General features: G+C 47.9%; 82 protein-coding genes across 82 annotated transcripts in view; 46 read left to right on the top strand and 36 right to left on the bottom strand.

Moving 5' to 3' along the window:
- HD556DRAFT_295800 (uncharacterized protein) overlaps positions 1–650 on the top strand; it is a 1191-nt gene extending 541 nt beyond the window's left edge. The window contains exon 1 of the mRNA XM_041310168.1: positions 1–650. This exon is cut by the window's left edge and continues 541 nt beyond it. Coding sequence (XP_041161876.1) covers positions 1–564 — 564 coding nt within the window. The 3' untranslated portion in view covers positions 565–650.
- Positions 651–1875: 1225 nt separating this feature from the next.
- Positions 1876–2837, top strand: HD556DRAFT_1360819 (uncharacterized protein). The gene is made up of 6 exons (XM_041302626.1): positions 1876–1965; positions 2031–2096; positions 2143–2226; positions 2280–2384; positions 2437–2646; positions 2726–2837. The coding sequence occupies exons 1-6, from the start codon at positions 1897–1899 to the stop codon at positions 2813–2815; spliced, it is 624 nt and encodes a 207-aa protein (XP_041161875.1). The 5' UTR covers positions 1876–1896; the 3' UTR covers positions 2816–2837.
- A 2883-nt stretch (positions 2838–5720) lies between these two features.
- HD556DRAFT_1307091 (uncharacterized protein) lies at positions 5721–6393 on the bottom strand (the record flags this gene model as incomplete). The annotated part of the gene is made up of 2 exons (XM_041299999.1): positions 5721–5729; positions 5800–6393. 2 exons carry the CDS (start codon positions 6391–6393, stop codon positions 5721–5723), a joined length of 603 nt encoding a protein of 200 aa, XP_041161874.1.
- A 2660-nt stretch (positions 6394–9053) lies between these two features.
- On the bottom strand, positions 9054–11665 carry HD556DRAFT_1360770 (Alpha/Beta hydrolase protein). The gene is made up of 6 exons (XM_041302625.1): positions 11363–11665; positions 11035–11302; positions 9916–10981; positions 9821–9868; positions 9401–9764; positions 9054–9344 (listed from the first exon to the last, which is right to left on the bottom strand). Exons 1-6 carry the CDS (start codon positions 11429–11431, stop codon positions 9135–9137), a joined length of 2025 nt encoding a protein of 674 aa, XP_041161873.1. The 5' UTR covers positions 11432–11665; the 3' UTR covers positions 9054–9134.
- Positions 11666–12945, top strand: HD556DRAFT_1268461 (ribosomal RNA methyltransferase FtsJ domain-containing protein). The gene is made up of 2 exons (XM_041299145.1): positions 11666–12404; positions 12461–12945. The coding sequence occupies exons 1-2, from the start codon at positions 11740–11742 to the stop codon at positions 12612–12614; spliced, it is 819 nt and encodes a 272-aa protein (XP_041161872.1). The 5' UTR covers positions 11666–11739; the 3' UTR covers positions 12615–12945.
- Positions 12946–13787, bottom strand: HD556DRAFT_1360767 (histone-fold-containing protein). The gene is made up of 5 exons (XM_041302624.1): positions 13665–13787; positions 13552–13612; positions 13407–13502; positions 13316–13356; positions 12946–13254 (listed from the first exon to the last, which is right to left on the bottom strand). The coding sequence occupies exons 1-5, from the start codon at positions 13700–13702 to the stop codon at positions 13179–13181; spliced, it is 312 nt and encodes a 103-aa protein (XP_041161871.1). The 5' UTR covers positions 13703–13787; the 3' UTR covers positions 12946–13178.
- A 103-nt stretch (positions 13788–13890) lies between these two features.
- Positions 13891–15105, bottom strand: HD556DRAFT_1360765 (uncharacterized protein). The gene is made up of 3 exons (XM_041302623.1): positions 14669–15105; positions 14598–14615; positions 13891–14546 (listed from the first exon to the last, which is right to left on the bottom strand). Exons 1-3 carry the CDS (start codon positions 15011–15013, stop codon positions 14049–14051), a joined length of 861 nt encoding a protein of 286 aa, XP_041161870.1. The 5' UTR covers positions 15014–15105; the 3' UTR covers positions 13891–14048.
- Positions 15106–16077: 972 nt separating this feature from the next.
- Positions 16078–17771, top strand: HD556DRAFT_1360762 (tyrosine tRNA ligase). Its single transcript, XM_041302622.1, has 6 exons — positions 16078–16252; positions 16309–16329; positions 16386–16466; positions 16523–16863; positions 16920–17531; positions 17580–17771. Exons 1-6 carry the CDS (start codon positions 16129–16131, stop codon positions 17709–17711), a joined length of 1311 nt encoding a protein of 436 aa, XP_041161869.1. The 5' UTR covers positions 16078–16128; the 3' UTR covers positions 17712–17771.
- Positions 17772–19773, bottom strand: HD556DRAFT_1360758 (DnaJ-domain-containing protein). Its single transcript, XM_041302621.1, has 7 exons — positions 19230–19773; positions 18787–19175; positions 18701–18735; positions 18546–18653; positions 18336–18494; positions 18144–18288; positions 17772–18093 (listed from the first exon to the last, which is right to left on the bottom strand). The coding sequence occupies exons 1-7, from the start codon at positions 19606–19608 to the stop codon at positions 17869–17871; spliced, it is 1440 nt and encodes a 479-aa protein (XP_041161868.1). The 5' UTR covers positions 19609–19773; the 3' UTR covers positions 17772–17868.
- A 257-nt stretch (positions 19774–20030) lies between these two features.
- On the bottom strand, positions 20031–22459 carry HD556DRAFT_1467874 (major facilitator superfamily domain-containing protein; the record flags this gene model as incomplete). Its single annotated transcript, XM_041308395.1, has 9 exons — positions 21812–22459; positions 21724–21754; positions 21567–21674; positions 21401–21514; positions 21142–21345; positions 20941–21091; positions 20735–20884; positions 20458–20676; positions 20031–20403 (listed from the first exon to the last, which is right to left on the bottom strand). The coding sequence occupies exons 1-9, from the start codon at positions 22055–22057 to the stop codon at positions 20031–20033; spliced, it is 1596 nt and encodes a 531-aa protein (XP_041161867.1). The 5' UTR covers positions 22058–22459.
- Positions 22460–25008: 2549 nt separating this feature from the next.
- HD556DRAFT_1268447 (major facilitator superfamily domain-containing protein) lies at positions 25009–27538 on the bottom strand. The gene is made up of 10 exons (XM_041299144.1): positions 27349–27538; positions 26994–27294; positions 26906–26936; positions 26749–26856; positions 26583–26696; positions 26323–26526; positions 26122–26272; positions 25916–26065; positions 25639–25857; positions 25009–25584 (listed from the first exon to the last, which is right to left on the bottom strand). The coding sequence occupies exons 2-10, from the start codon at positions 27237–27239 to the stop codon at positions 25212–25214; spliced, it is 1596 nt and encodes a 531-aa protein (XP_041161866.1). The 5' UTR covers positions 27240–27294; positions 27349–27538; the 3' UTR covers positions 25009–25211.
- A 1923-nt stretch (positions 27539–29461) lies between these two features.
- HD556DRAFT_1360721 (cytochrome b5-like heme/steroid binding domain-containing protein) lies at positions 29462–30455 on the top strand. The gene is made up of 5 exons (XM_041302620.1): positions 29462–29804; positions 29860–29928; positions 29982–30042; positions 30099–30112; positions 30166–30455. Exons 1-5 carry the CDS (start codon positions 29513–29515, stop codon positions 30231–30233), a joined length of 504 nt encoding a protein of 167 aa, XP_041161865.1. The 5' UTR covers positions 29462–29512; the 3' UTR covers positions 30234–30455.
- On the top strand, positions 30047–31539 carry HD556DRAFT_1467870 (Sld5-domain-containing protein; the record flags this gene model as incomplete). The annotated part of the gene is made up of 6 exons (XM_041308394.1): positions 30047–30784; positions 30844–30978; positions 31031–31113; positions 31165–31268; positions 31321–31393; positions 31443–31539. The coding sequence occupies exons 1-6, from the start codon at positions 30515–30517 to the stop codon at positions 31537–31539; spliced, it is 762 nt and encodes a 253-aa protein (XP_041161864.1). The 5' UTR covers positions 30047–30514.
- Positions 31540–31653: 114 nt separating this feature from the next.
- HD556DRAFT_1234533 (histone-fold-containing protein) lies at positions 31654–32411 on the bottom strand (the record flags this gene model as incomplete). The annotated part of the gene is made up of 4 exons (XM_041297669.1): positions 31654–32017; positions 32071–32164; positions 32244–32316; positions 32376–32411. The coding sequence occupies 4 exons, from the start codon at positions 32409–32411 to the stop codon at positions 31654–31656; spliced, it is 567 nt and encodes a 188-aa protein (XP_041161863.1).
- A 442-nt stretch (positions 32412–32853) lies between these two features.
- On the bottom strand, positions 32854–34658 carry HD556DRAFT_1360702 (uncharacterized protein). Its single transcript, XM_041302619.1, has 7 exons — positions 34387–34658; positions 33813–34338; positions 33683–33758; positions 33495–33592; positions 33407–33431; positions 33139–33355; positions 32854–33084 (listed from the first exon to the last, which is right to left on the bottom strand). The coding sequence occupies exons 2-7, from the start codon at positions 34260–34262 to the stop codon at positions 33057–33059; spliced, it is 894 nt and encodes a 297-aa protein (XP_041161862.1). The 5' UTR covers positions 34263–34338; positions 34387–34658; the 3' UTR covers positions 32854–33056.
- Positions 34659–36183: 1525 nt separating this feature from the next.
- On the top strand, positions 36184–37534 carry HD556DRAFT_1431402 (DNA-directed RNA polymerase; the record flags this gene model as incomplete). Its single annotated transcript, XM_041305014.1, has 6 exons — positions 36184–36318; positions 36379–36486; positions 36541–36670; positions 36724–37029; positions 37087–37329; positions 37380–37534. The coding sequence occupies 6 exons, from the start codon at positions 36184–36186 to the stop codon at positions 37532–37534; spliced, it is 1077 nt and encodes a 358-aa protein (XP_041161861.1).
- A 3928-nt stretch (positions 37535–41462) lies between these two features.
- Positions 41463–48968, bottom strand: HD556DRAFT_1290036 (uncharacterized protein). The gene is made up of 10 exons (XM_041299377.1): positions 48645–48968; positions 46739–48591; positions 46495–46683; positions 46109–46441; positions 45874–46052; positions 44292–45822; positions 42336–44237; positions 41887–42289; positions 41760–41830; positions 41463–41713 (listed from the first exon to the last, which is right to left on the bottom strand). Exons 1-10 carry the CDS (start codon positions 48856–48858, stop codon positions 41678–41680), a joined length of 6711 nt encoding a protein of 2236 aa, XP_041161860.1. The 5' UTR covers positions 48859–48968; the 3' UTR covers positions 41463–41677.
- Positions 48969–50173: 1205 nt separating this feature from the next.
- On the bottom strand, positions 50174–51843 carry HD556DRAFT_1431400 (uncharacterized protein; the record flags this gene model as incomplete). The annotated part of the gene is made up of 9 exons (XM_041305013.1): positions 50174–50291; positions 50348–50493; positions 50545–50673; positions 50726–50858; positions 50912–51105; positions 51152–51260; positions 51311–51454; positions 51512–51626; positions 51684–51843. 9 exons carry the CDS (start codon positions 51841–51843, stop codon positions 50174–50176), a joined length of 1248 nt encoding a protein of 415 aa, XP_041161859.1.
- A 12-nt stretch (positions 51844–51855) lies between these two features.
- On the top strand, positions 51856–52492 carry HD556DRAFT_1307078 (uncharacterized protein; the record flags this gene model as incomplete). The annotated part of the gene is made up of 4 exons (XM_041299998.1): positions 51856–51941; positions 51992–52060; positions 52109–52395; positions 52440–52492. The coding sequence occupies 4 exons, from the start codon at positions 51856–51858 to the stop codon at positions 52490–52492; spliced, it is 495 nt and encodes a 164-aa protein (XP_041161858.1).
- Positions 52493–52826: 334 nt separating this feature from the next.
- HD556DRAFT_1307077 (uncharacterized protein) lies at positions 52827–56597 on the bottom strand (the record flags this gene model as incomplete). The annotated part of the gene is made up of 21 exons (XM_041299997.1): positions 52827–52862; positions 52885–53007; positions 53036–53109; positions 53225–53333; positions 53393–53640; positions 53885–54001; positions 54027–54115; positions 54179–54203; positions 54252–54504; positions 54552–54729; positions 54781–54875; positions 54937–54945; positions 55241–55267; positions 55336–55371; positions 55460–55660; positions 55695–55714; positions 55857–55865; positions 55898–56094; positions 56146–56300; positions 56356–56541; positions 56595–56597. The coding sequence occupies 21 exons, from the start codon at positions 56595–56597 to the stop codon at positions 52827–52829; spliced, it is 2190 nt and encodes a 729-aa protein (XP_041161857.1).
- A 12536-nt stretch (positions 56598–69133) lies between these two features.
- Positions 69134–69758, top strand: HD556DRAFT_1307076 (uncharacterized protein; the record flags this gene model as incomplete). Its single annotated transcript, XM_041299996.1, has 4 exons — positions 69134–69208; positions 69288–69475; positions 69608–69643; positions 69695–69758. The coding sequence occupies 4 exons, from the start codon at positions 69134–69136 to the stop codon at positions 69756–69758; spliced, it is 363 nt and encodes a 120-aa protein (XP_041161856.1).
- An 859-nt stretch (positions 69759–70617) lies between these two features.
- Positions 70618–72169, bottom strand: HD556DRAFT_1307075 (uncharacterized protein; the record flags this gene model as incomplete). Its single annotated transcript, XM_041299995.1, has 7 exons — positions 70618–70741; positions 70949–71063; positions 71117–71229; positions 71338–71381; positions 71429–71688; positions 71739–71988; positions 72041–72169. 7 exons carry the CDS (start codon positions 72167–72169, stop codon positions 70618–70620), a joined length of 1035 nt encoding a protein of 344 aa, XP_041161855.1.
- Positions 72170–73213: 1044 nt separating this feature from the next.
- HD556DRAFT_1441640 (uncharacterized protein) lies at positions 73214–76536 on the top strand (the record flags this gene model as incomplete). The annotated part of the gene is made up of 8 exons (XM_041306335.1): positions 73214–73277; positions 73333–73670; positions 73722–74004; positions 74051–74925; positions 74978–75433; positions 75481–75686; positions 75735–76054; positions 76103–76536. The coding sequence occupies 8 exons, from the start codon at positions 73214–73216 to the stop codon at positions 76534–76536; spliced, it is 2976 nt and encodes a 991-aa protein (XP_041161854.1).
- Positions 76537–77494: 958 nt separating this feature from the next.
- On the bottom strand, positions 77495–77787 carry HD556DRAFT_1360671 (uncharacterized protein). The gene has a single exon (XM_041302618.1). The coding sequence runs from the start codon at positions 77748–77750 to the stop codon at positions 77541–77543; it is 210 nt and encodes a 69-aa protein (XP_041161853.1). The 5' UTR covers positions 77751–77787; the 3' UTR covers positions 77495–77540.
- On the bottom strand, positions 77788–79198 carry HD556DRAFT_1360667 (DUF1183-domain-containing protein). The gene is made up of 5 exons (XM_041302617.1): positions 79179–79198; positions 78779–79129; positions 78585–78678; positions 78431–78535; positions 77788–78376 (listed from the first exon to the last, which is right to left on the bottom strand). Exons 2-5 carry the CDS (start codon positions 78959–78961, stop codon positions 77907–77909), a joined length of 852 nt encoding a protein of 283 aa, XP_041161852.1. The 5' UTR covers positions 78962–79129; positions 79179–79198; the 3' UTR covers positions 77788–77906.
- A 156-nt stretch (positions 79199–79354) lies between these two features.
- HD556DRAFT_1441638 (Alpha/Beta hydrolase protein) lies at positions 79355–80636 on the bottom strand (the record flags this gene model as incomplete). The annotated part of the gene is made up of 11 exons (XM_041306334.1): positions 79355–79498; positions 79554–79595; positions 79639–79692; positions 79746–79785; positions 79835–79903; positions 79964–80129; positions 80172–80197; positions 80256–80279; positions 80341–80375; positions 80435–80464; positions 80517–80636. The coding sequence occupies 11 exons, from the start codon at positions 80634–80636 to the stop codon at positions 79355–79357; spliced, it is 750 nt and encodes a 249-aa protein (XP_041161851.1).
- An 824-nt stretch (positions 80637–81460) lies between these two features.
- HD556DRAFT_1234542 (uncharacterized protein) lies at positions 81461–82733 on the top strand (the record flags this gene model as incomplete). Its single annotated transcript, XM_041297670.1, has 7 exons — positions 81461–81496; positions 81550–81681; positions 81731–81964; positions 82033–82156; positions 82213–82398; positions 82456–82580; positions 82635–82733. The coding sequence occupies 7 exons, from the start codon at positions 81461–81463 to the stop codon at positions 82731–82733; spliced, it is 936 nt and encodes a 311-aa protein (XP_041161850.1).
- A 128-nt stretch (positions 82734–82861) lies between these two features.
- On the top strand, positions 82862–84071 carry HD556DRAFT_1360631 (uncharacterized protein). The gene is made up of 5 exons (XM_041302616.1): positions 82862–82894; positions 82951–83242; positions 83313–83435; positions 83505–83770; positions 83819–84071. Exons 1-4 carry the CDS (start codon positions 82881–82883, stop codon positions 83718–83720), a joined length of 645 nt encoding a protein of 214 aa, XP_041161849.1. The 5' UTR covers positions 82862–82880; the 3' UTR covers positions 83721–83770; positions 83819–84071.
- A 154-nt stretch (positions 84072–84225) lies between these two features.
- On the top strand, positions 84226–84705 carry HD556DRAFT_1360624 (uncharacterized protein; the record flags this gene model as incomplete). The annotated part of the gene is made up of 3 exons (XM_041302615.1): positions 84226–84298; positions 84325–84331; positions 84365–84705. Coding segments are annotated over 3 exons (270 nt in total), but the record flags the coding sequence as incomplete, so codon positions are not given.
- Positions 84706–86636: 1931 nt separating this feature from the next.
- HD556DRAFT_294159 (cytochrome P450) lies at positions 86637–89450 on the top strand. Its single transcript, XM_041310167.1, has 12 exons — positions 86637–87302; positions 87363–87406; positions 87464–87545; positions 87594–87667; positions 87718–87732; positions 87788–88086; positions 88138–88196; positions 88254–88293; positions 88353–88363; positions 88412–88588; positions 88639–88935; positions 89002–89450. Exons 1-12 carry the CDS (start codon positions 86895–86897, stop codon positions 89161–89163), a joined length of 1668 nt encoding a protein of 555 aa, XP_041161847.1. The 5' UTR covers positions 86637–86894; the 3' UTR covers positions 89164–89450.
- On the bottom strand, positions 89281–92288 carry HD556DRAFT_1360606 (OPT oligopeptide transporter protein-domain-containing protein). The gene is made up of 12 exons (XM_041302614.1): positions 92187–92288; positions 92062–92125; positions 91917–92005; positions 91750–91861; positions 91531–91698; positions 91209–91481; positions 91050–91158; positions 90962–91002; positions 90503–90912; positions 90315–90455; positions 90057–90265; positions 89281–90001 (listed from the first exon to the last, which is right to left on the bottom strand). The coding sequence occupies exons 1-12, from the start codon at positions 92210–92212 to the stop codon at positions 89610–89612; spliced, it is 2034 nt and encodes a 677-aa protein (XP_041161846.1). The 5' UTR covers positions 92213–92288; the 3' UTR covers positions 89281–89609.
- Positions 92254–93027, top strand: HD556DRAFT_1535461 (uncharacterized protein; the record flags this gene model as incomplete). The annotated part of the gene is made up of 5 exons (XM_041309601.1): positions 92254–92283; positions 92381–92433; positions 92486–92513; positions 92555–92843; positions 92864–93027. 5 exons carry the CDS (start codon positions 92254–92256, stop codon positions 93025–93027), a joined length of 564 nt encoding a protein of 187 aa, XP_041161845.1.
- Positions 93028–93803: 776 nt separating this feature from the next.
- On the top strand, positions 93804–95129 carry HD556DRAFT_1431394 (uncharacterized protein; the record flags this gene model as incomplete). The annotated part of the gene is made up of 5 exons (XM_041305012.1): positions 93804–93897; positions 93978–94333; positions 94386–94445; positions 94511–94960; positions 95070–95129. The coding sequence occupies 5 exons, from the start codon at positions 93804–93806 to the stop codon at positions 95127–95129; spliced, it is 1020 nt and encodes a 339-aa protein (XP_041161844.1).
- Positions 95130–95715: 586 nt separating this feature from the next.
- On the top strand, positions 95716–98255 carry HD556DRAFT_294078 (uncharacterized protein). Its single transcript, XM_041310166.1, has 5 exons — positions 95716–95882; positions 95942–97234; positions 97295–97439; positions 97491–97892; positions 97950–98255. The coding sequence occupies exons 1-4, from the start codon at positions 95835–95837 to the stop codon at positions 97886–97888; spliced, it is 1884 nt and encodes a 627-aa protein (XP_041161843.1). The 5' UTR covers positions 95716–95834; the 3' UTR covers positions 97889–97892; positions 97950–98255.
- Positions 98256–100643, top strand: HD556DRAFT_1360590 (uncharacterized protein). The gene is made up of 4 exons (XM_041302613.1): positions 98256–98395; positions 98447–99764; positions 99822–99966; positions 100018–100643. The coding sequence occupies exons 1-4, from the start codon at positions 98388–98390 to the stop codon at positions 100431–100433; spliced, it is 1887 nt and encodes a 628-aa protein (XP_041161842.1). The 5' UTR covers positions 98256–98387; the 3' UTR covers positions 100434–100643.
- A 2552-nt stretch (positions 100644–103195) lies between these two features.
- Positions 103196–104251, top strand: HD556DRAFT_1535458 (uncharacterized protein; the record flags this gene model as incomplete). Its single annotated transcript, XM_041309600.1, has 8 exons — positions 103196–103235; positions 103302–103334; positions 103385–103404; positions 103457–103471; positions 103705–103718; positions 103774–103805; positions 103979–104038; positions 104097–104251. 8 exons carry the CDS (start codon positions 103196–103198, stop codon positions 104249–104251), a joined length of 369 nt encoding a protein of 122 aa, XP_041161841.1.
- Positions 104252–104399: 148 nt separating this feature from the next.
- Positions 104400–104982, top strand: HD556DRAFT_1360558 (uncharacterized protein; the record flags this gene model as incomplete). Its single annotated transcript, XM_041302612.1, has 3 exons — positions 104400–104517; positions 104576–104633; positions 104689–104982. Coding segments are annotated over exons 1-3 (265 nt in total), but the record flags the coding sequence as incomplete, so codon positions are not given.
- A 1517-nt stretch (positions 104983–106499) lies between these two features.
- HD556DRAFT_1441630 (uncharacterized protein) lies at positions 106500–110560 on the top strand (the record flags this gene model as incomplete). The annotated part of the gene is made up of 5 exons (XM_041306333.1): positions 106500–107690; positions 107748–107892; positions 107944–108231; positions 110225–110434; positions 110487–110560. 5 exons carry the CDS (start codon positions 106500–106502, stop codon positions 110558–110560), a joined length of 1908 nt encoding a protein of 635 aa, XP_041161839.1.
- A 606-nt stretch (positions 110561–111166) lies between these two features.
- HD556DRAFT_1234671 (uncharacterized protein) lies at positions 111167–111499 on the top strand (the record flags this gene model as incomplete). The annotated part of the gene is made up of 1 exon (XM_041297680.1): positions 111167–111499. A coding segment is annotated over one exon (333 nt), but the record flags the coding sequence as incomplete, so codon positions are not given.
- Positions 111500–112063: 564 nt separating this feature from the next.
- Positions 112064–112668, bottom strand: HD556DRAFT_1441629 (uncharacterized protein; the record flags this gene model as incomplete). Its single annotated transcript, XM_041306332.1, has 3 exons — positions 112064–112099; positions 112171–112413; positions 112471–112668. 3 exons carry the CDS (start codon positions 112666–112668, stop codon positions 112064–112066), a joined length of 477 nt encoding a protein of 158 aa, XP_041161837.1.
- Positions 112669–112811: 143 nt separating this feature from the next.
- HD556DRAFT_1431393 (uncharacterized protein) lies at positions 112812–116243 on the top strand (the record flags this gene model as incomplete). Its single annotated transcript, XM_041305011.1, has 11 exons — positions 112812–112896; positions 113170–113333; positions 113385–113691; positions 113746–113760; positions 114002–114072; positions 114130–114305; positions 114459–114558; positions 114670–114858; positions 114895–115493; positions 115596–115843; positions 115897–116243. The coding sequence occupies 11 exons, from the start codon at positions 112812–112814 to the stop codon at positions 116241–116243; spliced, it is 2301 nt and encodes a 766-aa protein (XP_041161836.1).
- A 194-nt stretch (positions 116244–116437) lies between these two features.
- On the top strand, positions 116438–119901 carry HD556DRAFT_1441626 (uncharacterized protein; the record flags this gene model as incomplete). Its single annotated transcript, XM_041306331.1, has 6 exons — positions 116438–116998; positions 117026–117778; positions 117826–118174; positions 118229–118385; positions 118434–119060; positions 119637–119901. The coding sequence occupies 6 exons, from the start codon at positions 116438–116440 to the stop codon at positions 119899–119901; spliced, it is 2712 nt and encodes a 903-aa protein (XP_041161835.1).
- A 653-nt stretch (positions 119902–120554) lies between these two features.
- HD556DRAFT_1307060 (uncharacterized protein) lies at positions 120555–123088 on the top strand (the record flags this gene model as incomplete). Its single annotated transcript, XM_041299994.1, has 11 exons — positions 120555–120809; positions 120966–121093; positions 121163–121371; positions 121530–121699; positions 121776–121796; positions 121848–122034; positions 122161–122202; positions 122252–122289; positions 122346–122531; positions 122785–122966; positions 123019–123088. The coding sequence occupies 11 exons, from the start codon at positions 120555–120557 to the stop codon at positions 123086–123088; spliced, it is 1488 nt and encodes a 495-aa protein (XP_041161834.1).
- An 8162-nt stretch (positions 123089–131250) lies between these two features.
- Positions 131251–131887, bottom strand: HD556DRAFT_1234513 (uncharacterized protein; the record flags this gene model as incomplete). Its single annotated transcript, XM_041297666.1, has 5 exons — positions 131251–131361; positions 131418–131513; positions 131541–131606; positions 131654–131792; positions 131844–131887. Coding segments are annotated over 5 exons (456 nt in total), but the record flags the coding sequence as incomplete, so codon positions are not given.
- A 9869-nt stretch (positions 131888–141756) lies between these two features.
- On the bottom strand, positions 141757–142729 carry HD556DRAFT_1441620 (uncharacterized protein; the record flags this gene model as incomplete). The annotated part of the gene is made up of 3 exons (XM_041306330.1): positions 141757–142226; positions 142290–142479; positions 142538–142729. The coding sequence occupies 3 exons, from the start codon at positions 142727–142729 to the stop codon at positions 141757–141759; spliced, it is 852 nt and encodes a 283-aa protein (XP_041161832.1).
- Positions 142730–145533: 2804 nt separating this feature from the next.
- Positions 145534–146919, top strand: HD556DRAFT_1307057 (uncharacterized protein; the record flags this gene model as incomplete). The annotated part of the gene is made up of 4 exons (XM_041299993.1): positions 145534–145777; positions 145837–146213; positions 146274–146446; positions 146499–146919. 4 exons carry the CDS (start codon positions 145534–145536, stop codon positions 146917–146919), a joined length of 1215 nt encoding a protein of 404 aa, XP_041161831.1.
- A 2043-nt stretch (positions 146920–148962) lies between these two features.
- On the top strand, positions 148963–149935 carry HD556DRAFT_1441618 (uncharacterized protein; the record flags this gene model as incomplete). Its single annotated transcript, XM_041306329.1, has 7 exons — positions 148963–148974; positions 149039–149220; positions 149267–149335; positions 149399–149421; positions 149477–149555; positions 149614–149630; positions 149718–149935. The coding sequence occupies 7 exons, from the start codon at positions 148963–148965 to the stop codon at positions 149933–149935; spliced, it is 600 nt and encodes a 199-aa protein (XP_041161830.1).
- A 9481-nt stretch (positions 149936–159416) lies between these two features.
- On the top strand, positions 159417–160676 carry HD556DRAFT_1467807 (OPT oligopeptide transporter protein-domain-containing protein; the record flags this gene model as incomplete). Its single annotated transcript, XM_041308393.1, has 6 exons — positions 159417–159617; positions 159677–160045; positions 160098–160193; positions 160252–160320; positions 160383–160488; positions 160546–160676. Coding segments are annotated over 6 exons (972 nt in total), but the record flags the coding sequence as incomplete, so codon positions are not given.
- A 2030-nt stretch (positions 160677–162706) lies between these two features.
- On the bottom strand, positions 162707–165445 carry HD556DRAFT_1441612 (uncharacterized protein; the record flags this gene model as incomplete). Its single annotated transcript, XM_041306328.1, has 7 exons — positions 162707–162895; positions 162948–163277; positions 163330–163644; positions 163717–164067; positions 164118–164489; positions 164546–164883; positions 164941–165445. 7 exons carry the CDS (start codon positions 165443–165445, stop codon positions 162707–162709), a joined length of 2400 nt encoding a protein of 799 aa, XP_041161828.1.
- A 626-nt stretch (positions 165446–166071) lies between these two features.
- HD556DRAFT_1467804 (uncharacterized protein) lies at positions 166072–169217 on the top strand (the record flags this gene model as incomplete). The annotated part of the gene is made up of 9 exons (XM_041308392.1): positions 166072–166560; positions 166608–166809; positions 166996–167224; positions 167276–167405; positions 167456–167635; positions 167745–167780; positions 167832–168314; positions 168344–168494; positions 168556–169217. 9 exons carry the CDS (start codon positions 166072–166074, stop codon positions 169215–169217), a joined length of 2562 nt encoding a protein of 853 aa, XP_041161827.1.
- A 674-nt stretch (positions 169218–169891) lies between these two features.
- On the top strand, positions 169892–172337 carry HD556DRAFT_1526335 (uncharacterized protein). The gene is made up of 4 exons (XM_041309305.1): positions 169892–169983; positions 170042–171337; positions 171395–171539; positions 171591–172337. Exons 1-4 carry the CDS (start codon positions 169939–169941, stop codon positions 172004–172006), a joined length of 1902 nt encoding a protein of 633 aa, XP_041161826.1. The 5' UTR covers positions 169892–169938; the 3' UTR covers positions 172007–172337.
- A 1-nt stretch (position 172338) lies between these two features.
- Positions 172339–172953, top strand: HD556DRAFT_1200755 (uncharacterized protein; the record flags this gene model as incomplete). The annotated part of the gene is made up of 1 exon (XM_041296382.1): positions 172339–172953. A coding segment is annotated over one exon (615 nt), but the record flags the coding sequence as incomplete, so codon positions are not given.
- A 3992-nt stretch (positions 172954–176945) lies between these two features.
- HD556DRAFT_1441606 (uncharacterized protein) lies at positions 176946–177495 on the top strand (the record flags this gene model as incomplete). Its single annotated transcript, XM_041306327.1, has 5 exons — positions 176946–177119; positions 177186–177257; positions 177310–177326; positions 177379–177395; positions 177461–177495. 5 exons carry the CDS (start codon positions 176946–176948, stop codon positions 177493–177495), a joined length of 315 nt encoding a protein of 104 aa, XP_041161824.1.
- Positions 177496–184688: 7193 nt separating this feature from the next.
- Positions 184689–185826, bottom strand: HD556DRAFT_293844 (uncharacterized protein). Its single transcript, XM_041310165.1, has 3 exons — positions 185015–185826; positions 184815–184964; positions 184689–184763 (listed from the first exon to the last, which is right to left on the bottom strand). Exons 1-2 carry the CDS (start codon positions 185513–185515, stop codon positions 184827–184829), a joined length of 639 nt encoding a protein of 212 aa, XP_041161823.1. The 5' UTR covers positions 185516–185826; the 3' UTR covers positions 184689–184763; positions 184815–184826.
- Positions 185827–186589: 763 nt separating this feature from the next.
- On the bottom strand, positions 186590–188919 carry HD556DRAFT_1360530 (uncharacterized protein; the record flags this gene model as incomplete). The annotated part of the gene is made up of 4 exons (XM_041302611.1): positions 186590–187290; positions 187346–187499; positions 187554–188844; positions 188912–188919. The coding sequence occupies 4 exons, from the start codon at positions 188917–188919 to the stop codon at positions 186878–186880; spliced, it is 1866 nt and encodes a 621-aa protein (XP_041161822.1). The 3' UTR covers positions 186590–186877.
- Positions 188920–190754: 1835 nt separating this feature from the next.
- Positions 190755–191563, top strand: HD556DRAFT_1535455 (uncharacterized protein). The gene has a single exon (XM_041309599.1). The coding sequence runs from the start codon at positions 191132–191134 to the stop codon at positions 191390–191392; it is 261 nt and encodes an 86-aa protein (XP_041161821.1). The 5' UTR covers positions 190755–191131; the 3' UTR covers positions 191393–191563.
- On the top strand, positions 191454–193660 carry HD556DRAFT_1360519 (uncharacterized protein). Its single transcript, XM_041302610.1, has 3 exons — positions 191454–191800; positions 191851–191902; positions 191952–193660. Exons 1-3 carry the CDS (start codon positions 191655–191657, stop codon positions 193356–193358), a joined length of 1605 nt encoding a protein of 534 aa, XP_041161820.1. The 5' UTR covers positions 191454–191654; the 3' UTR covers positions 193359–193660.
- A 111-nt stretch (positions 193661–193771) lies between these two features.
- HD556DRAFT_1360515 (CRAL TRIO domain-containing protein) lies at positions 193772–195384 on the bottom strand. The gene is made up of 5 exons (XM_041302609.1): positions 195209–195384; positions 194921–195139; positions 194703–194843; positions 194491–194651; positions 193772–194434 (listed from the first exon to the last, which is right to left on the bottom strand). Exons 2-5 carry the CDS (start codon positions 195104–195106, stop codon positions 193894–193896), a joined length of 1029 nt encoding a protein of 342 aa, XP_041161819.1. The 5' UTR covers positions 195107–195139; positions 195209–195384; the 3' UTR covers positions 193772–193893.
- A 1123-nt stretch (positions 195385–196507) lies between these two features.
- HD556DRAFT_1307049 (CRAL TRIO domain-containing protein) lies at positions 196508–197692 on the bottom strand (the record flags this gene model as incomplete). The annotated part of the gene is made up of 4 exons (XM_041299992.1): positions 196508–197018; positions 197080–197240; positions 197293–197433; positions 197501–197692. 4 exons carry the CDS (start codon positions 197690–197692, stop codon positions 196508–196510), a joined length of 1005 nt encoding a protein of 334 aa, XP_041161818.1.
- Positions 197693–197942: 250 nt separating this feature from the next.
- HD556DRAFT_293578 (CRAL-TRIO domain-containing protein) lies at positions 197943–199384 on the bottom strand. The gene is made up of 4 exons (XM_041310164.1): positions 199101–199384; positions 198889–199029; positions 198676–198836; positions 197943–198621 (listed from the first exon to the last, which is right to left on the bottom strand). The coding sequence occupies exons 1-4, from the start codon at positions 199284–199286 to the stop codon at positions 198081–198083; spliced, it is 1029 nt and encodes a 342-aa protein (XP_041161817.1). The 5' UTR covers positions 199287–199384; the 3' UTR covers positions 197943–198080.
- A 269-nt stretch (positions 199385–199653) lies between these two features.
- On the top strand, positions 199654–201377 carry HD556DRAFT_1234608 (proline iminopeptidase; the record flags this gene model as incomplete). The annotated part of the gene is made up of 15 exons (XM_041297675.1): positions 199654–199724; positions 199774–199808; positions 199867–199943; positions 200012–200052; positions 200101–200206; positions 200259–200288; positions 200348–200382; positions 200443–200466; positions 200525–200578; positions 200633–200758; positions 200819–200887; positions 200937–200976; positions 201030–201079; positions 201127–201178; positions 201234–201377. The coding sequence occupies 15 exons, from the start codon at positions 199654–199656 to the stop codon at positions 201375–201377; spliced, it is 954 nt and encodes a 317-aa protein (XP_041161816.1).
- Positions 201378–202842: 1465 nt separating this feature from the next.
- HD556DRAFT_1467788 (histidine phosphatase superfamily) lies at positions 202843–204711 on the top strand (the record flags this gene model as incomplete). The annotated part of the gene is made up of 7 exons (XM_041308391.1): positions 202843–202956; positions 203015–203335; positions 203391–203519; positions 203629–203776; positions 203832–203996; positions 204050–204219; positions 204273–204711. 7 exons carry the CDS (start codon positions 202843–202845, stop codon positions 204570–204572), a joined length of 1347 nt encoding a protein of 448 aa, XP_041161815.1. The 3' UTR covers positions 204573–204711.
- A 502-nt stretch (positions 204712–205213) lies between these two features.
- On the bottom strand, positions 205214–206350 carry HD556DRAFT_1234598 (chaperonin 10-like protein; the record flags this gene model as incomplete). The annotated part of the gene is made up of 3 exons (XM_041297673.1): positions 205214–205520; positions 205577–206071; positions 206121–206350. The coding sequence occupies 3 exons, from the start codon at positions 206348–206350 to the stop codon at positions 205214–205216; spliced, it is 1032 nt and encodes a 343-aa protein (XP_041161814.1).
- A 269-nt stretch (positions 206351–206619) lies between these two features.
- On the bottom strand, positions 206620–210118 carry HD556DRAFT_1290010 (uncharacterized protein). The gene is made up of 3 exons (XM_041299376.1): positions 209732–210118; positions 208702–209671; positions 206620–208650 (listed from the first exon to the last, which is right to left on the bottom strand). The coding sequence occupies exons 1-3, from the start codon at positions 209893–209895 to the stop codon at positions 206842–206844; spliced, it is 2943 nt and encodes a 980-aa protein (XP_041161813.1). The 5' UTR covers positions 209896–210118; the 3' UTR covers positions 206620–206841.
- A 653-nt stretch (positions 210119–210771) lies between these two features.
- On the top strand, positions 210772–210954 carry HD556DRAFT_1234619 (uncharacterized protein; the record flags this gene model as incomplete). The annotated part of the gene is made up of 1 exon (XM_041297677.1): positions 210772–210954. A coding segment is annotated over one exon (183 nt), but the record flags the coding sequence as incomplete, so codon positions are not given.
- A 698-nt stretch (positions 210955–211652) lies between these two features.
- HD556DRAFT_1360468 (uncharacterized protein) lies at positions 211653–212551 on the bottom strand (the record flags this gene model as incomplete). Its single annotated transcript, XM_041302608.1, has 4 exons — positions 211653–211964; positions 212019–212073; positions 212130–212361; positions 212417–212551. Coding segments are annotated over 4 exons (623 nt in total), but the record flags the coding sequence as incomplete, so codon positions are not given.
- Positions 212552–214018: 1467 nt separating this feature from the next.
- HD556DRAFT_1290007 (uncharacterized protein) lies at positions 214019–217108 on the bottom strand. Its single transcript, XM_041299375.1, has 6 exons — positions 216778–217108; positions 216505–216729; positions 215862–216445; positions 215578–215811; positions 214892–215524; positions 214019–214842 (listed from the first exon to the last, which is right to left on the bottom strand). Exons 1-6 carry the CDS (start codon positions 216912–216914, stop codon positions 214214–214216), a joined length of 2442 nt encoding a protein of 813 aa, XP_041161810.1. The 5' UTR covers positions 216915–217108; the 3' UTR covers positions 214019–214213.
- Positions 217109–217199: 91 nt separating this feature from the next.
- HD556DRAFT_1360446 (uncharacterized protein) lies at positions 217200–218234 on the bottom strand. The gene is made up of 3 exons (XM_041302607.1): positions 217640–218234; positions 217479–217588; positions 217200–217432 (listed from the first exon to the last, which is right to left on the bottom strand). The coding sequence occupies exons 1-2, from the start codon at positions 218064–218066 to the stop codon at positions 217581–217583; spliced, it is 435 nt and encodes a 144-aa protein (XP_041161809.1). The 5' UTR covers positions 218067–218234; the 3' UTR covers positions 217200–217432; positions 217479–217580.
- On the bottom strand, positions 218120–218818 carry HD556DRAFT_1234593 (uncharacterized protein; the record flags this gene model as incomplete). The annotated part of the gene is made up of 2 exons (XM_041297672.1): positions 218120–218488; positions 218603–218818. Coding segments are annotated over 2 exons (585 nt in total), but the record flags the coding sequence as incomplete, so codon positions are not given.
- A 1422-nt stretch (positions 218819–220240) lies between these two features.
- Positions 220241–220564, top strand: HD556DRAFT_1199460 (uncharacterized protein; the record flags this gene model as incomplete). The annotated part of the gene is made up of 2 exons (XM_041296351.1): positions 220241–220435; positions 220484–220564. Coding segments are annotated over 2 exons (276 nt in total), but the record flags the coding sequence as incomplete, so codon positions are not given.
- Positions 220565–228312: 7748 nt separating this feature from the next.
- HD556DRAFT_1441587 (uncharacterized protein) lies at positions 228313–228675 on the top strand (the record flags this gene model as incomplete). Its single annotated transcript, XM_041306326.1, has 1 exon — positions 228313–228675. One exon carries the CDS (start codon positions 228313–228315, stop codon positions 228673–228675), a length of 363 nt encoding a protein of 120 aa, XP_041161806.1.
- Positions 228676–230459: 1784 nt separating this feature from the next.
- On the bottom strand, positions 230460–230910 carry HD556DRAFT_1307039 (uncharacterized protein; the record flags this gene model as incomplete). The annotated part of the gene is made up of 2 exons (XM_041299991.1): positions 230460–230658; positions 230717–230910. 2 exons carry the CDS (start codon positions 230908–230910, stop codon positions 230460–230462), a joined length of 393 nt encoding a protein of 130 aa, XP_041161805.1.
- Positions 230911–232264: 1354 nt separating this feature from the next.
- On the bottom strand, positions 232265–233977 carry HD556DRAFT_1290000 (Metallo-dependent phosphatase-like protein). The gene is made up of 7 exons (XM_041299374.1): positions 233753–233977; positions 233612–233695; positions 233222–233521; positions 232889–233141; positions 232714–232831; positions 232589–232658; positions 232265–232532 (listed from the first exon to the last, which is right to left on the bottom strand). Exons 1-7 carry the CDS (start codon positions 233837–233839, stop codon positions 232530–232532), a joined length of 915 nt encoding a protein of 304 aa, XP_041161804.1. The 5' UTR covers positions 233840–233977; the 3' UTR covers positions 232265–232529.
- A 36-nt stretch (positions 233978–234013) lies between these two features.
- On the top strand, positions 234014–236170 carry HD556DRAFT_1431383 (chaperonin Cpn60/TCP-1 family; the record flags this gene model as incomplete). Its single annotated transcript, XM_041305010.1, has 11 exons — positions 234014–234049; positions 234100–234171; positions 234225–234285; positions 234339–234503; positions 234554–234752; positions 234803–235265; positions 235321–235506; positions 235561–235879; positions 235935–236002; positions 236063–236087; positions 236136–236170. The coding sequence occupies 11 exons, from the start codon at positions 234014–234016 to the stop codon at positions 236168–236170; spliced, it is 1629 nt and encodes a 542-aa protein (XP_041161803.1).
- Positions 236171–236384: 214 nt separating this feature from the next.
- On the top strand, positions 236385–238555 carry HD556DRAFT_292374 (Oxidoreductase, molybdopterin-binding domain-containing protein). Its single transcript, XM_041310163.1, has 6 exons — positions 236385–236561; positions 236625–236781; positions 236975–237117; positions 237169–237450; positions 237500–237664; positions 237720–238555. Exons 2-6 carry the CDS (start codon positions 236661–236663, stop codon positions 238176–238178), a joined length of 1170 nt encoding a protein of 389 aa, XP_041161802.1. The 5' UTR covers positions 236385–236561; positions 236625–236660; the 3' UTR covers positions 238179–238555.
- Positions 238556–238595: 40 nt separating this feature from the next.
- On the top strand, positions 238596–240173 carry HD556DRAFT_1360416 (chaperonin 10-like protein). Its single transcript, XM_041302606.1, has 3 exons — positions 238596–239142; positions 239199–239690; positions 239743–240173. The coding sequence occupies exons 1-3, from the start codon at positions 238919–238921 to the stop codon at positions 240026–240028; spliced, it is 1002 nt and encodes a 333-aa protein (XP_041161801.1). The 5' UTR covers positions 238596–238918; the 3' UTR covers positions 240029–240173.
- A 464-nt stretch (positions 240174–240637) lies between these two features.
- On the top strand, positions 240638–241648 carry HD556DRAFT_292300 (uncharacterized protein). The gene is made up of 5 exons (XM_041310162.1): positions 240638–240843; positions 240904–240928; positions 240984–241100; positions 241152–241457; positions 241509–241648. Exons 1-5 carry the CDS (start codon positions 240707–240709, stop codon positions 241536–241538), a joined length of 615 nt encoding a protein of 204 aa, XP_041161800.1. The 5' UTR covers positions 240638–240706; the 3' UTR covers positions 241539–241648.
- Positions 241558–242850, bottom strand: HD556DRAFT_292251 (uncharacterized protein). Its single transcript, XM_041310161.1, has 5 exons — positions 242832–242850; positions 242332–242769; positions 242177–242277; positions 241756–242119; positions 241558–241695 (listed from the first exon to the last, which is right to left on the bottom strand). Exons 2-4 carry the CDS (start codon positions 242593–242595, stop codon positions 241780–241782), a joined length of 705 nt encoding a protein of 234 aa, XP_041161799.1. The 5' UTR covers positions 242596–242769; positions 242832–242850; the 3' UTR covers positions 241558–241695; positions 241756–241779.
- A 2853-nt stretch (positions 242851–245703) lies between these two features.
- Positions 245704–248716, top strand: HD556DRAFT_292111 (uncharacterized protein). The gene is made up of 6 exons (XM_041310159.1): positions 245704–246032; positions 246081–246305; positions 246357–246943; positions 246997–247203; positions 247256–247888; positions 247939–248716. The coding sequence occupies exons 1-6, from the start codon at positions 245890–245892 to the stop codon at positions 248565–248567; spliced, it is 2424 nt and encodes an 807-aa protein (XP_041161798.1). The 5' UTR covers positions 245704–245889; the 3' UTR covers positions 248568–248716.
- Positions 248717–250415: 1699 nt separating this feature from the next.
- Positions 250416–251466, top strand: HD556DRAFT_292130 (uncharacterized protein). Its single transcript, XM_041310160.1, has 2 exons — positions 250416–250676; positions 250727–251466. The coding sequence occupies exons 1-2, from the start codon at positions 250559–250561 to the stop codon at positions 251386–251388; spliced, it is 780 nt and encodes a 259-aa protein (XP_041161797.1). The 5' UTR covers positions 250416–250558; the 3' UTR covers positions 251389–251466.
- A 347-nt stretch (positions 251467–251813) lies between these two features.
- HD556DRAFT_1467672 (glucose 1-dehydrogenase B) lies at positions 251814–252228 on the top strand (the record flags this gene model as incomplete). Its single annotated transcript, XM_041308390.1, has 1 exon — positions 251814–252228. Exon 1 carries the CDS (start codon positions 251923–251925, stop codon positions 252226–252228), a length of 306 nt encoding a protein of 101 aa, XP_041161796.1. The 5' UTR covers positions 251814–251922.
- Positions 252229–252335: 107 nt separating this feature from the next.
- On the bottom strand, positions 252336–253289 carry HD556DRAFT_1234744 (uncharacterized protein; the record flags this gene model as incomplete). Its single annotated transcript, XM_041297683.1, is given in 4 exon segments — positions 252336–252519; positions 252586–252624; positions 252676–252934; positions 252953–253289. Coding segments are annotated over 4 exon segments (819 nt in total), but the record flags the coding sequence as incomplete, so codon positions are not given.
- Positions 253290–259622: the final 6333 nt, after the last annotated feature.

The raw sequence follows: 259622 nt of genomic DNA, 5'->3' as shown, positions 1-259622 counted from the left end.
ACATTAAAATGTTTTCTACGAGAGTTCAGGAGATTTAACGCACCAAATCTCCATTGCCTACACATCTTCAATCGAAGTGATTTTCCTGCCAAACCTGCTCCTATCTGTAAAGATATACGTCATCTCCGCCTTCAACACACTTCCGTCAACGCTATACGCTTCACTTCGGTGATTTTCCCTCATCTAGAGACCATGATAGTGGACGATTATTCCCTAGGTTCTGGTGATAGAATTGACACAGTTGCACAACCTCGCCTCAAATCAATGACTCTTCCCCTCACATCGGATCGACAGGAATTCATCGACATACTTGATGGGTTTCATCTCCCAATGTTACAAAAATTGACTGTGGTGGTGGAAGAACTGAGACCACTAGAAATTGAATGCATTATGGCGGCTCTGGCGGTGGCAACTTGCCGTGAGCCGACAGTAGACTTGAAGATGGCCACACCGCCAAGCGAAGTTGATATAGATATCGTTGAACCGTTGCTCTTGGTCGCGAAGGAAGTTACTGTCTGCGGAAAAGTACTTGAAGATCCTGTTAGAGGGGCATCTGTGTTGTAGTAGCTTCCCCATACGAGTATAGATTAGCGATGCAAGTATAAAACGAGGGTGCTTGAATTCAACCGAAGGCCACCATCACATGCGTGACGAAGGTGTGTAGATGGGACTGTCTAATTTCGTGCAGTTGGTGATTGCACAACATACTAATCGCCAACTTGGGGTGGCCAGTGCTAGAAACTAGATGAGACATCTCTGTGACACCACGTTATGCGCAAGCATTTGTTTTGACTGCAAACGCCTGCAATTGCAATTAGAGAAGTTGCTATAGTCGCTCCGCCGGCAAGACAATACGATAAAATGGGTACACGCCTCGACAGAAATATCAACCACTATCCATACTATTATCTTTATCCTCTTCCTGGGCGAATATATCCTTCAATACTTCCCACTGTCACGTCGTTTCTTGTGTTTTATAGTCTGGAGCTCAGTGATACTGCCAATCGCCGTCATCTTGCACCGGCGGGTCAGCATGTGTGAAAGATCGCATGATTCTTCCGAAATCACCTTCGATGGAGAGACATGTGTCAGTCGACCTTTAAGAAGTAGCGAATACTTACTTACTTTTCGTTTCCGTGAACAAAAGCTCCGAGCCAGGGAGCGTATCATGCCGGCCCCTGAAAAAAGAGCCAGAAAGCTACAGGAATGTTGTAGCCGTATCTAAGCCCTTTGTTTGCCTTGTAGCGGTACCATGACACATCGGCGACCCGATAGGGTCCTGTACTTAAGGCTACAAGCCTGAAGTTCGAACTACTAGGAAACAGGGTTGGTTCAACGGCACCAAGGTCGACCGTGACATGACTCGGAAAAACGTCTTCTGATAGATACCTCGTCCGCGTCAACCCCAAGAACAGTGTGCCATTACCTGGACCAGTGACTGTGGACAAATTCTTGGGATCAGCTTGCTACAAACAAATTTGGATTACATCTATGGCAAATGGAGCAAACTATCAAATGATAATATTGTCTCATCCCATGCGCCGGTATCGTCGTGTGCAAGTCAAACAGCTGGAAATTAACTACTAAATGCAGGCTCCAACTTGAACTTTAACAACACCAGACCTAACTTGAAGAGACCGCTGTATAATTCGATTTTGGAGTAGGTCGAGCGCAGTGCGCGGACAATAACCTGCCGCTATGAACCGATGGGCATCAGTGTACTTGTGTGGCTGAATGGTTGGCGCTTGAAGTCAACGTGCTGGCTATTATTTTATGCTTCGGAGTTCTGGCATGATGCATCTGTCCAAGGATGAGACGCCCATTTCCTTCTCACGCTCAGTGTACCTAACCGTTTCTCTCACACCGATCCAAGGGCCAAAACTACAGTCACTCTCGATGAGTGAAGACCATAGACCAGATATCGATCCTCCTCCAGGAACCTCCAGATCTAGCCAGGCAAATGTTGTTGAAAGCTAGGTACGTGCTGGTCTCTCGAAATCCATAGCTGCCCTTATGCGCCATTTGTCCAGGACCAATCTCGTGGGGGATTGTGTCAGTCCCTGCGGAAATTGAAGAATGGGTTAAAATTCCTGTGCGTGGACGTCAATACTGTTTGTCCTAGATATGGCTGAGACTGTATAGAAACGCTCTAAGCGAACACGCAACCGCACCACTGCGGTCCAGAACGTCGAAACTGAACGGGCTTCATCTAATCAGAAAGTTGAGGTAAGTGCTCAAACTTGCTATCCTAGTCCTCCGGTGTTCTTAGAGCCCCCCAGGACACGCTGCATCTTCATCCTTCCAACGACAACAAGCATCCCACCACATCTGAGATTCTCAGTGACTCCGTGAACCAAGGGTTGTCTGGTGAACCTGCTTCACAGGTGTGTTCGTCAAATATGTTGATTCTCTTCTCTAATTTTTGCGGACCCACAGGTTCAGGCCGCTCCTTCTGACAGGGACAAAGGACCTGATCCCCAATTAGTTGACGCTGAACTTCAGGGTGCATATGATGGTACACAAAACATGAAATTACTCGGAAAACATGCGACTTCTATGGCATCCGCTGCCGACAATGCCCCAGCGGGTCTTGCTGCTGTGGATGATTTTGAGACGACGTATCTATTCCGCGAAAGATTATCGACGGTGTCCTTGAGAAGATTGCGGATGTATGGGCCATTATTGTTGATTGGAAGCGAACTAATCAAAACATCCGTATGCAAAGATGGCGCTGGGTGTGCTGTCCGCTGCATCTAAAGTATGTTTGGTTTCTCCCAGAGTCCAGTCTCCTGCTAGAAGTCATAATGTCTTATAAATTATAGTCGCTCAAGCAGAGCGCGACAAATCGATGTATAGTCTTCTCAAGAAACTGGCTGAAATTTACCGCTTCATGACTCAAGATCACAGTCTTAGTAAAATTGAATCGATGCGCGGTATCGTTGGAAAGATCGTTCAGCAGACTCTTGAGTGCGCGCGTTTCATCAGGGACTACTCGGAGACAAAGAACTTTTGTGAGTCACCAAGCTATCGCACTTTGCACACGAATCTTATACTATTGTCATAGGGAAGAGACTCGGGAAAAACGTTCTTTCGGAAACTGATGACGTCGTCAAACGGTACTGCGACACGCTGGTCGAGTTGCCGAGATGCGTGAGTTCTTAGTCTATATCATTCGTCCTCGTAGTTGCTAGCATCAATCCTGCTACTAGCTCCACGTAATGATGACTTTATTGCTGCAATATCGAGTATAGTACCATTTTCCTTTAATTCCTTATCAATTTCATACCTAGCACCGAGCCTGAATTTACGATTGTCTGACTGAACGATACGCTGAAAAGCAGACTGGGTGAAAGTCAAATGTTGTCGCTCGTAAGAGTATGTACCGCAAACTAATTTCATCAGAGCCGTGTTTGCACCCTTGACATTCATGCAGATGTTTGAGTAGATCATAGGCGCTTCGGTGTTCCTTGTTTCACCGTCAGCGCCGAGAAAACTCAAAGTTCTCATGGCAGTCGCAGTCTTTCGATTGAAGTGTATGTGACAAAGTGGCTACAACCTCGCACATACATTGGTACAAGGACATACCGATCGACTCATTCTCACGTCTGAAATCTGATGAGGAACTTCATGGTACCACGACAGACAGAAGATGCCTCTTCCATGGCTCTTCACATATTCTGCCAGGCTGACACGACGATTCACCGTAGTGGGTTGCCATTTGCTTGAAGTTCTGGTTGTTCCTGCAGGGCATCGTTCACAGGCGAGTCTGTAAAGAGGTTGGGAACAAAATCAACTCCCTGCCAGTGGAACGTGTCACAGTTTCCATCGTTTACGCTGGTATCTGTTAAGAGTCGTCTGCGTCCTTGATAAAATCGAGGCCGCACGGTCCATGTCAGTGAGGTCAGAGCTAGTAAGATTTGTATTCATTTATGTATGTCTCTGGTGCACAGATGTGCCAATCAGCGGATTGAGTAGAGCCTCTAGCAGGCAAACGCCGAAATTCACCATTATAACCTTCTGGGTACGAGAAGGCAGCGGGTATTTCTCATTCGTCAGTGTTACTTGCTACTGATTAGTCGGAATTCGATGTCGCCTTCCCGGGTTATTCAAGGACGCAGGATGAATTGTACAAGTACCAGAAACAGGTGTGGGGTATACGGTGGTAGGAATCCCTGCCACCATACCTTACACCAGCTTCTGGTACTACTTAGGATCGTGAACGACGTGTCGAGTCATCGTTTTATCTAGACATCAGATCTTCAGAGAAAAGTCGATGAATGTTCGCGAAATATACGGAAAGGGAGAAGAGGATCAGAAGTGGGAGCACACAAGAAGGCTGAACAGTCATTACGTTTGATAAAGCTCCTCGTACCACAATTATTGGACGATGCACGATTTTAGGCCACAGCGAAGGGTATTGAGATGAAGGTAGGCGTCGATAACGTTTATCGTGGTTTTTTTCGAGCAAGTACAGTGGATAGCACCAGCGGTGCGCGTCGTACGTACTAGGTCTAGTGTGAGTGATTCAGTTGGTCGGAGACATAGGAGATGATTTCAAGATATAAGCGCACGATCGAGAATGACAGTGAAATTCAAAAACTAACCACAAAGTTCCAACACATGTACAGACGCAATGATTGGACAGAAGACAGTGACTCGTTCTGTTCAAGAAACCTTGATCGCTTGCGAAATTGTGCTACCCGCCTCCGCTGGTGGGGGTGAAAGTGAAATGTGCAACAAAGAAAGACTGGGAAATGAAACGAAGGAGAGAGTAATGGACGAGATTATATTGACCGCAAGTGTAGAAAGTACTGGACTCTGGAGCTCGAGGAGAACATGGGAATTCAGTAGTAAGTGGTCAAACGAAGCGCCGCCCGGTGCCGCGCCGATGGTGCCGATGATGAACGGTACGCTGTGCAAACAATAAAACTTAAGTCAGTGGCAGGAGTGAAAATTGGTCACATTTATGATTTCGATGACTACGAAATGTAACTAAATTTCACTCCTGTCATCCTCTTCTTGTAGGAATCACGTCTCGTATACCAACATTAATGATGAGATGAGTCAATCATAAGAGTTGGGATATGTACGACTTGGAACAAACAGAGTTCTCTTTGTTCCAAATCGTGCGTATCTGAAGTCTGAAGAGACGAGGAAGCAGAGCCCATTGAGAGCTCAGGCCCGTGATGCTATTGAGGATTCCTTGGTGCGGGATGGGTGGAGCATATGCGCAGTGAGGGTTCGCACCTCGCGGAATAGATGGGAAGGGTTGATGATAGAGGCCGTGCGCAGATGGGTCTTGCGGGGGATCAGCAGCATTTAAGTAGTGGTGAACATGAGTGGCGTGGAGAAATCGCCCAATAACCATTTTGTCCCACATGGCACGCAACTCCATAATCAACAAATCATCAGATAACCATGACAATAACAATACAATACAATAGCGATAATAGCGATCATAATAGCGTGTGCTATGCCATAGAGAATAGAAAGAATATCTGTACTTGGTGATATGACAGCAAACAATAAAACAATAAAAATAGTCAGTAGCAGAAGTGGCGACATGCCTCTTGTAGGAAGCGCCTCTCATATACCTAATCACCACAACATTAATGATGAGATGCATCAATCATATGAGTTGGGATACGCACGATTTGGAACAAAGAGAACGTTTAAATCTCTTTAGTTCGGGGCCTAGGTGTTTGGCGGATATCGTGTGCTTACGATAGCTGTTAGGTCCAATTTTCTTCCCATCAAGGTTTGAGAGTGCGACCACATTGAGATGAAAAAAAAACTCACAAACAACGGGTCGTTGTATATCTTGCCAGAGCTTGTTTTAATTTTCTTGACCTTGCGGCGTTGGCGGACTTGCTTTTGACAGCTTGGTGCTTGAGGCAGAGACGAGGAAGCAGAGCCCATTGAGAGCCCAGGCCCGTGATGCTGGTTGAAAATTCCTTGGTCCGGGATGGGTGGAGCGTACGCGTGAGGGCCCGCACCTCCCGGAATAGATGGGAAGGGTTGATGATATAGGGTGCGCGCCGGTGGGGGAGCAGCAGCATCTGGCGGTGGGTGTTGAACAACCTGAGTGGCGCGCGAGACATCACCCACTGCAGGGGGGTAATAACTATTTTGTCCCGCTTGGAACGCGTGGCGCGCAACTCCAGCACCCGCATCAGGCGAAGGTACGACGGGCGTGTATGGGGGCGCGGGACCACGCGTCCAATGAGGCGGCACACCGTACGGATGGTAGGTGGCGTAGCCTGGATAGGGAATGCATGCGGGCTCGGGCCCGGGTAATTGACCCATATGCATGCCAGTGTTTGGCATGTGATGTGTTGCATCGGAAGAATCTGAACCGTGCGGTGAGGAGGCATGGGGGGTGGATTGGGTCATCTGGAGGTGAAAAGTAGATATAGTTAGAAAGCACAGGTGTTGAAGCTGGAGAGAACCGTACCTGGGCTACCATATAGTGATTTGAAATATTAAGGTTGTTTGTACGCGTTCGCAGTGATAGTAAGTTCAGTAGATGAGGGACAGAGGATGAAGGCCACCGTTTTAGATGCTCGTCCGGCGCTGGTATTTCGAATGTTTGTTTCCACTGCTGGGACCTTCCTTTCGGGGAAGATCGTCTTTGGAGCGCCATTATTTACTAAATGGACGGTGGTCGTTTTGTTCGATGCGTCAGTTTTGCTTCTACACTCAGCCTTGTTTCAAGTGCGCGATGATAAGAAAAGAAGTGGGCTGTGGATGAACCGTGGAATCTTTGTATCCCCCTGAGGTCAACAATCTGATTGGGGCATCACAACTTATGTTTCTGGCTCCGCGAATAGTTGAATGATCGCAAGTCCGTGGCCGATTCGCATGAGTGACAAGACTCATCAGGTCTCCCTCTGACCAAGCTAGAGAACGACCAAAATTTTATTTTCCTATCTTCAAATCTACACAGTCGAGTTGAAGGAAATCGCCGCCTTGCAATAGTAGTCGATTGAGGTAAAGGTGTGTCTTTGCCACCCAACTGAGAGCCTACAACCGATCGCTTTTTAGTGTTTGTACGAAGAGCAAGACAACATAATTTGCAAGGAATAACCTCCTGGCCCCGAACGACGGGTGATATGGATGCCGTGAACGGTAAAGGAGTAAAATTCACTTACCCATGACATCGACTCAAGGGAGCACCAAAAAACGCCTTCACCGTTGAACAGTCGTCCCTGACATTGCTTTGAACCGCTACAGCTCGTGAACACAGCACAGAAGCGACATCCGCATGTCCTGGTGCGCAGAAGTCTGGATCGGATGGAGCGACAGCATGTGCATGAAATAACTGGTTATAAAGATGAAATGGCGTTATTGCTGGGCAGAAAGTCATACCTGAGGATACAGGGGGTATCTTTGACAACTGCAATGTGCGACCATCGCATTGGTATAGACTTTCTCGAAGTGCGACCAAACGTCGACCAGGTGATATTTCCGGTCACGATCATTCATGGTTCAGAGGCTTTCAATACTGATGTTTCGACCACGGGTGAAGATCGGTTGTCATTTGGTTGTCATATGACCTTCCTATTCTCCTCCTGCCAGTGCGCCTTACAGCTTGCGGTGCGTGTCAAAGATCCTCTGCGTCATTTTTGATGGGCCTACTCTCTGAGGCCGCGCTCGCATCAACTTTGCAATGGTTTCGGATATAACGCCAGAGGTGCATACACGCATTTGAAGGAATTTTAGATGGTCGTCAACTTGGTGCAACAAAATTTGCTGTGCGTGCATGAAGAGAAGGAATACTGTTGGTTGACCTCTGAGTCGGTCCTCGGATTCTAAGCGTCACATCCGAATCCCGATAGCTAGCGGTTGTACTGTTGTTTAATTGTTGACTCTCACGTTTGCATACTACAGGGCCACAGGCTACAGCACACTACTTGGCCTACGAGAACGCGACTCAACGCGAAGCTGGCTGAATCTAGCGAGCTCGAAAATGAGGTCAAACGTGAGCCCTACGCACACCGTAGATGCGTCCAAATACCAATATCGTCGTTGTCTCACTCATTTCTTCTTTCGAAGGAAAATCGAGTCTTACCATCGCACGCTCAGTGACTTGGCGGAACAACTGGCCATTCTGGTTTGCTGTCTTTGTTCGGACGCATGACGCTTGTGGATTTGGCAACATCAAAAACTTCTTTGGACGGGTGCACCATCACAGCATTTGTAGAACAATCACTTTGTATCATGATCGGACCCATCTTCCAACAGTCAGCCGACAGCTCATTTTTGTTGCTGAAATTGTCCACGAAAAAAACTCGCCCTGGAAATCGGAGAGCGGTTGGAGAGATGATATTGCGAGGCCATAATTTGTAAAATGCTGGTAAATGCTCTGGCGATGTATTCCAGTTGCACGAAAGACACGACACCAACGACATTATTTGATAGCCCAGAGGCAGATCAGGCATAGCTGCTCCTCCTCACCATTACTCTTTCACCAGGCCAGAGTCGACCCGTGCTACCCGAATCTCGGACATGTGCAGCGATCTGCAGCAAGGTAATATTTGTGTTGAGAATGTGACACGAATTTACAGGTATGCTCGTAATACTAGAGGAAATATCGATCAGACAAGTCGCGGCAAATCGAATCGTAACAGGCTATCGTCCACCGGGCCCGTCTATCGGCAGCGCTTCAAGTAGCTTAAACTATCCAATCGTCTTATATTGGAGACGAGGAGCTGAAACTCGGGTAACTCTTGTCGTGGAGGTAAAGCGGTACAAACACGTTATCCTATATTCTTATTCGACACAATTGCCCTCGTTGACTTTTCTAGTACCCAAAGTTGACGCCTAGAACATCCCCACTGCGACATACTTCCCTTAGTTGTCGTTCTGAATTATAGTAGTAGCCCAAAAGCTTTGTTTGTTTGGATCCAATGGTTTTGCCAAACAAACGCCTTGAATTACTGCACTAGGCGCGGAATTACAATCTTCTTCAAGATCAAAACTACATCTTCACAATGCCCGTCATACAGTACCAGTACTACTAGTAATTAGTGAGCCCCGTTGAAAATAACATGTATCGCGCACAAATCTGTTTCATTCCCTTCGTTCGTATTCATACATCCGAGTCGTCATAACACGGTGCTGCTATTTCATTCTTACTTACTAACAGAGGCCCTCACCATGCTCTTCTCGTACCATTCCCTCTCAAACTCAATCGCCTTCTTGATCGTCTCCGAGGTGCGCCACCCATGCTGCTCACCATCGAAGAAGTGCGCCTCAACATGCCCCTTGTTTTTAATGACCCCATCAATTATAGTCCACGATTGTGCGGGTGGAACAACTTCATCATCATTGCCTTGAAGGACCTGTCGGAAACATGATCTACCCATCAGAACGCACTTTCATCAGCATAAAAACTTACGAGTAACGGTGTCTCAATTCTCGCGGAAAAATACACTGGACTACGGTCATGATAGACATGTGGTATCTCTTCCTTCGTACCACCGAGAAGCTTTGTCATGTACATAAGTTCGAACTTGTGTGTATCGTCTGCAAGTAGCTCCAGGTTTGAGATCCCGAAGTTGCTCGTGGCACTCGCGAAAAACTTGGTTTTACTTGCTACAGAGGAGGCGAGGGAAATGGAGGCAAGGACAGTATATCCACCTGAGCTCCCGCCACGGATCGCAGTGCGCTTGGTGTCGATGAGGGAACGGAGTTCGGGCGATTGGACTGCTTCGATGCAGTCGCTTACGTCGGTGATACCCCAGTTCCCTTTAAGGCGCTCCCTAGTCACATCGTCAGTGCTGCTCCATGTAAAAGATGACGACAAACATTTACATACACATATGTTCGTCCGTAGCACGAAGAACCACTGTAGTTTATATCCAACCTGCAATTGATGAGCATGATGATCCTCCAGAGTGCGCCGAAACCTACCAAGCATATCCTCTGCTTGTGAAATACTGCTTCAACCAGTTCAAATTCTGGGGTTCTAATCCTGTGGGTCCGCCGTGTACGCCAAGCACACAGGGAGGCTTTTCGTTTGGAATGCTTGAACCCGCATATGCCGGGTTGTTTGGAGCATAATACACGGCATACACAATATTGTCACCCGCCAGTTTAAGTTCAAGAGGGATTGGAAGCGAAATGATACCCTCAGGGAACGGTGCAGCGGACGTCGATGCGGTAGATCCGAGTACCTGAAAATCGGGTATGAATGATGGTCCGATAAGAGTACAGAGCATGGCTGCCCCAGGGGCGTTGCTTCGCAATCCCGTGAAGACAAAAGTATAGTCCGACACGCGCTGGACATGTTCGACAACTACAAAGTCGAAAGATTCGTCTTTAATCTCCGTGTAGGACCCTGTGGTGATATCAACAACATAGAGGACGCTTCGGCCACCTCGCCATGCAACACAAATGGCTTTTGTGCCACTATCGTCCAGGAACGCGAATGGGTAATTCCCGAGCGTCCAAGGTGGCATGCAGAAGTCTTGCTGCACAACAGACGAGAGGACCGGTTTTGTGCACGCCTGAGTGCACTCCCACAGGTTTGCGAACCTGTTTCCCTCCTCGCCTTCGTCAGATGTGAAGAGAAGCTTGTCGTTGGAAGCCCACAAGGGGTAACACGCGCTGATTGTACTAGCGCTACCAGCTACCAATTTCGTGTTGCTTAGGCTAAGTGTATGGGTATTGGGGTTGTAGTGGACGTCAGCCACGTAGAGCTGACCTCCCTCCCAAGGCATATCTGGGTGCTCCCAGAATTGCCATGCGAGCCTATCGCCAGAGGGGGAGAAGGTCGGCGCTGCATAAAATTCTCTTTGTGCATTCTCAGTGCAAACCAAGGACGTGACAGTCGTAGCTGCGGAGTCGATAACGCAAAGAGAGTTGCGCACAGTTTGCGGTGTGTCGTGGGTATGGTCTTCTAAGATTGCGACTAGTAGGTCAGTGTGGACTGGGTGTACAGAGAAATCTGCGTAGCGATAGATCTTCTTCGGATCCTCTGTGCACGAAACGTTAGTAAGGCGTTGTAGTCCGGGATATTAACATAGGCACCTGGTGTGATTGGTTGAATCTTCCCATCTTTCGCGGCATAGACAAGGAAGTCCGCAAAATTTGAAGAGTAGACAGTTCCGTTATAAGCAATCGCAGCAGCTCCACCATACTCGTGAACGCGCGTGCGTGCATTGAAGTCCTTGGCGAAGACTTCATTTTGAGTCTGGTTGCTTAGAAGCACGTATCGACCACCTTCTGATGCACGCTGTTCAATGTAGTAGATGTCTTTCGTGACTGGGTCTACAAATATGTCGCTCATAGAGACGCTCTACGGTGCAGATCAGTTTCAGATACTACCAAGCGATCTGAAACGATTTGTGAAACATACATCCTCAGCGATAGCATCAGCTGTGATGGGGGACTCCCAAAGGCCGTATGGAGCATATTCTGGAGACATCGCAGTAATTGTTGAGAGTTAGTAGACTGGACACAGGTTGTGTGGGAGGAAGAAAGATGGAATCCACGGTACTTGTTACATCAATTGATGACTAGGCACAACATTGATGTACATGCACTTTGCAGTATTTGAAAATCAGAAGAATCATCGCCAGACTTCCGGCCACTTTGAAAAGTACGCAGAAGTACATTTTGTGCCAGGGTTCAACGTTCAAGCCGTGATGTTTGGTTCTAAGGGTTTTGACAAACAACCACTTCTCGATCGTCTACAAACGGATTCTTTGCGGATTTTTCATTTTTGGATTTCTGATGTCGTTCCGCCCGACGCTTCCTTTGCGCAAGAAGTCGAGCACAGCATGGCTAGCACGACAATCCCGTGACCCTTTTGTCAAAGCGCGCCTCTCCTCACCATCATCCTATCGTTCACGCGCTGCCTACAAGCTCATCGAGCTTAATAACAAGTGGGGGTGCTTCCTCTCACGTCATAGCCCGCGCAGTGTCGTGGACCTTGGTGCAGCTCCAGGCGGCTGGAGCCAGGTTGTCGCGGAAAACTTTGGGTGGACCCTTGAAGCGGTAGACAATGCGGAAGACTTTGGGTTACGCGAAGAAACGAAGGTGCAGAAACGCGGTTCTTGGAGCACCGAACCTATGAACAAGACTACCAGGCGAGGAAAAATTGTTGCACTAGATCTGCTACCGATTATGCCAATACCAGGCGTGCAGACGCTGCAGATGGACTTTCTAGCTCCGGGTTCGGCGCGTATCGTACGTGATGCGCTGAAAAGTCCACGAAATCCTGAGGGTACAGCGGATATCGTGTTGAGTGACATGGCTGCGAATTTTTCGGGAAGTAAAATTCGAGACTCACAAATGAGTTTGGATATCTGTCATGCGGTCTTCGATTTTGCAAAAGGTGCATTGACTGTTAGGACAGTAGATGAACGAGGGAAGGCGTCCTGCGGCGGGATACTGTTGTATGTCCTTCATTGTCCGGAAGACGAGTCGCTCGTATCTGACATATTTATTCTAGGTTGAAGCATTTTGCTCATCCATTACTACAAGAGTTCAGAAAGGAACATCTAGAACCTAACTTCCACCTCGTACATTATATCAAACCGGAGTCAAGCCGGGCTGACTCTGCAGAAGGTTACTGGCTGTGTCGCGGTTGGCTGGGTAGGACTTAATCGGTATCCTTGGGCAGGCAAACCCGCTTTCGACTAACATTATTACGCTCTATCGGTCCTTTATCACAAGTCAGGTACATGGGCACGTATTTGTATAACAAGCAGACTGTACAAGCACCGCAACTCTGTTCAGCCTATGGGGCCGAATATCTAACATCAACATCTCTTGCAAATCTGACTCGATTCACTACTTCCAAACTCCTTTACTTCTTGTTTACTCCCACACAAAGTCCCTTGTGTTCCCATCGCAAGACAAGCTCCATAATCGAACTGACACTTTTACTAACCCACATCTAAACTCATAAACTATGCAGGCGACTCGCAGTCAATAGTACACTCCACCAGTTAGTTTGCATACTTCTGGTCACTGTCAAATACATGGCATGAGTGCTTCTGTGACAAGAATAGTGTACATCATATTGTAGACCTAGTGAGTAACATTGAACTGCAGTAACATATCACGCAAATCCTACACCAGAAACGAGCGCTATCGTTGATCACCACCAGCTGGTAACTCCCGCTCAACAAATCGAAACTGCACAAGTAAGAATAAATATAAAAGGCTTATGCCCCAAAGCCATAGAGCGTGCGACCGGAGCGCTTAAGAGCATACACAACGTCAAGCGCCGTCACGGTTTTCCTGACAAATAGCCAACCGTCAGCGTGAGAACCAACACTGGCCACAGCAGTTAGATCCTTACCTTTTGGCGTGCTCAGTGTATGTAACCGAGTCACGAATAACCTACAAGGGGTCAGCTGACGGCTCCGCAATCAGTAGTCGGGGTGACTCACGTTCTCAAGGAAGATCTTCAAAACACCACGAGTCTCTTCATAGATGAGGCCCGAGATACGCTTCACACCTCCACGGCGGGCAAGACGACGAATAGCCTGCGGAATATCAGACACGTGCTGGCTGTGCATCAGAGAAAGGACATACGGGCTTGGTAATACCCTGAATGTTGTCACGCAAAATCTTGCGGTGACGCTTGGCACCGCCCCTACACAAGCTCAGTTAGATATCACTCACTAAGAAATATCGTTGATACCTACTTTCCGAGACCCTTTCCACCTTTGCCGCGTCCAGACATTATAGTTTATGGTATGTGTGTGTGGTGTGTTAGATGAATAGAAGATGATCGCACTTGGTGGTGGTAGTGGTAAGAGGGTGAATAACGCGACTTCTTTGTTGATTGGCGTGTTTATATGTAGGTACAGGTCACGTGACCTCATCATGCTGCACTGTCTTTATACTACTAGTTCTCTTGAGCCTGTGGCCTAAGCACGGACCACCTTGAAAAGCCGAAGTGCACGCCCCTACAATGTCCGGTGCTCATTAGGCCCGACCACGGACCATTTTGAGCACAAAGACTCGAAGTGATGGATTCAAACGAAGCCTCTACGATAATTACAGAGAGATCTCAATGACTTGACTGCCTAGGCTTTTATACGCAATCCCCGCGTCTGCCATGGCCACTTCCTTTCATTCGAGTTGGGCACCTTGCTGATTGGATATGGTGGATACGTGAATGTGACTACATCACTGATAGGTCGTTCGACAGACTCAGGGGTGTAACAGGCCACCGCGACAGTCGCAGTATTTTTCGGAAGACGTAGTGGGGTGCAGAAAACCGAAGACACAGCATGTGTCACCTGCCGAACCAGCGGCTGGTCTGAAACCCGTAGGATCCGTCTCCGGCTTGAGTCTTGAACCAGAGCTTCTTCTTCCTGTGTTTCACTTATACGATACTCCGAGTCGATTTTTCGGATCTTCTTGTCGTGAAAGTGGACTGGCTCATCGCTGGCGGTGTACAGCTTGATGTGGGACACGAATCGACGGATATGACGCGTGCGAGTGCTTGTCGCGGAATCGAGGTGCACGTTTGAGTCTTCACGAGTCAGAGGGGCTATACATGACGCCAATGATACAGCAGACTACGTCTTATCAGATGATTAAATCGCCCGAGGTATGGAGAAACATATTACCAGTTGCAACTCCAGGGACTGACGTATGCTGTCAGATCTGAGGGCCCAGAAGAACAGGATATGGTGCTTACTGAGGAGATGTTCCGACAAGTTCCATCACCGAGAAGATTTTCTCTGTTTCCTTCGTTGATTGATATATCGGCCTCCAACCTCTCCGAGTCAGTCTGAGTATGTAAGCTCCTGTTTGTACTCTTCATTTGACAATTGTGTCTCTTGAAGTACCTGTACGCGTTGAGGGCGAGCTGGATAAAGACGATCACAATGAATAGCGTTGCATTCAGAGGCGTTTTGAAAACGGCGAGCGAGCCTTTGAACCAGCGCCACACGAAGCGCTCAAAGGATGTTGAGAGGGTGACCGTGTGCACAAAGAGGCGTCCCGCACGTTTGGGTTGAGATGCAGAAATGACTGTAAGCATAATGCTGAATTGTGAAAGATTATTTTGTACCAATATATGTTGGTAGGATGTATAGCGGGCAATCCTACCGGGGAGTAGGAGAAAGGTCGAAGTTAAGCGTGAGTTAATTTGCGACTTGAACGCGCCATGATCACGTGCCCGTTAACTTTGGTCCCGAATTCGCGAGCTTCAAGTCATTTACTATCAGCCTTCATCATGATTTACCATGATCTGCCAAAAAAAATGCGACGATCTTCTATGTTCTCGATTTATCTATACTATCAATTCAAAATATAGATTTTGAAGTGACTGAGGCTTAGTATGCGTCGCACCTTCACTTCCGAGTCAAGCCCCCAACTCACTCAGAGTCTCAGACGCAAGCGCACCCAAGACGTTTCTACGGACGCGCCGTTGATACCAAGTGTGCAAAAACTACACATTCATATGGCAGCCCATCCAACGGCGGGCTGAGCGCATGATCTCAAACAGCCCTCAATTGCAGAGCCTCGCACTATTGCTTCAATTTCTCTAGGTGGGATCGGGTTCACTTCCTGCATCATGATGTAATTCTGACTTGGACTGCGTCATAGAAAGTTGAACGTTCAGAACGTTCAGTCCTCGTCTATGCGTGATACTAAAACTTGAACGCCAGATTGACGGGCTTTGCGGTCGTGTGCACTATGTAGACTCGGAACAGTCTGATTCATAATTTTATCATCTGCGCTCCAAGCTAAGCAACAACATCAATGAAAATTTAAATATAATATTGTATGAGTGAGGCGTTAACATTTCAACCATTGGGTCTTTCACCTTTCTCTCCACCGCGTTAACCCTCATAACCGCTACGTGCGTTGTTGATAAGTGGCACCTGGATCTGTATATGTAGAAGAGACGCATATTTCCCCGTTTAAACAGACATATTCAAATAAGGTTTGAAATCCGACAATCATAGTTTTTGCTATTTTTCTATGCGTGAATGGGGATCACAAGCAGTGCTAGTACTAGTGTTGTTATCGCAGGGATTGAATATTGAATCGCTGCCACATTAGGCAAAAGCGGCAGTGACTTACAAGTTGTGAGTCATATATTGACTCACATTCACTTGAACTAACACTCAAACCCTCGACATCACAGACATGGCGTCGACGTTGGATGTAGAGGCAAAGTATGACTTGATCACGCGGAGGGTGCAAGAGGTTCTGGGCGGTGATTTGATCAAGGCTATTCTCGCAGAAGGTAGACTGCCAAAGGCTTACTGGGGTACGCCCGCTCAGTTCTGATCGAATATTCAAACTGATCCTCCATGCGTTGACTAGGTACCGCACCGACTGGACGGCGTACGTATAATCTTCTTGCCAGGCCAAATCAAGCCGATAACTAAGATGCCCTTTAGCACACATCGGTTACTTCGTCCCATTAACCAAAATCGCTGATTTCTTGAGAGCTGGTGTGGAGGTCAAGATCTTACTTGCTGGTACGTCAAACAACACCCCTTTATGCGAGAAATGGTTACTGAATAAGATTCAACAGATGTACACGCTTTCCTTGACAACCTAAAGGCTCCCTTAGAACTTGTCGCACATCGGACAAAATACTACGAATTTATCCTTCGCACCGTCTTCACCTCATTAGGGATACCCACATCAAAATTAATATTTGTTCAAGGCTCAGATTACCAGCTTACTCGCGAGTACAACCTCGATAACTACAGATTGTGCGCAACCGTGACAGAGCATGATGCGAAGAAGGCTGGGGCCGAGGTTGTAAAACAAGTCGAGAGTCCACTTATCAGTGGTTTGCTTTACCCTGGTTTGCAGGCTCTTGATGAGCAGTACCTCGGCGTTGACTTCCAGTTCGGTGGGATTGATCAGGTGTGTACATCTGCGAATCAGATAATGGACTACCGATTGACATCTCCTGGCTGCAGCGTAAAATCTTCACATTCGCAGAACTCTACCTTCCTCGATTAGGCTATGCCAAACGTGCTCACCTCATGAACTCCATGGTTCCAGGTCTCATGGGGGGTAAGATGTCATCTTCGGATCCAGATTCGAAGATAGACTTCCTTGACCCTCCCGAAGCTGTCAAGCGCAAAATCAAGAAAGCTTTCTGCGAGGAAGGAAATATCACAGAGAATGGACTTCTCGCGTTCATTAAAGCTGTTCTCATACCGATAAGTCAGCTTCGCATCGAGCGTCGGAAGGGAGAGACAGGCGTGGACAGTGAAGAAGGCCAGGGTGCCATTGGTGACCAAAATCCATTTGTAGACGATGATGCACCGGAGGGGACGGTGTTTACCATCAGACGAGAGGGCAAATTCGGTGGTCCTCCAAGTCATTACAAGGATTATCAGGAGCTGGAGGATGATTTTTCAGCGAAAAAGGTTCACCCTGGTGATCTCAAGACAGCTGTAAACAAGGCTATTGATAGCTTGTTGGCGCCGATTCGGAAGGCTTTTGCTGAGTCTCCAGAGTGGCAACAAATAGAGAAATTGGCGTACCCAGATCCAAATGCGAAAACGGAACCCAAGAAGAAAAAGGTTGGTCGTCTCTCTCGATTCAATACCCATACTGAGCGTTTATGCTAGGAAAAGGTGTACCATCCGCCTCCGCCAGGGAAAGGCAAGAATGCCCAGGTGACCAAAACCCCTGCCGAATCTAGTGAACCGCCGCCACCTATCAGCGAAGATACTCAACCGGGCGCTGCTGGCGAGCTCTAGGATAATTTTAATTAGCCATGAGTATGAGAAGTACGACACAAGGAATGTATGATTGACATGGATATGCAAGAAGTGAGGATAGTGATTAGGTGAGTGGGAGTAAGTTATGAGTAAGATGCATTGTTTGGTATAGCGAAACGAACGCAGAGAGAGCGAATCAAGAACGTTGGCGGTCTTTTTCTCGACTGCTCTTTGTGTCTATCCTCACGTATTCACTCTCATCTGGATGTCCATCCACGTCCTTTCTCGTAGCCATGTATGCTTCTCCAAGAATCTGCATCGCAACAGCTCGCATCTGGGCTTTAGAGCGGGATATTGTCAGGTCCTCGAGCACGCGATCACAAGTTTCGCGCAATACAGACTCGATTTCAAGTTTCGTGCCCTAACAGTGTCATCAAACGTGTCAATGGGTTCGAATAAAAAATGAAGAACCTTGAAAAGGGCCTGAATGCCTTTCTCAGCAGCCTGCTCTTCCAGTTTCTTCTTCTCCTCCGGAGTAAGGTTTCCAGCTTTTTCCGCTGCTGCGATTTGATCAAAGACGCTTTTCAACTCGATTGCCGATCGCAGTGTTGACACACTACCTAATGTCAATCTCAGAAAGCGTTAACAGTTCTCGGTACTTACGTTTCGCTGAATACGTGGTATTTCCCTTGGACATTGTGGAACCAACCACCGACACCCAAAAAAGTCTGATTCGTAGCAAGATAATGCTTTGCTTTTGAGACATACACAAAGCCTATGGCCTGCAAAAGCTCGACACCATAAGACTCCTTCTTTAGATCCCTGGAAAGATAATTTCAGCGAGTGCAACGTGTATGCGCATGATATACGCACTCCGCTTCAAGCTGGCAGATAGTGCGCCAGCTATTTGTAACATCAGGGTCATATGGACTCGTTGCGGACTCGGTAAATATGCTTAGTTTCCGCCCGAGGTTCTCCACGCTGCAAAAGCCGTTAATGTCACAGAGTCGCAGATTATGAAATCTTACAGTTTCTGGACTCGTTCTGCACGAGCTGCTGCTTTCTAAGAACACTGTTGTGAGATTTTTGTGAAACGGAAAAAGAAATGGAGTACCTCTGCCGCCAATTTCTTCTCTTTCTCCTCCTTTCGAGCCTTCTCTTCTTCACTCAGGATCTCCTTACCCTTTGCATCACGTTTCACATCCTTATTGTCTTCGTCCTCGTTTTCTTCCACCTCTTGTAGGGCAGCTTTCATGTCCTTTGCAAGACTGATCTGGCCAATTATTGGCGCAAACCTCTCTCCACCGAACATCGCTCCAAAGATTTCCTCCGGGTCGACGAAGCCTCCTTCTGGCTGACTCTCCTTGGGACCGAACTCGTTATATTTCTTGCGGAGCTCTGAGTCAGATAGTGTCTGATACGCAATGGCAATCTCCTTGAATCTTTCCTCTGCGTGCGGGTCATCGCGATTCTTGTCAGGATGATGCTTTATTGCAAGTCGTCCTTGATAAACAGGTAAGTGAGAAGTCTATCATCATCAATCGAGGTATGCCGTACGGTATGATTTCTTGATATCATCTGTGCTTGCATCTATTGGAACACCTAAAAGGTCATAGTACCCTGTTTCCAAAGGTTTCTCCTGCGTGCCGATCTTACGACCTTTCTTGACATTTGAAGGTGGAGTACTTCCAGAACCCATCGGATTGTGTGGAGACGTTGAGCTCGACATAGTGGAGTAACCAGGTGGTAGTTGCGTAAGATAGAACGCATGTGTATAGGTTGATTGGCACTTGAAGCAACGGACGCGCAACAATGTACCTTGTGCCGGAGTAGGAGACGGCACTGGAAACTCAACCTGAACGTTACAGTGCTCGCACTGAGAGCGTATGTGGGGGGTATACTGTCGGGACGACTGGATTGGATATGCAGAACTCATTGTCGTCGTTCAGAGACTGGCGCAAGGGTCGAAGGGAGCTGCGTCTCAGGCTGGCTGAAAGTAGTAACCAAGTACCAGCCCTGAAAGGAAATTCAAGTTATACTAGTCACCCATTTTCATCCAAACAGCATCCAACCCGGTCAAACCAAGTTCGGCGTCAAATCCTATCTGTGATCTGATCAGTACATCAATTGTATGTCTCTCACACATGTGCAACACAGTCTACTGATATACCTATGGCCAGATGGGTAGCGGGTCTAACAAAACAATACAGCATGAAGTCTACCCTACCTCTAATAATGAAATAAAAAACACATCTACCCTGTAGGTCATCACAGTGTGGTCGTTAACGGGATAATAATAAAAAAGACATGTGTCATCAACGGAAATGGTCGTCTAAAGGAACAGTCATCAAAAAGAACTTACACCGGCAGATTCGCTAGGTTAGCTTTTTCGATCATGGTCACGTTCGTATCGTTAAGCTTTTCGTCAGAGTCCGTGCTCCGTCGAGCAGGATTTCCGGGGTCGCCGTGGTCTGGTTGGGGTGTGTGGTCCGTGCTGCGGTCATAGAATATTGATACTGAAATGAACTGAATAGAGACAACTGTCAAGAGGAACCAAAATACTGCGGCTCGTCCTTTATACTCATGTGAGCCCCCATGGGTGGCCTCCACGGATGTCTCTATTGAGCTCACACCAGCGAGACCAATTGCTGATCCAAATTGAAGACCGCCGTTAAAGATGGCACCAACTGTGCCTGCCATGGACGAAGGTGCGGCTTGAAATATAGCAATGCTGTAATTACAGTGATTGGAACGTGTTAATGAAACCACTACAATTTGGACTTACTTTGTGTGCGTATACGTCAGCATGACCCCTGCGCTCCCTAGAGAAAAAGCTGGGAATACGTATGGCCAATAGTCCTCAGGTTTTCCCCCGCCAAGCGCCAGCAATACGGTCGCAACCATGCAACAAGACAGGCCTGTCAGAATAATCCATTTCGGACTGATGATCCGAGAGAGCGATCCGGTGAAACTCATAACGAAGGCTGCGACGCCGATCGGGAGCCTGGTAAGTAAAAACAGTCTGAGTGACGGGAAACATAGAGTGACAGTCGAGACCTTACATGTGTACAGCCGATGATATTGCCGACCACTCATATACGTTTTGCCACAGGGTGCTAAAAATCATAAGCACTGCGAACCACCAAAGAAGTGGCAAGAGCGCAACGGCAAAAAGAATCGAGAAATTGTTGTAAAACCATGTCCGAGGTGGTCTGGCACAAGATCAGCCAATGATCGGTGGTAGGTGCAAGCATCCCTGATGACATACATTGCAGCTTTGTCCACATGTATGCGTGTTTCCCAATAGAAAAATGTGATCACCATCAAGATTGATATGATCAACGGGACAAGCACTTCTGCAGATGCCCAGCCATCAGTGGAGCCGGATGTCACAGCGAAGATGAACAGAATTAGAGCAACTAACAGAGCTCGTGAGAGATGCGAAGTGGAGCATGCTGAAAATTCATACCAGTTAGGATGGTCACGCCGAGTAAGTCAAGGCTCTTCCATTTCGCTGCTCCAGGCTCAAGATTGTTTTTGGTGTTTGAAATCTCTGGAGGTATGATGAAGACACACGCCAGAGCCGCTGGCACAGCCACGATGGCTATAAACCAGAACGCCCAATGGTAAGATGTCCATTGCACCAACATTGCACCAATTATGAGACCGAGGACTGTGGAGGAAACCATGAAGCTAGTCATGGACAATCAGCTAGGCGAAATTCTCACCGTTCGCGACGCCGCCGCAGCCTCCAAATATCCCTATTGCGCGAGCTTGTTCAAGCGGTTCTGGAAACACGTTGACCAGGAGCGTTAACGCAGAGGGGATTGTCATCGAACAAGCTGAGAAGTGATCTTCGTCAGCCAAAACCGTCAGACCAGCGGGAATGTTTACCTATTCCAGTCAACGCTCTGAGAACGATGAGCGGAATGGTATCATGGACAAATCCAGCGCACAACGAGATGACACCAAGACCGGATACCCCCCCAACGAACGCAATTTCTGCGAGCTCATTAATGTCGCTATCTGACAGGTACGGCATAATACTAACTTGGGTTATATACGTCGCTAATGCGGCCACTCTAAACAATGCGTTCAAGTTGAAGTGCAAGGTCGAAATCAATAGGATGAGCACGCACGATGAGCAGGAAAGATGCAAAGGTCAACTGGAATGCACTCATGATCCAAGTGGATTGACTTTCAGTCATACCCATGGATACCTCGAGTACAGGGACTGCGGAGAAGAGAGCCGAGTTACTGAAGCCATCTAAGAATTGGGCGAGACAGAACATAAACAGTAAAGTTAATTTGCGAGTAAAGGAAAGTTTTTTAGGTTCATGATGAGCTGGCGCTTCAACAGAGGAGAGAGGCGTGAGTGGCAGCATCTAAACAAGATACTGCAGTTTGTCAGTTCAGGAGCGACCTGCTGATGAAGGAGAGGTTGGGAAACCTTCTCTCAAAATGGATGAATGGCTTCATATTATAAGAGGTATCTCCATGGCCAACGTTTAGACACACTGTGACGCATCTCAACACCAGCGAAGATCTCGATTATGCGCTCTACTAATGTGAGCACATGAATTCATGTGTAGTGTGAGCTTACTATGTAAACTATTTTTTGGAGAGATTGGACCTTTGTGTATTGCCAAGGGAAGTCGGACATACGACTCGCATCGTGCTTGACTTACCGTGGGTCTCCCGGAAATCCTCGCACCATCACGGGAAATCTGCATACCCGACTATCATAATGTAGCTTGTGATGATTATGTTCAGCTACACAAACAGGACTCAAGCACAGATTTATTGCATTGATTAGTGTAGGTTACTGTGTCTTTAGTAGTATGAGCCATACTATTCAAGCTTTTGTTCCGAGCTAGTCGCACTCTCAACGTCAGCACGAGTACTTTGCCTCAGCAGAATAAATTCAGCCCCAGGATTGTGATGCTCAGATTCTTGGTATTTCGTATGTACAACACAACTTTGCGTTCCAAACCGCACGGCTAGCCTTAGGGTGGAGGGAAAATCACTCAGCCTTTAGGGGTGGGTTTGGAAGAGGGTGGCACGAGTCTTACCCGAACTTACATTATAAAGAAGTTAAATCCCTGAAGGTCCAGACCAATTGGACGTGGACTCTCAGTTCCGTTGGGAATGAAGAGACAGGAATCTCAGTGGCTGTCAGTAGTGCTGGGCGTTGCAGGCAATTGTGCGCCACTTCTTGACAAAATTCTCAAAGCACTGCAAGGTGACACAAGTTATATAATTGTAAACACCATTAGAAGACTCATCAGCGCGTCCACATACCACTGTGTAAGGTGTGATCATGACGTTATCGTCAACAGGCCGCAGCTCTCGGTGGAAAGCCTCGCTCCAAATCATAATCTTAACCCTCCAACGCTTCATTTCCGTTAACCGCATTCCGCTAGGTCAGGGACTTGTAAGTCAGGAGACAGTCAGGGGCCCATCAGAGGTGTCAGAGGTCCTGTTAGGTCCTACTAGCAGCTATGGCGCGTGTCACAGGCTTCGTATGTTGTTCGACGGTCGTGCACCAACTTTCATGGCGTCTTGCCCACGTTCTAGTAGTGCAGATGCTGCGTCGACCTCATCAAGTGATATAGATTCAGGACCTGCAAGATCATCGTCAACATTCTGAGTCTGAGGTGCACAAAACTCGCTTGTAGATCGGCGACATCCGAGTCAATGCTTCCTTGAAGTTGTGTCTTACAATTGCGAATGTAGTTTAGGAATTGACCTGGGTGCAAAAACATCTGGATTCTGGACCTAGCGTTTACAGATTTGTTGTTGGCCTTCCGAATCTTGTCACAGGTCATGGACATTTAATGTTTTGAGCAGAAACCAGCCATTTACTAGCCAACCGGTTTGGCAGAACCCTGCCGCAGATTAATGTCAAACCACCGTGACAGGGATCACGGCGAAAGATTCAAACTTCCAATAATCTTCGTCACCTTCAAGTTATGGCCATCCATAGTAGCATGAGTCGATGTGACTTGGAGCAACTCACCTCCTTATCTGTAGAGTAGAAATAATTTTACTATGAATAGACAAACATTTACGATTGCACAAATGCCTGCCGCTGCGGCACTCGCCGGACACCACTCGAACCTGCGTGACAATACTGTCACGTGTGACAACGCGCGTTTTCCATCTTGACTTGTTCCTAGTAAGTACTAACTAACGATGCTTTTATTTTTGTTTAGCCGGGAATGCTGCAGCCATGAGGACGGTCTTCTCGGGGCCCAAGGCGTTTTGAAGTATATACTATTGACATACACGATCTAGTACCATATCGGTGAGGGAACCCGGCCGCCGCCACGAGTTTACGAAGTTGGAGAACTCCTAGTCATAACGTATTCACAACTCCTCGTCACTGGTGCAACTGCCACCGCCACCGACCACGGTCCGACTTTCAAAATTGATTGGCCTCATGCACAACGAACCTGTCGACATATTGCGTGAGTGTTTTAGATCCAAATGTCATACTCCGGTGCAAACGCCTTGTACTGACCGTGTCAACAGCTCGTACCCTATCCGGACGATCGAAATTTGTTCTGCAGGATTTCTATTCTGGATTACCTCCTTTTCGTGCATCACTACAACAGAAATTGTTGCTGCGAGTCCGAGTCGGCCGCCACATAGTTTGACAATATGATCTCAGGTCATATCATCCAACGACTACCTTGTTCACGCCGGCTTTTTTTGATTATTTACAAGAAACTGTGAATGCATCAGCAAGAGCGAGGGGAGTACAATTGCACCGATGACGCATCACTAGAGCGTTACAGTTGCACTGTTTAACGCGTCAATATGACATGAACCTGTGATTGTCTTTTGGTGCACTTAGAAAGCCTGAGAAGAGTCAGCACGCACCCCTCTCTTCGTTTGCCGATGCACCCCTCGTGCTCGCTAATAGCATCAGCCCCTCCAGGTTAATGTACTGTGATGCATGATGCATCTCACCCGCCCTTGCTTTCTCGCGCCTACCTAATTGTTGTTCAAACGATGCAACAAACTCAAGCGGCACATTCTGATACCAACTCTCGTTACATATGTATTGGATGTGCATCTACCAATATTATAACAAAGGTTCATGTATCCAAGTGCATGTCTTGCTGAGCGACGAGTAAGTGGTGGTCAAACGTGTCCACCAGTGCCAGGGAGCTGGTCTTGAAGGACTCGGCAAGTGTTCGACGTAAGAAGCTTAACGTACTAAGCTTAACGTACTATTTGTCCCTCGCCGTTGTCCGCTCCATCCATGTCCTGCAATGCGTTTTTCAGGCCCCGCTCGTCCCAGCGCTGGGAAATGGGGATTGGAATGGGCCGGACTGCAAGAGCATCCATTGATATTCCCATGGCCAGATGGGTAGCGGGTACATTAAAAAAATACAGTATGAAGTCTATCCTACCCCCAATAATGAAATTAAAAACACATCTACTGCACATAGTAACGAACAAGAAAGTAGTAAAAATAAATACATCATCAATGGAGGTGGTTATCTAAAGGAACAGTCATCAAGAAAGAACCTACACCGGCTGATACGCTAGCTCAGCTGGTTCGATTATGGTCATATTCGCATCGCTAAACTTTTCCTCAGAGCCCGTGCACTGTCGAGCAGGATTTCCGGGGTCGCCGTGGTCTGGTTGGGGTGCGTGGTCCGCACTCCGGTCATAGAATATCAACAGTGAAATGAATTGGATAGAGACAATCGTAAAGAGGAACCAAAATGTTGCGGCTCGTCCTTGATACTCATGTGAGCCTCCATGGATGGCCTCCACGGATGTCTCTATTGAGCTCACACCAGCGAGACCAATTGCTGATCCGAATTCCAGAGCACCGTTAAAGATGGCACCAACTGTGCCTGTCATGGACGAAGGTGCGGCTTGAAAAATGGCAATACTGTAATTACAGCAATCAAAACGTGTTCATAAAACCACGATAATTTGAACTTACTTTGTGTGCGAAAATATCAGCATGATCCCTGCGCTCCCTAGAGAAAAAGCTGGGAATACGTATGGCCAATAGTCCTCAGGTTTTCCCCCGCCAAGCGCCAGCAATACGGTCGCGACCATGCAAAAAGACATGCCTGTCAGAATAATCCATTTCGGACTGATGATCCGAGAGAGCGATCCGGTGAAACTCGCAAGGAAGGCTGCGATGCCGATCGGGAGCCTGGTAAGTTGAAACAGTCTTAATGACGGGAAACATAGAGTGACAGTGAAGACCTTACATGTGTATAGCCGATGATATTGGCGACCACTCAAATACGTTTTGCCACAGGGTCATAAAGACCATGAACACTGTGCTCCACCAAAGGAATGGCAAGAGCGAGACGGCAAAAAGAATCGAGAAATTGGGGTAAAACCATGTCCGGGGTGGTCTGGTACAAGATCAGTCAATGATCGGTGGTAGGTGTAAGCATCCCTGATAGCATACATTGCAGCTGTGTCCACAGGTATACGTGTTTCCAAATAGAAAAACCCGATCACCATCATGATTGATATGATCAACGGGACAAGCACTTCTGCAGATGCCCAACCATCAGTGGAACCGGATGTCACAGCAAAAATGAACAGAATTAGGGCAACTAACAGAGCTCGTGAGAGATGCGAAGTGGAGCATGCTGAAAATTCATACCAGTTAGGATGGTCACGCCAAGTAAGTCAAGACTTTTCCATTTCGCTGCTCCGGGCTCAAGATTGTCTTTGGTGTTTGACATTTCTGGCGGTACGATGAAAGTACACGCCAGAGCCCCTGGCACAGCCACGATGGCTATAAACCAGAACACCCAATGGTAAGATGTCCATTGGACAAACATTGCACCAATCATGAGGCCGAGGGCTATGGAACGGAACCATGGAGTTAGTCGTGGATAATCAGGTAGGGGAAATTCTCACAGTTAGCGATGCAGCCGCAGCCTCCAAATAACCCTATTGCGCGAGCTTGTTCAAGCGGCTCGGGAAATACTTTGACCAGGAGTGCCAGGGCAGAGGGAATTGTCATCGAAGAAGCTGAGAAGCGATCTTTGTCAGCCAAAGCCATCAGACCGGCGGAAATGTTTACCTATTCCAGTCAACGCTCTGAGAACGATGATCGTAATAGTATCATTAACAAATCCAGCGCACAGTGAGATGACGCCAAGACCAAATACACCCCCAACGAACGCAATTTCTGTGAGCCCGTCAATGTCACCATTTGAAAAGTACAGCATGGTACTAACTTGGGTTGTACACGTCGCTAATGCGGCCGCTCTAAGCAATACGTTCAAGTTGAAGTGTAAAATTAGAATCAATGGGATGGACACGTACAATAAGCAGAAAAGATGCAAAGGTCAACTGGTATGCACTCAGGGTCCAGGTGTATTGACTTTCAGTCATACCCATGGATGCCTCGAGTGCCGGGATTGCGGAGAGGAAAGCTGAGTTATTGACGGTATCTAAGAATTGAGCAAGACAGAACATAAACAGTAAACTTAGTCTGCGCGTAGCAGAAAGTTTTTTGGGTTCATGATGAACTGGCGTTTCCGCCGTGGGGAGAGGCTGGAGTGGCGGCATTGCGCCTGAAAATTACAAACAAGATACTACGGTTTGTCAGTTCAGGAGCGACCGGCTGATGAAAGGGAGGTTGGAAACCCTCTTTGTCAAAATGGATGGATGGCCTCACATTATAAAAGGCATCTCCATGCACATGACCAACGCGAGTCAGACGCATCACACGTCTCAACACCAGCGAAGATCTCGATTATGTGCAGAGCTTTTAGATGGGTCATCACTGTCGCATTCCTCCGAGGGTTTGTGAAAGCATCATGGTTCCTTGAAGTAAGATTCGACCCATTGAACTTGTTGAGATCTTTCACTGTGGACCTGGTTATCCGTACCCCCGTTCCACGCTTCCCGCATAACGACAAAAGGAAATGTATCACGCGCGAGGAATGATAAGGAAGGAAGGCGGTTGCATTGTGCGACATACGAGAGGTTACGATCTGATCTAGACTCCGAACAGATGGTTGGGCCAGCCAGTGTGCTCAATAGCCGTGTCAACACGGCGCGGATCTGTCGAAGCATGATATTCCGGGTAGGTCCAATCTCTTCTGATGAAAACGACCATCTACGACCACTTACTCTATGATATCGGTGGGAGCATATGCAATGAATCTGATTAGCCTAGTAGTAAATGCGAGAATGATATGTAGTGCTGAGAAGACAGAATTGCCACTTCCGTTATCCCCTGTAGTTTGGTATTCTACCGGACACATCTGCCGGGCAGAACCGGTTTGGCAGAACCCTGGTAAAATATTAATGGCGCAACAGTTTGTCCTCGGACCGTGACAAGTGTGTCAGAATAACTGATAGACTCAGAAGATGAATATAAGGACCTGCAGAGATGCCAAGGAAAGCAATGTGGTGTGCTGTGTACTACCAACGCAGGCGCAGTGCACATACTCACAGCGCCCTTGCGCGATGGCGGATCTAAATTAAACAATCTTAGCAATCTTGAAGTTATGTACCCGCGGACCAGCTCGGGCCCAGACTTGTTTACCTCGTTGCCTGCATGGTTTCGGAAGACGTATAACGTGCGCTCCAAGAGTCCGGTTCTTGTGCACGACTACGGATACACTTTCTTTAGAGAGCATCCGAAGGTGTACAGTCCACCCTGACCGGCAACGTGTCGGTATTCGAGCAAACAAGTAGACTGGAAGGAAGACATTCCATGCATTAGAGGAGTCGATCGCGCCGAGTTCTAAACTCAAGGATTCCTTCGAAGCGCAGGATAGGTAAACAAGTAACAATTCATAGTGTGACGAGCCTCAAAGTTGTCTAGTTAGTCTCTTTTCTTTTCTTTGCAAGTCCTCGGTTGTTCATACCTACTTGATGCTCGTGTTCACTCACTGGAGCTGCGCAATTCCGCCCATCCTACAATTCCATAGAACTACGTGACCGCACGATCTATCGTGTGCTTGTCCCGGCGGGTAGACAGCTGCGAACATGAGTTTCCTCAATCCGCGACTGTATCTCGAAGCTAAGACCAATATTCGTGCAGTGTGCTGCTGAAATAAGTGAGGATATGGTTCAAAAATTAGTGCGGAAACCGTTCCATTCGGGATACTATAACCGAAGAAAATGACGAAAACGATGAGAGCGGCTGTTGTCTTTAGAAGTTGAGAAGCACGACGGACAACGAAGTGTTGTATTGGGACTTCAGACCAACGGAGACTTTGGGAGATACGACCATAACGCACCAGGACATGTCCATCATAGAATGGTGCCTCAGAGGGCAACAAGGAAGAGACCATCTTATACGCTAGTATCAGTTTAACAAAACTTGCAATTTTATGTTCGATACCTGAAACTGCAAGAACACGAAGCTCAAGCTTCCCCTAGCTCACAGCTCGCTGGTCTAGATCTAGAAAGCCCATAAGAGATCACGGGAAGGATGACAACAGAAAGGGGTGGGTGACAAGGACGATCATAGCGAGAGGAGAACAGTTGGCTGTTGATGTCTTTGCTGTCTGGGTGATTATAGGCGCTAGTGTCTGAGGCTCCTGCACATCCGCGTCCATTATGTAGCCATAAGGACGGCCTTCTTGGGACCCAAGCATAAAAAAAGTATATATAGTATTGGTCTGGTATGCTGAACTGGAATGGGAACTTTGCGGCCGCATGTGGCCATGAATTTACGAGGCCAGGGAGGCCAGAGAGGCCACGTCACTGTGCCTGTACTACGTAGTGACTTCAAGCACCGAGCGGGTTCGTCCGCAAGCCGCCGCTGCATTATGTAAGTTATTGCATTAAACCACCACCGACGTCGGCGTAACTGTGACATCGCTATGGCGTACACTCTTGACTTCAGTACCCCCGTCAATTCAGCTCTGCTCATTTACATTCTCTACTCCGTGCAGAAGATCGTTTTCCCTTCCACATCCACACCTAAAACAATCCCAAGCGAATTCAAGCATGGTTACTCATGGATGCCCAAGGAACACCCTCCCACTGTGTTGTTCAAGACATATACCCCGAAGACACTGGAACCATTCAACGGCAAGAACGGAGGTAGAATTTTACTCGCCATCAACGGTATCGTGTTCGACGTAACAGCGGGGAGGAACTTTTATGGGCCAGGTACATCTGCTTGCCTCGTCAATTCATTAAATCAGGACTGAGGCACACTGTATAGATGGCATGTATGGTAATTTTGCAGGTCGTGACGCATCTCGTGGCATGGCCAAGCAGTCCTTCGATTTGGGTGGGTGAACTATTGGACACTCCTTACACGACACCTAATTTATATGCCGTCAGATATGCTAACGGCGATTGACCAACCTCTTGACAGGCTCCAGGATCTCCGACCAGACGAAATGTAAGGGCTTATTTTCTTCCATCTTTGCATTGCTTATAGCATTACCGATTACTTAGCGAGAACATGAAAGGTGAGGTTGAATTAGTTGCTTAAATAGCGACAATCACTCATAGCGAGGCACAGGATGGATTGACCACTTCTCAAATAAATACATCGTTTGCGGAAAGCTTGTTGAGAATGACGCTGCGTGATTGAATTCTGCATCATGTCGCGGGCATCTCTCGCGTTGAATCCGTTTAAAGTGGATCATGTACTTGCAGCGTCGACGAGTCTATGCCATTTCCTGCTTTCGTATTGTTCATATCTATGTACTATAGTGTCGAGGTTGTTTATGTTACATTGTTACACATGTATGGATTTGATAACGACATTAATACCGAAACGCGATCGGGTGATGACTGCGTTAACGCCGTTTATTGATCGCGAACGACGCACAACTCTTGCAGAACCAAGATCCCATAACACCTGACTCATGGACGTCGACGATGATGACTTTTTCACGAACCTCGACCGACCAGGCCGTGCTGCTAACAATAATACCTTTCAGGAGCGACTTCGTCGAGCCTCACGAGATGACGACGGTGCAGAAATACCAGATGCACCTCCCTTCATGTTCGAGGAAGAGGAAGAAACGCCACTACAGCAACTCATAAGACATTGGATGAACGAGCGGCACTCGCCTGATATTCTCCCAAATGAAGGAGAGTTATTGGCAGGACTGCTTGACCACATCAGGAGTCAGGTTGGTGAGCCATGTCGTGACCTTGGAATGACCAGCAGACAAATCTGACTCTGATGCAGTCTGAGACCGTACAGCTCCTTCGCACAGACCCCTCATCCTCTGAGGAAGAGCACTTTCGCATCGTGCTCGTTCAGACGGAGGTAGAGCGAGTCAAATTCATAGTGAGGTCATACCTCCGTACCCGTCTATTCAAGGTCATTTCCTCCTTTCCACTCCCTTTTTAAGATACTACATCATGTATTACAGATCGAGAAGTTTGCTCGGTATATCATGACCAACCCTCAAGTCCAGCAGCAACTCTCAGAAAGTGAAGTCGAGCACGCGCGTCGGTATGTTGTGGCCCTCTTATGAAGTAGCATGGTGGTTGACCATGTCCCCAGGTTTGCCCGTTTGACTGATCAACATTTCTACCATTCGGTTCTGCAGAGTTTGCCAGAGACCCAGCAGACCCTTGATGATCAACCTCCTTTTGTACCTTCTATGGGTATGGAAGTCGACGTTTCACCGAGAAGAGTGGTACTCACAATCGCATCTAGTTACTGAACCAGATAAGGGTCGTGCAGTCTTTGTACTTGCTCGACAAGACTGTCCACCAGTGCGACTGCCAGAGTAGGTTGCTGAATATTGACCGATGTCGATTTCTCTAATCAGACTACAGTGGGACCGCATTAGATATGCGGAAAGGACATATATCTTTGACCCCGTATTCGGTGGTGGAGCAATTGGTTGCTCGAGGGGAGGCAGAACTTGTGTAGTCCTAGATTATGCTGTACAGTACAACTGGTCAGATATGATGGACGAAGGGATATGGGATATGATGAGAATGATAAATATCACAAAGCTGTTACAGCGCACACCGAACACCTTTGTCACCGCGGTACGTATGGCATGTCATCCTCGCCATCATCACTCCGTCGGTGCCGGGGACGAGACGATGACTCTTCACGTGCATCATCATCGTCTTCCATTCGAGGATCTCCTTCCTCAGATTTGACTTCTCCCATCGTCTCTTCTGGCACACCCTCCATGTCAACATCCTCTTTCTTTTTCCGCCGCCTCTTTGGGCCATCCCCAGATGCCACCCCGTTTTTCTTCGCTTTGCTCCTCTTTCGCTTCGCGTTTTCTGCCGCCTCAGCTTGTAGGTCGATGGTACCGCCCGCCGAAGGGTCAGGTACAGATTCAACTATTTCCTTTAAGAAATCCAACATCTCTGTTGTTTCGATCGCATGCTTTCTGTGTATATGTATTCACGACCAACATCGCGGTCAAGGTAGCAATAAACGCACAAGTGATAAGCTTCAACCTTCTTTGCCCCCCGTTCAACCGTGACTTTAGCCGCCTCCTCCACAATCATAGCCAGGAACAATTCCAATGCTTTCGCTATCGGGCGTCAAACATTGATATCAGAAGCAAAGACACGTTCATGAGATAAGGGATAAATCGGTGTACGAAGACATACAAATGACCACTGGCGTAGCTTGCGCAACCTTCCCGACTTCCTCATCTTTCTGCATAATCTTCTTGATTCGTGCCTGTCCTCGAACATATGAGTTACGACTCGGTAATTAAGCGCTTGGTCGCAGAAACTCACAACGGGGAACTTTGTCTGTTTGTTCTTGGTCTTCATCTTGGATCTATGCTCATTGTTCGCCGCACCCCCAACTCTAACTTATGACCAAAAGAGAATCACGTGCGCATAGGGCAGTATCACGTGTGCTCAACGCGCCACGATGTCACAATCAATGATGTAGACTTGGTGAACTTGTCCGTCTATCGACGGCTTGCCGGCCGACCAGTCTAACCTGAATATGATGTTGGGTGATGGAAATCAAAGCTGTCATATGCTCCGGTAAGCACAGCACACACACACTAGTACCTACTTCCATTGTTCACATGGTAGGATCAGATAAAAATAAGGCATCACTCTCCACATGTTAAGTAGACAATGACTCGTGTATCAATTAGGAAAAGTGGTTGCTGCTTTAACGCCGCTTGTGGTCCCTCGCTCCTTCGAGAAAACCAAATATTGTTTGCATCACAAAGGCAGTGGTCTAGCATCTTATCCGAACTTTTGAGAAATCGTATACCAGAACAATTGGTGTATTATCGAACAAGTGGTAACTTACAATCATATCGTATCTGGAAGAACATAGTATGTATCATGAGAGAACCGCTAAAGTGAAGTGACAATCACTCGGAGATTGGTATTGGACAAAATGAATGGTGGGGGACCTCGTAGAATGTGTGTAATAGGAACCTAGAACAATTGTATTCACACTGGCGGGGAAAGTTTTCGCTGCCTAGAGCGGATCGTCAGCCATAGCCGGAGTAACGCAAACACAACATGACCCTACCCATCACCATTTCCAAGAAGTTCTTCAAACCTTTTTCTAAGTTGGTCTAACTGAGCATCCAGCTCAGGTGTCCCATACTCGTGCCCCTTGTCCATATCAAAAGCTGAACAGTCTCTCAAGAAATGATCCAGGTCCTTAACACGAGTTATGGATAGTTCTGGTTCATTTGATCCCCGTGTACGAGCGAGATAGGAAGCGACCATTGTAGTCATGCCGCCTGAAGTGGTATTAATTTTCAGGATCTGATTTGGAAGACCGTAATACACACCAAGAATAGATATGCCAATCGAAGTCTAGTAGTTCAATGACCTCAGGGTCAGTTTGGCATAAACGCTGATGGAGTTCTTTGAACTTACCTGTCTACCCGTTAAAGATGCCGAAATACCGGTAGTGAGTGCCCCAAGGGCTACTTGCAACCCTATCGCAATGTTCAATGCAAGGCCTGTAACTCGTGCTTCATAGAAGGGAATATTGTCAGAAAACAAGGAGACATCCAAGCCAGAATACCGAACTGAAAAGGTGTTATTTAACTTTTTCGACTAACCTTTTGCGGCGTATCGCTCCCTCTCAATCTTCGCATTAGCAATGGTTGGGGCGAGCCGAAATCCGATCGTGTGCCGCTGTGAGGTCATGATCAGGATTAATGGCGGTACAAAAATGCTAGCAACACAAACATGAGGTTTATCTTCAATTTCGGGCACTATCCAGCCTATGCCTGATCCATTGGGACGAACATGGCCCGTAGCTGAGCGACGCGACGGTCCACGCTTGATGTGTCCGTCCCTCAGGCCATTTCTTGCAACCGGAGGAGGTTGAGAAATGTCAAATTCTGGATATCGACCATAAGCTGGTATCCGTCCTGGTGATTGTCCCTCTGAACTGCCAATGAGGGGCTTGTCAGACGCCACAAAATCCTGACTCTGCGGACGATCTCCCTCTGACTCCGAACTACCAAGGGGGCGCTTCTCAGTGGCCGTCAATTGACTGTGCGGACTAACTGCTCTGTCTACACGTTCGGGTTCCACAGACGGTGAGGGCTTTTGGACTTCGGGTTGAGAAGGGCGTGCCTGGGACTGGGAGGACTGTCCAGTAGGGATGGGAGGGAAGTCATGATCCGGATCCATGGTGCTTCCACGACGCAGATGTCAGGAGGTCGGGTGACCTCGTCCAAAGCCTGCTCATCAGACTCCAGTTGGAAAGCTTTATACCGAGAATTAAGTAAAGTTGAACCGAGAACCCACGCCTCACCCTTGCAGTTACCAAAACCATCGTCCGTTCGAAAAGTCTTTAATTCCGCGTATTGTTGTAATGACTGTTCGGTACGGCCGCTATCGTGTCTATTGAAACAAGGCACGTCGGTAGTACGGTGCAGTCCGGCTAATATCGTTGCCAGGGATCAAATTCAGAGATCTTGAAGTGCCACAGCTTGAACTTGAAGGCGCCAGATAATGTTTGAGTTATACTTAGCGATTCACCCCCATCAATGGCAAGGGGTACTATTATGTAATGGCTCCGATTGTAAAGCTTCTGGTCATATCCTAGTGACTTAGTACGATGGCTATGAAACGTCATTGGAAAGTACTGTGGCGCCTCGGAAGTATCTGTCTGTTATCGATCCATCACATTATCATGCCTGACCCTGCTCCACTCAGTCCACTGATTCGTAATCGGCAAAAGACCTCAAACTCAAACTTTAAAGGCAGGCGCTGAACAACCAATATTAGTTGTAGTCTTAAAAAGCATCATCAGCCGTCTTGCCGGCACATCTTTATAGCCTTGTCGATCCATATGTACCACAAACTCAATGTGAGCAGCCGAATACAGTTTCCACGGCTAGGCTACTAATGGACGGTGCCGGTGAACATGTGACATGGCCTCCTATCACGCCACGAGGGTCTATGCGCTGACTGCTGACACTGACTTTGTCTTTGAATTTGATGGGTCGCATGGTGTGTTAGTTGCTCAGTCTGTCGAAATTCTGGTAGGTTAATACAACGTACGATGTACCTCAGCTGTTCGTTGAAATCTGAACATTCCGCTGGAACTACCTGATTGACGAACCTTAATTCTTTCCAGCTTTGAACTCTCGTAACGCATCCGCCATTTGACGCTATTAGGCGCTCCCGGGATGACATTCTACTTTGGTCTGTTATTTCCGGGCACTGGAGAACACCCGGACACAGGAGTGCTTTACGCCCACCAGTCGGGCTAGACTCAAGAAACTAAGTTTTCTACGCATAAGGCTGCCAGTGTGGCCCTTCACCAAATATCACTGGCAGCTGATGCGGCGGCCCAACTCAGATCCGCGAGTACATGTGACTGTCCTCGCTAGAAGACGAGCCTTTCGCTCCGATACCGTGGCGCGACCGTGACTCCGGTATGTACCCAGGTTGCTCCGATCATGGCAGCGGCATCCTGAGCCTCATATTAAAAAGCTCACTATCACGGTGGTCTTCCGAGTCGGAACTTGACTTTGTCTCCCTTATTTGATTCTCCCGTCGTAATGGCTCCTGATCGTTTGGCAACAGCGCAGCCTAAATATTGCAGATCAAATTTTCTGCGCATGCAGAGGGCACTAGCAGGCTCACATCGACTTACAGAGTCATGTCGGAAGGCAGGTATAAAGCCCAAAACCTCCGCTAGAAGGTTTCGAAAATCCACGCGATGGCAGAAATCATTAAGAAAACTCGAATCATGCATGTACGTTGAAGAGAACCTGGTTGCGGGTGAGCTTTTTGTTTGATAATAAAAGGGCTCTAGTGCACAGAATCGAGGAACCCAGGCCATACTGTCCAAATTCGTGCATGATATAACTAGCATTGTAGTACCATAGCCATGCACCGTTGCGAGCCCTTAGTTATATCACAGATAAAACATGGATGTTTGGCGATATCACTCGGTACCGCCGCGAAAATTACCGAATTTAGTATACCTCTAGGGCGTGGGAGATTCCCACAGAAGGGGGAGGGGTCTGTGAGGGGTCTTGTTAAACGCTGCTCATGTACATTTTTTCCCGAGCGGGTACCTCTTGCTTCTACTAAAAGCATGCCAGTAACCACATATGACCCCAGAAAACACGTTGGGGTTCATGCAGAACGTGTTTCCCATGTTTCCAGCACTAACTTTCCTGGACACTACCCAAATGAGGACCACTCATGGGACCTCGAGAGATTCAGGAAGGTGCGTCTCGGCCCTAAAGCTCGATCTGTATTCGATTGATCCATGGTCATGCAAGGATAGGGACTAACCGTCAAAATAGAAAGATTATCGAACCGCACCATTGAATTTGACCTTGTAGGCGTGGATGCATCCATCGCAAATGCTTTCAGGAGAATACTGATCGCCGAGGCAAGTCTGAATTAGTTTTTCAGTCGCGGCGTGATCATGTCTGACATACTCTAGGTTCCGACGATCTGTGTCGAAAGAGTTTACGTTTGGGATAACACGTCGGTTGTGGTCGATGAAGTGCTTGCGCAGCGGATAGGCCTCGTACCTCTGAACATCGATCCGGCTCTCATGGATATGAAACAAAGCTAGTTTTAAAAATTTCCATGGATGTTTCTTTCATGCTAACGCCTTTGACAGGTGCAAATGATCAGGCTACTGACCGCAATACACTCGTGTTTCGATTACAAGTTGCCTGCGAGCGTCGGAAGAACGCGCCAAAAGATACCACAGACCAAAGCAAGCTGTATATCAACCATGAAGTCCTGTCCTCACATTTGAAATGGATTCCACAAGGAGAGCAAGAGATCGTTATGGCAGACAATCCCCCCGCACCTACGAATTTAAACATCGTGTTGACGAAACTACGACCTGGGCAAGAAATTGACATGGAGCTACATGCTGTCAAGGGAGTAGGGAAAGATCACGCAAAATTCTGTCCAGTTGGTGAGTTGCCACTTTGAAGCAACAGCAGCAGCCGCATGTCTAACCTCCAAGTAATAGCGACGGCGTCATATCGTCTACTACCATTGGTGATTTTGAACCCAGAAAAGCCTGTACCTCCAGAGCTTGTAGAAAAATTTCAAAAATGCTTCTCGTCGGGTGTCATTCGAATAGATCCTCGAACGAAAGCTGTCAGCGTGGACAGTAAGAAAACACGAAACGAGACGATGAGCCGAGAAGTATACAGACATCCAGAGTTTGAAGGATGCGTTCAACTTGCTCGAGTTCGAGATCATTTCTTATGTATGTGTCCTCTCCTTGTCACACGCGTTTCGACTGATATCCCTGCATAGTTAACATAGAGTCTGAAGGATTTTATCCTCCACAACGTCTACTCCCAGAAGCAATTGCTGTCATGCGAGCCAAGATTGCTACTATCAAGCGTGCTACGGAGACGCTACTAAATAATGGTGATGGCCTAGGTGACGTTGAGATGGCAGGTGCTTAGCTACGTATAGCAGCGCTGGGAAGCGCCAGTCCTCGACTTCGACTTCGGAGTTCCAGAAATGATGATGGATTGGTAGCAAAAATCTATCGATATACAACAAACAATTGAGTATACGTATGTACATCACACACTTCGCAAATCAAATGCAGCACTACAAATTTCACAACAGTATTCGAGTCAGGCTAATCATCATCAGCTTCCAGCTCCATGTCGAAGATGTCATGGCTCTCCGTCGACATCCTCGAGCTCTTAGCAGGTGACTGACCTCCGAGCTTCTCAGTGGCCTTCATTTCGCCTTTTGGATCATGCAGAGCTTTCTGCGTGTAGGCTGCACATAGCAGCAACTGCATACGCTGCAAGATAAGTTGATACATGCGGGACCCATTAGCGTCGCGACTATCGGACAGTACATCTTTCGGTGGCCTGCTGGTAACAGCTGTCAGAGAAAGCTGGAGGAAACAGAAAATATGCAGTTTTAAGATGACTTCAACACCACCATCTTGCAATTTCGTCCTGTACTCGCCCACATCGAGAAGGACGCCATGCTCATTGCGAACGTATGGAGAGTCATGCATGATGCATGAGGCAGCAGTTGGGAGGGGAGAGCCTTGTTGAGCAGCCTCTCGATAATTTTTGAAACGTTTGAATACGCTAGTGCACACATGCAGCAGACTCAAAATGTGCCTGAGTGAAAGTCAAAGGGTACCACATTAGGTATCAATTGAAATTCCAATTGTCTACAGTGTATGTCACTCAAAAGCGGCAACTACCGACATCAAAACTTGTAATTCTATCTACACCCTCGGAAATACCTCTTTCGTCTTGAAAACCTTACAAATGGGCTATGTTAGAGTAGTATAGTAAATCTATCAGAATACTTTTTCAAAAAACTTAAGTTTCAAATTTTTCGCTAGCCAAAAGTGAATTTCGAGCGGAGAGTGTCGGAGTTTCCTATTTGGGTATGCGGCATCTGACGGCTGACTCCGCGATTACTCGACGAGAACACCCAAGTTCATCATCAATGTAGGACCGCACCGACGATGTGATTTGTATTTCTTCACGGCAAATTCAGCTTGACGTGCATTAAGACCTTTCCTTGGATATTGTGAGAAGGAACCATGAAGCTGGTTGAGTTACACACCTGTAAGCATCCATATATCTCCAAGATTTTCGATAAAAGGCACGTATTGTCTTGATCGGGCATGCATCAAGAAGCTCTGGTACAATGCGCTTCGCGGTGAGGAATGTTCCATCAGCCGCACTGCGGAAACCTGCGAGAATTTGGTCACATCACAATGAGTCAGCGCTGACAATGTGGCCACACACGAGTTTTTACCCATCCCCAGTACATTTCAATGGGATTCAGCTCGCAGTGAAACTTTGGAAGAAACCAACATTTGTGTCCTGCTGCTTCGATGATGAGCTGTATGTATGGTTTTTCGGCTTTGAAATCTTGCTGATTTGCGAGCATTTTCCGCATGCAACAGTTGACACCCAGAGATTCGCGCACTATGTGCGCATGCAACTCGTCAGGCTCGTCTCCACCCTGCGCTGCTGCCAGTGCCTCACGACGAAGTGTTTCCTGTGCTTCTCGTGACAATTTGCATGTCTGACACTCTCCAACAGCTTTCCCTTTGTTTGCTGCTTTCAGGACTGAAATTAGTCCGCGCTCCTCAAGTACACGCTGCATTCCCTTCGGCTGTCCACGAAATTCGTAATCCGGGTGATCGCGAGGGAGCTCGCATGGAAAATTCATTTTTTGGAGCTTTCCACGAAGTTCTGGATGTGGATTGTCCATCGGAATGTAAGTGTCGTGTATGGTCCTCTGTTTGCCGCCTGGCTTGACATTCATTTCCTTTGCATTCAGTGCGTCCTTTGCGAATGCTCCATGCGCGGATGATTGATCGAAAATGAACTCGGCGACTGCGTTCGGATAGATTCGCTCGAAAATCAAGATCGTATTTTGTATCTTGATGTATACTAAGTATATTCTCAAATTTTGTCCAGGATAATTCACGACGCACTTGTTTCATCAGATTCTCATTTGTCCAGAACCCATCGTGATTTTTTCCAGGGTAAATAATCTCGCGAGAATCTGTGCAACTCAGCTGTTGACCATCAGGCAGTGTGGCGTTTTGATGCAGCTGTTCCTCAGATAGTGTCAGTCTTCCTGTCTGCTCGACAATAAAATCGGAGACATGGATTGCACGCCCTTGGCCCTTCTTTCGAAGTGGCATCTTCCCCTTGGTAACATATACCCGTCGCCGAAGTTCGTTAGCACGGAAAATTGACTCGTCGTGCATAACAGGTACATGTAGTTTCTCTCCAGGCCCGAGAGTTGGTTCCACTGGTTCAAGGTCCTCATCCCGGTAGGTACGACGAAACCTTTGCTCATATCAGTGAAGATGCTGATATTTGAATAACAGGCTTTATACCTTTCATTCGCAGCAAACTGTTCTAAAAATTGTTTTCGGTAAGCAACAACATCCTCACGCTCATGACCGTCAACGTAGACACCCTTCTTGACCTCTTTCAGCTCATATCCGAGTTTTGCGAGCCAACGTCGTGCTGAACCCTCAGATATCTGTTGACCATTGAGGTTGAGACCAAGTGATGGGATTATCACCGTGTTTACTTGTTTCATTAAGAGCAGTGGTGTTATCTATAGTCCATATCAGAAAAACTAACCATTGACAGTATCCATTAAATGGTTGACTCACCTCACCATCAGAAAGGACAGTCAAGTAGCGACGCACAGCTTGTGTGATGCGCTCATTATTGAGCAGTGATGGGTGTCCGTGGTGCTTGCCAGCACTCACTGGAGGTAGTGTATGAAAACGAGCAACATATTTGTACAGTGTGCGTATCTTTCGTGCCATGTATGGACCCTTGCCAATGGAGACTGCAACAGCACGACTCGCTTTCATCATGGGTGCTTTAATGCGTGGATTCCGTTTATATTTGTCCCACAACTCGATGAACTGTTTGAGAGTATGCAGATGCACTGATGAGGTGAATGATTTAAATTTCTTCGCTTCGATGATCAGTTTCTTGACAGTATCGATAACAGGAGTTGGCTCTGTGAAGTCATGATTGTCGTCGTCGTCTGCTGTCATGTCCAAGAAAGGATGCGCAGCTTCTTGTTGAATTTCGAAGGTAGGAACCTTGTCGATAGACTCGGAGGTGATGTCGATGTCCGATGTACTGGTTGGTGATGGTTCGGAGGGTGATCCGGACTCATTTTGAGGGTCGTTTGCAGTATCTCTTACTGGAGGCTTCGGGGCCCAGAAAGAGGTGATTGTCGTATTGTTTTTTGCACCCTCTCTCATTTTTCTCTTTCGAAGATAGGTAGATGTTCGTGCTGTGCCACTGTATGTTGGCATAGAGCGTTTGGGCAGTTTCACTAGCTTCGTGTCCCCTGAAAAAACATCCTGATCAAAGTTTCAATGTATGTCAGTGCACTGATTGATATTACTCACTGAACTCATAATGTCTGCCCAGAATTTCTGAGCAGATACTGCTGCCCTCCGTGCACACCCCTCTGCATAATCCACTGTCTCTTCAGCCTCGAACTCAGTCAGTGTCTCAAGTAAGTCATCTCTACTCTTCTGCTTCTCTCCCGTGGCATGGACCACAATCTCCATAGCTGCTTCATCATCTGACTCGCTCTCGTTATCTGATGCCTCTCCTATATTGCCGTCTATGAGACTGAATGACAATGCTCCATTAAAGTTGGACTCGGAGTCGGCTTCACTTTCGGCATCTGAGACAGGCACATAGTCTGGGTTCAGAAAGACTTCCAAAACATCTTCTATCAGCCCATTGTCAAAGCACCTCGATGACGAAGTATACTGCTGCTTCGCTTGCTTCTGTCTTTTGGTAGGGGGAGGCATTTGACAGCAAAAGTGAACAATTACGTAATCAGGTGAAATTTCGGAAATTTAGATTTACGCTCCTTTTGTCCAGGTTTCCTATCAAAATTTGAATCTAAGTACATATGGATCAAAATTGTGGCCTGGGGAGAGTTGCCGTCCCTTGGTGACATACACTGTACGACAAGTTGCCCAGCTACATGTGGATAGCAATACATGGGTTATCCCGAGAATTCATCCTTAATCGCAGATTGTGGATTATACAACATTTTCAGCCCATCACACTAGCAAGAAGAGCCATCCGAACCTAAAGCGATGTCAGAACGAGCGTGTCAAAGGGAAAGATGACTGACGAAAAGCCCGTAACGCATTTGACGGAAGTAAGCGGCGCGTCGGAAGTCGAAATCGACTTCAGGATCGATTTCTATGGACGTAGATGATGCTTAGCTCGAGGATTACGAAAAACACCGAGGATCTCACCATTTACTCTAGGCAACGGGTGCATTACAATCATGTCTTCTTTGGCCCGAGAAAGAAGGGCGTGATCAATCCGATAAGAGTCTTTGACCGCTTGCCACTCCGATTCACTCTTGAACCTCTCTCGTTGCACTCTGGTCACGTAGAGAACGTCTGTATCAGGTAAGACCTCCTCGAGCGATTCCAGTTGCTGTAAAAATATACCCGCCTTCCGCGCAGTAGCGACCACCTTTGCGGGCATCGCAAGCGATGGAGGCGCGACGAAGTTCAGACGGACTGAGTAGTGGCAGAGTAGAGTGACCAGGCTATGAACCGTGCGCCCATTCTTGAGATCTCCTATGATGGTGATTGTTTTGCCATTGACAGTCCCCAGCTCGGATCGAATGGTATAGATATCGAGAAGAGCCTATGATGCGTTAGAAATCGGACTGCTCCAAACTTTGAGTCCTTACCTGACTAGGATGCTCTCCTATGCCATCGCCAGCATTCAAAACAGGCACAGGGGAATATTTAGCGGCGAGCTGGGCACTGCCGACATCGGGGTGCCGAATCACAATAGCATCGGCATAAGACCCTACTGTGCGAACGGTATCCGCCAGCGTCTCTCCTTTCTTCACTGATGAAGTGTCTACGTTGACTTGAATCACTTCGCCTCCACAGCGTTTCATGGCCGCATCGAAAGAAGTACTTGTACGGGTGGACGGTTCGTAGAAAAGGGTACAGAGAACTTTGCCCTTCAAGATGTCTAGTGTCCCATTGCGCTCGACCTGAAGTTGCATTTCATGAGCCAAGGAGAAGAGGTCATACATGTCGCGTTGGGTGAATTGCTTCACAGAAAGTATATGACGACGATGGAATGCCGGATGACGACCGTGAGCAATAACCGGCGGTATATTGATGCTTGAACCGGCAGGACCGCTGGCAGACGGTGCCAAAGCCGTCTGTTGGGGAAGGACAGAGCCATCAGGCGCCCTAGCAGCGGAGGGCCCAGAAACAAGCTGTGGTTTCGCTGGAGGCACGCCTGCGTGTCGTTCTCCAGCGGCGTGCACAATCGTCGCACTGGACACATCTTTCCCTAGAGGTAAAACAGAAAGTTCACCATCAAGGAATAAGGTTTTGCCATGCACGACTACTCTATGCAGTGACCCTGTGACGGAACTCTTGTGCAAAGGAGACCAACACGTGCTGTGGTTCTGATGCTGAGCCCGCCGTCCTAGGACAACTTCCACATGAGTTGTCGTTTGTTCAGGAAGACCGAAGATACGAATCGGATTATCGTGCAGGCGCACACGAATATCCTCAAGAGTGAGTCGACCACTAGTGACAGCGGTAAGCAACAAGGGCAGCGTTTCCTCCGCTCCGGACCACGCAGAAGCCGACTCTTGAAGTTCTGTCGCAAGCTGATGAGGAAGCATTCCAACTGAGAATGCATCGATAACACCAAGGTTCTTCCACAGTGCCTCTTGATCCTGGCCTGATGGTAACGAGGTGGGTTGGGAATATTGTTCCCGTGCGAAGAACAAGGCGAAGACTGACACATCACAAGTAACCTTGAGATGTTTTTCCTTGCTGAGCGAGATGAGAAGCAAATCATCTTTGTTCCTGACGTCGGTGATATGAACGCTGCGGTTATGAAGAGACGCCAGTAGGAGCACTGATGCAAGGTTCGAGCCACGGGCATCAGTCACGATTGTCTTGTTTTGGGGCCACGAAGCGAAGTAGGCAGCGACAGTGGAAATTTGAGGAGAGGCGAAGTTCCCGTGGAATGAGATATACAACGACTTCACGTCCGCTCTGACTTCCTCGCCAAGAGCCTGGACATTACTATCTTTCCCAGCAATGCTGAGGGCGTAGTTACAGCGTGCGCTCCCTGCAGCTGTGGCATGAACCTGCTCAAGTAAAGAGACATCGGTGATGGCGCTGTCAAGACCGACTGGTAGAACGAGTGAAGTAGTGAAGCCTGAACTGATAGAAGCTCGAGTGGCTTGCTCGAATTCATCGGCTCCCGCCGAAGTGAGGCGGGGTAGAAACGCGGAAATGTTAACAAGCCCGGGGAACGCATGCGTTAGATACGAGGATTTGGAATCGATACTTGATACATCCAATGGAAGCTTGCGAACAAGTGCCTCTGCAAGCAATTTCGCATTTTTGACGTTCGTTATGAGCGGAATTGCAAAATCAACTGCCATGCGACGCGTGCGGTATCCTTTACTAGCGTAGCTTGCGGGGCGACGATAGTTGTTCTTTGATGGAAGGTTGATGTACATGTCGATCAAATTGTTGGCCAAATGCTGTGTGAGCGAATATTCGGACTTCTGTCTGTCGTTACTATCTTCCGGAAGGCTTTCCAGGTACTATGCAAGATATGATAGAACTTTAGGAACACTCCGAAGCTTGATCGAACTCACTTTACAAGGAACGTTATGTTCGGTCAAGAAGTCGGCCGTACCGGATGTTGCGAAAATGTTGTATCCGGCAGCGTGGAGCTTCTGCACTGAGGGCAGAATTTCCAATTTCTCCCGATAGCTCCCAATAGAAAACAAGATGTTCTTCTTGGGCGGCACGATACCGGTGGAGATTAAAGCCTTTAGATACGCCTCATATTTATCACGCCCGAAGCAAGCGACTTCTCCGGTAGACGCCATTTCCACACCAAGTACAGGGTCTGCTCCAGAGAGCCGACTGAAGCTAAACTGAGGGACCTTGACTCCAACATAGTCTGGAGGAAGACCAGGATCCGGGTAGCTCTCTACCGGCAATCCAAGCATAACCTTGGTGGCCATCTCAATAGCGTCAATGCCGGTGACTTTGGAAACGAAGGGGAAAGACCGCGCCGCTCGTAGATTGCATTCGATCACCTTGATCTCGTTGTTCTTAGCTATGAACTGGATGTTGAAGGGTCCAGTCACATTGAGGGCGTTTCCGATCTTGGCAGTGGCTTCCTCAATTTGACGAACGGTAGCGGGATCAAGATCTTGTGGTGGATGGATGAGAGTAGCGTCACCAGAGTGTACACCAGCATTTTCAACGTGCTCTGAGATAAAATGCATGACCATCTGACCATCCTTTGCTACAGCATCCATCTCTATCTCCTTCGCTTGCTCGATATACTTCGTGATGACGACGGGGTGTTCGCGAGAGACAGCGGTTGCTTGTGTCAAATAATTGGCCAAGTCGTCACCAGTTGAAACGACATTCATAGCAGCCCCTGAAAGGACGTAGGAAGGACGGACGAGGACAGGGTACCCCACTGAATCGCAAAAGGCGAGAGCCTCCTGGAAACTAGTCAACTCCTTCCAACGAGGCTGGTCAACGCCGATCTCATCGAGCAACCTAGAGAATTTGAAGCGATTCTCCGCGGTGTCGATCATCTCGGGAGAAGTCCCATAGATTTTCACGTTCTGACGATAGAGGGGAAGAGCAATATTGTTCGGGGTCTGGCCACCCATCGACAAGATGACGCCACGCGCGCGCTCTGTGTCATAGATATCAAGAATGGTCTCCAAGCTGATATTCTCGAAGTAAAGGCGATCAGCTTCGTCGTAATCGGTGCTGACTGTTTCTGGGTTGTAGTTGACCATGATTGTCGGGAGGCCTTGTTCACGAAGTGTCCTGATAGCCCTGACCGCGCACCAATCGAATTCGACTGAGGAGCCGATGCGGTAGACACCCGAGCCAATGACCACGACACCACGATCATTAAACTCGATGTCGTGTTCTATAGCGTTATACGTAGTGTAGAGGTAATTCGTCACTGCGGGGAACTCGGCTGCGACGGTGTCTATCTGCTTGACGAATGGGGCAATACCAATTTCTTGGCGAAGCCTTCGGACAGCTAACTCCGTTGAACCCAAACAACTGGCTAACAGGCGATCGGAGAAGCCAAGCTGCTTCGCTTGTAGGATGATTCTGTTACTGACAGAAGTAATGGATTGCTCTCTGTTGGACATTCGTTAGAAAAACATCGAAGATTAAGGGGAGTCCACGCACGACAAGCGCTTCTCCATGCGATGAATGTGTTGAAGTTTCGTTAGGAACCATTTGTCGATGTTGGTCATCTGCCAGATCTTGTCGACGCTATAACCCCGATGGAATGCATTTGAGATGGCGAATATCCGCTTGTCAGTGGCATTGACCAACTCCTCGTCAATGTCATCCACAAAGTTATTCTTGTGAAACAGGAAGTTTTAATCCCACTGAAATGACGGAGGCTTCTCTTACATACCTTCGCAAATCCAAGGAACTGATCGTCGATCGCCCGTATCGCCTTCTGGATGGTCTCTTCGAAAGTTCTGCCGATGCTCATGACTTCACCGACGCTCTTCATGCTACTGCTAAGGAGCCGGCTGACCCGGTTGAATTTCTTGAGGTCCCAACGTGGTATCTTGACGACAACATAGTCTAAGCTTGGCTCAAAGCAAGCGCTGGTTACTTTCGTCACGGAGTTCTTGATTTCGTTCAACGGGACACCCAGACCGAGCTTAGCGGCAATAAACGCAAGGGGATAACCTGTAGCTTTTGAAGCCAGCGCTGACGATCGCGACAGACGTGCATTAACCTATTTAAATGTTAGTACAACGTATGTCATGTCGGTCAAGATGTTAAACCAACCTCAATGATGCAGTACTCTTTCGAGGTCGGATTCAGAGCGTACTGAATATTGCACTCGCCAACAACACCAAGATGGCGAATGACGTTGATCGCAGTTGTTCGGAGCATGTTGTAGTCGGAGTCGGACAGCGTTTGGGAGGGAGCGACCACAATAGAGTCTCCAGTGTGTATACCAAGGGGATCAAAATTCTACCACGATACCATGAGAACATGCATGTGCGGTTCAGCGAAAAGCCACACTCACCTCCATATTACAAACAGTGATGCAATTGTCGCGACAATCGCGGACAACCTCGTACTCGATCTCTTTCCAACCTTTCATACTCTTTTCCACGAGCACCTGAGGGCTAGTCGCAAATGCCTTGCTACACAGAGCGCGAAGCTGGGCTTCATCCTGCGCGAAGCCAGATCCCAAACCACCCAGAGCGTATGCAGCACGAATAATGACCGGGAAGCCGATCTCACGCGCTGCGGCAACTGCTTCATCTGGAGTGGTGGCTGTGGCAGACTGAGCACAACGCTCCCCAATGTCTTCCATTGCTTGGGCGAATAATTGCCTATCCTCTGTCGTGATAATAGTCTCGATGGGGGTACCAAGAACCTGTACTCCCAGAGCCGCAAACTCATCTTTGAGTTTAATGCCGACATTCAGGGCAGTCTGTCCACCAAACGTCACGTAGATACCATCCGGTTTCTCGTACTTGATAATTTTGCGCACGAAATCGGGTGTCACCGGAAGGAAATATACCTTGTCTGCGAGACCCTTGGAGGTGGCAATGGTGGCAATGTTAGGGTTGACGAGAATGGTGTAGATGCCTTCCTCCTTTAGCGCCTTGATGGCCTGCGAGCCTGAGTAATCGAACTCGCCTGCCTGCCCGATGGATAATCCACCGGAGCCAAGAATGAGAACCTTTTGGACATTGGCGCGAGGGAACATCTTATCATTGTCTTCCTTACGCCTGCCCGGAAACGATATGGGCACCGGGGTGTTCGCGTTGATACAATCCACGATGATCCGGATGAAGTCATCAAAAAGAAACTCGGTGTCACGTGGGCCAGGAGTAGATTCCGGATGGAATTGTACGGAGAAAAATGGTTTGTCTTCGCAATAAATCCCTTCGTTGCTACCGTCATTGGCGTTGCGGAAAAGCTCTTTCCATCCCTGAGGGAGCGTGTTTGTGTCGACTTGGAAACCATGGTTTTGAGACGTTATGTAGCACCTTCCGGACAGTGCGTGAGTGCATGGGATGTTATGTCCACGGTTGCCGTATTTCATTTTTGAGGTAGTAGCTCCCGCGGCGAGAGCGAGCAATTGGTGCCCAAGGCAGATACCGAAGATTGGGCGGTCGCCTTTCTCCATTGCCTGAGCAATTCGCTTGACGGTGGACATGATTGTCACAGGATCACCTGGACCATTTGATATAAACAATCCGTCATATGGCTCGGCTTCGTTGATGAAGTCATAATCCCAAGGAACAACCTTGAGCTCCACTCCACGCTCAGTGAAGCATCGAATCTGATTATACTTCATGCCAACATCCACAGCGAGAACGCGAAGGACACGTCCGTTTGGGTGGAAACGGGGTTGACCTGTAGGTTTAAAAAATCGGGGAGCAGGTAATGATACTGCAGCGACGAGATTATCAGAGTTGGGATCATGCCATGGGATATCGATATAGTCTTCCGAAGGTGGCGGCGAGGATGACCGTGAGACCGAGCGTGACTCTGCAATAATAAACTGCAAGCGGCGGGGAGGGGCATCTGACTTTCGCGCCAACACTCTAGCTAACATGGAACCTTTCTCCCGTATCTTCTTGGTGAGGGCGCGTGTGTCCACACCACAAATGGCAGGAATCTTGTTTTCTTTCAACCAAGCTCCAAGCGAAGAATTTGCCAAGAAATGGCTATAGTCCTCGGTATATGAGCCAACTACGAGGGCAGCAATATGGATGCGAGATGACTCGAAATCGGAAGGGAGATCAAAGTCATTTTTGGGGCGTTCGGGCACACCATAATTTCCAATCAATGGATAGGTGAGAACGAGGATCTGGCCCTCGTATGAAGGATCGGTCAAGGATTCTGTGTACCCGACCATGCCTGAGATACAATAGATCAATAACATAACATTAGATGACGGAAATAAACCCCACCGGTCTGAAAGACGCATTCGCCTGCAACACTTTTTTCTTCCGCCCCGAAGCTGATACCTCTGAACGCAGAGCCATCGTTGAGTTCCAAGACGGCCTCGTTAGAAGAACACATAACATCATCGTCATTCAGTGGAGAGAACGTAACCGGAGGAGCCGGAAAGCCAGGATTGCTCTGAGAGCGAACGAAAACGGGTCGAACGCCGTCTTCAGGCATCTTATAAAAAGCGAGCTAGATGTAGATAGTAAATGAGTGATGGAATTGGGAGACGAGAGAACTAAGTGATCTCTTCTTTTCTCCTCACCCAAAGACTTTTAAAAGGTGTTTCGGTGAAGAGAGAAGAAGAGAAGAAAAAGATTGCGCTATGTTGCTCGATCATCAAAAGTTTGAATCCGAAACCCATATATGGCAGGCGACCCAAATTCGACCAATCCTGCCAGGGCACACCAGCATCAGGTAACCGACGTGAAAATGATAAACTCATACAAGACTTTACCTGATCTACAATTTGCACAATATTAATCATAATTGCACTTCACATGACAAAGCTTTGAATACCTGGACTACGTGGGATGAAAATGGCCAGATGCACATTCTTGATAGTCTCATTGTAACTACGCATCAAGACGGTAAAATTTGTAATACCTGCCAACTGCTGCAAAATTGACGAGAGTTTCCACATTCTCCAATTTGAGTACCAGTGCCAGTATATTTGTAGTCCACTGCAATTCCGCCATGTCCTGGTCATGACAGGTACCTTTGCCGAGGTTTTCTTCCTTCGCAGTAGCTACATAAATTCTGGTGTCAGATAAACATTTATAATCCTGGACTATTTAGGATCACAACCGCCAACTGGAAACAAGATGTGAAGCAACTGTAGTAGGGTATCGTGATGTGTCGGCATGGTTGTCACATTACAAGTTGTGCTTCCTACTGCAACCTCGACAAGAACTCTCTTGTTGCTGATATTAGATATGTGATTGTGATACTAGATTATGTTGCCCGGATTTGTTAAGTACACAATGTAAGTAATGAATGACAGTGTACTATCATCTTAGCCAACTCTGATGAGATATGATCACGTCATACAAGTTGAGGTTGTCATTTTATTCTGCAAAAACTCTCTCTGAATGCTGTTATCATATACGGTCCTCCAAGGTTAGACTGTTTAGGACTGAAACTGACTTTGGTTCAAGGTTGCGCAACAATGGTAGCGCATTGACTTCCGCCGGCTGGATGTTGAGCTATGATCATTACAAAACGGAACGTTAGTTGCAGGCATTGTGAGACAATGCCTGCTCGCATGAATCAATTTGGTGTAGGAGAACATTGTGCTACAGAGTGACGATGGGTTATCATTTAATAAATGAATTTCAGTTATGTTGTCTTGAGTTGTCTTCAAAACGAACCATTCGCATCTGAGGCAATATGTGGACTTGCATTGTGATCAATTCATTCGTTACGAGAGAACACACAGTCTGGTATGAAATTGCGATTATATTTACTACATTAAAAACGGCTCCAATGTAGACTACGAAGAATTAAGATCTGCAGCCTGTTTGACTGCAAGGCGTCTGAGTCGGATCTTCGCCAAAGCACTGTTGGCGCTGATAGGCCGCTTGGCAGCAGATGACGTAGGAAATACTTGACTGGGTAAAAGACAATACATGAGCCTCGGAAAAATGGCGAAGAGTGAAAACAATACCGATTCCACCACGTGAGCAACTCATCGACTTCCTTAGATTCTTCAGGGTCCTCGAGGAGGTCGAGGAGACTGTGGTAGAAAGTCTCTGAGTCTGTGGACGTGTCGGTCCGTGAAAACACTGAAGAAGAACTTAGAGCGAATCGGACCTTCAGTGGTGCGTCAGGACAGTTTAGCTTCGGAAGTGCTGTAAGGCATACCTGCGTTGCAATATAAGCTATGGAAGCGATGGTGACAGCATTCATGCCATGGAGGCGAGCATTACCGGATCGCGTGGCTTTTGGTTCCTTGTCAACTGAACTCGGGGATGTGAAAACGTGCTTGTAAGCCTAGTGAGAAAACATGTAGTGAAGAAAACACAGAACAGGTGTTCATACTCACAGATACGAGTAAGCGATTCCTAAGAAGACCACACCAAGGATCATCAGCGTCGTAAGTATAGTTGGTGTACAAAAATATGGGCCATTGATCTCCGCATACCGACATTTCTCCGCTTCGGAGGCTCTCTCTCGTCCTAATGAAGTGAAAATGAGTGGCGACCGAGGATGCCAGTAAACCGAAACATACTCTGGGTCTTTCCAGTCCAACCCAGCGGGACAAAGAAGCGATCCAGTTAGCTCATGGTTGAATCCACGGTCGATCTTCGAGTTTCTGTGTAAGGGAGGCTGGATTGCTGCCCCTTTCGGGGAAATCCAATCAAGCACCGCAGACTTTAATGTTTTCGTGTCGTCGCCCCTCGCACCTGCGGCTCCTTTACCAATCTACATATGGTAAGCATAAACTCTTGACACACAAACAAAAACGCACTAGCTCACCGACATGAATGAGTTCTTCCTCAGACCCGTTTTGTAGTCGCTCTAAAAGGCCAGGGTAAGAGTCTAAGAGGTGCTCAAAAACGCGATGCTCTCGTCGCTCACTGCCAAAGATGTCAATAAGCCAGCGAGCATAGATGGATGTCGTTGTCACTCAGTAGAGAAGTCCTCCAGTGGAGCATCTTCCATCTGCTCTAATCTGAGGATACCATTGGTGAGCAGAGAAGGAAAATTGCACAGAGCGAATACTGTTCGGCCGAAGTGGCGCCCATGGGAGATAAGGGGATCAGATGTTGAGCTGTGCGACTAGATGAGTCTGCAAAACTCAGCGTACTAAACATCAGGGACAGCTTACGCTTTTTTACGGGGTCCCATCTGGAGGGCTGGGGTAGCCCGTTTACTCGGAATACTGGAAGCATTTTCGGTGGTCATGAGAGCTGGCAAGGTAGGAAGGTTCGGGTTTTGCTTAACTGGAGGCCAGCTTTTATCACAGATGCACCACGTGGGATTCTATGCAAACGACGTACCTGATGGCGGCCAAGCAAAAGCTAAATTGGCTGGCTGGCTGGCCACGGTGATTGAGGGCTTGGGTGCTGGCTGTGGTGACAGGGGGCCACAATGGCCTTCCTTTCGCAGGCTATCAAAACTTCGTGTAACAGGGAATAAAAGCTCCGTTAATGATTTCATCAGCGCCAGAAAATGAAACAACCTGCGTTCATGCAGCAATCCTTGACCCAGAGCCAAACCTTTAACCTATCCGGACATATCATTACCTTGAATTTCCGGTAACTCCAATGATGAACTTGCGGCAGGACTTACTAATACCTTCTATTAGGATCGAGGCAGCAGGAAACACTAGTAGTAGTAATCAGAGCGGTGAGGCTAAAAAACCCATCGTCTTAAGGTCTGTGAACATCTTTATTGTTCTTTCCCAAAGCTTATAGTATTTTAGAGCGACGGATGTTGACAAGAGCACATCTTCAGCGGGGTATAACGAGGCTCCTGTTCTTCTGCCAGAGAACAACGGCGAGACGGGCGAGGACTCCGTAGCCGAACTCAAAGAACGACTGCAACTTGCAGATTTGCGCTACTCGGAACTGGAAGAGTTATACAAAAACTATAGACTTCGTTGGTTGGAGGAATGTTATCGGACCGGAATCTTAGAAGAATACGCACCAAACGGAATCAGCACATACCCTCCTCGTCAGATCGCATGGGACGCCCCTTCTCCTACTCAAAGTATGTCCCACGCGGGCTCCCTTGAAGTAAACTGACGGCTTCAGGTAATGTGGACGACGGAATCGAGGACCATGAACAAACGCAGAAGACGTTGTAACGCACGAGGTAGTTGCGGTAGCGTGAAACGTTGACACTTAAGGAGTTGGAGTTCTGTGACCAGAAAATCTTAGTGTGGTAATCTAGCTGCAATTGCAATACCATACAATGAAAAATTGCCCTGACAATTGCAGTCAGACGTAGAAGTTTCCGTCAAGACGTCGAGAATGTTCTGACGGATTCAATAATATATGAGTAGGCACCTTGAAACTTAGAACATGGAAATTGACATCATCTATTTAATCTACCAGAGCTAACCTCTAGATTTTTGAGCGCGACCCATGCGAGATACATGGATATCCCCGCAGTCTCAGGATAAAGATATCACTGCGGCCTTATCCTAGCTGGGCCTGGACCGTAACTGGCGACCACTAATATAATCAATGAACCTACCACAACGGCGAGTGTAGCAAAGCACGCAATGACTGAGGGCGCGGATGGCCTGAAGTCTATGGTGATGCCTGTGAGAAATCCGAGGATGGAACTTGTTACACTGACAATGATTCTATGAGTGACCTGAGTAATTGTAATCACATCTGCTTACCTCAATACGCAAAAGCAGGTCGGTATGCTTGTTATTACCAGAAGCATCACCGCCTTCCTTCGCAGATAATAGGCCTGTTCAGTCGGCAATATTAGGCTCAAGACGCAGGATGATGAGGAAATCGAACCGCAAAGTCCAAAGACTTCAGTCTCTCGCCAAAGTGGTGGACTATCGTGCCCGCAAAAATACACCCAACACCAAGAAGGAAGGAGCAAGAGCACAATGTTTGTGCAGTTGTTGTTGCGCCTAACCCTGGAACGGCAAGAATAGCGACATCCAAAGCCATGGAGATACCTGCCTGTAAGAACAAACTGAATGGGAAAGTGTCCTCGTTCACGGCACTGATACAGTCCTTACCAAGGTAATCTGATTTCTTGTCTGACTGCCGAAATCGTCGATAAACGACTGAACTTCCACCCCATTTACGATACCATCGACGGAGGTGCTCCTGACGCGAGAAAAAGTGATCGGCATACATAGCATCGTGGCTGCAGTGTTGCCCACAAAATGCAAAAGTTTGAACTTTGTGTGCCTCTCTCTCACTGCATGTGTTCGAATTAGGCGAGCCTCAGGTTGGTTGTAGCGGTGCAAATACTGGTGATGACCTATGTGCCTGTGTGATTAATAGCAAATGCTTCACAAGAGAGCGACGTACGTAGCATGTACATAATTCTGCCTTCGAGCAAAAAAAATATCAGCACTTGAAGTTCTCGGCCCCATAAACTCACGAACAACATAATACAATTCCGGTTTCCGGTACCAAATTATTTTCCGCAATTTCTTCTAAGAAGAGATGTCGACTCAATTGATTTCATCGTGGCTGCTGTGCAGCGAGACAAGAACACATACCAACATAGGCCAGTTGACCGATGATTTGATCCATTTCCTCTAAAGTCCAGAAAATAGATGCCGCAGTAGATTGTTTCAAGGTCGTCGCTTCTGTTTTTGCTGTTATTCTGAGCGTCACTTTCAGAAGTAACGCAAAGCTTACCTCCAAGGTAGCAAACCATTTCTCCCCGTATGCGTCTCACTTCCAATCGAGACAACCTAAACTGGTGCGGAAAGTATTCGAAGTGTTTCCTACCGAGGAGAAAACGTTCAGTTACATTCAACTCTTTGTGTGTCCGGTATTTGACCACTCACCAATATTGAGCTTCCAATTCGAGTCCTATATGGTTCTGGTCAAGTCATGAAACAAATTTAAGAGAGGAAATACTCTTGTGCTTCCACGTGCTTGACTTGACACAAGGTTGGAAGAGAATGTAGCCATCGAGGTCCTCCAGCCATGCAATTATACGGCTGCCGGGGACTACATAATAATACTGGAACCTTTCTTCTCCCATAAAGATGATCGGCTCAACAACCAATATCCACGAATCTTCTTTCGCCGCGGCTCGTGATGCATTAACAAACTCATCCAGTGTCTGTAGATTCTGAAAGTTCCTCAGGTTCGTCAACGTAAACGCGTTCTATATTTCCATCAGGTAAGTCACTCGCAAGTATAAGCAGTACTTACCTTCCTGAGATTGTAGAAATACGTACCACCTATTGGGTGGACCAACTCTTGCCAGTCTCCGTACACCAGAGGCCTGTTGATGGAGATTAGTTTGACACCGGTCAATAATAAGACGACGAACGGAGGATCACTTATTTCTTTCCCGCGGACCAGGTTATCTTCATACGCATCATCCGTACTATATACAAAAATCAATATGATTAATACGGTCAATGATTTCAGTACTTACAGCAATACTACTTCGGCGTATCGGGGCAATTGAGTCGGCCAGATACCAATACCACGATCAGACAGCGTGGCAGATTGTAGGGGCACTGACGTTGTCTAGAACATGATAGGGTGAGCACCGCGTAAAGGGCGAAAAGCACATTGCGATTAAACGTACCATGTTCTCCTAATCAGTATCGTCAACATGATGTTGTGCTGCGAGACTCGAATGAGGAGATCGAACACACCTTCGCACTGTCTGAACGCGTACTTGGAGGAACGAAGACAGTGATGACTCAGCTACCGATGGTAGTGGTAGGAGAGAGAGTTGGAAAATTACGTAATGCAGCATGTGCAGGTCAATTCGTAGTGAACGAGTATGCAGGCATAAACAAGTACACAGGCATAAACAAGTACAAATACAACATTAATTGCCATAAACAACAACTTTAATTACCCGCTACGGCAAATAAGGTACGTACAATAGTCGAATATCTGCCCGATTGGATCTAACAAACTCATATCGACGCCAGAGCAAACACGAGATGGCGCGCGTGATTAACGGACCCCAACTCACTGATTGTGACGTCTGCGTAAGTACTACTACCACTTTCTTTTATCATCAGCGCTAACACTCAACAGACGCATCTAGAATATCTAGAAGCAAAAATAAAGGTGCGCGTCTACATTACATTGCTCACTCCTGTCGGCCTGACTTGAGTGTTGGACTCGGAGGCGGCTTCTACATTGAATGCCCAACAAGTCCCGCAACCAAGTCCAATCAAGGCGTGGATACGGCTTTCGAAGGACAGGTTCGATCGTATGGTGCAGCAATTGAGATCGGCGGTGCAGAGGGTACGTTTTCGTTCGTTTTCAAGATTCAACGACTTATTGCATGCGTTCTAGAGATGAATCAGTAGGCGATGCTTAGCCTACATAGAGAGAGAACGCGCGCACTACCATTTACGACATGCCATGATATCCCACCACTCATTAGATAGATATCACCATTCATATAGCTTCACAAAGTAACACGCATACCCTCAAAACAAATTGTAATCTATGTACACAACTACTTGTACTTGTTGTATCACGTACCATCATATACTATGCAGGCGGCAGAAGCGTCGTAAAGTAACATTCATGAATATCCACAGACTTGAACGAATGTGGGAGCCTGTATTGCGCGTAAGGGACTGCTAATTCGTCATGAGGCGGTTCAACAATGATATCTTCGATATCGTCCATGACCTTCATCCGTTTCTCATTCGTGACAGGGTCTACAATGATTCTGGGCTGACGGGACTTGGGGTCAATATATAAGACATTTTCCTCCCTGAAGAATTTCACGAATGAGTATGATCAAATGATGCGTCAAGACACTGACCGTATGTGAGGAAGCCTCCGGGCCGCATCGAAGAAGGAGATGAAATGATGTGGATTCGCATACATCATATCCAGGGCGGCGGTGATATGAGGATATACCTCCAGCGTTTTTAAATGTACCTTTTCCGCATGAGGTGGAATGAATGACTGATACATCTGATGCAAAAATCGTTAATGTTTACGAAAAATTGTGAGAAGAGAAAACACTTACAAGAGTAACAAGCACGCCCACGATGCCCTTTCCTAGATAACCCGTTAAGGTTTGGATGGCTTCAGGGTAGAAATCTGCCAATCGCGCTTGGCCTTCAGGTAAGTCAGCGATGGGTCGGTATAAGGCGACCCAGAGGAGTTCCCGGAACCCTTGAGTGACAATGAGCTTGCAGATGGCTTCTTGAATCTAAAGGATGAAAATTTTCAGAAGATCTCATTGCGCGATGTGCGGTCTCTTACCATGCTTTCATTATCAGAGTTCATCAAATCGATGATGTGAAGTTTTATCTCGGCCTCCTCCTCTGTGTTTTTCCCAAATCCAGCATCTGGAGTCGTCCCACCCCTTACAATTTTCCTCAGCTCGGAAGTGAAATCTATGGGGTAATCTAGGAACTGACAGAAATGTTCAGTAGTAGATGTATTGCGATGGGACAAGTGTCACAACCCAATAACGAATTAACGCTGGGCAGAGACTAGGACTCAAACACAAGATAAACCAAACAAAAGAAGATAGAATTGAGCAGGTACGTCTGGGCTGGTACAAGTAATGTACAGACGAGAGGTTTGAACTAAAGAACTACCGACTACAAACTAGCTACCTATATACATATATTAAGTCGGAGACTGAGTCTGAGTTCAAACTAACTACCAATCAAATAATAGGAAACAGTATCGTACGATTCTATATATAACCTATGATGTCATAACACGTGCCGCAGCAACCGACAGGTTCTGGAACATCGCATCAGGTTCACGTGGTATAAAGTTTAGTCCGGCATATTCCGATAAGTCACGTGACTCAACCTCGTGCTCGTTAGGTATTTCCACAATAGACGCAACCACAGGTGCATCCTCTTCCACATCTTCAACCGTAAATACATTGTTATGGACAGGCGCTTTATCAGAGCGCTTATAAGACTTAGAGTTCAGAAAAGAATAATGGTTCGTGTGAGGTACTCGTGACATTACCCCCTCTCTAGGATGAGCGTCATCGCGAATGAAACTAGGGCGAATATTGCGTGCTCTCCAATCCTTGAATTCTTCTGATTTAAATAACGATCCCTTGATTCTCTGTGATTTTGGTGCTTTTGGGTGTTTTTCATAAAAATATGCGATAGCTTCCGGGGCGTTCTTTACGTTATCTTCCGACTCCCAGGTCGCTTCATCCCTTGGATATCCTTCCCATTTGACCAAATATTGCAACTTTCCTCTATAAATACGACTGTCCAATAATTCATCCACTTCGTACTCTTCTCTCTTTTCGACGATTTCCGGTGGCGGGCGTGCATTTCCGGCATGAGGTATCAACCTTGAGACATAATGCGGTGAAAGCAATTCTACATGGAAAACTGGATGAATGCCGTATCCTTCTGGCAATTTCAACTTGTAGTTCAATTCTCCAATCTTTTCCACTATTTCAAAAGGACCAAGGCGTCTATCTGATAGCTTCGCATTCGGGCGTCTTTGCCTAATATTCTTTGCGTCAAGCCAGACCTTGTCTCCAATTTTATATTGTGTTGCTTCTTTAACGCCTCTATCATAGAACTTTTTCATTCTCTCGTTCACGATTCTGAGGGTACTTTCCGCATCATCTTTTGCCTCTTTCATTTGTTGCATCCTCTCATCTGCTGCAGGAATTCGGGACGCGGAGTTTGGATGTATCGTGAAATCGGGATTGTATCCATAAAGAACTTTGAAAGGGGTGTGCCCAGTAGCGGTTATCGAGTTATTGTGTGAAAACTCCGCAATTGGCAACCAATTTACCCAATCATTCTGTCTATAGGATGTGAACACGCGCAAGTACTGTTCGACTTCTTGGTTAACGCGCTCTGTTTGTCCATCCGTTCTGGGGTGATACGAGGTCGACATTGACCATTTCGTGCCTAATCTTTTTGACACTTCTCCCATAAACTTGGAAACAAACTGTGTTCCTCTGTCCGATATCACTTTTTTCGGTGTTCCATGGTGTTTCCATACATTTTCCAGGAATAGATCAGCAATCCCTTTCGAGGTTACTTCTTTTGTGGTGGGAATAAAGTGTGACTGTTTCGAAAATCGATCAACCACCACAAATATGCTGTCATATCCCTTATCTTTTGGCAGGTCCACTATCAGGTCACAAGAGATCGTTTGCCAAGGTCCACTAGGAATCTCATTTGGCTGCAGGGGTCCGGTTGGTCTACTCGGAAACACCTTTGTTTGTCTGCATCGATCGCAACCATCTACATAATCGTGGACATACTTCGTCATTGAAGGCCACCAATAATTTCTGGAAACTAATTCTAAGGTCTTGGCACGTCCAGGGTGTCCAGCCGGTGGAGAGTCGTGAAACAGCTCCAATATCTCTCGGCGGATCTCTTTATCATTTGGAACGTAAACCAGTCCTCGGAATAACACCAATCCATCCTCCACATTCCATTCTTCGACTCCCCTACGTAGTTGTACCGGTGCTGCTTTTAGCGTTTCTAACGCTCTTGCGACTTCGGGCTCTTTTTCTGTGCATTGCCTTATCTTTCTCAGCAATTTTTCTTCTCCTTGCACTAGAACTTGGCCTCTTTTAGCAGCTTTTACAGTAAAAAACTCCGGTTTTAACAAAATACGATCAGAATTGTCGTTTTCTATCCCCCCCCTGTGGTCTTCTCTCCGAGATAGACGGTCCGCCTTATCGTTGACTACACCAGGCTTGTGTTGGAGCGTAAATTCGTACTCCGCCAGGAACAAACTCCATCTGGCTTGCCTTCTTGTCAACTTTTGACTCGTCATAAAATACTCGAGATTCTTGTGATCCGTCCAGATCTCCACATGGTGAGGTTTTCCCTGCACATAGTGCCTCCACTCCTCCAATGCTCGAATGATTGCCAATAATTCTTTGTCATGGATGTCGTAATTTCGTTCCGCATCATTCATTGACTTCGAATAATAGGCTACGGGATGCCACAAATCATCTTCCATCAGTTGAGATAAGACCGCTCCAGTTGCATAATCAGAAGCATCGGTCTCTATTTTCATCTTTTTCTCAACGTCCGGCATAACTAGAATCGGAGCTGATGTAAACCTTGACTTCAGTTCATCAAAAGCATCTTGCTGTTTCTCCGTCCAGTCCCATTTGACATCTTTCCGCAATAAATCATTCATTGGTCTGGCTATTTCCGAGAACCCAAAGATAAATCTTCTGTAGAAGTTGGCAAAACCCATGAATGCTTGAATATCTTTAACGCATTTAGGTACAGGCCATTTCATTACTCCTTCTACTTTCACAGGGTCCATCCGAACACCACCCTTCTCCACGATCAACCCGAGGAACTCGACTTCCGACTGTTCGAAGCTACACTTTTCAGGCTTCAGATACAAGTCGTTCTCTTTTAGTCGTTTCAGTACCTCACGTACAACTTTCCGGTGTTGCTCCCTATCGCCATTTGTGAACACGAGGATATCATCGATATAGACTACTACGGTCTTTCCATCAATTAGATCTCTGAATATCTCGTTCATCATTGTTTGGAACGTGGCAGGGGAGTTCGTTAAACCGAAGTACATTACAGTTGGTTCATGGTGACCAAACGGCGTTTTGAAGGCCGCCTTCCACTCGTCTCCTTCTTTCATGCGAATATTATTGTACCCCCATCGTACATCCATCTTGGAGTACATTGTGGCACCGGTTAAAGCATCAATTAAATCTTGAGATCTCGGTAGCGGATATGCATTTTTAACCGTCTTCTCATTAAGCTTTCTATAATCCATTACCGGTCTAAGTTTGCCATCTTTTTTGGCCACAAAGAAGAAAGGTGCTGCCACTGGGGATTGTGACTCTCTAATACGTCCCAGTGCGGTTTCAGCTTTCAACCAATCTTTCAAAGTGTCCATCTCCTTGGGTGACAAAGGGTAGGGTTTCGCATTCGGCGGAAGATCGCCATCGTCTTTAAGATCTATCGCATGATCCCATTTCTTTCTTTCGGGGAAGCGCTTAGATTCTTCTTCTGAGAAAACTCCCAGGTAATCGTGAAGCCAATCGGGAACCATCTCTTCAACCGATTTCTTCACCTTCGTTGCTTCTTCTGCAACCTTCTGCTCCGTGGCAACCGAGGCTTTATATCTTATCCATTCTACTGGATCTTCCTCATCTTCTGCCACTTCAACTCGTGCCCTCTTCGGGTCTTCTTCATCATCGTCATCCTCCGTCGGAATCAGATCGGGCAAAGTGCCTCTTACGTCTTTTCTATTTTCTCGATTTTGTATTCTCTTTTCTTTTTTCGTCATACATTTAACGGGACAACGCGTGAGAGAGAAACGCCCTGCATTCCAGTCTACCTCCGGGTTGTGATATCTTAACCAATCAATGCCAATAATTACATCGTCACTGCCGAGGTCTGTAACCATGAATGCTGTTTTGTCTTCAACATGGTTTCCGATCTTCAGACCTAACTCGGCGAAGTGCGTCATCGATCCGGCTGCGTTCAACGAGCCATCAATATTTTTAACGGGAATCGGTCTCTCCAACTTTCGACACGAAATCCCCTTCTTCTCCACAAACTTCTTATCTATAAATAATGTCGAAGCACCACAATCAACTAGTGCTTTGACCTCGGCTTGCCGATTCTTTCCTTTCAGCGTAACGGGAATATAGAAGTGTTCTGATTTCGTTTTAAGAAACACTTCTTCGACATCCGCGTAGTTTGATAAGATCGAATATTTATTATTAGGATCTAAGCCCTCGGTCTTTGGCTTCGCTCCTTTTTCGTTCTTTTCGCCTTCCGTGGTCAACCACCTTGTAAACCACTTGGGCGCCCCCACCAACTTCTTGGCTTCTTCCTTCTTGATTGTTAGAGCGATCTTTTTGCCCATATCTGTTGACAACCAGAATTCGAACCATTTCGGAGGTTTCCCCGTAAACTCTCTGCCAGTATCCGAATCCCTCCATTCGGTAAACCACTTCGGTGGTACCTTCTGGTCTTGGATTGGGACCTTCTTCTGACAGTCCTTGGCCAAATGGCCCTTCTCTCCGCAGTTGTTGCATTCAAAGATATGGCTAAATCGGCATTTTGCACCGAACCAGCAATTACCAATATCTCGAAGGAACTTGCATGGAATCTGAGAAGTAGATGACATTGTGCCAGTTGTATTCTGGAACCCGATTCACGAATGTCGTTTTGAGTAGCTGCTCGTAAGGGCTACTCCGGATAAGGAAAATGATGATAAAGATCAATGTGAAAAATTCTACGTAAAGGAAAACTGAGCGGTCCCCGATATCTGATCGGATCTACCACTGGCTCAGGGTCAAGGGGTTCTGGTAATATCCCACACTGACGCTTCCTCTATCTATTGACTATAAACGGAAGTACGTAAAACTATACCCGTTCGAGTGGGAAAAACTAGGGTCACTGCAATCTCCGTTTCGAGGGTGCAAACCTAGGACAAGTTATCACTCTTCCGGCCGGAGCCTACAAGTGCGAGTCTCACTAGGAAATGCCTCTAAATCCTCTTAGGTCAAATGCAATACGTAACCACTAGACAGTTCCGCTATTTACTCGAAGTGGATGCCTACGTGCGTATGAAGAGAAAGTATTCGTAAAAGGAAACTATAGTAACGTGGAGCAGGCAGGGTTTTGGGCCAGCACTCCAAGTTGTAGCGAGACGCCTAATGTCGTCAACACCTCCGTATACTGGCGGCTGCAATGTAAGGCAGGGCCTGGTATAGGACTACTAACTACTAAAGGTGTAAACTATGAAGACGCTCAAGCGAGCAAAGGAAAAGGTTTCAATCGAAAGTCACGGCTGTTTAGGCCGGGCAATGGAAAACGTGTAACGTCTTACTAGTACGTGCGTCCGAAGCAATATGCTGTTGGAGACACGTAATAGCGAGAGGTCAAAGATGATAGTAACACTGATCGTTCAAAGGTTGAGCGAGCTAGGTTATAGCTGGATCAAGCTTCAAAGGATATAGTATGAATGCGAGCGGTTTCGCGAGAGTCGGAGTCTCCTATAGTTCAAACCTAATGTCACAACCCAATAACGAATTAACGCTGGGCAGAGACTAGGACTCAAACACAAGATAAACCAAACAAAAGAAGATAGAATTGAGCAGGTACGTCTGGGCTGGTACAAGTAATGTACAGACGAGAGGTTTGAACTAAAGAACTACCGACTACAAACTAGCTACCTATATACATATATTAAGTCGGAGACTGAGTCTGAGTTCAAACTAACTACCAATCAAATAATAGGAAACAGTATCGTACGATTCTATATATAACCTATGATGTCATAACACGTGCCGCAGCAACCGACAGGTTCTGGAACATCGCATCAGGTTCACGTGGTATAAAGTTTAGTCCGGCATATTCCGATAAGTCACGTGACTCAACCTCGTGCTCGTTAGGTATTTCCACAATAGACGCAACCACAGGTGCATCCTCTTCCACATCTTCAACCGTAAATACATTGTTATGGACAGGCGCTTTATCAGAGCGCTTATAAGACTTAGAGTTCAGAAAAGAATAATGGTTCATGTGAGGTACTCGTGACAACAAGCTCACCCTGTTTCTCAATTGGGACCAATACACGCGAGTTTCGCTGCCGATAATGTTCGCTACCGTTACTGATAAAATCGTAAGTGAATGATGTTTATAATTGAAGACGGGCACCTACAAGGTATTTCACGCAGTTTTTCGTATGTTGTGAGGTGGACATGGAGTGCTTTCAGGAAGCTGGCGGTTATCAGCCGCCTGCAGTCCACCTCACGCATAGAGAATGGATTGGCGGGCATGCCAACCAGAATTTGGCCCACGTAAAGATATTTTGCCAACTTGATTGGGCGCCCCCAAGGCGATGTCAGCAACGTGAGTTTTAGTGACCTTTTCTGGCTGCAGTCGAGGGAATCGTCCCTGAACGTCAGCCTCCAATGAAGTTCCTCGTGAGGAATATCTGCACCATCAGCAACTGTGTTACTGAAAGAGCTATTGTCATCTACAGGAGGTTCAAACATGTCATCTGCCGTAGATGCGACAGTGAGATCGACAGTACGATCATTGTCAAAATCCATGGACAGAGGAAGCAACGTGTTAGAGAACGAGAACGGTTGCTGAACGAATGGATCAAAGGCGTTCCAAGATGCCTGCGCGGGAAAGGCAACGGGAACAGGAGCGGGAGGTAGGAAACCGTTTGGGAATTGTGCGGGGTTGAACGGAATTCCGTTTAGTCGTTCGAGCTACGAATGCGATGTAATTTTATGAGTCAGATGATGTGATGGTACCGAGAAGTGTACTCACCACCCAGATGGGATATAGAAGACCTTGTGGGCTAGGCCCGCAAAACGGTGGGCGAATATCTTCAAGAAATCCAGAGCTACCGGCCTGATACGATTGGCCTATGATAAGCGAGAGGTCGATGGCATCATATAAATTCTTACCTCGATTTCGTATATCGAAAACCTTGCGAAGTTGTGATCAGATGCTAGGAATCCAATTTGACGAATGATATTGTGTGCTGGCTCGACGAATTCTCGATATTCCTCAGGCCACTATAAATAAACGAGATGAGATGATGAAATTAACTGAGAAGGTATCGACCTCACATAGATCGGTGAGAGCTGATAGTCATGGGCGGCATATCCTATGAACAAGAATCGACTGGAGAGGCCGTGGAAAGGCTGAAATCAGAAGTCAACATAAGTACACGTCTGATCGGCGACAGCCAACCTCATCGTTCTGCGGAAATGTTAGTGATGGCGATCATGGTCCGCAATGAGCTGCACATACCCTGAGGGGAAGAAGTCGAAGAACCCGGTTGCGCGTAGTTTCACTGTGCACATAGACATAGATTGGAGCGTCAGCAGCCGGAACAGCTAAAAGTGAATTCGACTGTTGCATCTTGATGTATGAAATAAAAGGAATGAGACCCTTTTAAAGTATCCAGACATGCAAATGTGTCCGCCCGGATTTACTACTTTCAAATAATAATGGCGTTCCAGAACCAAATACAGTGCGCCAGCCCTTGCCGATGGCGAGTCAGGGTTTAGCCAGGGCATGGCAGCCATTTACAACGAGGCAGAGCGCAAATGAATGGCAAGGCCAGAAAAAGCGACGGCGAATACGACACGCCAGCACAAATACAGCCGCGCCAGCGAGAAGTAATAATATTTACGGCACGCCAGAGGAGGCATTGGCGAATTGCTAAATGCTAAAACAAACAGGGGAAGCGAGTACGAAGCGAGAGTGAAGCGAAAGCGTAATCACGCGAAAGACAATCGCAGGCTGGCACGAATTACCAGCAAGACCGAAGCACATTAATTCTCGTAGTCAAAAGTGTGGTCAACAGGGAACATATCATCCAGTGCCAGTGAGAGCGACGCTGTGCTAGCATTGAGCCCCTGATCAAAGAAGTCAATTTCTTCCGCGCCAACATGATCATCTTCATCCTCCTCTTCATCAGCAGCTTCTTGATGCCTTTCTCCGCTGGCCAGGTACACATGTTCTGTCTCCTCCGGCGTCTGTGTAATGGGGCGGGGAGTTCCTTGTGTCAACAAAATATTTGCCTGATGAGAGTATACGTGCCCCACCCCGAGGCCGTAATGAAAGCGCATAATGGTATCACGATCGACGAAGCTAATGGAATAACATTAAGAAGATTGAAATGATGCTATCTCATTGAGTTTACCTGTTGATATAGTATTCGCGCCAATCATGCTTGTCGCGTGCAAGAGGGGAAATTCCGCGTGCACCTGGATTGCGCTGTCCGCTAGCAAAGGCTGGTATAATGTGACATCCCCTCAAAACAACTCTGGGGTCTATGATCCCGAAAGCCTTTTGATCTTCCAGAGGCCGAAAATGAACGCGGCCCAATCTGCGCATGTCCCATGCATGACTTCGCACAGATTCGTACCACCTAACGAAAAGAAAGTCTATCCGACAAGATTCATGCACGTTTGCAGAGCGTACGACGTTAACGTGATGTACGCCAATGACTTTGGCATAACGATAGTCATCTCCGTCCTCGCCATCAATGCGATCGTGATTGAGCAACATAATATTGCAGTGAGGAGTCCTAGGATTGATGACATCTTGAGCCCTGCGGACATCGTAAGTGGTATAGTTAAACCTAGCGAGATTGTGATGATAAATCCTGTTGCGTTTGAAGTAAATGGAGTTGTGCTGTTCGGAGGGATTTTCCATGGGCGATTCAGTGGTTTCCGATCCAAGGCGACGAACTATATGTTCTTTCAATCGAGGGAGAAAGTCCTAAACAACATTTCAGAATGATGGAAGAAGTCGCAACAATTGTATTTACCTTCATAGCGGGATCTCCTGCATGGTTGCGGAGATATTGACCAAACTCGTCGAAGATCTTCTCGCTTTGGCCAATGTGATAGTGTACTTGGGGATCACTCGCCATTTCAGACGGGTCTCTATGAGGAGCTTGTTGTCGCTGACGTTGTTTGATGCGGCGCAAGCGCGCCTGACGGCGCTCGATCCGAGTGAGTTGACGAACAAATTCCTTACGATCAGTTCGGCGGTATCTGCCTTTCGACGTACGATGCTCTAACTCTCCCTGGAAAATTTGAGTTGGAATGGATGGAGAAGTAGGCGGAAACTTACTGGTTCAGTGCTGTATGAATCTGTCGTGCCAAAATGACGGATAGAGGCGACGTAATCCCCAAGCACATGAAACTTGTAAGTGTTGAAGTTGAATGACTTCTTCCTTCGCGGTTGCTTTGGTTCAAGTGCATCCCCTTGAGTCGATTTTTCTTTCCCTTTATCACTGGTACCCTGACGAGCTCTCCCCGAAAGATTCGCCGAGACAGTCTCGGCCCGTTTGCCCGCTTCCTTTGCCTGCCGGCGGGATCGTGCACCAACTTCACGATCGAGCTCCTGTGTTTTATATGATGGGCATACTTCATTCTTGAATAAACGAAATTGTACTCCAAGATCTGTCGTCATTTGGTCAAGAATATCCAAGGTCAAATCGGAATGCATGCGAAGCTTCGCAAGTCCGTGCCAATGCGACATGATGAACAGAAGATCAATGACAATTTTGTTATGATCATCGTCGGGGAGAAGGCCATCAAAAACCGGAATAGAACACTAGGAAAATGTCAGTTCACGAATACGGATGAGACTAGTTCCATAATCATACTTGTAAGATATCTTCGAAGTTTCGAGCAGCCATGTTCGACATATCGGATGTATTGGAGGAGAATCGTCTGATGGTCGCTGGCCCAAAGGGAGGGACCAGTCTATACCTGTCGAAGTTGAGTGTTGGCCCTCGCAAGTCAACATCGAGTAGATATTTGACAAACCTCTTATCAAGTTCGTGTACCAAATCCTTGTTCAAAGAGGTAAGAATTCTGAGTAAATGCACTAAAAGCATACGCCAGACTCCAAGCTCAAACTCGTGTAGAAGATCGACAACCAGCGCGATAAAAACGTTAAATCCAAAGGGACCCAGGCGGTCCAACAATACGTTCTGCTCAAGGGTCAGTAAAGGCGAGGAATCCAGTGGTAAATCATGCTCACAGAGGTCGGAACCCACGACTGAGGCTTAAGAAGTGCCTCAACTACTGTGCTGTCTACGCCGTAATTCTTCTCGTAGATTTGGCGACGTGCAGCAACAACAAGCTGACTCCTCGTAATGTCGGACCGCGCAAGAGTCCGACGTTGTGCTCTATCACAAGCCATGCCCAAACAGTGGAGCCTGTTTGTTGGTATGAGACACCGTGAGCATGGGCAACCTCCCAGCTGCCTGATAGTGGCAATAAGGACCCTAACCTAGGTGAACTTTGATTTCTACGGATGAATATTCACGACTCACTTTTCAGGATAATCCGCAGAATATGTGAATATTCGAGGATAAAACCGGCGTTTGACGCCGTCGCAGCACAGAATCACGATCCCGTGTTCATACGCTTCTAGGAACTCGTCATCAAGTAAAATTTTCCATTGCACTTGAAACATTTCGCGATGACAATGGGTTGTGCATTCGCGGCCGACTCCCTTCCCTTCCGTGTAAATTCCCGCGAAATCTTTGAACACATCCGGAAGCTGTAAAGTACGTGAGTCCGGATGAAGACTACTTCATAATGATCGTCATACCTTCTGAAAATAAGCCACATGATTGCCCAGATTACATGATGGTCTACATCGGCGGTACTTTGATTCATTGCCGAAGTACATATACACCGGCCACAGCTTCGCATTACCGAACGTCATAAGTTGCGTAGCGTCTGACCAGAACATTAGTGCAGCGACCACACGGGGAAGTTCGCATCCTGGCTCTCCAGGTAATTCCTTGAGTTCGCGGTGGGCCTCTATGAAGGCAGGTGACGTGTACAATTCGCCTTGAATATCTACTTCATGTGGGAGATGAGGCGGGCTCCATCGTAGTTGATATGGCTCATAATGAAAGTATTCATTGTCATGAGCATTTGCGAGCTTTTCCCGGATGACAGACACGAGAGACCGATGGTAGAGGTCTGCCGCAACGTAAGGTCGAATATCTGGATGAGCTGTTGTTCGAGAAAAGGGAACGTCGATGGTCACTTGAGTTTTTTGCCATCCAGCATCCTCATCTTCCCATTCTTCTCCCTCATCGCCAACACTCGCGCCTAGTTGGGAGTTGATCTTGTCCCAGTTCGTATGTCGCACATCATTTGGATCATAGTCTGGACGTCCAACAATGTCGATCAATTCCTTGAAACTCTGCTGTGATTTTTGTACGCTGCCATTCCAATACCAATGACCAAGCTTGAAGGAAGCTTCGTTGGGGTACGGATCAAAGGAGCTGTCGTGAGGCACTGCAACAGTATCTGGGTCTTCTGGAGTAAGAGTGGGGATAAAACTAATGTCTTGAAGCGTTATAGCCTCTTCTGGGTCATGACTTGGCGGTGCTGAGGAGAAAAACTGGCGTACTAGACCAAAAATATTCCTAGATGTGCGGAAAGGAGCAGCTTGCACCGGAGAGGAAGCTCTCATAGGCACAGAATTTGCGGGTAGGCCAGTCTCTGGTTGTCGCGGGATATGGCTAGGGACGCTAGGAGGAGGCTGAGGGAGCACATCCTCATATTGTCTAAAGCGGAGGGGCAGAGGAACATTGACACGGCGGCTTCTACGCTGCGCCAATGACAAATCATCGTCTACTTCCGTAAACGAAGTTTCAGCCGTGCACGACACCTCCCCAGGGACGATGGCTGGCGGAGTGGGTAAAACCTCTGCGGTAAACGGCTGGTCGGATGATAAGGAGGGGGTGTTCGAGCGGTGGAACTGCGTACTCGAAGACGCCGTGCTGGCGCGTGCATCCTGCCTGACGGCGTTGGCAGACAGCCGGGACCGTTTAACAGCACCCAACAGATCTTTTGCTTTCGATAAAGCAGAAAATAAGTGTTTCTTGCCTCTTGTGCATGAATGCTGATGCTTTGTATAAGCATTCGCTTGAGTAAACACGCGCGTGCAAGTGCATTTGAATAGTGTCTCCGATGGATTGACCATGGATTTACTGTGGAGATGAACATGTATGAGCCAGCAGCAAATGATAGCACAACGCAATGGGACTTACAATTTGTCATTGAACGAATTAGGGCTGATGCAGGAACGAAGCCTGCCAGCGTAATTTCCGCCATATTCCCATGGGTCAAATACCCTGGCAGCCTACTTGATAGGGGGCTGGCGCACTTTGTCGCGGCTAGACCAATTCCGCAACCAGGCTGGCGGAACACAATCATGACCAAATATAATGTTAAAAATTACAGTTATATAAACACATAGTTCAGGTCACTGTTTTCATAGCCTGGAATGTCCGCACCTTCTTCTCCACTTTCTGAGCGCTCCGACGTGTTCGCAGTTGATCACAAGATCGTGAAGATGATAGTGAGTGTTATCATGTGCCAGCATGGCATACTTCATTATCACGCGCAAACGCGGGAACTGACAACGTTTCAATGGTCAGATTTGTTTCGTGGAAAGGAGGTTCTTCACTAAGTTAACCTCTTCAGGCCCGCCGACAGATATGGGCGGAAAATACAGCCTTCGTTGTTCAGCGCTTACCGCAAGTCGCACATATTTCGCTATCCGTGCTGCTTTTGCGCGACGAGGGACAATTATGTTGAAGTATCGATATTTCGGCGCGCTGAAGGGGTGAGCCAAGGAGAGTACGTCGCTGAATGCGCGACAGGCGCATGCGGCTATATGGGTGAGTCGATTCACACCTATAGATGCGTTGTATAAGCTAAAATTCAATTTAGTGAATATCGAGAAACTATGTAGTAGAACCTACGTACCTGCGGCATATTATCCTCGACGACGGTATGTCGGTTTTTACTCGCGCGCACCCCCCCTAATATCAATCAATTCTAGGAAATCGTCAAATGCCCGACGCACTGCCACCGTGAGACTAGAAATCGGTACAGGGAGGCAATGAGGCGATTGGCTATAATGACTTTGACATATTCCTAATGTCGGGTGTGAAGTGTTATGATACGAGAGCTGCTAGTAATGGTGAATATAAGCATCTTTTCCGATATATATCTTGATAACGCACCGTTTCCTATGATAGGCAAGGTGCTGCTAGGATGAATTGACAATTGATTTTGCCAACCTGCAAGTATTGATCGACCGGTCTGAGGCAACAATACAGATCGGATGATATCTCACCATCACCAACCTGCTACCACAGGCTAACACGTTTTGTGCTCATTTTTGACTTCGTAGCGCAAGCGGATCACATTTTTTGTACATAGTATCTTCAACTGCTACTGTTCAATCTTAAGTACACGTAAGTAGAGCATCATAGGTACAGTATAATATCGTGACCAAATCGAAGTTGCATACGGATCCGATGATAGAAATGGGAAAGGTTTTCAATAGGAAGTGGGGTAGAATTTATAGTGACTGATTTTGAGAAATTTAAACTCAGCTGGCAGTATCCGAAGCATCTTGATGTCACAAATGTCGTCATTGATTTCCAGCTCGACTATTCTACATAACTTTGGCACTCTCTGAGAGAGGTTTCGTTTATAGCTGTTTGATAGCTTGAATCAGTCTACACTCAGTAGGGAGGTCTCAACTTTGTAGGCAAGCGGAGTCCCCCAGTTTTGTACTCGGGGGACTCGGTCACATTTTTATTGCAAGCGAAGTCGCGGAATACAAGAAGCGAGACAAACGAGGACTCGGTAAGAATACACTATGAGAGACGGAGGCTCGAGAGACTATTGGTTTTAAGTCCTAAACTCATAGTATTATAGGATACAATTACCTTTCTATACTCAAATAAATAGAATCTAGTGTAGTTTGTACTGTGCAGACTCTAATTCATGGTAATTTCCGAAGGTGATAGGATTGCTTGTATTGATATAAGCACAGTCGAACCCGATAAATATTCGTACGAAATTTACAAGGTTTGTGCTACATATTGGTAATACATAAAGGAATATAAAGATATGTGCGCCTCATATCACCGCGATGGCTTATGCAGTAGCGTTAATAATACGACGGCGAACCCTGTCTGCTTACATCTCTTCGGTATTCCTACACCTCAGCCCCCGCAGTCAGATGTACGGACGCATCACATCATGATCAAAATGCGGACTGAAATAAGTACAACACGCTTACAATAAGTCAGTGTCAGTGTGAGAATTAATCGACACGGTATCAATGTAGTCCATGTAGCGACGCACTTCTTCTGGTAGATGCTGTGGGAGAGTTGGGCGAGGTGATGAATCTGAATCTGTAATGACCCATCAGCGATTTAAGAAAACACTGCGACCAGTTTACGCTTACCGCTGTCAGAATAGGTTGACGCAGGGGAATTTTCAAGGGCCAGTGTATAAACAGCTGCCTCAGCTTGGGCACGGCGCATCGTTGCCCGCAGGAAAATTAGCTCCGATTGAGTACTGCGATGATGCATATGGTATCCTCCAACATCAAGGTACGAGGACATCAGTCCCGTCTGTGTGGACAATTCTACTTGGCGTGCCTTTTGGAAGGCTTCTTGGAGGCACCTGGTAACCCAGGTACTCCGCAGACTGAACGAAGGGTCATCGGACTGCATAGATCGTAAGAATAATCACGCAGATTGGCGATAACACTGACATTAACGGTGACCTGCATTCGTTGTTCAAGATGCGCAAGGGCAAATTGACCAATAGCCGAAGGCGAGCTGAACAGGGGCAAGCTAGTTTCGATTAACGTGATGCTTTTGGGTGGAATGGGGTCGGTTGTTTGCCTCCTTAACCAAGTTTCACACTTGGTCCGCGCAGCTACCGAATAAGTAGCGACAGGTTCGATAACGCGTCGTGAAGTCGCTGAGAAATAGGAAGCGTTGTTGACTGCCACCGCAATAGGACGCATCGCTGAGTCATTAAGTCAGATCACGTTCGCAGTACACAAGTCAATCTCTTACGCATGGCCCAGCGTTGCTCTACATGATCGATGGCCTGGCTGCACAGAGACACTTCCAGCTGGCAACGATCTCTCTTCTCTTCCATGAAATCTCGCTCTATACTCCAGCGGTTTGAGTGATCCTCAACAGTACTTCGCAGTGATTCCTCCCTCTGCGCTTCCAACATACGTCCTCCGACTATTTGCCAAATATCACCCAAATAGACTCTACCTTTAAGTACGAAGTGCAAAAGATACAACTCAGTACGGAGCTACATAAAATATCAGGATATATCAACATCATTGTAAAAAATTTGCACTAACCTTCTCCATCGGTATGAGCCTTATGAAGAATTCGAGCCATCTAACATGAGTTAGAATGTTAGAGAGCTCAAACATGCCAGTTTGAGCAGCTAAGCTGTCGAATGGTGGAAGACAGGAGGGGGCCGGCATGGCAGTTAGAATAAGATGGGTCAATTAGTCTTGTGGGTCATCTTAAGCGAGTTTGTATAGAATTCCAAGGCGGGGAATGCCGGAAGAACTTTAATAATACATTTTGACGGCTGGCCATCAAAAGATCTGGCTGGCGGGTCGATAGATCTGGCTGGCCATCAAAATTAATATCACCCTCCACCTGGTCAAGTGTTGACAGAAACCCGAAGGATTCTAACCAATAAGGGGACGTAAAGATAACAGAAACCAAAAGGTTCAGCAGATGGGAAGGGCGCATTGATAAGTGAATGCCTATATATTGAAACTCAGCCGGACTTCAGCGAGCTTCACGTCGGGCATTGCCGGCTGGGTCTGAATGGTGCACTAATCATTCAGTATATCAACCACATGTCTTTTGGTATCAGTCTCTTTTCCGATTCCCCCCCCCCTCGTATACAGTATACAACGGCTACGGGTAACATATGTTTCGACATAAGTAGATTTACATTACATAATGTGGTTCTCTATATTTAGTGTGAAGGTCAACTCGTCGAACAGTACTACGAGCGTTAGTCTTACAATAACCTAGTAGTAGGCCTGGCAGCAGCTTGGGCGTAGTGCAAACATTTATGTAGTAGATACATCATTACTTCAAGTTACAAGTCCATGGGGCGGGCAAGCAATATGAAGTTCAATCGCTTATATCAATTATCGCCTTTGTTGTGGGCGGACGAGAGGACGATGTACTTGACACAGTCCACAACTTGAAATCCGCAATGCCCACTATGCGCACCGCTATATCTGGCATGACAATCAATATTGTCCACAATCTACACTACCAGTGAGTATTAGCTAATCCAGAATAGTGATTCACTACAAATACTGACTTCGCGCATTAACAGTTTCTCTTTTTCCTACCATTACCTCGATACCGTGACAGTGCATTGATAGCTTCAGAGAACATAAACTATCCAACTGACAATTGAACGTGACATGTGAGGTTTCAAGTTCGCTGCTGTACTATGATCTCCTAGGTTAACATATACACCATAGACATAGTAATACATGACCAAACGCGCCCGATGCAATGATGACGAATCTGCCTCGAAGCGACTCAGGATCGAAGAAGGTAAGCGATGATACAATGTTGTCAGTATCGTTGTTTGATCAAGGATATGTTACAGGCAATCAGACATCACCGGCACTATGCGATAAATATGCATGGGGAGTCCTTCGGCAATTCCTCACCACAGATATGACGATGCCTGAAATGGATGATGCCCTCACATCGTACCTGGGCGATAGATACTTCGCCGACGACTGGGTGGAACCCCGACGTGTGTTGTTCTCTGGTGAAGGAGACGACGCCGAATCCTTGGCCAACCTCGACCGACTTATGGCCATGCACGTGCCCCCTGATCCCCCCTCTCCTACATCAAATGACACTTCCGTATCCATGTCTACATCGAGGACAGACGGCTGCTTGTCAAGTTCACGCAGAAAGCGATCCCGTGTGCCTAAAGTAAGTGAAATACCATTGCTGAGAATGGTATATACTAAAGAGGAAACACAGTCTATTCACAATCCATATATCGTCATCGAAGCTTCTGAAGACGAGGACGAGGATGACGAAGGTGGTGACTTTGAACGGTCGCAGATAGCTATACACGTATCAGGACCATCGGCGAAAGAGAGGTTGGCCAAAAGATTCGATGACTTGGCCAGTAAGTTCGAAGAGAATTCTAGTCACTCGTCGCAAGGTCGCCGTGCTCTCACTTCCAAAGCGGCCTCGATCCCATCATCCTTAACTAACGTTTTGGCACCCGAAAACAAGATGTATTTGCTTGACATTCAAAGTATGTTTATTTTGCATCACTTAGCATACCGCTCATTGTATCACAGGAACTGCTACAGAATACATTGCCGAACACCTTCGGAGCCAAAAGTTTTCCGTTACCTTATCGACTTGGGTAGCAGGGCAACTTTATGTAGTCGCAGATAGCCCCAAAATGATCTGTGAAGCACTGCCTACCTCACACAGTCTCGCCGTGAAGCAATGTCTTCGCATCACGGAGGCAGAACATGAAGCCGTCGAAGGTTCACTGTTCCGATCTCTTGCCCCTGCTTGGGTGAGGATCAGGCACGGCCCACACAGGGGCTACATAGGCAAAGTAGAGTGCCAGACAGAGAGTTCCGTCAAGGTCTTGGTTCCTCCATTGCGCTTCCCCTATTCAATGCCTCGGGGAACTCGAGCGCTGCTCGATCGATCTCGTCTTCCGACCAATAAGGCTGTTTCTGACATCATTCGTGATGGCAAAGTAGTAGGATGGATATACGAAGAACAAAGCTACTACATGGGTCTCTTACTGAAAGACTTCCACCGCGATAACCTCGAACTTCTTGCCTCCCCTCACATCGACGACATTCGACTCCATCTCGAATCCGGATGGGACAAACCGTTTCTGAAGAACACCGTGGTCTTGTTTTCGATGCAATTTTTGCGCATGGGCGACTGGGCCAGGGTCATTGAAGGCCCTCTCCGTGGAGAGTCAGGTCAGGTTATCTCGATGGACCATACAGTTGGTTCCGCGAGCCTGGATTTTGCGTTTGATGGATGTCCAGAACAAATAGAGGTTCGTTTCGAAGGCATCGAACGAGTATTTCGGGTCGGCGACACCGTCAAAGTTGTAGCTGGTCCGTATTTGGGATTAGAAGGGCACATCATTCAAATGCGGGAGGAAACAGTTGACATCTGTCAAAATATCACCAACGAGCAGGTGAGTCTCGCACAATCACAAAACTGCGAAATTGTCTGACATTTGAATATAGGTGGAAGTTTCTAAGTACTACTTGGATCGGCGTCCCTTGGATCACATCATGCACCCGCAGCTACCAATGCATCAATATCTCGAGCCTCCCCCCGAGTCCGACTCCATCGAGATTGGGGACCACATAGAAGTGCTGAATGGCAAGCACATGGGGAAACGCGGCGTTGTGGACTGGTATTGCAAGGGATCGACTAATCTGTGGTTCCGGGATATCCTCACGGAAGATAGCAGAGAGTCCAGCTCCGGACTCGGCATTATTTCAGTTCCAGTAACAACGGTTCAACGAATGAGCCTCACCCACACTATTCAGTACACAAAGGACAAGGGTTATGATGTGAGGCCTGGAGACGTTGTGACTGTTGCCCGTGGACCGGAGTATCAGGCGAAAGGGGTTGTGCACAGCGTTGATATTCCAAACGCTAGTTTGACCATACTATGTAGTGGTGACCAATCGCTTGTAAGTACAATTCACCTCGTCTCGAACACGTCTAACGCATGCAACAGCTCTGCGTCCCAATCAGATTTGTGACCAAGATACGCAACGCCTTCTTGGATTTGTTCCGGAATGATATCGGCCATGAAGTTTTCGTTATTAGCGGCAATCGGAAAGGCTATCGAGCCACGCTTTACTCTCTTTCCTTTGAGACCTGCACCGTTGCTGTGCATGGGCAGCAGCGGATTAAACTCAAACTTAATGAAGTCGCCACCAGGTGAGTGACACGCTTATTTTGAGTTGTTCTGAAGCTCACGATATTAAGGTATGGAATGAGACTCAACGGTGCGATGCTCGAAGGCCCAGAGTTAGCCTCATTCTGTGAAATGAGGAGGCGATCATACTTGGCACCGCCGCCTCGATCCACTACCCCACCCGTCGAACAAGAAAAAAATCCTTCCAGCTCGTTGGTCTCTCTCGCAGGTCCCAGTCCATCACCATCCAATGAATGGTCTAACTGGTCCGCGAGCTCTGAGGTTGATAAGATATATGACTCTACGTCGAGTGTCAATCCCACCTCGTCAACACATGACCCCTGGGCCGTCGATGCCCAGGACACCGAAGCGGAGAACTCCCCGGACAGTGGTAAGTCCTCAACCTCACCATTCACAATGTCTATTTATTTCATCCCAGGCCCACTGCCGTGGTTGATGTCGAAAGAATTTTCATCGAAATTCTTCACACACCATGTACTGTTGAAGGTGTCGCCAAACTTCCTCCACGGTAGGCTATACAAACGGTTTGTATCGACGGCTTGTCCCGACCCATTCTGCGGTGAGAATGGACCCGCACCTGAGGGTCACGTCGCCGTATTCTGCACATCCAATAGCGCAGGCGCTGCAATCGAACATTATCACATCCCCGCCAGCGATCTGAGCCCGGCTCATCCACGGAAAAAAAATCAACAGTGTCTTGTTCTGGGTGGGGTTCATCGTGGAGCTCTAGGGACTATTGTGAATTGTTGGACCAAGAAAAAGGCTGTTGACCTTAGGATTAGTGCGACTGTTACCATAAATGTGGGTTTCGATCAGTTGTGTCTGGTGGAACCTGCAAAACATATGAAGTGATACATAGCCATAATAAAGTACACGGATCTGATTATTGCCTCTGTTCTTATGTTATGATATAAATTTCAGCTCTGCTTCAATCTACTGTTAATTTGCGAGTTTTTGAGAATATATGTGGTATAATGCAAGTATAATGTCAATCTTTTGTGTCAGCAAAGTTGACACTGAGCGGCAGGCTTACTTTTTTTGTTACTGACGCGCGAGAACACGCGCCCGTAAGATCTGAAATGTTTATGCTTGCTGTACCACACACGCGGGTGACCGAAGATCATTGTCGTTGATAACAGCCAGTGTATTTCTAAGACATTACTATAGAGATATCACAACTACGAGGAAAGATCGTTTAGTGTCAACGTGACGTCAGTTTTGCAACTTGTGATTACTAACGGGCTCTCAGCGCAAAGAACCATCACAAAGTTCCGCATAGGCAGTGGATGACCGTTGCAATAGAAAACTGCTAGCGCGTGACAAGACATTGCCCTGGAACCCTCACAACTATGAGTAATGACCACTCTGGATCAGTATTACACTGGTCTTGTAATTCATGATTGCCATGTCGTTGAAATTGCAAACGGCCATAACAAAGTCAACATTATGCAACAGATGATCACAGGGTCAGCGAGATGCAGGACTTCTTGCAAAAGTTTATCTATCAGGCCTCACAATTATGAGGCATTATGAAACATATATTAGTTCATCAGGGTTACACTGGTCTTGTAATTCATGATTGCCATGTCGTTGAAATTGCAAACGGCCATAACAAAGTCAACACTATGCAACAGATGATCACAGGGTCAGCGAGATGCAGGACTTCTTGAAAAAGTTTATCTATCAGGCCTCACAATTATGAGGCATTATGAAACATATATTAGTTCGTCAGAGTTAAGCCTGTATTGTACTTGCTTGTCCTTGGATAGCACTATGCTTTGTGTATATATTTGTTTGCCATCGGATATAATACAGTAGATTTTTGGTCCGAACTTACCATTTATAGCTACAAAAACCTAGTTCTCGCCGATTCCCTGATGGGACATGAGGTAATATAGGTTCGCTATCACGATGATGGTTATTAATCCGGCGAGATTGAAAAGAAGATCGATGGTGTGAGAGCTTGATTTCAGAATTGATGGCAGAAGCGTCACTGCATAGGGGAGAAGCAGAAAGAACAGTAGGATGATGGATTTCAGGGATTCCGCCAGGGGACTTGGTGCCATGTTGAGGTAGTTGGTGGTTGAAAAGAAAGGGGGCTGACTTACATAACGACGACGTGCGGGGCCCAATCATAATTAGCCATTGGTGGGCCGCTCGGTCTCGTCAAATCATAAATTATTTTTTGTACAATTAATCTGTACAAATATTGCGGCCTTTACTCATCTACTGCTCGACCCACCATACCCCGTACTTGTCCTCATCGCACCCAAACCAGACGACCCCTCTCCTCTATCCTGGCTATCATACCCAGGCACAGGTCTGCTCCTCGAGATACTACCCTGCAGTCGCCTCTCCCGCTCCCAGTCATACTCCCGTGACCCCGACGGACGATTCAAAAGGTGATTTCCCAGCGCCCCTAGTGCAGCGCCACTCCAAAACCCTGGTTGCCACTGCGAGCTGTTGCCCGAACCGGCATCTTTGGTGTATGGTGGGGGTGGGCTAGTGTAATAAGAGCCGGGGAATCCTCCTGGTCCTGACCTGCCTTGCCTGTCGCCGGGATATGAGGGAGGGCTGGTGTGGTTGGCATCTGACGTATTGCGACGCAAGCAGGGTTGGATAAAGCTGTAGATTATAACGCCCAGGACTGCGATCCATACGAACATGAAGAAGATACCGGAGTAATCGAGGTCTGGGTACGCAGGGAATAAGTAAGTGTTAGTAGACGTGCGTGCTCAAGACTTACTGCTGAACCACTGTGGTCGGGTGTAGAAGTGGGACCAGCTTGAGTCAGAGTCGGCGCGGAGGGCGTCGGGGAGTTGAACGAGGTTGTATTCGAGGGAACAGGATCCTGTGTGATTATTATGAGGCTTCGTATTTCGAGTGGATCAGAATCAGACCTTTCATGACGTATGGATCACCAGGGCCATTCCATCCCTCGCAAGAGACCTCGACTCGACCAAAACGTAAAGAGGACGGTAGGTCCGCCTCGCACTGCAAATGTTGTGTCAAACTCACTGTACAAGAGCTTACTACGTAGTAGAGTCTAGCAGTCTCTCAAATCCAAATTATTAAGTTAACAGTGAACACTCACCTTCCAATCAACATCCGTACCCGACCCTCCAATATTACTGCAGCGCACGACATCCGGCTGATACAACCCGCACGCTTTCCCAATGCATACCAGTTGAGCAATAGGACTGGTGCGCCGCGCAGCTGTAAGCGCGTTTTTGTAGAATGTGAGACCAGGGATGCTCTCCAAAGCGATGCGGGACATTTGAATGAGCCTTGTCCGCTCAAAATACAAGCACGAGTTTTAAAGCCTCGTGCGGCACATACACGACGTGGAGGTGAAACGTGGGATGACGATGATATGAGTACCGGTTCGAAATTTCAAACCGATCGGTGGCTGTTCGGCTTTGTATGAAACTATTCCCTCGGTAACCTTAACTCCGTCATCCACCATCGGCCACGATGACACGGCGACAACTCACACAACGATGATGGCCACAATAATAGACGATCGTCGACGGTTTCCTGCACGCACTTGTATACTTATTGCTCTGTATTCCAAACAACGTGTAATGCATGTACAACTTAAAGCTCCGTATGTTGAGTATCTTACATAAATCATCTCAAAATCTTTCTTCTGATCATAGACCTCGTGTTACTACAAACCCTTGGAAGCCATGATATCAGCTGCCTCTACAAGCTTCTTCTCGATGCCAGGCTCGCGCGAAGAGTGTCCTGCATCTAGGATGATGTGCAGAGTAATTTCTGGCCAGGTCCGTTTCAGAGCCCAAGCAGTAGTCGCCTGGTCCAAGCGTGTTTAGTAAGGGCGTCTCTGAAAACATGAAAAATCTGCATACGGGGCATATCTTCCTTGAACCACGATAGTTGGGATGTGACGGCTAGGAACAGTGAGAAGGGATCGAGGACGCGCGTAGAACACACGTACATCTTATCGATTTCTTGCTTCTCAAGCAATTGACCATTACGCATGAAGCCCTGCACAGTCGCCACTATAAATCGCAATCGAGCCAATTCTGTAACAGACAAACCTCATTGACGAAATAATGGTTTTCGATCCGAGCAAATGCGCTAAATGTTAATTCAGCAGAAAATAGTACTCGCCGCTGGGTCCACGTACTTTGCGAAGTCATCTTTCTCCGCTTGGGCGACAGTATCCTCACTTACGATCAACCTTGATGTAGCCATCCTTGTAACATGATGTCAGCGACGAGCATAGTACCAACGGAGTGGAGGGTATTCTACTTACTCCCACTTCGCCCACGCCTTTGCAGCGGCCAGTCTGGTATTTGCGTCTGGAGAGTTCAAGCGGCTGTGATACGCCTTCATCATGTCGTGCCGTTCAGACTCTGGAATTGGGGCAATGTATCCTTCCCTATACAACTGGGTCACCCGACAACGAAGGTCCGTCGTTACTGTGTTAAATTATCATTGTTCGGGGAAAAGATGGGAAGCACCATCCTGATAGAAGAATCGCAGTTCGCTGAAAGAGGTAGGAAGTGGTTAGCATGCTCTACTTTAGCTTGTCAAGTAACGCATACCTTTGTCTTAGCGTGAAGATTCCACTTTGAAAAGAATTGGTTGTTTAGAACTGCCTGATATGTAATCAACATCATCGAGGCTCACCGGAGTACGAGGGACTTGACTCTGTCTGGATGTGTCTGTGTAACGAATTGACTGCTCAGACAAGATATTGTATGGAAGGAATCCGATCACAGACCTGGGCGTATGCAAGGGAGAGCGTAGAGCCCTGTACATCTCCATCAGTGATGAAGTCTAGAACAAAACGCACTAACACAGACCCAGCTACCACCAAATACGTGCCATTTCATGACACCCAGTTTCTGCCGAAGGACCTCAATATCTTTGACGAGGTCCCACGTAGTATTGTTCTCTAATTCCGCGCTCCTACGCAACTTCATGCAGGAGCGATGTCAAAGAATTGATCGAGGCACGTCGTATTTGCAGTGAATGGGTGAAAACTCGGGTAGTCGCCCCTTACTGATGTGACCGAGATTAAGAACAGATTGCGTTGTACGTTACAAACGCAATCCAAATTGGTGGAAAGGACTCAGGTCAAAGAATGTTATATGGTTAGCTTTTTTCCATTGCGAGCCATCATCCAAAATACTGGAGATGGTGTATAGTGTGCGGAAGATTCGATGCATGTTTGACGTTGAGAAGATGGGAAAAGATCAAGATGTCCGGTACAGCGTAGGGCAGTGTCGATTTAATCAGGACGGTTTAGTGGCATGCCGCAGACGGCGCAGAGGTTGCGTACAAGAGGAAAGTTCTTGTCAAGTTTCCCGCGCAAGATATTCCGGGAGACCTCGTTTAGTGTTCACCTGGGCGGTACAGTTGGACTTAACAAAGCCGTCAAGCATGACTCATCGGAACGCTCATGTTCGTCTCCAAGAGGCGTGCCCTCACAGCTTAATGGTTTCTGGTCCAAGTCGCTTCCAAGAGGCGTGTTGGCCAGGGCGGGAGAAATGAAAAAAAAAATTAATATAGTAAGAATGGTCTGTGCACCAAGGTGATCCGTGTCTTGCAATCCAGCATGTCGATGGTAACTTGCAAAACATACACGGACTTCATGAATACTAGTTCGCGTGATCACGTGATACAACTTGTCGACGAGGACTCGGACGATTCAACCGAAAGCACTCAAGATACATACATGTTTGACTGGACCTCATTGGCTTCCAAGGCTTTATTGCTCCTCATACTTGTTTACTCGTCATCTTTCATGTTTTCGTCGAAAAAATGGAGTCCGAAAGGGTTGGTGAGTCAACAAGTCTTCCTCGATGATTTAGTGATTCACGCGCATGGCCTCAGCACGTCTATATCACAGGCGGTAGTCAAGGTCTCGGACTTGCACTCGCCAAACTTGTCGTGCGGAAAGGTGCCCACGTCTCTATAGTAGCAAGAACCCAAAGCAAACTCGACGATGCTTTAAAAGAGCTCGAGGTTCGTGTCCGGGATGAAACCCTCTGTTCGTTCTGAATGTCATGCACAGGCCAATCGTCAAAGCCCAGACCAAGTATTCAAAGCCTTTTCCTTCTCCCTCGACACCGCAGAGGAATCTGCCGCCGCTCTTCAAGCTGCTAGCGATGCCCACAGCGGCCAAGTCCCAGATGCCGTTTTCGCATGCGCAGGTGCTGCGAAACCTATGTACCTCCTCGAAATGCAGCCAGAGGACCTCTCAAGTGGAATGACGAATGGGTACTGGATACAGGCGTGGACTGCATTCGTGAGTCGATCGTTCAACTCTATTTCAGATCACGGACAAGAACATGACGTTTAGTGAACAACGAACAGGCTGCTGCTAAACAAATGGTGCGCGAGAATAAGAAGGGGAAGATCGTGCTGGTGTCTTCGACGCTTGGATATATGTCTTTGATTGGATATTCTTCGTATTCGCCTGCAAAGCACGCTCTGCGTGGTAAGTAATGGCTGTCTACTTTACTATGGGGTGATGCTGATGACACGGCTTGATAGGACTGGCTGATTCATTGCATTCAGAACTAATGCTGTATGGTATCGATACTCATATCTTTTTCCCTCCGACAATGTATACCCCTGGATTTGAAGAAGAAAACAAGACGAAGCCGGCTATTACTAGAACGATTGAGTCGGCGGATGAAGGTTTGACAGCGGAGCAGGCTGCTACGGGACTACTTTCAGGTACGTCGTCTCATCCGACTACAGCCACAACTTTAACCCAACCTTTGGCCTGGTTAGGTGTCGAGAAAGGTCATGCACACATCACCGCTGATCTCATTACGAGCTTGTTCCGAGCTTCAACGCGTGGTTGTGCGCCTAGAAGCAACGCTGCTCTCGATTTCGTGTTGGATTTGGTTGCTTTTGTATGTCCCTATCTTATCATGATATTCGAACTCGTGATTAACGCTTGGCTGTAGGTTGGCATACCAATTTGGAGACGTTCAGTTGACAAGCAAGTGCTTGCACATCGCGCTGAACATAGAGAGTACTTGAGGACAAAGGGATTGGTTGATTGAGGCTGGATTGTTGAGTTTGCGGATATACCCCATCGCTTTGCTTTCGTATTGCCATCGACTGCGTACGGACCGCTACCTTAGTTTACCTCTGTGAATATGCAACGTTCATCCCTGCAGCTGCAGTCACGTGCTTGATATTCTTATGAGATGACCACCACCAGGTTTGGTCGAGAACTTTGTAGCTAAACGCTAAAGCTCTAACACAGATACATTCTAGTGCCAAACTCTTAAAGCTCGCACTTCCGCTCATCAAAAACCATGGATTCACCCGAGAAACGCTGTCCTTGTCGGCGTTATCCCTACCCACGCCACTAGCTAATCCTCTCCCAGACGCGAGCGTGACTGCGCTGTTTGGCCCAGGAGACGATGCATGTAGGACGCTTGTGCATGCGTGGCTTGATGATGCGAGACGTAGGATGAAGGAAGAAGCGATAGAAAAGATGGGAATGGGAGATGTGTTGAAGGCAAGGCTGAAGAGCAACGAACCAGTGCTGGAGCACCTTCCAGAGGTAATTTTATTCGTTAAAGATTATCTAGTTGATGGTTGTTTTTTGCTGTCACTTATGCCTGGTGCTTTAGGCATTTGCTCTCCTCGCTTCCTCTCCCTTATTACCTCTACCTCTGCTCCCGGTGGACCCTGCGCCGATAATCAGACACGCTGCTCAAGTATCTAACCAGGCGTGTTGGATCGCTCATAGCGATGTGCGAGAGGTTTGACACTTTTTTTTCACGTGTGTTTAACTAATCTATAACCAATTCCACACCCACCAGTCATCTTGGTACACCCGCCGAGCAACCATCTCCGCCATCTACCTCGCCGCCGAACTTCACCAACTGACTTCCCCAAAGACAGCACCAGAGTTCTTGGATTCGCTCCTGGAGAATGCTGAGCATGCGGGAAAGGCTTTGGACGAGACGGCTTTGTTTGCGAGTTATGTTTGGAAGAGCTGGAGAGGGATCGTGAGGAGTTCTGGGGTGTTGGTTTGATTCTGGGGTGTGGTTCACACGCGAGATATATGCATACTTGTATGGCTATAGTACGTTTCTAAAACTACATTTCCGAAGTCATTTCTAAGCAAGTTTAGACTGGCCAATGTTACCATATCGTTTACATTATACTTGATCCGATTACAGGGTAGAAGAGGCTGGTAGAGGTAACCAATTATATCGACTATGAAGCTGTTAGTGAAAGGACAATGAATCGTCGATTAGGCCTAAGGGCTAACGTACGTGGAACAATATTTGTCTTCATTTACAGCTTAGTACCAGTCGGAGCTTACTCGGTTTCTTAGGGGCCAGGTGAAATTGACGCGGCCCTGCCGCGCCTGCCGCGGTCGTGACGCGCCTGTGACGCGGCACTGACGCAGCATATGTGACGCGGCACTGTAACAAATTCCAACGTACAGATCATGTTTACACAACTTCATATCACATTCCAAACACTTTGAATCATCGTTAATGATCAACATATGAGTGTCTGCCTGCGTACAGCCTCTATAGTGCTGTATTCACCTCTCACCAAATTTACAGTGCTTGTCCTCTGCGTTCATACTACTAGTATGCATCTTGCGCGTCAGTCCTATATTGTTGCATTACCTCTAATTCGTTCATCTATGTTGGTTTTCAGATGCAGTGTCAAATGTTGTCTCACTGCGTCAAGCCTCGACCTCACCCTGCCAAGTTTGATCCACTCTCTATACCCTGCACCACCACGTCAAGCCCCAACCATGGCATGTCAGAAGCCTCGTTTAGGCTGCGTCAAGCACTACTCACACCATGACAAGTTCTCCCAAATATCTTCGCAAGTCTCTGTACTAATATCAACATCCACACTCTATGCCGCGTCAAGGCCTACTACAGTGCCGTGTCAACCATAGCACATACCGCGTCAGTTGCCGCGTCACATGCGCGTCAGTGCCGCGTCAAACCTCCTCCATGCCGCGTCAGTGCCGCGTCAAACTTCATTCATGCCGCGTCAGACCTCACCACCTCAACTGTCACACTGTCCGTATAACTTAGGTATATTTTATTTTAGATCTGTCATAATAATTGATATTCTAACAGTGTTCCTTTTCATCCTGACAGAATTAGACGTCGTACACTGTAATTGTCCATAGGCAGTAATAAATTTGTTTTACTAAGCATTCTTTCGTTTTGTCTCCTCTGGGCTCGAGAACTTCGACGAGAAGAAACCCTTATTATCACAGGCGATGGAATGTGTATCTCGGAATTCCTGATGAATGGGTTTCTGTAAGAGATTATAGCGAGAGTGAACTTCAAGTGAGGAAGACATTACCTGCTCCGTTCGATAGATATCTAACTTACTATGTGATTGACAGCGCGGCCCCTTATTCAGTGATAACTCTGATGCTACATCTTTGGAGTCTGCAGACGAGCTATCCGAAACTGTAGTTCCTTCTCTGCCGGCCGAAGAATGTCTGCCCGTTAAACGTCGATGTGCTCCACAGGCTCGAAGGGTCCAGAGAGGAAGGAAAAGAAAATAGTCATTGGCTTATGTATACCTAGTTGTACATGGCTCTGAGGCAAATAAAGTAACAAAGGAATGGTCGTAAACTCATCCAACTTGATCTGGAAGTGGAATATAGAATATAGGAATGGCGTGTCAGTGGCCGCGTCAAAGGCTGGTTAGTGCCGCGTCAAGCTTTCAAGGCTCGTCAGTGCCGCGTCACATGCGCGTCACGCCGCGTCACGGCCGCGTCACGACCGCGGCAGGCGCGGCAGGACCGCGTCAAAATAGCTACGCCCGTTTCTTAGTACTTCGTAATTGACTTCATTGACCTTGTAGACTTTACCTCCTTGTCTTGTCATCGAATGTTTCAACAGGTGGCAAAGCATATCTATCTATTGTAAGGGTGATAAAGAGTTCGAAAGGGGAGACAAGTATATTGAAATTTACGACGAGCTCCGATATTAATTAAGGACAGAGACTTTTCTTGAGATTTTTCATCGGACGTCTGGAAGAGCCTCGGGCTGATGGGCCGGCGAGGTGCCAAGTAAGTACCGTAAAAGGGAATTTTAGAACGGTGCTAGTAAATAGTAGTACATAGTGAATAAGCTTATCCTGAAACATGATTTGAAGAATAGGTGGGTACTACGTAAAGGACTAGCTAGTACTACACCAGTGGTAAGTATAGCTAGTTAGAATTGTAGTTTGGTGGCCTCCCAGGGACCCAGACCTCGCTTACGGGGTCCCATTGCTTCGGAATGTTCATTTCCGAAATGTGCGATGATCGTTCACCACACGAATTTCAAGCTCATAGTACACATCCATAATGGTATGTGCCCGAGCGTACATGAACAATCTCCGCACCCGTCGCCTGCGAATGCCGGTAGGTACGGTGGACGCACTCGGTCCTTTCATTTACGATCATGGGGACAAAACGGTATGCGTGTGGGGGAGACGGGCCCAGAAATAGTTCCCGGACCGTTCAAAGTGGGCAACATACTCACTCTCCGGATGCCCTGACACCGAAAACCACAGCCTACCCAACAACAATAATGCGATTCTTCCGGTTAGCAGGACGAGTAAGTAGTAATACCTCAATGACCACTAACCGAGTATATTTTCTAGTCTTCTAGTATGAGGAATAGCTTGGCCGTAGGATCTTCTTTGTGCCTCTCACTTGGGGTGGCACAATCGCCGCTGCCGCTCTCAGGCTCTGCATCTTCTTGCTTCAAGTCCCGGTGTAGGAGATTTCATCATAGTGGCGTAATTCTCATCTCGCTAGGGCGCTGTAGATCCGAGGGTCATCAATGAGTCAAATTCAAAGTTAGTCCTCAGGCTGCAACAGTGCCATTTTATGGCACGGTGTGGTCACTGGCTGGTGCTTTCAAATACTTATACGACCCACCCTTCAATGCTTGTCAGTACAACAACATGGATTCTTCACAAATAAGAACCATGGATGTTTTACGTACCCCGTCGCAAGGATATTCTTTGACCATTGCCACGATTTGATAGATTGATCTGTTTTTTTTTGGAGCGCCATACTGGCCGGCGGCCAATCCAGGTCTTACATCATATGTCGAGCAGCCCCTTTACAAAAATTCGCGTCCGAAATTCGGTTCAGGACTGCATAGTGGCAACATAAGTCACTGCACAAAAAGTATTTAAGCGGTTACTGATCCCCGTTCACAACTATGGCTTTGTCGCAAACTAACTATTGCGGCATGGTCATTTGGCTTGCCTTCAAGGACATCTGCCTCGCACGGCCCCTGTCAGTCTTAACAACATGCATCTTTGTCCTTATACTGGCGACACTCTATCTTCTGCGAGCGTGTCGCCAAACACAACGAACGACACGCATACGAGGACCTCAAGGTACAAGTTTGATCTTTGGCCTCGCCAAGACAGTGGTAGATTCCAACATTACCAATGAACTGTACGAACCCTGGGCCAAGGAGTACGGACCAGTGTACAAGATCCCGCACGCCTTGGGAAAATATAGGCTCATGCTATGGGACCAAAAAGCAATCTCTCACTTCTATGCCAGAGACACATCATTATATCACCATACTCCGTTTAACAAGATCATCCTTCCAATTGCAGTATGTCCCTTTGCCCTCTGTCATAGCTCCAAGATAATAATTCGCTTCTGCGACTGACAGATAGGGAGAGGAGTGATGGGGGCTGATGGTGAAAGTCACAGAAGGTAAGAGTTTAATCTGACCTTCAGGTCGTGCCGAACTAAATACATCTCTTTTATAAGGCAACGCAAGAACATCAACCCTACTTTTAACGCAGCTGCTGTTCGCAGCTTGTCTTCTATCTTCCAAGATGTCGCCCACAAGGTGAGGCATTCGTAGTTCACTCGTCGCTGCACTCGTAATAGGGCACAGGCAGTGATCGCTTGGGACGCTGAGATAGAATCAAACAGAGGAGATGATTGCGCTGTAATTGATGTCCAACAATGGTATTTGTCTTCTCCAAATTTTATTGTGCGCCCACTCAGGCATTATGTAGGATGAATCACATCTCGTATGTATATCCCTTCCTCTCCAGGCTGCCGTCTAATCCAACACCCACCACGTAGACTCGACAATGCAGGCATAGGCATTCTGTCCCATGACTTCGGCGCACTCGATGGAAATGGCTCAGACGTCGAGCACGTCCTGAATGCGTTTAGCGCATCCGTCGACCCTTCCAACAGCTTGTTTATCCTCGGACAAACTTTTCCTTCCATCATGAAGCTACCATGGCCTCGCACAAAGTTCTCCCAGAAGTTGCACCTGACCGTCGGCCAAATATGCCAGGAGATGCTATCGCGGAGGCGCAAAGAAAAAGAGACTGGCGGCACTGACGAGAGAGATAAATCATGTTTGGGTTTGCTCCGTGAGTTTGTTCTTTGTCTCCAAAATTGCGAACGCTACAATTGTTTTGTAGTGAAAGCGGAAGAATCTGGTGAGACCGTAGGACTGACTCAGCGAGAAGTACTAGACGAGGTATACAGATCATTGAGTTCTTCTGAACGATACGACACTAATCTCCATCTCCGTCAGGCACGGATTCTACTTCTTGGCGCCTTTGAGACCACAGCAGGTAATATGTATTTGTTTACCAAAAGACCCGTATACTCACCATTCCTTACATTTTATCAGTCAGCCTTACAGTAATTTTGAACCATTTATTGCTCCAACCGTATTTCTAAATTCCACAGTGGGCTTTTATAGAACTCGGGCGGAATCCAGACATCCAAACGAAACTTCGTGACGAGTGTCTAGAGTTCGGGTCAACCCCCTCATACGACGACCTCACGAATAAGCTTCCCTACTTGAACGCTGTAGTGAATGAAGTTCTTCGCCTCCACTCACCAGTTGTAGAAGTCCCTCGAGCGGTTCGTATTCGACAGAAATTAATACAGACATTCGAACTAACCTATGACAGGTTACGGAAGACGACGTCATTCCGCTCAGCGAGCCCCTGTATACAGCTGACGGTAAATTTACCGACAATATATACATTGCGAAAGGGACAGAGGTCGTAATCCCGCTCGCCGCGCTCAATCGCTCGGTTAGCATGTGGGGGCCTGACGCAAAGGTATTCAAACCTTCCCGGTGGTTCAAAGAGGACGAAGGCACACATGGGACTGGAGATATGCCGCATGGCTATCGCCATCTGATGACCTTCGGCAATGGCGCGCGGATGTGCCCGGGAAGACTGTTTGCTCTGACACAGTTCAAGGTAAGCAAGCAGCTGCGCAAGGGTATTGGTCCTGATTCGTTTTAACTGGGTGTCATTTCCTTCCAGACTGTGCTGTTCATCCTTGTGCGACACTTCATGTTTGAGATGGCAGATGGGGCTGAGGTGCAGATCGTGAAGAGTTTGGGGCTTTTACCAAGACCGAGCGTGGTTGGAAGCACTGAGGCTGGATGCAGTGTACCCCTCCGGGTGCGCCGCTATGAGGTATGATTGTACTCTGGGATGATATAATGCCGCCGTAAGAACCGTACACTAACAGATTGCTAATTAATATCGGAAAATGTCTGTATACATAAATATTGTAAAGAGTTTATTTTCTTAGGCGGAATCTAGTATTGTGTCACTGGGACTGTGCTTAATCATCCGCGTTCGAGAATTTTACGTTAGGCTCTTGCGATAGCTGACTGCCATGCAGGAACCGGGAATAGCTTCAGTTGACTTCCAGGAGCGTGTACATGTGTCATCCGCCAGTTCTGTATCCTGGTTCGAAGCGTCGTCAATCGTAGTCTAGTACTCGCAACATTGCATATGTTTTTTTGGTGCACTGAGGTAGAATTAGGTTCGGAAAACAATGCATGTCAAGCGTCGCAAAGTGATACGGAAGCTACAGAAAAACAACTGCCCGCCCGTGCGCTCATCCGCGCCTAGTCTAAATCCTACGCAGGGCAGCCAGCGCAGACGCCTCCAGAACAGCCCCAACAACTCACCACGCCCACTCCATATGTCTTCAGCACCAGCGAAATCACGCTGATCACTCCTTCGCCCAACACAAAGCCACTTGCGATCACGATCAACCTGATATCCGCGCCGCCTCCGGATTTTGCAACGCGCTTGTGATACATGAATTCGATGATCCCACCGATCAGACGTGCCAAAGAAAAAGAAGGTGTGTTGAGAAAGCCAATGGCAAATGCAATGCCGGAAGGGATCCACTTTGTATATGGGTGGTTGCGTTGTGCGGCCATGACTTTGACACCTGCGATGACACCGAAGATTATTGCAAATAGCACCATATAGGAGGCGCTATTTTGAGGAAGTCGCCCGTTTCCTGCCACAATTAATATATCAACAGCCCGAACCAGCTAGCAATGATGAATTCTCACGGAGGAGGCGAGCCAGGCTAAGCCAGACGTACGCAGTTGGTGCAGGAAAAGAAGGTCCGGGTATTGTATATGCTCGTTGGTACAGGGTGTAGGCAGTCGCTGAAACAATGATTGATAATGATGATCCGATAAGTTGGCCATAGAATTGGGCTCTCGGGGAAGCACGTATCAGATGACCAGTCTTGAGGTCCTGCATAAGGTCTCCAGCTCTGCGGTTACTCTTCAGCGCATATTTAACATAGTGAAGGAGAACCGTACTGTTGAGCGCCAGCTTCTGCGACACCTCCGGCAATGATGTTTGCAACCACGTTGCCAGGTTGTATCCAAGCAAAGAGAAGTTGCGAGATCTTCCCCAGTCCGCTTACAGGATTCAAATCAGTCTCTCCCAGTGCCCGCACCCTAGTGGAATAATCAGCAGGAGAATACCGTCGGGTCGAAAAACGTACCCCAGGATACTGAGTAATCCACCCATCATGAAACCGATCAGGGTTGCCCATGGTTTGATACCATCGTTTCCGAATACGATCCAAACCAAAATCGTCCCAACACATATGCTGCCTATAAGACCGTACATCACCCACTTCGTTGGTACAAGTCGGTCAGCAGTTTCTACTTCAAGATCTTCATGCGTTTCTGTATCGTCACCAGGCTTTGTTGGTCTATACCAAGCCACTAGTTTGATACAATACTCGTAGACAACCGGAAGGAGAGAAATGAAGGAGTCGGCACACATAATGGCCAGAGATACCCAGAGGATCCAACCGCGCGCACCCGTAGACATGTCGCCGACTGGACCAGGAGCCCACCCAGAGTACTTGGACAGGGGTGATAAGATACCCCAACCCACAAGCATGCCCTGACGTAAATGATAAACGGTAGCTACGTAAGTGGAGAATCAGACTTACCAGATTCATGCTCAAGGTAGTTGGGAAACCCATGATAATGCCTTCATGAAGCCTTAGTAAACTCTTGACTAGACAAAGACACACACACCTTGACCGACATATGATAAACTAGGAGTAAAAGACCAAAGCCATTCTCGGGCTAGGTACTTCCCGAATAGCGGAATCGCGAAGACAATCGGGAAAAAGTACGCGGCAAGCTTTGAAGATGGACATGAGTTGAATATAGCGAGCAAAAGGCACTGCATACAGTCATTGCCCCGGAAGCAAGAAAGCTCATTAACAGATCTTCCCAGCCTTCTCGCTGAACAACCCCTCTTTCGTCAAAGTCATCTTCTGCGGAGGCTTCCTGATGATTCCCAGGTTCGTCCGTGCTCGCGGTTTGTGCCAAGTCTTCTGTATCAATCGCCCTATAGCCGGAACGGCGTCGCAAGGTAGTATCTGGAGGCGGCATTCGATGTAGGACAGAAATTAGTTGAGCGGTCGCTGTGCCAGATGGAAATGCCAGTTGCTCTTTGATGATCTTTTCAGCGTCAGACTGGCCTTCAATGAAGAAGAGTTACAATACGCACAACTTGCTTTCTTATGGGAGGTGACAAGAATACTCCGAAAAATGCGACTGAGAATGACCATCCTACAGCAGCAAGCCAAGAGAGACGAATTGGTGGGCTTCCATCCTTTTCCTCCTCGAGTAGACCTAACGCAGGTAAAATGCCAACAAACCCCGCTGCTAATGGCATCTGTAAAGGAAGTGGTTAGCTGAATATGAAGGAGATTGGAATACGGCCCACCGTGCCGGTAGCAACCGCAGTCGTCTGCACTACAATGATCTCTTGTGGAGAAAGTGGGGTCGGGAGCATCTTGGACAGCAAGAAACCAATCAAGGCGGACTGAAGTGACATCCTTCGTGAGTAAAGTATCAGTTATTTTGTCGTGTCGGTTACTTGGCGACACTCACATGCTAATCCATCCTGTCTGCAATCCAAAGTACAAGTTCGTAAAGCACAGCAAGCAGCCTATTAGCAAGCCTATAGCGACTGCTTGAAACTGTTGAAGACGGTATGTAGATACACAAAGGACCTCTCGTAATATGCACCACGCACAGTGAATTCGGCCTGGTTTGAACGAGGCTCTGTCTCTCCACAGTGTCGAGGTTCCCGCAACCTACTGAAGTTTCGTGTGGTAAGTATTAAAAGAAAACACCATAGCAGATTGAATTGGGCCTGACCTCATCCAGGTCCATATACTACGCATGGTATCTTTCACTGAATAGTCAGTAATCTCTAGTAAGAGCAATGCGGCCGATGGTCATAAGACTAGTCAAGGTGTGGGAATCGCTGATTTTGGCTAATTGACCCCTGTACAACTAGGACACTCCAGCTCTGCGCTAGAATTGCGGTCATCATGTGACTATCACTACAGGCCCAGAAACTTAAGGGGCTGACTATTCAATTTGTTCTTTTACACTATCACAGGTAATGATTTTCTGATTTGTAGGTGGACTTGATATTGATGTTGCATTACTAGCCACGCCCGTAACGTATTACGGCGGAAGGTGAAATCGTTAGATCCCTATCACCTATCACTCTTCACAAGACGATGGGCCCTACTACTGCGTCCGACAGCCCCGTTGCACCAATATTTGTCTATGGGACGTTAATGGCCGCCCCTCTCCTGGCCTGGGCAATAAAGGGCGACTCGTCGAAAGCGGGAGACGTCCACTCTCAGCGTAAACCTGGGACAATAACCGGTTTCGAAAGGCGCCGCGTCCATCGCCGTGATTATCCTGCGCTCATCCGTAGCAATGACACTCGCACTGTTGATGGATATGTAATCTTTCCCACCAGCCCCTCGGAGTGGAAGAAATTGGATAATTACGAGGGTAGTTCGTACGAACGAACCCAGTTGTGGTGGATATGGCCGATGGAGGCAAGTTGGATGCATCCACATACGTGTGGAAGGGGGAAGCAGAGACTTTAGCAGATGAGGATTGGGTTTTTGCGTATTTTGAGACCGAGAGACTGGACGCCTGGCTCAAGCGCTTTGGTGGAATGGTGCTTGCCGGTTGATCGATGTCGATGTCTCGTCCCTGCACTGTCATCTGCGCTCAAGGTCCTTGACAAACAACTCCTCCGGGACCTTCCATCAGAACATCAGTCATATTATCTCCAACTGCAAGCTTGTTTAGTTACCGATAGTATTCAGCACTTATGATATAAATCTGTACTAGTGTCACATCAGGAGTACACGTTGAATCGCATGGTCTTGCACCCGACCGTGACATTATCGAGGCTGCGGCACATTGCATCGTATTGGACGCCTCCCATCTCGTATCCACCAAGTTTTTCATGACAGTTCATGCGCGGTTCCATTGTTCCAAGCACATATCTTTAGCCCTCCCGATTTCTGTGTATCGTTTAGCTCGGTCATCATTAATAATCTACTGCGAAAGTTAGTATCCATGACAACAATAAGGCTTACCTTAGTCCACAAAGGTCGCAGTCCACAAGGCCCACGAGAATTCTACTTAGTCTTAGATATAGACGTTGCTGCCCCCAAGGTGATAATATCGATTCAAAACTTCGTTCCCGCCAACACCGTGACCACGTGTTGCTGACTAATCTTTGCCGATTCATATTCTCTTAAACTTGTCGGATCCCCTTGTCCCTGCCATCGACGACGACGGCGACCAACAGTCTTTGCTCATCGTCGGTAATTACGGCGACATCCGCGAGCAAGCTGCTTTTCTGATCTGTGGCGCTGCCTCGGATAACTTAGGCAGCCTACGACTTACGCGCTTTCAGAGTGTGATTCTGATCTCCGCTCGTTCACCTCGCTATTCGACATGGACGTCGAGGACGACGTAAATCAGAACGCCGTGGCAGGCCCGTCTACGATAACTCAAGACTATAACTTCGTATTTCTACCACCACCAGCTGGTACGGGCATCACTAGTTGTTTTCATTCTTATAGCGTTTGATTACTACTTTTCACACCCGACTAATCTCACAAATTACAGCACATCCCCCTCCACGAACATTCCTCGCAAGCACACAGGACATTCTTGGTCGCTTTAATCTTTATCCCGCTTATGACAAGCACGTCCGCCCATCCATTCCCTCCCAGATGCCATTGTCACACGCTTCTGTACCACCACTTACACCGGCCGCCCTGCTTCCAGACAGTGATGACAAAATGAAAAAGAATTCTTACCGATTCCTCATAAAGAGCGTCCCGGGGAAGCACTCGATGAAGAAAGACGACTACCTTACTACGATGATGCAGGTTCCACCGAAGCAACGCATACCAATCACAGAGTTCGATGAACGGACACAAAGGGAAGCGTTCACTGTCAGTGCAGAAGGTCTGAAAGGGGTACGCTCTTCTTTTTCTACACCATACTCGTATTTTGATGATATTGCACTAGTGGAATGCGGGCACATTGGTCGTGGAGTCTGCACAGGCAAAGGAAGACAGGAGAAAACGTGTGCGTGCGGCTTTCTCATCTCTACGGGCTTTGATATTCAGATATCATGTTTTTGCTGCTCCCAGAAAGAGCTCAAAAAACTCGCGCGTGCTCAAGCCCAAGGTCTTGTACCGGGAGGCATACCCGGCGCACCCGGTACACTCCCCCCGCCACAAGTAGCGCCATCAAATCCAAATCAACCATCCGCACAACAACCGCCTGCAGCATCACAAGTGCAACCCATTCATTCAAAGCCTCATGCTCCTGCTGTAACCATACCGCCTCCTACAGCATCAACTCGGATAACTACACCGACAAGCGCTGCACCGCGATCAGCTGTGCAGAGCAGTGCCGCGTCGCAACGGATAGATACGTCCGCCCTCGGCGGCATGCGAGGCAAGAAGCGTGAACTCGATGATAGCCCTGCGTTATCACCCAACCCGAGCGTAAATGGTGCGAGCATGTCGATAGGCGTGGCTGGTGTCCGTGCGGGGTCGAATGGTGTCCGTCCAAGACCCGTTAAAAGGCCAAGGATGGTGAGTCTCTAATTTGGCTGATCTCGATTTCTTGATTGTGCGCCCATGAGGCTGCCATGATCGTGGTTTTCATATAGAAGAGAATTATGATCTCATGCGCTTCTTGCAGGACATTCAAGGTCAGGCAAGAGAAATGCCGATGCAGCAGCCCACGCCACAGGGTGCATGAGGCTTTCGACTCTTGCAAATGCCTAATCAGTATTCCATGCTACTCTCCTATCTTGACGGACGCAGCTGTCATCCACGTCAAGCGGCTTCATCCCACTATCTCCTACCCACATTCGCTGGCAATGGGTTACCAACTTTCCCGCGCTCAACGGGACTGCTAATGGCATCATCCTGGGTATCATGATTGGAACATCATCATACCATTTGCATAGTCCAGAATCGCATCATTACCCGCATGGCGGGGCCCTTCAGACTGTTCATCCCCAGACGGGGACGGTGCAGTAATAGCACGTAGTGATTATCTATCGTTGCTATGTTCATTGACCATGCCTTCGTTCCGTTTACCCCCACGCACACCTCTGCACTGCACGCACAATACACTTATACTTACTTACTTGTCTAATGTTGCAGTTTGCTCTCGACGTTGCAGGTGCGAGAAGTTCATGGTGTCGTCGATGGTCACCTCCAAGCTTGAAAGATATTGAGTCATAAACATTCATCTTATAAAGTAATTGAACTTCATTTGGCTTACGACTCGGCTTCAAATGTTTCTCAGGATGAAGCTTGATAAGATCTAGGCCCTATCGATATCATGATAAGCGCGTTATGGTCTGAATAAGAAGAAACGACCATCTTTCTTCTATTTCCTACATGAGACTAGACCACAACTCTTACAGTGCGCAGTGATCACCCGTTTTAAGTGACGATGATCTCAGCAGAGTCACTTTTATTACAGCTGCCCCAGGATGTACTTGTGAGTGTTTTGAGATCGACTTTTGATTTGTTATCGCCGCTTACTGGTATGTTGCTCAGACATTGGCCCGGGGTGTGTTGGACCGTTCAGTTACAGACTTTCAGCAGCTCTGCGATCGAATTGCAGATTGCTCTGTAACTGATTTATGGGTACTGCAGCCAGTATTTTACATGCACCTCGACACAGATCACGTTCCTTCACAGTCAACTCCAGCCGTTACCACCGATATTGAGCTCGCCCGGTGGTCCCTTGTCGGGATCGTCACAACTTTGAGCAACATCGATGTTCATGCGGAGAAACGATGTCTCCTTTCCGCCTGGAACTGTATTGCTCCCTGGCTCCTCTTCTTTCATAACCAGTTCATTATGTGCGGGGCCAACTATAGACCTGTTGACAGGACGCCTGCCATCAAGCTTGTTGCCAGCATGCTCTTTCACGGCTTGATTGCTGGCCGCGACTCTGACGGGAACTCAAAACTCGCTACTACACCCATCCTTTTCCGCCCGATCGCAGAGTTGTGGATGTTAGCGATTGAAACAAAAGATGAAGATGTGTTGAACATTCAAATGCCATTGCATGACCTCGGTCGCATCACTTCTCTTCGACTTGTCACCATCTTCTTGGTTGGCGAATGCATGCGCAGCGAATCCTTTGTGAACACACTAGTGGAAGTGGCAGGTGGCATTGGCCCCTTCACTTCTGCAGCTCTGAAGTATGTCAAGGCCATAGCATCAGTGACCAACTTGAAGGACCCTGATGTAACCTCCGAGGCCGTCCGGATCGAGTTGATTCAAGTCGTAACAATGTTTTCGACCTGTGTTGGATTTATCACAGGTACAAGCATGCAAAGTGCTGCGATACGGGAAGGATTCATCGTCCGACACTCCATCAGACATATTTTCTCAACTCTCCGTATTCTCCAGCCTCTTATCCCTGGCAGAGGGAGCACCGAGAAAGCCCTCGCCTCGAGTTTCCAGTACCTCTTCTTTCTCCTTGAACGTGCCGACGTCCCTGTCTCAGTGTTCCACGAAGCTCTCCGCGCACATGCCCTTGAAATAGCGGTTCGTATGGCTCCCTTCGAACCCGCGAAGATGGAAGCGAATCTTCATAATATCAGCGCAGATTTTTTCGAGATATTATACCATTATCTTGTTCACGACAAAATCTTGACCTACACCTGCAAACATGTGAACACCTGGTCTAATACTCTCGGACCGATCGCGAGACAAGACGAAAACCTCTGGAAGGATTGGTCCGCAATGGAGCGGACGATACGATCATATGTCAGTCTCAGGTCCAAGGAGGAAATGATAAGGCGGCCATTGTCCAATGAAAAGGGCTGGTTTCTAAAAGTAGGTCGCAAACTTCGTTGTTTCGTTCCTGCTGACCATTCAACTCGCCTCTCAAAATAGTGTTATTGTAGTGGCATTACAAAAGACATTCAGCTGAGGCAATGCGCGGGATGTCAAGTTGTGCGGTACTGCTCAAAGCAATGCCAGCGTGATTCCTGGTATAGTCACCATAGGTTGAGCTGCAAATTTCTCAAGGCAGCTGTCGGTGAGTCTTTCCGATGTTTCAGAGACATCATTCCACTCACAATCTATCCAGGCTCGTCGACACCGCACTACGTTAAGCGTAGTCTCCGTCTTCTAGCTGCCCTAGAAGACAGACAGATGTCATGCCAAGGGGACGACGACATTCCGAAGTTAGTCGCCGCTGCGCAACAACAATATCCGACAGACCAGGAACGGCTGGTGGTCGAGCTCGGTGTAGATAAGCTTGATGTATCAGTTCGGCCTCTTCGACACTACCTCTTCCTGTTCAATGGGCTCTCTGAAAACGACATCGTGGAAAGCTTATCGTCCTGGAACTTGAAAGAACCAAGGGGCCATCGATCATTCTTGTGTTCGGTAATCGCAATAAACGATCAATATTATTCACGACAGATTTTGTTCAGCCCGCGTACTGCATTAAACATGGAGATGAAGTTGGGCCGTAAGCGTTAGTAATGTGCGTGAATTTCTGCTGCTCCGGTGTTGCTTGTGCTTGTTCATTGATCTTCCCTAGTATTGCGTCAGGTGGATCTGGGCTGAAGGGACCGGTCGATCCCCGATAGGGACGATGCAGTCGTAGCACATACTGATCATCCAAAATAATTGTTAGTGGTACATCCATTGTTCTCTCATAGTGCACATACTTATTTGAAAACTGACCACACAACATTTGCAATTGGAGCTACTTACCTGCATGGTTGCAATTGGGAAGCTTTGTTGTCAATTGGTATCATAGGATGTAAAAATGTATTAACTTGACTTCGCGTTAACCTCGAGTAGGGCGTCCGTATTTTTTCTGAATGTCAGAGAACGATCGAACTTTCTATATATGGTCTTTCAAGCTTCAAGTTCCAACGGTCTGAGTCAGCGCCGGGTACTAGTGATCAGATCGATCATAAACCACCGTGACTGAGAATGATCCCAGCGACGCAACTGTCGCAGCTGCCCCAGGATGTGCGGGTGAGTGTTTTGCGATCGATCCTTAATTTGTTGTCGCCATAACTGATGCAGATGTGTCACTCAGAAACTGGTTCGGAGAGTGTACATGAATCGTTCGGTTGCAGACTTTGAGAAGTTGTGCAATCGACTTCCAGATTGCTCCGCATCCGAACTATGTATACTGCAGCCAGTGCTCTACATGCATCTCGATCCAGACCGCATTCCTGCAAAGTCAACTCCAGCCGCTGCCACTGATATAGAGCTCGTCTACAGATCACTTCTCGTGATTGTTGCAACTTTGGGTTATATCGATGGTTCTGGTATTGGCTCGGCGGGTTCGGAAAAGCAATATCTTATTTCCGCCTGGAACCGTGTCGCTCCCTGGCTTATCTTCTTTCATGACCAATTCATCATGTGCAGAGCCAACTATCGACCCGTCGACAAGATGGCTGCCATCAGGGTTGTTGCTAGCTTACTACTGCACGTTGTAATCGTTAGTGGCAAGCGCGGCGGAACCACATTGCTTACCACTCCTGCTCTTTATCGCCCGATCGCAGAGTTGTGGCTGTTAGCCCTGAAAACCAAAGACAAATATGTAGTGTGCTTGTCGTCGTCGCCCGGCCCCGCTCAAATCACTTCTTTTCGAGTTTTCGGCTCATTGTTGGTTTCATCATGCATTCAGGACGAATCCTTTGTCACCATACTACTCGAAGTGTCAGGTGGTATTGACGCAGTCACTTCTGCAGCTCTGAAATATGTCAAGAGCTTACGATCGATGGCTAAGGCCCGTATAGCTTCCGATAATTTCAAGCTCGAGCTGCTTGTACTAGTGTTTTCGCACTGTGTTAGAATTATCGCAACGACGAGCACGCTCGATGCGGCGATACGGGAAGCATACGTCCTCCGGCAGTCCGTCAAAGAAATTTTTGGGGCTCTCCGTGTTCTTCAGTCTCTTTCTCTGGGCAAAGAGAGCATGGCGCAAGCCCTTGCTCCAAGTTTTACGTACCTCGACTTTCTCCTTAAACATGCCGACGACCCTGCCTCAGCACTCCATCAAGCCCTTTGCGCACGTGCCTTCGAAACAATGGTACATATAAGTCCTTCCGGACCCCTGGAGGTGCCAAAGCTAGTGGAGACGGATCCTCGTAGGATCAACGAGGCGTTTTTTAGGATCTTATTCAAATACAGTCTTGACGACAAAATCTTATCCTACGTCTGTAAACATGTGGACGCTTGGTCTAATAATCTCGGACCAACCGTGAGACAAGAGAAATACCTCTTGGATATCTGGTCCAGTGTAGAGCAGACCCTTCGAGTATATGGGACACTTAGGTTCAAGGCAGAAACGATATGGTGGCCATCACCGAGTGAAAAGGGCTGGGTTCTACAAGTCAGTCACAGACTTCATTGCTTCATCCCTGCTGATTCGTCGACTTAACACTACCAGTGTCACTGCGGTGGTACTGCAGAAGACATTCGCTTCAGGCAATGTGCGGGATGTCAAGTTGTGCGGTATTGCTCAAAGCGATGCCAGCGTGATTCCTGGCACAGTCACCATAGGCTGAGCTGTAATTTTTTAAAGGCAGCTGTCGGTAAGTCTTCTCGATAGATATACGCATTGTTTCCACTGACAATGTACCCAGGGTCATCGACACCGCACCGCATGAAACGTAGTCTGCGTCTGCTAGCCGCTCTAGAAGTGACCCATAAGAAGCGCAAGTGGGACAATATTCTGAGATTGGTCGCCGCTGCACAGTGTGAATATCCGGAAGATCAGAAACGGCTCGTGGTCGAGCTAGCTCTTGATAAGCACGAAGAATCGGTTCGACCTCTTCGAGACTACCTCTTCCTGTTCAATGGCCTCTCTGAAAATGAGGTCGTGGACCGCTTATCATCTTGGCCAGATCATAGGGGCCAACTTCAAGGACTTCAAGGACCATTCCTTTGTTCGGTCATCACGATACACGATCGATATTGGTCGCGGCAAATTTTATTCAGTCCGTGTATGGCATTAGATATGGAGATATATGGAGATAGTGCCGCAAACACTCAACCGTAACCTTCAGGATGTGTGAATTCCTGTACATTGTTTAGCGGAACTTGCTTGCGTTTGTTCTTTGTGTCGGGTCGTGCTGCCGGCCCCGACAGGGATGACGCAGTCATATCACTTCTGATTAGTAGTAGTACGACAGTTCATTAATCATTGCTTTCTCCAGTCGCCCTGTTTACCCCTCACGCACTGTATATGTAGTACAATTAAATTGGAGCTATTTAGATATATATTACTTCAGAGTGAAGTCTTTTGGATCGTAGACCCTGTGTCAGACATGATTAATGACCAGCTTCAGTCGTGAGGAAGCTGCAGCCAAGCATTCAAATATTCATTGTCAGTATTTTCTTTTCTGCATCACGATTGATCGCGTACCGAGAACGAGATGGCAGCCTGTAAATGTGGTAGCCTGATAGCCGAATTGACAAAGTACGAGTCTGTACGCTGCTGAAATGTTTGTGGCCAATCTTGAAGTCAATTGTTTGCTGAATATTTCAACACTGACCGCACAACATTTGTAATTGGAGCTACTTACCTGAGGCTGCGATGTTGCAATTAGGAAACTTTGTTGTCCTGGTATCATAGATCTAGACCGTAGCCTACATCCGACCAGGAGTGTCTGCCCTGACTATCACAAAATGTGTTCACACGTTCTTGCCTTGTTCCTCGAACTTATTTTCACGACTTTGATCATTCTGAGTCTCTGATACACAATTGAAAGTCTCAGTGCTTGTCAGGAGCGCCTATTTTTGACTTCAGGGCAAGTTGAACAGACTGGAAAATACAACAGGCTGCACGCAGCCACAGTCGAATGCTACCGTTAGATTGTCTCGGGTTGGTTTGGATATGGCACCAACTGTGAAGGATTTAGTGTGGTACATTTTGCATTCATTTCTATCGGGGTTTCACCGACAAAGGAGAGCAAGCAAGTGCACATCGGTGATCACTCGGCGACTGATCCCTGGAGTCCTGGGCAGAGGACTTGCGACATGGGAGGAAGGCGAAGCGTTGAGGTGTATGGTACGTTGACCGTCCGGAGTCCAGGGAAGTAAGTTGTGCCATTTCACTTGTTTCATTTCTCAAGTACAAAACTTTAACAGTGATATAAATGAGGACATCGACTCCGAATCATACTCGTTCATGGGATTATATTATAGGCAAGCACTTTCCTAGGCTATACCGCTCCTCCCACCCATTGAAAACGTTCACTGGTATGTTAAGTTTGCATCAGTTCTCATCAGTCGCCCTAGGCCCTTACCATATTCTCGCATTTGCTATGCTCCCAGACTCAAGCCCTCAGAGGATGGAAGCGAGGCAGAGACGCTGCTGATATTCATTTCTGAATTATATGGGCATCAGTTTGCCATCGACTACACAATGAGCGTCAGAACAAAAGTTGGGCTTCCTGCGGTGCGTCAGACTTTGTTTTCTCCCAGTGCTCTACTGTATTTGCATTAATTTATCATCCTGCACGCCCCCCGAAACGAGATGTCCACTATCTATCTTCCCATCGAACTGCATCACCCCTCTGCACAACCTGTGCATTCTGAGATCCGCTCACCGCGCATTCTCGGCGTTCTCGGATTTTGATCGTTCAACAGTCGGAGTCCTGAGGTGTCGGTGTAGTCTCGGGCGTCGTTATGGTAGCCGGTTCATGCGAAATATAGACGGCGTTTCCAATCCACGTTCCCACTCAGGCTACCCTACGAATGTGAGTCAACAGGAGGGCATCAACTGCATGATGGATTCAGTGTGGCACGGTTTGAATCGGTTTTCATTTGGATGAGCGTTGATGGTGTGCTTTGGTAGCTGTATGACCCGGTGAGTTATTCCCTCAACTTCTTCAAATCGCCAACTTTCTGACGGTGTGCCAATGGAATGTTATCGCCTTCAGCCACTGTACATCTGAGCATTATTTTCTCTTATCTCCTCTCAACGCTCTCTTGAATGTTGCATCTTCATCATACATCAATCACGGAACCTCACGTCTCTGGTGAACCTCTCATCACCGCACCAACTCCAGGATACAAATCAAACATTCTGGGCTTACCATTTCTGGCATCCAGATGATACGATAACCCAATTTTCGAGGCAGAGAGCGAGAGGGTGCGCATGAAGCGACAGATGACCTAAGGGTGGGATGAGATATTGAGACGTATGCTCGCTGAGAGGTATTGGTAGTCAGAGTAGGACGAGAATTTATTTCGTCATGCGAATCTCCCTATTTTTGACGGCTGACTTTTCTGGTCCGGTGTCATGCCGACGCAATGTGCATTTGCTGAGTGACCTTGGATGAGCTGTTATGCTCTCCGGGCCTGTGCTAGAGAGGCGAAGAGAGATGAGATGACGGGCTTTCCGATGGTCGTACCGTGATCAGTATGTATCAAACAGATGAAGTAATACTTGGTTGCTGATGCACGTGTAGCAAAAACATCTCGAGAATAGCATCGGAAACAAGGCGACAAGATCACGAACAGTTCTTGATGTTGTTCGACCTTTTGTGGAGTTCAAATGTTTTGCTCGTTCAGATGTTTTACGACCAACATCTACGATGATCCCCTGGATTAATTTATCTTTCCTCATGCAAAAAAATATCCACTTCGACCAATCAAAGCAGGAACAGTCATCATCTCCCGATCTCGTTTCGCTGATCTACTTACCGGATGGTAGTATAACTAGCATGAATGCCATCGTCATACGTCCACCAAGTTCGCCTCTCACCCACGCCTATTCTCTACCAATATGACCTACGTCTCAAATGATCCCACTTGATGGTCGGGCATCAATGCATATCGTTTGGACAGCTATTTTGTAGGTTCGTGGAGAGCAGTCGGATGTTGAAGCTGACACAATCTAACATTGGCTGTGGTTTCGCAGTCGCCACCTTTGTTGCAGTGATGTATGATTGGGGTGAGCATGATGACATTAAAAGACAGCTGACGTCTTACGATTATTTTCAGCACTTACATTCGGACAAGAGGTATGTTGATGCTATAACCGGAGCAGCCATCTCGCTGAGAATGGTTTTATAGGTGGAATTGATCTGGGTGAGTAGAGTCTGGTGTCAGAGGAACACGCATGAAAATACGCTTGATTCCAGAGACAACGATGGTCCGTAATGACAGCCATGTATCTCGGCGTATGTAGCTTGTTGGTCGCAGTCGCCATGTTTGCTGACTGGAAAGTATCCTAGGTGCGTTACCTTGGAATCTTACACGTTGCGTATGTCCAGAACGCTACACACTCGATGTTGTGCTAATTGTCCATCTCTCATAACCAGCCTGTACATGCTGGGTATGTCTCTTTAGTACATTCGCTGTCTGTGCTTATTCTGACCAACGACATATAGTGAATGTCCCGACTATCTCATTGACAGATACGGTGAGTCTTCTGCACAGATGCTTGCTATTCCCGTCCAATTAACCGTGGTGCTCTGTAGCAGTGGGTGTGGTTCTTTGCTAAATTCTTGGTTTACTAATGACTGCTATACTGCCACAGATGTGAGTCTGTTTGGAGTGTGCTACCCGAGACCGATCACTGACCGGATTTGTCAGGCTGGAGTATGTCCACCGTATGGAATTGGATTGGTGTTGTGGTATTTGCGATGTTGTGGGGTGAGCTTTGCACTTGCGAAACCTCAGTGATATTGACTTGACTGAAACATGCTGCAAGTCATCATCATCGCTCGGTTGCATGCGATGTACCAAGGATCCAGAAAGATCCTGATATTTCTCATTGTTACCTTCCTGGCTATCAACGCTTTCGATGCAGTGTCTCCCATAATGACAACGATGCATAATTCAGGGGGTGGGTTCAATTGTGAATGAACAAACGTGCATTTGGCTCATTGATGGTTACCAGAAGAACTCATTCTCTCTGGCACTTATCTGTGCCAGTTTAACTATTCGGAATATATCCCACTTCTTACGTCTATGGCTTGGATGCTCAGCACTGTATGGGAGGTCTTCGTGCTCTGTCTCGCAGTCTGGATTGTGGTAAAACACTTCCGTGAACTACGACAACATTCGGCAGGAGGGATTATCGAGGACTGTTTCACGGTGTTGATGAAAACTCACGTGGTTTACTTTGCGAGGTAAGCCCATATTGTGATTATTGTTCCTTTTTTTCCACTGACGGGTCGGACGTGGTAGCTTTATTGTTGTTTCTTCTCTCCATCTCACTATTGATTTATATCCAACATTCTTCACGGTATGTCAATCTTTCACTTGCCTATGCACACTACCACAATTTATCGATTCTACAGAGCGATTCACTGACCCCTCAGATTATTTACTCATGGTGCGGTATTGGGCACACTTTCAGAAGGACAGCCAGATGCTGGGGAGAGAAGGGAGGCAGACAACCGTCGAGATGGAATCGCTGCAGCGATGTGGACCGATTATCTTGCGGAGCGCGCACGTCGGGGGCTGCTGTAACTGTAGAATAGCCTGCTATACAGTTTTCATAGGGATCGAAGTTCAAAGTACTAGTACGTAGTACACAACAGTCTATCATGTAATTTGGTAAACGACAATGAATGTATCATGCATATCCACACAGCTGGCGCCGCTTCTGCTCCAACCAGGCACGTCTTGTCTGCTCATTTAATGAGCAGAAAAGGACCGCCTGGCTCTCATGATCCGCTAAATAGTTAGCGATAGCCAGCTGCTCTTCAACACTTTCAAAAAGATCGCTGTTAGCATATTGGTTGAGGAGGGCGATAGCCTGCACGAGCCCGGCCATTGAAACTTGCTGGGGTGGTGATGGTAACTGCTGGGGGGCTGACAGCCCCATGTTCTTCTGCATCTCACGAACTACAGTGACAAGATCCTTCATACTTTCCGCGCCTTCCTGCTGAACTTTCAGCGTTGCAGATGGAGGACGACTCCGTTTCGAGTGACTGGAGCCTGCAGCGCTTTCAGGAGAGAGTGCGCTATATTTGCGCTTTGCTCCACTAGTATCGCTGACACTTGTCCATGCTCCCACTGAGGAGCCAGCAGAGTGAGAAAGATAGGTGGATGGGACAGATGGTGAGATGGATTCCGGATCCATACCCTGACTTGAATTTGCACTGGCCAGTAAGCCTGTGTCTGGAGTGCGCATGGTGGTGAAATTACGGTTAGGGGTCTGGGGGACGATAAAGCCAGTGGTAGTAGATGTGGTGGGACTTGGTGTGGGATTCAAGTTGAGGGCGGCACTAGTACTGGTGGAATGGGGTCGGAAGACGTATTTGCCTTTCCCCTGACTAGAAACCAGCTGCTCCATAAGGGCGAGGTGGGAGAATCCTTTGTTCCTGAAGGGCTTTGCGGTGGGATGGTGCTGCCAAAAGAGATGACATTGAGTACATGTATTAGAGCTCCTTTGTACGATACTCACCTTGATGTATCTGACCCAGACGTCATCATCTTTCAATGCAATACCTGCCCCATTTTCATCACTCCATGTGAATCCCGATGTATTCTTGATATCAACTACAGCATTATACAATGTTTTCAACTAGAAAGATATTGCACTGATGTTAGTGCCAGCGCCGATAAGAAATTTGAGTTCTTTTATGTAAACATACCGATGTCCATTTGTTCTTGCACACTGTCCCAGTCTTTACTGCACCCCTTTGATCAGGGAATTTCTTCTTCAGATCTTCTGCTGCTGCATTGAAAGCAGGTGCCTTGAAGCCACCATCACCTGAGGAAGAAAGAGCGCCCAGAAGAGACTCAAGCAATGCTGTTTCCTCCTCCTTTGTCCAGATCGCAGCAGCCTTGCGGGATGTGCCAGTCCCCTCAGCTTTCTTATCAGCAGGACCTTGAGACCGAAGGGAGCGTGTAGAACCTAAGTAGTTGACCACCGTGACCGAGAATGATACCAGCGACGCAACTGTCGCAGCTGCCCCAAGACGTGCGGGTGAGTGTTTTGCGATCAATTCTTTGTTTGTTGTCGCCATAACTGATGAGTGTCACTCAGAAACTAGTTCGGAGAGTGTACACGAATCGTTCGGTTGCAGACTTTGAGAAGCTGTGCAATCGACTTCCACGTTGCTCCGCATCCGAACTATGTATACTGCAGCCAGTGCTCTACATGTATCTCGATCCAGACCGCATTCCTGCGAAGTCAACTCCAGCCGCTGCCACTGATATAGAGCTCGTCTACAGGTCACTTCTCGCGATTGTTGCAAGTTTGGATTATATCGATGGTTCTGGTATTGGCTCAGCAGTTTTGAAACAGCAATATCTTATTTCCGCCTGGAACCGTGTCACTCCCTGGCTTATCTTCTTTCATGACCAATTCATCATGTGCAGAGCCAACTATCGACCCGTCGACAAGATGGCTGCCATCAGACTTGTTGCTACCTTACTATTTTATGTTTCGACCATTGGTGACAAGCGCGGCGGAACCACATTGCTTACTACTCCTGCCCTTTATCGCCCGATCGCAGAGTTGTGGTTGTTAGCCTTGAAAACCAAAGACAAAGATGTAGTGTGCCTGTCATCGCCATCCGGCCCCGCTCGCACCACTTCTTTTCGAGTTTGCGGCTCCTTTTTGGTTTCAGTATGCGTTTACGACAAATCCTTTATGACCATACTACTCGAATTGTCAGGTGGCATTGACGCCGTCACTTCTGCAGCTCTGAATTATGTCAAGAGCTTACGATCGATGGCTAAGGACCCTGACATAGTCTCCAATGCTTTCAAGCTCGAGCTGCTTGTACCAGTGTTTTCGTGCTGTATTGGAATTATTGCAACGATGAGCATGCTCGATGCGGCAATACGGGAAGCATACGTCCTTCGGCAGTCCGTCAAAGAAATTTTCTGGGCTCTCCGTGTTCTTCAGTCTCTTCCTCTGGATAGAGAGCATATGGCGGAGGCCCTTGCCCCAAGTTTTACGTACCTGGACTTTCTCCTTAAACGTGGCGACGACCCTGTATCAGCACTCCATCAAGCTCTTTGCGCGCACGCCTTCGAAACAATAGTACATATAAGTCCTTCCGGACCCCTGGAGGTGAAGATAGTGGAGACGGATCCTCGTAGGATCAATGAGGCTTTTTTTAGGATCTTATTCAGATACAGTCTTGACGACAAAATCTTGTCCTACGTCTGTAAACATGTGGACGCCTGGTCTAATAATCTCGGACCAATTGTGAGACAGGACGAACGCCTCTTGGATCTGTGGTCCAAAGTAGAGCAGACCCTTCGATTATATGGGACACTTAGGTCCAAGGCAGAAACGATATGGTGGCCATCACCGAGTGAAAGGAGCTGGGTTCTACAGGTCAGTCACAGACTTTATTGCTTCATTCTTGCTGATTCGTCGACATAATCCTACCAGTGTTACTGCGGTGGTCCCGCAGAAGACATTCGCTTCAGGCAATGTGCGGGATGTCAGGTTGTACAGTATTGCTCAAAGCGATGCCAGCGTGATTCCTGGCACAGTCATCATAGGTTGAGCTGTAATATTTTAAAGGCAGCTGTCGGTAAGTCTTCTCGATAGATGTGCGCATTGTTTCCACTGACAATGTACCCAGGGTCATCGACACCGCACCGCATGAAACGTAGTCTGCGTCTGCTAGCCGCTCTAGAAGTGGCCCATATGCAACGCAAGTGGGACAATATTTGGAAATTGGCCACCGCTGCGCAGTGCGAATATCCGAAAGATCGAGAACGACTTGTGCTCGAGCTCGGTCTTGATAAGAACGACGAATCGGTTCGACCTCTTCGAGACTACCTCTTCCTGTTCAATGGGCTCTCTGAAAACGAGGTCTTGGAACGCATATCATCGGCTCCGAGGGCCCAACATGAAGGACTATTCCTTTGTTCGGTCATCACGATACACGATCGATATTGGTCGCGGCAAATTTTATTCAGTCCGCGTATGGCATTAGATATGGAGAAAATACAGCCGTAACGTTCAGGATGTGTGAATTCCTGTACATTGTTTAGCGGAACTTGCTTGCGTTTGTTCTTTGTGTCGGGTCGTGCTGCCGGCCCCGACAGGGATGACGCAGTCATATCACTTCTGATTAGTAGTAAGTAGTACGACGGTTCATTAATCATTGCTTTCTCCAGTCGCCCTGTTTACCCCTCACGCACTGTATATGTAGTACAATTCAATTGGAGCTATTTAGATATTACCTCAGAGTGAAGTCTTTTGGGATCGTAGACCCTGTGTCGGACATGATCAAATGACCAGCTTCAGTCGTGAGGAAGCCGAGGCCAAGCATTCATGGTCAATCCGATTCTTTTATTTTCCGCATCACGATTGATCGCGTACCGAGAACGAGATGACAGCCTGTAAATGTGGTAGCCTGATAGCCTAATTGACAAAGTCACTCTGTACGCTACCGAAATGTTTGTAAACTTGAAGTCAATTGTTTTCTAAATAGGGTTCGTTCGTCTGTCGAGATTGGCCACGGTCGTATCCCAGCATTAAATGGATCTCTAACATTAATGGTACAACCGGACACATCGACTTGACTGAAATCGATTTCAGATTCGAAAAATAAGTCAAGGTCACGTGCGTGAGTTGATGGCCCAGAACGCGTCGTCAGAGTCACGAATTAACCTGGTCCACAACCGCCACATCAATCCAGCATCACATTAATGATCAATACATTTGCACCACATTCATCGACCATATATATGGCAAGAAGAAAGCAGACATCTTCCTTATCCTCTTAGTTTTCTCTCCCTCACTAGCTCTACTCACAGAACTCAGTCAGCGCAATCATTGAACACCTAGCATCATGTCTCCTGCTAGCAAGACAGGCACATCGTCTACTCTGCCACGCGCTAATGTACCAAGTCAAGGTGGTAGTAAGATAGAGAACAGCCATGGGGCTTCCGTCGTCAGTGAGAACATCAGCATGGTCAGTGTCCAGTATGTACCTTTCTTGCTCTTATGGAGTACCACCTGACGTTCCCATCAAGGGTTAAGGAGGTCTGGCCATGGATTCAGCGGGACATAGAGCAGGCCAAGCAGTGCAAGGCAGATGCCATGCTGTAAGCCCTCATACAGTGCGCGTCTTGCGCCCCAGAGACAAAACAGCCCGAGCTCCTGCAAAAGTGCCTGAAGGGAGCTCTGCCTGTTTGCAATGGACAGGTCTCCACTGAAGGCATATCCTCTTCAGGCATCAAGACAGCACTGAAAGAATAGTGAGTGCTCCTTCACTGATCAAACACTTCCACGCTTACAATGATTACAAACACATGTTCAGGAATAGAAAACAACTTCTACAGCCCTTTTATTGACACTACAAACATTGCACTCGCTTGTCTTGAAGAGATCAAGATTGATGGGATGCACACTCCTGTCTCCACCGTGGACATGATCTGCCTGCAAAACGATATGCCCATGTATCAAACCCACCAAACGGTGAGATCAAATTGGAAGCCTGACATCACATCCTTTCTTTGGACAGTACATATGCATCCTTCCAGGATAATAACAGCAGCAAAAAGACAAATGGAAGGACAACCAGAAGGATGATACAAAGGATGGTCAGAAGTGCAAGGCTCACATGGTCAAGAATGCAAAGCCAAAGCCAAAGAATCTCCTCTGGAAAGATGTTCTGGCTTGCATTGAGTTCAAGAGAAAGACACCAGGGAGGACAAAAGGGATTAAGCCACCGCCCTCTTCGTATACAGTAACAGACTATGTCCCTACTAAACCAGGATATCTGCCAGTGGATCATCTGAAGGTTGAAGTGCCTTAGCCAGGCCCTTCGCAGTCCCCAGCAACACAACCTGTGTCCAATACTGCGCTGATTTGATTTTTGTATCCAAGATTAAACTGAATTAACCAAACAGCAGTTCAATCTTCTGGCCTCACTGCTGCACAGCCTGCCAAGGGTGGATCCAACTCCAAGCGCAAGGTCGCAGACACTTTGGAATCTACCACCAGAAAATTTAAGGTCAATCCTGACGAGCCAGATGTGACTGTCCAGACGGGTCTGTACACTGTTGAAATGTTTGCGGCCAATCTTGCCATCAAATATCTGATCAATTTCATCATTGTTGGTGGGTTCGTTCATCTGTCGAGACTGGTCGTACTCTTACCACTGCTTTTTAGACAATGTGATCTGGACCTGGTATTATGATCGCCAGGGCACTGTTCAAAGCTTGGGCATTCAAGATCTCCTGTGATTCATGGTGCTGTTGCTTGCGTTACAACACCTCAAGGTTCGTGATTGGGGCCGAAACAATAACCTCCTCCCAGTTCAAGTTAAGGGGAAACAATGCCACAAATTGAAAATCAAGGATCAAGATCCTGGAATGGTAGATCTGTTGTTTCACACCAGCCATAGTGAAAGAGTGATGCATCACAGACTACAAGGGTGGGCCACACACACACACCAACGTGGTCCCTGTCACTAGCAAAGTGCTCACTAAGAAATATGGCAAATTCCAGGATGGAATGGTGGCCCAGATATTTTGGAGAGAGGCGAGTTGCACTAGCGAGCTGGAGATCTTGAAAAAGGTTGAGGAGATCGCTAAGAGGCACACAACTGTCCAAGACCATGTTCCTGCGCTCCTTTGGCACCACATGTTCATGAATCCCACATCTGCCATCTGAGAAGTGCTCAGTGTTCTGGAACCCAGTATGAGCCATGTGCTCTATGTTCTTGTATTCTGAGCTCTACCCCATCATGAAGCTTCAGGACAAGGATCTTTTCAACATATGGCGTCAGTGTATTTTATGTAAGTGTTTCATTGAATTTACGTGGATCACTGTTGACATAGCATGCAGGCCACCTTACTCTGTGGAAGGAAGGGGTCCATCATCGAGATGTCAGCCCTGGAAACTTGATGCGGTACTGGAAAGATGGGAAGCAGATTGGCATTTTAAACGACTACGATCTATTCTCATTGGTGGATGACCCAGGACCTCAGGGCAATGAATGCACCAGCATGGTACTGTTCATAGCGCTCGATCTGCTCACTGAAGAGGGTCAACATGGCAAAGTGAAACACCTACATCGCCATGATCTGGAGTCGTTTATGTATGTTTTGCCTGGATTTTCTTGCATTACGAGAATGGAGTCTTTCTACCACAGAGATTGCGCCCCTTCGATGAATGGGTGACCTTAGACACTGTGGCATGTGGCGAGAAGAAGTACATTTTTCAGGGTCGTAGAAAGCTTCCCATGTGCTTGCCCACAAATCCACTCATGTGGTGTTTCCTTGTAGCCTGTTTGAAGGTGCTTGATGCAGAAGCCTATAACCGACGTGCACAACAATCGGACTCGCCAACAGAGGTTGACGAACTCACCGACACCGAGGAATCAGTATCAGACATCAGTAAACCACAAATTTCTCCCCAGATAATGCCTATTTTGACAGTTTCACACAGTTGCCCACAGACTCTCACAGAGCAGACAGCGCTCACAAAAGTTATATAAGCACAGATAGATATTTCACACAGCTCTGACAGGACGTACAGGCTGCACAGCTATCAAGGTTGCCAGTGTGAGCGCTGTCCCAGTTGAACGCTGAGTGACTAGCTTTGAGTTGAAATGCCAGCATACTAAATAAACTTAAATTAGACTAGTATAGTGTAATGAGTTGTTCTATCAAAAACTCTACATAATGCACGGTAAGGTAATACAAAAAACATTGTGCGATCATGAAATACTACACCATCCCACATCAATCCAACTTGATAGTGATGTTTTGACCGGCGGCCTGCAACTTGATATGAGAACCTGTGGTTTGTTGACTACAGTACATGAATATTAATGTATTGGAAGACTTACTATGCAGAGACACATGGTGAGAAAGACCGTGTTTTTAAAGGTGATCTGCATGCATCCTAATCTGACGTCTGCCTTGTCAAGTTTGCGCTCGGATATGCTGGATTTAAACTTTGATAGAGTCACCATAACTTCATGCTCACGGACCACACAATCAGCCAGCAATTTCTTGGCTCTGAATACCTCTTGTCTGGCTCTCACGAGTTCCATGAGTAAGTTGGCTTCAAGGTCTGTATCTTTGACAGTCTACAGGTACGTTAGATGATAGATGATGGTTTCTGGTACAAATAGCAAGCCACTTACCATAGAGCCAATAGCATCAGCAATGTCGTACAATTCCATGAGAGCGCGGTCGTGGTTGCCAATTTTCACCACTCGGAGACATGGGTGGGCACTGGCTACATGCAAACCATAGCACCGAGGACAGCGAGAAGGTGCTGTGACTGAGGTGAGGATGTTGTTGTGAATGCCAAGGCGGACAAGTGGGGTCGACTCAGACATACTAATATGATATTATAATTATAGGTAATAATGCTTGTTTGCAGACTTCATTTGTTCTATACAGTAGGTTCAGGGAAATCTGAGCTTGATTTGACGTCACACAAGGTATTGTTCTCACACCTATACATTCTATACTTAATGATATGTTTCAGTGTCCATCGTGCGGCAAAGGCGGATTCAAAGATGAGGTCGCTGTGGCCCATCATATGAATCAGCCCCGCTCAGGATGTAGCACTTGGCTACATGATATAATACGGTTGGACTCTGTGTGAACTGAGTCTATGGATGTCGACGATGATGAGCTCGGTACTCCCAATGATTCTCACCACCTCACAAATACATATGAAGACCACAACGGATCTGGAGGCTGGGATGAGGATGCTGGAAGTGGTGCTAATTTAAATGAAGGTGGTTTTACCAGCAGTGTTGATGAAGAAGGGATATCACCAACCAGTGACTTCATCGACTGGTTCCCCGGAGCTTCTTGATTGTATGGAACAGGTCATACTTTCCTTGACTTATTCAATTCAGACGAGAACAGCGTGCACCATGCAACTAATCTTTACTACCCATTCAGTGGCCGGAAAGATTGGGAGCTTGCGTCATGGCTACTTCGCTTGGGATTAAGCATGGGGAAGATAGATAGCTTTTTGTCACTTGAGATAGTAAGTACTCAATATCTTCAATTGGTAGAGTCTAACAACATACATAATAAGATCCAGGGTCTTCCTCTGTCATTCTCATTGGCCAAGGAACTGCAAGGCAGAGCAGAAATGTTGCCAAGTGGTCCACACTGGATGTCTCAAGTCATTGAGACAAAGCATCTGACCAAATCACCTGTCATATTATATTGGCATGACCCTTTGGATTGTATCTCCAATCTACTCAACCATCCATCCTTTCACGACCAGTTAGACTTTACGCCTTGCAAGGTATATACCACAGCACAGCAGCTGTGCTGTGTGTACTCCGAATGGATGACAGGAGATGACGCTTGGACAATGCAGGTGCATATCTTTGTTTGTGCAAGGCGCTCTCAGTACTTATCATTTTCGACACAGTCGGCTCTACTGCGAGGTGCGACATTACTTGGTGAAGGTACAACAATTCAGATGGTGAGTCTGAACAATGTTGGGTCTTGCAGAACCTAGCTGCTATTTGACCCTAAAGGGTTTCTGGACCAGGCTCAAGGCTCAGAGGAGAGAAAATATCATGAAAAACTGCTGAAGACTCAGACTCATACTGATAACTGGTGAAAAGATGATTTTCTTATGTAAGCTACAAAAGTGCCAACATAAGGTAAGGTAAAAACAGTCTCTACAAGCCCAGCCAGAAATGAATCCCTACATCGGGACCATTCTATCATCCGACAAGACAAATGTATCTATGATGACGGGTGACAGAGTCATGCACCCCCTCCTCATCAGCCTCACCAATATACCCATGTCTATCTGACTCAAGACATCATTTAATTCTTTCGTGCTCACTGCCCTGCTCCCCGTGCCAAAATTCCTTCATAAAAAGAAACGCATGTGTGGTGTGCTGGAGGATCATCTAGTCCATCAATGCTTGGATCTTGTTCTAGAGCCGCTTAAGTGGGCTGCCCATGAGGGAATTATGCTGTCAGATCCCATCGGGCATAGTCGCTACTGTTTCACTCCTCTTGCAAGTTACATTGTTGATACTCCAGAGGCCATGATGCTGGCTACCATTGGTGGTAAAACTTCCCCAGTTACCATGGCCATGTTCAAGCAATTTGGCGACCCTTTCCAACACGAGCCTCGAACTAGTTCAACTACACTCGCACAGATCACTACTGCCCATAGCAAGGTTGATTCCAATGACATTGAAGCTTTCTTCCACGAAGTGCAGAAGTTTCGTTCAAATGGTGTCGACAAACCTTTCTGGCAGGACTGGCCCTTTGCCAAACCATCACACTTCCTCACTCCCGAAAATCTCCACCATCTTCACAGGAAGTTTTACGATCACAATGTCAAATAGATCATATGCACAGTTGGGGAAACAGAAATTGATTTCCCCTTTTCAGCATTGCAGCCTGTGACAGGGTTTCACCATTTTTATGGTGGCATCTCAAAGCTGAAGCAGGTCACAGGGTGTGCCCAATGTGATATACAGCACTCGATTATCGTGGTCAGTGTGGATGCGGTGCCTAGTGCTGTGATGACTGCTGTATGAGCTTTGATGGACTTCCGTTATCTTGTACAGTCGCCATGGATCGATGATCGTGACATTGAGCGTATTTCCACAGTGCTGGCCAAATTTCACGCCAACAAACATGCAATTACAGCTGCTGGGTTTTGTCGTGGGAAGCGCAACAAGCCTATCAATAACTGGTATATCCCGAAGATAGAGCTCATGCAGAATATAGCTCCCAGCATACGTAACACTGGCATCACCATGCAGTGGAGTGCAGACACTACGGAGCACGCACACATAACTGAGATCAAGGATCCCGCACGCTCAAGCAACAACAATAACTACAATTCACAAATCTGTCATCACCTTGACTGTGCAGACAAATGTCGTCGTTTTGATCTTGCAACAATTCTATTAGACTTGAGGCTGCAAACCAACCTGGACCAACACCTGGACATTGATAATGACGTCATTGATTTTGATGTTGACGATGACGATGACCTCTCTGCAAACCTCTTGTCCACAGTCAAGTGCCCTGGATATGCACGTCCAATCACTAACTACTTTGCAATGGCAAAGGTCCTCCAGCACAGGAAGGTTGGGACAATCCCTCTGCCATTATGCACATTCATTGTTGGACGTATGGCCTTTCATCTTGCCTACAGCCCGTTAATTAGGGCCATCTCCATCGACAATGCTGCCCTTAAATTCGGCCTTCCCGACTTATGACCAGCCTTCGCCGACTTCCTTTGTTGTGAAGAGACTCACAGGTATGGTCATATTCATCCGCTTGGAGGGGCTAGGAGGGCTGGGTCCAACACTTCGCTTCCATTCGAGAAACTACAGATATGGTTCAAACTTCAACTTCAGGATACGGAATTTCACGATACCACCCACATGCAGCCTGCACAGACCCTAAACTGCATACCACCTTCTGACATCTGGCCCTTCGGTCGGTATGATACTGTTATTGTCAATAACGAGGATGGGCACTCATGGCCTGCTGATGGTCTTCGCGGTGATTGATGATCCTCCACTATGCCAAATGCTCTCTAACTCTTGAGTTCCTAGGCCATGCCATCGCTCAAATCAGGCTTATTTTCTGTCCAATTAGAAAGATGAATACACAGGGGGCTTGGAAGGATCGCTTCCTCACATACGTGCAACGCTTCAACAACAGCAGTGAGCGCGAACCAGCTACGCACCCACATCTGCTCAAGAGGGCGAAGCGATCAAATGGGACTCGCATTGGTGATGTTATACCAGTCACTCAGCTCAGGGCACCTGTTAATGTTGTCCCTCACTTTGGCGCAAGTGCAGACCCTCATCTCACTCAATATAATGGTATGGAGCATGCATCAGAATTCTGGCTCAATAAGTACTGGGACAAAAATACTTTCTTCCCTCTTTCGATGTAGCCATGCGATTTTGACCTGTAATCAGCCTGCTTTTGCCGACTTTGTATGAATATCGTGTATTTATAGTTAGACTGCAGCATTAAGCAATGTCCGAGTCTCACCATCATTGCCCTATCCCTTTGTTCCCTCACTGAGTGCCAATTATGCCGCACTTTTATAGGACAATTGACAACAGAATAAAATTGGCATCACTGATGTCAATTCCTGTCAACGACGTCCCTACTTTGAACAGAATGACAACCATTGAACTTGACCGTCTAGTAACAACCGAACCTCAATCTCTGGCAAATGGCTCGTTAGGTCACCTACTCCATCTGATCTGTAAGCCTTTCACAGCCAACATTCCCCAAGCACACACACTTAGAATCAAACTCAGCAAAATTCTTCATCGTGACACATGGATCAACACTATATTCAGTCAAAACTCCCCAGACAACATTGTTCCATTGTATGATAGCCAAGCTGGACTTTGGAACTGGGCACTTCCAACGACACCTCCTCAGTCATCCGCCAATTCAAACAATACTCTTCCTCAGCCAGCTGTCAAGAAATTTACCCATGAAGAGATATTTTCATCATTCCTTAACACTCTTGGTACTGCGATGGCTGAATCAGAAGACAAGCTGATCACACTGTCTGCAACTCGCACATGGAGTGTCAGCAATTCCACTGTTGCAGTGTTTGGTAGCAATATCAAGTGCAAGCCTGATCTTATGCTATCCGATGATATCAAGCCCAAGTGGGGCAATATTCACGTATGTGCTGAGCTGACACATAGTCAGTACAAGCCTGCACAGCGGATTGTGAAGGCTGCAGATACCCAGGCATATCTACTACTCAGCAATCAGCCTTGGAGGCGTTTTGCACTCATTCTATCATTTACACACCAATATCATAAACTCAGGGTCTTGTTGTACGATCATGCCGGTGGCATTGTGACCCCTCACATCAAAATCCATCAAAATCCAAATGCATTTGCCCAGATTATTGCTGCTGTTGTCTTTGGCAGCCCAGAATGTATTGGATACGATAGTATGGTTGCCTTCTGGAAAAATGTCCCGCTCCCCCCACCCCTAGGTGCAGACATGCCTGGTTATCGGCCATTCAAGAACCTTCCTGCCCGAGCCACTCGGAGTATTACCTTTCCTGCCGAACCCGACAGCGAGTCTCTCGCTGCATTGCTTGAGGATCTCCAGGAGCTACCCCTTGATAATGAGGCCGGGTCAATACACTCTTCTTCTGATGCCCTCGAGCCAATACTCCCCGCTGATGATACCCTCGAGCTAATGTCCAATGACAATCTCGAGTCTCTCAAAGATCCGATAGAAGAGCCTCTTGTCCTCCCTCCTCCCCCTCCTGTCCCTTTTCCTACCTCATATCTTCCCCCTCAACCCCTTGCAGTCACTAGTGTTCCTTTGTTGGGCCTTGCATCTCAGCCTTTGCAGGGGGCTGATACTGCCTGTAGCTCTACACCTCATCCTTCCCATTTTCCCCACACCCCTCAATCGCCTGCAGAACCCTGTGGCCATATCCGTGTTAATACAAGATCTATACAATCCTGAAGATCCTCTTTACTACCAAGGGCCTTGTTGGTCGCGGGACTGTCTGTTATCTGGTCAGTTTGGACAAAGAAGAATACATCATTAAAGACCACTGGGTTCAGGGTGGTGAGGAGAAAGTTTTGAATGAGATTAACATGTTAAAAGCGATGAGCGGTGTCCCTGGTGTTCCCAAGCTAGTAGACTACTGGAAGGTCGAAAGGTCAGATGATGTCGTTGACCAGACATGGCATTATCGTCACACGGAAAACCCGAGTATCCGAGGGACCCATTGTACGCATGTTCACCTCATCATGAAGCCCTGCGCTTGCCCCCTTCATGCATTTCAAATGCTGAAGGAGTTTGTGAGAGTGATTAGGGACATTGTTATTGGTGAGGCTTTAGTTGATTCTACATGAGTTCTGTATTCATTCTCTTGTATTTTAGTCCAATGCATGGCAGTAGACCATGACATTTTGCATTGTGACTGTAGTCTTTACAATGCAATGATCATGGAGGGGCTCAATAATAGTAGGAGGCTGTTAATCGATTGGGAGTTTGCAGTCTTCATTACTTCAAACGACAAATATTCTATGGTGGCACAGTAAATATATCTTCCTTGAACACAAAATTTGGTTGACTGGTTTATTAGGGCACAATCCCTTTTATGTTGCGCACGCTTCTTGCCCAATTGGCATAATTGCAGACTAAGGCAACACAACAAGAAGCACGGAAATCCTCCTCCAAAACTTTGGTGTTGCCACCATCTTGCATCTCTCAAAGCTTTGGGGATGACCTTGAATCCCTTTTTTTATGTTTTCGCCTATTTCTGTATCAAGTACAGTGGCCCTAATTGCAAGGAGCCCCAGGAGTCCATAGCTGACTCGTTGCCAGATAGCTGGTCGAACATCAACCTGGATGTGTGCAAACTGAGGAAGGTCTATTTCTTTGCAGTTTCATTGGAGGAGGCCTGTCTCGCAAACCAATTCCACCCATACTTTGCAAAACTTATCCCCCTTGCGAAAGAGTGGCGGGCAATCTTGAAGGATAACATGGAGGCACGGTGTAGAGACTCGCACCTCTCAATGTCGGATATACAGCCTTCTTACCCATTTAATTCCCTACCTGTATCAGCTCACATCCGAAGGACCAGTCATTCGCGCTCTCGTGCGCGCGCCCTATGTACGCGCCTCACTCGCACATCGCACACGATCTCACGCTCTTCGCGTGCGCGCCCCTACCGTCCGTCCATCCATCCTTTGTCCTTGCTGATTTACTGGTGCGTTATTTTTATCTCTCTCATTGAATTAACAAACCTTCGGTCCGACCTCCACGCTTACATACAGAGAGCCTATTTAAACTTAGAATATATTTAGAGTTGATATGGTTACTCGGTTCGGGAGCGCGCTCGGAAGTGTGCCGCATAGCGTAATCTCCCTTCTTAAATAGAGAGAGGGTTCTTTGGGTTCTGGGACTTACTTTTCCCCTTATCTTGATATACTGCAAAGTGTATAGTTCTCCCCCCAATACTAGAAATCTGATTATACTCCTCCACTGATTGTCACCTGTGCTCTTGCTACTCTCTTAAAGACTCCTTCCTTCATCGCTCAAGCGCGCGTACCCTCCACATCTCTCGCTCACGCGCGCATCTGGCACGCGTTACTTTCTCATGTCTATCAGCGCCCGTCTAGTTGACAGAGTTTCCCTCCATTATATTAGTGAGGGACTTCTCTCAGTAGCTGTCCTTTGGGTCAAGTCATATTCTCGTATCCAGGTCTTGCTGTAGAGCCCCATCTGTTTTTAGTGTTTCACCTATAGTCAAGATTCCTCACCTTCAACGGGTCACTTTTGATAGCGTCATCGATCTGCCAGGACGTCATATCACCACCCTTGAGGATAATGAGGAGCGCTCATCCACCAATGAGAATCTCAAGAAATCTGCTGCAGAATTCACTAAACACTTGAAAAAGTGGCAAGCAGAAGGGGGCAGTATGGAGCCTGAGTCTGTGCCACAATTAGCCAAGTGGAAGAAGCACGAGGCAGCTGACAGTGGCTCTGCCAGCGAAGTGACTTGGGCGACGATGGACTCAGATGGCTCAGATCAAATTTATGCAGATTGACCATAAATTATCAATAGTTTGGTTGTAGCTGCGCGACTGTACTTTTCTTTCCAGTGTTTCCTTAGCATTTCCATCTATATCAATACTGATCTTTCTTTATGCGCACACGTGTTCTGGTTACACATTTTTTTGCACTCATCTTTCATCTCTTCATCCCACCATACCAAGGTGATACACCGTTACTCGCCTATATTTTCATTACTCTTCAAGTTCGCCTTGGATCAACCCGAGTTATTCCTTTGGAGAAATGGGCAGAAAAAAGCAATTACTCTCTGAGCCCAACCTTGAGAAGGCATAAGCATGATGTGGTATAAAAGACTGGTTCGGAGGCTGGCATGGGAGCACAGTGGGTTTTAGCTGTTGGGAGGTGGCTACTGCTACATGTACATTTCTACTATTCTTGCTCAGGGCTTGATAGCTCTGAGTCAATCTCACTGATGCACTCGCTTATCAGGCACACCCTGGGACATATTTTACCTCACTCTCCATCTTACTCATGGAGATTCTTCAAGACAAATCATCTTATGTCGCGCCAGGGAGAACCTGCCATTCCTTTCCAATGACCTCGAGGCATCATTGTATAAAATATTTGGTGAGTTTGGAATTGCTCATTAGCTATTGCTCAATCTGCTCGAACTTTTTGTAGCTGCTTCATGCCTCCTCATGTTGCTGCCAGCCCCAAGAATAAACGGGCCAAGCGCAAAGGTCTGGATGTGTCCAGGCCTCAACCCAAGAATCCCCAAGCAGCAGAACCCGTCAAGGCATCTGGCATGCCACTTGTGTCCCTCCGTCTAGATGCCACAAGCACTGATGAACCTGCTAGACGTTCTGGCCGTGCCAATGCGGGAACTGGAGGTAGGAATACTCAATTGGAGAAGATCGGCACATTGTTGGAGGCTCCATCTCGTGTACATCGACATAAGGGCTTTACATCCCTTGATTCCACCATTCCTGTTAACCCTCAAGCTCCAGAACCACCTCGTATCAAGGGCTGAGGCCGTTGTCCAAAGGTCTGACACATAGTTATATTTATTTATTTATCTAACTTGATCGTTCGCATCTAGGTCATGCCCCCACCATATAGTCTGTCGACTTCTACAAATGTTCCTAACACCTCACACGTAGACGTCAGTACTGCGGAACTCTTACAATCTCTCAATCCTTCATTCCGTCAACCTGGAGGAAGATTCGGGTTCGCTATGCAAGCACCTACTGTGCCTTCCAACCCAGATCTAAACAACTGATATACTGCCATTGGGAGGAAAGGCAATGTGAAGCAAGCTCACAAAAGTGTAACTGGCCCTAGTGCAGCTAATTCGGTTGCACCACCAACTACCTTTGTGGACCAGAACATCGACCCAGACTTATGGGGCATAAATGAGGTTGAACATCAATCATCTGAGGGAAGTGTCAGCTCTGATGACAATGAGGAGGAGGAGGGGGAGGAGGAGGATGAAGAGGAGGAGATGAGTCAGCCGCAGTTTGGCTGGGGGGGGGGGGGGTTGGTGGACATCGCACCAAACATCCAGGTAATGTGTTCGCAACTCTCCTGCATGTCTGAGGGAACCCACCAGGATCAGTGCCTTTTACCCTCGCCTTTCAAACAATCTTATTAATATAAATTACAGGATTTTCTGGGGAAGATTTGCCCCCTTCACAACCACGAGTCACTCGTCCTATTACACCGGAATTTGACTTTCAATATTCACGCAATGAAGATGACATGGTTGCTCAGACCAGTGTCTTACATGCAGCTAATCCCTCCATGTTGTCCGTACAGCGGTCCAGCAGTTCACAGGTATGATGAGTTCACTCACCTGTATCGTTCTGACAATTACTTGCCTAAGATTCCTTCAGATACCTCGCCTATACAGCCACAGCTACAGGGCATTCAGGTGAGGCGATGGAATTCATTCTTAGCAAGGCTCACTCTTTTTTTTTAACAGATCACGATATCACAGCCCAATAATGTATTGAAACGCCACCACAAGAAGAATGGCCAGCTGCATCTTCCTGATCCTGAAGCTCTTGAGTTGTTGCATCAAGTCGAGTCTGATGATGATCAGCCATCTAAGACTAAACGATCGAAGAAACCGAGTGATGGACCAAAGCCAACTCAACTAGCATGGTATGGTCTGTGATGGAAAAGCTTTCTCGAGGATGCTAAAGGAGAATGTTGTGTGCAACATGCCCTGGAGAATCCATTTCCGGCTTTAGTTGCTGATTTACCGTCGTCCATATGCGAGGTTCTCGTTTCAGTCTTAGTTGCATGGGACCAAGATGGTAAACAATTTGAAGCCAGTAAGCACTTCCTCCTTCATAAACTAATTCATTTTATGTTGTAATTCAGGGATCTGGCCACAGCAAAAATCTAACATGGCTCAACTGGTAAGTGTGATATTTACATTCACACTGATCTCGCTGATTTAGGATCTGCACTGCAGTTGTATGATGATCTCGCAACTTGGCGATCTGATTTGAAGAAATCTGCTGCAAGTCTTGCACCTCAATCATATTCACTCATTCCCCCGCCTTCGGTCTCCTTTCAAGAACGTGCAGAGTGGGTAGAACACGCTGCTGCAGCCTTACTTGAAGGATCACTCTTCTTACGCTTTGGATTAGATGAATATGTAAGTGATCTCACACTGACTAGCTCTATTCTCATGTAAATCTTTCTATGGGAAAACAAGGAATTTTGCTCATCCTGCACTTCGTGATGGTGTCATCGTCTTCTTTTACACAGGACCTTACCGAATCACACGCAGGCAACCAGACATATTCCGCAACCAATTGCCTGTGTCATGTCTGGCTTTGGTTAGTGCAGCGGTAGTGTTTTTTCCCTCCCCAACATTGTAGTGTATTGATTTAATTTTCTCTCTATAGTACAACTGCATCCTCGATGGTCTCACGAAGAATGGCAATGGAAAATATTACCCAAAGTTTACTGCGAGGAAATATGGCCCTATCTACTCCAAAATGGTCCAGATGCTTGACAACATCCTTCAGGATCTGTACCATGGCCCTAGGTTGTTGGCGCAGCTGCGGGAGTGGACTGAAGCTGGATGGTGAGAATGTTGCTTTTGTATAGACTGTTTGATACTAATTTTATCCATACAGGGCTGCAAGTTTGAGGGTTGATGGAGCTGTGGAGACTCGACACAACCACCTGCAGATCATTCTTGACTGAAGCTTTGTATCCATGTGTCTGTGTGCTTGCATCCAAGTATTTCTTTTTCCTACATTTGTTTACTGCATCCTGTCATTTCGCTTATCATTCTGTTATCAATATGTAATCTATTGTGCTACTGCAAGCTATCTAGTGGTGTTCATGTCTGAGTTTTGTGCACGAGGCAGTTACTGGCATGTCTGTGAGCTTCTGTGCAGAATGGCACCCAAATTTGAGCACAAGTTCTGTGCATGAGGCAGTCACTGGAGTGTCTGTGAGATTCTGTGCAGTGTGACACAGAACTGGTGTGTCTGTGAGTCACTGTCCAAAAGGGACCAAGCTGCCACCCTTGTGCGCTGTACAGTTCTGTACAGTTCTGTACAGCACATATTAGTTTACTGATGGATATGGATAATTTTCTAGCCAAATTCACAGCTACTCAGGCCTGGGCTATGCTCAGCAGCCCTTCACTTTCACAGTGATTTTACACTACATACTAATTACATTTTATACCTGCCCATCTGTTGCAATTGCCCATGTGTCCCTCGTCTCCTGTAGGTATCCAAATTGAGTACAGTACACTATCTCATAATGCATAATGTCGGGCTCAATTGTTATGCATTATGAGATTTATGCATTAGGACATATATCACACTTCGTGACTGTTTGTGATGTGGCATGACTCCGTGCAAATTGTGACACAGTTACAGTGCATCTACCTAATGAAAATAAGAATCTATCATAGTTTGTGTTCCATGAAGCAGCTCGTTGTATCGTAAGTGAGCCCTAAAAAGATGGATTTGCTTCACAATGTCACATTGCGGCATTGCAGGGTGTGCATCAACATATGCAAAAACTGTCAACCAGTCACTGAGGGTAAGGTGAAGGTCTGTCTCAAGGTTTTTGTTTATCCATGGATGGAATCTGGAACGAGGTAGAGTTTTACATTGTACCTAGTCACTAGAACACTAAAAATTACAATACCCGAACACGACCCTTGAAGACCCATCCAGCCAAAAGTACTATCTCATAATGTATAATGGTCACCCAGGTCTATGCATTATGCATTATGCAATATGCGGTCAATTAATTGGGAACCACGTCGGGACTCTAGAAAGTTGATGCATTATGAGATAGTGTACTGTAGATGAATACTCATCCTAATGACTCTGAACTGTCTAAGGTAGGGGTCGGGTGCATTCTGCTTTGTCAGTTACAATTATGTAAGTTATGAGTCTGAAGGAAATCGATGCCTGTCTACACTAGTGTACAGCCATCAGTGAACCGGTGAGGGTTGTAGAAGAGTATATATCACAATATATAGTACATAATTAGAAAAACTGTCATAATTCTGCTGTGGGGGATCAGATTGTCATTTTTGGCCTTATAGAGGAAAGGATAATTCATGATCTTCCTGCAGAGGTTCATCATGTGGAAAGTATCACAATGTCACTGAAACTCAAAGTTGCAGGGGAGGTGGAGCGGAAGTTGGTGCTCGGCCTAGATGAATCAAGGCTGCCGCATCCTGACCAATGCCGAAAAATTTCAAACTAAGAGCAAAGGCTCATATTTCCCATAGGATACGAGCACATTCACCAAGTGAGCAAGCCTAAAATTCTGCCCTGCTTTAGCTATTAAGAACCTGTTTTTCGTTAGGGTGATGATTGCATGCTGTATATCAATTGGGAATGCGTGTGAAAATGTCGTATCATTTTGCAACAGTCAGCATGTGCTTAGGAAGCGGGACAAAAACAACTGATACCATATTTCAAGCGCTCGTGCAATCAGATTTGTGTGAGTGATGGCTAGTGGTGGTGTGCTGCTCGCCACTGCGCTCCTAGAAGTCATGCCCATGCACTGAGACTAGCTGATTTCTCCGCAGTGACTTAACAAACAAAATGACAGCCCAGGGCCATGCCTCATTCAGACGCCTTACTTACCATTTAAGGGCCTTCCACTATGCTGTGTCATGCGCTATCTTGAAGCCATAGCTGTGCACAGACACTGAGTACTTACTGCATAGTAACTTAGTACAGAACTTCAAGGCCGTTTGACCAGGTGTGGCATGGAGGCCCTGCTTACCCTTCGAAAACTCTCTAATGTACTCTGTGGCATGTTATTTTAAAGTTATAGTCAGGCACAGACGCTGCATGATTATTGCACCGCAGCTCAGTAAAAAGTTTCACAATGGAGGATCATCCCTCCCTTAGACACCCTGTTTGTCACTCAAGGACATCGTGCTATGCTATACCATCCATCATTTTGAGGCCGCAGCTTTGTGCACACAGTGCATGCTTATTGTGCAGTAACTTAGTTGCAGATTTCCAGGCTGAGGGCATTGTCTCGGGTGGATGTCGTGATTACCATTCGAAGACCCTCCAACACACAGTGTCACGAGACCTTTTTAAGCAATAGCCCAGCACGGAGGCTGCTTAGTTGTTGCAAGGTAGCTTCGTAGAAAACTTCACGGCAGAGGGCTATCCGTCCCACAGACTCCATGTTTATGACTTGACAACCCTCTGATGTGGTGTGGCTTCTATCCGCGTAAGTGTGCTCTCTCTTATTACATGGAGATATGGTTATTGTGTGCATTGAGGATCTTCATGGCTTAGCTTCTCCATATAAACAGAGCGCTGTTGTCAGGCAATGTTGGGTACTTATACTGTCCTCTTCAAACCAGAAGGGAGCGCTACTTACTACCTCAAGGGCCATTGCAGGATCTTGAATTTGGCGTGACTGTCAGTTGCTTTCCCCTTGCAAATCCAGTCCTTATTGCACATCAGTTGGCACAGGGACTAGAAATGGTAGAAATCAACTTGATAGATCTATATTTCCTTGTTTTGCACTGTTGCAAACAAACGAGCAGTTCCAGGGACTGTAGCTTCCATTGACCTTCAGTACATTCAATTCATAAACATTGACAATAAATTGTGTGGTTAGGAGTTATAACTACAAAATAGGATGATACAAAGAAAGTAGATAGGTAGATCTAATGTTCAGAGGCGAACGGGCACGCGGGAGATGAGCTAGGAAGAGAAATATATATCTCAGTCTCGTTAGAAGGACTCGTAGTACAGATGTAGTACCTAGGAAGAGGAATATATCTATGGGTACGTTTAGCTCTTGTGTGATAACGAAGGGGGAACATAAGCTTACATCTCAGTCTCGTTAGAAGGACTGAGATGCTCAAACGAACGGTACGTGGTTTTAACGTAGTTAGCATAGTGATAGGAAATTTTTCGTAGCGTAGGAGTTTGACAGTTGGTATAATTGGGTTGATGACCGACGTCAATGACGTCAGTCGACTGCGCTCGCAATGTCTCACTGTGACGTTTCGGACGTCCCATGTCCGAACTTCGATCCATGCTCCAATACTCCCCCTCGAGCGCTGTCGAGGTGCATGAGATGACGTAGCTTCTGCAACCTAGGACGAGGTAAAGGCTTGGTGAAAGCATCAGCGATGTTGTCGTCTGTTGGGCAATAGGTGAGAGCGAACGTTCCATTCCTGACGTGAGTTCTGACGAAATGATAGCGAAGGTCGATGTGCTTGGTGCGCGAGTGGAATTTATTGTTGGAGGCGAGGGCTATAGCAGCCTGGTTGTCGCAGTATATCTGCGTTGGGAGAGTAGGGGGCTCGTATAGCTCGTCGAGGAGGATCTGTAGGTAGAGGATCTCTCGTCCGACAGTCGTCAACGCGATGTATTCGGCCTCAGCCGTTGACAATGCGATTATTGGCTGTTTTCGCGCGCTCCAGGCGACTGGCCCGCCATTGAGCAGGACAACATAGCCTGATGTGGAGTGACGGTGCGCCTGCGAGGCCCAATCTGCATCTACATAGGCTTCGAGCCCACTATCAGTCCCTCCAAGGGTTATACCATAGTCGCTAGTACCCTTTAGGTAGCGTAGTACCCGCTTCGTCGCTTCCCAATGAGCAGTTCCGGGATTCCGCATAAATTGCGAAAGTGTCGCTATGGAGAATGCTATGTCAGGGCGTGTACTTGTCGCCGCATACATCAGCGACCCGATGGCGCGCTGATAGGGAATGTCGCGCATAGCTTCGAGTTGAGCGTGAGTGGCTGGTGAGTGCGCATCAGATAAGTCTGCTCCAGGCTCCATTGGAGTTTGGGTGTTCTTGGCCTCCGTGAGGTAAAAACGCTGTAGGATTGTGTCAATGTAAGCGTGTTGAGATAGGGTGATTGTGCGTTCGGTACGATTACGCTCGACTTTAAGTCCGAGCAACCAATTGAGCTCGCCTAAATCTGAGATTTCGAAGTATTTTGTGAGCTCGCTCTTGAACTTCACGATGTGGCGGAGGTGCTTGGAGGTAACCGCCATATCGTCGACGGATATGGTAATGACAGTGTGTTCTTCGTCCGAATGTCGGTAGTATACCGCCTGATCAACCTGTGAGCGCTTGAACTCCATCTTCGTGAACACCCCTGCTAATTCCTCAGACCACTCATATCCTGCCTGCTTTAAACCTGGTAGACTCCTCAGCAACTTCAAGACCTTCTTCTCGTCACCTTCCCTCAGATATCCTGGTGGCGCATGCATATAAATGTCTTCCTTCAACTCCGCGTAGAGGTAAGTGCTCTTGATATCCACTTGATGTATCTCCCAATCGTTTTGCGCAGCCATCGTTAGGACAGTCCGTATGGTGGACATATTCGAGGTAGGGGCAAACGTATCGAAGTAGTCGATCCCGAACTTCTGTCGTTGACCGTTCGCGACCAATCGGGCTCGGAGTTTCAGCTTCTCACCATTGGGTCCTCGTTTTGTCGCCAAGACGTAATGACACGGTATGAGGTTTGCGCCTGCAGGTAAGTCAACGATCTCCCACGTGCCTAACTTCTCCAGTTGGCTGATTTCGTAATCAATCGCCTCTTGCCACTCTATCGCATCAGGCCCGTTTAAGGCCTGTTGGTAGGTGACCTCTGGCTCCACTGCAGCGAAGGCGTATTGACTGGTGAGTACTTCATTGTCTATGAAGTCTGACTCTGCAGGTTCAAATACCTGCTCTGCTGCTAGTGTGGCGCGCTCCCCCTGTTGCAATGAGGCATAGTATCCAGGGGGGGGTCTTGCTCTGGTCTCGCGAGCTGCTGGCACTGGAGTTGTGACGGGTGGTGTTGGCATTGGCAGCTGGGCATTGTGTGGTGTTGGCATTGGCGAGGCGCTAAGTGGTGTTGGCATTGGCGGCTGGGCGCTACTAGGTGTGTTGGTGGACTCCCCCTCGCCCAGCGCTACATCGACAACCGCTGAGGGGACGAAGGTAAGGTTCCTTTCGACTGACACACGCCTCTTCGCTGACCAAAACACCCTGTACCCTTTGCTCTCAGCATCTATGCCCACGAACACTGCCTCTTCAGCACGCGCTTCAAGCTTACCAGCGTGCTCAACGTGAACAAGCACTGGGCACCCGAATTCCCGCGCCCTCGAAAGATCGGGAGGCTCCCCATTTACCAAACCATAGGGTGTCTGACCTGGGATAGACCTGGATGGGAGACGGTTCTTCAACCAGACCGCATAACTGATTGCTTCTGCCCACAGAAACTTGGGCAAGTCCTGCGCGATCAGCATAGCGCGAGCGTGCTCCACTAATGTCCGGTTTAGCCTTTCAGCGACTCCATTCTGTTGGGGGGAGTTGTGGACTGTCAGCTCCCGACTAATCCCACGACTTTTGAGGTGCGCGTCAAAATCTGCAGAGAGGTACTCTCCCCCTCTGTCAGACCGAAGGGTTTTGATTCGGCGACTATGCTTATTGGTGAGTCGCGCTTCGTATGCCTTGAATGCTTCTAATGCTTTGCTTTTGTGCTTTAGAAAAGTCACCTGGGTCTCGCAGGAAAAATCGTCGGTAAACGATATGTAATAGGCCGAACCTCCCATACTCGTGGTCTGCGCAGGACCCCAAAGGTCTGTGTGGATGACCTCGCCGTAAGTCGTCGCCCTCCTTGTTGCCTCTTTTGGGAAAGGCTGATGCGCTGACTTCGCCTTTACACAGGCATCGCAGAATTCGTCCTTCGAAGACGAATCAAGGTCGAGCCCTTTTACGAGTCCGCTGGTGATAGCATGCTTCACGGCGGGTTGGGCGATGTGGCCAAGGATTTTGTGGAGGGCGTGTACGGTGAGTTTGGACTTCGCCAGGTTGGCATACTGCTGCTGACGCTTCGCATCCACCACGTATAAGCCTTCAAGCTGGGGAATCTCTGCTATAAGAGTGGCATTGGGGGCAGGTGAGTATATCTTGCAAAGCTTCCCTTCGAAGTGCACAGCTAATCCTGCCGCAGTTATGCGATTCGTGGCGATCAACGTGAACGCCATGCGTGGGGCATGAAGAGCGTTCTTTAACGTGATGGTAGTGCGCTTGTCCCCCAGTGGTAAGTCGATGCTCACATCTCCCTTCCCGATGGCACTGATTTTGGAACCATCCGCAGTATGGATGTCTTGCGGGGGGATAGGGACATAATTGCTGAACTTCGCCCGGTCAGGGCAGAAGTGGGAAGTCGCACCGGAATCCATGATCGCGCCACGTCGTTCTGGAGGTACGTTTAAGCCTTCTGCGATGCTCGCAAGATCTGACGTTGCCGCGAAGGCATAGTTATCACTCCTCTGGTCCTTATCCGTCGCTGCGTTGGCGCCTTGTTTTTGCACTCGCGCTCCCCTCCTTCCCCTTTGAGCGGGGCCTTGACCCTCTTTGCCGCCACCTGGGCGCCAGCAGTCACTTTTATAGTGTCCTTTTCGCTCACAGTTGAAGCATGTAGCTTCGGGGTTGGACTGGGATGAACTCGCCGTTCGTCCCCTGTTCTGGGTGGTTTTTGCTGAGAGGGCAGAATTGGCGCCCTTCTTCGCGGGGCGTCTTTCGGTAAGCAACCTGTGCTCGTACTCTTCCGATATAACATTAATGAGCTCGTAGGGACTAAGTGGTGTCGACGTGATCTTCGCAGCGGCGTTGATCGAGGAGAGGAGTGGGCGATAAGATTCTGGCAGGGATGCTAGGATGATGGCAAAGAAATCTCTGTCCTCTATGGCAGCTCCCATGCCTGCCAGGGATTCGCGGAGGCGGAGCATTTCGCTAAAATGGGCCTTCACATCATCGCTTTCCTCGCATCTCGTTTCCTGCAGGCGACGGCGCAAGTCTATTTGGACGAGCTCTGTTTTACCTTCGTGAATATCGCATATCTCGGCCCAGATCTTTGAGGCAAGCTCGAGCTTCTGGACACGGAGCAGCATCCTGTCGGTAATGGTACTAAATATTTGTTGTTTAACCAGCGAGTCTTTCTGATAGAAGCTGTCTAGCTTTTCGTCCAATGCATCGATCTCGTCCTGCGTAGCCGCGGTACCATCTGATTTAGTGGCTAGCCTGGTCTTCGCGTTGATCGCATAAGGAACCGGCTTCGTTGCACGACCGTCTGCATATCGCATCAAGCCTCGGGCACCAATCGCCGTCAATGTTCTCTCCTTGTAGGTTATCCAATTCGTGCCATCTTCGGCAAGTTTGGGGACGTTGAATAGAGCGGAATTTGTGCTGGGAAGTGCGGTATCCATTTTGGCCGGGTCAGGGCTCATAACCTCTAATGTTCAGAGGCGAACGGGCACGCGGGAGATGAGCTAGGAAGAGGAATATATATCTCAGTCTCGTTAGAAGGACTCGTAGTACAGATGTAGTACCTAGGAAGAGGAATATATCTATGGGTACGTTTAGCTCTTGTGTGATAACGAAGGGGGAACATAAGCTTACATCTCAGTCTCGTTAGAAGGACTGAGATGCTCAAACGAACGGTACGTGGTTTTAACGTAGTTAGCATAGTGATAGGAAATTTTTCGTAGCGTAGGAGTTTGACAGTTGGTATAATTGGGTTGATGACCGACGTCAATGACGTCAGTCGACTGCGCTCGCAATGTCTCACTGTGACGTTTCGGACGTCCCATGTCCGAACTTCGATCCATGCTCCAATAGTAGATTCCTAGTCAGAATCAAAAGCAGCATCATCTAGCTGTGCCCGCTGCCTAGCAAGCATGTTCACAGACAGGTTGGCCTTTGCCACACTGCTAAGTTCTTCGCGATGATTTCTTCCAAAAACTTTTCTAAAAGCCCGGGCCAGCCTGTCAGTTGTGGTTCATTCAGGACATAGGGTACTGTACCTTGTCCACCACTCCAGGAGTTGCTTGACCCTGTGCTGTGATTCTCAACCTGGAGCCCTTTCAAAGAAGTCCACCACTGCCTTCCAGAATTGGACGTAGTCAAAGTCACCATCCACCGACTGCCATGAGGTGATGGAAGAAAGCGCGAATCGCACCTGCCGGTGCAGACATTAACTGGTTAATTGTGAGGAGCTTTAGCAAGATGACTTACTTGGCAAGTGATGTAGGCAATTGAGCGAGGAGTAACCTTGTCCATCTGGATAATCTGGGCGACGTGCTTCTTGACTTTGATTGCTGAGAACACTCTCTTAGTGTGTCAGTTGTTCTCGATGACATCCGCACCATCACCATCGCCCTCTACATCCTTTGCTGAGGGAGACGTGAACACAGCCTTGTATGCCTGCTAGCATGGTAAGGCAGTGACCGGGGAGTTTGGGTGCAACGAACCTGTACCAGAATTTTGCCCTTGAAAATACCTTCCTCCAGATTGTCGGGGTTGGCAATATACTTTTCATACACAAAGGCTGGAAAGGAAAGGTCGGTCACAGTATAACCCTCTGAACGATCTCGAATCCCCACCTTTACCCTGGTAAAGAGTCAGAGTTGTGCAGTGTCGTGTGCCAGCCACTTAACTTACATGGGGTTGCTCCAGTCAAGTTCGGTAGGGCATAGTAGCCTTCCGCACGCTGTAGAAACAACAATACTGAGAGGAAACAAAACAAAGATTGCTCCTAACTGATATATTTGTGTTGTGGTCTTTGCACTGCCTATTCTGCTATACTTGCCTGACAAGTGCGTTCGACCCAGGGGTCTGCGGTCTGGGAATAGTCTTGGGGGTAAGTGAGTGATGTGGGGTCAATAGTCCGAGCGCGGGAAACAATGTCCAAAGGTATAATTACGATGTCCGACGCAAAAGCGTCGGGTCCGATGTTTTCGGGGTTTCGGGATATCGGGTTCGGGTTCGGGATGTTGGAAACTAATAGTAACGCTATAGCGAGCGTCGGAAGAGCGAGCGGTGTGCGCGATAATAACAATGACTGATATGGATAATGAAAGAGCGATGATATTCGCAATATCAACTAAGAACTACGAAATATCGGGTTTGACCACTAAGCGTCGGGGAACTGCTCCCCTCTACTTGGATAATGAATAATGCTCGAGGTCAGTCCAATATATATGTAAGTACGTAGAAATGCGGAACCCATAGGCGAAAGTAGCGGCGGAGTATTTTGGATCCGAAGTACATGTAAATAAACATGAGGCGCTGCGGACTATGGGAAAACATGTAATAGCGCTGGCTACGACGTGAGTAATGTGCGAAATAATGAACTACACACCTAGTGGGGCTAGCAAGACAGGACGGGACACGGATAGGACAAGTGCGCGGGAAAACATCGGGTCCGATGCGGCCTAAACGTCGGTTTGGCGGGTTAGCGTCGGATTGTACTGTGAAATAGCTCGATACGAGCCCAGCGCCAGCTCGTGTCCTACAACGCGTCATTGACAAATCCACGACAGTGTTTGTCGTCAGGCTCAACTGAGGGATTTGGCCTCAGTTCCAAGTTGACCCAGTGTGAAACTAGCGTTTTGAGTTTTGCCATTGTAGAAACAACAATACTGAGAGGAACAAACGATGCTCCTAACTGTATCTATAAATGTTGTAAGGTCGCACGTTGCCTAGTCTGCTATACTTGAGATGTTCGACCCTAAAGGGGAAGCGAGTGCAGCAAGGATCTGGTAGTAGGCACTGAAGGCATTACTGGTCGGCCAATGCGAAGCGCGAGAGAGCACGCAGGTGCATACAAGGCGCGGGAAAGTGAAGGTGCGCGTGAGGCGCAGGAAGCGCACGCGTGCGCGTGAGCAGACACAATAGAGAGTAAGAGTGAGTTTGCTTAAGTGATGATAGATGAAAAACAAGAGATGTAAGTGCGAGGTGCCGAGGAATAGATTGCAACTATATTCTACTAGGTAGTAGGTGGGTGGTGGGAGGTAAAGTAAAGTGGAAAGTCCATAATAGTATGTAATGCTGGCGCTTATATGGCGCCTAAGTGCTGTCATGCGGAGCCGATGAAGGTACAACAATTCAGAGAGTGAGTCTGAACAATGTTGGGTCTTGCTAGGGATCCGCACGGGTATACCCTGGGGTGTCGGGGACCTGACCCGCACCCGCACCCCGAGGTATACCCGGACCCGCACGAAGGGTGCGGGTTTTTGGGGGGTATGGCCAGCTCGTACCCTCACCCGCACCCGTGCAGGGTTTACCCGTGGGTAGTACATATAAATATCAAGTTAGAAATATGAAAAAAATGATTGTAAAATAGAACTTACTAAGACATTGCGAACGGTGGGCAACGACTTCGATCAGTATGGCTTGAGCTCGATGGAGGATCGACACGCTATGAACAATAGACAATGACTTCAATCAGTATGGCTCGAGCTCGAACGAGGACGACACACTCACGTTCTATGAACATTGGGCTACGACTTGGATCAGAATGGCTCTTGCTTGAACGAGGATCGGCGCACTCACATACTGCGAACGTTGGGCTACGACTTGGATCAGCATAGCTCTTGCTCGAACGAGGATCGGCGCACTCACATCCTGCGAACGTTGGGTGACGACTTGGATCAGCATGGCTCTTGCTCGAACAAAGATCGGCATGCTCACATCCTGTGAACATTGGGCGACAACTTGGATCAGCATGGCTCTTGCTCGAACGAGGATCGGCGCACTCACATCCTGCAAACGTTGTGCTACGACTTGGATCAGCACGGCTCTTGCTCGAATGAAGATCGGCATGCTCACATCCTGCGAACATTGGGCGACGACTTGGATCAGCATGGCTCTTGCTCGAACGAGGATCAGCGCACTCACATACTGCAAACGGTGGGCGACGACTTGGGTCAGCATGGCTCGAGCTTGAAGGCAGGCGTTGTGTTGAAGAAGATGGAGGGGTATAGCACGCTATAGTAGGTAGTGTAAGCATTAGCAATAGGACAAGTGTAGTAAGTACCGCTATAGTTCTCGATTATGTAATGTACCGGTCAAACCCGAGCGCGGGTGTGGGGTGTGGGTCCGGGTACTCAAAGTGCGGACCCCCACCCGTACCCCAGTAGTACCCATACCCGTGACCCGCACGGGTTACCCATACCCGTGCATATGCCTAGGTCTTGCAGAACCTAGCTGCTATTCGACCCTAAAGGGTTTCTGGACCAGGCTCAAGGCTCAGAGAAGAGGAAATATGATAGAAAACTACTGAAGACTCTGACTCCTACTGGTAACTGGTGAAAAGATAACTTGCTTATGTAAGCTACAAAAGTGCCAACATAAGGTAAGGTAAAAACAGTCTCTACAAGCCCAGCCAGAAATGAATCCCTACACCGAATCGCTACCGAGTAAGGTATGTAGAGATATATGTATGTAAGTAAGGGTCCATGATAAAAATAGAGGTAGAACAATATGCAAATAAGAGAAATGGAGATATACACACTAGAGAGCTTGGTGGACAGTGGATGGATGCTCCCAGATGGCCGGCGCTATAGGGCGCTCAAGCGCAGGAAAGTGCGCGTGCGTATACATCATAAAGTGCGGGAAGTCGTGCACACATGTTGTGTGTTGCGCGGGAAAGCTGCGCCTCATATAGGAATAGCTGTGGATAGCACACAGAGTGACGCTACAAGTTCATGCTGTGTACTCCCTAGTGAATACTGCCATATCACACCATGAGAGGCATGAGTCTCTACACCGTATCATCTCCCCGAGCACTGTCGGCCTCCTGCCTAAGCTAAAAGAAGGTTCAGTCAGTCGTTTACTCAGATGGTAGAGCGGCATACCGTTTTTATCAAGCAGGCATAGTCGTCATAATCCATTTCTGTCGCCTTTTTCACGAGCCAAGGCAAGGCTCCCACTAGGGCACCGTACCTCACCTGTAGTCAGTTCTGACTGCATAAAGAAACTGATGAGTGAGCTCACCGTGAAAAGCCAGGGGTGAAGGAACTCAGGCTCACTCCAGAGTAGCATCCTCGTCACCATCGTCCTCGTACCTTCTGTCGTTTTCAGCCACCAAATCTTCTATACTGTCGAACAGAGTGACGATGCACCTGATGGCTCTTCCTTGAGCTAAGTAATAGTTAGTGTGCCTGCTGGACGGTGAGTAAAGTGGTCTCAATGTGTGCGGTCATGAGCCATGCCTTTCTTTCACTGTGCGTCCTGACTCCAGAATCTCTACCTTTCCCTCCAGTTCAGCAATTTTCCATCTCTGCCGAGCCTGCAGAGATGCTGACTCTGCGTATGCTCGTTGTGTTTCTAGGGCCTCGTGGTCATGGTTGCTATGTTTGTGGTCGCTTGGCTGGCTACCGTGACCAATGTCGGTGGGTACTACTAAGCCTGAGGTACTGCTTTCAGCCATGGAGGGGAGGGTACCGCTAGATGTGCTACAAGAGAAGACGAGGAGTGACTCAGAGGTGCAGTGAAGGGGGATGGAAAGAAATAAACTCAACTAATGCCTGCTTTATACGTTGTAACACTCGGACTGGCGTTGGTCGCGTATCCTTCCTAAATCGTATGCGCCTCACACTTATATTCCCCGACACTCCTTTTACCTTCCGAGAGTTCCGCGCACTCGTCCGAGTAGTCCGAAGGTTGTCCGTCCCCTTCCGAGGTCTGTATACACGTCCAACCCTCCATACTATGTCCTTTCCGTGTCTGTTTGACTTCGCTGGTGCATTTTTACATTGGTTTATCTGTTATTGATCATGTCTTAGGGGCACATACATCGAAAAGCTTGATTAATACGTATAGCTACACACCTCATGTGCTATTACATGCATATCTCTGTAGCGGCTCGCCTTGAGTCTTATTACATTTCAGATAGCTTATCTCGCTACTAGTTTTGCCTACGCAGATTCCAGACTTTCATGCTGTAGGATATAATCTGACTCGCCAGATACTCGCACTGCACTTCACTTTCCTGGCTACGAGTCATAGTTTGTAGAGTCACTTCGGATAGTCGTACTTCACGCAATCGATCTTTTTGTTCATTCGGAACGATTGTCTGGCCTGACCGCTGCCATTTCGTGTCTTGATATCTCTAGCTCTTCCGATAGACTTTGCCTAGTCGTACCTTGGTACATCTATTAAGTCTTATACTTCAACATATCTCGACACACTTCGGCACATCCGTTGTATTTCTCTCTCGGAACTTTCGCTGTTCATTGGACGTCTATCAGACACTTCGTACTGCCTCGGACCTTCTTTTCTTGACTTCGGACCACCTTCGCTCGCATCGGACAAGTACTTCGGTACTTTGGACGCATCTTCGGAACTCGAGACACACTTTGGGTAACTCTTCCTGTTCTTACCTTCGATCTTAACAAGATATCCCTTGCATTTATATCAAGAGATAATTCTATAGGCAGTCTCTTTGGGACGAGCATTACACTCGCACATTGAGTTCTAAGGTAATACATTTGTAGCGCCTACAACGAATCAACTCTTTACAACGTAGTCATTCCTGCTATGACCATTTAAGCAAGTCAGCAGAAATGCCAACGGTACCCATCCAAGGTGTGAACTAGGCTTCAGGTGCTTGCGTCTGTCAGTGAGTTGCTTAATATGGACTAGAATGTGACACACCTTCTATCATAGTGATTCAGCTCCGACTCTCTCGTAACTCACACCTGGCATCCAATTTTTCTGAGTCTTGGCCATGGCTGAGTGGAGACTTGCATTATGATGCTACTGCTCCATTAAAGGCTTCACAACGTCTGAATTAAAAAAAAAAAAACCATAGTCAATGGCGGTACAGTTATAAGTAATGAGTCATAAGCTACTGTAAAGACTCAGAAGCCCTGCCGCTCTATGAGTGAAGATGAGTCGGATTTGCAACTGACGCCACCCACTGTCATATCCCGCGTTCCGGACCCGGACCTATCACACTCATCATTTCCGGATTTCCGGATCCGGCCGACTTCTATGTATCGTCCGGATCCGACCCGCGTCTAACTTCCGCGCCTTATCCCTTTGGTATTTCCCTTATCAGTTAGTACGCTTTATTTTCCGTTCCTCATTCATCTCCGTCTTCATTTTACTAAGTTCCGATAGACTAGTGATAGTCGTACCATATGTTTTCTTCATAGCTTTACATAGCTTCGCACTGCACTTACTATTCTCCGTTATGTCCTCAGTAGTATATAAACCCCTGTACAATCTCTGTAGTTTCCTCAGTTCGAATATCATATTAGACTCTGCTCATTCTCTCCTCCGTCCGACTTGAGTTTCTCTCTCGTCGACCTCCGCTCGTCTTAGGATCGACTCCTATAGACTTGACACCTCCGCCTCTACCTCTGGTAGTCCTCCGCTGTTTCCTTTCTAGTTCGGACTTCGTCCGGATTAGTCTTATCTCTTGTTTCCGAACGTCCGCCGGAATTCCCGCGCATCGGACATCGGACTCCGGACATCGCCCGACGCCCTCTGGACATCGTCCGGTAACCTTCGGACATTGTTCAACAACCCTCGGAAGTTAGGGGCACGTACTCGGGTAAGGGGCGCAGCGCACGAGCTGAAGCCAAGCCCTTCGGATCCGACCCTTGAGCACGTTCTTAACACCCACAGCAGACACAAGTTGAAGGTCTGTAACGAGCAATTGAAAAGTTGGAGGGGGTGGTCACTACCCTGAGATGCTGTAGATAGTGTGCATCTAGTAAGAAGATTGTCTGGATGCGTGGAAGTAGCCTACCAGTAGTAATGGCGTGGCTGAAAGCGCACTGGCAAGACAACTTTTTGATGAATTTATTACAATCGTCCAACTTGAAGTCGCTCACGCAGCTGTATCCATCATGAGCCCACCATTAAGGCAACCATCTGCCTTCTGACAGTGTGACTACAGAAACCTACCATAGGTGTTTAGCCAATCTGTGAAGCATGCTTGAAAAACGTTGGAACCCACCGGATGAAAGTTGGTGACCAAACCTCTGAACACCCCAAAGTTGAAAATGAGAATTTAGGCAGTAAGAAAGAGTGACAGTTGATAGAAGTATTAGGATAGCTGCAGCCCTATGGTTTGGTATCATGCATACTATGCATACAAAGGTTGCTTAACAGTAGCATTCAACTGGTCCATTTTGTGTAGCATCAGATTTAATTTATCAATTACTTCCCACGGGTGGCAGGGGACTCATCATGATTCATGACTGACTCAGATCTCTGTCAAAATCAAAATATGCACCGTGACCCCTATGCACAAGTGCTCTATTACACAAAAATGGTAGAGAAGTACTGTAACTTTGCAAAGAGACCTTTAGAAAAGTTTATGTGTCCAGTGCTCGTTAGTTTTTGAGAATTTAAAAGGAGAGTAGGTCATCAAACTTGTCTTCCTCCTCACAGCCATCGTCGCTTCCGAGTCCCTCACCTTCACACTCCAGTTCATCTCCACTAAGCTCCTCATCTGTCTCATCCTCAGTCTCATCCTCAGTTTCCTCGTCATCGTTACTATATCCCTCATGGCCCTCGCCATGGCCATCCTCACAATCGCTACCGCCTACCACGCCTGCCCCATTGCCTAGAAACTCAGTGCCAAGGGAGTCCCTAGCCATCCTGCGTAGCATTGCCGGGTGCCCTACACCGAGGTGAGTATACCTCATAAACATATCTCTGTCCACAAAGCTGGTCTAGAGGTTAAGGAGCGCCATTGCAAGAACTAACAGCTTTACTCACATCCCAACATAGTAAGCCTCCCAATCATCCAGCTCTTCTTCAGGGTGTGCCAGGGACACTCCACCTCGAAGTGAACTAATGCTATGGCCCATATTAAAGGCTGGAATCAGATGCACTCCTCGAATCACCTGCGCTGGATCAAGAAACCCAAATGCATCCGTGTCAGACTCCTCAACAAAGGCAACTTTCGGTAGGTGGGCATGCTCCATGCCAGACTTATGACTCCTCACCAGCGCCAGCCACCTAACCCAGAGAATGTCCAGGTGATGCTTCACAGGTTTGCCCCCATCGTTGATCCAGGTTTCCATATGATAGATAGCCAGTGCACGGGCATACCAATATGGGTGGTCGGGCTTCATCTCGCTGGAAAGTACCATGAGGTCAGCGTGTGTTCTAGGGTTGATTGTATCATACTCTCGCCTCATATCACAGGCGGTGTAATGCACCTGCATGGTCTGGACGGAGTATATGGTGTCATTAGGGATAATGACTGAGTGCCTCTCCTCACCCGTGAACACGTGGTCACAGTAGCTGACGTTCAGCTTGTGCAGGCGGTAAAGAATGTGGTCCTTCAATTTCGGTATAAACCTCTGACAACCGCTATGAGTAAGGCTTTTTATAAATGTAATGCGACTTACTTTGAGGGCCGGATCACCTTCATGAATCTGAAGAAACTTGAATAGAGCAATTGGATGGTTTTGACCGGCCGCAATGTGGTGACCCTTTCCAGAGAGAGGCATGTCTGAGTCAGCCAGTGATTGACCAATAGAGGGCAATGAGCCCTGTGCTTCTGCCACCCTCTGCAGCACATGGCGCCTGCGCTCATGTTTGGCCAACTGCACAGGAGTGTCCAGTTTGCTGGTCAGTGGATAGAATGCCTTGAGAGCTCGGTGCACAAGCTCTCCCTGCACGTGTACTTTAGCTTTGGAGGAATGGAACTCAACTGATACTTACAATTTGGGTAGTAAAGGAGTCGGTGGTCCCAAAAAACCTGATGGTTCTCACATAGTCTCCCATGGCATGAAACTTGTAAGTATTCAAGTTGAATTTCTTCACTCTGGCCCTGCTCGATTCTGGAGAAGGATTGTGAGCTTCAGAGCGCTGAGCAGACCTTTTTTGACGAGCTGCTTTCTCCTTCAGCAACTCTGCAGTAGTGAAGGCAGCACAGGTGTGCTCCCGAAACCTCCGCAACTTCTGGGAGAGTTTCTTGAATGTATCTTCAAAAAAAAGGAGGGTAGAATCTGAGTGGATCCTAAGCTTTGCGAGTGCGTGCCATTGCGCAGATCTATATAGCAGAGACCGCACCACCAGGTCATGGTTCGGGGGGAACAGCCCTTCAAAAACTGGAATGGTGCACTGGGGGATGCCTCAGCTCCGTGTAAAACTACGTGGAACAAACTCACCTGTAAAATGTCCTCAAAGTCGCGAGCCACTAACCTTTTCATCTCAGAGGTGTTGTTGGAAAATTTGCGGATTACCCCATTACCAAATGTTGGGACTTGACGAAATCTAGGACAAGATACAGAAGTTAATGTGAATAGTTGGCAGCAACGCTCTGTATGGACTCCACCCACCTGACATCTAGGGTTGCCACCAAATGAGTACCCCCTGGAATGGTGTAGAGAAGCCTCACGAGGTGGGTAAGTAGAGCCTTCCACGTGCCCAACTTGCACTCGTGCATGATATCGACGACTAGCATACAGAATGGATCAAGGCCAAGCAGTCCAAGCTTCTTGACAAACTGGTTCTGCCGACACTGCAGGATAATCCGCAGAATATGTGAATATTCGAGGATATACCCTCCACATCATTCCATCAGCACATTTCAAAGCAAAACCATGTCTGTATGCATAAATAAATTCGTCGTCCAGTAAAATCTCCCAGCAGGCATGGAACAATTCCCTGCGACAGTGAGTGTGAAGGGAGGCCAAGCCTGTCTTTGATATGCAAGGCAAGCTGCTCAGAAGGTCTTTGATGCTATCAGGAAGCTAATGAGTGCAGCAAATGTCACCAACAGTCAAGAAATGTGCAATCCAAATGGGCTCACCAAAGGAATCCTATGAGATGGCAGGATTCTGATGTTGGCGACAAACGTATGTACTTCGTCAAATTTCCAAAGTAGGCATAAAGTGGCCAAGCCTTTGCGGTTCCAAAATTTGCAAGGTGAGTGGCGTCAGAGAAGAACATTAGGCCTGCAATCACCCGCTCCAAAGAGCACCCAGGCTCCTTTTGCAACTTGTGGAGGTCGTCCTGAGCTTCCAACCAGGCATCTGAGGTATAGAGCTCATCATATATCCTCTCCTGACGGCCATCCAGGGGGTCCTTCCACAGACGCTTGAAAGGAAAAAGATGAAACACCCCTGCTTGAGCATCTGCAAATGCTGCACATATAACTTCAATGAGAGGGCGGTAATGAAACTCAGGGATCGTATAAGACGTATGGCTAGCCTCTTTTTCCTTGGTTGGAATGTTGATGCTGACATCGGTCTCCACCCAGTCATCAGGAAAGGTGATTCCCTTCCCACCCTCATCCATATCCAGTTTTCGCAAACTCTGCCTCACAGAGAACCCCTGAAGGTGCTTGCTGTCAAAACCCTCCGCCATAATGACGTTGAAGGTACAACAATTCAGAGAGTGAGTCTGAACAATGTTGGGTCTTGCAGAACCTAGCTGCTATTCGACCCTAAAGGGTTTCTGGACCAGGCTCAAGGCTCAGAGGAGAGGAAATATCATGAAAACTTGCTGAGTACTCTGACTCCTACTGGTAACTGGTGAAAAGATAACTTGCTTATGTAAGCTACAAAAGTGCCAACATAAGGTAAGGTAAAAACAGTCTCTACAAGCCCAGCCAGAAATGAATCCCTACAACGTCCTTGACAAGGGTGGCAACCTTAGTTTCTGACACCCAGCTGCTGCCGGAGTTCATCCAGGACATGAGCCGATAGACCATCATATTCGCGAAGGGGTAAGGGGGAGGGAAGACCTGCAGTGGAGCATCGGTTCCTCCAGAAGGGGTAGGGCACATTCTAGCAAGCAACGAGGATGAAATGTACTTATCAGGCTCAAATGAGGGACGACGGGGGTAAAGCCTATAGAGACCGAAGGAGTTGAGGGTAGTCTGAAGTCTATCTTGGAGTGTTAGAAGAACACGTCGAATCCTTGCTGGAGCTGGCAGGGCGCCCGAGTTTTGAGTCGAAGCACTACAGACACGATGGTCAACACTATCAGAGCTATTGAGGTCCTCCACCGAGGGCTCAACATCAACAAAAGGCCTTGGTATTTTTCTTATAGGGTGCGCCGGTTGGTCTGAAGCACATATTGAAGGGGTCAAAAAGCTACAACTGATATGGCATTCAGAGAAACACAAACCAGAGGCATCCAAGAGGTCTCCGCAGTCAACATCCATCGCAGAGTCAGTGTCGTCATGTGTGAGTCCTGGAAGAATAGAGTGCTGCAAGTCTGCGAGGCCGGAGGTGTCTGAAGTGGCAGCAACAGGCCCCGGCATTTGCTCTGCCAACAGGAGGTCGCAGGGGGCAATTGGCCTTGGACAGCCAATTCTCTGATGTCCCAGTTTGCATAAGTTAAGGACAACAGTGACAACTAGTACCATCACTCACAGGCAAAGACATTGACTGGGGCAGATTGGCAGCCAAATTTGCAGAGACAGCCTCTTTGGCATGCTCTTGCCTCTTTTGAGTTGCAAGAACGCTGGACCTCTTGTAGAAGTGGCATGATGTACAATGCCTGCTGAGTCCATGGGTGTCCGTGGCCCTCTCCCAAGAGCAACCTAGAGCACCACATAGCACCATTGATAGGAAGCCTGAGCTGAGTAGAATGACGATGAACCAACTGAAAAGATATGATCCTGCAAGGCCCAGGCGCATCATCGCACTCTGGAAGTGAAGGTGCATCTACCTTCAACTCCGAGTCCGAGGCAGTCACTGCAGTTGTTTAAGGCCCTGACTCATGTTACTAATACTAGTACCGCTAATAGGTGTCAACTGCGGGATAAACTCGGAGTTCTGCTTGACTGACTTACTTATTTTGTACTGCACTTATGGTAGCACATTCTTGCAAACTTGAGTCGGCGCTGTACGCCTGCCGGCAGCATCATGCTTAAAGCCCAAAATTCAATCAACACTGGCTGTGGTATTTTCTGGGACACACTGACTCGGACGTCGCGATAGTCTCGACTTAGAGTCTCTGCACTCCTCCATGCGTGCTCACAGTATGAATCATTATCCGAGACGCACTGGCATGGGCTGTCGTGGTCTTGAAAGGGACTTGGTGGATGAGTCCTTCAAGTCCAAGTCACCATGGCAGCACTGTGACCGTTCGTCGCAATGACGCTTCTCTCACCCCTGGCAGCTGCAGTCACAGATTCTGGCGATTTTGGAGGGGTTCAAGTTGAAGCTGGTCGCTCCGAGTCCAAGTTCCTTCAAACTGTGAGTCAAAGCATGGTCATCATAATAATAATGATAGTACTACTACCAGCCTAACTCAGACTCAGACTCCTGGGATGGTCAGACGAGTTGCGCACTCTGAGAGCTCAAAGCCTCTACCTTCACTCTGACCAGCTTGTTCAACTCTTGAAGGAAGTCATTCACAATGTCCGTCACATCTCATTTCCTAGGGAGGTGAGTGCCTGCCAGTGAATGCGGTGCTTTGCCGCAGTGGTATGTACCTACTGTGAAATGGCCTTCTCACACGGCAAAGGTGTTCCGTGGTCGGGCATTGCCGACCATTCAGAATCAATCCCTAGTGGTACCAGTGAAAGTTCTCACACATTTCAGAGTCAAACATACACTGTTAGCCAGCGGGCATGAGTGGTAACTCCTCAGCATCAAGATGCAGTAGTTTTTCTCCACCACTAGTTCGTTCAGAAACCCAAGGTCTGCTCATCTAACCACACGTGCGGCACATCCACTCATTTCTGCAGGTCAGTGTCCATGCCTCCCATGTCTGTTGCGCCAGATAGCTCTCCTCCCTGGGGTAACCCCCCTACTCCACTATCCTCACACACTGCCATCGAAAACTATGCCCCTCAAATTAACGGACATACCCCTTGAGTCAAAGGGGTAAGCGCTGCAGTGCCCATAAAGAGTCTTGTTGGTAGAGGTCATCATAAGTGTCCCTTCCAGTACTCCCTGTCTTGAGGTGGCGGTAGCGACAAAGATTATGATCTACCTGTAAAGAGATTAAAGACTCTGCAAACAACGGTGCGTCCCTTTGAACGCTAACTTGAGTCCGACTCTTATCTTTCTCCTGCAGTGGAATTGTACTACTGGGCCCTCGTCTGAAGCCACGCAATATCTAAATCAGCGCATGCTCAAGCTTTCATGCATGACTTGTCGGGTGGTTGCTGCAAGAATGCAATACCAATGTCTTCGCTCCCGCGAACTGGACCTGATAAAGTCCATTCTTGAAGATGAGATGGAGGTGTCCCAAACACAACTTAAGGGGATTGATTTGCAAATTGGCTCTATACGCAACTTACTTCAGGATCAGGGGGTGACGGTGGGGAATCAAGGATGTAGGTTTGATGTTAGCGATGTTGGCCCTTGGGTTGAAAGTTCTTCTGACAATTCGGATAGACTGGGTCTGACAGCTTCTGAATCTCTTTGCAATTCGGCATGTACATCTGATTTGGAAGAATAATTTTGTTCTATATTCCCTAAGCATGTACATCTATGTAGTTTTTGGCATCAAATCATGAACCCATGTTGATCATGGAACAGTTAGTGGAACGTGAAGCTTAGTTTCTCTAGAAGGACATTTCATTTAAACTGAGGCTAATAAGCATAGGGGTCGCACCTGGGTACTTGTCGTTGCTCCATCAGCTGCACCTTCGAGCTGACTCAGCCCAGCTGTCCGATCAATGTGACCTTTCAGGGAATGTTTGGGCGCTGAATGCCCTCACTGAGTGAGTCAATCAAATAATCAATTCGAACCTTCCTATTGAATAGCAAAGGAATCAAGAGAAATTTCCGCCTGCAGACAAACTCTGTCGAGGATGACTCAAAGATCCAAGAGATCATCGTCCTATATCGATTCATGATGGATGAACTTACTATTGTGGCTGCAAGTATCGTAAAGGTAAAATCTGACCATCATCTATGCGAGCAAGGTAATCACCGTCCATAGCACTTAGTTGCTTACGTGCCCATGCCCTAAGTCACTCTACCGTAACATCCCCGAAACATTTTGAGCACTATTCCTCTATGACCGGGACCTTGGTAAGTTTGCACGAGGTGGACAAAGTCCAAACTGGCTGAAGACCTCATGTCAACTTCACCTACCGTCTCATCTTCGACTGGTGTTAAAGATCTAACCTCGTATCTTTCCATTGTGGTTTACAGCTAATAAAATTATTACTATTTAACCCGTCATTTTTCCATCTTCCTCAAGTCATTCCATTCTCGCCATGTCCTTCGAACCCTTACATTATATCCCCAATGACCCTTCGAGTTGTACTAGACTGTGATCGGCTGCATGGCCAGTTGCTGTGGGCCAATCACACTGTGTCTATCTGAGTCCGTACTCGCACATCGTCAGCATTGATCACGGTAGTAGTTCGAGATCCTCCAAGTCTGCCTTGCTGCCAACAACCAGTATGACGTCCCAGGTGGAAAGTGCCCAGTGCATGGCTGAGATTAGCAGCACCAAAGTTGAGAAAATACCGCTGAAGGACTTCAGTCCAACTGAGCAGCTTGCCCTTGCATGGGTGAAGAGGCGGGTCATTTTGAACTCCATTACCACGAATGGCTGGTTTCGCAACATAACGGAGGTGCAAAAGAAGGCTGTGATGGGCTATATTTCAGAGATTGTCAGCCAAGCCAATCTCAAGTTCACATGCGGTATGTACTACTGACCACACTCTGCCTACACCTCACAGAGCTGATTTGCATAACTCAAGATATAGAGACGACTCCCAAGGTAGTGAAGTGGGTCATCAAGGCTCTTTTGCATGATCGTAAAGAACTTGCTCGAACTTCTGAGAAATTCGTGGGTTGTCAATACCTTCAAATATCAGGTCCCCCTGAGGACTGCCAAACTTATATGCAAAACCGCCGGCGTGAGGTGCTCGATCCTAAGGCGCCCTTCAGCTATTACCTACATGGCCGTGAGATCATGGACATGTTGGTCTTCATCCTTCTGTTCATGAACCCTGGGGTGGAAGAAGCGCATATACATCATTGGTATCATTCCAAAAACACACCCCTCCAAGATGAGGACATGCAAAACCAGATGATGACCACCCCTACTCAGATGTTAGCACAGTCGGCAGCCGCAGTAAGTGTCAGGTCTTTATTCTAATGTATGTTCGTTAACTAACTTCTGCATAATCTTCAGATGACTTTAGCAATCTGGCGCATTGTGAGCAGAAAAACCAAGATCCACTTTGGCACAGAGCTGCATGCCGACTACCAGGACACCGTCCATCAAGCGATATTGCTGGCACTGGCATCTCCTATCCATGGGCCAGCATTGGCAGTGCATTTGCTAGCTCTCCATGGAAGAGGCATGTAAGTTACCGAGTCACTAGTTGAATGGAGGGTCATGTTCACACTTTCTCAGGAATGCTCTTCGCGGCACAATTGGTTTGGATGTTGCTGTGGAAGAAGTATACAATCCCATTACTGTAGAGGACCTAGAAGTAGTGCAGGAGGCATTGCAGCTCGCACAGGCTACTGGTTTGCACCTCCAGGCCTCCACGGTGGAGTACTCCCTAGCACGAGACTACTACACCACACCCATTCACATCCCTGAGACCCTAGAGGAGCTAGTCCTACCGCTAGCTGATGTTGCCCAGCCTTCTGAGTCGACCATACACTCTCTAACAAGTCAGTCATTGGCAGCAACCGGCGCGCAGTCAACTACAGCTTCTCCCCCACCCACTACTATAGATCCCAGATTGTTCTCACTGCACGCGCCCGCACTGCGGCAAGATTTTGCTGATGACTTCTTAGCATTTTCTCAAGGTTATCCAGACATGTAGCTTCAAGTTGATGGGGTTTCGGGAGAGCCCATTCACATAGCCCCGTTTTAGTAGTACATTACTGTGACTCTCTGTAGTAGTAGAACTAGTAGGGTTATGGTACTTCGCTTTGGTCACAGCTACTTTTGTAATCAACCAATGAAAATTGTTCATCGTTATCAAATTTACATGGGACCCAGCCAGTGTGATAACCTAGGCATAGTGAAGATCTAGGGACAAATGCAGGAACCTTACTAGTAGTATGGGGCAAGAGTCAACTCTCGAGATGCTGTGTCCACAAGGCAAGGTTCTTACGTAGGTTTCACCTTCACAAGGCACCACTCCGCTTTTGGTTTGAGTCTTTTACTTTTGTCTTCGCTTCCGCACTGGGCTCAAAGTAACTATCTACTACAGATCTGATCCTCAGGCTAGTACTACTACTACTATTGATTCTGATTCTGACTACAACCATGAACTATTACTAGTATGGCTTCATGCTCTGCCCTGTCAGACCTGCATGCACTAACAAGACTCGGACCGTCTCTACCTGTACTATATACAGACTGCCGGAATGATCCGATAAAACTGCTCTGTCCCCATAGTTTAGTAAGCCGAGAAGCGATCTGTTCGCCACAATACATGATATTATTTGTCCATGTTTCTAGAGTGCTGTGGGCTGTGCTCATCGATAAGCCATGTCATTCGTGCCCGCCATGTCGATACAATGGCCATCTTCACAGTGACGAAGAGGTTGATCTCTATTGCGATCATTACGATTGGGACGCTACTGTGAGTCTTTGTTGTATTTACTGAAGGGAATCTGACCATACCCTAACTATCTCCGCATCTACGAAACAGTGCGGACGAAGTTTTCCTCTATCCAGGGTACTGGTGAGGTCACCTGTGGTGTATGAGGGGAGTCCAAGTTAACTGAGTGTGCAACTTAGATGCAGAATCGCTGCGATCAGATTATCTCATGCCATGTGCTCACATTAAACTTCCACTTTGTGAGGAGACATCAAGGCAACATCCCACCTTCCCCCCTCCTATATGCTCAATGTTAGTCACTAGAATAGTAAGTGGCCCATGTTCCAGCATGCAAAGTTTATTAATTGAGCCCCGAAGATCAAACACACTCTTCTCTCGTTCACTGAGTAAAACACCTTCAATGTGAGCAGGCTGAGGTTTTACTCAGCGCTCTCAATTCATAAAGCCCATTCCAGAACACTGCACAGTACCAAAAGGCTTGTTCAGCTGAAAAGCTGATTAACCAGCCTTTGGCTGTATGCTATGTCCAAGGTTGTCAGGACTCGTGAGATTATCTATCACTTAGGAAGTACTAATGCCTTCCTGAGTTCCTATTCTTGTAGGTACTATCAGTTCTGCCCCAGTTATGATTAGCTCAAACCAGTGTTAACAAAGCCAATTTGTCAAGAAGCTTGTACTACCTAGCCTTGATCTATTCTGTATGCTGGTCGCCAATGTCGTGCAATTTGGATGCCCGGAAGGTTCCATCTACCCACCTGGTGGTGGGCGGTCCATACGCCATTCCTGGGGGCCTGCGCAGGTGCCATGTGCCGCAAGCAGCCACAGAAGCACTCCCCTCTATCATCCTCTCAAAAGGTTATCTCATTGCGACAGGTCAAAACCATCCAATTGCTCTATTCAGACTCCTTTGAAATCATGGGAGTGGATTCAGCTCTCAAGGTAGCAGTGCATGTTGCGCCCATGGTGGTTGTCAGAACCAGAACTCAAGGACTACCTTATAGGTTGCACAGACTATACCTCAACAGTGATTGAGAATTCATCAATGGACGCGAGGGCTCGAAGTTACAGAGTCCCACCGTTGGTTTAGCAGGGTTGGCGACAACAGTGTTAATCCAGAGTAAGTTCCTTTGCCCTTGGCTTTCCACGGCGAGTACACTTATCATTTTCTTTTTGCCGTCAGGACCGACTATAGATGTGGTACAACACCCTAGTGAGAGCCTTCGACTGAGGTTTTTTGTTGTTTTGCTCTGCTTTGTGAAAAAAGTCACAGAAATAGAGCATGACGACTATACCTGCATGCTAAAAATGGTATGCCTTACTGTTATCTGAATCAACGGTTGCACTATACTGAACCTTCTTGAAACTGAAGCAGGGGGACAACGGCGTTCAGAGAGATGATATGTTAAAGCTCGGCACTCCAGTTTCAGACTGGGTCAATCTTGAACTGAGGCTAACCTCTCCAGTTGAGCCTGATGACAAACATTGCCTTAGGTTTGTCAATGACGCATGTGAAAGGCTACTATTCCCTTCCGAACTTGACTGGAGCAGCCCCATGTAAGTGGTTGGCACACAACGCTGCACAACTCTGACTCTTTACCAGAGTAAAGGCGGGGATTCAGGATCGTTCAGAGGGTCATACTGTGATTGACCTTTCTTTTTCAACCTTTTTGTACGAAAGTACACATCCCGACAATCTGGAGGAACATATTTTCATAGGCAAAATTTGATCCAGGTTCATCGAGCCCAAGCTCCCAGGTCACTGTCTTACCCTGTTGGCAGGCCTATAAGGCTGTGTTCATGTCTCTCTCAGCAAAGCTAAACCTCTTTTGTGTCTCCCCTTTTGACAAACCTCGCTTGGAGGCTATGTGCTCATCTTTTGCAACTCTTCAGTATGTGACATTCTTTCCTTCTGATCCTTCTTGTTGATATTGGAATGCTTATGGGCAGAACACATATGGACAATGGTCTGCTCATATAGTGCTCTTGTTTAGATTATGCATAAAAATCACATGATCATATGCCTCAATGCATCTGGCTAATACCTTGGACAGGGTCTACGTCCCAATCTTTAGTGTTACCTTTGCAGGTCTCGAGGACAACGCCTGGCAGCCCCGCACAGGCAGGGCTCTATAGCGGCACACCAGCAGAGTCCTGTGTCTTTGTCCCAATCTGCAGGACTGCAGGCTCCAGCGTTACTGTGCGGCAGTCTTCCTACATCATCGTACCCAGCACCTCTGCAGATCCTGAGGATAACATCTGGCAGCCATGACCATCCACCAAACGCGCAGCCACAGATGGTGAAATGCGGTTTGGTGCCCCAACTTTTTCCTGATCACCGATATTTTCAATATGAAGGTAAGCTTCTGCTCTCTTATTATGATGACACAACGATTAAATTTCAAATAGTCAATGAGTATTCTTGTTCCGGCGGCCAATTTTGGCACCTACAACTCTGGCCCATTGGGACACAGGCCCTGGCTCAATCCGACAAATTCGCTCGTCATTTCATAATTACCAGACATGGTGTTTTCAATACTAAGGTAAGCTTCCATTCTTTTATTGTATGACACAGTGGTTGAACTCCACGTAGTTGAACTCTGTCCATTAGGATACTGTTAAGAACGTGCTCAAGGGTCGGATCCGAAGGGCTTGGCTTCAGCTCGTGCGCTGCGCCCCTTACCCGAGTACATGCCCCTAACTTCCGAGGGCTGTCGAACGATGTCCGAAAATTACCGGACGATGTCCGGAGTCTGATGTCTGATGCACGGGAATTCCGGCAGACGTTCGGAAACAAGAGATAAGACTAATCCGGATGAAGTCCGAACTAGAAAGGAAACAGCAGAGGACTACCAGAGGTAGAGGCGGAGGTGACAAGTCTATAGGAATCGATCCTAAGACGAGCGGAGGTCGACGAGAGAGAAACTCAAGTCAGACGGAAGAGAGAATGAGCAGAGTCTAAGATGATATTTAAACTGAGGAAACTACAGAGACTGTACAGGGTTTATATACTACTGAGGACATAACGGAGAACAGTAAGTGCAGTGCGAGGCTATGTAAAGCTATGGAGGAAACATATGGGACGACTATCACTAGTCTATCGGAACTTAGTAAAATGAAGACGGAAATGAATAAGGGATGGAAAATAAAGTGTACTAACTGATAAGGGAAATACCAAAGGGATAAGGCACAGAAGTTAGACACGGGTTGGATCCGGACAATACATAGAAGTCGGCCGGATCCGGAAATCCGGAAATGATGAGTGTGATAGGTCCAGATCCGGAACGCGGGATATGACAGTATCCCCCCTTTAGGGCTGAGCCCACGAGGCTTCTGATCCAGAAGTCCGGACTGGACTTTTATGAATGCGAGATGATGGGCGGAGCTCGTAAAAATAGCACTGAGCATATAAGTAGGCCGGGGCGCCCATGAGACGTCTAAAACTTTCCCTTTAACTCCTATTACTGCTTTTAACATGTCTAACTCCACTTCCGGCAACAAGAAGACCGCCCGGCAGGTTCTCGAAGAGAGACAGGCGGAAATGGCGGCCGAAATTGCGTGGCTCAAGGCAGACACTCGGAGAGAGGCAGAGGAAGAGGAACGCAAACGCAAGGAGGCGGAAGAGGAACGGAAACGTATGGAAGAACAGAAGTGGAAGGATATCGAGGAGACTCGGAAGAGGTTGGCTGAGTGCGAGCAGGAGCGTTTGGCAAAGGCTAGGATGGGTAATGCGTTGGAGGTGAGTCGGATGAGATTTTTTGTGTTTTTCCGGAGTTTAACAACATGTTAGTCCTCCGGTCTGGCGGATCTAGAGGTTGCGTGTAAGATGTGCGTCCTTAGGCGCAAGATTTGTACCTGGGCGGTAGCGTCTAGGACGCCTAGGGTGAGTTTTCTGTTTTGTCTGGATCCAGATGATTACTGATGATTTCCGAGAGATCCGGACTTGCGACCAGTGCCACGCGTCCAAGGAAAAGTGTGTTGGCGGAAATCCACCTGTCAAGGCGCCGGCCGGCAAAGGCAAAGGCAAGAAACGCGCGCGTCCGGAGGGATCTCCAAGCCCCAAGGGCAAAGGAAAAAGATGTCAGCGCAGTCCGGAGGACATTGACGACGACGTGGAAATAGTCTCCAATCCCCGGACGGTCATTGGAGAGGATCAAGACTGGGCGGAGTACGATGACCAGGCCTGGGTCGCAGCCGCCAACAACATTGTTGTGGAACTGGCCCAGATGAATGGGCTGATGGAGAGGGGTATTGCTGCGGCGGAGGGAAGTAGAGCTGCGATGGACCGGGTGAGTGAGACCATGCTCCGGTTCATGGAGGAGCAGAGGGAGTTTCAGACTCTCTTCATGGAGAGTCTGAGGGGCGGTTTCCGGATGCATGTAGAGAATGCTCTGGAGGAGGAAAATGCTGAGGAGGCGGAAAAGGAGGCCGGCGGATCCGGCGGAGACATGGAGATGGACTCTTAGGTCGTCGGATCCGAAGTCCGGATATCGGACGCCCAAATAAAATACCTATATGCATGTCCTTTTTTACTCTTTGTTAGAAGTTGGTCCCAGCTTATCCGGATATGCCGAGTGGAAATCCGATAGAAGTTCTGGCGCATTTCCGAGTTCAGTTGCGAGTATCCAGGAAGTTTCTTCGTCCGTCCCCTCATATCCGGCCCAACGTACTAAGTATAGTAGTTGGCAGTGACGTCTCCGGCGGTCGATCTTGGAGTCCAGGATTTCGGAGATTTCGTATTCCGGTTCTCCGTCGACTAATACCAGAGGCGGAGGAGGTTGGATGCAATTAGGAATAGTGTTCGGAGTTGCGGGTTCTAACTGAGAGACATGGAATACGGGGTGCACAGATCGCATAGCGTCCGGAAGATGGATGGTGAAGGAGTGGGTGCCGGGACGAGCGATGATGTCGAATGGTCTGAGATTCTTTTCCAAGAGCTTTTTCGATGGTCGGGTCGAGCGGAAATATTTTGCTTTGATGAAGACCTGATCTCCGACTTTGAAGTCCGGAGCGGGTTTCCGTCTAGCGTCCGCGGGTCCCTGATATCATTCTTGGGTGTGGGACATTTCTTCTCGGAGGAATTGGTGAAGCTCGTCTAGGTCTATGGCATAGTCCCGGGCATGGGCGGATGAGAGATCACGCTCCAGATGTATGGAAATGTTCGGGTGATAACCCTTATTGGCGAAGAATGGTGAAACTCCAGTAGTAGCACTAGGAGCATTGTTGTAAGCAAACTCGGCCAAGGGTAACAGTTCCGACCAGTTATCCTGCTGATAGTTGCAGTAGATCCGGAGGTATTGTTCTAGGGTTTGGTTAGCTCACTCAGTTTGTCCGTCGCCTTCCAGATGATATCCGGAGGTGAAATGGAGGATCATATCTAACGCTTTTCCGAGCGACCGGAAGAAGTAAGTAACATGGGATGGAACTCCGTGTTTGGAAAACACATGGAGGAGGAATAACCGGGCGAGGTCCGGAGAGGTAATGGTGTCGTAGGTGGGGATGAATATGGATTGCTTGGATAGTCGATCTATGACTACCAGGATGGCGGTGAATCCGGAGGAATTGGGAAGTTGTTTGATGAAGTCCATGGATATAGAATTCCACGGCTTCTCGGGGATGGGAAGTTGTTTCAACAATCCGTATGGTTTGTGTCGCGGAACTTTAGCTCGGGCGCAGGTCGTGCAGGACTTAACATAGTCCTTCACATATGCGCGGATTCCGGGCCAGGTATATTCCCGACGGATAACTTCCAGGGTCCGGTTCTGACCGAAATGTCCGGATAGCGGGTGGTCATGCGTATTCCGGAGCACTCGGAGACGGAGGTCATTGGATTCCGGAACGTATATACGATGTCTTAATAACCGAGGGTCTTATATAAAGCGTGTAGGAATGTAATGACACCACAATTACACTTGGATAAGACTTCTTGCCAGTCCTCGATTAACACGGTCTACGACTTTTCTTCTTTCGTGGTAGATAACGTGTGAGTTCTTGGGAGGCTCGCTAAACCAATCAGGTGATCAACTTAGCCAGAGCTTTTTATGTGTACCTCCAATTACTTTGTCTAGGATTTGCTACCTAGATTCAGAACTGTGGTCTGAAGTACAAATAGCTTTGCCTAGATTGCACGTTCTAGGCACTGAAATGAACTGGGTAGATTTGACCAAGGCACAAGTTGATCAAATAGGCACGAAGAGGAGTAGAGACAAAGGGGTCTCTGTAATATCACGTTGACCAAAGACTGGTTGGTCAAATAGACACAAATAGCACTGGTGAGACAATGGTCTCAAGAATAATCACGTTGACCAAGGCACGAGTTGGTCAATTAAACAGTAAAACAGGAGAGACAACGGTCTCTAAAATCACGTGGACCAAAGACTGGTTGGTCAAATAAATAGTAACGTAAGCTTCTTATCGTAAGAAACTTGTATTCTCAAGGGATACGTTTCCCTGCACTTGTTCTGCTACAAGTGGGAGATCTTAACAAGTGAGATGTCTTGTTCAACTGAGGGGGTTTCTCTGAGAAGAAAATTTCCTAGAAGAGGGATCTCTATTTTTTTGGGGGAGAATGGGCTCTCCTTATATACATTTTGTGTGGGAAAGTAATGTAGGTTCGCAAACAATAAAATAAAGAGAGAACCAATCAGAATATTGGGTGAAACCCAATAAAAGTATAAAATACAAATAAAAGATGGAGCAATGACATCAGAGATGACATCATAGTGGAGCTAGAATATTCTAGAGCCTATGACATCATTATGACTTCATACATTACATCATAATTTCCAACAGAATAGTCTAGAACTTTCTGTGGAGCTATATGACATCATTATGACATCATACTCAGAAATAATATTTTCTGGAGTATCTGGTAGGTCATAGCATCCTAAATAAAAGAAAATAAACGAACAATGCTAGAGAAAACAAGATAGAAACAATGATACAAATACAATATGCAAGACACGGGCTTTTTAGATAGGTTTTTGTTAGGCTTTGAGCTTTTCTCAATGGTTTTCTCTGGCCAAAGTGATTAAGCCAAAGGTAAGGCAATACCTTGACCTTCATTTTACTTCACATATGACTTTTTCTTCTTCTTCCATATAAAACTTGAAATATAGGACCGAGGTTTGATACCAAGGTATGGGGTGACTAGTCTGAGGACTGTGCTAACAGACATAATCTTTTGAGGGTTATTCCTAGTAGTAGTTATGTCCATGCATGATTCCCGTATCATGCAGGACAACGGTTGTCACAACGGAGGAAACCACTTTCGTCCACTGTCCATCTCGGGTCCGGCGGATCCAGAAGATGACTGGAAGCGATAGGGTCATTAGGGAGGGCGGACAGAATGTCCTTATGAAGCTGCTCGACGTCCATCAGTACAGCCGCCCGGAGCACCGGAATTGCTAGGTGTGATGCCTGGAGGGACAAAGTGAGCTGTTCTGTGGTAAATACCGGCCGGAGGTTGTGTGGATTAACTTGAGTGTAGTCCTTATCCCCCTCTTTGGGGTAGACGTCCCAACGTCTAGTTAGGCAGTCAGGCTTAGCTCCGAGTTTTCCGGGTCGGAAACGGATAATGAGGTTGAACTGATGAAGGTATTCCGACCAGCGGGCCTGGCGGCAGGTGAGGAGTTTTGTGGTAGCGAAGTACTCAAGGTTCTTGTGGTCCGTGACGACATCTATCGGCTCGGCAGAGCCTTCAAGGTAGTGTCGCCAGGACCGGAAAGCTTCATAGATAGCTAGGAGTTCCTTATCATGGGTGTCATAGTTGAGTTCCGGAGCCGAAAGGGTTCGGGAGTAAAAAGCAACCGGGCGGAGCTCCTGGTCCGGACATACTATAGAAAGTATTCCGGCGATAGCATAGTCAGAAGCGTCCGTCTCAACGACGATAGGAACATCCGGCATCCAGTGCGTAAGCACCGGAGCGGTAGTGAAGGCTTTCTTGAGAGTTTCAAAGGATTTCCGGCAATCCTCGGAGACATTCCAGGGAGCATCCTTGCGAGTGAGCCGCGTAAGCGGAACTACAATATCTGAGTAGTTAAAGATGAAGCGACAATAGAAATTGGCAAATCCGAGGAATGATTGAATATCCTTAACTTTCTGGGGCTCCGGCCAGTCGCTGATAGTCTGGACTTTGTCTGAAGACATGGTAAGGCCGGCCAGAGATAGGAGGTAGCCGAGGTATTCTACGGAGTCAGAATGGAATTCGCACTTCTCCGGTTTAGCATATAAACGATGCTTCTGGAGGCGTTGGAGAACTTCAAGGACATGTTGTTTGTGAGATGCAAGGTCTGCGGAATAAATGAGGATGTTGTCGAGATACACAATAACACATATGTCAAGCATATCGGCGAAGATGGTGTTGACAAAGCGCTGGAAAGCCGCCGGAGCATTGGTGAGACCCTCCGGCATAACCAACCATTCATATGAGCCGTAGCGTGTCCGGAAAGCAGTTTTCCACTCGTCTCCTTCCGCCATCCGGACTAGATGGTAAGCGGACCGGAGGTCGATTTTAGTGTAAACTTTTGCGCGGCTCAGAGAATCGAGAAGGTCGGAAATGAGGGGAAGCGGGTAGCGGTCTTTCTTTGTGATTTTATTGAGTCCTCGGAAATCTACACAGAGGCGTAGGGAGCCGTCCTTCTTTTTGACAAACAGGACAGGGGCTCCGTGTGGAGAGGATGAGGAACGAGGAAGTCCGGTCGCAATATTCTCATCAAGGAATTTGCGAAGAGCTACAAGCTCAACCGGAGAAAGGGAATAGATGGTGCCAAGGGGCGGAGCCGCTCCTTCTTCCAATTCGATCTTCAGATCATAGGAACGATGGGGAGGGAGCTGTCCGGCTTTGCCCTTATCAAAGACATCTGCGTACTCGTGATATTCCGAAGGGATTCCAGATAGGTTCGGAGGTTTGGAGGAGAGTGTAGTGGAGCGGAGATTGACACCGGACGGACGAACAAAGATACTGAACTGGACCGATCCCTCTAATTTACAGGCCCGGCAAAAGGCAACTGCATTGATTAGGGAAATATTAGGAACAGCGTTATCAGCGGAGGGACTCGGCGAGGTTGAGGAAGGGATTTCCGCCGGAGCCGGCGGAAGTTGAGTCGGAGGGGTCGGAGGCACTCCATGAGGAATTGGACAGAAATTGATGCTGCCCTTTACCCAGTCAATCAACGGATTGTGTCGGGTGAGCCAGCTATATCCTAGAACGATGGAACAGGATGAGTCCAGCGGAGTAACATAAAATGTTTCGGAGGTAACCACGCCGGTCGGAAACCGGATCAGTAAATCTACTGCCTCAGTAATAGTGGCATTAGAAGTACCATCAAACAGATGGAGCGGAAGCGGAGGAATTGCATAGGTCGGAATGTTATTTTCTCGGATTAGCTTGCTTTCTATAAAACAATGGGAGGAACCACAATCTACTAGAGCCGGGAACGGAGAAATATCGGGAAAAGTAGAAATTGAAACGGATGGTACTAGAGAGTTCGGATCGGAAAAGGAAATAGCATTGAGACGTAGCTCCATTGCACGGGTTGAGTCAACGCAACCCTCGTCCCGCGCGGAGTCAAGAGGGTTGCGGACTAATTTTTTGTCTCTTCCAAGACCTCTGGTTTGGCTTCCGGAGTCACCGTGCTAGCACGACCTTTGGCCGCACGGGAAGTGGACTTTAGTCAGTCCCGGGCAGTGTGACCGGGTCCGCCGCAGAAGAGGCAGAGCTTCTTTTCCATGTGCCTCTGGCGCTCCTTGGAGGTGAGTTTACCGTCTTTTCCAAGCTTGGATGTTAAGTCCGGAAGTTTGGCGGAGGAGGAAGCCGAAGCGTTTCCGGATTTTCTGCCGGAGTACTCTTTCCGGTCGGAAGTGGAAGCTGACTGCTTAGTAGGAGGCGCGGATGCGGAGGGTTTGGTTTCGCAGGAGACTTCTCCCTTGCGTTCCCAGTATTGAGCGTCGATAGTCTGGGCGAGAGTTTTGTATTGGGACAGAGTGGTGGGTTTTCCTTGACGACTGATTTCGTCCTTGATGCGAGCCGGAAGTCCATTGTAGAACTGACGGCGCAAAGCTCCGTCGCCCCAACCTCGGACTTGGGAAGCTAGTCGCTGGAACTCTACAACATACTTGTTGATGCGCTGTCCATCGCGCATGTAGAGCTGTTCCAGCTGCATTTCTGCATCTCCGACCGGGTCATGAGGTCCGAAGTTAGTTTGAAGTTCTAACATGAACTCAGAGTAGTCATCCATCCAGTCCGGACGATCCGCTAGATCATCCGAAAGGAGGTCCGGCTCAAACCATTCAAGGGCCATGCCCTTGAGGTATGATTGCGCGAAGTTGACCTTAGTTCGGCCAGTATGGAAAGATTTCGGCTTAGCTTGGAAGTTAAGCTCACATTGGACAAAGAACGCCCAGAGTTTCCGGGGCTCAGTGCCATCGAAGGTATCCGGTTCTCGGACTTTGACTTTAGAGTCACCGGATCCGGAGGATTGGCGGTTGTTACGCGCCAGGTTATTGATGGCTTGGGATAGCCGGAGGAAGACCAAGTCTTGTGGACCTAGACCTTTGTTTTCATTGTCAGTCGGGTCTTCCAGAGGTTCATCATCCGGATCTCCGCCACCTCCTCCCGGCGGGTTACCGCCTAGGGCAAGTTCATCGTCGGAATCATTGTGCAGAAGATTTCCGGCGGGTGTGGGGGTGGGGGTAGATGGATGTGGGCGATTCATGAGTTGTGAGATGCTGGAGGCAGCACCTTGCGCACTAGCGCAGCGCTGTGAGAAACTGAGGAAGGCATCGACTATGGGAGTAGAGTTGTGTCAGGCAGTTACTACACCCGCTGCATTGAGAGCGGTCTGCGCCCGTGTAGGTGCCATGAAGTCAGATGTAAGTATACTCGGTAAGGTGTGAGTTCGAATATACTGTTAAGAACGTGCTCAAGGGTCGGATCCGAAGGGCTTGGCTTCAGCTCGTGTGCTGCGCCCCTTACCCGAGTACGTGCCCCTAACTTCCGAGGGCTGTCGAACAATGTCCGAAGGTTACCGGACGATGTCCGGAGGGCATCGGGCGATGTCCAATGCATGGGAATTCCGGCGGACATTCGGAAACAAGAGATAAGACTAATCCAAACGAAGTCCGAACTAGAAAGGAAACAGCAGAGGACTACCAGAGGTAGAGGCAGAGGTGACAAGTCTATAGGAATCGATCCTAAGACGAGCGGAGGTCGACGAGAGAGAAACTCAAGTCGGACGGAAGAGAGAATGAGCAGAGTCTAAGATGATATTCAAACTGAGGAAACTACAGAGACTGTACAAGGTTTATATACTACTGAGGACATAACGGAGAACAGTAAGTGCAGTGCGAGGCTATGTAAAGCTATGGAGGAAACATATGGGACGATTATCACTAGTCTATCGGAACTTAGTAAAATGAAGACGGAAATGAATAAGGGATGGAAAATAAAGTGTACTAACTGATAAGGGAAATACCAAAGGGATAAGGCACAGAAGTTAGACGCGGGTTGGATCCGGACAATACATAGAAGTCGGCCGGATCCGGAACGCAGGATATGACAGATACCTATCAGGCACCAACCTTTCACCCCTGGGCTTGTTTCTCCTCTGAAATGGCCGGCCCCTCCTGTCTCTTCCCCATACCCATATCTCAGGTTCCGGTAGAAAGCCCTCCCTCTACCGTGTCAAACCAAGGTACAAGCGACCCGTATCGCATGCGTCAACTAAGCACAGCCCTTTTGAGTACAACCAATATGGATACTACTGGATAACATTCTAGTTAATCAACTATTTGGTGTCGACTTGGGGTTGGGCATGACCGTAGTGACATTTGACTGGACACAAATCTTGTGGATTGGCAGTCCATTGATGTATCCATGGTGGGCTGAAGTACACATCTTCTTCGGCTTCATTCTTTTCTTCTGGATCATCACACTGATATTATACTACACCAACGTAAGTCCCTTCAGCCCTCAGCCCATACCTTCTATCCTTCGTTTCTGACTTCGTCACAGACATGGGATCTCGCCTACTTCCCCTTGAACAACAGCAATTCATATGATCGCTACGGTAACGTGTACAATGTGTTGGCTGTGTTGTCTGCCTCCAACCGCTTCAATCTTACTGCCTATGAGAACTATTCTCCGCTTTATCTTCCCATGACTTATGCGATGACCTACATACTTGCATTCGCCCTATCGACTTGCGTGCTCATGCACATGATCCTTTACCATGGTCGAAGTTTACTGAATGGGGTGAAGAAGATTCGCGTAGAGCAGGATGACATCCATGCGAAGCTCATGTGCAACTACCCTGAAGTGCCAGATTGGTGGTATCTCGTGTGCTTCTTTGGCTTTTTCCTCCTCATGGTAGTAGTCGTTGAGGTAAGCGCACTCTCCTTTTACATGCTGAATTTTGTTCATCAGCTGTTTACAGGTGTGGCATATGGCAGTACCTGTGTGGGCCTCTGTGGCATTACCAACTCTATATGTCTTGCCGTCCGGCTTCATTTTCACAATGACTGGGCAAGGGGTATGCATGCTTCTGCACTGCATTTGAGAATAGGAATGCTAACATCTGATCTGTACAGATCACGCTGAATCTGCTTGCGCAGATCATTCCAGGGACTTTAATGGCAGGCGACCCTGTTGCGAACATGGTATGCAGTCAAACTGTAGCACTTTGTGAGGAGTTTGACGTTGTCATCCAAATTTGTCACAGATCTTCAAGGCATACTCCGTTCAGACATTGATGGAATCTACATCATTTGTACAGGATCTCAAGCTTGGTCATTACATAAAGGTTCCTCCACGAGCCACGTTCCTTGGTAAGCAGTGCTTTTTTGATTGTCACTTGATCACCTGACCAAGGGTGTTCCCTGCAGTGCAATTTGTGGGCACGTTGTTGGCATCATTCATCCAGATCGGTGTCAAGCAGTGGATGTTCAACAATATTCCGGACATCTACACCCCAAATCAACCCAGTTTCTTGACGTGTCCTCACAATGAAGTGTAGGAACAAGCGAGTATGTCTTTAGTTACTGAGTAATTACAACGAGAGTAACCACTGACCTGATGGTCACAGAAGTTTCTGTGTGTTGCATATTCCATTCCACGAATATCAGCTGGAACAATGTCTAGAACTTGCTGTAGTTGATAGGTGAGCATGGTGCTCGATCTGATTAGCTCTCAGTTCCCAACTACCACCCTCAAGGTACGATACTTTCAATACGAAGGTAAGCTTCTACTCTTAGGACAATGACACAGCAGTTTAATTTCACATAGTTGGCGAGTACTCACATTACGGATGACGTCTAACTTGAATATAGGGATCTCGGCTGCCACAAGCTCTTTGTTATTGATGAGATCTTAGCAATGTGTTTGCACTTCTCACAATATTCTATTTTTAAAACCCGGTGAGCCAGTCCGTTATATCAGTTGTTATACTTGTTCCGAGCAGATGGGCGCTAGGGGTCTAGAACATGTATCACGTGAATGAGCACGTGAGTCATCTTATCAAGCGCTCAAAATATAAAATTCAAAATTCAAAGCTCGTTGATCGACGAGCACTTAAGAATTCTCTACGAAGGTTTGACATAGACGCTAGGTAACTTCTGAGGCACATTTGAATTAGGAATCCATCATCCGTGAGGTATACCAAACTTACCTTGCTTTAGTTCACAGGAACTCAGCTTCACGCTGTGTCATGCCTGTGCTCAATCAACTCCCGACTACTGCAACTGAAGGACACGTTGAAGCTCAATGTCTTCTTCCAAAACCCCATTCTTCCACCTCCGGCCCCACCTCACTCCAGCACATCTGCTGGATACCCCGCATCCATTGGGAATCTTTGCCCTCTTTTGTAGATAACAGGTCTTGCTGGCTGAGTTGGAATTCTGGCTGATCGCTACTGATCGCCTCAGCAATCACCCACAAACACAATGCAAGGGTCACTCACAGCATCTTGGCGAGACATCTTCAGAAAGGTAAAGAGTAGTAGGTTGTAGATCATTGATATGGTCGAGTTCTGAACTTAGGTGCTGCAACTCGAAGGCTGTAACTCGAATTTGGCTTCTCCCGGCCATATCTTTTTTCAGACATTCCAGTGCGGTCTTCTCGGCTCTGTACCCTCACTGCACGCTCGAGCGACTCGTTTATCTCTATTCCTACACCTGCCAGTCATCGGGATTTTCTTCTCATTTTTGTAAGTCTCCTTTTATTTTAGGGTTGTCACATTCTAAAGTTCCATAGAGTTGGTCTCTTCGCCGTACTGGCATCTAGCCATTCTATGTGAGTTTTGCATAGGAACATTTGTATTTTTTGTGTCTATAGTGTAGTACTTAGTACATGGAAATATGACGCTCCAAATACCTCTAATAAACTGTGTGATACAACACTAAGTGCATGTCACATAATAACGGCCGGGACTCGGAGTGCACAACGCAACATATCAAAGTGCACAAAGCTACAAAACATGTCTTTGATAGCAAAATATCAAAGCTCATTCTATTCATGGGCCACACTGCTGCAAGAATTCATATATACATGGCTTTAAATTTGCCGAGTTTCAAGCGCTGCTAACTCAATATGTACCAGACTTACTTTGCAATACCGTAGTGATATTGAACGTGTCACGTTCCAAACTATTAGAGCAATGTGTTTATTCGCCAACCCCAACGCCTAGTTGATGCATGTGAAAGGCGTGTTCTATCACATCAGTAAAACGCCCGGTTCCTTACCTTACTTATATTCAACTTTTCTCGTCCAAAAAGCACAAAAAAGCAAGAGTGAAAATAAGTAGATAGCCATTTGAAAAAGGCCACTCATTGTCTGGAATTCTACTTTCTTTTCACTTGTCTTCCTTTTCAGTATGCAAAGCAAATTTTCATTTAATGACAAGTGCGCTGAAAGTAGCGGAAAAGCAAAAGAAAGTGGACCATTTGGGTGAAAAATGTGGAAATTAAGGGGTCAACATGCGGAAATATAGTGTAGTAAAAAGCAGTTAGCGAGCGGGCGGAGGTACTGAAATAACGCAAAACGATGAGGCTAAAAAACGAGTGGCAAGACACAAATGATGACAGCAAAGAGCAAACTTGAAGCAGTGCACGAGAGTGACGAAGACGGCCTTGAAGACGCTCGAGGCGAAATCTGGACGGGGTTCAGAGCAGAGAAAAGGAGTATAGTAAAATGGTTACCAGCAGGAGTAGCAGCGCGTGGACGTGGTGCCGTCAAATTCTGCCAAAAGCAAGTAAAATTCAGTAAAAATACAAAGGAAAATAGTTAGCACATAGATACACAGCAAGGCACGTTCGTCATCAGACTCGTCATCTGTGACAGTTGAGTCCGCGGGCCAGACATTTTCCTTCCATGCTGAACGTGCGATCTCCGTCAAAGATGTTACGAAGGCCGCTCCCTTCTTCTTGATGGACCTGGCGTAGTTCTTCGTCTTCTTGGCACACCTATCGCGCGAGAACAGAAAGGGGATGCTGGTCTCCTTTCCAGTGGCCTTGTTGAGGACTTTCGGCAGCTTAACACTGATCTTGGTGGATGAAGTTGCAGCTAAAATATCCTCGGCCTTGATATCACCCACGGCGATCATTTCAACAGCGCGCTCGAGCTGCAGAGGCCGAAGTCAACAGTCATTCACGGCAGAAAAACTGAAGTCTTACAGCTGCGGCACAAAGTGAGAAGGCGCCTACCATTCCACTTGTTGCTAAGGTGTGAGTCTTTAGTGCGGGGATGTTGGCGTGGCCACCGATGGAGGCAAGGTGCGCCTTTCCGAAGAGTTGAAGCATGAAGGCGGAATGGTACACTCCAAGGGGATCACGTAGGTCCATGTCTGCGAAGAGGAAGGCGTAATCCTTCAAGAGGAGGCGTGAGAGAACCTGCGGGTCACAGTCTTGGTTGGTTAGCAAGAAATCGATGACGAGTGCAATGGCTGTTGAGCCGAAGGTACTACGCCATTCAGAGAGGCGTTGAACGGTCTAGTTAATGTGCGGTCAGAATACAAGTAAGCCGTGAAAAAAGTAAAAAAAACTTGCGAGCGAGAATATGACACCATTCTGAACCACTTTAAGGCTGAGCTCTGGGTACACTGCATCAAATATAATTTGAACGTGCTCGAGTAACTTCACATCTGTGATGGTCCAAACAAGGTCGTCTTCGAGACTCCCCATCCACAAGATCACAGTCGGGCAGAATTTCTTGGCCCAGCGCTGGTCTGCCTGGACTGGCGCAGGTAGGTCGGTGGTCCGGTATTGCGCTCGGGGCTTTACTGATTTCGCAGGTGTGTCAAATTGGACTTCAGGCTGGGCCTGTGCAGGAGTAGCACTGATTGGCGCTGTGATCGGTTCTGTCTTCACCTTCTTGGCTGCTGGAGTGTTCGTGTCTACAGTTTTGACGGATGTCTACAAATACATGAGTCAGTGGGGATTCGTACTGAGGGTTAAGTTCTCACCGAATTTGTAGTGCGGCAAGCTTTCTCTGGCTTTGACAGCATTCTCATGAGCACTCCCGTGTCGGCAGGACCTTGCTTGACCACAGGTTGGGATGTCGTCAGCTTGAGGTCTGATTGGCGTGGATCAACATCCATCGAAAAGTCGTCACCGTCGATATCCGATAGTAGGTCGTTGTCACTTCCAGCAGCCTCGCTGACGTCTTCGAATTCGCTATCAGATGAAACCTCCAGGATTTCATCCGCCTTCCTTTTGGGGACAGGCCTGGGGTGAGGCACTGGCCGTGCCTCGCTACTTTGAGTGAATGGAGCCCTAGTAGGCCCATCATCGTATAGACTATTGTCTGAGTCATCGAGTGTGAGTGCGATGGTAGTCTGTAAAAATAAATCAGTATCATGAAATATTTTTAAAAATAAAAATAAAAAATCACCACGGCCTCCCTGCCTTTCTTGTCCATTGACTGAGCAACCTGGCGTTCCAAAGAATCATCCTCTGGCTCTTCATCATCAAAGCCTCCAACAAGGGCACCACCGGATTTCCCACCGGTCCCAGCCGAGGTAGTGCTCTCGATAGTGACTTGGGAAGTCTCTGTGAGGTGCGTGAAGACAGTGGAAGGGGGAACTGAGTTGGAGGTCTGAGTTGCCGGCGTGTGAGGCTTTGAGGGTTTGTCAACACCAGAGATCCAGTTCTGGATCTTCCCGCTGAGTGTGAAGTTAGGGTTTCTGCCGGTGCGATTAGAAGTTAGATTTAGGAAGAAAAGTGTAGATTCTGTGAGTAAGAGCATGATCTGAAAGCTGTGAGAGACTCACAGAAGCGTGTTCTCACTTCCTTTATCAGCACGTGTTGGCCCCTTGCTATCACCGCCGCCATCATGGTGAGAAGTACTATTAATCTCATGGCGTGCGCGATTGATGGATTCTCTGATCCCCTTCTTCTTCTTCCTCTTACTAGGACCGTCGTTGAGACCTTGCTCCAGCGCTGCATTCTCAGTGAGTCCTCCCTGAGCCTCATCATTGGCAACTACTGAAAGGCTTTTCTCTTTTTCAGAGACAGCCTTATTAGCCTTGGACTTTCCTTTTGGAGGAGGTCGCACTGGTCTGGCCTTCTTGGTCGCTGAGTTGACCTGCTTCTCCTCCATGGCGAGCTCCATCCTAGCCAAGCGCTGGATGCCTACCTGAGCGGCTGTAGCCTTTTCGGCTTCTGCGGCTTTAGCAACGGCTATCTCCTCTGCAGTACGTCGATGGACTTTTGCCCGAAGGACAATCTCACCAGGATGCTTGTTGGCGTTAGATGGACGAGTGCGACGCAGAGCAGCAGGTTCTGCAGACATGGCTGATAGGGAAGAGGGTTTGGCTGGTAGTGGTTGGGAATGAGCAGGGACTAGTGCTTTTGCGTTGAAATTTTTTGAAGTACCTCACGGTCCTCACCCTGACTCCAAACACAACCAACGTGTTTTCGGACGGCGACACCGGGCTCACTTCTTACTACGAATTCTTGTCTATTGCACTGTCATCTATTCTTTGCCTTTGATGCCTCAGATCGTCCCGAGGAACCAAGACTTTCGGCGAGACCACACCGCTCTGCAATTACCTTGCGGGCATGGAAATTGTCGGCGTTTTTTCAAAACTCACGCAGGACGCACAAAACATCGGAACTCAGCCCACCCTATAATTCCAAATTTGCCTCGCGATATTGCTGAAGACCCAGCTCCTGAGCATCACATTGCACTGGCAGGCCAAGAGTTTGATTATCAAGAGCCTGAGCATCAAGACCAATACATCGAAGATGAGACCCGTCACCTGCCACCACCTCCCAACATTGATGCTGAGTTTTGGGGTCCGGGAGACCATGTGTATCGAAACTTCCATAAGGCGCTCGATGGTAATTATGACTCGCTTTGCTTACGGTATATTCACTTATTTTAAATTTCTAGCTCGCCCTTGTGATGCACATGGCATGTTCCTTCCACCTGGAAGTGTGCCGGAGCCTTTGTCTGAAAAAACTCCCGATGACTGGACCCCATTCCGTAATCGCACTGAATTCGAGACGGCTGAGTTCTTCTTCATCGAAAATCAGACGCCAGCCACTCAAATTAACAGATTGCTTGATCTGTGGGCTTCGACTCTCACCAAGCACAATGATAGACCTCCGTTTGCTGACTATCGCGATCTCTACAAGACTATTGACAACATTCCAGTTGGCGATGTGAAATGGCAGTCTTTTTCCGCGCAATACACTGGCGCACGACCGGACGTTGCACCACCCTGGATGGATCAAACATTCGATGTTTGGTACCGAGACCCGCATCAGGTTGTTCGGAACATGCTCGGGAACCCCGACTACGTACAAGAGTTCGATTACCGCCCTTATCGCGAGTTTTCAACTGATGGTGATGTCCGTCAATGGAAGGACTTTATGTCCGGTGATTGGGCCTGGAATCAAGCTGTAGGTACTACTGTTTATCTCAGAACAACCACTGACAATTTTTTTAGGATTTAATTGCAACTGACCCAGAGACACACGGATCAACATTCGTGCCGGTGGTCCTGGGCAGTGACAAAACCACGGTCTCCGTCGCAACTGGAAATAATGAGTATTACCCTCTCTACGCCTCAATAGGCAATGTCCACAACAATGTCCGGCGTGCACACCGCGAGGCACTTGCTATTGTTGGATTTCTCGCTATCCCTAAAAGTATGTTTGATTACCACACCTCATCAGTTTCTTCTTAAACTTTGTCGTGTAAAACCGCGTCAACACACCACACCTCATCAGTTTCTTCTTAAACTTTGTCCTATAGAACCGCATTCTCACCTTGCTCTTCCTGTTATCCTTATTTTTGTGTCTTTCTTCCATATCGCTGACTAATCCTTTCAACAGCAACAAAAGAACATGCGTCTGATCCGAAGTTCCACAAGTTTCGGCGCCAATTATTCCAGTCGTCCCTCGCCAAAATTCTTGAGAGGCTTCGGCCTGGCATGACCAAGCCCGAAGTCGTGCGCTTTGGTGATGGTCATTTCCGGCGTGTCGTCTATGGTCTAGGACCTTACATTGCCGATTACGAGGAACAGGTATTATTGGCCTGTATTGTTCGAGGCTGGTGTGCTAGGTAGGTGTCATGACGCCTCTCAACTGATTACCTATGCTAATGATTGAACAGATGTCTAGGACCACGCATCAATTTAGACGAACCAGCGAGTGAGCGCTGCCGTGAACACACAGAAGCACTCGTCGAAGAAGCAACCCTGGGTGACTTATGGGATGAGTATGGCATTGTTGGTGATCTCGTCGTAAGTTCAAACTTTCTGATTCATTTCAATATATTAACAATACCTTTTAGCCTTTCACGAATGATTTCCCTCGAGCGGACATTCACGAACTCATCGCCCCTGACCTTTTGCATCAGTTGATAAAAGGTACATTCAAAGATCACATTGTAGATTGGGTCGAGAAGTACTTGCATCAGACGCACGGAAAAATGGCGGCCAAGCGTATCATGGACGACATTGATCGAAGGTATGTGATTCACGTCAATATTACATACAGCTACTATCTAACTTGGACTTGGAATTGCGGCCACCCCATCATTTGCTGGACTTCGACGCTTCCCTCAAGGACGCGGATTCAAGCAGTGGACGGGCGATGACTCCAAGGCATTAATGAAGGTAAGTGTTTTTTTCTATTTTAAATTTGTTATTTTACAAGAGATATTTTAGGTATATTTACCCGCTATCGAGGGACATGTGCCCATAGAGGTAGTTCAAACATTCCGCGCATTCCTCGAGTTTTGTTACCTCGTCCGCCGAAACATTATCACGGAGAAGACGCTCGACAAAATCCAGGACGCTCTGGACCGTTTCCACCGGTACCGAGAAATTTTCAAGACTACCGAAGTCGTTGAAACGTTCTCACTTCCCCGTCAACACTCCCTCCAGCACTACATTCACCTCGTTCGCCTTTTCGGTGCGCCAAACGGTCTATGTTCCTCAATTACCGAGTCAAAACACATCAAAGCAGTCAAAGAACCTTGGCGGCGCTCAAGTCAGTACAAGGCACTTGGTCAGATGCTGGTCACTAACCAGCGCCTCGACAAACTAGCGGCAGCACGAACTGACTTCACAACCCGCGGGATGCTCGACGGGACGTGTCTTTCGGCAGCTATCAACGCATTAGGTGAGTTTAACAATACTACATTCGATGTGCTACAACTAACTCTACAACAGAACAGATCCGAATTGCAAACGATGAGCCTGGAAATCCTTTGCGAGAGGACACCGAGCCTGAGGTGAATGTGCAGGAAGACGAGGATGTTGGGGATGTTGAAATAGACACTGGCCCAACCGTTATCCAAGCACATGTGGAATTGGCGAAGACTCCTCGTAAGTCCTCTCGTTGTAATCCTTGTTTATCTTTGCTAACTAATGTCACACTGTGCACTAGAACGTAACCGCGCCCGCACGGTGTCTGCATTAGCGTTGGAGTTGTCAATTCCCCAGCTCCCGAACATGTTGTCCCGCTTCCTTTTTGCGCAACTCAATCCGAACGACCCTCGTGATCCATTGCAAATTCCTCCCGCGGATTGTCCACAATACGACGAACGAATCAGTGTCTTTAATTCGGCGTGTTCGAGGTTTTTTGCCCCCAGCGATCTCAGTGGCATTGGCGGCATGCGCCGCGAGCACATCCGTGCATGTCCAGCATGGAGAAAGGAGCACCCGCGCTATGACTGCATCTTCGTCAATACAAATCCAGACCTTGAGGGAATGAGGGGGATGGATGTTGCCCGAGTACTGACATTTTTCTCTTTCACTTACAGGGCTGAAACATATCCATGTGCAGTTGTGCGGTGGTTCGACACTCTCGGAGAGTTGCCTGATGACGACACCGGTATGTGGATGGTGCAGCCCGCTCACCATGCCAACAACGCTCCCCATATTGCCATCATCCATGTTGACTCGATATACCGCGCTGCTCACCTTATTCCCGTCTACGGCAGTCGATTCATTCCCCCCAACCTCCAGCATTATCAGACATATGATTCGTTCCGCAGATTCTACATCAACAAATACGCCGACCATCACTCTTTCGAAATTGCATCATAGCCTCTTAAAATATATCTACACTGTACTCCTTATTATTCTTAATTTCATTGTCACTCAATTTTCACTTGTTCGTCTTGTTTTGCTTTCAGTAGTAAGGAAACAAAGTACAAAAAGCAAGGAGTAAGCTGATTTAGACTCGTCGCGACGAAATTTGAAAGCACATTAAGGAACATAAGGCTAGAAAAGGAATCGGTGGTTTTACTGATGCAAAAAGTCATAAATAACATTACAGTTGAAAACATACAGAAAGAAAAATAAGAATACTCAGAAAATGTACACACTTGGCAGCTGCCAGCCTTACAGGTAGCGATGGTGTGATGTCACGACATTGTCACAAACTCGCGTGCTAATCTAGATTTGATGACCGATGCGAACGCCACTTTCCGCGAGAAAGCCTTGAATAGCCATGTAATTTACAACATAAATATTGGGGAATGAGAATGCTCAACAAGGGAGACAAACCTATGCTACCATCTCTTGCGTGTCATCATGCTACGATGTCACAACCTTGTCATGAACTACTCATGATAATCTAGATCTGCAGACATAGATGGCTATGTAATAACAACTCAGATTTATTGCAGTATACATCGCAATATTTACCAGCAGAAGAATTATATCTTTCTATAGTTCCCACGGCTACAATATCACGGACTCATGAATTCACTGATGGCGGGCATGATTCCTTATCATAAACCACCGTGATACAATTTTACTGAGAATGATCTCAGCGACACAACTGTCGCAGCTGCCTCAGGATGTGCAGGTGAATGTTTTGCGATCGATCCTTAATTTGTTATCGCTATAACTGATGTGTCACTTAGAAACTGGTTCAGAGAGTGTACATGAATCGTTCGGTCGCAGACTTTGAGAAGCTGTGCAATCGACTTCCATATTGTTCCGCATTTGAGCTATGTATCCTGCAGCCAGTACTCTACATGCATCTCGATCCAGAACGCATTCCTGCGAAGTCAACTCCAGCCGCTGCCACTGATATAGAGCTCGTCTTCAGGTCGCTTCACGCGATTGTTACAACTCTGGGCTGTATCGATGGTGGCTCGGCAGGTTCGGAAAAACAACATCTTCTTTCCGCCTGGAACCGTGTCGCTCCCTGGCTTATCTTCTTTCATGATCAATTCATCATGTGCAGAGCCAACTATCGACCCGTCGACAAGATGGCTGCGCTCAGACTTGTTGCTACCTTACTATTTTATGTTTCGACTCTTGGTGACAAGCGCAGTATAACCATATTGCTTACCACTCCTGCCCTTTATCGCCCGATCGCAGAGTTGTGGTTGTTAGCCCTGAAAACCAAAGACAAAGATGTAGTGTGCCTATCGTCGCCGTCCGGCCCCGCTCGCACTACTTCTTTTCGAGTTTGCAGCGTCATGTTGGTTTCAGTATGCGTTCACGATGAATCCTTTGTGACCATGCTACTCGAATTGTCAGGTGGCATTGACGCCGTCACTTCTGCAGCTCTGAAATATCTCAAGAGCTTACGGTCGATGGCTAAGGACCCCGACACAGCCTCCAAGGCTTTCAAGCTCGGGCTGCTTGTACCAGTGTTTTCGTGCTGTATTGGAATTATTGCAACGATGAGCATGCTCGATGCGGCAATACGGGAAGCATACGTCCTCCGGCAGTCCGTCAAAGACATTTTTGGGGCTCTCCGTGTTCTTCAGTCTCTTCCTCTGGATAGAGAGGGCATGGCGGAGGCCCTTGCCTCAAGTTTTACGTACCTGGACTTTCTCCTTAAACGTGGCGACGACCCTGTATCAGCACTCCATCAAGCTCTTTGCGCACACGCCTTCGAAACAATGGTACATATAAGTCCTTACGGACCCCTGGAGGAGAAGGTAGCGGAGATGGATCCTCGTAGGATCAACGAAGCTTTTTTCAGGATCTTATTCAAATACAGTCTTCACGACAAAATCTTATCCTACGTCTGTAAACATGTGGACGCTTGGTCTAATAATCTCGGACCAATCGTGAGACAAGATGAACGCCTCTTGGATCTCTGGTCCAAATTAGAGCAGAGCATTCGAACATATGGGACACTTAGGTCCAAGGCAGAAACGATATGTTGGGCATCACCGAGTGAAAAGGGTTGGGTTCTACAAGTCAGTCACAGACTTCATTGATTCATCCCTGCTGATTCGTCGACTTAACACTACCAGTGTCACTGCGATGGTACTGCAGAAGACATTCGCTTCAGGCAATGTGCGAGATGTCAAGTTGTACGGTATTGCTCAAAACGATGCCAGCGTGATTCCTGGCACAATCACCATAGGTTGAGCTGTAATTTTTTAAAGGCAGCTGTCGGTAAGTCTTCTCGATAGATATGCGCATTGTTTCCACTGACAATGTACCCAGGGTCATCGACACCGCAGCGCATCAAACGTAGTCTGCGTCTGCTAGCCGCTCTAGAAGTGTGCCATATCCGACGCAAGTGGGACAATATTCTGAGATTGTTCGCCACTGCACATTGTGAATATCCGGAAGATAAGGAACGGCTCGTGGTCGAGCTAGCTCTTGATAAGTACGAAGAATCGGTTCGACCTCTTCGAGACTACCTCTTCCTGTTCAATGGCCTCTCTGAAAATGAGGTCGTGGACCGCTTATCATCTTGGCCAGATCATAGGGGCCAACTTCAAGGACTTCAAAAACCATTCCTTTGTTCGGTCATCACGATACACGATCGATATGGGTCGCGGCAAATTTTATTCAGTCCGTGTATGGCATTAGATATGGAGATATATGGAGATAGTGTCGCAAACGCTCAACCGTAACCTTCAGGATGTGTGAATGCCTGTACATTGTTTGGCGGGACTTGCTTGCGTTTGTTCTTTGATCTGCCGTGTCGAGTCGTGCCGGCCCCGACAAGGGATGACGCAGTCAGATCACTTCTGATTGATAGTAGCACGAAGGTTGTCTTCTAAGTGAGTCCGAGGAACGAGGACGAACATAGAATGTCGTCTATGTGGCAGATGTCCTTTTTGGGACATCTCTTCTTTGCTTCGTACTACTACTTGCAAATTCTCAGTACTCTACGACTCCGAGTCCTAACACTTGTTCTTTCGCATTTCTTTACACAACGGACTAGAATCCTTCTAACTCTAATATGCCTCGTCTGCTGAGCGACCCGAATTTGAGTTTTTGTCCCAACTATGCGGACGACGCATTCATCAACACGAGACTTCAATTAACCAATGAGAACATCACCGAAGCGCAGGCCATTGTAATACTCCGGAACATATGGCAAGCAGAGAACAATGCTGCAAAGCTCCAATGGCAAGCACAGGCAAACGAAGACAGAGACCGGCGAGAACAATTAGAGAGACTTGACAACGAGGAGCAAGAAAGGCAGGAACAAGAGAGCCGTGACGAGGAGGAAGCAGCACGGAAGGAAGATAGGAAGAAGAACAAGCACAAATATACTGCTGTTCCGGACCTGGACGTCCCTCTGAAGCCTACAATCCTTCCCTCTTCCTACGCACTACGCAAACTCGACAAGGGAGATTACGTTGAGCTCTGGTACTTTACCAATGATGGTCTCGACGAGGCGAAACTCAAGAGTTCCGTCGATGAAGACACCATGATCATGGCCACGTTAGCGGGAGGAGATACGGCTTGGGTATCAGCTGCTTCAACTCGGAATGCAAGAGCGGTCGTCGACGACCAGAATCTTAGGTTCGAAGATTTCTGTCAAGCTTGTCCCCGTATAATCGAGGCCATGCAAGAAGCTGCATGGCCCGCAGATCGTATCCAAATGATGGCCCTCTTCTGGCGCAACCTACAGGTTCACGACTTCCGCTCCATGCGCGATCCCTTAGCGCAGAAAGCACTTCTCGTATACCAGGCAGAGCAGAGGAAGCGCTGGCACATTGCGGTCAAATCAGCTCGAGGAGCATATGATCTCTCTCGGATCAACGAGGTGCTCTTAGAGCGCACTAGATCAGACGTCTACCTCGAAGAGCGCACGAAGCTGGACAATAAGCGAGACTACAAGGTCAGTTCCTTTCGGATAAGAACATATACGATCACACGCTAACAATTTATGTTTCATATGACTCTTCCAACTGAACGTAACAACATCGAAACTCGTCACTTGCTACATGCCACATGCCACATGCCACATGCCACATGCTACACGCTACACGCTTCACATCACATGCTACACATTTTTCTCGCTTCACGCTACGCTACAAAATACCTTCACGCTACGCTACACCTCATGGCCTCGATCAATGCGTTCACCACCATCATCAGATGGACCATTGGATCAACCTTCTTGCAGGAGGAGCATCATCCAACTACCATCACAAAGGCAGAGACAACAACCAGGCAACCAAAGATCAACGACGACGTTCAAGGTCTCCGAACCAGGAACAAGAATATCGTCGTCAATCACCCCCACCAGATTCACACAAACGTTCAAGGCAGGATTTTCGAAGCAGCGCAAACAGAGGTCCCCTATCCGCTTGCGCTGTCTGCCTGGGGAGACACCCGCACAAGATCATCGAGTGCAAAGCTACCAAGACTTGGGACAACGTCTCGGACACCCTCTGCTCTCGAGTCGGAAAACTCCTCAACATGCGAGACGGTCACGCAATTTGCAGCGACTGGCAACGGGTTGCAGGATGCAACGACACCTCTCACGATCGTCGACATTTCTGTTCTGGATGTGCCTCCTCCTCGCATGGAGCCCAGAATTGCCCTCGAGCACAGAAAGCTTAGAGCGCTCACTCCCTATAACGCTGACGCTTGGGAAGCCCGCCTTACGCGAGCTGGCCTTATCGATAGATACTCTCATATCCCTGAAGGACTCCGTCGGGGTTTTCATCTTAATCTTCCTGTCATTAAAGTCACACAGTCCCCTCCGAACAAAGATTCCATTCTGGTATATACAAACGAATTCCAATCCATTATCAAATCCAAAATCCAAAAAGAGAGATACATCGGCCCGTGCACAGCGGCCGAAATCGAGAGCTTCATCGGTCCTTTCCAGTCTTCCCCTTTCTCAATCATTCCGAAACCAGGTCGACCAGGACGTTTCCGTATTATACAAGATTACTCATTTCCTCACGCGCCCTCTATCGAATTCCCTAATCCATCCATTAATTCATATATCGACACTGATCAGTTTCCCAGCACCTGGGGAACTTTCTATACAGTTGCGCTTGTCATCAGCCGGCTACCTCCCGGATCACAGATTGCGACAAGAGATGTTGCCGAAGCATATCGCACCATCCCGTTGCATCATTCACAGTGGCCTGCAGCTGTGGTGCGTATCGCCGACAATCAGTTCTGTATTGACACCTGCACCTCGTTCGGAGTCTCACCTTCCGCAGGAGCTTACGGTTGCGTCGCAGATGCCGGACTTGATATCTTTCGATCCGAAGGGGTCGGTCCTGCGTCACGATGGGTCGACGACCATTTATTCTTTCGTATACGGAAAGAGTTTCTTGAAAGTTACAATGAGCAACGACGACTATGGCATAAGGACATTATCAAAAGGGGAAGTCACCAAGACGGAGGACGCATATGGTTCGGCGGGAGAGTCTTCGATGACGGAACCATCGAAGAGTTCGACGAAGACTGCAGGTTTCCGATCGTTGATTTGTCAAAAGCCTCGCACCGGTCACCAGAGGACGAGGTGTTTACTTACAATTTCGACGATATTAACAGGTTATCTCGTGATACTCGAACACCTTGGGAGCCAGAAAAGGACGCTTGTTTCGCTTATTCTAATCCTTACATCGGTTTCACTTGGGACCTTACAGGTAACCTTGTATATCTGGGAGAAGAGAAAAAATCGAAGTATCTCCGCGCATTACGAGAGTGTCAGGCGCGCACATCGCACGTTCTCAATGACGTGCAGAAGCTGCACGGCAAGCTCCTGCACGTGTCACTGGTATATCCAAGAGGACGGGCTTATCTCACAAGCCTGGAAGTCATGCTGCGGATTTGTCATCAGCGTCCTTTCTTACCTCACAGGTCGATTAAAGCTCTCACAGAGGACGTCGAGTGGTGGTCAACCCTCTTACAGAGTAACTTCGTCGGACGAGAAATCCCAAGACCACTCAAACTGTACGACCCAGAAGGTTTCTCTGACGCCAGCTCTGGCTTTGGGATCGGCATCGTCGTCGGAGAAAAGTGGAGAGCGTGGATATTGTACCCAGGTTGGGCAACTCTTGATGGACAGAAAGAGATTGGATGGGCCGAAGCAGTCGGTTTTGAGCTTCTCATTCGACACCTTGTCGCCATGGATAGATCGGAACAGCACTTTCGCGTCTATGGCGACAACCAGGGAGTCATCGAGGGTTGGAAGAACGGACGCAGTCGCAACGCCGCCGTCAACCAAGTCTTTAGACGCACCTTCGACTTCCTATCCAACTTACGAACTTCACACTCTTTCCATCCCACATACGTTACCAGCAAGTCAAACCCAGCTGATGGTCCATCCAGAGGAATATACGGCGACACGAGGTTACTCCTCCCATTCATCCCCATCCCCAATCCTCTCCACCGTTTCATCTATGACCCATTCGACCGTGCACCAAAGGATCCATCACAATCCTGAATCATCGCTACCTTCAGTACATTTGCTGTCCAATATCTCAATCAGCCCATTGTCGGCACCAGAGGACGCTCTAGATCACAATAGAGGGAGAGTACAATGAAGTCAGAGAGAGCACTCTCGTTTCGCGACACCAATAGTAACTACAACTCCTTTGACGAAGCCTCCCCCATACAAGGCAGGGTTGACTCCAATGGCATCATCATTGAGACCACACTGCTTGGCCCGCGACCGACTCAAGTTATGGCGGCCAATAGAAAGTCGATCCTTCCGGAGCGCAGACGGGAGTATGCTCGCTATCACGGACGAAGACCTCGAGCGAGTTCTAACAGTAATGAACTCCTCGTGGTCTCAAGGCACCAGAGAATCGTATGGGGCGGGATTGCTAGTTTTTCATGTGTTCTGCGACGCTCGAAGCATCCCAGAACACGAACAATGCCCTGCTGACACGCGAACACTACTTACCTTCGTAGCGAGCTGCACTGGAGCATATGCAGGCAAGACCTTAGCGAATTACGTCTTCGGCATTCGGGCTTGGCACGTTCTTCACGGACAAGCCTGGAGGATAGAACACGGGGAGCTAAAGTCAGCGCTAGACGGTGCAACTAATGAAGCCCCCGCAGAATCCAAACGCCCAAAAAGGGAGCCATTCACGGTCGCTTACATCGTACAGATTCGAACGCACCTGAATCTAGAAAAGCCCTTGGACGCCGCGGTCTTCGCGTGCTTAACGACTTCATTTTATTCACTCGCGAGGTTGGGAGAGTTAATGGTCAAATCAATCAAGACCTTCGACCCAGACCAACATGTTAAACGGGGAGATGCGCAATTAGATGGCGAAGATCGCCACGGCTTGAGAGCCTCTAAGATTCACGTACCACGCACAAAGACCTAGGCATATGCACGGGTATGGGTAACCCGTGCGGGTCACGGGTATGGGTACTACTGGGGTACGGGTGGGGGTCCGCACTTTGAGTACCCGGACCCACACCCCACACCCGCGCTCGGGTTTGACCGGTACATTACATAATCGAGAACTATAGCGGTACTTACTACACTTGTCCTATTGCTAATGCTTACACTACCTACTATAGCGTGCTATACCCCTCCATCTTCTTCAACACAACGCCTGCCTTCAAGCTCGAGCCATGCTGACCCAAGTCGTCGCCCACCGTTTGCAGTATGTGAGTGCGCTGATCCTCGTTCGAGCAAGAGCCATGCTGATCCAAGTCGTCGCCCAATGTTCGCAGGATGTGAGCATGCCGATCTTCATTCGAGCAAGAGCCGTGCTGATCCAAGTCGTAGCACAACGTTTGCAGGATGTGAGTGCGCCGATCCTCGTTCGAGCAAGAGCCATGCTGATCCAAGTTGTCGCCCAATGTTCACAGGATGTGAGCATGCCGATCTTTGTTCGAGCAAGAGCCATGCTGATCCAAGTCGTCACCCAACGTTCGCAGGATGTGAGTGCGCCGATCCTCGTTCGAGCAAGAGCTATGCTGATCCAAGTCGTAGCCCAACGTTCGCAGTATGTGAGTGCGCCGATCCTCGTTCAAGCAAGAGCCATTCTGATCCAAGTCGTAGCCCAATGTTCATAGAACGTGAGTGTGTCGTCCTCGTTCGAGCTCGAGCCATACTGATTGAAGTCATTGTCTATTGTTCATAGCGTGTCGATCCTCCATCGAGCTCAAGCCATACTGATCGAAGTCGTTGCCCACCGTTCGCAATGTCTTAGTAAGTTCTATTTTACAATCATTTTTTTCATATTTCTAACTTGATATTTATATGTACTACCCACGGGTAAACCCTGCACGGGTGCGGGTGAGGGTACGAGCTGGCCATACCCCCCAAAAACCCGCACCCTTCGTGCGGGTCCGGGTATACCTCGGGGTGCGGGTGCGGGTCAGGTCCCCGACACCCCAGGGTATACCCGTGCGGATCCCTACAAAGACCTCTAGAAACGGAGAAGATATCTATTGGGCCGAGCAGTCAGATGCGTCGGATCCCAAAGCGGCACTCACGAATCATTTCGCAATCAACAATCCTTTATTTAACCAACATCTATTCGCATGGAGACACCCCAATGGCATACGTCCTCTAACACGAGGAGCGTTCTTGAAGAGAATCGGAATGATCGCCAAGCAGGGAGGGTGCCCAGAACTAAAAGGCCATAGTATCAGAATCGGAGGAACGCTGGAATACCTCTTACGCGGAGTTCCGTTTGACGTCGTCAAATCTATGGGAAGGTGGTCGAGCGAAGCATTCACCATTTATCTACGCGATCACGCCATAATAATGGCACCATACCTCCAAGATACACCAATCATTGAACCTTTCACCCGCTACATGATGCCACAGCTGCGCTGATTCAAGGTATGTCTCGCCCCGCTCCTTATAATAAGGAGTTCAAGCTGCGCCTGACGCGTCGCTGGGCTCCTTATGTGTTTGGGAATCACGGCTCATCTCGACCTCTTAGGTTCGGAGCGGTGTTTCTGGCCGAAAACCCCTGCGGGGCTTTGCCCAAATACTTACATGCAACTAGTACTACCATCGAGTCGTAGATCAGTTTGAGTTAGTGCCACGATCAATTGGATATTTCTTCTTTGACCGAAAAAGATCGAAGAACGCATAGATTGTCTTCTAAGTGAGTCCGAGGAACGAGGACGAACATAGAATGTCGTCTATGTGGCAGATGTCCTTTTTGGGACATCTCTTCTTTGCTTCGTACTACTACTTGCAAATTCTCAGTACTCTACGACTCCGAGTCCTAACACTTGTTCTTTCGCACCCGCCCGCCACTCCCTCAGCAGCATACGTCTCGCATCCAACCGATACACAACAAAATAGAATCAATTCAACGACTAAAAGTGCAACACAAAACTACAATTGCTCGACGCATCACTCCCGAACACGAAGAAGTCATCACAATCTTAAGTGCGAGCTGCTGAGGCCCACCCGCCCTCACGGCTCATCTCGACCTCTTAGGTTCGGAGCGGTGTTTCTGGCCGAAAACCCCTGCGGGGCTTTGCCCAAATACTTACATGCAACTAGTACTACCATCGAGTCGTAGATCAGTTTGAGTTAGTGCCACGATCAATCGGATATTTCTTCTTTGACCGAAAAAGATCGAAGAACGCATAGATTCACTAATCATTGCTTTCTCCAATCGCCCTGTTTACCCCTCACGCACTGTACATGTAGTACAATTCAACTGGAGCTATTTAGATATATATTACCTCAGAGTGAAGTCTTTTCGGATCGTAGACCCTGTGTCGGACATGATTAATGACCAGCTTCAGTCGTGAGGAAGCTGCAACCAAGCATTCATCGTCAATCTTTTCTTTTCCGACGTGCCAACGTACACCGAATATCTGGAGCTGTTTTACAGACTTGTGGTAAATCCAAGTTTGTTTGGGATTCGTCGGAGTCTCAGGGAACAGTCATAGCGAAATTAAAGCCCAACAAAAGTTACAGGAGTACTAATCCATGTTCAAAACTTCCCACTGATTTCAGTCTCATCCGCGCTATGACGATGCAATGTAAGATCAGCCTTGTATGCGAGTGCTGTGTAGAGCGAAGACGTACAGCCATTGGCGCTTCATATTTCTTCCTTCGCGATTCTAGATCTGACCCAATATAGAATATCAATGTCGATGAACAAGTGCAAGCAAGACCTGAGCAACATGAGCTCACACACATTGCTTGTTAGAATCAGTGCCGTCGGGTACGTCGGGATCAGTACGAGCGCATCCGTTGTGACATCGGCCGAGTATGCTCCTCCGAATGTCTTAAAGCAATATCCTTGTTTTTCTTTCCTATTCTACCCGTACTTAAAAGCTACACCCAAGCAGTAGACATCTCAGTTCCCTTCCGGATACTGAGATGTACGTTCTATTATTTTCCCGTCTCTCGATAACGAGCTAACGCGCATTTAGAATATATTCGTTTAGGTACTACCTACTTACACTCAGTTCCCTTCCGGATACTGAGATAATATATTCGTTTAGCTCTCTCCCGTCCTCTGTGCTCGACTCGACTCACTAGAGGTTATGAGCCCTGCGCCGGCCATGGAATCTACGCTCCCCGGTACCAACTCTGCCCTATTCAACATCCCAAAGCTCACCGATGATGGGAGCAATTGGATAACCTACAAGGAACGAATGTTGACGGCCATAGGTGCCCGAGGTCTGATGCGATTTGTCGACGGTCGTGCGATAAAGCCCAAACCATTCGCTATTGACCCAGCGACGAGCACCCCAAAGAAGCCTGATGGCTCTATGCCCACACAGACGGAGATCGAAGAGTTAGATACAAAAATAGACGAGTACTACCAGAAGAACTCACTGGTTAAACAACATATCTTCAGTACCGTCACGGACCAGCTCCTACTCCGCGTACAGAAGCTCGAGGAGGCGTCCATCATCTGGGCTGAGGTCTGCCGCATCCATGAAGGCAAGACCGAATTGGTGCAGATAGATCTGCGCAGGCGTCTACATGAGACCAGGTGTGACGAAGGAGCTGATGTGAAAGCTCACTTTTCAGAGCTGTTAAGGCTCAGAGAGTCCTTAGCAGGGATGGGGGCAGCATTGGACGATCGAGACTTCCAGGCTATTATCCTAGGTTCCCTCCCTGAATCATATCGACCTCTACTATCGTCAATTAACGCTGCGTCCAAAATCGCGAAGAAACCACTCACCCCTTACGAGCTTATCAGCGTAGTCAGCGAGGAGTTTGAGCACCGCCAGATCACCGACCGTCGTAGCACAAAGAAAGGCGCATCTAGCGCATTCTCTGCCAAAACAGGCCAAGCCAAGGGCAAGAGCCCGGCGAACAAGAGCGAACCTAACCCCGATATCACGTGTTTCAACTGTGAAAGAAAAGGGCATTACAAAACCGATTGTTGGAGGCCTGGAGGAGGCAAGGAGGGTCACGGTCCTAATCAAAAGTCGAGGAGAGGAGGACGCAGTCAAAAGCATTCTGCGAACGCTGCCACTGATGAACCCCCCGATTCCTCCGAGAACTTTGCCTTCGCTTCGTCGGACTTAGCGAGCGTCGCAGAACAGCTGAACGTACCGAAGGAACGTCGAGGAGCCATAATCGACTCCGGGGCAAGTGCTCATTTCTGCCCGGATCGAACGAAGTTCGAGAATTTTGTATCCATCCAGCCGCAAGATATACACACGGCTGATGGAACAAAAGTGAGTGCTGTTGGGAGAGGGGACATCAAGTTAGAGTTTCCGTTGGGAGAAAAACGCACTGTTGTTACTCTCCGCGACGCTCTATACGCCCCCCAGATGGCCTTCACGTTGGTCTCAACGAACCGTATCACAGCTGCTGGGCTAGCTGTCCATTTTGAAGGTACCATGTGCCGGATTCTTTCCCCAGGGCCTAAACGCCGCGTGATCGCCGAAATTCCTCAGGTCGAAGGACTGTACACAGTCCTTGCACGTCAGACCCACCGGGCGAATCTAGCCAATGCAAAACTCACCGTATGTGAATTGCACAGGCGGCTGGGACATGTGTCCCAGCATGCTGTCCTGGAGGCGTTAAAGAGAGGCCTGGTCACCGGTATCGAGGTGGACACCACATCCAAACCAGAATTCTGCGAAGCCTGTACCAAGGCTAAAGCTACACGTCACCCGTTCCCAAAGGAGAGTGGGACCCGCGCCGAAAAGTATGGTGACGTCATTCACACCGACTTGTGGGGCCCCGCACGAGTGCAGAGTCTAGGAGGCTGCCTGTATTACATGAGCTTCACTGATGACTACAGCCGTCAGACGGTTGTACACTTCCTCAAGGACAAAAGCCAGGCACTTACCTCCTACAAGCAGTATGAGGCCTGGCTAACTCGCCAAAACGATGGTGCGCGCATTAAGACCTTGCGCTCTGATAGAGGGGGCGAGTATTTGAGCGAGGAGTTCGATAAGCACCTGCGAACGCAGGGCATCGAGAGGCAGCTGATGGTGCACGACTCTCCTCAGCAAAACGGTGTCGCCGAGCGCCTGAACCGGACACTTGTCGATCATGCACGCGCAATGCTCTTGGCGCGAAACTTACCCAAGTTCCTATGGGGAGAGGCGATCAGCTACGCGACTTGGCTCAAGAATCGCTTACCTTCGCGGGCGACCCCCGGGCACACGCCATACGAACTGGTGACGGGACAACGTCCTGGCCTTGAGCTTGCCCACGAGTTTGGCACCCCGGTGTTTGTCCACCTTCAGGGTACCGGGAAGTTAGATGCTAGGGCGGAGGAGGCCGTGTTTGTTGGTGTTGACCACCAGAGCAAGGCCTACCGGATCTATTGGCCCCAGAGGAGGAAGGTTTCAGTGGAGAGGAATGTGGTGTTCGTGCCAAAAGACACATCGGTGGCGACGGACGTACCGGACGAGGGGGAGTCACACCCATCAGCAGCAACAAAAGGTCCCCAAGCTGCAAGTACCGTCCAGAACGCCTTGCCCCCCGCACCTTCTACTCCTCCTATGCCACCCAGAATCCTTCTACCGCCACCAGCGCCTCGCCCAACTCGTGTAACCTACCCACCAGGGTACTACGCTGCATTGAACAACGGCGAATTAGCGACTCTAGCTGCTGAAGCGGAGCCTGAGCCGGCAACAGAGGAACCGGACGAACGACTCACCCAGCTATACGCCCTGGCCGCAGTAGAACCAGAACCGTCACTCCAACAAGCCCTCAATGGACCAGACGCTGAAGAGTGGAAAGAAGCTATAGGGTATGAGTTGAGTCAATTGGAGAAGTTGGGCACGTGGGAACTTGTAGACGCACTGGCAGGTGTGAACCTCATCCCATGTCACTATGTCTTGGCGACCAAACGCGGTCCGGACGGCGAGAAATTGAAACTACGTGCTCGGTTAGTAGCTAACGGTCGACGTCAGCAGTATGGGATCGACTACTACGACACATTCGCCCCAACCTCCAACATGTCCACGATACGTACCGTTCTCACTAAGGCGGCAGAGTTAGGCTGGGAGATACACCAGGTAGACATCAAGAGCGCTTACCTATATGCAGACGTCAAAGAAGACATATATATGCGAGCGCCACCTGGATACCTCAAAGAGGGAGATGAGAAGAAAGTCCTTAAGCTGAAAAGAAGCTTACCGGGTTTGAAGCAGGCAGGGTTCGAGTGGTCTGAGGAACTGGCTGGAGTATTCTCCAAACTCGGCTTTACGTGCTCACAGGTAGATCAGGCCGTTTATTTCAAGCGCGCCTCTAGCGAACACATGGTCATTACTGTGTCGGTCGACGACATGGCCGTGACCGCGAACCACCTCTCCCACATCCACCGTTTCAAGACACAACTCCGCGACTTCTTTGAGATCTCTGACCTTGGAGAGCTTAAATGGCTCCTGGGTCTTAAGGTCACGCGTAATCGGGTTACCAGGACCATTACCTTGTCGCAGAAGGCGTACGTCAATACTATCCTTGAGTGCTTTAATCTAACCGAGGCAAAAACTGCCCCAACGCCTATGGATACCGGTACCATCCTATCTGATGGACAGGCCCCTGCTACGCTTGCCCAGATTGAGGCAATGCGGAACGTCCCGTACCAGAGAGCCATAGGCTCCCTGATGTACGCAGCTACCAGCACCCGCCCCGATATCGCGTACTCCCTCGCAACCCTTTCGCAATTCATGCGCAACCCTGGAATCCCTCATTGGGAGGCCACGAAACGAGCCTTACGGTACCTTAAGGGCACCTGTGACTATGGACTCACGCTCGGCGGCTCTGATACGGGCCTTGAAGCTTATGTTGACGCGGATTGGGCCTCACAGGCCCATCGCCACTCCGTGTCCGGGTATATTGTGCTGTTGAACGGAGGCCCTGTATCATGGAGCTCCCGCAAGCAACCCCTTATTGCCTTATCTACCGCAGAAGCGGAATACATCGCTCTAACGACTCTAGCGCGCGAGATCCTGTACCTACAGTTGCTCATTGGAGAGCTGTATGGACCCCTCACTATCCCTACCCCGTTGTATTGCGACAACCAGTCAGCAATCGCACTCGCTACGAATAATAAATTCCATTCCCGGACCAAGCACATCGACTTAAGGTACCATTTTATTAGGTCCCATATGAAGGTTGGTACCTTCGACCTCATCTACTGTCCTACCGAGGAGAATGTCGCGGATGCCTTCACTAAAGCGTTGCCCCGACCTCGCCTGGAGAAGCTGAGAGGGATGATGAAGGTGGAATGCGCTCGAGGGGGAGTGTTAGAATCAGTGCCGTCGGGTACGTCGGGATCAGTACGAGCGCATCCGTTGTGACATCGGCCGAGTATGCTCCTCCGAATGTCTTAAAGCAATATCCTTGTTTTTCTTTCCTATTCTACCCGTACTTAAAAGCTACACCCAAGCAGTAGACATCTCAGTTCCCTTCCGGATACTGAGATGTACGTTCTATTATTTTCCCGTCTCTCGATAACGAGCTAACGCGCATTTAGAATATATTCGTTTAGGTACTACCTACTTACACTCAGTTCCCTTCCGGATACTGAGATAATATATTCGTTTAGCTCTCTCCCGTCCTCTGTGCTCGACTCGACTCACTAGATTGCTGGTTACGGCTGAGCGTTGGTACTGTCTCCATATCTAATGCAGTATGTGGACTGAATAAGATCTGCGACGAATATATATCGCGTATCGCGACAACGGAACAAAAGAATGATCGTCGAAGATGGCCCCTTGGATCTGGCCATGACGATAAGCGGTCCACGACCTCATTTTCAGAGAGACCATTGAACACAAAGAGGTAGTGTCGCAGAGGTTGAACTGATATCTCTCCCTCATATATATTGACCTTGACAACGAGTCGGTCCTGATCTTCTGGATACTTGCATCGCGCAGCGGCTACCTGGTCCTGAATATCCGACCACCTGCACAAGACCATGTGAGCTTCTATGCCAGATAGCAGACAGAGACTACGTTTCACGTAGTGCGATGTCGATGAACCTGGACAGATTGTCAATGAAAATGATGTGAGCCGAATAATCGAAGACTTGCCAACAGCTGCCTTCAAAAATTTGCAGCTCCATTTGTGATGACTATACCAGGAATCACGCTGGCATCGCTTTGAGCAGTACCGCACAACCTGACATTCCGAGCATTGCCTAAGCTGAGTATCTTCTGTGGTATCACCACAGTAACACTGTTCTTTGGGTAAGTTGACCTGCAGGAACGAAACAACAAAGTCAGTTACTGACTCGTAGAATCCAGCCCTTTTTATCAGGTGATGGCCGCCTTATCTTTTCCTCCCTGGACTTGAGACTGGCATATAATCGTATCTTCGTCTCAACTGCAGACCAACGCTTTCGGATGGTTTCGTCTGGTAACACATCTGGTCCAAGAGCATTAGACCAGGCATCCACACGTTTGTACGCGTAGGTCAAGATTTTGTCGTAGACGAGGAAAATGTCTAAGATCACAAGAAAACTTTTCTTGTAATCACGAAGATCCACCTCCACAGCGGGTCCTTGGATGCCCATGGCTATTTCGAAGGCATATGAGTGAAGAGCTTGATGTAACACTGGGACAGTGTTATTCGCACGGAAAAGGAGAACAACGAGGTACACGAAACTCTGGACGAGTGTGGATTTGCCAAACGTGGGATCCAGGCTCTCTCCAGAAGAAAAAAGAAGTTGGATAATGCGACAAATCAAGAAAATCTTTTTAACAGATAGTCGTAGGATGAATTCTTCCCGCATTGCGGCGCTGTGCTTGCTTAGTTCGATAATGACAATAACGCAATTTGAAAACGTGTGTAAGCATGCCGAGTGATGTTGGAAGGCTTGTGACTTTATTAGGGTCCTGGGCTATTAATCCCATGTGCATGACATATTCCAGAGCTGTAGAAACGACCGTGCCAATGTCACCTGACACTTCGAGCACGGTTGTCATAAAGGCTTTGTAGCTCGTGCAGTCTGAAAACACCAATGGGATGACAATTTCAAGAGAAGCGATTTGAGGGCCATAGAGGGATTGATTACACGGATGCTGGGGAATGATCAGCACATCCTCGTCTTTTATTTTGAGGGCCAGTAACCATAACTCTACGAGCAGATGGTAAATGGAGGGTGTGGTGATCAATGCTGTGTCCCCGCCGCTTGTGATCATGTTATTGGCATGCTGCAGAATACAGCCAACCACGTCGACGGCTAGCCTCCTGCTAATTGGCCTATAGTTGGCTCTGCGCATGATAAACTGGCTATGAAAGAAGACAAGCCAGGGAGTAACACGGTTCCAGACAGAAAACAGATATTTTTCTGGCTCAGTGCCAGGACACATGTTAAATGTTTTCATGATCCCAACAAGTGACCACTTGGCGAGTTCAATATCGGTGATAGCGGCTGGAGTAGACTTTTCAGGAATGCAATCTGGGTCGAGGTGTATGTAGAACACCGGCTGCAGCATACATAGCTCGGGTGTGGAGCAGTCTGTAAGTCGATCACAGAGCTGCTCAAAGTCAGCTACCGAACGATTTGACACTCCCCGCACCAGCTTCTGTATAATATATTGATCAGTATGCAGCGATAACAAACTAGTAAGGATAGATCGCAAAACGCTCGCCTGTATATCCTGGGGCAGCTGTGACAGTAGTATCGCTGAGATCATTCTCAGTAGAAATGGGGGGTGACAGGTGGTGACTGAGTCTCTCGTAGGTAAACCAAATCGAAGGACTTAAGATCTAATGCGGCAATCGTCGGCCCTCGAGGCCTCATGTTCATACGTTGGATTGGATATGCCACTTAGTGAGCGAAGCGGTTAATTATTATCGAAAAGCTTAAGTGTAAACAAGTATAAATAGTGTTTGCGTCCGCGCCTTCATGAAAGGTATTTACACGGCCACCCCAAACCATACTACAGACGATAGATGAAGCTAAGCTTATGACAGACTACATAGCCCTAATTTGATTGTACTACATATACAGTGCGTGAGGGGTAAACAGAGCGACTGGAGAAAGCAATGAACGTTAACATTCATACCAGAATCAGAAGTGATGCGACTCGATACAGCAGATCAAAGAACAAACGCAAGCGAGACCCGCCGAAAAATGTACAGTACTAATTCACACATCCTGAACGTTACCGCTGAACGTTTGCGGCACTATCTCCATATCTAATGCAATACACGGACTGAATAAAATTTGCCGTGCCGCATATCGATCGTGTATCGTGATAACCGAACAAAGGAATAGTCCTTGAAGTTGGCCCCTCGAATCTGGCCAAGACGATAAGCGGTCCACGACCTCATTTTCAGAGAGGCCATCGAACAGGAAGAGGTAGTTTCGAAGAGGTCGAACTGATTCTTCGTTCTTATCAAGAGCTAGCTCGACCACGAGTCGTTCCCGATCTTCCGGATATTCATACCGTGCAGCGACGACCAATCTCAGAATATTGTCCCACTTGCGCTGCTTATGGCCAACTTCTAGAGCGGCTAGCAGACGCAGACTACGTTTCACGTGGTGTGGTATCGATGAGCCTGGGTACATTGTCAGTGGAAATGATACGCATATCTTAACATCGAAAAGACTCGCCGACAGCTGCCTTTAAAAATTCACAGCTCACCCTATGGTGACTATACCAGGAATTACGCTGGCATCGCTTTGAGCAGTACCGTACAACCTGACATCCCGCACATTGCCTGAGACGAATGTCTTCCGCAGTACTACCACAGTGACACTGGTGGTTCTGAGTCGACGAATCAGCAGGAACAAAGCTGAAGCAATGAAGTCTATGACTGACTTGTAGAACCCAGCCCTTTTTACTTAGTGATGGCCACACTATCATTTCTGCCCTGGACCTAAGTATCCCATATGATCGTATTTTCTGCTCTACTTCGGACCAGACATCCCAGAGGTGTTTGTTTTGTCTCACGATTGGTCCCAGATCATCAGACCAGGTGTCCACATGTTCAGAGACGTAGGACAAGATTTTGTCGTGAAGAGTGTAATCGATTAAGATCTTAAGAAAAGCCTCATTGGCCATATGAGGTTTCCCCGGTCCCACCATCTCCACTGACAGGTGTTCAGAAGGACTTATGTGTACCATGGTCTCGACGGCATGTGCGCAAAGGGCTTGATGGATCACTGAAACAGGGTCGTCGGCATTTTCAAGGAGAAGGCGGAGGTACGGAATAGTTGAGCGGAGGGTCCCCGTCATGCTCCCTCTGCCCGGAGGAAGAGACTGGAGAACACGGAGAGCTGAGAAAACCTCTTTGACGGACTGCCGGAGGATGTATGCTTCCCGCATCGCAGCATCGTGCATGCTCGTCGATAAGATAATTGCAACACAGCACGAAAACATCGATACAACCATCCTGAGCTTGAAAGTGTTGGAGGCTATATTGGGGTCCTTAGCCATCGACCGTATGTTTTTGACATACTTCAGAGCTGCAGAGGCGACGGCGTCGACGCCACCTGACACTTCTGCTAGTATGGCCAAAAATGATTTGTCGCAAATACATTCTGAAATCACAAAGGTGCCGAAAATGCGAAAAGAAGTGGTGCGAGCGCCTGCCTGCGATGACAAGCACACTACATCTCTGTCTTTGGTGTTCACGGCTAACAACCACAACTCCGCGATCGGGCGATAAAGGACGGGAGTGCTAAGCACTGATATTTCGGTGGGGTCGCCCTCGATGGCAGACACATGAAATAGTAAGCTAGTGACAAGCCTGATGGCAGCCATCTTGTCGACGGGTCGATAGTTGGCTCTGCACATAATGAATTGGTCATGAAAGAAGACAAGCCATGGAACAACACGGTTCCAGGCGGAAATGAGATGATGCTTTTCCGAACCTGCCGAGTCTGAGTCGATGCCAGAACCATCGGTATGCAAAGTTGCAACGATCGCGAGAAGTGACTGGTAGACGAGCTCGATATCAGTGGTAGCGGCTGGGGTCGACTGTGCAGGAATGCGGTCTGTGTCGAGATACACGTAGAACACTGGCTGCAGGATATATAGCTCAGATGTGGAGCAATCTGGAAGTCGATTGCACAGCTTCTTAAAGTCTGCAACCGAACGATTCAACACTCTTCGGACCAGCCTCTGAGTGACATATCGGTTACGGCGACAAACTAAGGACTGATTGCAAAACACACCTGCACATCATGGGGCAGCTGTGACAGTAGTGTTGCTGAGATCATTCTCGGTAAAATCGCAATGGGTTTATGATCGATTGATCGCTAAACTGATTTACTGAGGGGCTGCTGACTCAGACTGAGTCTGCCAAATATAGAAGGTTGATTGATTGATCTTGGTTCGTTCGATCGTTCCTCTTCATGATGTTTACAGAAACTGGGTAGTACCGACTTTCCCGCCCATGCGATACATCCTAGAGCGCTTTTCCTTGCAAGCTTCACAAGCGCTTCCTGATATACCCAATGAGAATATGCAAACTGTTGTGAACCATTCCAACCCTCCTGAATAAGCTGGACCGGCTCAAATACTCGCGAACAGACCATTCTCAAGGTTGAAGACCAACTTCTGTCGGGTATAGCGATCCATGAATGACATGAATAGTGCAATAAATGCATTTAAAAGCCAGGGAAGATGCCATGAGCACAAGACCGAGGCATTCTGGATAGTGTGTTTGAACGATGTCGAGTGTTGTGCAGCACAAGCCAAATGACGGGTTCCTGGTATTGCCTGCATAATCCACTGACAACGCAAGGGTTCTACATAGTGCTGAGAGATAAGTTTTGAAAGAAATGTGATGCGTAGAAGGGAACTTACTTGACAGCTGGACCCATAAGGTCAAAAGCGTGTTCGGCCATCTAGACAATGAGCTGGATCGTGCGGAGGGCACCCACTTTTGAGGGGCTCACATAAATGGCAGGAGTGAAGTCCCTTGGGGTCGTAGACTCGGACATGATCTTGTCTTGTCATAAGCTTCATCTATCGTCTATAGTAGGGTTTGGGATGTAAATACCTTTGCCCGACTGATGCAAACGCTATTTATACCCGTCTAATGTTGCAGGTTTTTATTTATACTCTCGACCTCCAGTCGGCTTTCTATTCTGAATGTGAACCTCGGTAAGGCGATATCATTGATAAGCGTTTCGTGGCGTAGTATGAATCTAGCATATAAACATGAAACCTTGAAACTTGAGGGTCGATGGGACGTCGGCAGGAATGACACAACAAAGTTTATTACTCGTAGATTCAACCCTTTTCATCAGGTGATAGTCGTCTTATCAGTTCCTCCCTAGACTTGAGACTGGCATATAATCGCATCGTCATCTTCGTCTCGACCGCGGACCAGCGCTCCTAGATGGTTTTGTCTTGTATTGCGATTGGTTCGACAGCACCAGGAGTCCACGTGTTGCCACGCATAGGTCAAGCCTTTGTCCTGAATGAGGCTCAGGTAATTGTACAATCTCATGAAAATACTTACCTATGCAGATTAAACCTCCGGGGGTCTCGAAGGACCCAGCGCTGTTTCAAAGGCACATGAGCGGAGAACTTGGCAGTAATGTAGCACTTGTAGCACCAAGATGGTGTTAGTGTCGATTGTCAGCGGCATGGCCAAGGAAAGCCGAGTCAGCGAGGTACTACCTCAAAACCCCAGAAGAGTGACGGTTTGAGTCTCCGCTCCATAATCCCTGCAGAAGACAGAGGATGACACGGGAGGCTGAGAAATTTTATTTGATGGACTGTCGGATGTATTCTTCCCGCATTGCGATGCTTTTACTCATTTCCCGACCTGCATTGCATCATCTTTGAAACATTTGATGCATAACAAAAATAACGGCTTGCAGAACAGGCGCCCAAGTCTGAGTCTTTAGTTTCTGTTCTGATGGCATCAGAATGATATTGCAGCCTGGATTGTATGGATATAAGGACAACGAGACCAGGGACATGGCGGACATGGACGAGCTGAAATTGAAATTGACCAAACGGAGATATATACTTATCTGAGAAATTTGGTTCGAATTCGCTATACTTTTCGCATAATATTCATCGGGTTGGCCCTGTACCCGCTAGCACTTGGCAGGCAACCTTCACAGCACTTGGATAGACTGAAACCTTGAAGTTGGTGCCAGGTGCCTGCATCCCCTCTCGGATGAATTTCCGAGTCTCTCTTACGTCGAGCCCACCATATACCACCGCTGGCGTTCGCGGTAGAGGTAGCAGTCTACGCACCACTATCACATCCTTCGTGCATTCACTCAGAGCCACTCTTGGCTGGCCACACGGTAGAGAAGACACCGGAACGTAGAATGTCAGACCCCAGGAATTACTAGAAGGCGGTACTGTGTAGTATCGATGATTACGAACAGCCTTGACAGGTTCATGTCATTGTCTAACGCTATATAGTGATGATTCCCGCCAAGTCAGTGTTATCTAGGATCCAATTTCCCCACCTCGAGTCTGCCCCATTTCCCTTTTTCAAGGTATCACTCCCGATTACACCTGCGTCTCTTCTTAACATCTTTCGCTTGTCTTCCTCATTTCTCGAGTATGCACTTCGTTCACTTCTTTACCTGTATTGCTTCTTGTCTCTCGGTTGCTCGTGCTTTCAGTGTGACTGTTGGGACTCCCACTCAATGTGGTCCTCTCAACATTTCATGGACTGGTAAGCGCATATCTAGTACACTTGATACGCTCCCGCTGAATGTTATCGGGGTCATCAGGTGGGCAAGCACCGTTTGAAATACTCTTAGCTCCCGTTCGTCGGCGCTATCGTCTCAAGCGCGTCAATTGTGCACTAACCTTTGTGCTTTCCAGTCTTTGCAAACGTATCAGAATTATACTGTACCAGCATCGGGCTTCAGCAATGGCAAAGGCAATTTTTCAATACTGCAATTGCCATTGCCGACGGGAACTACGTTTCTACTCGTCATGTCTGACGCTACCGGGTTTGGTTCGGGCGGGACGACAAACATATTAACTGTCGGGAGTGCAGTTGGAGAGAACGTTTGCAGCACTGCAGTTTTGTCACCTCCTTACACGTTCCAGTTGGATCCACTTCCGCCGATACAATGCAGGTAAGTTTGGTTCGCCTACTTTTCGTGGCACTGACCTACAACTACTGCAGTCCATTTACCCTTCTGGCTCAAAGTACTGCAGTCCTGCCCATGACTATTGTGGTCAGATCATCACGAATTCTATGAAAATAATCTACTTATCTTGCCACAGCAACTTATTCCTGGCGGACAAGTGACTGTATTCTATTCCAATAACGACAGTTTTACCTCAGTCACAGATGTTGCTGGAGGGACGAACCTCATGTATTTTGTCACCGACTCCTTGGGCAGACAAGGTGGGGCCTCTGGGTTCGAACAGGTGGTAGGGACCGGTAATTTCTCGTGCATAAGCACCACCTCGCCGTCAATCACTGCAGGCATATTATCTACGACTACGACTTCATCTACTTCAAGCAGTTCAGCAAGTAGTTCGACTACAACTGGTACATCAAGCAACGATGTTGCTATTATCGCGGGCACAGTGGGCGGCAGTGCGGTGGTCCTTATAGCATCGGTCATACTCGGCATGTGCTTGTGGCGTAAACGGAGAGCATCTCGCTCTGCGGACGTTCGGTCTCCCACACAAAGCTATCCAGGTCAACTGCAGCGTACAGATCCAAATTACAAAGTCAGCCCTCACAGCGACATTCCGTCGCCATTCCCTTTCCCATCCGAAACACAAACCTACTATGTCCGACCCATTCAACACAGCCTGGGAGCCCAGTCAGATATGACCAATTCGTCCGCCGGCAACTTCGCACTTGGTGCACATGCCTCATCATTCAACCAGACACAATATTCGCGCCAGAGCTCTAACACAGACTCTCCTGTCTACGGGGATGTTCGTTCGACTGTGTCATCCGCTTACAACCGTCAATCACCCCCGTCTTTCGGAAACTTCACTACCAACGATCCTCGCACACCATTCAATCAGGCATTGCATTCACGCCAGGGCTCAAACGCAGACTCTGCTGCGTATGGAGACACTCAAAATTTGGCTATGTCATCTGTTGACAGACGGATGACTACCGTCGCTGAAAGTCCATCACAATTATCACAGGAGGCAGATCCTGTTAGCTACCTTGGTCCACCCATCCAATCTGGATTGCAATCAAGCCCCCTTAATGCGCTTGCCACCAACTTGGCGGCTAGGGACCATCATGCGCCCTTCAATCAGGCACAGCCTTGGCACCAGAGCTCTAACACAGACTTCGCTCCATATGGAGATGCTCAAATGTCGGATGTGGCACCCGTCGAGTATATGGCTGTGGGGGCTCGACCAGCATCACGGAAGACAGTCCCTGTCTACATTACTCCACCCGTCCAACCCGGGATCCAATCAATTGCTACCTCTGCGGACAATGTCACAGTTAAGAACCCCCTCACACCCTTGAATCAGACACAAAATTTCTCTCAGAGCCCTGACACAGACAGCTTAGCTGTGCACGAAGCATCTGGAGGTCAAACTATGGCGTCGGCTAACGCGCAAACTGGCGCTGATAATGTTGTACCAGGCAACAATGATTCGGTTGAACCTCCGCCGCAGTATTCAGATGGTCGGGGAGTACCTGTCTTATAATTTGAGTCTGCGTCATGGCTATGTCCTCACTCTTGAATCTTCGGAAATGGACGGGTATGTCTATTAGCGCGTTCTTTTGCACATGATTTTATTTCGTTCCAGTTTTTCAAGCCTGTCTTCAGTAATGAAGTACAAGGTCTACTTTGATTTGGTCCCTATGTATGACAATCTTTCTCGAGCGTCTTATGATATATATATACTTTAGTCACACACTAGGAAATATGGTCTCATCTCCAAGATATCGATACTGTAGATAATCACGGGTCAATTCGAGCAATGGTTAATCGAAATCTTTCAACTCCCGTGACGACACCTACTAAGTTCCTAACATAATGGTAACTTACTGACGTGAACACCCTGTAATTTTAAGTGGTCTTCAAGCTTCAAGCTTCAATTCACTATGACCATTCTGCGACAGATCCCAAACAAATTTGGATTTACCAGCAAGTTTGTAAAACAGCTCAAGATGTGTGTATAGATTCGGTCTACGTTAGTACGCCGGGAAAGAAAAAACGAATGCTTGGCTGCGACTTCCTCATGACTGAAGTTGGCCATTCTCCGTCAACGCCCCATCAACATCTACATGCGCATCGACCGTTTCGTCTCTGACAGCAACCTTGACGTCCCATTCCTTGATACCAACTTTCCCGCCCAAGCGATGCCACACCACAAACATACTAGAGCGCCTTTCCTCGCATAGCTTTACAAGCGCTTCCCAATATAGGCAATGGGAATACATAAACTGTTGTGAGCCATTCCAACCCTCCTTGATAAGCTGGTCCGGCTCAAATACTCGTGATATGCTGTCGGCATCCCAAGCCTCCGCATCTGCAGTTGTCCTAAACAGACCATTCTCGTTGATGACAGGGTTGAAGACCAATTTCTGCCGGGTATAGGGATCCATGAATGGCATGAGTAGTGCAATAAATGCGTTCAAAAGCCAGGGAAGATGTGCAACGAGCGCAAGGCCGAGGCGTTCTGGATAGTGTGTTTGAATGATGTCGAGCGTCGTGCGACACAAGCTGAATGTCGGGTTCTTGGTGCTGTCTGCATAATCTACTAACAATGCAAGGGTCCTACATGGTGCTGAGATAAGTTCTGAAAGAAATGTGATGCGTAGAAGGGAACTTACTCGACACCTGGACCCATGAGGTCAAAAGCGCGTTCGGCCATCCAGACCATAAGCTGCATTGTGCGGAGCGACTCTTCGGCACCGATTTTTGAGGGGCTCACATAGATCGCAGGTCGTCCGCGAGTATCATAGCCAAAGAGAAACGCTTTTCCGGTAGTCGCCTTTGAATGATTCGCATTAATCGTGAACTTGAAGAACTCGCTCCCTCGTACCTCTGGTTCAACACATTCAGGAGTGATTTTGTCGTAAATCCCAAATTCACGTCTCCACTTGAGCGTATCTTCTAAGCGCTTGATAGTCGTATCTGCGTTCCAGTTGGTAGCACGTAGAAATCTCAGAAGACATTCATATGACTGTTAGTCACCATAAGGCAGGGTAACGCGGGTCAATCGAATGCACGAAATCGAAGAGTGCGATAAGGTACACCGACCAGCCAAAAAATTTCATCCACTGTGAGTGCAGCCTTCTCCTGGTCGACATTCGGAAGCGTATAGTCTACGGCAGTGAAGTGCTTGAGGACACAGTCATATGAAGTCTGGTTCTTCTCGGAAAGTGCTGAAGGTGGTACAATCTCGTGCGAGCGAGTCGGGACTGGGAGTGGGAGGTGAACTGACATCGTAGTCGTTGGATAGAGCTGTTCTGGGGTGTCCTAGTTTCACATTATATATACGTTAGTTATTGTAATCTCCAAGAGCTTTTTTGGGAGTCTTAAACGAACAAGTGGAACGACTTGAAGCAAAAAGAGTACTAGTGACTTGCTGGGCAGATCGGCGGGGTCTTCCTAGTCTTCCTAGACCTGATAAAGAAGGTCGAAGAGAAAAGAACACGCGCCAATTCATTGAAGCTGCCCTTAGAAGTCAAAAGCAGCCATAACTTGGTTTCAAACTATTAAAAGGCTCGGTTTGGGCTCGGTCACCTGTCCTGTGACGTTATTTCCAAGAATCTTACATTATCCATCTTGATCTGTTGCTTCCACAACCGCATGCTGGCGCTCCGCCCAATGCGTCACTCTTGTCTTGCTCCTGGCATTATTTTTTCATGGATATTGCGCAATGCGTACACCGTTTGCTACAGTGACACCTAGTATTACTCCCAATCTCCCACACTTCTCAGCCAAGAAAGTGTCACATAGTACATCGACACGTTTCTAACAATTTCGCAAGCACAGGGTCTTGCAGTCAGGATTGCTTCAAATTGCTTGCGTGAACTACGATAACCATCAAAAGGAGGTATGATCAGGGACTGTTTCGTGGTGTTCATAAAACCCACTGACACAGTCTAATTTGCAAAGTGAGCTCATAATATGAATGTAGGCTAATTATCTTTTCCATTGAAGCTCTATTCTCACTGATTACTTAGTCTCTCCAACACTCTGAACGGCAGTATGCCGATCTGTCACTGACCTCATGCGATGAAGCGTCATAGGATACATCGTGATTCGTCCCTGGAACTCAAATTTTGTTAGTCGTGTAGATGTTTGTGCTGGGACCACTTGATTCTTAGCGTTCAGAGATAGTATTGAGCTAGGCTCCTGAAGGCCTGAGTCCTGGCCGATTTTAACATGGGAACTAGTGGAATGACTTCAATTGCTTTCCAGCATTATTAATGTGCATCCGTCGACTAGCAGTCATGTGGGCTCATGGGATTAATCATGAGACTTTTCGGCTGCTGGGCAGGGAGCTCCTCCGTATACGTTATTTGAATCGGAGTTGCCAGCGTAGCTGGTGTCGTGTTCACTGCCAGAGGCCTCTAGCTGTCGTACGATTGATCCTAATCATAATGTTCAATTAAAAAAATCCAAGGCACGAAGTTCCTGGCCTGGTGTAGCTTAGACGAGGTACGCCAGGGCAGGCTCTAGCACATACCAACTTGTTACTCTGGGAAGTCTGTAAGCGACAGCCCCGGGCATATGTCTTGACATGGAACGCGTGTACATCTTTATCCACCACTCCGGGGTATAATTACATTAGGGTGTCAGTAAAGAAAATGCTACTGCCTAGGGCTGAGGCTGGTACCGTCATTCTCCGTCAATCCCTTTTATAGTCTCGTCTTTGACAGCAACTTTTACATCCCATTCCTTGATACCAACTTTCCCGCCCATGCAATGCCACGCTGCAACCATCTTAGACCGCCTCTCCTCGCATAGCGTCACTAGCGCTTCCCAGTAGACGTCATGAGAATAGACAAACGGCTGGGTGCCGTTCCAACCCTCCTGGATAAGCTGGTCCGGTTCGAATACTCGTGAAGTGTTGTCAGCCTGAGCTTCCCATACTTCAGCATCTGCAGTCGTCCGAAAAACACCATTCTCATTGATGACAGGGTTGAAGACCAGCTTCTGCCGGGTGTAGGGATCCATGAATGCCATGAGTAGTTTAAAAAATGTGTTCAAAAGCCAGGGAAGGTGTGCGATGAGCACAAGCCCGAGGCGTTCTGGATAGTGTGTTTGGACGATGTCCACTATTGTTCGGACCATACCAAATGATGGATTTCTGGTGTTGCCTGCATAATCTGCCAGCGCCGCAAGCGTCCTAGAAAACGCCAAAATAAGTTTTGAAATAATATTATCATGATGTGTAGAAGGGCATTTACTCAACACCTGGCCCCATAAGGTCAACGGCGCGTTCGACCATCCAGATAATGAACTGTATTGTACGGAATGACTCTTCAGCACTTAGCTTCGAGGGGCTCATGCAGATGGCGGGTCGACCGTGAGTATCGCAGCCGAAGATAAACGCTTTGCCATTTCTTGCCTTCGAATCATTCGTATTAAACGTGAACCCCGAAGAACTCGCTCCCTCGTACCTCTGGTTCAACATATTCAGGAGTGATTTTGTCGTAGATTCCAAATTCACGTCTCCATTTGAGCGTATCTTCTAAGCGCTTGATGGCCGCATCTGCGTTCCAGTTGGTAGCACGTAGATATCTCAGGAGACATTCATATGACTGTTTGGGTGTCGATCGTTAATGAAACAGATGCACAAAAATAAAGATTGCAATAAGATGCACCGACCAGCCAAAATTTCTCATCCACTGTTAGTGCAGCACCCTCCTGGTTGATACTCGGAAGCGTATAGTCTGCTGCAGAGAAGTGTTCGAGGACACAGTCATATAAAGTTTGCTCCTTTTCGGGAAGCGTTGAAGGTGGCACTGGCACAGCATCGTGTGAGTTCGTCAGGATGGGGAGTGGGACGCAAATCGACATCGCAGTTGTTGGACAGAGCTATTCTGACGTTATTCTGACGTGTCATGATAGCTTCATATCAAGCCATTATACTCCCGAGCTTTTTCGGGAGCGTCAAGCGGAGCCGAAGCCCGAATTGAGAACGCTAGTGAACGGTCCAACCTATGGGATTTCCATGTACGTACGTCCAAGTCGCCGCATGATCAGGAGTGCGTGCTCAGCGCTCAGCGCTCAAACGGTATCAACTCCCAGAAACCTCAAGGCCGATAAAGATAGCTTACTTTCTGACTTGTCCTGTCGCGTGCATACATTTGCATCCACGGCTCCACGCTCCATCGAAATTTATAGATTTAGTCGAGATTAGCGCGTCAGAAAACAGCAAACAGGCAATAAAGTGTTTACTGTCCCCTCAGGACTGTAACTGGCCATTCTTCACCAGCACATTTTCTGCATCTACCTGCACGTTCATCGTCTCGTCCCTAACGGCAATTTTAACTTCCCACTCCTTAGTACCGACCTTTCCCCCAATACAATGCCACGCCGCAACCATCCTAGACCGCCTCTGCTCACATAGCTTCACTAACGCTTCCCAGTAAACGACATGGGAGTATACAAACGGTTGGGAGCCATTCCAACCCTCCTGCACAAGCTGGTCCGGCTCAAATACCCGTGATTCGCTATTGGCACTCCAGGCTTCAGCATCCACAGCCGTCCGAAAAAGACCATTTTTAGTGATGACGGGGTTGAATACCATCTTCAGCCGAGTGATGGGATCAATAAATGGCGTTATTAGTTTATAGAACGCGTGTAAAAGCCAAGGAAGATGTGCAATGAGTGCAAGACCGAGACGTTCTGGATAGTGTGTCTGGAGAATGTTGAGTACTGTGCGAGCCGTGCCGATTGAGGGGTTTTTGGCTTTATCCGCATAATCTATCATCAACGCAAGGGTCCTAGATAGCGCCGAAATAAATTTCAAAAATGCGATGGGTAGGAAGGGCACCTACTCAACACCTGGTCCCATAAGGTCGATGCCGCGTTCGAGCATCCAGACAGTATAATGGATTTGACGTGGTGACTCCTCGGTATTCTGCTTTGAGGGGCACATGTAGAGGGCAGGTCGACCTCGAGTATCATAACCAAAGAGGAACTCTTTGCCAGTCGTTGCCTTCATTAATTATATTAACCGAGTGAAATTGAAGGAATTCGTGCTTTCATACCTCTGGTTCAACATGTTGAGGTGTGATGGTATCGTAAATCCCAAAATCGCGTCTCCATTTCAGCGTGGTTTCCAAGCGCTTGATGGCCTCATTCGAATCCCACTTTGTGGCACGTAGGTATCTCAGCAGACATTCGTATGACTATCATCGGTCAGGATAACACTGGTCAACCAATTACACGAGATTGAAGAGTGATGAGAAGGTGCACTGACTAGCCAAAACTTTTCATCCACTACTAGTGCGGCCTTTTCCTGGTTGATATCTGGAAGCGTATAATCTGCGGCAGAGAAGTGTTCGAGGACAACGTCATATAAAGCCTGCTCCTTCTCCGAAAGTGCTGGTGGTGGTGACGAAGCCTCTGGGTGAGTTGGGATAGGGAGTGGGATGTAAATCGACATCGCAGGCGTCGAACAGAGCCGCCTTAAGGTATCCCAGGTATCTTTGATGGTAGTGAAACCTGAGTTGTAACATAATTAATTGGTTTCGTGATCGCGAGCTTTTTCGGGAGCCCCATTGCCAACCGTCAAGCTTTCAAGAGCTTGTGAGCACATTTGAATTTCGCGCGGTTTTCCTTGCCAGTTCATGTAATTTCAGATGCGCCTCATGACCATCGATCAGGTGTTACTGCAAAGCCGGCGTCATTCAGCTTATCTACTCCCAGGACTTTTAGGTTGATTACAAGGATAACACTGTCTCGACTCTCCCACCTTCAAGTTGTGCTCACAACCTACATCTTCGTCCGCCACTTTGTCGAAACCTGCAGCAATGTATCCTCCCATCAAGCCCTACGAGTCTGGTTTTTTCCAGGGTGCAAATTCAGAGAAACACCAGCTTTAGTATGTCTTCTGATCATCTATCGTAACATCGATGATAATCGATCGGAAGTTATGAAGTGAGTGGAAACAAGGAAGGCGATCCAGGTATGTGCTCTGATGATAGTTCAGAAACTCCAGATCGAGGTTATTAACTGTTGACTAGTTGTCTTTCTCCACGGGGGTCCAGGAGGTGGAACAGATCCGAAGGATAGACAGTTCTTTAACCCCGAGAAATACAAGGTAAGCAACAGTCATTTGATAGAGGGCACCTTCCTATTAATATGAATTATACTCTCTCGATGTTGTAGATTGTGCTATTTGATCAACGGGGTGCAGGAAAGTCCACTCCGTAAGTCCCGTCAATTCTTTGACATCGCTCCTGCATGAAATTGCGTAGGAGCGCGGAATTAGAGAACAATACAACGTGGGACCTCGTAAAAGACATCGAGGTCCTTCGGCAGAAACTGGGTGTCACGAAATGGCACGTATTTGGTGGTAGCTGGGTCTGTGTTAGTGCGTTTTGTTCTAGACTTCATCACTGATGGAGATGTACAGGGCTCTACGCTCTCCCTTACATACGCCCAGGTCTGTGATCGGATTCCTTCCATACAATATCTTGTCTGAGCAGTCAATTCGTTACATAGACACATCCAGACAGAGTCAAGTCCCTCGTACTCCGGTGAGCCTCGATGATGTTGATTACATATCAGGCAGTTCTAAGCAACCAATTCTTTTAAAGTGGAATCTTCACGCTAAGACAAAGGTATGCGTTACTTGATAAGCTAAAGTAGAGCATGCTAACCACTTCCTACCTCTTTCAGTGAACTGCGATTCTTCTATCAGGATGGCGCTTCCCATCTTTTCCCCGAACAATGGTAATTTAACACAGTAACGACAAACCTTCGTTGTGGGGTGACCCAGTTGTATAGGGAAGGATACATTGCCCCAATTCCAGAGTCTGAACGGCACGACATGATGAAGGCGTATCACAGCCGCTTGAACTCTCCAGACGAAAATATCAGACTGGCCGCTGCAAAGGCGTGGGCGAAGTGGGAGTAAGTAGAATACCCTCCACTCCGTTGGTACTATGCTAGTTGCTAATATCATGTTACAAGGATGGCTACATCAAGGTTGATCGTAAGTGAGGATGCTGTCGCCCAAGCGGATAAAGATGACTTCGCAAAGTACGTGGACCCAGTGGCGAGTTCTATTTTCTGCTGAATTAACATTCAGCGCATTTGCTCGGATCGAAAACCATTATTTCGTCAACGAGGTTTGTCTGTCAAAGAATTGGCTCGATTGCGATTTATAGTGGCGACTGTGCAGGGCTTCATGCGTGATGGTCAATTGCTTGAGAAGCAGGAAATCGATAAGATGTACGTGTGTTCTACGCGCGTCCTCGATCCCTTCTCACTGTTCCTAGCCGTCACATCCCAACTATCGTGGTTCAAGGAAGATACGATGTTGTATGCCCCGTATGCAGATTTTTCTTGTTTTCATAGACGCCCTTACTAAACACGCTTGGACCAGGCGACTACTGCTTGGGCTCTGAAACGGACCTGGCCAGAAATTACTCTGCACATCATCCCAGATGCAGGACACTCTTCGCGCGAGCCTGGCATCGAGAAGAAGCTTGTAGAGGCAGCTGATATCATGGCTTCCAAAGGTTTGTAGTAACACGAGGTCTATGATCAGAAGAAAGATTTTGAGATGATTTATGTAAGATACTCAACATATGGAGCTTTAAGTTGTACATGATGCGGTAGCATTACACGTTGTTTGGAATACGGAGCAATGAGTATACAAGTGCGTGCAGGAAACCATCGACGATCGTCCATTATTATGGCCATCATCGTTGTGTGAGTTGTCGCTGTGACCGTGCTTGTCATCGTGGCCGATGTCCGAGTCCAAGCTGTATCACGTGAACACGTGAACTAGTAAAGCACTCATGAAGTCCGTGTTTTGCAGGTTACCATCGACATGCTGGATTGCAAGACACGGATCACCTTGGTGCACAGACCATTCTTACTATATAATTTTTTTTCATCTCTCCCGCCCTGGCCAACACGCCTCTTGGAAGCGACTTGGACTAGAAACCATTAAGCTGCGGCTGCGGGGGCACGCCTCTTGGAGACGAACGTGAGCGTTCCGAGGAGTCATGCTTGACGGCTTTGTTAATTCCAACTGTACCGCCCAGGTGAACACTAAACGAGGTCGCCCGGAATATCTTGCGCGGGAAACTTGGCAAGGATTTTTCTCTTGTACGCAACCTCTGCGCCGTCTGCGTTATGCCACTAAGCCGTCCTGATTAAATCGACACTGCCCTACGCTGTTCCGGACATCTTGATCTTTTTCCCATCTTCTCAACGTCAAACATGCGACGAATCTTCCGTACACTGTACCCATCTGCAGTATTTTGGCTGTTGGCTCGCAATGGAAAAAAGCTAACCATATAACATTCTTTAACCTGAGTCCTTTCCACCAATTTGGATTGCATTTGTAACGTACAACGCAATCTGTTCTTAATCACATCAGTAAGGGACGACTACCCGAGTTTTTACCCATTCACTGCAAATACGACGTGCCTCGAGATCATGTTATAGGCTGTCCGTGTCTCTACCCAAAACAGTAAACGGAGTTTCATTTGGCTTGCGCCCCATCAAAAACAATCACCTGTAGTAAGGCTGACCTATCCATGATCCTCACCTGGTTGTTGCCCCGAAAAGGCACATCATCTACGTCGAGGCCATGATCTTGGCACGATACTCACCGTATCATTCCAGTAGGACGGGGACCTCTTTACCTAGCATAGGAAAACTTTTTCGAGTTTTGAGCTTGCTCACACCGGCCCTGCCGTCAGGAAGCAAGTGCACGCATGTACTTTTCAATTTACAGAATGGCCATACTCTCCGCGAGCTTCTATGTATTGGCTCCGTGCTGTTTCCTCCTTGCGTTTTCCAGGCCTTCTCCTTGCTCACCTAATGTGATCTAGACTCGTCGCTCACACAAGTGCAAGGCATACAAGCGCAGCGACTGGCTTCTACCATGATTTAAGGACGAGGATTCCAACCTCTCTCAACAGAACAACGCTCCTCTCCAGCTCTTCAATCCTCACCACCTAACTACTTTCAATACCAACATGACTGACGTTCTTGGTGTTCTTGTCATCGCCCGTAATGGTGACCGCACAGAGTACTACCAAGACCCTAAGACCTACGAGAGCTCCTACACTGAAAGCACTGCCCTTGGTGCTGTAAGTCCCTGATACTACGCGGCCCGTAACTTCCCTAGCTAATGCAGCCTCACCACAGGCCGAGTCTCACCAGCTCGGAACCTTCCTTCGCTCGACCTACATGTCCTCGTCTTCTCCTTCATACATCGCGAAATTGAAAACCGACCTGGTGGACACCCATGAGGTCCACGTCCATGTCAAGGCTGGCGGTGAGGGTACCGTGATCTTTGACTCTGCTATTGCCCTCCTCCAGGGTCTTTTCCCTCCCAACCCTGCCAACAAGATTGTTCTTGCCAATGGGACCACCGTCATTGCCCCCCTTGGTGGTTACCAGTACGTTCCCATCGAGACTGTCGAGCCCTTCAACGACAGGTCCCTTGAGCCATGGACCGACTGTCCTGTAAGCAATACAAAAGTTCAAACCTGGAGAACTGCAATCTCACCTTGACCTGCAGGCTTTCGAGCAACACATCTCCAATGTTTACTCGTCTTCTGAGTTCAAGGCGACCGCACGGGCTGCTGGTCCTTTCTTCGGTGCTGTCAGGGACTACGTTTTCGGCCGCTCTGCTTCTCTCGAGAATGCTGTGGGTTACACCATTCATTTGTTGATACATATGCTGATTACCTCTGATTTAGTGGAATGTGTGTCGCCATGTAACCTAGATTGTTAATGTTGGGTTGAACTTTTTCTAGATCTACGACTACGTCTCAACCGAGCTCTCTCACAACAAGACATATGCTCATCGTCTTCCCCCCACCTTGGTTGAGCAGGCTCGTGGTTTGGCTGACTACCACGAGAACGCCATCTTCTCGGACAAGGATGTTGGTGGTATTGGTAACTGTGAGCCGATTTCGATTCATGTACGCTGTCCACTACTAATCTTGTTGTTGTTCAGTGGCTGGCCGCACAATCCTCCACACGGTCTTGGAATCCCTCCAACGGATTGCATTCAACGGCGACCCTCTGCAGTTCCTCCTCATTGAGACCTCCTACCAGCCTTTTATCTCCCTGTTCCACATGCTTGAGATGACCAACGAAAACCCTGAGCTTGCCGCTATCCGTGCGTATGACCTCACTTTAATGCATCCAGCCGATTAACGCAAAAGACTACAGCGAACTACGCTTCTGCTCTTGCCTTCGAGCTCCGTCGCGGACCTCCCCCTGAAGACCGTGACTTCGTCAGGATCAAGTTCAAGAACGGTACCAGCGGCGACTTCGAGACCTATCACGCTTTCGGCCACAAGGCTGACATTTCTGCAACGGAATTCATCTACAAGATCAGGGCAAGCACCTACGCTAGTTTTTGAATTTGCTCTTCTTAATACCACTGTTACAGAACTACGCCATTACCAGCCAGAAACAATGGGCCGCTGCTTGCACCTCAGGTCTTCAGGATGACTGGCTCCACATTGGTTCCCAGAACGCGACCTCCAGCACTGTCTTTGCCATTCTCGCCGTTGTGTTCCTCCTCGGCATGTTTATTCTCTCCAAATTCGTCAAGAATGCCCGTGCCAAGGCTCAGAGCACTCGCATCCGCCTTGCTGACGACGAGGTGAGTCACTCACACCTACCTCAGAGCCAGCATCCCAATTATGGAACCGTTTTCAACGTCGGTTCTGGCATCGTGCCTTTCTGAATCGTACCGACAAACTTTCATTTCCTCTTGTTCATGACAGAACGTCGTCGCTCAGTCCGTTTCCATGAATGAGAAGCAGCGCCTTCCCTTGTAAACGTCGGTTAGCAGGAGTCGGAGGGGTTGAAAAATACGTGCTTCGGCGGGGTGGGTTTCTTGTTTGATTGGTACTTGGACCACATTGCATTGCTTCATGGACTCTTGCCACATTGTTTCTTCTCGTTTTCAATATGACTGCTGTATAATTTATCATCAGACTGGATTCCCATAGCTTTGAAATTTCACGCATTTTCTCGGATCTTTGCTATGACATTGTGAATCGGCTTGCTGATGATATAAAACCAAGGTGCATCGGATCGCAGGGAATCCGACGACGGATGTTCTGGAACTTCTGCTAATTCACCGCTCAACATGTACAAAACCTGGACATCGTTTAGCGCAACCCGTAACCTCCGGGATTCTCTGTGTCGCCGCCAGACCTTGCTATTATGGTGTAGTCCTATCCGAACGCTCTTGTCAAGTAGCATTTGCAGGATGCATGTCATCGATTACGGAAGGAAATTATTTTCAGGACATATGATAGGTGAAGTTTTGAATACTCATACACACCATGACACACAATGTACACTTTCGAGTCGAAGCCGTCACTTTGACTTACCAGCGATGTCGTTCTCAGCGACCAAAACCGCACGGTACCTCACTTCTCCGTTTTCAAGCCTCTGTATCGCTTCCTCTATGCCAGCCTCAGTCAATGGGAACTCCTCAATGATGGGTTTGATGTGGTGAAGTGCTGCAAACCGTAGCATCTTGACATGCGTTCCACGCGAGGGGCAGATGCTGCCCTGGAGCGTGATGCCATTAACGACGAGCTGCATATACGGCAGAGTGAGGGCGTCAGCGGACAGGGTGAGCGGGTATATCTTGGCATGTGGTGCGAGAGTATTGAGGTAGCTAAATGATACGACACTTATCAAACGATACAGTCACAAAATCACGAAGGCACATACCAATTCCAGTCGGGCTGCTGGGATGTTGTGACGAAGAGGTGCTTGAGGGGTGCCCCTATCTCGAGCGCCTGCATGTTCTCTGTCACGTAGAACTCACTTGCGCCGAGACTCATCGCCTCATTCTTTTTGAGCTTTGTTCCGGAGAATACCACGACCTGGCAGCCCATTTTCGCAGCGAACTGGATGGCGAGATGACCGAGGCCGCCGACGCCGATAATACCTACCCGATCGGTAGGTATCATACCATAGAGGTGCATAGCGTTGAAAACGGTTGCGCCGGCACACATAAGTGGAGCTGCTTCGGAAGAAGAGATTTCATTGGGGATATGGAAGAGGAAGCCAGCTTTCCAGATAGCGTGCGAGGCGAACCCGCCTTGGTCCACGTCGGAGAACCCGTACATTGCACGTTCTGAGCAGAATATTTCATTTCCACTGAGACACTCGTCACAGTGCCCACAGGAGTTATGCAAGTATCCCCAGCCAGCACGATCGCCTCTGCATATGCTGTTAATTTTTGACTCTCTGGAATTTTAAAGGTGCATACATTTCGAAGTTGGTGACCTCGGGGCCAATCTGCTGCACGATGCCGACACCCTCATGGCTGAGAACGATACCAGATGTCTTGTAGTGTAGATCTGTGCCACAAAGGCCGGCGTGAGTGATTTTTAGGAGGACCTCGTCAGGCTTGAGACTGTCTTTGTGGGTTGTTGACGCAACGATCTTCCCGCTGGGGGAACCTTTGAAGACAGTGATATCGATACCTTTATCTGTCATGCATGTCATTGTGTATGTTCAAGTTATGAAGAAGTGATAGGCGATGAAAGAGAGAGGAGATATCGCGCGGGGGTCTTATATCTGCTGATCAGGGGTGCTGACTCATGACTCGTATTCTGAGCAGCTTGAGCCAGGCCGACTTGAAACATAGACGTCTGTTTTTTAACTATTTTTTGAGCACAAGTACAAGTCTTAGACTCCGAGGCTGTTGTATTCACGATCATTTGGGGAATCGGAAGAAGCATGAACTTCCATGACGCGTGAAAGGGCGCGTCAAGGTCACGTGTACCAAAAATCAAGTAGCATATACCCGGTTTATCGGGAGACGACGAGAAACCAGATACTCGGGGAAATGCTTTGATTTCAACGTAGACCATACGACAAATAAAAGAGATAAAATAGTAACCATAGCACAAGTAACGACTCCAAAAAAATAAAAGACCGATTATATCATATGTACACCACAATCGCTTACTTCTAAGTCATCACTGTCATGAGTTTTCAGTAGGAAACGGTAATGAGCCACCCCCAGGGCGTTCACCGTGTACGCGTAAGCGGTACAAACACGTATACCCGTCTTTGCCCCAATTATTTTTCATCACAAGCGCCACGATACCGAAATCCAGAGAGAGATCGCGGACTTCCTGACGCACGGGGAAGGTTTGGATGTTTGAAGGCGCGTAAATATCATACGTGAACGATGCAAGGCGGATGAACGAAACGTCACTGGGGAGCGTAGCCGGATAGTCGTCCTCAAGATCCGCGTCAGAGACGGCCTCACCAGCCTCATTGGCAGCCTCTCGTCGCGCAGCTTGTTCTGCGCGCCATGCTGCAACTTTTTCTAGATTATCGTTGCCCTCTACTTGGCCCCATACCTCCATGTCTTTTGGAGCCGTGCTAAGATCGAACGCGACTTCCTTGGCAACGTGGTCAATGGTGATATCAGAGATGATGGTAGGGAATGCCAGCATCACGCCCAATTGACCGTAAGGCCCGGCCATGGGCCAGCAGTTCCCGCTATGCAAATCTTGATGCAAAGCGGTTATTGGTGATCGGCCAACTTCATACCCATGCCCAGTAATAAGACCCAGGATCTGCCCTCGCAGTGTGCTTGGCCGCAACTCAAGCGTACCACTCGTAAGATGGGGAATTGGACGTGCACCACCCGAATGAAGCGCGAAATCAGGACGAGAAATAATATCCTGAGTCCCATACCGCGCAACGGCGTTGTCGACGAGCTGGGATATGAGTGAAGTGACATCAGAGCCATCCGTGGACTTGATGGTAAGACCAGCACCGGTGCCAACAGTGGATGCCAGTTTGGACCACCAAGCTGGGCCAGCGGGTTCGTTGACTGGAGCACGTGCAGCGTTTTTGGCTTGCTCCAGGGCATCCTTTACGCCACCCTCGATGCCTCCAAGCCGCTCCTCCAGAATTCTCAACTTAGCCCGTGCTTCTTCGTCGTTGACAAGAGATGGCATTGTAATCGCAGTCTCCCTGGGCGCATGTTCCACAGCACTTAGCTGAGAATGCAGGGCTTCAACTTCCCGTCTAAGGTCAACGAGACCTTGACTCGAAGATGTTTTGAGATGAACTTCAGTGTCGGAAATACGCTTGGCCTCGTCACGAATGCGCGCCTCGAGAGCAAAAATTCGGTTGACGACGTCTCCATGTGCACGAGCCTCGAGATCTTGCTGCGCACGAGCGCGTTGTTGGTCAAGGGAAAGACCAGACAGAGCAACTTCGATATTTTGAAGCCTAGCACTAAGTTCATCAAGATTCGCGATCGGCGTGTCGGGTGCGTAATATTGGCGTTGCGGTGAGCGAATGGGTAGCATTTGAAGGATGGGGTCGTAGAACTGATGCCAAGTGGCATAGAGAGCAGCAGCGACGAAAAGGTATCTGGCAAGGGTGATGAATGGTCCCGCATTGATACGTGAGAAAAAGGAGGCTGGACGCATGAAGATGATGTCGAATATCGACCCAAATATGCGGCCAAGAATGAGGGACAGGAGGCTGATAATGCGTATAGCCCAAGCGAAGATACCCAGAAGGAGCCGTACAATACGGTTCACAGCTAGGCCCAAGAGACCTCCGACCGAGAATGATCGTGATGGCATGTCAGATGTGTTGGAGAAGCCGTCCACAACTGGAGGCTCATCCATCTCAGGAATGGAGTCAAGCCCCACTTCGAGGTCAGTTGGATCATCGGAATGGGGAGGGACAGATCCGCGAGGTATCGAGGACCTTGAAGGCGGAGGCACAGAGCGGGTGGCTGACCCATGCTGAGCCGAAGAGCGCTATGAAAGATAATGAGCAAAAAAGCCGAAATCAGAGATCTTCACCCTTACCTGCTCACTTCCGCTACTACTGTCATCTTCTTCACCCTCAACATTAGTCTTGCTGCCCCTCTTCTTCTTCCGTCGCCTGTCGTAGCCTGCCACTGGCAGCGTCGTCAGAGGACCTCCACCTAAATCCTTTTTCTTAATTTTTCTTTTTCTTTTCCGCCCGTCGTCGGAAACATCGTCAGAGTCCCCTTCCATATCAGATTGTGAGGGCTGATACGCCTTGTTATCAGCGGACATCCGGTTCCGCTTGTGGCTGAGTGCGGGCCTCTTGGAAGCGGACTGCTCTTGTTGCTCACGAGTTAGCTTTTGTCGCATTGTCTCTTGATACTCTTGCTCCTCTGATGCGTAGTCATAACTGGAGTCTCTGCCATTTGTCGTTGTATTGGCAGCTGAGATATCCGCTGGCTCGGTTGAGCGGGGACGCATGTAAAAGGAAGTTGCGGACGTCAGGGCGCGCTTAGAAACGTCGACGACCTGCTCAAAGGGGCTCTTCCCGCGAGCACTGCGGTCACGTTCTTGGGACTCTTGATTGTCTTCGCCTTCGGAGTCGGACACATGGGTCATATTGGAGTCCTGCTTTGAGAGAGTCTTGCGCATATTGCGCTGTGAAAGACGATTCGAAGGTGCTGCTAGTCGGCGACTGCTGGTAGAGTGGGTCTCTTTCTCATAGTCGACAGATGTGCTTCGAGGTACGTTGAGGTTTGTTTGGGATCCAGAGGCCCATGCGTTATTGGGATTGCTGGAATGCATCTCGAGTAATGTAGATGCGGCTTGATTGAATGCGCTTGCAATGTTAACAGAAGTGTCCTTTACGCTCCACGTCTCGGGAGCGAGCGTTGGTTGGGACTGCTGAAGTGACCGCTCGCGCTTTAGGCGGGCGTAGCGGACGAGAGCTGTCTCGTCGTCTGCTGCGTCAGCCGTGGATGCAGATGATGTGGGTTTATTCGGTGATTTGGAGCCTGCTATTGGGGCTCTGGTGTATGTGAATATATGATGAGGGTACTGTTGTAAGATGTGATATGATAGTGCTCACCCGTACGCGTACGAGGTTGTTGTTATTGAACGCGGTGGACTTGGGGGAGGATTGACGGGTCTAGCAGATGGATTATTGTGAACTTTAGCAAGATTTGTCTTGTTGAGGAATGTGTGGTGATCTAGACGTCTGCCTTGACCGAGAGGTGTGCCCGCGAATGACATATGTAAGCCCGTGTGAGGCTGCTTCGAGGCGTGTTAACCTTGATTAAGAGCACGCTCCAAACACGTTTCCACAGTGCGGTTAAGCGTAACTCGGTTGGCGTGTTGCGATTAGTGCCAACCTAGTAATTAAAATGAGTTTCGGTGCAGGTAAAAATCTGCAACTTTTATCAGTTAGCACGTTAAAAACGAGGATGATGAGGATGTTGTTTCAAGAGCGTTCCGTGGCGGCATTAAACATAAAACGCGACCAAAGCGTGCTCCTCAAATCACACTTGTTTACTCTTCTTTGTACACTATCCATTCCCAAAGAAAGAAACCATAGTACAATGGCTTTGCTTGTCCCACTGGCAAACCGTCGCGACGTAGACAAAAGCTCGAAATCTGGTCGTATTCACATTAATGGAACAGTATATGACAACCGTTGCTGGCTGACGGTCCGACCACTGGAACCAGTTACCACAACTCATTGTTTGACTTTCAGCTGGGCATTTACTTGTTTTTGTGATGCTTGCTTTGTTACGGAAGAGTCACCCTGCATGTTTACAGCAAGGAAGGCTGGTCATCACCACGTTCTCGAAGCACTGCGACGTAAACAACAGGGTCAATGCTATCCGCGGCGGCGACAAAGCGTGGTACAAATTGCCCTCCAAATGGGCAGTACCGTCGTTGCGAGACCATTGGAACTCGTTGGTAAGTAGAACGTAGCTTTCCATAGGACATACATGTGCCAAAGCAGGACGTGTTTCTTGTGACGGCTGAGCGCTGAATGTTGAACACGCGCGGACGGTCTTCTTTTGTTGAGTAGTCTATACTAAACAAGGAATGCCCTCTGGTCCGTCAGAACATCCCTCGCACATAGTAATAGACCCATAGCACAACAAACACCGTCTACACAACGCCTTCTCTCACTGCAAGACAAAGCCAGGATTTTATTTCACAATCATACTTTCACCCAAAAAAGACACTCGTAACACCTCTGATCGCCACTGCCACATCTACCACATCATCAACACCACCCTATCAGGCGTCAAATTCAATCTGAACCTCATGCCAGAGTAGCGATACGAACATAAAGCGATCAATGGTCCTCGAGAAGGTACGATCACAGGAAGGGTGCTCGTCGCAAAGCTGCCCACACAAGAACTGTTGGCCATATGCAGAACACATATATGGCATCATTGCACAAGTGCCACTCGTCCAGAATAATGCGCAGTAGAATTTACGAGCCTGAAGGATTCATGCACTTGCTGTACTACGAGCCCAGGGGAGCAACTTCGACATGATACCAGAGGTCACGGATGGCGGTCAGGCGGATGGTGAATTAAAAGCGCTCGTCGACATGGCCAAGGATCGTGTTTTGAGAGGCGACATAGCTGTATTAGCAATGTACCACATACCGACATGAGAGTTGGTCGAAAACGAGGTGTGCCAGGTATTATTTCTGTTTGTACCTATAATTACATAATCATTGTCATTCTAGTATCAAGATCTATTATTGACATGAACTTATCGACCGTGTCGACTTAATAATTTGTTTTTTGGTTTCATGTGTCTCATACTAAGGGCATGACGGGTGCCTCGATGACTACTCTATTCACGAATCTCTTCGCCTTCCTTAACTGCGAAGTCACAGCGCGTTGTAAACTTGATAAACGATAAATAAAGCTTCAACCTACTAGCTCCTTCCTGAATTTAGCTCGAGCACTCAGAGACTTGCATGCCAGTGCTTGCGAGACTGTCTAGTGAGCTTGCGCCACTTAGTGCAAGTGAGTCGTGAAATATGATTGTCCACATCAGAACACCAAGTACAGTAACACATGGATATCAAAAAAAGATCACTCGTTCTCTGCAGTCCCAACAAGTGTTAATCATGCCGAGCATTTCCCGTCATACACGCGCTCCTCGAAAACCATTGAAGTCATGCCAGTTGCTACATCTGAGTCGGTCACAAGCCTAGCGTGATACTCTCGAACGCCAAGGACCAGGCGCGGTCCCAGCACAAACTTCCCCGCTAGTGAGCAAACTTGAAGAAAACCAATCCAAATGTGGCATTTCGTGGAATATAATTCCTATAGGATGGTGAACCGTGCACACACGCAGAGTTCAGTGAAAGATTGGCATACCACTGGGGTCTTCGGGGACAGATAAGCAAGATTGAAGCAAGAAATGGGAATAAAGCTAGCATCGGCAAAACTTCAGCAGTCAAGAGAATCGCATTCACATCATGAACTCACCTCGCAAAGTAAAGTAAATGAGTTTTCATCAACACCGTAAAACAGTCCCCGATAAAACCCCCTGCCGATGAGCGCCGTAATTCACGGAAGTGTATCGTAGCGATCCAGACTGCGAAACACAGTGCGACAATCTCCCATACAGTGACCAGTACCCAAGTTATGGAATACAGGAGTACGCTGTCTCCTACAAAGCTAACGTTGCACTGATACATGCCTGAGAGAACGACTACCTCTGGTATTTATCAATGAGCCTGGTGCACCTGTATTTCGCCTGCAATCAAACTTACCCCCTGAAACATTCTTCATTATTATTCCCGCGAGCACTCCGTTGGCGACGTTGACAATCAGGAAGATGACAACAAGAAATGTCAGCACGTTTCTGGATCGCTGATACATGGCATGTAAACGAGCAATCATCATGACTTGTGTAATGTTTCAGTCAATTCAATACCACAGTATTGCAATAGCTTACTGCCCAGTATAGCATTTGTGATGACACACATCCAATCTAGTGCGAGGTACCCACCAGGGCCTGATAAATTCAGTAACGTTATGGAAGATCGTACGCCCGAATAAAAACTCACAGCTATGGCAATCATTAGGTTGAACTAAGAATTCGGTCAAGAAGCTCACTCACCCCTACATGGGAGTGCAGATGATTGATCAGGAATTCAGGCATAGAAACAGAATACTCACTGCAGCTGTCGCTGGAATAAACACTGTATGTTTCCGGTCAGAAGAAATGAAAACAGTGTGTGCAAAGAGACATACGCAATACTCTGGTGCTGATCATGAGAGATGACAGATTAGCACAACACCAATTGCTTAACCTTCCCAACATACACGGAATATATTAGTCCAACATAGCGCACCTAAGATCATTTCAAGTCAATACAACTTGCCCGCCACACTGATAACACAAACTACATACACCCAGATACGATGCCGTCATGAGGGACCAAGGTCTATTCTGCCGCGAATGATCAGTTACGTTTTCACGTCGTGCTATTGATGCTCACCCAGATCAATTCCACCTATGAAAGCATCCTTAGTCAGATGGCTGCTTCAGTAATATCATCGACACACCTCTTGACCGAATGTAAGTGCTGGAAATGCCATGAGGATATCAATGCCTTTCATGTTCGGTCGTGCTCACCCCAATCATACATCAACCCAACAGCGAAGGCGACTTCAAAACCGCAGCCAAAGTTAGACTGCCACATCACCATCATTAGACTCGTTCTCCACGAACCTGCAAAGTAGCTATCGACACGACTCGTCTTGATGAACGGCCCTAAAAAGAGAATATTTGAGACCAAGGTCATGGTAGTAGAGGATGAGCAAACTGGAGTGAAGACCTTGGTTAACGTATCGTTTATGCTGGATACAATGGCGGGCCCCATACCGTTATCCGGCGCTGGACCGCCGAAGCGAGATTGAGAAATAATTGTCCCAGTCTTGATTTGGTGAGGTAAGTGTTTCAAGATGAAAGCGAAGATACAGTCCGACAACCAGCATTATGCCAGTGGTCTGACGCGACGCCTAGTAGCGCCTTCGGAAATTCTGAAATCTCGGTTTAGTCGTGAAACAGCTAGAAGCGTGCCTAGATAGATGTGGCTAACGTTATAAAACAATATATGCCTGAGCCGAGCATGATGAATTGGTGTGATTAAATATTATTTGAGTCTCACCAGTTTAGATGTCAGCAAGGTGACTGATGGAGATATTGAATCGGGTCGGGGACAAACATAGAGTGGTTGACTCGAGCCGCGTTGTGGCAGACAGGCTTTAGTTGGTTACTACTCGGACTATCCTTCGTGACTATCGCGACCTGTAAGGATGAAGTGTATATTCCTGTATGTATTTGCTCGGACCTAGTAGTAGCGCGCTGCACTTTTGTTGGAAATCATTAATCAGCCGTCATCTACTAAACATGACAGTTTCTGTTGTTCCATTCTGCGTAATGGCGAGTCACTATCATGCATCTATTCATTTGGTTTACCTACTGGAGACGGATCAAACACGGGCAATCGACGCAAGTATTAGAGCCAGGAAACCGTAGCTAGTGTAATGGGCAAAGAAAATCACTGTGAAGATTCTGGTAGAAGTTTGCTAAGCGCAGCCCAGCCCTTGGTATTCTCGAATGACTGGAGAAAACCATCAAAATCTGATTCTGACTCCTCGGAGGTCGTCGGCTGGTCTGCGTCTATTATCGATCGTATTAGTTGTTTGCGTCGATTGAAGGTGTGTGTCTCAAGCACATCGAAACAGCCCACAAGAAACGCCCATAGTGACGAGTCTATGTGGGAGCGTGCGGGAGGTTTCACATTACCCTGAAAATGGTACTTCTTCTCGCCACATGCCACAGCGCCTAAAGTCGCCCATTCATCCAAGGGGCGCAATCTCCGTGATAGGAGGACCCCATTCTCGTAACGCAAGGATATCCAGGCGAAGCACCAAATGAACGACTCCAGATCATGACGATATAGGTGTTTGACTTCGCCTCTTTGACCCTCTTCGGTGAGGAGATCGAGCGCCATGAACGGCACCGTGCCCGTGCGCTCATTGCCCCGAGGACCTGAGTCATCTGCTAACGAGGATAGATCGTAGTCATTCAAAACGCCTATCCGCTTGTCGTCTTTCCAGTACCACATCAGATTTCCAGGACTGACATCTCGATGATGGACCCCTTCCTTCCACAGAGTAAGGTGGCCTGCATGTGCTGTCAACAAAGAGACATGTAAATTCAATGAAACACGTACATGAAATACACTGCCGCCAGACGTCAAAAAGCTCTTTGCCGTGAAGCTGGGCGATGGGGAGGAGCTTGCGGAATACAAGAATGTAGAGCACGCGACTGCCTGTAGTGGGTTCCGGAACACCGAGCGCTTCTCGGATGGCGGCTGTGGGATTTGTGAACGTGTGGTGCCAAAGCAGGTGAGGAACATGGTCTTGGACAGTTGCGTGCCTCTTGGCGATCTCCTCAACCTTTTTCAGGATCTCCGGCTCGCTAGTGCGACTCGCCTCTCCCCAAAAGATCTTGGCCACCATCCCATCCTCGAACTTGCCGTATTTCTTCGTGAGCACTTCGCTAGTGACAGGGACCACATTGGTGGCCCGTCCTTGCAGTCCGTAGTGCGTCACTCTTTCATCGTGGCTGGTATGAAGGAGCAAATCCACCTCTCCAAGGTTTTCATCATCGATTTTGAATTCGTGGCATAGTTTGCCCTCAACTTCAATTGGGAGGAAGTCTTTGTTTCGGCCCCAATCGTGAAGCTCGAAGCGTTGTAAAGCATACAACAGCACCATAAATCGCGGGAGATCTTGAATGAAGTTGATACCTGAGCATTGAACGATCCCTTGCCGATCATAATACCAGATCCACATTACATCGTCTGGAAAAGCTGTGGTAAGAGCGCGACGAATCTCGATAGACGAACGAACTCACCGACGACGATCATATTCAGCAAATAATTGACTCCAAGATTGGCCGCAAACATCTCAGCGGCGTACAGACCCGTCTGAACGGTCACATCTAGATCCGCGTCCGCGTCAGCATCCATGTCATTGGTATCCATCTTAGATTTTTTCGCGGTGGATTCCAAAGTGTCTGCGGCCTTGCGCTTGGAGCTAGACCCGCCCTTGGAATGTTGTGCAGTAGTAAGGCCAGAAGATTGAACTACTGCTAGGCTAATTTAGTTTGATCTTGAAATCGAAAATGAAATTGCTTACGTGCAGTGTCAGACGCAGGTTGTGTTGCTGGGGTATGCGAAGGGCCTGGCGCAGGTACTTGAGCCTTAAGATGATCCACCGGCAGATACTCTGGTTTGGTAGGGACATGGTCTGTCACTGTATACGTAGAGGATGGTGACTTAATCCCTTTCGTCCTCCCAGCTATCTTTCTTTTGAACTCGATGCAAGCTAGCACATCTTTCCATGGAAGTTTTTTCGGCTTAGCTGTTGCATTCGTGTCCATATGAGCCTTGCGCTTCTTCTTGCGCTGCTCGTCGTCCTTCTCGTCGTTCTTCTGTGTGCCCTTCTGTTTGTTGGTCTGCTTGCCCTTCTTGTTGCCCGTCTCATCCTGGAAGGGAGCGCATGCGCTATTCAAAGGAAGAATCACGAGGTCGGGCTTCCGAATTGATTTCTTGGTCTGGTGCATCTGGTGCATGGGCATATCGTTCTGCTGGCAGATCATGTCCACGGTAGGGACAGGAGCACGCATCCCATCAATCTTGATCTCTTCAAGACAAGCGAGGGCGACGTTAGTGGCTCTTATAAAAGGGCCGTAGAAGTTGTTCTCCACTCCTGGACATACGCTTGCAATTATTTTGAGCATCAGAACGTCTGATCAACGAACTTAGAAAAAATCACTCACTATTCGTTGAGGGCTGTCTCAATGTCAGAAGACTTTACGAGGGCAGTAGAAGCCTGCCCGTTGCAAACAGGCAGAACCGCCTTGAGACACTTTTGCAGAAGCTCGGGCTGTTCGGTCTCGGGAGCAGAAGAAGCGCGCTGAAGGAGGGCTTGCAGCATGGCATCTGCCTTGCACTCCTTGACCTGCTCAATATCCCGTTGAATCCATGGGCCGACGTTCTTAACTCTTGATGGAATGTCAGGCTCTCTCAATAAAGACAGGAATTGTGCGCACTTGACACCGAGCACCCCGATGTTCTCGCTGACAACAGAAGCCCCACGGCTGTTTGGGGTTGATTCTATTTTGCTAGCACCATGAGCTGGTGCATTGGTGCGTGGAGGAGTAGACTCAGTCTCGCCGGCAGGGGACATGATACTAGGTGTTCAGCGATTACGCTGATTGAGTGTTACGAGCAGGATTGGTGAAGAGGAAGAGTTAAGAAGACAACAGAAATGACTGCCTTCCTTATATCTGGTCGACCAGCGTGGCACAAATGTTGTGGACATCAATCATTAAATCTCAGATGTGGATTGATGTGGCGGAGTTGGTTGAAGACGCGTTCCCATCAACACGTTCACGTGACCCTAACATGAGTCCGTAGTCACGGTATTAGTACTACTTACTAAATCGGATCCATCTATACTCAGCCCAGTATGCATCAATCCATCAAAAACAAGGCCCATCAGTTTATGTTTTTCATAGTATTTTACCATACAAATGGTGTTTTGTAATACGCAACTTGAATTAATTATCATATCGATCCGGGCTTATGCTAGTGCCTAGAAACATTATATTATGATTTCTTCTAAGAATCCTGATTTCGGGATTTATATTTTAGGGTGGAATGGAGTCCGCTCGCTCCAGCCTGAGGTTCAGAAAGAAGACAGATGTATGACTCAGTTACACTTCTCGCACACAATGCTTACCCCTTTTAGATCCATGTGCTGTGTGCCCCTTGTGAATGGATATATCGCTGTGTCTTGGGCGATATCAGACGATCAACACATTTGACAAGTTTGAAATGTACAGTCATTGGTTCAACGGTGTTTGTAACCCAGACATATCAGATCCCTCGCCCACTCCTAATCCCTCACAGGAAACCCTCCTAGGCTCCAGAACCTACCTTCGCTCATATACTCCCCAGTCAATCTCGCAGCCAAAAGGAAGAGCGATCCATCTAGAGCTTCTGCACCCTCCAGTTCCGTATCCTTGAAGTAACCCTTGGGCCGTGCGCCATAAATGGATGAGAAATGCGCAAAAGCGCGCTGAATCTTAGGCATATGTTCGTTTGGGTGCGTTATCACAGACTGAACAATATCGAGGAATGGGTTAGCGACCTTGATTTCTGACGAAGGGCGTGAGGTGGCGCTCATGAAGCCTTGAATGTCCAGTCTAGGGAAACCGCATGTGATCCACCACCCAAGAGTCGATGCAAAGTATCCGCGAAGCAAAAGAACTTGTGAGTTTTGTGGCAGGTAAGCCAGCAGTGATGGAAGGAAGAGACTTGAGGTGACGAGATGCATACTGGAGCACCCCCAAAATCAGTATTCACACATAGCAGGTTTGACGCCACTTACTATGTGAAGTCTGCTGTGAAGCTTCTGTCCTTGTTCCATCCGCCAATGGTGTAGATGATAGTGCTTGTCCAAATACATTCTTCCATCTTGCGTTCGATTTCGCCTGGCTGCGACGGATCGATCGTCCATTGTTCAGCGTAGTGCCATAAAGTATCACCGTGCTCGGACATCAGGCCATCAAAATTGTTAAAATGCTTCTTGATTTCCTTCGGTGTGAATTTCGAGTCTTGCATGATCTTGGCAAGAATAGAGAACGCATGGTTCTTTGGCGGTTGTTCGAGTTGAGAGGGCACAGTAGATGCCTTTGTGTTAAGGACGAGGGAGGCAAGCCAAGTTGTTGCCTCTTCCACTTCAGTTGTGCCGCTGGGCTCGAAAAGACGCGACGGCAAAAACTCATAATTATGCACGCTGGCCAATGCAAGACCTTGAGATGTCTGTCAGAGACTTTTCTACGGCGATGTGTCACGTTGCTCGCCTTCGACAACCATGCCTGGGATGCCTAATTCCGCGCCGTATCCTACATGGATGAAGGCGTGGAACAAACCTCCAAGGAAGCGCGCCAACATCACCGGCTGGGCGGATGCGTCTCGCCCCTCTATAAAGTTGTACTTCTTAGAGAAGATGTATTCCTCTAGCGTGGAGCTGAGGCTCCTTTCATCGATAACCTTGATGAAGAAGGATTTGTACGCGGCGTAAAAGCTGACAAGAAATTTATTGAGCAGGGCGTTGAAGTAAGAATCATCATGACTCACTTGTCATCCCCAGTGAAAACTGACTATGACGGGAGAGGTCTATATGTGCTGAGACGTGAATTACCGTATTAGTACTGTGCCAGGTGTGCTCATTTCTTATATTTTCGTCATTTATTAGCTTTGCAAAGTTCGCATTGCATAACATCTTCTTGTCAAGCTATGTAATAGCACAAATTCCGTATCGCAAAGCGCAAACTGCACATCGCAAACACAAACTTTGCATCAATGTCATTGCAACTTGTGCAAGCTACGAAGGTCGTGCGGCACCCCAAAGCAACATAAATTGTTGGGGCCAAATTTCTGTTGTCCCACCCTTCTTTCTCCCCACCCTTCTTCCTCCCCACCACATTCCCACCTCCGAGTTAAAGGTCTCGCTATTCTCCTCCACTGGTTCTGCCCTGTGAGTGTCTCACATGTTGCTTATCCGACGGTATGATTGCGCTGACCACACGAGTTTAGAACAGCGGGATGATATAAAACTGAGGCCACTCTATTGTTGCGTGACCTTTTTTGTTTGTTGACGTTGTTTTAACCGTTCGCTTGCAACAGGTTACCAACGATTCTTGGATGTTCTGGACCTCGGGGGGCAAGCAGTTTGCGACAGCCAACTCTACTAGTGAATCTCCCGTAAGGTAAGTCTCATCTACTAGGTCGCTTCTGATACATGGACTAAATCTGTCTCCGAAGGATGTCTCTATTAGATTCAGCACGATCCGACATACACATTTCCTACAATGTTTTCGAGTGCTTTCGAGCCGTTGTCCGCGCGTGTCATGTTTTCAAGCCGCTATGTGTTTTTGAGCTTTTTTGTACCACTTTTGTACCACCATTGCTACAGTGCCTAATATTATTCGAGCATATTTGCGCACATTTTCAACCATCTGGCAAGGGGAACGAGTATATGCATTCAAATGCGCAAATATGTTTTACGTTAAAAAAGCACCTATGTGCATGAGGAAACCCGCCCCCGCATATATTGAAATGTGCGGATTCGCTCACTACGTGTCTTATCATGTTCTCATATGTTTTTCTATCGAGCTGCTGACAAAATCACTTATTGTCACACCACGACTCCTCCCGTCATAGTCAGTTTTCACTGGGTGTCATCACCTAAGAGCCAGTTCGGCAACGAGATGTTGACCGAGGTTTGGCAAATGTCAGGTGAGGCTTCTCGGCTTGAAGCGTCCCAGACGTCGGACTTCTAACCTTACATCTCCTACCTGTACATCTACCATGCATCCCTATCTTATTGATTGTCATCGACGACAAAGACTTCATACTAGCGTTATTGCACTTGCGGCTATCTGTGCTAGTTTTACGACAGTTCTCATGGCTCAGCCAGAGGTCACACAGCAGACTGACAGTTCAAAGGCACATTGGCAGGATGCGGAGGTGGATGTCCTGCTTCACCACCTGATTGAGAATCGGGCATCAGGTGGTGATGGCGGAAATTTCTCAATGCCTACCTACAACAGTGCAGCAGCTGCTATCAACACCGATGGTACGATTCAGACAATAGGCCCACCGAAGACGGGCAAGATGGTCAAGACGAAGTGGACCTCGGTATGTTATCTTATATTGATCGACCATGAATTGATGAGATCGGTTTAGCTCAAAAAAACATTCAATCAAATCGAGGTTTACCGCAACGTGTCTGGCTTCCATTGGGACAATGTGCGGGGAGCTGGAATTGAGGGCACTGCTGCTGCGAGCGTTTGGGATACATATGTTGCGGCAAAGGTATGTCATTATTAAATATATTGCGCAACATTGACTAACATTGAGCTAGTCACGAATCGCAATGCGCCCCTTGCGCAACAAAGGGTGGCCCCCATACGACGACATGCAGGCCATCTTAGGCGAGAACAGTAGTGCTCGTGGAAGGCATGCATTCCACCCCGCTACTACAGCCCCCGCCTCCATCAGTATCGATGATGTGCTCGATGACGCTGACGGGGGCCTCAACCTTCTTGACATGGATGTGGACCCCAGTGTGCCAGACATGAGCGCTGACCTGATGATGCCACTCAGCATCAGAGCCTCCGCTACTACTGGCTCCCAGTCCAGTAAACGCCTGCGCACCAACACTCTACTCGACTCCGTGGAGACATCGTCTCTCCCTTCCAGTGGCGTCCCCATATCTACCCATCCCGCTACTCCCCAGTCGTCAACTCTCCCGCTTTCAACGACATTGGTGCCCTCCACTCAGGTCTTCAAGAAGGCTCGAGTGTCGGCACATGGCAGCTGTTACAATAACATTTAGAGAGGCCCCTATACTCATTTTCCTTTCGCTTCTTAAACGGGCCGTCCGTACCACGCTTATCTCTTATCACGCTTATCTCTTATCATGCCTATCTCTTATCTTACCAAGCGGGCTGTCCGCCTCTTCTCTGCCTCTATCTTGATAACACATTTACAAGCTCCGCTTGAACACTGGTATATAAACCTACCTACCCATAGTTGTATTCTTTACTTTAATCTACTGGGTTTTACCTGGAACATTGTCCTTCAGTAAGGTCTCCAACCTTACTGTCTAAAGAACCACTATTCTAAGGGAGTCAGCGACACTCGCCTTAGCCAGAATACTTGATCTCTCAATCGAGAGCAGACTTACGTCTATCTGGCATTCCGCCGATTGTCTACTCAGACAGAGATAGCTCGACTCATCCCAGTCGTAACAAAAGATTAAAGTCTTATTACCTGAACCGTTGCCATCTGCAACGAAACCGACACCACGACTTCGTTAACTCCTTTGATCGGAGCCTTGAACTTAGGAGCGCTACCAACCATTCCTCCTTTGAATGCCATGACGACCCAGAACAAAGAAATAGAACTAAAGATCGGTTCCCCTCCCGAATTCGATGGAGACAGAGAAGAATCAAAGAGATTCATGATGAAATGTCATGCATACCTCGACATTAACGACAAAGTCTACGTTGATGATAAGAAGAAGATCATTCTTGTGTTATCCTACATGACGAAAGGAAACGCAGCAGCCTGGGCAGAAGACTTCATGGAAGCAGCCCTAGACCCCAAGAGGAAAGACACCTCTGGACAAATGATCGGCTATGGTACCTGGGCCAAATTCAAAAAGGACTTCGACGAAGCCTTCAAACCCATGGACCCCGCCGGAACTGCCATGATGAAGATACGAGGATTAGAGATGAAAGGAGATCTCCACACCTACATCTCCAACTACAAACTCCTCGCACACCGAGCAGGAATGACCGAACAAGCCCCCCTCATCGAATTCTTTCGACAAGGCCTAGACTACGGGCTTCAGGATAACCTGCACCGAACAGGTGAAACTCTCGATAACTTCGACACCGTTGTCAACTCTTGCATCAATCTCGATAACGCCTTCCAAAGATGGAAAGCCATCAAGAAGAAAGAAAGACCCCAGCAACAAAAGAAGAAGAACTTCGGAAATAGACACTACGTTCCAAAAAGAGACGACGACATGGAAGTCGACCGCATAAGCCGCCTCTCAGACGCAGAATTAAAGAAGCACCTCAAAGAAGGGAGATGTTTCAAATGTCACCAAGTAGGACACCGTGCCAACGACACCTCCTTCCACCCCAGAGAAAGAGGACAGATCCGAAGAAACAAAGAGGAAGAAAGTAGCAGCGACGACGAAGTCGAAAGTCGCCCCTCCTCCTCTAGGACCCCCATCAGAAGAAAGAAGGAGAGGAACGAGGAAGAAACTCCAAAGAGGAAAGCACCAGTCCGGAGGAAGACTATGAAAGAGAAAGCCAAAGAAATCGAAGAAGAAGAAGATAGCGACTTCACTGAAGTAGAACGTCGCTTCGTGGAGATGGATTTTTAGAAAGGGACACTGCCTCGACGTCAGTAACTCCCACTCATGTACGACTAATACGTTCTATCGGAACCAGAAATGAATTAAGAATTCCTGCATCCATTTTTTCCGATAAACGCGTACAAACCGTCGAAACATCCATGGTCATCGATTCCGGAGCATCCGGCACCTTTATCAGCGATACCTTCTGTAAAAGGCACAAAATAAGAACCCATAAACTCTCACGACCCTTCCCTGTTATCACCGCCGATGGGTCAGACGCTCAAGGAGGACTCATCTCTCGTTACTGCGTACTCACGATCAAAATCGATCAACGAACCATGATCGGGAAATTCAATGTGGCAAAGCTAGCCAAACAGGACAAAATCCTCCTAGGATTCCCCTGGCTTGCTGCACTAAAACCCCAGATCGATTGGGAGGCCAAAACCGTATCACTCCCATCGACAAAAAGGTCGCTCGCCATAGAGAAAAACATTGATAGAAAGAGACGCAGGAAGTCACTTCCGCCGCTTTTCAGAAAAGAAAAAAAAGTCAGAAAAGAAACGACCCGAACTTGGACAAATTCCAAACTACGGAAGCCGATACAGGTGAAGGTGGCAACTGAGGAAACCACCTCCCCCTATACCGCTTCTGTAGAAGAAGTAGTTGATGAAGAAATCCCCAACTATGACACGAAGGAGGACGTCTGGTCAGAAAATTTCAAAACTCCAGTCGTTGACCCATTAGCCTATCAACTGGCTAACGACGAAGTACTCGTCGAATATGCCGCTGATGGCTCCACCGTGCGCATCATAGAAGATATAACCTTCGATACCCCACTCGTTCGAGACGGGACATCAAAAAGGGAACAAAACTACGGAAAGACGAGTAATAAAGCCCAGGAATTCGCGGTTGCAGGAGAAATAGAAAAACAGAAGAAAACTTTCGAAGAACTCGTTCCCCATTTCCTCCATCAGTATCAAGACGTCTTCGCCAAGGATGGTCTTAACAAACTCCCGCCGGAAAGACCCGGGGTAGATCATCGTATCGACCTTAAACCAGGATTCGTGCCCAAAACGTCAAAAGTCTATCCGTTATCAGGAAAAGAACGAGAAGCTGTCAAAATGTTTATCGAAGAAAACACCAGAAAAGGTTTTATCGTCCCCTCCAAATCACCCCAAGCCAGCGGATTCTTTTTCGTAGGAAAGAAAAGTGGAGAACTGCGCCCCTGTCAAGACTATCGGTATCTCAACGATTGGACTGTACGAAATCAGTATCCCCTCCCCTTGCCAAAATCCCTCATTGAACAACTCTATGACACCAAGTACTTCACGAAGATCGACATAAGGTCAGGGTACAATAACGTGAGGATCCACCCAGAAGATCGATGGAAAGCAGCGTTTACCACTCAAGAAGGACTGTTCGAGCCAACAGTCATGTTTTTTGGATTAACGAATTCCCCTGCAACCTTTCAAGCGTTCATGACCAACCTCTGCCAGAAGCAGATAAACCAGGGATGGCTAGTCATATACATGGACGACCTGTTAATCTTCTCGAAAGATCTTCAGCAGCACCAAGCACGAACCATCGAAATCCTCGACATCCTTCGAAAAGAGAAACTATTCGTTAAACCGGAAAAATGCACCTTCGATGCGCGAGAAGTAGAATATCTTGGAATGATGATCCGACCAGGAGAAGTAGGGATGGAACCCGCCAAAGTAGACGGAATTAAACATTGGCCAACCCCGGGGAACCTAAAAGACACACGGTCTTTCCTAGGATTCTGCAATTTCTACCGGACGTTCATCGCTCACTACTCGGATATCGCTCGACCCCTTATCGACCTCACGAAGAAAGACCACCCTTTCGTTTGGACTGACAAATGTCAGAACGCCTTTGACCACCTTAAGAACGCCTTTTTATCGCAACCAGTACTAAGAAACCCGGACCCAACTCGTCAGTTCGCAATTGCTACCGATGCATCATTAGCAGCAACCGGAGCAGTATTGCTGCAGACTGATGACAATGGAATGTACCACCCATGCGGTTACCTATCCCAATCTCTCAACCCCGCAGAACGAAACTATGAAATCTTTGACAGAGAATTGCTAGCGGTCATTCGGGCACTCTCGGAATGGCGCCATTATTTGGAAGGAAGCCCCCACACCGTGATAGTATTCACGGTGAAGGTACAACAATTCAGAGAGGGAGTCTGAACAATGTTGGGTCTTGCAGAACCTAGCTGCTATTCGACCCTAAAGGGTTTCTGGACCAGGCTCAAGGCTCAGAGAAGAGGAAATATGATAGAAAACTACTGAAGACTCTGACTCCTACTGGTAACTGGTGAAAAGATAACTTGCTTATGTAAGCTACAAAAGTGCCAACATAAGGTAAGGTAAAAACAGTCTCTACAAGCCCAGCCAGAAATGAATCCCTACAACGGATCATATGAACCTCCTATACTTCCGCTCCGCCCAAAAGCTGACACGAAGACAAGCACGTTGGCAACTCGTCCTTTCCAATTATCAGTTGGAATTGCATCACGTCGCAGGAACCAAATTAGCCGCTCCTGATGCCCTATCTCGACGTCCGGACCATTCACTCGGAAAAGATGATAATGAGAATCGCGTTCTCCTCCCCGATACCATGTTCGTACGACTCATTGACAATGATTTGTCAGAAAGTATTGCGCGCCACTCCGCTGAAGACCCCGTATACCAGACCGCCTTGGAAGCATTGGACGGAGTATGCCTTCCCCCGATGAAATCTGCCCTTTCCGATTGGACGTGCATCAATGGCGTCCTCTTTTATAAACATAGAGCTTACGTACCAGCGGCCCAACGGCATGACGTGTTATTCAAACACCATGATCATCCTACGGCGGGACATCCCGGCCGATTTAAGACAGAAGAACTCGTCAAACGAGATTTCTGGTGGCCAGCCATGGGAACTTACATCCGTAAATACGTCGACGGATGCGCGTTGTGTCAGCAAATGAAGGCTGACACACACCCTGTTACCCCGCCATTGCGCCCAATCCCCTCCACCGCCACTCGCCCTTTCTCCCAAGTGTCTGTCGACCTTATCACCGACCTTCCCGTCTCGGGCGGTTTTGACTCTATCATGATCGTGGTAGATCATGGGCTTACGAAGGGGGTAATTATTTCACCATGCAACAAAAACATCACCTCCGAAGGAGTGGCCAAACTATTTCTCAAAAACGTGTTCAAAAGATTTGGCCTCCACGAGAAAGTGATCTCAGATAGAGGACCGCAGTTCATTTCGAAATTCTCTCGAGAACTTGCCCGACTCCTCGGATATCAGATTGCCGCATCGACCGCCTACCACCCCCAGACAGACGGACAAACAGAACGACTCAACCAGGAACTAGAAACCTATTTACGGATCTACTGTAGAAGCAATCCGTTAGAATGGTCCAATCATCTCCCTATCGCCGAATTCGTCCATAATCATCGGAAACACGATGCCAGGAATACCTCCCCGTTCTTCCTCATGATGGGTTACGAACCACGAGGAATCCCACACATCTTATCAGTATCAGACACGCCGGCAGCAGAAGAAAGACTTAGGAACCTCCAGAAGATACGAGAAGAAGCTCTTGCCTGCCATAACATCGCTATGCAACGAATGGCAGAAAGGTCTCGCCAGGAAAAGTACCGACCATGGAAGACGGGAGATAAGGTATGGCTCTCAGCCACCAATCTCCGCACATCATTACCATCTAGGAAACTTGCGCCCAAGAGATACGGACCATTCCCTATCACCGCGGTCTTATCGCCCATCACGTTCACCCTGAAACTTCCAGAACAATGGAAGGTCCACCCCACGTTCCACGCTTCTGAACTATCCTCCTATCGCGAAACAGAGATACACGGGCCGAACTACGCCGAACCACCACCTGACGTTATCAATGGCGAAGAAGAATACGAAATAGAAGCTATTCTTAGCCATAAGGGCACGGGTAAACGAAGACGCTATCTGGTATCATGGATAGGCTACTCCTCCGGAAGCAACGAATGGATACCCGAAGAAAACTTGCGGAGTTCGAAAGAACTCTTAACCACGTATAAGAAGAGACACAAGTTGAACTGAACGAATCATTCCCCTACGAACAAATCCCAAGTAACATGTCTCCACCCTTGACACCCTCTCCTACCGGATCATCATCATCATCCTTGCACTCACTCGGAAACTCTTCGTACAAAAAGAACATCCTTAACCTAGACGACGACGCCATCGTCGAGACCACTCTGCTGTCCCTCCCCCACGCAATTGAGCTTGAGAAACAGCTCGCTGAAGCACCCGCGTCCGCTGCCGCCCCTGTCATATCCCAGATTCACATCATACGCGCCACCGCCGCCCTTGAGCTCAGACTCAAAGAAATCGAAAACGATGCCCTCAGACTCGCATGCCAGCACCTCCAGAGACAAATACGCAGCCTTGAGATTCAGCTGCTTCCTTCTGCTTTTAGCACTATCTGCAAGTCAGTTATACGGACTGTTGAAGAACGAAACCAGACCGAAGTCGGTCGCCCGCCAAGCCCTTTTACTAGCGCTCCCCCCAGCAACGTACTTGCTGCAGATACGGCTGGAGAAGAAACTCAGCCTGCTGCTCAACCGACACCAGTCGAAGAACCACTCCCCATCCCCGAACCCACCGTCGTCTTCAAACGAAAGACCCGTAGAGGGGCTACCGTGCACGGAGTGTCGAAGACTAGAGCTTCTAAGGGAAAGAAGCGTGAAGTCATTGACCTCACCGAAACCCCCGACGTCATCACTGTAAAACAACCCCAGTTTTCCGCGGACAATTTCGTCTGCCGCGTCTGCAAGAAACTTGGGCACCGTCACAAGAATTGCCCCGAATATTACTGTCGCATCTGCCAGGCCCAGAAACCCGGCCATCTTTCTATTTATTGCCCTTACGCTGCGAAGAAAGAACTATTCCCATTGGTTTATACCGATGAAGGCTTCTATGAAGCACTAGCGGCATGGGAGGCCAGGAAAGATGAAGAACTTCTGGAAGAAATAGAAAGGGCGAACCGAGATTACGCCACCAGGTATAATGAACCAGAGTTCTGCAACGCTGACGCAGATCCCATCCACTATGACTACATGAACGAATACTGCGACACCGAAGAATAATTGAAGTCGGAGACTTCAACCGTAACAGGGGGGTAATGTTACAATAACATTTAGAGAGGCCCCTATACTCATTTTCCTTTCGCTTCTTAAACGGGCCGTCCGTACCACGCTTATCTCTTATCACGCTTATCTCTTATCATGCCTATCTCTTATCTTACCAAGCGGGCTGTCCGCCTCTTCTCTGCCTCTATCTTGATAACACATTTACAAGCTCCGCTTGAACACTGGTATATAAACCTACCTACCCATAGTTGTATTCTTTACTTTAATCTACTGGGTTTTACCTGGAACATTGTCCTTCAGTAAGGTCTCCAACCTTACTGTCTAAAGAACCACTATTCTAAGGGAGTCAGCGACACTCGCCTTAGCCAGAATACTTGATCTCTCAATCGAGAGCAGACTTACGTCTATCTGGCATTCCGCCGATTGTCTACTCAGACAGAGATAGCTCGACTCATCCCAGTCGTAACAGCAGCACACATATGGGGACGAGCAGTGCTGCCAGAGTCGCTGCGAAGATAACTCCAGCAGCTGCCGTCATGAACATGCAAGGTAGTATCAATCGCCTCACTGACGCTATTGAAAAGAGCTTGGCCCATCCGCTTGAAATGGTGCCACCACCACCACCACCTCCTCCTCCTCCTCCTGCTCCACCCACCATGATCTCCCGCGGTCTCGCAATCATGCGCAGCACAGATGCGGATCTGGGAGTTGAACAGAGAGCCACCCTCCTGCGGATATTTACCCGTGCAGGAGGGGAGAACAATCTTGCCGCTTATGTCGAGCTGGAGGATGACTTTGAGATGCGCCGCGCGTTTATCTCTGGGCTCCTCGTGTCTACATAGAACTACCATACCATTTGTATCACTTCTCATTACATTTTTGTATCAACATGTAGTATCTGTATTGTACATCCTATATGACATCATGATGAGTACACGGGTGCGATTGAGTGTGAGTATGAGAGTGAGAAGGAACTTGCGGGACCAGGAACGATGTATAGGTGCGATTGAGCGTGAGTATGAGAGTGAGAAGGAACTTGCAGGACCGGGAACGGATCAGGAGTAGATGGTTGTGGTTGCTGCTGCTGATATATAACATTGTAAAGTACAAGTGCATACTAGTACTAGTCCAGTCCGTCCTCATCCTCCTCTGCAATACCTTCTGATAGATCGTCGTTATCATCTCCTCTCTCCTGCAAAATGCGCTGATAATCCACCCACATCGCTTCGGCAATGCGATCACGCATCAAATGGACGTCGTCGTGTCTAGCCGGATGATTCTCTGCTGGCTCCTGCTCCCAGTTTGCGGTGTGCGCATCGCCAATGGGGTGGTCCGCATCAGGCAGGTTGCCTTCTGCAGGATCATGTAAGCGGATAAAATTATGGACGCTGCACAACGCAGCTGGGATCTGAGCTTGTACGCCCATAGCGTATGGTGGGGACAGCAGGAGGATCCGGAAGCGTCGTTTGAGGACACCGAATATCCGCTCGATGACATTTCGAGCGGATGCGTGACGTAGATTGAACAGCTCTTGTTTCGTAGTTGGCCTGTTAAAAATTAGCACATAACACAAAGAAAAAGGCTGGTACAACTCGCCTTACACTTGCACGACCCCATTCTGCAAGGTGGTAGCGCACGTTACGGTAGGGAATGAGTAGTTCAGGCCGCAGAGGGAAACCTGCATCTGCAAGGAAATATTTCCCTACAGGAATGCGAAGGTCATGGCCCTCTGCAGCCTCGTAGATACGCGCGTCTGTAGCTGACCCCTCCCAGCCAGTGAGGGCATATATGAAGTTGAGGTTGAAATCGCATGCAAACAAGCAGTTTTGCGAAACGAATCCCTTTCGATTACGATAGGGACCTCGTTCGAATGCGCGAGGCGATGCGTGAATGTGGCTTCCGTCGATGGCGCCAATGGTATCTTTAAAAAACGGCCAGAACTTCGGGTTATGGCGGATTTTGTTGGGAACGGAGGCATCTGGTAACTGGACATATTTTGTATAGAAGGGGGACGACGAGAAGATGTTGAGCATCTTGCGAAAGTAACTACATAGAACATGAGACAATATAAAAACTGTTAGCGCATAGTACTTACCGGGAAATCGTATCATTCGAGCGTTGAAATCTTTCGCCAACGTGTCTGAGGGACAAACCTGTAACAGATGTGTACAGGAAAATCGCAAGCTGCTCTTCTAGCGAGACGAACTTGGAGGCAGTGTGTCCAAGGGCACGAATCTCAGAGATGAGCTCTGCAAAGACGTGTGCATGCACACCAAGTTCGCACCGAATTCGTTCTGGATGACCAGACAATAGCTCCATAACCCAGGCTTCGCCGGAGAGGGCAGACGTGTGATAGGGCTCTGGATCCTTTGCATACACGGACTCTAATATATTGGCTGTAGCGCTGATCAGAATACTAACAAGAAGAATCGAATATTGGACAAGGCGACGTCGAGTTTCTGGGCGTTGGGGCACATAAGGTGGGAGTCGCGATTGAACACTCATTGCTGTAGGACATAGATCAAGGACGATGTGTATAGCGTATCGATAACAGCTGGCATTAGGGTTGGACGAATACAGCTATAATTTGAGCTCCGACGTCTGGGACGCTTCAAGCCGAGAAGCCTCACCTGACATTTGCCAAACCTCGGTCAACATCTCGTTGCCGAACTGGCTCTAAATGTTCGATAAAGTTCTCTTCTGTGACAGCCTCGGGAGACTCAACGGCTGGGCGCTGGTAGGTGCTGTCTTGTTTGTAGAACTCTTCGATCAGAGATCCACTCGCGCCTGTGACAAAAAGTGCTAGCGCGCGATGAGTAATGTGGCTTCATCGACGTTTGAATCAGTAACATGAGATATAAATTAGTTAAGATGCTTACGCACTTATGGAACCGCTTGTAGTTGAAGAAAATGTGGTACTTTGTATAGTTTTCCTTCAAGACATATGCCAAAGCTACGACTGCTTCTGGGGAAACACCAGGATACCGCGGAGGGGAAAGCACGTTCGGCGGGGAAGATGGGGAGGGGAACAAGGCATCGAGTTCGCTCCCTGAATAAATCTGTTGAACTGCAGCCATATTTGAGAGGGAAATCAGAATGCGGAATGGTGCATATGAATTATATGCTTGTCATATAATCACGCTAATGCATTTTAGGGGATCCGGATCATCTTTAAAATCCTAAATTAGGGGCATGCGGTATGTAATGTAAGCCTGTGCAAAAGCCTTGGCACTATGGTCCGATAAACACTTACTAGTCTCATCCTCCAAATCATTGCGCAGTATGTGTGGTCCGATCATCGGAAAGTGACAAAGCTGCATTGCTTCTCGGCGCTGAAGTCAAGCAGACGCATCTCTTCAAAAGTTAGCACTGACGGCCCGTCCATCGCCATGATGTTACACATATGCTATTCCAAGTACACTGGGAGTACATAGCGTACCGCTTGTATCCTTGACACGCGACGCTAGACATGAGCAACTTTAGATCTCTGTCGAAAAAGGATGTGTAGCCGGAACCAAGTAAAGGTCACAAATGGGGAAAGAGTTAGGTGGGGACAAGCGACGGAGTAACGTTGTTGTATTGTGAATCTATAACTGAAAGTTACAAGTATCGATGCGCAGAACACCGTGTGCAGGGTATAAAAAATTACTTAAGTTTGCTGAGCTCAACCCATTGACCTAGACTGGTAAATTTGGATAGAAAAGCATCGAGATCCGAGTCCTCGGCATTGGGCTGCTGGCTTTCTCCTGAACTCGATGTAAAGCGAAGATAGTATCGGTTGTCGGCATCCCTTTTAAGCACCAACATACAGTTCACGAGGACTCCCCATTTATGTACGTTTGCTAGTGCTCTTGTGTGTATGTGTCAAATATCTCATCAACCAGCAGCCCTCTCTGCTCACCTCGTTCCCTTCGTCTTCCAGCGATTTCCGTTTGGTCCGAAGAGCCTCGTGACTAGTTGATGTATCTGGAGGTCAGTAGCTATTTATTTGCGAGCCTCTTTTGGGTGCAGCAGGTGTAGTCCAAGCGAGCTGCTAAGTCGGAGTTGGCGGAGGGACACTTGGAACCGATCCCACAAGGAAAAGGAAAGTTGTTAAGAAGGAGGGCATTGAAAGAGTCTGTGGCTGGCGGCGTGAGCAAGACCAATACATGTTCCGTCTTCAAGTCTTGATGTTCGTCGGCCCAGCGAGTTCTGGTGTTCCATGATTTTTCAAACAGACCGACGGGGTAGCATCCTGATGAAGATAGCAGCAAGTCATGATTTCTGGTACAGAATACTCGGCAACGATTTTTTAGAGTGAGCTACTCGAGTACCATGAGCACAGTTGATGATTGTTGTCAAGAAAAACTCGACCTGGATGTCGGATGCCGGACTCCGGTACATATGCCGCGTTGCGCTCTGGCTACTGGCTAACGTTGGGCAAACGCCACACATATTCGACTCGATCAGAATTCTCTATTTTTTTGTCCTCTTAGAATACACAGTCCGTATATGAGGCAATATAGCGAGCAATGAGCATCTTGTGGAAAATAATCTTGAAGAACGTCAAATTAATGACGTTGAAGGAATCAGAAGGATGAGTACTGATTACTCTGTCGTGTGACGTGGTATATAATGTTCGTTGTTGAGCCCAACGCAGTCCCAAGGTAGAATACACGACGCAGGCACTATGTACAATATCGACAGGCAGCAAACATCACTAGTGGGGAAGGTTAGACATACGACATCCCGCATTTATGGGAGTCGATGACGTACCAGGAAATAATCCGGAACACGCCGTGAAACCAGCGGCTCTCCCGCTCGGGGGGCTGGGTCAAATTGTAGGCTGCGGATACCATTCGAGATGAATAGTAGACAAACCAAGTAGGAAAAACACTCACAAGCTGTATGATAATTTTTCATCTATTTCCATGATCGCCGCCTGGTTACCGCATCTGTAACAGTAATTCGGTGCGCTAAAGATCGTCACGACATTCCGATCTTGACCCCAACTATAACCTGAGCATCAATTACGCGTGAGCACACAAGCTAACGTCGTATTGAATGTACGCATACCCTCCATGACGAGCTGATGTGCTCGGGCGACAAGGGTCAATCCATTATTATGGTTGAAGGCCTCGGATATATCCTGCCCAAAGGTGTACCCCGCCCCGCGGGGTGAAATGCCCCAACCACACCGGTCGTCTGGGTCAGACCACAGAAGGTCGCACATAGGACCTTCGTGAGGAACTTCTTGCACACGGTCAATTGAGCGGACGTGATCTAATGTGTCGATAGAAGGTGAGAGACCGCCGTGCAGGCAGAATATCTTAAAGTCAGAAGGTTAGCCATTGGGAATGGAAGTAAGGTGATTTTCGCGGCGTGTTTGTATGGGAATAAGAGACTCACTTGGTTATCGATGAGGGCAGTGAGGGGAAGGTAGTCAAACAAATCGGTGAAGAACCGCCACACATTAGCGTTTCCATATTTCCGCAAGCACTCGTCATAGAAGCCGTACACCTGCGTGATTTGTCGAGATTCGTGGTTGCCCCGTAGAATTGTAACGCGGTCGCGATACCGTAACTTGAGTGCCACAAGCAAAGTTACTGTTTCGACAGAGTAGTACCCTCGATCCACGTAATCGCCCATGAAGAGGTAGTTGGTATCTGGTGAGTTTCCGCCAATACGAAATAGCTCAGAAAGATCATGCTGCGCGTCGAATAAACCAAGTATGAGGAGCACGATACGCGCACAAGACAAGATCAGCGGTCCAGATTACAATAATGAACAGGAACGCACAAATTGACCATGGATATCCCCACACACAGTTACTGGGCATCGTACGGGCTGTACGTTTGACTCCTCCATAAGGATCTCTCTCGTCTGTTATGGCTGCAGTCAGATCGAGTGCAGGTGGCGTCTTTATCGGGGTCAACGAACCTTGTCGCATAATTTCTTTACGTCTGCTTCCGTTAGTTGTTTACACTGACTGAGTTGTTCAATCCAGGCATCGATCTCGTGCTCCATGATAGGTTTGGATTATGCTGGAAGTTTTATGACAGAAGAAGAGTACGAAGGGCGTTCTTAGTAACTTCCTCTAAACTCCCTGTCACGGTATCACGCACTCATTATCAGGGTTATTGTCACGCAATAATCGTGTCACGTTTAGCTTCCAAACGCGACGCGTTCAGCAACAAAATCATGGCTCAACAAGAAGCTGTATATGCAACTGACGAGGTGATTCGCATAAGCCAAATCATCCCATACTTAGTGCTCAATTATTCCAGTATGGCCGACCGTTCATCATCCTCAGGGACCAGGGAAGAAAAACAAGAACTCATGGTGTAGAGGCAATTAAAGTGGGCGATTTTCTTCTCGATCAACAGTCCTGAGTTCACGAAATATATTCAAGTCGCACATTCTTGCGGCACGGACAGTAGCAAACATAATCCGGACTTCTCTAGGACCTCGAGGTGAGATCTATTTAGCCGTTGCATTACAGGAGTTTGATTGATCAATCATGCAGGCTTGGATAAAATCCTCATATCACCTGACGGCGAGATCACTGTGACGAATGATGGTGCAACTATTTTGGGACAGATGGAGGTCGAGCATCAAGTTGCAAAGCTCCTTGTGCAGCTGTCCAAAAGCCAAGACGATGAGATCGGAGACGGGACCACTGGTGTTGTCGGTACGATTTCAACTACCCATCTCTTTCCTTTTATTGAAATACATCTGAAGTACTGGCTGGTGCACTTTTGGAGAAGAGCGAGGATCTGCTGGACCGTGGTATTCATCCCATCCGTATAGCAGATGGTTTTGACCGGGCCTGTACTGTTGCCTGCGAGAAACTCGACACCATCTCAGATCGCGTCGAGTTCTCACCTGAAAACAAAGAAAATCTTCTGAAGACCGCGATGACCAGTCTAGGCAGCAAAATGTGCGCCAGTCCTTTCTTTCTTTCCTCGAATATACTTAAATTTGGCCCAGCGTGTCGAAGGAGTTGCAGCAGTTCGCTCAGATCGCGGTCGATGCTGTTCTAACAGTTGCAGACCTTGAACGTCGTGATGTTCCCTTTGACCTCATCAAGGTTGATGGCAAAGTCGGTGGCTCCCTTGCTGACACGACATTGATCAAGGGCGTTCTCATCGACAAGGATATGTCCCACTCACAAATGCCCTCTTACGTGCGCGATGCTCGCCTCGCAATTCTCACCTGTCCCTTTGAGCCTCCACGACCCAAGACTAAGCATAAGCTCGAAATCACGTCCGTAGAGGAGTTTAAGCACCTCCGGGATTATGAAAAGGAGAAGTTCGAGGACATGATCAAGATGGTGAAGGACACTGGAGCAAACTTGGTCATTTGCCAGTGGGGTTTTGATGATGAAGCAAATCATTTATTGATGCAGAACGAGCTGCCTGCAGTTCGATGGGTTGGTGGGCCAGAAATTGAGGTGAATTTCGCAAGTTCTCCCTACCGTGAAAGCATTACTGATGTTCTGTTCTTAGCTGATTGCCATAGCTACACAAGGTCGAATCGTCCCCCGATTCGAGGATCTTACAGCACAAAAACTTGGGAAGGCAGGTATCGTGCGGGAGGTCACATTCGGCACGACCCGCGATAAGATGCTCGTTATTGAAGAGTGTGCCAACTCTCGTGCGGTCACAATCTTTGTGCGCGGAAGCAATAAAATGGTCTGCCTTCTATTCACCCTCACTGCGCGCATAATCTGACGTTAAGGCACATAGATCGTCGATGAGGCAAAACGTGCCCTACACGATGCTATCTGCGCGGTCCGCAATCTTGTCGTGGACAACCGCGTGGTCTACGGGGGTGGTGCTGCTGATATCAGTTGTTCCATCGCCGTCTCGAAAGCTGCCGATGAAATTCCATCCATTGAGCAATATGCGATGCGTTCTTTTGCAGCTGCTCTCGACGCGATCCCCCTTGCACTTGCTGAGAACAGTGGTCTCTCGCCAATAGAGACATTGACAGAAGTCAAGAGTCGACAAGTCACAGAGAAGAATTCCAGACTTGGAATCGACTGTTCTGGAAGGGGAGAGAATGGTGCGTGATACCACGTTGCATACTTGAAACGCTTGAATCAAGTTTGGAATTCTAGACATGAAGAAGCAGTTCGTGTATGACCCTCTGATTTCAAAGCGACAACAATATCTACTTGCCACCCAGGTGCGAACCTTTTATTGCCACTCTGATGCACGATGTCTCAATGCGTTTTCCCAATTGCAGTTGGTTCGAGCAGTCTTGAAAATAGGCAAGTGGATGATGTCTCTTGCCGATCAAATGCTAATTGTTCCTACAGACGATGTTATCGTGGCAGGTGAAGCAGAAGAGTAGACTAGTTATGTCTAGAAGTAAAGACGAGAAGCAGACACTGACATTTAGTAAACATCCGCATGTAATTTGAACTTCGAAGCGATTCGCTGTGTTAAAGTTCTCCCCGAACATGCTGCAGGTGATGCTCTCGGAACTTGCAAACTTTTATTAGCATTACTATATTTGTTACAGATGTGACGATATTGATATTGATCTGTAGATTGATTTCAATCTACGGATAAATATTGTACTCAAGTACTTCTTAGCTAGGGGCCTAGGGCCCGAGCTTCATCCATGTGCGCATCTGAGTTCGCGTATACACGCTTTCTCTATAAAATCAGCCCACTTTCTTCCACTTCTCCAATCCTTACTGTTTTATTTCTCCTTCAGTGAGCATATACCTCTTACCTTGGTAACTGTCTACTGGCCAGCTTGTTGTGTTGAATTGCACTCATACAAGCTTTGTTGTCTCTAGCATTCCATTGTCGATATCCTATCAGACAATACCAATATGGGCAAGACTGATTTGCGGGTGCTTGGCCAGACACCTCTTAATGCCGAACCACCATGCCTCGTAGAGCTCACAAAGCACACTATTACACCGCTGCACCTGGCATATGCCCGTAACCATTGTATGTTTCTTCTAAGCTATGCTACGCCTCTTCTGTCTCTCATCATGCGCCTAACTCCGGTTCTCAATCCTATCATCTGCGATCAAATGTGATGTCGTGTCTGGATATTCCATCCCGTCCCATTTTCATTCTCGAATGCTTGGTCGCTTGACCGCGGACACTGCTGATGAAATGGCATTTGTGGCATCCGCAGCTGTGATAAAGGATCTGGCATCTGAATCTGACAGTTATACGGTCAAGATAGACGGCGAAATGGAGGGGATGGAAGAGAAGGTATTGAACGTCAAGGAAATGATCGCATCCTTTCCAAGAAAGGTGGTTGTGGCTGCTCTCGTCGTAGGTCATCCCTGGCATTTCAAAAATAAACACACTCACCAGTCTATCTAGTGCGCTGGTAACCGTCGTGTCAGGATGCAAGAGAACACCGGGAAAGAGGTCCGAGGTATCAAGTGGTCCGAGGGTACCATTGCGAATGCACGCTGGGGCGGTGTACTCCTGCGTGACATATTGATCAGTGCAGGAATCCCTGAGCAGGAAGACGCTCAGAAAGGTTTCCACGTCTGCTTCGCTTCGAATGTTGCGCCATGCGAGGATGACAAATGTTATGGAGGGTCTATTCCGCTTGAGGAGGTCATGGCCAAGGACGGTGCCGCTATGCTTGCTTACGAGGTCAGATTCTTAATTTCAGAAGTGCGCGTATATTCACGTTACCCACTAGATGAACGATGCACCCCTCACGCCTGATCATGGATTCCCTTTGCGCGTCGTTGTGCCTGGCTACTTTGGCATGCGATGGGTTAAATGGGTGGACCGTATCACTATTTCAAGGAATGAATCGCCCAATTTCTATCAGCAGCGTGATTACAAGATATTGCCTGAATGTGTATGTCATACATATCTCATCGAGAGCTTACGTCCAACATCTTCGCTGCAAATAGGTTTCCTCTCCAGAGAAGGCCGTTAAGGAGGATTGGTGGAGCCGTATACCTGCAATGCAACGGCTTAACTGCAACTCGGTCGTCGCCCACGTCCAGTGTCTGACATTTGCCTGTCCTGACCAGAAGACGCTTAAAGTCACAGGTTACGCCTACTCCAACTCCCCTATCTCGCGTGTGGAAATCAGCGCGGATGGCGGTGAGACATGGCACGAAGTACAAATCACATACCAAGAGGGTAACTGGAGTTGGTCACTGTGGGAAGGCGAAGTCGTAGTAGACATCGATGTTGATGCTCTTGAGCTGGCTAACCAAGGACAGAGGAACGGGCGCTCGAAGACCAAGGTCACGGTGATAAGCCGAGCATTCGATCAGTCTGGAGGCGCACAGGACACCGGATGCCGCTGGAACTTGAGGGGAGTGGGCTTTTGCGGCGTTGGCATTGGTTCGGTTGAAGTATGATCAATTTCCTAGGATTCTGGTGTACATCCTAAGATATTCATGGCTAAAGTAGTGTACCTTGGCGCCTTTATATCGACAGACCCTTATTTTTGCAAAACAAGTCGTGCGAATTCACATACCTCAATTGAACTTTTCATAGTGATTCGGGGTGTTGCGAGATCTGTATCGCCAAAATCTCGGGTCAGGGATTCGGCAAGCGTAACTGAGAACGTTCAGACACTCCTCGAACAAGCGCTGTGTTGACGGGCCGGAGAGATATGGAAACGCCTAAGCCGCATTAACACTGTTCGTATCGCGCCGCACTGAAGTGAGACAAGCGCTGAGTCCTTCTATCGAACACGTGGCCTGACACGTCAAGAGCGGTACCCTTGGCCCTTGTAAGCGCCAGGTATTATACATAGAATAAACTGCAACCCAGTCTGTCGATAACGAAGTGCATAGCTGGTGACGCTTTTGGCAATCAGATCAGGTGCCATGGCAAGCCAGCTTCATAAGGCATATGAACGTTTATGAACCCTGATTTGTCTCGTATACATCATCTCCTTGTGTTTAGCATGTCTTTGATGATCTATGTTATTACGATGGGCCTACCTGCATAGGGTCCGGATAACAAATCCCAATGCTTCTTTGAGCTCCCACCCCATGTTGAGGGAGCTTCCCATTGATATAAAAGGTCTGGCCTTCGATTATGTATTCGCATAGTGCTTGGCATCCATTTCTCCCTACGGACAGCGACTAAAATGACCGGAATTGACTTCACCGTCTTCAAAGGCTCCCCTACTGGAAAAATAGTTGAGTCAAAAACTCACAAAGAAAGCCTCAAACCAGACGAGGTGCTCCTCAAAGTCACTCATGCTGGCCTGTGCGGTACGGACCAACATCACAAGACGGAGGACATGGTCCTCGGCCATGAAGGCGTCGGCGTCGTGCAGCAGGTCGGATCGCAAGTCACCGCATTCAAAGTGTACACCCGTTTGTTGTTTGCGTTGTCGTGTAGCTGATCGTGTTGCGTTTAAACAGTGGCGATCGTGCTGGCTGGGGATTCCTCCACAATACGTGTGGGCACTGTGACGAATGCCTCAACGCGAACGAGTTTTTTTGCCCTGAGAGGGCCACTTATGCACACTCCAACACTGACCAAGGTGCATTCGCATCCCATGCGGTGTGGAAGGCAGCTTTCCTCTTCCATATTCCCGATGCTATCAGTTCCTCTGACGCGGCGCCATTGATGTGTGCCGGAGCAACGATATTCAACGCGATGTATTCGTATAATGTCCGACCTGCGGACCGAGTGGGAATTATAGGTGTCGGTGGTCTTGGTCACATTGCCATCCAATTTGCAGCGAAAATGGGGTGCGAGGTTGTAGTTTTCTCTGGAAGCGATCATAAGAGGGAAGAGGCGAGGAGTCTAGGTGCAAAAGAGTTTTATACGAGAAGTGCGAGCAAATATGAAGTCGGGAAGCCGATTAAGCACCTATTCGTTACAACTTCGCAACTCCCTGATTGGAATCTGTGAGTCTTATCTCGAGGTGTGTTTTTGGATTGACTTATATGTGATTCATAGCTTCCTCTCGGTTCTGGCGCCCAACGCTACTATTTATCCTATCACCGTATCTCATGGGGATTTGGTCATCCCCTATACGCCTATCATTTCAAAGGGGTTGACGATACAGGGAATCTTTTGTGCATCGCGTGGTGTCCAAGTCAAGATGCTAAGATTTGCGGCTATCCACGGCATCAAACCCATCACTCAAGAGTTCCCACTGACGGTCGAGGGAATTGAAGAAGCTATGGCCAAACTCGACAGAGGAGAGATCAGATATCGAGCGGTACTGGTGGCTGGGAGATAGGGTGGGATCCGGATAGAAGTAACAAAGTATTTGTATTATCATCACCAACGCACCAGAGTATTACCGAACGAAGGACTTGACAAATATGTGTCTTCGAGTACCACCAGAGATATTATTCACTGCAGTGAACTAGATTTCGGGAACCCTGAGAAAGCACGTTCATGTAAACGGGTTTTGGCATAGCATTGAGTGCTGTCACTCACAGCACGTTCATTTTGAAGACACCTCAGCTCCAAGTCGAGGGACAAGCTCTGTGTTGCGTCCAAAACCAGTGCAACTAGTAACCCGCCGAGCAATGCGCAGCTCCCAGTTCAGAAAATGGTGCAGGAATCTAGACGGAGTCTAGTCTTGCACTGGATATGACGACATGAGGGCAGGGATATTTCCTCAGTCCTTGTTGGAACACCTTCCATTACACGAACCGAATTTAAGGTTACTCGCGGATACATCAAATCCTCCCCGACATGGCCTGTATATGATCCGAGTTTATAGAGGAAATTTTCACTAGTAGCGCTTATTACTGTACGGCTCGTTAGCAAATATCGGTCTTTTGATGCCAAAACGGGTGTTTCCACCCTTATGACATCATAAACGTTTTGGCTCAGATGACGTTAGGGGCGCAACAATGTTTCAGTGTATACAAGTCTTTCACCCTCTCCGCCAAGCAAACCACATTCAATGAGCTATCTTACTTCAGTACGCAATTCTCTAAAGAGAACACTCGGAGCTCCGTCGCGATATGCAAGTGCGAGGTGTGCTAACAAAGCAGACACCTTGTCAAGCCGACGGTATGATGATGGAAGACGGTACACTAGGTATTGGTTGCAAATTCAATACTGCTTCTTATTATGCTTATCGTGACTTTATTTCCAAAGTACGATGCATGACAATGATCCAGAGGTACGTCCGCTCCTACTATCTGCCCCTGAAGCAGAACGAAATTCCTCTATCGCAGACGCTGGAGCGAGAGAAACGAAGAAACTTGTCCGGCACCCAGCTTGAAACTTCCGCGAATGATGATGCACCAGGGTGGAACGAAAATCTCGCGTCTGAATCTGAAGCACACGTGAAGGTGCTTAGTACAACGTACATCGAGAAACATGAAATTGACATTATTTCGTAGGCTGATCGCTCTTCCGTCACATTTAATGATCTTCAGCGCAAGACGATTGATTTTGTTAATGCAAAGCACCAAGCAGACGAGCGAATGGATCACAGAGAGGCATCCTACCTGAAAGACGAAGTAACTGGTCCCCTTGGCACCGCGAGAGTGGGTGAGTTCGAGGGCGTTGTTGGTGCCGGTGATCTTGGAATAGATCAGGAGGGCACTGACATAGATTCAGACGGGCGTACCATTAAGCGGCACATCGTCTATGAGGAGACAATCGAAGTTGTGAGAGAGCCCTGTCCAACGGAGAGCGAGGCTGATGTGAGTGGTTCGAGTCTCGATTCTGCGTCTTTGTCGTTGACATCTAGTCAGGTAAAGGCAGATCGCGGGGAATATTCTTGAATCACGCCTGTTAACATCGCGCGATTAATGTCGCCCTTATTGAATCGATACTCAACTTAGCCGTAGGCCTATATTCCATTCACTAAATCATGCCGTATGCTCCGAAGTGTACATGATATCATCACTTTTGCCTTCAGAAAGATTATTCGGACTGTTACTGTAATGTACAAGTAGCGATACATAAGTCAACATATGTCCTTGTCATGGATATTCGTACAGTATGAGATATGTTCTGAGATACTCATGCCTTGGTATTAGTCTCTTTACCGATAGTTTCCCCGGGGATCAAAGGTGGAAGAGCACCAAATTCCCCGTCCCCTGGGAACGTCTCTGGGACAGCATTTGTCTCTGTAGGGCCCAAGTGTACTGGTCCGGGACCAAAGGGTGCACCAAATGGCCCCTGCGGAAGCGCGAAATTCTTAGTAGTGACGCCAGGTGAGGTTGAGTTGATGGAAGCGGTAGGAATGGTGACATGCAGAGCTTGATCGGTGGCAATCTGGTTCACCGTCACTATGCGACGGGGGTCAAAATATCCGCGAATGCGGGGGTTAGACGGAGGTCGAGGCTCTGTAGCCTGAATGCTGCGGAGTGTAAGACGATCAGATGGCTGAGCAACCACGATGACAAATAGATATTACGTTGCATTAAATGAAGAAGTCACTTTGCTCTCCGCGGGAGCTCCAAAGACGAGGAACCTCGAGTCAACAAGGGAACTGTAAAATAGACCGACAATACCAGACTGCAATTTTCTTCAGTGAGATGGCAGAGCACGAAATTATCATTATTTGCTTACAATTTGGCCGTCGTTGCCGGGAACTTCTAGTTGTCCTTGAACACTGACGCTCGCACCTTGCTCTTCAACAGCAGCACTGCTCTGACCGAGCAACTGCGCCTGATACTGTTCCCTCGAAAGTTGCTTTCCATTGTAAACAACACTGAGATTGCGGGCGAAAAGCGCATCAAACGCTGCGGTGAAATCTGCTTGAGTCTTGGCCGTCAAAATGGCTATGAGATGGGAAGTAGTGAAGGCGGTCAAGGTGGGGAGAACGAGTGCCATGATAGTGGAGATGATGGTATTGATGAAGGATTTTCTGTCGCTGCCCCGTCTTATATAGTCCAGAGAGGGCGCCCACTACATAGTTACGGTGACTAGTATGAATGGCTGCGCAAATACTGCATTCCGCCGCTGTTAAGGCGAATTTGCGAATCGCACTGGTAGCATCACGGGGACCTGGATATGCCGATAGAAGGTGTCATGATGAAGACAAATATTAGTCGTTTCGGTAACTCAACAATTCAAACCTGCATTTTAGATGACGTCCGAGAGCCCCGGATGGATTGCGATGCAGGTAAGTAATGATTAATGAGGTGTCAATGACACTATATGGGCGTTGGTTGAGAACCCGTGCTTGGTCAGACCGGTCATTCCGTGCATGTCGCGTTCTTGTGTGTTCAAAGTCAACACGTTCGAGTGACAAGTCTGTCACACATAGGGCTCTGTCGCAACATAACAAACATAATGATTAGCGATGGGCATCCCTGCGTTGACATGATTACTATCATTTATTACTTGATACTTACCTATAATATTCACCGAGTCAACCGATCAACGTTAACGTGCACGACTTGTCTTGTCATTCGGGCCCGAGGTAATGCGACCTTGTGTTGATCGGGGATGAAGTTAATGGGCGGCCAGTTCATGATTTCAAACTCAGACAGATATTTGCCGAGCTACTAGTTCAGTCAAAAGTTCCTATGTAGTATGACGACCTTCTTTATGTAGTACCAGAACTAACTGGCGCATAAGACTTGGAAGATCGGTGAACAAGTATTAGTCTCGCTCACACCGCCAGTCACAGACTCCTTTAATACCATCCCTTCAAACAGTCTTCCTTTTCGCTGCGAGATCATTGGTTCCAAGTGCCCCTCTGCAAATTCGAGGTGCCAATTCGATTGAACTACACCAGCCGTACCCAAACGAAGCTTAAGTGCAAACAAATAGTGGATGAAAATTACTCACTTCCCGATATACCAACTACCAGCCAGACTATTCGAACCAAACAGAGACGACTGGAAGACGAAGGAAACGAGGTAAGCAGGGACGGCTCCTTCAATAAGATATTGACGCACGTACTGGCGTAAGTACACAAACTCCTGGGGTGACTCAGTTAAACGACCTGTGCACCAGTCTTTTTTTCCAGCTATAAACCCGATATGAACCCTTCTTCCGACGCTGGTTTATTTCCTCGTCTGCACCATTCATTTTCTCTCTTCAGCAGAGACCTAAACCTGCTCATGTCTAATGTCGCGTACCAGACAAGGGGGGAAGCGCTGTGCCATACTCATGGTAGACTTTTTTTTCGAGTCCTTGTTTATTGTCCGTGGGGGTGAAGCCCTATGACAGACATCTATGGTACTCTATGTTCATTTTCGGCATGGGAATCCTGTAAAATCCTGATCCAGGCTTTCGCGATGACGATCAATGTCGTCTTAATGCGATTGGGGGAAGTAGATGGCTAAGCACTTAGCGCATCTGTTGGGTTCGCTTCTACTTCTTTGGGGGGCACCGAAGGTGTTTTCCAGGCGTTTCGTGCGAGCGATGTACTTGAGAACTGACTTAACGCTTTTCCCGTCGTTCAGGAGGCCTCTTAGGTTTTGCGCTCGCGTTCCCAGCTCGGCTTTCAAGGATGCTGTGTCTTGCGTATGCCAGGCATGATAGTACGAAATGATGTACTGATTCCTCTCGTTCTTCGCAGGCCGGACATATCGGGAAGGGTGATCTCGATATTCTGTGGAGATATTTGTTCAGGGGGGATATGTCCTGTGCGAAGTTGGACGAGCAGAGATGGTAGACTTGTAAGTTGAAAGCTTAGTCTGGAACACTAATCGGGACACCGCGTTCCATGTTCATACTGGACGCCAGGCTGCTAAATTTTGAAGAGATGCGTCAGCTTTATTTCAGTTCTAAGGAACAGTGCACTTTCGTTAGTCACACGCGGCTTCACTGAGGACGTGTAGGAAATGTTCAATCTGTATCAAGTCTACGCAGACTCTGCCAAAGTCTGGAGGATCTGGAGACACGTCTGTGGTCGGAAAGTTCCGAGCGTTCAAAGGCCTGCCTGCATGACCGTAACCACTCTGCCGTCTACGTCAGCCACCATCACGCATCCCGCCATCTATGTCAACCGTCATGCCAACCTCGTCATTTTTGTCAGCTTGCCGTCACGACTCTGGTCACCTGGAGGACATAGCAGCCGTAGACCGAGAGCTGCGGGCAATGGCATTACGTTAGGTAAAGATCCTGATGGCGGGTAGGCGGGATATAGTGAGATCGTGCGGTGGCCTTGACTGACTTCCCGACACTTTCTGAATCCGAGAAACTCACTGGCCAGGGCAGGACACCCGTTTGCATAGATCTCACACAGACCGGCCAAAATTCGTACTTTCTGGCTTCCCTGGACTAAATATTCAAGGTTTCCTCAGCGCCACTTTACCTAAGACGATCATATGTTGAAGACTCAGTGCGCGTTTATTTCTCTCACTGTATGGCACACGGCGCAAGAGCTACCTCAAGGGTCCAGAACTGCGCAGAAGCGTTAGATGGGATCGCTCTCAAGGCCACGAGATCAACTAGGAATATATGGGCGAGACCATGGGACAAGAAGGGTTTCCTGCAAGGGATCAAATATTTGATTGTCCGACATCACCTAAGATACACAGCAACGTCCATTAACAGTAATGTCGTGCACGTAGCACAGGGATCTAAACGGGGGTAACGATGGTGTGTATCTATAGGAGAACAAAAGAATACAAGAGAACTGCGACTGAGTCATGAATTTGACGGTCTTCTTTCTGTGCGGAACATAGCGCGAGCGTCGTACTCCGCTCTACCATCCCAAAATCAAAATTCTTAGAAGAACTTCTGTTGATCATTACCGAGAGCAAGATGTATGTGCACGTAGATAGTGGAGTTCCTTTCAGCATGCAAAAACATGACCTCCCTAACTCACGGCAGCCCATCTGAATTGACAGTACTAGAGTATTACATTATGCATATGAATCTCTAATATTAATGACCGGACTCAACTGAAATCGATTTAGAGAAATAAGTCAGGGTCACGTGCGTGAGTTGATGGGAACGCGTCGTCGGAGTCACGAATTAACCTGCAAGTCCACAACCGCCACATCTACATCGGATTAATGATCGATGGTCCACCACATTTGCGCCACATTCGTCGACCGGATATAAGGCAAGCCGAAATCAGACGTTTTCCTTGTCCTCTTACGTTTCTCTCCCTCACCAGCTCTGCTCACAACACTCAGTCAGCGCAATCATTGAACACCTAGCGTCATGTCCCCTGCTGGCGAGACAAGCACATCGGCTACTCCACCACGCGCTAATGCATTAAGTCAAGGTGGTAGTAAACTAGAGTCCACCCCAAACAGCCGTGGGGCTTCCGTCGTTAGCGAAAACATCAGCTTGGTCGGTGTCCAGTACGTACCTTTCTTGCTCTTATGGAGTAGTACTGACGTTCCACGAAGGGTTAAGGAGGTCTGGCCGTGGATTCAGCGGGACATCGAGCAGGCCAAGCAGTGCAAGGCAGATGCCATGCTGCAAGCCCTCCTACAGCGCGCGTCTTGCACGCCGGAGACGAAACAGCCCGAGCTCCTGCAAAAGTGCCTGAAGGAAGTCCTTCCGGTTTGCAATGGACAGGTCTCCGCTGGAGGCATATCGTCTTCGGGCATCGAGACAGCCTTGAAAAAATAGTAAGCGCTCTTTCGATTATTACACCTTTCTACGCTTACAACGATTGCAAGCGCATGTCCAGGAGTAGAAAACGACTTCTACAGCCCTTTTATTGAAGCCACGAATATCGCGCTCGCTTGTCTCGAAGAGATCAAGGTCGACGGAATGTGTGTTCCCGTTACCACCGTGGACATGATCTGTCAACAAAACGATATGCCCATGTACCAAACCCACCAGAAGCTGAAATCAACTCGGAAGCCAGACGCTTTGATTCTTCCTTTAAACAGCGCATGCGCCCCATTCAAGGATGAGAAGGGCGGAAAGAAGAGCAAACAGAAGAGCAAACAGAAAGACAACGAGAAGGGTAACGCGAAGTATAACGAGAAGCACGACGAGAAGCACGACACAAAGCGCAAGGCTCATATGGTCAAGGATGCAAAGGAAAAGCCGCCAACGCCATTCCTCTGGGCAGATGTCCTAGCTTGCATCGAGTTCAAGAGAAAGACAAAAGGGATTAAAGCACCACCCTCTGCGTATACAGCGACAGACTATGTCCCTACCAAACCAGAATATCTGCCGGTGGATCATCTTAAGGCTCAATCCTCTGCGCCAGATCCTTCGCAGACCCCAGAAACACAACCTGCGTCCGACACTGCACGTAAGTGATTTCATTTTTGATTCCAAAATCAAACTAAATCAGCCTAGCAGCAGTTAGATCTTCTGGCCTTACTGCTGCACAGACTTCCAAGGGCGGGTCCAGCTCCAAGCGCAAGGCCGCAGACACTTTGCAATCCGCCGCGAAAAAACCCAAGGGCAACTCCGACGAGCCAGATGTGACGGTTCAGACTGGTCTGTACGCTGCCGAAATGTTTGCGGCCAATCTTGCCGTTCATCATCTGATCAATTTTATTATCATCGGTGGGTTCGTTCATCTGTCGACATTGGTCGCGCTCTTACCACCGCTTTTTAGACGATGTGATCTGGACCTGGTATTATGATCGCCAGGGCACCATTCAAAGCTCTGGCATCAACTTCATTCAAGACCTCCCACGATTCATGGTTCTGCTGTATGCGTTACAACGCTTCAAGGTTCACGATTGGGGCCGAAACAAGGACTTTCTCCCAGTTGAAGTTGAGGGAAAACAATGCCACGAATTCGAAATCAAGGACGAAGATCTTGGAACAGTGGATCTGCTGCTTCATAGCAGCCACGATGAAAGAGTGACGCACTACGGGTTACAAGGACGGGCCACCAATGTGGTCCCTGTCACTAGCGAAGCGCTAACTAAGAAGTACGGCAATTTACAGGATGGGATGGTAGCCAAAATATTCTGGGGAGAGGCAGATCGCACTAGCGAGCCGGAGATCTTGAAAAAGGTTGAGGAGATCGCTAAGAGGCACGCAACTGTCCAAGACCATGTTCCTGAGCTCCTTTGGCACCACACATTCATGCATCCCACGTCCGCCATCCGAGAAGCGCTTGATGTTCCGGAACCCACCACGGGCAGTCGTGTTCTCTACATTCTCGTATTCCGCAAGCTCAAGCCAATCAAGGAGCTCCACGCCCATGAGCTTTTCGACGTGTGGTACCAATGTATTTTATGTACGTGTTTTTGACGCATTTATAAGGCTCTTCGTTGACATGGCGTGCAGGTCACGTCACTCTGTGGAAGGAAGGGGTCTATCATCGTGATGTTAGCCCTGGAAACTTGATGTGGTACAAGAAAAACGGCAGACTGATCGGTGTCTTAAACGACTACGATCTATCTTCATTGGCTGATGACCCGGGTCCACGGGGCAATGAACGTACGGGCACGGTACCGTTCATGGCGCTTGATCTTCTCACCGCGAAGGCTCAACGAGGTGAAGTCAAACACTTATATCGCCATGATTTGGAGTCGTTTGTGTGGGTTTTTACCTGGATTTCCATGCGTTACGACAACGGAGAGCTTCTACCTGGATCGCGCCCCGTTGATGCATGGGCAACTTTCGACGCTGTGACGTGTGGCGAGAAGAAGCAGGCATTCCTGACTTATCTCGAAGACTTCAGACCCTCTCACATAAAGACGGTCGTTTGGTGTTTTATTTTAGCTTGTTTCCAGGTGCTTGACATCGAAGCCTCTAAGCGACGTCAACAACGGCGAGCATTGGTTATCAAGACAGAAGAATCATACCAGGCGACCAACGACGAGGAATCAGTATCAAATATAGATGATTTGCTAGGCAAATTCACAGGCGACATAGCCTGGGTCAAGCTCAGCAACGCTTGCCGTTCACAGTGATTTTCTTTAGTTGTTACACTACATACTGCTTTACGTATTTCGCTACCTGCGTCAGTTACCCATGGAATAGATAGACTCTGGGCATCCTTTGTGTCGTTTTTAGTCTCGTCGTCCCAAAACGGTCATATATCTTGAACCTTGGCCGCCTTTAAGTTTTAAGCTTTACCTGGACCAGCTAGTACCACAGGGAAGACTCATACCTTATACCTTGAATTTTTTTCCATCCCATCCTCAGACATTTTTGACATTTCAGCAAGCTATCTCTTTGGACCAGGAGGTTTCTGTCCGTACCGTGGTATGTTGCTCATGTTGTCAAAAGATTTGCTGTGTCCGCGATTCCGAGTCGTGGTTCACACTAATACCGTGACCGTATCGACGTGCTCTCGGCCAGAATCTTAGACCCGGTTTCTGATATCATCGCTGCGAAGCAAGAGACCGCAAACATATTCCTTACACGTTCAGAAATCTCTTATCTACGGCAACCCGAAAAGCACTTGGCGTTCGAAAAACAACCAAGGGCAGCGCATGCTCTACATCCTCATTGCAGTATTCGCAGTTCCGACCCATCGTGGCAAACACCTTTACGACGTGTAGCATCAATTCATATTATGTACGTGGTTCATTGCGTCTAGTATGTGACTCCCTGTTGAGTTGCGTTGCAGACCACAGTGATATCTCGAACGGAGGGGTCTGTCATCGAGATGTCAGCCCTGATAACATTATGGATTACTTGAAAACAGCATTTTGTTGCGCATCTTCAGTGATTATGATCTGTTGACTGCAGCGGACGAGCGCAATGAGCGCACGGTGGGACAGGCACGGGCTGCAAGGGGAACCAAGGCCAGACCTCTATGGCGGGAGGCTACGGCTCTCTCTATCGAGGACAGACTACGACACGCGCGAGGACTACCGACTACGAGCCAGGACTCCTGCCAGAGCGCCCTGCTCCGACGGGCACAGTGCCATTTGCGCGCTCGATCTATCACTCCGGAGAGCCAAAGAGGCCAAGTCAATCACATCCATCGTCACAATCTCGAGTCATTCGTCTGCATTTTTACCGTGTTCTCCCTGTGTTACTAGGATGACATTATCTGGTCAACGGAGTCTCGTCTCCTCCATCTATGGTAACTGCAGGTGCTGTCGCATATAGCCGCAAGAAAGCATCAGTTTTGAATGACTTTTTCACAACAAATGTCGTTCAGGTTGCATCCATAGATCTAAGCCTGGAAGTCGGTGGTGGAGTGCTCGTCAGCACTCAGAAGAGATCTCGATCGTCGTATAACTATCAACATTGAACTGGAGCTGGCATTAGAACCAGGGGAGGTGGGCGCACGGGTTATGCATTGCATTCCTAACTTACTATCAATCTATTTCCCTGATTTACCGAAGTCGTACATTGCAAGTACGGTCTCGCTATGGTTCAGTAGTCTGATTAATAAGTCACAGTCTACACGCAAATTCTTCTTTAGATTCTATCCGATACCACTGACAGGTATATCTTCGTCTGATACAGGTGTCTAAAGTGACTATGATTTGTTGACATTGTCAACTACGACGGCTAAGCGAAACGGGCGGGCCCCAGCGGATTGGCATGCCATTGTCAATTTGTATCGTTGTGATGTCGAGTGAGTACTTCTTCGGAATTTGTGTGCGTTACAAGTGCGGAGTTATCTGACCTTGCCGGCCTCAGCAATCGAGCCCAAGGCTTCGATTCACGAGAAACTCTATGCGCTGTAGCCCGGGCATGTGGCAAGGGGAAGTCATGGCAGAATGATCCGGCACGCTACGGACTTTGAAAATGTGTGTGCTCACTAGTCTATTAGTGAACAGCCCGCCAATAAATACCCTCAGCCATCATGATGAAGAAAGAGCCGCGGGATGGCAATTTTTTTGGGGAGAATCATGGAAAATGATTCTCAGATGGCCATGTTCCTCAACTGGTTCGGCCACAAGTTCACAAATTCCATGTCAACAGTCCAAAACGCCTCAATATGCACTCCAGCACCAACCACGAGCAGTCACGTACTCTACATCCTCGTGTTCCATACGCTACACCCCATCACGAAGCTTTACGGAAAAGAGCTTTTTGGCGTCTGGCGTGTATACTATGTACGTGTTTGATTAAACTGGTGTGGCTCTTCGTTGACATACGCGCACAGGCCACCTTATTCTGTGGAAGGAAGGGGTCTATCATCGGAATGTCAGCCCTGGAAACATGATGTGGTACAGGAAAAACGGCAAACTGATTAGTGTCTTAAATGACTACGATCTATCCTCGTTGGCGAATGCATTGGGTCCTCAGGGAAACGAGCGTACGGGCACGGTACCGTTCATGGCGCTCGATCTTCTCACCAAAGAGAGTCAACAAGGCCAAGTAAAACACCTATATCGCTACGATCTGGAATCGTTTATGTGGGTTTTCGCCTGGATTTTCTTGCGTTATAGGCAGGGAGTCCTTCTACCGCGGAGATTGCGCCCTCTCGACGAGTGGGCGACCTTAGACGCTATTGCATGTGGCGAGAAGAAGTCAGCCTTCCTGACGGGTTTTATCAATTATCTACCCACGGACCTCCGAACTTCTCAATCGGCCATAGATTTGTCTTTATTGGCTCTCCTTGTGGACTGTTTTCGGGTGCTCCAGGCAGCTAACTCCAATCGCGTCGATGCCATCTACCATAACCTCGGAGTTGAGCTGGGATGGACGGAAGGCACGTACGAGCAGATAGATGCCGAGGAAACAGTGTCGGATATGGATGATTTACTAGGCAAATTCACAGGTACCAAGACGTGGGTTAAGCTCAGCAACACTTTACCTTTATAGTGGTCGTTACACCACATATCGTTTTCTGGGTTTCGCTACCTGTGTCAGTTACTCATGGAATGGACGGATGTTACATATAGATCATTCTTTGTAGTTCTGTCGTCCCCAAACCATCAAACATAGTACGTGCGTTTGTTCTGACAAATTGATATAGTGCTAGAGTATATAGATAGATAGATCTTCAATATTGGTACGACTGAAGTGAAATCGATTTCCAGGCGTCAAATAAGTCAGACCTGATAGGAAAATCCACCACTGAAGTATATATTATCACAACGTAAGTCTGCATTATGCTGCAAAAATGATTATACAACTTGAGTCCTAACATTTTCCAGAAACCAAGTTAGTGTCGCAGCACCTTGTCGCGCAGCTGGGCGTCACGGCATATCGCAGCACCTTCTTTCCGCAGTAGTCGCAACAGTGGCACAGCATCGTCATGATGCCCTATTTTTAACAAATTGAGACGCTGGCACTACCTGAGTACAAAAGGTCCTGCACCCCATGAGAGAATAACAGCATTTCGCCGGTCAAAAAATGACGTTCATGAAATCCAACTCCAAAGGTGTCGCTGTCGTCACTGGATCCGCGCAAGGAATTGGACGCGGCATCGCAATACGCCTTGCAGGAGACGGCTATGACATCGTGATCAATGACTTGGAAAGTAAGAAAGACAACTTGGAGGAAGTCAAGAAGGAAATCATTGCCAATTTCCCGGAGCGGAGAGTGCTTACTGTGCTTGGGGATGTCACCATCGAGGAGGATGTCAAAGGCCTGATTGAAAGTGCGGTTAAAGAGTTTGGCAGTCTATGGAAAGCCGGACGCGCGCGCTCCGTTACATGATGTGACACGCACCAAATGAGGTAGTCACATGGTTGGGACACCGGACACCTCGAACACAAGAAAATTTTATAGTACCATACAGTCCGACGAGTACATTTTGCTGCAATCTAATGTTCTACTTCATCATCGTTCACTTCCTTGTCATTCTCGTCATTCTCGTCATTCACTTCCTTTACAAATGCTTTCAGCCCAAAACCAGGCCATTCACAATACTCATTGCAGGCATGCTGGGTTTCAAAATTGCTGACGGACGCCTCGATATTTCCATCGCCAAAAATATCACTCCCATTGCTGACCGACCTATCCGAACATCAGCATGTCAAGGTATTGAGTATCCGAACGGATAAAAAGACATACGGATCGGTCATGATTTGAGGATCCGTGAGTAGTACTGTACTCCCTGAATACAATGTTTCATTCCAGCCGAGCATTGTGTATCAATGAGACGTACCCTGATAGTCAGATATGAATGCGAGTTGGCTGGTCTTGACGTACTGGACGTGCTGTGTGAAAGCAAAAAATTCTGCCATGTTGTAGCCATAGTCCAATTCATCGAGCAATGGATTGGCATCCATATTGTGGATGAATTTGAGAAATGTATCATCACCACCCTCAATGAGCTCTTCGAGGAGGAAGGCAGCTCGCATTGACCCCGTCTTTGCTCCAGACTTGCTACCACCCTGACTGTAGCACAATGCGAGGCCAGCTTCCACAAATCAAACACGTGGGACCACAAATGGCGGGGGTTCGGGTGAAGATGCGATCGAACGATCAATAAAGTCGTATGTGAGCTGTAATAAAGATTTGGACCAATATAAGACGTTGGCTTCCCTGAATAACTTGGGTAGCTCGTCAGCGAGTGCATACTGGCCGACTTTATAATGTCCAGCCTTCACGGCAGTTGGAAATACTTTATAGAATGGACGTTTGACCACAACCTTATGACGAGGGGCTGATCCGAGACCGGTCCTGGGAGAAGCTGTGAGTGTAAGCCATCCAGCATGCGCGGTCTTGAAGCCACCAATTCCAATGAAGCCTTCCGTCGACATATCAATAGTCAGCTGTCCAATGGACGACTCAGCTGTGTCCACCGAAAACGAATGATACTGTGTGTTTCGCAAGAGATCGGTAATGGCACGGGTAGGGATGTGGTGGAATTGAACGTTTTCGTTCTGTAGTCCAAAAACTGTAAAATAATAGTAAGCGCTCGCCGCTGACACAATTTGAGAAATTGATGAATGTATGTACCTTTCTTTACATTTAAGTTGGCACTTCCTCCGATCTTCAAGACTTCTTTGAGTCGATCCCGATCGGGTGAACAGAGAGCTGCAGGAGGTACATTCTTCTTTCGAGGTGGAGAGGAAGCACCACTGAGACCGCTAGAGCTTTCAGCACGCTGGTGGGTTCTCTTGGTAGAGACTGTCGTAGAATTGTCACCGGTGGTCACTGAGGGCAAGAAAAGCTCATTCTCGGCTAGCGAAGTCGTTGCTAATGAGGGAACATGTCATATCCCGCATTCCGGACCAACATCTGACGACGTTCCCACGCCTCATCCGGACCTCCTGTCCATGTCTCCAGACCCAATCCTCTATCCGTCCGGATCCCTGTACTCCTGCATCTGATATCCGGACGCCAGATCTGATATCCACATCTCCGGATCTCCGGATCCGACCTATCTGTCATGTCCGAACCCAAACCTTAAATCAGCGCCCATCCCCTTATGGTAATCACCTGTCTCCGGACTTCCAAACATCCGGACCCGACCCACGTCTATCTTCCTTGCGTTCCGGACCCAGACCTATCACGCATTCATCTCCGGACATCCGGATCCGACCCGCGTCTATCTTCCGTGCCTTATCCCTTTGTATGTTCCTTCTTGAGTTAGACTTCCTCATTTTCCGTACCTCATTTCATCTCCGAGTTCATTTCCTATGATCCGTCTTATTTTCTAATACATTTCCACATGCTCGCACATAGCCTTACCCCTCTGCTTACTGATCTGCACAGACTTGCCTCTAGTATATAAACCCCAGTAGATACTCCTGTATTTCCTCAGTCTGAATATCATACACATATTAGTCCTCGCACTAGTCTTCACACTAAGTCCTCGTAACAGTTCTATTCCTCCGACTTAGTAATCATCCATCTCAGGCCTAGGGAGGAATTCCCTAGGCCGGAGCTCTGCTCCTCCGCTCCTCCGCTCCTCCGCTCCTCCACTCATCCACTCATCCGATCCTCCATTCCTCCGAGTTTCCGGATGTTCCTCCGGAACTTTCCCGCGGTCCTCCGGACCTATTCTGCTTCGGACTTTGTCCTTGCAGCCTTTCCTCTGTTTCCTTCTACTCAGGACTTGTCCTGAGTAGCCATTACACATATCCCCGTCAGGACGAAACTCCATCGTAATTTCCGGAAGTTCCTCCGGAACTTTCCCGCACTCATCCAGAAGTTTCTCGCACTCGTCCGGAAAGTCCTTCCGAAGTTTCCCACGCTTCTCCGGAAGTCCTTCGGACTTCACTGGACTTTCTCCGGACTTCATTCTGAAGTTAAGGGCACATACTCGGGTAAGGGGCGCAGCGCATGAGCTGAAGCCAAGCCCCTTGGAATCAGTCCTACCCTTTGTGCATGGTCTTAACAGTATATTCAGACTCACACCTTACCGAGTATACTGAATCCTTAGATCATACCTGAAATCGGATCCGACACCGTCCCTTGGAAACTGTGTATTCCTCCTCCGAACCCTCCATTTTCCTGTATCCCATTTCCGATGAAAACTCCGGATTTTCCGGAGCTCATTCTCCATTCCCTGCATCTGTAAACATCTGCCGGAATGCTCAATTTCCACCCTTCATGCTCTGCTGTCATTTCCACTTCAGTATCATGACACTCCGGTCCTGAAACCAAACAGGATTGTCACCTCCGTGGCAGAACAAATAGGTTTTCGGACTTGATGTCCTGTAATTCCCTGATCCAATCCTATCTTTCCGACGCCCCACAGTTCCCTGTAACTCCGATGTTTTCCGTTTCCGAACTATTTCCTGAACTGGCAAAGTCAACTCCGGAATGTCCCAAACATTCAACTCATTTGGATTCTCCTCGTACCACCTAGAATATACTTGCTCACCCACCATGATCCGTTGATCAATAGGGTATTTTGCAGACCTCCTTTCCGATTGGTACTACAGGAAATGCCTTAGACCTCCGACGTCAAATCCGCTTTTTTGCGGAACCCCTATCTTCGGACTAGCCATGTTTTCCTTCCACTGGTTGATTTCCAGTCCGCCTCCATGTTGGATGGCACCTCCTCCGGTCAAAGTCCGGACCCCTATCTACCATTCCTATCCGCAACCTGATTAGCATTCACCTTGTATTGGTCTCCACTACCCTCCTTGTAGAGGAACTCCGTCTTTCATGATGATTTTCCTGCCAAGTGTTCGGGTTTTGATTCCTCTGACAAAGGCCCGCTCAGGTTCCTGCCTCCGAATCCGGATGGCACTCTTTCCTCCGCTCTAGCCCCTATTTTCCCTTCCACCGCCCGGAAATTCTTTGTTGATTCTCCTCCGACATTGGGAATGTCTCCTGAAAGGGAAAATAGGAATTTTGCTTCCGTTACATCCTATGCAAATTCCTGACCATTTCCTGGCTTCATTATCCACCTCCGGACCTTCGAACCAAAACTCCGGAGCTCCTCCGATTCATTCTCCGGAAGTAGGTCCTGGAAAACCATCTGTTCCTCTCCAGAAGCCTGTCAGTTCTTACATCCGACATCCCGTCCGAATCAACAACTTTCCGAACGTCTCCGCGTTTTACCCCTATTTTCCGGAGTTTGTAACTCCGGATTTCTATTGGCTTTCTTGGTGAAGGTCCCCACCCCTCGGATCCATACCTCTGGTTTCCTCCTTGTCATCTCTGAACTTTTCCGGATCAGAATGAACATGCTTTGCGATTGATCTTTACTGTTACTGGTACCACGTCCACTCCAGTTCCTGCCCATTTTCCTCCGGGTCCAGGAAATTGTTGAAGATAGCTCCAGATAGCTTCGGATAAGCATCGGATAGCTTCGGATAAGCTCCGGATATCTTCGGATGTCCAGACTTTTCAGTACCAAAGTATTCTTTTGCATTATAGCTCTGGATAGCTTCGGATAACTTCGGATAGCTTTGGACGTCCAGACTTCTTCAGTACCAAAGAATTCCTTCGTGTTATAGCTCCGGATAGCTTCGAATAGCTTCGGATAGCTTCGGACATCCGGACCTTTCAGTACCAAAGTATTTCTTCACATTATAGCTCATCCGTCCATTCTGTTGTCAAATCTCCATGTTTCCGAAAGATCTGTTCACTCCTCCGCTCCAGGACAAGTTACACCTGCTCCGGATCCGAAACACTCCTATGGGTATTCCATGCCATAGCCCGGACATGTTTTATACAATTGTCCATCCTCCGTCCTCACTTTTCCACTCTGCAATCCTTCCATCCGTCCTCCCGTCCTTTTTTCTCCGGATACCAATGTCCGACCTTTACCCCTATTTCCGGAGCTCCATACTCCGGATTTCCGGTGGCTTTCTTCATGGAAGCTCCTACTCCTACCTCCAATGCACCCCTTGTCTCTGGACCGCCTCCATTTGGAATGGATATACTTTGCAATAGCTTGGAGTTGCTTCGGACCCGCTTCCGCTCCTGTCTTAAAATCCCTCACCATTCAATAGTGTCTTCTCTGGAATCTGTTTCGGATCCGGAAAAGCACTGGTGATACCTCCGAAGTTTTTAGCACTACAGTCCTGCGTTGCATTGTATCTTCCGTTCCATTCTGTTCACTCTTGTGACTCACGTCCAGTTTCCTCCGAAAATCCGAAGCTCCTGCCGGAACCCTGTGCCCATTTTTCCTCCATTGATGTTTGGAAACATCTTCCAAAAGGGGGGATAGGGACTCCGCTTGAGTATTCACTTCACCCTCTTCAGCTTGTATTCCATCCGGAATTTACTTGCTCCGTCCCATAAAAGAACAATTTCCACTGTCCTGCACAGTCATTCATGCATGTGCAGCTTTCCTATCCGACCCATGACCTATCCGGACCATTCAGTTGTATTTCCGGCCGGATCAGCTCCGGAAAACCGCGGGAAAAGCGCACATTACATTGCATATCATTCGAAAACATCCGGAACTATTCATCCATGATCTTTCTAGGCCATTGATAGTCATCCGATGCATTTGACTTCACTGCCTAGTGTTCCATCGTGTTTGACTGCACTTCCACCTCACTTCCTCTATGTTCCGATCCACCTCCTATGGGTTTCCACGCCATAGCCCCTATCATCCGGAACTCCGGAATTCCGAACCACTTGCAAACACCTCTGTCCTATCGCATATGTCTTGTCCGATGATCCGCTTTTCCGACTCAATATCCGTTCTGACTCCCATCGGATATTTCACCATAGACCCTGGCATTGCCAAACACTTACGTCCGGACCTCCTATCATGTTTTCCGACCACATCCGACCCTAATCTGACAAACCCACTTCCAAGTCCACTGTGTCACCTCCACCGATAAAACCGACTATATATCCCTAGTTAACGCAGTCGCCTGTTGCAGGACTTGCGAGCTAGAAGAAGCCGGTCCATTTCAATATCCACCTCCACCTGACCAGTGTTGACCTCCGGACCATTGATTTCCAGTCTGTTGCATCCCTTCCGAAACCTCCTGGAAAGCATTTCCGGAGTTCCATCGGAAAATCGTGTCTTTGCAGATGTTGTCAATCCACGCAATCTCCGGCCCATCAAACAGCTTGCTCCGTCCTTTATGAGCCTATACACTAGCTATCCTTTTGCTCTAGCAGCTGTACCAATGGATATCGAATATTCCGGAAAGACATCCTCTCTGTACTCCCATCCTTCCTCTGCATTTCCGACCCTCCGCGTTTTTGACCCTTTGTGTTTCTGATCTCCATGTTTCCGACCCATTCCTCCGCTATCATCATCCTTCCGTCCGACTCCTGTTGGTTCCCACGCCATAGCCCTACTCCGGACCATTTGGATCCATCCGCCCCATCATCAGGATTTCCATCCACCATGCGTGTTTATCAAAAAGCCTCGCACCGGGTGCAAAATCCTGCTATTTGCATTAACTTTCAGTGCACCTGGAAACTCCGCCCATGACCTCTCGCAGTGTGCAACCAAAGCTCCGGAACATTTCCGGTCTTAGGGGCTAATTTCCGGAAGCTCACAGTCATATCCAGCAGATTCCTCTGACGCACTTCCGGCTCGAGTGATAGCACACATCGCTGATTGAAATCCATTCAACCTCAGACCTCCGTACAAAGGAAATCACGCCTCATAGCACTCCTTTCTCACTTCCTGCACTCCAGAAGTTCATCAGTCATCATGCGATTACATCTCCGATCATTTTCCGGTCATAGGGGCTAATTTCCGGATTTCTGATGATGCACTTATCCTTAGCTGTACCTCAGTACAAGCTCTGCTTCATGGAGAAAGATATGTCTCACAGGACTCCTCCGTCACATCAGAAAGAGGCCTGCATCGCATCCACTCTTGCCCTCTTGTCCTGCACTCGCTGCATTTCCACTGCCCTGATACAACCTCCTCCGCTCTGAAAGCTTCCTCCGATTTTCCCACGCATTTTCCGGACTTCCAGTCACCTTCGGAATTATCCTCAAAGTGTTCCAGACTTCCACTCCGGAAACCTATTTGTCCTCACACCACATCACCATTCTTCACCACCGTCTATGATGTCCAGTTTCCAGATGAAGTACTAGGCATCATAATGAACCATGTGTGTGTCAGGAACATTTCCGAAACCTCCGGAGATTTTCAGCTCATAGGAACCAATCCTCCGGAATCCATCCATCATTGTCCTCTGCCATATACCAGCAATCTCCGTTCCAGACATCCTGAGTCTTCAGCCTCGAGGGCTCGGCCTTAAAGGGGGGATACTGTCATATCCCGCATTCCGGACCAACATCTGACGACGTTCCCACGCCTCATCCGGACCTCCTGTCCATGTCTCCAGACCCAATCCTCTATCCGTCCGGATCCCTGTACTCCTGCATCTGATATCCGGACGCCAGATCTGATATCCACATCTCCGGATCTCCGGATCCGACCTATCTGTCATGTCCGAACCCAAACCTTAAATCAGCGCCCATCCCCTTATGGTAATCACCTGTCTCCGGACTTCCAAACATCCGGACCCGACCCACGTCTATCTTCCTTGCGTTCCGGACCCAGACCTATCACGCATTCATCTCCGGACATCCGGATCCGACCCGCGTCTATCTTCCGTGCCTTATCCCTTTGTATGTTCCTTCTTGAGTTAGACTTCCTCATTTTCCGTACCTCATTTCATCTCCGAGTTCATTTCCTATGATCCGTCTTATTTTCT

The sequence above is a fragment of the Suillus plorans genome (assembly GCF_016647745.1).
Source record: "Suillus plorans strain S12 chromosome Unknown HD556scaffold_19, whole genome shotgun sequence".
Classification (NCBI taxonomy): Eukaryota; Fungi; Basidiomycota; class Agaricomycetes; order Boletales; family Suillaceae; genus Suillus; species Suillus plorans.
The sequence above is the reverse complement of the archived record's forward strand: the minus strand, read 5'-3'. Positions and strand labels throughout refer to the sequence as shown.

Excerpts from the sequence above, each read along its gene's own strand:
- HD556DRAFT_1360416 (XM_041302606.1), top strand. The coding sequence starts at position 238,919 with ATGACCGGAATTGACTTCACCGTCTTCAAAGGCTCCCCTACTGGAAAA. Across the intron at positions 239,143-239,198 it reads CAAGTCACCGCATTCAAAGT|TGGCGATCGTGCTGGCTGGG; the intron begins GTACACCCGTTT and ends GCGTTTAAACAG. Across the intron at positions 239,691-239,742 it reads CAACTCCCTGATTGGAATCT|CTTCCTCTCGGTTCTGGCGC; the intron begins GTGAGTCTTATC and ends TGTGATTCATAG.
- HD556DRAFT_292130 (XM_041310160.1), top strand. The coding sequence starts at position 250,559 with ATGCACTCCAGCACCAACCACGAGCAGTCACGTACTCTACATCCTCGT. Across the intron at positions 250,677-250,726 it reads GCGTCTGGCGTGTATACTAT|GCCACCTTATTCTGTGGAAG; the intron begins GTACGTGTTTGA and ends ATACGCGCACAG.
- HD556DRAFT_1360515 (XM_041302609.1), bottom strand. The coding sequence starts at position 195,106 with ATGTCAGTTCACCTCCCACTCCCAGTCCCGACTCGCTCGCACGAGATT. Across the intron at positions 194,844-194,920 it reads TGGATGAAATTTTTTGGCTG|TCATATGAATGTCTTCTGAG; the intron begins GTCGGTGTACCT and ends GGTGACTAACAG. Across the intron at positions 194,435-194,490 it reads CTCATGGGTCCAGGTGTCGA|GACCCTTGCATTGTTAGTAG; the intron begins GTAAGTTCCCTT and ends AGCACCATGTAG.
- HD556DRAFT_292251 (XM_041310161.1), bottom strand. The coding sequence starts at position 242,595 with ATGGCACTCGTTCTCCCCACCTTGACCGCCTTCACTACTTCCCATCTC. Across the intron at positions 242,278-242,331 it reads CCGGCAACGACGGCCAAATT|TCTGGTATTGTCGGTCTATT; the intron begins GTAAGCAAATAA and ends AGAAAATTGCAG. Across the intron at positions 242,120-242,176 it reads ACTTCTTCATTTAATGCAAC|CATTCAGGCTACAGAGCCTC; the intron begins GTAATATCTATT and ends TACACTCCGCAG.
- HD556DRAFT_1290036 (XM_041299377.1), bottom strand. The coding sequence starts at position 48,858 with ATGCCTGAAGACGGCGTTCGACCCGTTTTCGTTCGCTCTCAGAGCAAT. Across the intron at positions 46,053-46,108 it reads AGTTCCTTGGATTTGCGAAG|AATAACTTTGTGGATGACAT; the intron begins GTATGTAAGAGA and ends CTGTTTCACAAG. Across the intron at positions 41,714-41,759 it reads AAATGCGTTACGGGCTTTTC|GTTCGGATGGCTCTTCTTGC; the intron begins GTCAGTCATCTT and ends ACATCGCTTTAG.
- HD556DRAFT_1360446 (XM_041302607.1), bottom strand. The coding sequence starts at position 218,066 with ATGCATCTCGTCACCTCAAGTCTCTTCCTTCCATCACTGCTGGCTTAC.
- HD556DRAFT_1360770 (XM_041302625.1), bottom strand. The coding sequence starts at position 11,431 with ATGTCTCCAGAATATGCTCCATACGGCCTTTGGGAGTCCCCCATCACA. Across the intron at positions 9,869-9,915 it reads ACAAGCAGAGGATATGCTTG|GTTGGATATAAACTACAGTG; the intron begins GTAGGTTTCGGC and ends CATCAATTGCAG. Across the intron at positions 9,765-9,820 it reads TGCTACGGACGAACATATGT|GGAGCGCCTTAAAGGGAACT; the intron begins GTATGTAAATGT and ends CGATGTGACTAG.
- HD556DRAFT_1268461 (XM_041299145.1), top strand. The coding sequence starts at position 11,740 with ATGTCGTTCCGCCCGACGCTTCCTTTGCGCAAGAAGTCGAGCACAGCA. Across the intron at positions 12,405-12,460 it reads TCCTGCGGCGGGATACTGTT|GTTGAAGCATTTTGCTCATC; the intron begins GTATGTCCTTCA and ends TATTTATTCTAG.
- HD556DRAFT_293844 (XM_041310165.1), bottom strand. The coding sequence starts at position 185,515 with ATGCGGGAAGAATTCATCCTACGACTATCTGTTAAAAAGATTTTCTTG. Across the intron at positions 184,965-185,014 it reads AAAAGGGCTGGATTCTACGA|AACAGTGTTACTGTGGTGAT; the intron begins GTCAGTAACTGA and ends ACTTACCCAAAG.
- HD556DRAFT_1360671 (XM_041302618.1), bottom strand. The coding sequence starts at position 77,750 with ATGGCACCAAGTCCCCTGGCGGAATCCCTGAAATCCATCATCCTACTG.
- HD556DRAFT_294078 (XM_041310166.1), top strand. The coding sequence starts at position 95,835 with ATGATCTCAGCAGAGTCACTTTTATTACAGCTGCCCCAGGATGTACTT. Across the intron at positions 95,883-95,941 it reads AGCTGCCCCAGGATGTACTT|ACATTGGCCCGGGGTGTGTT; the intron begins GTGAGTGTTTTG and ends TATGTTGCTCAG. Across the intron at positions 97,440-97,490 it reads ATTTCTCAAGGCAGCTGTCG|GCTCGTCGACACCGCACTAC; the intron begins GTGAGTCTTTCC and ends CAATCTATCCAG.
- HD556DRAFT_1360606 (XM_041302614.1), bottom strand. The coding sequence starts at position 92,212 with ATGCGTAGTATATGGACCTGGATGAG. Across the intron at positions 91,699-91,749 it reads CTGCGGTTGCTACCGGCACG|ATGCCATTAGCAGCGGGGTT; the intron begins GTGGGCCGTATT and ends CTTCCTTTACAG. Across the intron at positions 90,002-90,056 it reads TAGCCTGGCTCGCCTCCTCC|GAAACGGGCGACTTCCTCAA; the intron begins GTGAGAATTCAT and ends TAATTGTGGCAG.
- HD556DRAFT_1290007 (XM_041299375.1), bottom strand. The coding sequence starts at position 216,914 with ATGTCCCCTGCCGGCGAGACTGAGTCTACTCCTCCACGCACCAATGCA. Across the intron at positions 216,730-216,777 it reads ATCGGGGTGCTCGGTGTCAA|AGTTAAGAACGTCGGCCCAT; the intron begins GTGCGCACAATT and ends CATTCCATCAAG. Across the intron at positions 215,812-215,861 it reads ACCTGCGTCTGACACTGCAC|TAGTTCAATCTTCTGGCCTT; the intron begins GTAAGCAATTTC and ends TTAGCCTAGCAG.
- HD556DRAFT_292374 (XM_041310163.1), top strand. The coding sequence starts at position 236,661 with ATGGGCAAGACTGATTTGCGGGTGCTTGGCCAGACACCTCTTAATGCC. Across the intron at positions 237,451-237,499 it reads CCGCTATGCTTGCTTACGAG|ATGAACGATGCACCCCTCAC; the intron begins GTCAGATTCTTA and ends GTTACCCACTAG. Across the intron at positions 237,665-237,719 it reads ACAAGATATTGCCTGAATGT|GTTTCCTCTCCAGAGAAGGC; the intron begins GTATGTCATACA and ends CGCTGCAAATAG.
- HD556DRAFT_1360767 (XM_041302624.1), bottom strand. The coding sequence starts at position 13,702 with ATGTCTGGACGCGGCAAAGGTGGAAAGGGTCTCGGAAA. Across the intron at positions 13,613-13,664 it reads GGTGGAAAGGGTCTCGGAAA|GGGCGGTGCCAAGCGTCACC; the intron begins GTAGGTATCAAC and ends GAGCTTGTGTAG. Across the intron at positions 13,255-13,315 it reads TACACTGAGCACGCCAAAAG|GAAAACCGTGACGGCGCTTG; the intron begins GTAAGGATCTAA and ends GCTATTTGTCAG.
- HD556DRAFT_1360758 (XM_041302621.1), bottom strand. The coding sequence starts at position 19,608 with ATGAGTTCTGCATATCCAATCCAGTCGTCCCGACAGTATACCCCCCAC. Across the intron at positions 18,736-18,786 it reads AGAAGAAATTGGCGGCAGAG|AAAGCAGCAGCTCGTGCAGA; the intron begins GTACTCCATTTC and ends CAGTGTTCTTAG. Across the intron at positions 18,495-18,545 it reads ATCTGCCAGCTTGAAGCGGA|GGATCTAAAGAAGGAGTCTT; the intron begins GTGCGTATATCA and ends TTATCTTTCCAG.
- HD556DRAFT_293578 (XM_041310164.1), bottom strand. The coding sequence starts at position 199,286 with ATGTCGATTTACATCCCACTCCCTATCCCAACTCACCCAGAGGCTTCG. Across the intron at positions 198,837-198,888 it reads CTCAACATGTTGAACCAGAG|GCAACGACTGGCAAAGAGTT; the intron begins GTATGAAAGCAC and ends TAATTAATGAAG. Across the intron at positions 198,622-198,675 it reads CTTATGGGACCAGGTGTTGA|GACCCTTGCGTTGATGATAG; the intron begins GTAGGTGCCCTT and ends GGCGCTATCTAG.
- HD556DRAFT_1290010 (XM_041299376.1), bottom strand. The coding sequence starts at position 209,895 with ATGTCATTCGCGGGCACACCTCTCGGTCAAGGCAGACGTCTAGATCAC. Across the intron at positions 209,672-209,731 it reads ACAACCTCGTACGCGTACGG|AGCCCCAATAGCAGGCTCCA; the intron begins GTGAGCACTATC and ends CACATACACCAG. Across the intron at positions 208,651-208,701 it reads GTAGTAGCGGAAGTGAGCAG|CGCTCTTCGGCTCAGCATGG; the intron begins GTAAGGGTGAAG and ends TATCTTTCATAG.
- HD556DRAFT_1268447 (XM_041299144.1), bottom strand. The coding sequence starts at position 27,239 with ATGCCGCCACTCCAGCCTCTCCCCACGGCGGAAACGCCAGTTCATCAT. Across the intron at positions 26,857-26,905 it reads TAGCGACGTGTACAACCCAA|AAATTGCGTTCGTTGGGGGT; the intron begins GTTAGTACCATG and ends ACGGGCTCACAG. Across the intron at positions 25,585-25,638 it reads CTGATATTTTCGCACACAAA|TATTGCCATTTTTCAAGCCG; the intron begins GTAAGTTCAAAT and ends CTGTAATTACAG.
- HD556DRAFT_1360702 (XM_041302619.1), bottom strand. The coding sequence starts at position 34,262 with ATGGATCCGGATCATGACTTCCCTCCCATCCCTACTGGACAGTCCTCC. Across the intron at positions 33,759-33,812 it reads AAATTGAAGATAAACCTCAT|CGGCACACGATCGGATTTCG; the intron begins GTTTGTGTTGCT and ends ATGACCTCACAG. Across the intron at positions 33,085-33,138 it reads CTTCTTGGAAATGGTGATGG|GCAGCGAAAACTTTCCCCGC; the intron begins GTAGGGTCATGT and ends GATCCGCTCTAG.
- HD556DRAFT_1360765 (XM_041302623.1), bottom strand. The coding sequence starts at position 15,013 with ATGCTTACAGTCATTTCTGCATCTCAACCCAAACGTGCGGGACGCCTC.
- HD556DRAFT_294159 (XM_041310167.1), top strand. The coding sequence starts at position 86,895 with ATGGCTTTGTCGCAAACTAACTATTGCGGCATGGTCATTTGGCTTGCC. Across the intron at positions 88,197-88,253 it reads AGCGAGAAGTACTAGACGAG|GCACGGATTCTACTTCTTGG; the intron begins GTATACAGATCA and ends CATCTCCGTCAG. Across the intron at positions 88,936-89,001 it reads TTGCTCTGACACAGTTCAAG|ACTGTGCTGTTCATCCTTGT; the intron begins GTAAGCAAGCAG and ends ATTTCCTTCCAG.
- HD556DRAFT_1360819 (XM_041302626.1), top strand. The coding sequence starts at position 1,897 with ATGAGTGAAGACCATAGACCAGATATCGATCCTCCTCCAGGAACCTCC. Across the intron at positions 2,097-2,142 it reads ATGGGTTAAAATTCCTGTGC|AAACGCTCTAAGCGAACACG; the intron begins GTGGACGTCAAT and ends GAGACTGTATAG. Across the intron at positions 2,647-2,725 it reads TCCGCGAAAGATTATCGACG|ATGGCGCTGGGTGTGCTGTC; the intron begins GTGTCCTTGAGA and ends CCGTATGCAAAG.
- HD556DRAFT_1360631 (XM_041302616.1), top strand. Across the intron at positions 83,243-83,312 it reads TGCTGGAGCACCTTCCAGAG|GCATTTGCTCTCCTCGCTTC; the intron begins GTAATTTTATTC and ends CTGGTGCTTTAG. Across the intron at positions 83,436-83,504 it reads GTTGGATCGCTCATAGCGAT|TCATCTTGGTACACCCGCCG; the intron begins GTGCGAGAGGTT and ends CACACCCACCAG.
- HD556DRAFT_1360667 (XM_041302617.1), bottom strand. The coding sequence starts at position 78,961 with ATGTCCCGCATCGCTTTGGAGAGCATCCCTGGTCTCACATTCTACAAA. Across the intron at positions 78,679-78,778 it reads GTACGGATGTTGATTGGAAG|TGCGAGGCGGACCTACCGTC; the intron begins GTGAGTGTTCAC and ends CAACATTTGCAG. Across the intron at positions 78,536-78,584 it reads TGATCCATACGTCATGAAAG|GATCCTGTTCCCTCGAATAC; the intron begins GTCTGATTCTGA and ends ATAATCACACAG.
- HD556DRAFT_1360762 (XM_041302622.1), top strand. The coding sequence starts at position 16,129 with ATGGCGTCGACGTTGGATGTAGAGGCAAAGTATGACTTGATCACGCGG. Across the intron at positions 16,467-16,522 it reads GGTCAAGATCTTACTTGCTG|ATGTACACGCTTTCCTTGAC; the intron begins GTACGTCAAACA and ends AAGATTCAACAG. Across the intron at positions 16,864-16,919 it reads AGTTCGGTGGGATTGATCAG|CGTAAAATCTTCACATTCGC; the intron begins GTGTGTACATCT and ends TCCTGGCTGCAG.
- HD556DRAFT_1526335 (XM_041309305.1), top strand. The coding sequence starts at position 169,939 with ATGATCTCAGCGACACAACTGTCGCAGCTGCCTCAGGATGTGCAG. Across the intron at positions 171,338-171,394 it reads AAAAGGGTTGGGTTCTACAA|TGTCACTGCGATGGTACTGC; the intron begins GTCAGTCACAGA and ends TAACACTACCAG. Across the intron at positions 171,540-171,590 it reads TTTTTTAAAGGCAGCTGTCG|GGTCATCGACACCGCAGCGC; the intron begins GTAAGTCTTCTC and ends CAATGTACCCAG.
- HD556DRAFT_292111 (XM_041310159.1), top strand. The coding sequence starts at position 245,890 with ATGTCCCCTGCTGGCGAGACAAGCACATCGGCTACTCCACCACGCGCT. Across the intron at positions 246,306-246,356 it reads GAGACAGCCTTGAAAAAATA|CGCATGTCCAGGAGTAGAAA; the intron begins GTAAGCGCTCTT and ends AACGATTGCAAG. Across the intron at positions 247,204-247,255 it reads GATCAATTTTATTATCATCG|ACGATGTGATCTGGACCTGG; the intron begins GTGGGTTCGTTC and ends ACCGCTTTTTAG.
- HD556DRAFT_1360721 (XM_041302620.1), top strand. The coding sequence starts at position 29,513 with ATGGCGTACACTCTTGACTTCAGTACCCCCGTCAATTCAGCTCTGCTC. Across the intron at positions 29,805-29,859 it reads GAGGAACTTTTATGGGCCAG|ATGGCATGTATGGTAATTTT; the intron begins GTACATCTGCTT and ends CACACTGTATAG. Across the intron at positions 29,929-29,981 it reads CAAGCAGTCCTTCGATTTGG|ATATGCTAACGGCGATTGAC; the intron begins GTGGGTGAACTA and ends ATATGCCGTCAG.
- HD556DRAFT_1360590 (XM_041302613.1), top strand. Across the intron at positions 99,765-99,821 it reads AAAAGGGCTGGGTTCTACAA|TGTCACTGCGGTGGTACTGC; the intron begins GTCAGTCACAGA and ends TAACACTACCAG. Across the intron at positions 99,967-100,017 it reads TTTTTTAAAGGCAGCTGTCG|GGTCATCGACACCGCACCGC; the intron begins GTAAGTCTTCTC and ends CAATGTACCCAG.
- HD556DRAFT_292300 (XM_041310162.1), top strand. The coding sequence starts at position 240,707 with ATGAGCTATCTTACTTCAGTACGCAATTCTCTAAAGAGAACACTCGGA. Across the intron at positions 240,844-240,903 it reads GATGGAAGACGGTACACTAG|TACGATGCATGACAATGATC; the intron begins GTATTGGTTGCA and ends TTATTTCCAAAG. Across the intron at positions 241,101-241,151 it reads AATCTGAAGCACACGTGAAG|GCTGATCGCTCTTCCGTCAC; the intron begins GTGCTTAGTACA and ends ATTATTTCGTAG.
- HD556DRAFT_1535455 (XM_041309599.1), top strand. The coding sequence starts at position 191,132 with ATGATTCCCGCCAAGTCAGTGTTATCTAGGATCCAATTTCCCCACCTC.
- HD556DRAFT_1290000 (XM_041299374.1), bottom strand. The coding sequence starts at position 233,839 with ATGGAGCACGAGATCGATGCCTGGATTGAACAACTCAGTCAGTGTAAA. Across the intron at positions 233,522-233,611 it reads GGGATATCCATGGTCAATTT|CATGATCTTTCTGAGCTATT; the intron begins GTGCGTTCCTGT and ends TTCGACGCGCAG. Across the intron at positions 232,659-232,713 it reads GAAAAATTATCATACAGCTT|CCTACAATTTGACCCAGCCC; the intron begins GTGAGTGTTTTT and ends TGGTATCCGCAG.
- HD556DRAFT_1360519 (XM_041302610.1), top strand. The coding sequence starts at position 191,655 with ATGTCTGACGCTACCGGGTTTGGTTCGGGCGGGACGACAAACATATTA. Across the intron at positions 191,801-191,850 it reads CTTCCGCCGATACAATGCAG|TCCATTTACCCTTCTGGCTC; the intron begins GTAAGTTTGGTT and ends CAACTACTGCAG. Across the intron at positions 191,903-191,951 it reads TCCTGCCCATGACTATTGTG|CAACTTATTCCTGGCGGACA; the intron begins GTCAGATCATCA and ends ATCTTGCCACAG.